At 48.8% G+C, this 287,345-nt stretch overlaps 1 pseudogene; it reads left to right on the plus strand.

Annotated features, from left to right (window-relative positions):
• Positions 1–107,471: 107,471 nt before the first annotated feature.
• Positions 107,472–240,761, plus strand: LOC138091205 (kinesin-like protein KIF11; annotated as a pseudogene).
• The last annotated feature ends 46,584 nt before the right edge of the window (positions 240,762–287,345 follow it).

Raw genomic sequence — 287,345 nt, forward strand, 5'->3', positions numbered from 1 at the left:
CCAAATTACTGTGTAGCCAGTGCATCTTTGAACCCCTTTTGTGCACATTCATTTATCAAATTAGTTAAGCTCTAAGAACAGTGTCTTCACTGGTGAAATAAAATTAAATGCAGAAGCTCTGATGCCGAGGAATGCAGGAAACTCCCATACCTGGAATGGGAAACCCAGGTAAAGAGTCAAAGGCTGGGCCGCTAGGAACTTGGAGAGGGCAGAGAGGATGCGGCTGTTAAGTTGCTATCAGGGGAGAGTGATGGGGACATCCTGAAGCCACAGTCACAGCCCCTCCCCCCACGTTGGCAGAGGGAATTGCAGAGGGGTGTCTAGACTCTTCCAGATGCTCTGTTCCAGCAGAAGGGTGCCCTACCGGGACACGTGCCCGCCCCAGCTGCCATCAGAACACCTCCAAGTCTTTTGCGGCTGACAAAGTCTCGGTTCTGATCACCATCCATCACACGCTGGTGATGGTTCCAATACCTGGGGCCTGTGTGCCCGGAGCTAACAGAGCCCATCTGTATGGACTGCTTGGCGCCAGGACACAGGCCTGAGCAGCAGGCTGATGGGCTGGCAGCCTCACATGTTTTCCCTCCTGTCTCGCATTTCTCCATCCAGGAGGGGCAGACAGCGTGGAATGTACCCCTCCAGAGAACTGGGAAAGCTGGCAACCTCTGAGGCCTGACCCCTCGCTGGACACCTGGAAACAAGCCCTGAGGAGAAGCCTAGAGAAGAAGGTGGGCGTTTATCAGGCTCCTGTTCACCTCTTCGTAAGGACACTAGACGACTTCTTTAGCCACTGCCGAGAGACCTGCCTGCTCCATTGGGAGAAACTCGCAGAGGCTTTGCCTTAGCTAGCTGTCCACGGCTGAGGATCAGTGCCCGCTTGCTCACACTCCCTCCTCCTTCCACCTTTCAAAGGCGTCAGCAAACCCATGGCTGCACTGCTATCACAGACCCTGCACTGTCCACTTCTCTCCACCTCCATCAAGTCCACTGTGATCCAAGCCATCACCGTCTTTAACCTGGACCATCCAGCATCCCTCAAGCTTATCTCTTCTTTTTGCACCATCCATTCCATCCTCCACAGAATGGCCAGAAAGATCATTTAAAATAATATATCCAACTGAGTCCCTCACCTGTTAATATTTTCCAGGGGGTTGTTGTTGCCTCCTTCCCTGGCTTCAAGTCTCTGATCCTGGCCCCTCCTTAACACACTTGCAACACTCTAGTTGGACTGGAATGCTTTCTGTTCTTGAACACCAAGCTCACTCCCGCCTCAGGACCTTTGCACATGTAATTCTCTCTGTCTGGATTGATCTTTTACCAGATGGTTAGAGGCACCACCTCATTGTCATTTTCCTAAGTTCCCTCTCTACAATTCATTTCTTAATTGGATGCTAGAACCTCATAAACTTCTGTCCCAACATCAAAGTTCCCCTCCAGCTGCCACCTTATCCTGTTCTTGCCCCAGGGCTCTTCCAGCTCTGGGTCTGATGCCTCCTAATGGTCTAGCCTGGTGGAGATAACCCAGGACTAGAGTTTAGAAAATATGAGCTTGATCACAACTCTGCTACTTAGCTGGCTTGTGCTCATGACTTATTTTCCTAATCTATAAATCTATGGAACAGTGATATTTCCTTCTCAGGGTTCCTAGGAAGATGTCGGAGCTAGTAGAGGTGAAATATTTTATAAACTGGGATGTCCTCTCAGATATTCATTAACATTCAATTTACACTTATTGACTACCTCCTGCAAAAGTCAGGCCTAGATTAAGAGTATAAGGAGCAGTGTCTGCCCTGGAGAGTAGGGGGAAGGGAACAGTGGTTCAGCCCACAGGACAGAGACAGCCTGGGTCTGAATCCTGTATCTGTTGCTCAATGGCGTTATGACTTTGGCTTCACTTCTCCTATGTTAGTTTCATGCTCTAGAAAATCTGTTTAATTGCACCTTCCAGAGTGGCTGCGAGGATTAAGCAAGTCAATCTAAATAAAGCTCTTTAAAAACACCTGACATGATAGGGATTAAACAGTCATTTGTTACCAGAAGGGAAGGCTAATCGATAAACCCCATTCTCCACTTATTATTACCTGTCTACTCATCCACAGTCTAACTTCTACCGGTTACTCCAAGCTCAGATCATCCCCCGCTCGTTAGTCTGACACCTCCTGCTGACAAGCCACCTCTTCCTCAGCCTTGGTGTTGGAAGCAGGACTGTCAGCTTTCACATCCATCCTCCTTATGAATATCTGTGTTGTCTCTCCCAGCCTCACCATGTCTCCTGGGGTCATAGGAGAGTCTCAAGAAACGTATCAGAAAAAAAAAAAAAAACTTTATAGTGAAGCGGTAGCTTCCTTCACAGAGGCTCCATGTAGGCTGAGAACAATTGCTCCACGGCTGGGTTAATGAGTAATATTTGCTGAGTGTTTTCAAAATGTTGTCTCCTATTTTGAAGCAAAGCTGAAGGAGGGATAGAAATCCCACAGGCAGGTATGATGGCTCCAGCTCTGAGATTCACCAACTACTGAAAGGTACATAAAGCTCCTGCAGTTCACCAGATTTTGAAATGTACACAAAGAAGGGGAAAAGCAGGGTACTGTGATGGGGAGAAGATGGCAGAGGGGATGCAGGAAGCGCAGGAAGGGGAGAGGTGGAAGTACAGGGAGCGAGGGGAGAGGGCGAGGGACAGGCTGGCTGATGCCTTACACGTCTCAGACATTATTTTTATTTTTTCATGAGTTGACCTTATTTTTTTATATATATATTTTAAACCATGAATTTCCAGTTTATTTAGTAAAACCAAAACATATAGCATATTATCTTAAACTGCATAGTTCCTTACAATATAATTTGGTTTGATCTTTTTTTAATTGAAGAATTTTTTTTAATTTAGGCTATGAAAAAAATAAAATAAAATTTAGGCTATAGTTGATTTTTTTTAATTATAGGATTTTATTTTTATTTTTTTAAATGAAACAAAGATGAATATTTTTAATGATAAAAGGTACAGTTCACAAAGAAGATAGACATTGTCAACCATTAGACACCTTTACAACATAGAAACAAAGATACATAAAGCAAAAGTCAGAAGAATATCAGGGAAAAGAAAAAATATATGATCAGTGAGAAAAGTTAACATTTCTCTGAGAAAGTTTTATCAAGCGCAGAAAATAGGAGCATCTTGAATGATATTAATAATTTAAATATAATAGATTAATATTTAGTTTATATTAATCATATCCTACACAAATATATTTAAAATATATTATTAGATGTCTGTAGGACATTTAGAAAAATTGGCAAAAAGATAAACTTTATTAAATTTCAAAAAGTAGAATTCTTTTTTGTTTGTGATTCAATTATATATATACACACATGTTATTTTTGAAATTAGTTTCCATTATAGGTTATTATAAGATATTGACTATAATACCCTGTGCTATACAGTAAACCACTGTTGCTTGTTGGATATCTATTTTTTAAAATTAGAAATCTAGCATTCTATTTGTACTAAGTTGAACAAGTGGAATCAAAATGTCAAATTTATTAGTGAGGCAAATATCCATAAGTTTTCTAAAATATATATATTATACATGCTATTTATATATATATGTATACAAAAGCATTTCTACTATGCTTGATAAAGGCTTGAGAAAACATCAAAAAAAAAAAAAAGAAAAGGAGAAATTGGAAAACAAACTAAGTGAAATGGGAGCACTGAATATGACTTAGAAAAAGTGAAACAAACTAGAAGAAAGTAAAAGATCCTCATATAGTCCAGTTGTTTTTAAACATGCCTGCTCATTAGAAACATATCTGGAACTCTGCCCCCCACCCCCAAAAAAAGCAATACCTGAGCATTTTTATTTGTCAAATAATTCCAAGATAATTCTGACATGCATTTGGATTTTAAAAAGTGATTATTAGGCTTTTCTATTAAATGGTAGTTTTGGTGATACAGAATTCCATAATTTTTCTGCAAACCAATCATGATACAATGGTATTAAGTAATAGTTACATAATCACAATAGTAAAAGATGTTTATCAGTTTTCACAATCAATAGCCAGACAAAAATAAGGTCATTATAAATGCAAGCCATAATGGGAACATGATTAACCTAACAATAAAAAGTAATGACATCCAATTTGGGGGGTCAAGCAGAGTGGTGTGGTAAGTGGAAGTGTACATGTGCACACCTTTTCATCTGCTCAGTCAGTCTATGTGTTTTGGTTGGTGCAAAATGCAATGTGGGAGACCTGGGTTCCATCCCTGGGTTGGGAAGACCCCTGGAGAATGGAAAGGCTACCCACTTCGGTATTCTTGGGCTTCCCTGGTGGCTCATCTGGTAAAGAATCTGCCTGCAATTGAGGAGACCTGGGTTCGATCCCTGTATTGGGAACATCCCGTGGAGAAGGGAAAGGCTACCCACTCCAGTATTCTGGCCTGGGGAATTTCATGAGTCCATGGGGTCATGACCTTCACTTTCACTTTTCAAGGTAATAGTGATCCTATTACCGTTTTCTTAATTGTTTGGGCTTTATTTTCTGTAGGTAGGGCTTTTCCTCCTTTTGCTTTCTGCCTAGAGAATTCCCTTTAGCATTTGTTGTAAAGCTGCTTTGGTGGTGCTGAGTCTTAACTTTTGCTTGTCTGGAAAGCTTTTGATTTCTCCATCAAATCTGAAGGAGAGTCTTGGTGGGTAGAGTATTTTTGGTTGTAGTTTCTACCCTTTCATCACTTAAATATGTCGTGCCATTCCCTTCTGACTTGTAGAGTTTCTGTTGAGAAATCAGCTAATAGCCTGATGGGAATTCCCTTGTATGTTACTTGTCGCTTCTTCCCTTGTTGCGTTTAATATTTTATCTCCGTCTTAAATTTTTGTCTGTTTGATTACTATGTGTCTCAGTGTGTTCCTCCTTGGGTTCATCCTATCTGGGACTCTGTGCTTCCTGGACTTGGTTGACTATTTCCTTTCCCATGTTAGGGAAGTTTTTAGCTATTATCTCTTCAAATATGTTCTCAGATCCTTTTGCTCTGTCTTCTCTTTCTGGGACCCCTATAACATTCATGTGTTTAATGTTGAACACATGAGGTGAGATATTATTTTATTTCATTCTCACAGTAAGCCCTCAGAAACACGAATTCTGTTATACGTAGATTAAGACTGGGAGTTCCATGGAGAAAAGAGCTTATGTTTTATGTTTTTCAGTTTGTTGGCTTTGTCTTGGTCACTGTTGACCTATAGTGCATAGGATAATACCTGGAATGTAGTAGATGCTTAAGAAATATGTACTGAATGGATGACCAAAGATTGAATGAAATGAACAAAGAAGGCTCTGAAGCCTGAAAAGACACATCTCCAAAGGAGATGTGCAAATGGTCAGTAAGCACAGGAAAACATGTTCCTCATCACTATCATTAGGGAAGTGCAAATAAAATCACAGTGAAATACCACTTCACACCCATTAGGATGGAGGCTATAAAATAAAATTTTTTAAAAAAGGAAAACAGTGTTGGCGAGGATGTAGAGACATTTGAAGACTTGTGCATTGCTGGTGAGAAAATAAAATGGCCCAGCTGCTGTGGAAAACAATATGGCATGTTCTCAAATTAAAGGTAGAATTACCATATGATACAACAATTCCACATGTGGGTATATGTTCCAAATTATTTGAAAGCAGAGACGTGAATACTTGTACACTCATGCTCATAGAAGGGTGTACAAGTCCTGATTGTGACTCCTGATCAGAGCAGGATTCACAATCACCAAAAGATGGAAGCACCAAAGTTGACCGAATAAACAAAATGTGGTTTGTACACACCATGGAATATGATTGAGCCTTAAAAAGACAAGAAATTCTGACACATACTCCAACATGATGGTCCTTGAAGATACTATGCTAAGTGCAATAAGCCAGACACAAAAAGTCGAATGCTGTATGATTCCTCTTACATGAGGTACATAGAGCGATCAGACTCATAGAGACAGAAAATAGTAAGGTGGTGGCCAGCGACTCTGAGGAGGGAGAATGCAGTTATCGCTACAGGGAGCGGAGTTTCCATTTTGTAAGATGGAAATATGGTGATCATGATGATTACACATACAGCATGAATGTACTTAATGCTGCTGAAGTGTACACAATGTTTAAAATAGTAAATTTCATTATATGTATTTCACCACAATTAAACAATTAAAGTTTTAAGTGTGTTAGCTTTAGAAAGAAAGAGTGAAGACTTTAAGAAAGGCAATGCCCTGCTGCACATCACAATACTAGTCTTTGGCAGCCGTGGAATTGACTCAGCCAATAGACAAAGGGAAGGAGAGAGAGGGAACCAAAGCCAGAGAAAGCTGACCAGGGGCCGAGGCTGGGCCACCACGGGGGTGATGGACTGTTAAAATGGCAGACCCAGCGAGGTGGAAGCCAGGACCAGGAGGGGATGCCCACAGTGATGGGAACTTGCCTTTCCTCAAGCCCTTGTCCTCTGTGGGCTTGTCTATGAATCTGGAAGCAGAGCCATATGCAGACATCTTTCAGTTTCAGGTGACAGGGACCTAACGGGTGCAAGCCGGAAAGGAGTCCACTGGCTCACGGGAGGAAAGCGCCAAGGGGTGAAGTGGGCTTTGTGCGTGCGTGTGTGCTCAGCCACTTCAGTCACGTCCGACTCTTTGTGACCCTATGGGCTGTAGCCCGTCAGGCTCCTCTGTCCGTGAAATTCTCCAGGTAAGAATACTGGAGTGGGCTTGCCATGCCCTCCTCCAGGGGATCTTCCCATCCCAGGGATCGAACCCACGTCTCTTAAGTCTCCTGCATTGACAGGCGGGTTCTTTACCACTAGCGCCGCCTGGGCAGCCCAGGGTGGGCTTCAGGCACAGCTGAAGCCAGGAGTCTGTCTTCCACATTTTATCTCTGCTTTCCTTCCAGCTCTTTGCTTCCTCAGTAGGCTGGCTTTTCCCTCACGATGGCAGAAATGACCACCAGAAGTTCCAGACTACATCTTACATGTCAGCCTCCACAGGCTGATCCCTCTGCGACCTCGGGCACTCCGCGATAAGTCCTCCAAAGAAATTAAACAGGCAGTCTGGAGGGAGGGGCTTTTAGGGTGAGTGTCCAGAGGAGGTGACATTAGAGCTGAAACCTATGTGTTGGGAAGGAGCTGCATGGAAATGTTACTGAGCCCAGTCGTTCTTCTTGCCACACAACGGGCCAATAAATCAGGAGACGAGTTTCTTGGAACAAGGAATAGCAACTTCAATCAGGAAGGTAGCAGACCAAGAAGATGGCAGACTAGCGTCTGAAAAAACCATCTTCCCTCAGTCTGAATTTGCCCTCCTTTTATATGTAAGAGGCGGAGGGGAGGGGACCACTGTGGCACTGACCAGGGGCTAAGGGGGGCTGCTAGAACCCCTGCCCGCCTCACTGCCGCTGCACTCTGGAGAAGGAAGTTGCAACTCCAGCAATCGGCGGCGTCTGAAGAAGCACCTGGCCACTCTAGCAGTGTCATCCTCTGTGGAGCGAGGCATGCAGGCAGTGGGGACTGTGGTGGCCACATAAAGACAGTTGACGAGCCCATCAATGGGGATCACTGCCTGAGGCTGTCGGTGCTGTGGGATCAGCCAGCCCATGACCATCAAGTTGGCCTTGGAGTGGGTGCTCCTGGAGCAGAGCTCCTGCCTGCCCCTGGGCGCCAGGAGCAGGCCAGCCTGGTGGAATAGGCGTGGCTGTGCTCAGAGGTGCAGGAAAGCAGTCTCTGCCTCAGTGGAGCTTAGTTCGAGGCCCGGCACAGGGAGGGAAGGGACCAGCCCTCACATCTCGGGTTTGGGCTGGGGAGGCCACCACTAATGAAAGGTCAAAAAGAAAGTCTTTCAAGGTGAAGGAACAGCAGGGGCAAGATCCCAGAGGCATGGGCGAGCCTGGCTGACTTGGTAAGGAAAAGCTCCCGATCATCAGGGTTGACATGGGGTGTTTACTGTGTGAGGCTCCCCTCTAGGTGCGTGTGTGTATGTATGTGTCACCCCAGAGACAAGGATGGCGAGAGCAGAACCTGTCTTAAAGCCTCTGGCTGAGGCTATGCTTAGTTGCTCAGTTGTGTCTGACTCTGCAACCCTTTGGACTGTAGCCCATAGCCCACCAGGCTCCTCTGTGAGGTTTTTCAGGCAAGAGAACTAGAGAGGGTTGCTATTTTCCTCCTCCAGGGGATCTTCCCCACCCAGGGATCAAACCCTCATCCCCTGTGTCTCCTGCATTGCAGGATGATTCCTTACCTGCTGAGCCACTGGGGAAATCCGTAGTGTGCTGAAGAAACTTTCCTAGGGTCTCTACTGCTGGCAGACAGTGGAGCCAGACTTTGAACTCTTTTCTCTTTGCCTCCCCTTCTCCGTCCATTTTACTGCCAAACGTTCAATCTTGCTGTTGGTTGGAAGTGTGGTCATGAGGACAGGATGTGCTGCCTCTGGCTTGGTCCCTTTCCTAATCCCTAGCCTGCCTTCCCTTTATAATAAAACATCCTCGGGGGATGTAGCGGGTGCTGCTTACTCTCCAAGAACACCTTTGCTTCAGCAAGGGTGGGGGGGGAGGGGTGGACAACCACCCAAAATGACTCTTCCCTGTTTTATTTCTCTTGTGGAAGCAACCTTCTTGAAGCTCCAGACTAGCAGACATGGTCAGTCCATGAAGCAGTGCCCAAGGTGGGTCAGCCTTTATGTCAAGACCTGAGATTAAATGGTGAGCAGACCACATATCTCAGCCCCTTAAAGACCTTGGTACCCATCTGGACCAAGCCTCTGTGGCAATTATTTCCTTGAAAAGCAATATCTGAGCAGAGAGTAGAGGAAGTCTGGCTCAGGAGAACATTCTTGTTGTAAAGAGTTAAAAGAAAACTGATGTACCAGGAGTACAACCCTTCAAGTTCCCCCCAACTCCACATCCCTTTCAGCCCCACTTCCTTCTCAGAAATCGGCCACGCTCATCATTGCTTCCTTTCAGACAGTATTGCTTTTGCCTGAGGAGGGTTGTAACGCTCTCAAACTTCGGTTATCTCTTTGGTTCTGTTTGTGTTGTAAAAACACCTGTTGTGAAACCATTCTCCTTTTCAAGTCCTGTTCATTCTACCTCTTAAATCTTTTTCAGGTCCAGCCCCCATTTTGCATCTTGGCTGCCACTGCCCGTGTTCAGGTCCCTGTCATTTCTTGCCATCGTCTCTGTTACTGAACCTGGTTCATTTTGCCCAAGGTGCAGCAAGCCGAAATGCTGAGGTCTGCAGCAAAGAGACCCAACTGAGATGGGAAAACTAGTCTCAAATTCACCTCCCTGAAGGCAAGGGGCTGGGGTATTTATGGGATAACAAACAAAAGCAGCAGGATGGTCTGAGGTGTGGGGAGCGTGGTTGCCTGGGGGAGCGTGGTTGAGAAAAGGTGTGGTCATTGTCTTTCTGAGCAGGTGTAATCAAGCTATCAGCCTCTTCGTGTTCAGAAGGTCCCCAAGTGGACGCTGACACATACCCAGCGTCAGTGGTCCCTTCCAGTCTTCACAGCTCAGCTCAAACTAGGCACAGCTGACTCCAGGTTCCTGGAAAACATCTTATCGAGGCTATTTGGAGGACCCACAAGTCTTTTGCAGATGACCTTGATTAGTGGGCTTCCATGATGGCTCAGAAGATAAACAGTCTGCTTGCAATGCAGGAAACCCGGGTTCGATCCCTGTGTTGGGAAGATCCCCTGGTGAAGGAATTGGCAGCCCACTCCAGTACTCTTGCCTGGAGAATCCCATGGACAGAGGAGCCTGGCAGGTTATAGTCCATGGGGTCGCAAAGAGTCGGACACGACTAAGTGACAAACACACTTTGATTACTGAGGGTGGGTGAAATAGATTTGACTAATTCCCTTCAGGATCATCTTCTTCTGGTCTCCCTGTCTTGTCCTAAAATCCTAACTCTAGGCTCCTGCTGGAGAAATCCGACTACAATGGACACTGGACCAAGGAAGAGGTTGGGGAGAAGGTTTGAGGCTAACACCCTCTGAATGCTCACCCTGTGTTGGGGAGTCTCCCATAGTGCAGTTCCCAGGTCCCCAGATGGCAGTCATGGCATTCTCCAGCCTCCCCTGCTGCTAGGAAGGTGACATTGGTTTCTCCAAACAGATCCTCTCAGTTGAGACTATGGTTTTGAAGGGACAATGCAGGACAAACAGAATTGAAGTTTGTTAAGCAAGGCCATGGAGGCCTCTGGTCCTTCTGGGGGAGTGGGGTGCACTTTCTGGTGTCCAGTGTCCTGCGGTGGAGTGCAGTTCCTGGCTGTATGTCTTCTGATCTTGGCTTTCTGGCTCTTTGGAAGATTCTCCAGCTACCTGACCTCCTTTAATGAATTTGAGTTTTGCTTAAACCAGTCAGAGTGGAGTTTGCTGTTTGCAGTTAAGAAACATGATGGATACAAGCCACGTCACTCCCTTGCCTAAACAGTTTTCACTGGTTTCCCTGCCCACCCAGCCTTGCTCGCCCCTCCAGCCTCATACACGACACCCCCATCTCACATTTTCTGGTCTAAGTACCAAGTTTGGAAGTCCTTGCTTCTCTCTCCTTTGTGCTATTCTTTGCAGGGAAACTTTTTCCTACTATTAACTGGGACACGCCCACATTGCAGAAGAGAAAACTAAGTCTCAGCAACGTAGTCCCATATTTACCCCAGAGCCAGAACTCAGATTTCCACGTTAGGTCTGAGATCCTGCCTCCTTGTAGGTGGAATTCAAGGCCTTCTTTTATCCCTCTTCCCACTATGACGCTTCACCTGCTGCCCACCCACAGACCACTCAGTGCACTGTGGCTTATTCTCTACCCAGGCCCAGGCACCACCCAAGACCCCGCTTTAGCCCAGGCAGCTTCCTCGCCCTGGACCCTCTTCTGTCCTCTGGCCCGGTGGTGTGGTCACAGGCCCTGAAGTCGGACATCTGGCTTGAGTCTTGGCTCTCCCAGACTGGTGAGATTAGGCAAGTCGTTCAGACTTTCCGTGCCTCAGTTGTCCCATCTGTAAAACTGGGTAACAAGCGTGTAAAATCAGGTAATAAATCCTAACCGTGTCGTGTGGAGTAACTGAGTAAACTCAGGTTGAGTCGCTTAGTGAGCGCACAGTCACTGTTAGCTACAATCATTGTCTTTGGTCATCTGGCCATCTCCCTGTCTGCCCACCTCTCTTGATTCCTCTTTCCTTTGGGTGGCCCCCTCTCCAGTGGGGAGGAGTCTTTGCTTCCCTGTTCAGTTCATAGACAGCAGAGCAGGTGGTTAAGAAGCTGGACTCTGGCACCAGAAGGCTCAGGTTCATACCTTAACACTGCACACGTGATTTAACCTCTCTGTGCGTCTCAGTTTCCTGGGAGAAATGGTGCTTGTAAAGGGACCTACTTTATGGAGTAGGGGTGGAAAGCACACGTGTTACTACTAAAAACAGTGTCTGACTCACGGGGAGCACTTCGTAATGTCGGTGCTTATGGCTTGTTTGTCTGTCTTTGTGTTCTTGGCGCCTCGTATGGTGCCTGGACCTGGTCAGTGCTACATTAGTGCCCCATGCTTGCAGTCTGGTCTCATATCAGTGATTTTATTCATTCTCTTTGCCCAAAGGGCACTGTTCCAGCCTGGAAAAAAAAAAAAGCCTTCAACCAAGCTTGATGCCCTTGGGGGGCTGCTGGCCCAGGAAGCCCAAGAAGACCCAGGGCATGGAGAGCCTGTGAGCTGTGGGGACTGGCACTCCATAGCAGGGCCCTTGGGGACCACCTGCCCTCATCAGGGGGGCTTTTAGGGTCTCATCTGGAGGCATCGTGGGGGAGGTGTCCCACAGAGGGCCGCAGCATATGCTGTCTCTCAGGCGATGCCAGATGGCGGGGATTTGGCTGGGCTCCCTCCAGATCTGCGAGCCCGCTGACCCATTCAGAGGCTCCAAAATGCCAAGGAAAAATGATAATGGTGCTTTGAAATGACTGGAGCTGGAAGTCACGTGGAGCCTGGCAGTGAAGGAGCACACGCTTGGTGCTGGGACTTGACCGCATTCACGCACCAGTGAAGCAGGTTGGATTCCAGCTGGCTTAATGACCACCCTGGTTAGCTGTCTGGTTCATTCCATCTGACCACCTTGGAAAGGATCTGGCATAGAGAGCTGATTAAGAGATCAGGCCCTGGAGCCCCACTGCCTGGGCTCAGATTGCAGCTTCTTCTTTTATCAGTTGTGTGAACCTTAGATAAAGAACTTAACTTTCTGTGCCTCAATATTCTTATCTATAAAGTGGGAATACTTTTGCTGTAAAAGCAGAAAAACATTCTGGATGAACAATGCTGTTTGCCTGTGTATCACCATGACAACAGCTAACACTCACGCAGCCCTCCGCTTGCACCAGGAACTGTTCTTCACTTGTATTCTCTCACTTAATCCTTACAACCACCCCATGAGGGAGGTGCTATTATTATCTCTATTTTTTTTTTTAATTAGCAAAGTAAGCAGCGTTCAAACAACTCATTCAAGTTTGTAAAGCTGGAAGGTGGCTGAGCCAGGATTCAGACTTAGCCAGTCTGGCCCACAGTCCATGTTCTCACCATTGAGCCGTGCCACCTGACGGTAGGACGGAGACTTCTTTAAAGACGGTCTTGCCTTGCAGCAAGCATTTATGACCTGCTCAGGAAGACTAGAAAGCCATGTATGCAACAACTCAAAGCAGCCACACTCTCTCAGCTTAACTAACTGATGAAAACTGATCTTTTCCCCCTCAAAATACAAGGCATTAGTTTGGATGATTCAGACTGTAAGTAACAGTTAACCCTGTGCTGTGTGTGCTAAGTCACTTACAGTCGTGTCCGACTCTTTGTGACCCTTTGGACTGTAGCCCGCCAGGCTCCTCTGTCCACGGGATTCTCCAGGCAAGAATACTGGAGTGGGTTGCTATGCCCTCCTCCCGGGGATCTTCCCAACCTAGGGACTGAACCCATGTCTCTTACGTCTCCTGCATTGGCAGGCAGGTTCTTTACCACCAGTGCCTCCTGGGGAGCCCAACAGTTAACCCTACTCCAAATGTTTTCAACAATGATAATGTCAGTAGCTAGTATTATTCACATCGGAGTTTAGGTTGTTGCTGCAGTTTGGTTAATCCAGTGACTCAGGGATGTCATTAAGGAACCTGAGTCTTTCCCATTTTCTCTTGTGTGATCTTTGGGATGTCAGCCTTTTCCACAGACTAGCTCCCCTCTTGACAGCAAGGTGGCTGCCAACACTTCCAGGTAGTTCTGCATGTGAAAAATGTCTGAAAGAGAGGAGAGTGATTATTCGTTCTTGGGTATTTTCTTAGGAGTCTGAAAACATTCTCTAGAATCTTACAGAAGACTTCTCATTAGATCTGATTGGCCAGTAGTGGGTCACATGCTCCTTCCTGGACCAATCCCTGCAAGGGGGTGTAGCTTCCCTGCCTGGTCCTCTGGAGTTGAGTAGATGGTGGCAAACAGCAGCCCTCATTCTTGCACAGACCTTCTCTACTTCCCTTGACTTGATTCTGCCATCCCTCCTGCAGGAATGCCTGTCCCATTCCTCAGAGTCATCCCGATAAACCATTTGCATCATTTACGAATCAAGTCAGTTGCAAGTAACAGGCAACCCAACTAAGAATGACTTGAATGAAGATGGGTTTGTTTTTCTCACATCGCAGGAAGAAGCTCAGAGACAGGCAGTGGGGAACCAGGGCTGTATCCATTTTTGATGTTCCAGGGACCAGGCTCTCTCTGGCTCCCCACTTAGCATCCTCAGCAGACTGGTCTTCATCTGCAGGCTCATCTACCACCTTCTGGTTCTAAAGTGGCAGCTTCATCTCCAGGCGGGAAGAAGAAACAAGGAAGGAGGGGTGATTCCTGTGTCACAAAAGTAACAGTGCATTCTCAGAAATGCTGTCCAGACATCCATGTATGTTCCATTTGCTGCAGTGAGGTCCTGTGGCCACATTAGCAAGAGAGTCTGGGAAAGTGGGCATCTTAGCTGGACACAAAGGCACCTTGATCAAAACCACGGTCCTGATGCTGAAGAGCAAGAAGTAGATACTTAGGGAGCAACTAACTGTGTCTGCCACATCCTTCTTTACAGCTCAGCTCATATCGCACTCTCATATAAGTCCTTTCCTACTGGCTTCAAGTGAATGGGCTCCGCTTCCCTTCTGAGAAACATGAGAGAGGGGAAATCTAACGAAATACCTTATGTGTGTCGGCTGGGTCCTTCCTCCAAACACTTTCAGGCGGTGTTGAAGGCAGATCTCTGATGGTCGGGGAAACGGAGGCTCAGAAAGTAGTAATGGTTTGCCCAAGGTCATAGCTAGCACGGGGCTTAGCAGGAACGTGGAGCCTCGTTAAGCGCACAGTCTCTCCCACCCACCAGTTCTCACGAACTCCAGTTAGCCTGGGTGGGTGGCCCCTGTCTGCTCACAGCGGTTCTCCCGTCACCTCACTTCTCCCGGTTATACTGCACACTCCTTAAGGTCCTTGGGGCTCCCGTGTCCTCCCACAAGGGGAGGAGGCCCAAGACTGGCCACCTGGGTGAGGATAGGGGGCCATCATGTGCTGGAACCTGCGCCGGAGCATGATTGCCAGCCTCTGACTCTAGAAACACATTGCTTCTAACCGTGGGGAGAACATTAAGCTTTCCAGTGGGCCCAGTGCTTGGACAGATGCGAACGCAAACTTGAAACATTTGTCTCCTTCCTCTCCCTCCCCTGAGTTCTGCTGGGGGCCAGTTCACGGGAAGTCGGTTAATTGGAACTGTCCCTGCCGCCCCAGTGAGAAATGGGACGTTGTACACCACGTCCCCTGGAGAAAGACTCCCATCTGCTCACTCCAGGAGGATAATTACGTGTATAAATTACCGACCTTCTCATCCCTCCCAAGCCCGGCTGTGGGAGGGGCTGTGCTCAAGATGAAGATTCCCGAGTGACCTTTGAGATGCAGGAATATGACTAAGTCAGCTTCTGGATCCGTAATCTGCCCTGAGCTCGACTGCAGTATTGATTTTCCATTTCAGGGGTGGAAAACGGATATTTATTTTGAAACCTATTTGGTAATAAATCTGCAATTGGAGGAGGGTGCTTCAACAATGATTATTCTTGAACTTGGCGTGACTTCCAGCAGCAGAGAAGGTCCCCGCCTGTCGCTGGGCTTACTCTCACCTCTTATGAGAAGCAAGACCCCAGGATGAGCAGCTTAGGAAATGAACCAAGTGATTCCCATGGCCGTAATGTAGTAAATCTCTTTCTGAATACCCCAGCTATAAAGTAGATTATGTAGAACTGTCTCTGTCTGGGAGAGCCCTGGTCTGGAGGCGAGGGTTTGTAGGTGGGGAAGAGTCACTACTTGGGTCCCTTGGGTGGCTTACTTCCTCTTCAGGGCCCTCCGTGCTCCTTGCTGGGTGGCGGGAGACTAGATTTCAGTCACCCTGGTGGTGAGCAGGAGCAGAATCACCATGCCCTAAGATGTCTGTGTCCTAGTTCTTGGAAACTAAATATGCTGGTTACATGGCAAGGGGGAATTAGGTTGCAGATGGAATTAAGTTGCTTAATTTGCTGACCTGAAACTAGGAACATGATCCTGGGTTATCTGGGGTGGGGGGCGGGGAACAGTTATCTCCAGGGTCCTTGTAAGTGGACAAAGGAGGCAGAAGAGGGAGAAGCAGAGAGATGGCAATATGAGGACTCACCCTGACATGGCTGCCTTTGAAGATGGAAGGAAGAGGCTGTGAGGCAAGGAATGTGGGTGGCACAGAAGGTGGGAGTGGCCAGAAACAGATTCTCCCTTAGACAAGCCTCGCCGAGATGTTAGTTCCAGGCTTTTGAGACCCGTGACGGTGAAAGTCCGTCCTTGCAGAGTGCACACCACGTGCCAGGCGCAGTCTGAGGAGCTCCACGTGTCACCTCGTTGCATCTTTAGAGAAACCATGAAAGGTGGGGATGATTACTGCCCCTGCCGCTTGAAAAATGAGGAAACCGAAGCCCAGAGAAAGCACCTCGCTTTCCCGGGGTTGCGGGGCTGGAGAGGACGGAGCCTGGGTTCCCACCCTTGCGGATCATCGGCCTGCCCCCGTTCTCCGTGCAGACAACGCGCGTTTCCTCAATTTCAGGGGAAGTGCTGTGCAAACATGGCACCAGGGAGGGAGACCGCAAGTCCCGGTTCACCTGGGACCGGCGCCATGTCCTGGAACAGCTGTTAACGGGGCCTCCAGTCGTGATCAGCCGGTATCCGGTTTGGGGGATGAGTCATGTCGTCACTCCACGGACCCTTCCTCCCAGTGGGGACTGAAGTCTCAGGAGGTGGGTGAGCAGAGCTGGACCAGCTGGGTTCAAGGAACACGTAAGGAAGCCCCGGAATTGGGTAACTTGCATTTGAGTCTTGGTGTTAGGACCATTGTATTCTGTGACCCTGGGAGGTAAGAGCCTACAAGGTCAGCTCTCAGCCCGGAACTGACTTTTCTTGTCCTCATCTTTCGCTACGCTTTTCCCTCACCTCCCTGGGGATGCCCAAATATGGTCAGGCACACATCTTGCCCATAGCCTTTGCTCTTATCCACATTAATTACCCCCTTTCCTCTAATTCTTTGCTCAAATGTCAACATAGAGATGCCTTCATGACCACTCTACTTAAAATTGCAAATGACTTCCCTGCAAAATACATATCTCCTTCCCTTCCTATATTGATCTCCAAAAATCCAGACATTCTGACTTATTACATATGTTACTTATTTATCCTGTTTATACTCTCTCTGCCCCAATAGAATTAGAGTCCCAGAGGGTCAGGATGTTTGCCTTTTTCTTTTTAAACTACTGTATCCCTGGTACCACCAACAGCATCTGTCATATAGTGAGCACTCAGTGAATGAATGAATGGATTCAGGGAAGAAATGACATCTTGGCATAACGTTTCAAAATTGAGGAATGAATTTAAGGGATACGAAAGTAAGTTTCTCATTTGCTTTTCAGATTCAGCAGACTTTTCCTTTGTGTTGTCTGCATTTATTGTCATATTTACACATTCCCTGATGCTATCTAAACATTCATTTATTTCCTACCAGGACTCTGTCATTTTCTATTTTAATTACCAGTGCATCTAGAATTTATTTCAATGGATGTAATGAGATATGGATTGGATTTAATTTTTTTATCTAGATCGTTAGGTCATTTCCAAATGGTCTGAATGTCATTTATTGAACAATCTATCTTCTGCCAAATAATGGAAATGCAAGGTTTATCATATTGTGAAATCTTATATCTTTTCCTGAACTTTCTATTGAGTTCTGTTCTCAATCAGTGCACACTTCAGTTCTTATGATTCTGTGTGAGAATACCTGATATAAAGTAACTCCATAATTTCTTTTTCTTAAAAAAAAATTTTTTTTTATGACTTTCTTTTCCAAATTCACTATGGACTATTTTCCTTATGGTAACTGCATGGAACTTCACATCTTAGAGCTTGCAAAGAAGGGAAATAGATATCTAGTCAATATTAACTCTTATGTAGGAATACAAAGGGGCTTCCCAGGTGGTTCTAGTGGTAAAGAACCCACCTGCCAATGCAGGAGATGTAAGAGATGTGGGTTGAATCCCTAGGTTGGGAAGATGGCAACCTACTCTTCCCTGGAGGAGGGCATGGCAACAGACTCCAGTGTTCTTGCCTGGAGAATCCATGGACAGAGGAGCCTACAGTCCATAGGGTCACAAAGAGTCAGACATGACTGAAGCAACTTAGCACCACCAGGAACACACTATATAGCATATTATTTGAGTCTTTCTTTTCAGAGTTATATTCACATGGCTCCCACAGACTTGTTATAATAACAATATCTAAGTCTTGTATGTCATTGTTGTTGAAAATTGGATTTGTTTCTCTTTGGGGTTTAACTTGCTTATTCTTGATACATAGGACACATTAATTTGCATCTGTTTTGCTTTTTCCCTTTATTCCTGTATCAACACCAAATTTGGTAAAGCAAGTTCCTCTTAAACTTCCTTCCTTTTCGCAGACTTTTAGGTTTTCTTTACTTGTTTCTCTCCTTATGGAAATGTCATAATTGACTTGCTTAGCTCCCTAAATATCAGCTGATTTTGTAGCTCTTGGCATTTCTGGTGCAATTATAAACTCTGAAAGTTCTGGTTGATTCTCTTGGGTTGAACACTTGGGTCATCCAAGTGGATGACCCTCTGATACTTTGTTCAAATTCCTCTACCTCGCACAGACTGTCCAAGTGTCTGGCCGTTAATCACTTGCTGCCCCCTCTGTCCACCCCTCCTCTCCTCCTTGGAGTGGTCTGGGTGATACATTAACACACAGATCAGACCTTGATGACTCCTCTGCTCAAAGCCCTCCATGGCTGTCGGGATGTCTCATCTCATTCAGAATGAAAAGCAGGGCAGAAAACAATGGACCAAGAGTTAGGAGAACTGGCTCTGGAGCCAGCTTTATCCCTGTCTCTAGAAAAATAGGCAACTTTCTTCTATTTTAAATGTGAGATGTAGGTGTTTCAAGAGGCAAAGGGCTTAGCCATCCTGTGGCTGTGACTGTGAAAGTCACTCAGTCATGTCTGACTCTTTGCAACCCCAAGGAGTATACAGTCCATGGAATTCTTAGGCCAGAACAGTGGAGTGGGCAGCCTTTCCCTTCTCCAGGGGATCTTCCCAACCCAGGAATTGAACCCGGGCCTCCTGCATGGCAGGCGAGAGTTCTACCACTGAACCACCCATGCACCGGTCCAGGGGTCCCCAAACTCTCCTGAATTCCCTCCCTGACTCTTCACCTCAGCCCCGCTCCTGATCCCCTTTCCTGAGGCCCTGGCCCAGGGGTCTGCTGCCCTTGACACTCATCCTTCCTCTTCCTGGCTCAGCAGGACCCATCGTTCCTTGTTGACCGCTCCGCTGATGTACAGATTCCCAAAAACTGTGGCCACAGCGGCATTTGAACTTTGAAAAATGAAAAGCAATTTTTTTCTTCAAAAAGGAAACAGCTGTACCAGGGGAGTGGAAGGAAATTCTCCAGTGGGAATTGGTTGGTGATTATGCTGATGGGGGATCCAAGTTCATTTTCCAGCCAGGCTTCAAAAATGCAGACCCTGAGCCAAGCGGTGAGCTCACAAGATCTTACAGTCATATCCGACTATGGGAAAGAGTTCAAGTATATATTTATGCAATATCCACTCCCTTCTCCCCCCAAACAGACATGAAGCAGATTTCAACATCACTTGCTGAATTCCTCACCTGTGGCATCATTTTTCAACCTCCAGCCAATCAGTGGCTTCCAACTCCTCCTTCTCAAATTCTAGTTTCTGTGCCAAGACCCAGACCTTGGTATTTGCTCTCAACTTTATGTCCAGAAGATTCAACAAAATCATCTTCCTCACCCATCCCAATACACTTCTCCTCCAGACATCCATGCTTCTATGCAGACCCCTCATCAGTCAGTCACTCAGGTTCAAAGACATTCCAATCTTCTTTGGCTGCTCCTGGACATTGGTTCGGATGCTTTAGGCCACAAGTCACAGCAACTCCAAAACCAGCAGTTCATGAAAAAACAAGTGTTTTTAGCAAAAGATGGGAGAGGGCAGCTGAAGGCATCACATATTCTCCTTTTGCCAAAAACAAGGGGAAAGGGACAATTCGAGGAAGCACTGTCCCTACCCGTGTCCCTCTTTTCGAGGTGGGGCTGTGCTACTTGGCTTGCAGGATCTTGCTTCCCCAGCCGGGGACTGAACCCGGGCCCTGGCAGTGAAAGCACTGAGCGCCAAGTCCTAATCACTTAACCGCCAGGGAGTTCCTTTTCATAAGGGATAAAAACCTTTCCCGGCAGCCCCATCACACAGCCTCCTCAGCCCCGTTGTCCAGAGTGAGGTCACAGGGCAGCCCTCACTGCAGGTGGAGGGGGGAGGCAGGGCGAACCTCTGGTATGGTGCCCGGGAGAATCAAGGTTGGTGGTTTTGACCAATTGTGATTCTTTGCCATTTGCTCAGGAAAAGCCAAGAAGGTTTTTGGCAAGAAGGACAGGGATGGCTGCCGGATCCGCAAACGGCAGTGCCTGCCATACTGTCTTCTTCCCACGCCCCATCCAGGATGCAGCCTTGCTATTTCCTCCTCGCCCCCATGGCTCCATCCCCTTTGTTTCATTCCCATTGCCAACACGTTTATTCAAACAGAACGGCCTCTCGCTTTGATCCTGATACTTGCTGCTTAGCTAGACATACCACCTCCCGTCTTTTCCCTCCCAAGAGACTGACACCCAGTTCCTCAAGTACAAACGCTGACTCACTCAACTCGGGATCCTAGCTACCTGCGGTTGCTCCCTCATATATATCAAATGAAAAGCAAACCTCCTCACACGGAAAGCTAAGTCCTTCCACAATATGACCCCTGATAGAGTAAAATCAGTCCTGTTTGCAGCCAGACCAGTAGGGCAACGGAGTCAAACAACTCACCTGGCAGTGGGTGGGTAGGTCGTGATGTTTCCAATGAACAGGAACAAAGCTTGTGGAATATAAACACGCTCAGAAGAGATTGTATAATGACCTTCTTTGAAACTAGGCAGAGATAAGACCATACTACAGCTACAGAGAGGATCAAATGTGCCCCCTTTCTGCTAACGAGAGTGGCGGCTGTCTCTTTACCAATGACAACCCTAGCCCTGTGTTCATCTCTCTACCTGCAAGATAAAAATCTTTAAGACGCTCCATCACGTCATAATGTCATATGTCAATTGTATCTCAAGAAAAAGCTACGTGATCACCAAACTGCCCCCTCTTCTTGACCCTGCGTCTTCAGTCCCTTGGAATCAGTCAAGAGTAGCCCAGATCCTAGAGGGAGCTCTTCCCCACATATTTATTTTATTTATTTGTTTGCACTGGGTCTTCGTTGTTGCATCATGCGGGGTCTTTCCTTTCATAGTCTCTCTAGTGGCCGGGGGGGCTTAGTAGTTTTGGCACACGGAGGCTCGGTTGCTCCAGGGCATGCGGGATCTCAGTTTCCCTACCAGAGACTGAACCTGAGTCGCCTGCATTGCAAGGCGAATTCTTAACCCCTGGACCACCAGGAAAGTCTCTTCTGCGTACCTCTTACCAAGTGTCCTGAGTCACCATGGGCGTGATCTCCTTTGTTGTCGTAAATGTAACTGTGCTGTAGCTAAATGTAACTAAATGTAACTGTGGCTGCAGGGAGTTCCTGGTGGTCTCTGCTTGGTAAGCTTTCATATCATGATCCAACCTTCTAACTTACTTCATCCCTTTCAGTTCCCCCAACAGCTCCTTTCTAATTGAGAACCTTTTCAGTATCATAATTCTGATCATACTTCAGATTCATAATTCTGCCCAAGCCTCTGGATCCAGCTGCCATTTTCCATGAAACACGGAGGACTGAGAGAAGGAGGTGTTGCTGCTGCTGCTGCTAAGTCACTTCAGTCGGGTCCGACTCTGTGCGACCCTAGAGACGGCAGCCCACCAGGCTCCCCTGTCCCTGGGATTCTCCAGGCAAGAACACTGGAGTGGGTTGCCATTTCCTTCTCCAATGCATGAAAGTGAAAAGTGAAAGTGAAGTCGCTCAGTCGTGTTCGACTCTTCGCGACCCCATGGACAGCAGCCTACCAGCCTCCTCCGTCCATGGGATTTTCCAGGCAAGAGTACTGGAGTGGGGTGCCATCGCCTTCTCCTAGGAGGTGTTGACTGCACCACATATATAGAATTACCAAAGTCTGTGAGAAACTCAATAGGTCACACCCCTAGGCACTGCAACAGAGAAATTCTAAGGAAAAGAAGTGTGATCAGGAAACCTGTAGACTGAAAAGACATAACAAGATTTACCAAATGGATAGCGTCCAGTAGAGGGTCTAGGGAGGCACACTGGGGTGATGATGCCACAGAGATTGTAGGGAGGCATTCACAGTAAGTCAGGAGGCTGCTTACTTTTGGAGTGAGGGATGGGCCGTGATTGGGATACAGCCACGGGGCCAGGGAAGGTCTTGCTGCAAAGTGCTATCTCTTGACCTGCTCCTCATTATAAGGATGTCCATTGATATATTTCACTAAGCTATATATTTTTGTTGAGTTTCAGGTACCTGTGTTTAATTTTTAACTGGAAAGGTTAAAAAGTGTAACCTTGAACTGGTCAGTTTCTACAGACAAGGAAACAAGAAGCTCATTTAGGGAGCTATTACAGCACATGAGGAGATAGAGGGCTGGAATGAAGACCGGGAGCTGTGTCTGGATGCTGGATATTTTCCAAGGAAGGACCAATAGGACTCATTGCCACGCTGGACTGAGCGTGAGGGAATGAGAAGAAGCAAAGTGACGCTGGTGCCTCTCCTTCTTCCGTGCTTGCATATCCTGGGGAATGCGGTAGCCAAAGGCATCTGTATGCATGGAATGGAGATTTCACAAAAGTATTAAAGAAGCAGTTACTTCCCTCGTGGCTCAGATGGTAAAGAGTCTGCCTGCAATGTGGGAGACCTGGATTTGATCCCTGAGTTGAGAAGATCCCTGGAGGAGGGCACGGCAAACCACTCCAGTATTCTAGCCTGGAGAATCCCCCTGGACAGAGGAGCCTGGCGGGCTACAGTCCATGGGGTTGCAAAGAGTTGGACACAACTGAGTGACTAAGCACACACATACACACACCCCACCTGAGGGAGCGTGACACCAATCAAGGAGGGAAGAAATGATGGTGGTGGGATGGCCTTTACTCTGGAAGGCTCTCATGCCTGTCACTGAGGTTCCTGGTGGGAAGTGATCACCAGATGTGGACAGTTGCTGGAAGCAGCATAGCCCAGGGGCATTTCATGACCTTGGGGAATTTGAAACGAGCAGAGACTGTCATCCTAACATGTCAGATCTGCATTGTCCTGGCAACTACGACGCAAAGGGCCACCCTCCCGTTCCCACCCACAACACAAACCTCTCTCTCTCATTTCTGAAGTTCAAGTTAAACAAGATGTCCCTTTTATGGGAGCTCATTATCCATTTGTTGACTTGAATAATCTATCTTGTCTCCTTAAAAATGTCAGGGTCATAAAACAAGGGAGCCAGACACTTAAATAATTTAAGAGAAAAAGATTGTCAACAGGCAACTCTTTTACATTGATTTTAGTACACTTCACACCTAGATTTGAGAAATAGTAACGTGCAGGTATGTGTCTTATGAAAATCTGCTTTTTGGCAATTTAAATGCTATTTTTCCTCTGACTTCTGACCTGTGGAACTTACCTTCTGCTCCTCACTAGCTATAGGGTTTCTCAGGCCTGCCCCCTGAAATGTAAACCATCTGTAAGCCAATATTTCCATTGACCGGGGGAGCTATTAGAATCTAGGCCCTAGGAAGGCATCCGAGGTCCAGCTTATAACCAGGCATCCATTTTGAACTGATTTCTTGGCAAGAAGGCTGCCTGCAGCTTTAAATGGGTTCCCCCACCTCGGGTTCTGTTCTGGGAAGTCTGCAGGCAGCCGCCCTAAGAGTGAGTTATGTCGGCATTCCAGAATTCCTAATGAATTCTCCTGAACAAAAAAACGCTGTTGCGCCCCTTCCCTCAAGTCACATTTCTAGTTGATTCATGAGCAGAGGCACGGAAGAAAAAATCTATGGCTTTGAGGGAATCAGGAAGAGTGAAATCATTCCTGCTCTAAGAAATCACTGCGCCCCAATTATTTTATTTGTTAGGAAAAAGGAACCTCGTTTCCCATTTATTCCTTTCTCTAAATCTAGATTCAGAGTCCCCACCTCTACCCCCAAACCCTTGGGACCTGTTTGAAATTCCATCTAGTTTACATAAAATCCATCTGCAAACTTCCCGATCAAAGTCATCGCCTCTTGCCTGCAAAGAGGCCACCCCAAGGGAAACTGTGCTTGGCTGAGCCCAGCTTGACCCCTCAGTGGCCCTTCCCAGCGTGGGCACGAGGGCCTCCCCCGGCTGGGGCATTCTGCCCATCCCTGGGGGAGAGGCCCTGGGCACAATTACCCTGCTCCAATATTGATGCCTTTCACAGGGTTGCTCAGGCTAATTAAAAGTCACGCTGTGCATGATTTTAATTAGGATTCGTATCAGGCTGGGGAAGACTTTCAAAGGGAGAGGAAACCACAAGCTGAGCATTGAGGGTAGAGGGCAGCAGGGAGGCGGGGAGGACGGTTTATTTATAACCTTTCCTGCCACGTGCACGTTGTGGAGGCCAACAGACATATTCCTGCCCCGAGGGGCAGAGGAGCTGGAACTCGAGAGTCCACTGTGGCTTGATGCGTTCCAGTCTTCCTAAGCTGGAGTTTCTGGAATGCTCTGGAATTTCCCCTCATGGCAGCTGAGGCTTGCACACTCCATTTCAGTAAAGGTGAGAGAGTCAGGGATTCGGGCTCCAGCCCACCATTAACCCTCAGAGTCATCACACCCTGGAAGTTCAGCCTCTAGACTCACATTAGGGTTGGTTATGAACAGGAAGTGGAACCACTGCTGCTGCTGCTGCTGCTGCTAAGTCACTTCAGTCGTGTCTGACTCTGTGCAACCCCAGAGATGGCAGCCCACCAGGCTCCCCCGTCCCTGGGATTCTCCAGGCAAGAACACACTGGAGTGGGTTGCCATTTCCTTCTCCAGTGCTTGAAAGTGAAGTGAAAGTGAAGTCGCTCAGTCGTGTCCGACTCCTAGCGACCCCATGGACTTCAGCCTTCCAGGCTCCTCTGTCCACGGGATTTTCCAGGCAAGAGGACTGGAGTGGGGTGCCATTGCCTTCTCCAACCACTACTGTCCAACAAAGCTGGCGCTGTTTCAACCAGCTTTGATCCCCCAGGGTCGAATGTGTCATATGTCCAGAGCTCAGGGCAGTTCCTGACATATATGGGGGGAGTGGTGGTGGTGGTGGTTTAGTTGCTAAAAGTCATGTCTGACTCTTGTGACCCCTTGGGCTGTAGCTTGCCAGGCTTCTCTGTCTGTGGGATTTCCCAGGCAGCAGTACTGGCGTGGCTTGTCATTTCCTTCTCCAGGGAATCTCCCAGATCCAGGGATCAAACCTGCAACTCCTGCATTTCAGGCAGATTCTTTACCGATGCGCCGCTAGGGAAGCCCTACACATTTGAGTAATCAGCTATTAAAAATATGACCGTTTTGCATGTTTCCTCTCTTATGTTTTCAGGTTTTGTGAAATCAGAGACAGGGTTCATTTCATCAGTATATTCTGAGACCCTAGAAAATTCCTGGCCTGTCACTGTGGCTGGCTACAATGTTTGTTGATTTCCTCCCAGGAAATGAGACACTCAATCAGAGCCCACTCTAAAGGGAAGATACTTAAGCAGTGGGAACGCACTTGGCTGCAATACAGACTCCTCCTCCTGCCGGAGCCCATGCTCAGTTGCCCGGTCGTGTCTGACTCTTTGCAACCCTCTGGACTTAGCCTGCAGAGCTCCTGACTATCTTAGTCTTTAAAGACATCTTCTTATCTCGTATCGAATGAGCAGTCTGGAACCCTGAGAGCTCAGGGCAGGTGTGGCAGCAGGGCGATGTCACCATGGATGCGGCATCTTTCCACATGTCTGCTCTGCCCTTCTCAGAGTGCTGGCTCTTCATCCTCATTGTCACAGGACGGCTGCCCACATTCTGCTCTCCCATCCCTGGAAGAGAGAAAGGGCAAAAGCAAAAGGTTTTGTCATGAGGCTTTGTCTCTTTGTTTTCAGTGTGGGCTGCCTGCAACACACTTCTCCTTATATCGTATTAACCAGAACAGATTCACAGGCCAACTCCTGAACCAATCACTGACACAGGGGAAAAGGATGTACCATAGTGGTTATAGACCACTTCTGGGATTGAATATGGGCTAGCTTCCCTGAGATCTTGAGGTCACTAACTCCTATCGCAACACAAAATCAGGAATCGGTAGGAAGGAGGGGGGGCTGTGAATGGCTCTTGGGAAGACAATGAGAGTGTCTGTCTGCCATTCTATTACTGCTATCATTGTTACCAGACAATTTTGCTAACCCTACGGAAACTTGGGGTTTCCCTGATGGCTCAGTTGGTAAGGAATCCACTTGCAATGCAGGAAATCCCAGTTCAATTCCTGGATTGGGAAGATCCCTGGAGAAGGGATAGGCTACCCACTCCAGTATTCGTGGGCTTCCCTTGTGGCTCAGCTGGTAAAGAATCTGCCTATAATGCAGGAGACCTGGGTTTGACCCCTGAGTTGGACCCTTGACCCTTGTCATCAGCTCTGCTGTAACGATCAGCCCACTAGGAGTTACAGAAGACCTGGGTCTTCTGGTGAGTAGGTTCCACATTGCCAGCAAGGGCACGGGTGCCTTCTCTCTTTCCATTCAACATCATGAGCTGTATATGCCTCACGAGCATAACATGACTGCTGATGTGCATGAAACTGAATCTGTGTCCTTCATTTCAGTTCACTTCAGTTGCTCAATCTTGCCTGATTCTTTATGACCCCACAAACTGCAGCACGCCAGGCCTCCCTGTCCATCACCAACTCCCACAGTTCACCCAAACTCATGTCCATCGAGTCGGTGATGCCATCCAGCCATCTCATCCTCTGTCGTCCCCTTCTCCTCCTGCCCCCAATACCTCCCAGCATCAGAGTCTTTTCCAATGAGTCAGCTCTTCGCATGAGGTGGCCAAAGTACTGGAGTTTCAGCTTTAGCATCACTCCTTTCAAAGAACACCCAGGACTGATCTCCTTTAGAATGGACTGGTTGGATTAGTAACATTTAATTTTATCTCCTTGGTTACCTGCTTAGCCATCCAAGACTTTTTCCAACATGCCATTTAGATTTAAATACCAACATATTTAGCTAAAAGAGTTGAAAGCAGTCTCCCAGAAGTATAAGAAAACTGGGCAAAGAGAGTGAGTAAATGCCTTTTCTGTAACACAGCTTACAGAATTATTAGGTCATTTAATCTGTATGCATGTACCTTTGATTAAATAAACAGAAAAATAAGATAGGGGTCATCTATGAAATGGGCTTGTGTCCCAAACTTGACTTTAGCTGCTGGGGGTGGGTGGGCAGGAACTAGGACCCAGATCCCTGCCCCACCTAACACCCTCCTCCCCGCTCCTCCAATCTGGTTGCAGCTTCTCAGCTGGAGCATAAAGCAAGAGAAGCGATTTCACCTAATCACCTGGGTCATTTTCTCAAAAATTGGTTTCTTTTTAACAGTTTTTTCACAAGGAACAAAAATGAGCATGAGAGGCAGCCAAATTGCTGGCCCTGCTGGCTCTCGCTCGCAGGAGGGGGCTGGCCTGAAAGGGCAAGTGCCTTTGGATCAGACTTCAATTTTCAACCCATCTGGAGAGGCAGCCGCTTCGATGCTGTTTCATGAAATGAAATGGCAACTTAGGGAGAGGCAAATAAATCGGCCTGAAATGCTTTTGACACATGCCCGAGAGCGCTGCTAACGGGGTTGAGAGGCCCAGAATCAGCTCCTATTAACTCCCGTGGTTCAAATTCTTTGAAAGTGTCTTCAAGCTCCCCTCTTGAAACCAAAAGTCGACTCAGAGGACTGGAGCTTGACCCCAACTTGGGTTCTAACTTGCTGTACAGCCAAGGAAAAGTCAGCCACTCTGGGTTCATGTCCATCTGTCAAAGGAGGCAGAATGGTTCTCACTGTGAATGCTCAAAGGGGAAATAGGAAAAGCAAGCAAGGTCAGAACAATGATTCCAAATTCGAAATTATGTCATGGAGTATTTAAGACATTTTCTTGGGCTTTCCATCACAAACGCCTTGTAACAGCCCTTTTAATGAGACCAATCTACTGTTATCATTCCCGTGTTAGGGAGAGAGTGTCCACATAGGTAAGGACACACAATTGCATGACCATCACACAGTTTAGGACAGCGGCCACCTCTGCAGGGAAGGAGGGACACACATGCAGGGTGGGGGCTTCTGCTCTCTCCAGGCGTCTGCCAGGAAGAGATGTGGACACCGTTTGTATATCTCATCCTCAGCGCTGGTGCCATTTGGGACTGGATAACTTTGTGTTGGAGGGATGTGTCCTCTGCACTAGAAGATGTTTAGCAGCATCCCTGGCCTCTACCCACTAGATGCGCGTGGCACCCTCCTCTCCAAGTAGTGACAGATTTAAGAATGTCTCCAGACATTGCCCAATGGCCCCCACGGGCAAAATTGACCCCAGTCAAGACACTAGGTAAAAAAAAAGAGGCTCTGTGTCTCAGAAACATTAGATGACTTCTCCAAAGTCACACAGTCAGAAAGAGATCTGGCGTCTGGGTCGTCTCAATCCCATCCGGTGCTCTTTAAAATCCATCGGCGTTCCCTGCTGGGGGCCAGTGTGAGGAGCTCCGCCCATGGCAAAGGTCATGAGGAAGGAGGCTTGGCATATGCAAAGGCATGATCAAGCCTCAGGAAACCCCCTGTTCCCGAGCATCTACCCCAAAACCAGAGTCTGTTTTATGCTCTCACCTACACCTCTGACTTTATGGGGGGCTCTCCCCCATAACCGTTTCTCTCAGAGAAGGAGGAAACGTGCAGCTCCAAGGCAATAAAAGTTCCTGGGCGTGACAAGAGTGTTTCAGCTTCCGGACTCCTCTGAAGGTTATCTAGCCCACCTGTATAGGTTCGTCCGGCCACATGTGATTGTTTACAGGCTCCCAATCTGAGAGGCACGAGATGTTTTAGACTTATTAAAGGCAAATTCTTTGGGGGAGTTAGAAATTATTAGTATAGTGGGTTGGTTAGGAATTATATTGGTGAAGGGTTTTTCATTTGTTGTGTCAATAATTGCTGCTAATTCCCTGCTCTGGGTGGGACAAGGATGTCTCAGGTCAAACCTCTCTGCTGACAAACTAGCTTGTGTGACAGGATTATCCATACTCCTGCCACTACGCACATGATTGTTTACTACCTCTTAACCATAAACAGCACAGAGAGTTTTGGAGTGTTTTGAGAGTCTTAATTAGCATAGGGCTTTTTCTTCTTGTTGAGTCAATGATTGCCTCCAGGCCTCCATATCCTTAGGCACCTGGGAATATATTAATCAATATATTTGGAATATAGAAAAGGAAATATAGTAGTTTTTGATGTTAGCAATACTAGACTTTTTGAGTTAATGGATTTTCTCTTTTGTAATAGATCACTGTACTTTGCTATAAATCACTGTGTCCTTGCTATGTAAAAATGTAACTTTATCACTATCTTAAGACTAAATAGATCTTAAGGGGAACATTGGTGAAAGGATTTTTATTTGTTGGGCTGATGTTTGCTGCTAAATCTCCATATTTCCTGCCCTTATAATGAATATAACTAGCATATAGAAGAAATAAGTATTAACCTTTAAGCATATAGGGGAAATAAGTATTAACCTTTAAGATGAATCATGTTAACCTTGGGTTAAATAAATTCCTTTCTTGATTGTAACTCACTACACCCTCATCCTATAGGAATGTAACTTTATTTGGAGGGTGGTGCCTGGTTTAAGAAAAAACACCCTTGGAAGAAATAAGTTTTTTGGTTATCAGAAAGAAAGGATCATAAAATGTCATCAGGTCTCACTCATGGCCAGAAGATGATGTAATATCCCTAAGACCTTTTTTTAAAATACATTTATGTGAAGCACCTGATTTTGATAAAGGTCAGGACTGCTGACCCCCGCGTGACTCTGTATTCATCCCTATGTGTAACAAAAGGTATATAAGCAAACCCAAAAATAAAGAAATCAGATCAGTTTCCGGAAAGACTGATTCCCCCATGTCGTTCTTTCTTGCTCCTCGTTTTTCTGGCTGAATTCCCATCTGGAGCATGGATGCTATTCCATGTAATCCAAGTTATTCAGCCTCTTTTTCTCCACTAATCTTCCTACTACACTATCCGTTTCTAATCTCTCTATATATCTGTGATTAAATATGTATTTTTCCAAGGACGTCGACTCCGTCCCCACCTTCGAATCACCCTGGATCCACCGGGGCTGGACCCCGGCAGTTCCCGGGTGTCTAAAATCCATAGAACAAATAGTTCTATTGTTAGGATCACAGCGGAGTTACAGCCAACATAAATTTTGGGTAGGCCAAAAACTTTGTTCGGATTCGCCCAACACACCGGAACGAACATTTTGGCCAACTTAATGCAACTGGGTAAGCTTGATAGAAAAACATGGGAAGATTATCTTTAGTTTTACAACACTCGTAATAGTAAATATCATGCTAATACACCTCGATTATTTAAAATGCAAGTATTCAATAATGAATCCTAACTTGTTAGGTTGTATTTTGACAACTAGTCCTAACTTCAAGTAATTGTGCCCATTTGGAGAAACTTCACGGAATTCAGTGTTGTTTTTAGCATAAATGTGGTCAGGAAACCACAGTGTTTTTTGCCCAAACAGAAAAATAGTTCAAGAATTTGCTCCACGTAAAGTTTCTTGGGGCTGAGGAGATTTTTAGGAAGAAGAACCTGTGTAATGCGGCGGCAGGGTGGGCTCCTCACCTGCATTAGACCAGCACAGTCTCCAGCCAGGACCTCCTCCACTCCTGTCAGTTCTGTTCACTGATGTGTTTATTTCTAGCTCCAAGCACAGTGCCCAGCACGTGCTGGTTGTTGAATGAATCTCTGCCTCATCCCTCCCTGCCTCTGGCATCTCGAGGCTTGTTTCACGGAACATGCTGGAGACCCCAATGCCAAGCTGTCCAGATGGAACATGAACCAGCTGGTGGCTGTGACTCGGGGCCCCCACCCTAGTCCCATCACCCCAGGAAAAAGACGGATGGACCCAGGGCTTTGGTGATCAGTGCCTGGATTGGAGGCCTGATTACCTGTCCATGGAACATTGATTTATAGGTCATTCTCCCTCTCCTGCAAGACTCTGGATTGCAGCTAATTTACCACCAGTCTTAAATCACCACCCACCTCCCCACCCTCCACCACGCAGGAAAGCAACACAAGGCACCATCTATCATGTGCCTCCTATAGCCACTGGCTTGATTAAAATGAGGGCAGGAAAGAGATATACCCACCTCCGTGCCAGGACGGGGGCTCAGGCGGGAGCTGGCTGGGTAATTCATCCAGAAACGGTGGCGACCCACACATGGCCTGCTTAATTTCATGTTTGGCTGCTGATGGGTTTTCATTTATAGATAATATAAACAGGTTGACAGGGCCCTAATTAACTGATTTGTGGTCCTTTGGGAACAAATGGCTATTAATATTCATAAACATTTGTAACACTCAGGCAGATGCCTGGCCCCGACATGATCATAATATGTCCTCCACTGTGTACACATGTGATTTCTGGTTTGTCTCTTGCCCACGGACCCCAGAGGGTGTTGTTCAGGTGCTGATGGCCTTTTCCCAGGAGACGGGTCCATCCCTTGATCATGACATTAGTGCAAGATTTGCCTATTACCACTCGCTGGAATTTTCACAATCTTTTCTTTTTCCTGAATGTCGTTGGCCCAACTCTCCTCTAATCCTACCCCCTCAAATCTCAAGAAGAGCTGAGAACCCCCTCCTCTGGGGAGTCTTCCTGGACTGATCTTGCCCCAGAGCAACTTTGTCTCTCTACAACATAATTCTTTGAGGTAGTATAATTGTTTGCATGAGGATTTGTTCTTTGATGGTTTTAGGTTATTTTATCTGAGAAGGTACTGCTTTCATGGGAGTTGTAGAGAACTGGGTCTTATATGTGGGATACCCATGTTTTCTCCCTGGTTTAAATGCCAGCTCTGCCACTTACAGGCCGTGTGATGTTGGGCAAGTTGCTTAAGGGTTTTGTGCTTCAGTTTACTCATCTGTTCAGTTCAGTCACTCAGTCATGTCTGACTGTTTGCAACCCCATGAACTGCAGCACGCCAGGCCTCCCTGTCCATCACCAACTCCCAGAGTTTACTCAAACACATGTTCATTGATGCCATCCAGCCATCTCTTCCTCTGTCGTCCCCTTCTCCTCTTGCCTTCAATCTTTCCCAGCATCAGGGTCTCTTCAAATGAGTCAGCTGTTTGCATCAGGTGGCCAAAGTATTGGAGTTTCAGCCACAACATCAGTCCTTCCAATGAACATTCAGGACCGATTTCCTTTAGGATGGACTGATTGGATCTCCTTGCAGTCCAAAATGAGTCCAAGTCCTCATCTGTAACATGAGGATAATAACTTTGACCACTCGGGCCCATGGGAGGGTTAAAGGTGTTAATATATGTGAAGTGCAATGTATCAGCTCTGTGGTCATTGCTTGCTTGAGGGGCAGCAGGTAAGCAAGCCACAGAATCACAAGCCAGCTGTGCAAACTTCAGGAGGCTGCTTAGCCTCTGTATTCTTCCACTTTCTCCAGAGGCTCCACATTTCCATTGCGCACCAGGCCCTGCATACTAGGCAACTGGTCCTGGCTGCACACGTGTACAGTGCTGGTGGAGGAACTAGGCTGAACCAGGAAGACTTCTTCATCCCTTCCAAATACATGAGCACAGTTTACCTTACAAAAGACCCCTCTCTCCCTGACGGACGTCCTGTGGGGTATAATTACAGTTTTTTCAACTGTGAAGTCTTCCAGAGTCAACTCAGGGTGTCTAGCATTAATGTACCAGGCAGTGGGCTAAGTTAGGGATGGAGAGAAATTTTACCAGCTGTAGGATCTGCCATCCATCCCTGTATCAGTTTCCTGTATCTGCAGCTGCAAATGACCACATTTGTTTGTGGTGTAAAACAACAGAGAAGTTTTCTCTTAAAGTTCTGGAGGCCACAAGTCTGAAACCCAGGTGCTGGCAGGGCCAGGCTCCCTCCAAAGACTCCAGGGGAGAAGGCTTTCCTGGCCTCTCCCAGCTTCCCTTGCCTAGTGTCTGCATCACCCCAATCTCTACCTCTGTCTTCATACATCTCCTCCTCCACGTTTCTTTCCTTCTTCTTATGAGGAGACTTATCACTGCGTCTAGACCCCAAGGCTATGGTTTTTCCAGTGGTCATATATAGATGTGAGAGTTGGACCATAAACAAAGCTGAGCACAGAAGAATTGATGCTTTTGAACTGTGGTGTTGGAGAAGATTCTTGAGAGTCCTTTGGACTGCAAGGAGGTCCAACCAGTCCATCCTAAAAGAGATCAGTCCTGTGTGTTCATTGGAAGGACTGATGTTGAAGTTGAAACTCCAATACTTTGGCCACCTGATGCGAAGAGCTGACTCATTTGGAAAGACCCTGATGCTGGGAAAGATTGAGGGCAGGAGGAGAAGGGGACGACAGATATAAGATGGTTGGATAGCATCACCGACTCAATGGACATGGAGTCGGTTGGACTCCGGGAGTTGGTGATGGACAGGGAGGCCTGGCGTGCTGCTGTTCATGGGGTTGCAAAGAGTTGGACACGACTGAGTGACTGAACTGAACTGAGACCCCAACTGGTTAATCCAGATGACATCGTCTTGAGATCTTTCACTTAATTTTATCTGCAAAGACCTTTCTTTCAACCTAGGGTCACATTTGCAGGAACCAAAGATTCAGACTTGGACATGTCTTCTTGGAGGCCGCTGTATCAGCCGAGAGGGTGAGCACGGCCTGAAGGCTGCATGAACGCAGAAGTGATGCCGCAACAGCTCATCTGCTCCATGCTCCCTGTGTGCAAGTGTGATTCTAAGTGACCTGCATGTCTGTGAATGCTTTTACTCTGCTCGGTAGCTAGTGTTGTTATGAGACTTATTTTTCAGATGAGGAAACTGAGGCACGCGTGAAAACAAGTCACGCAGCCAGTGCCTGTCAAACCCTGCAGTGGAGGTTGGCCGCCTGTCTGTCTGGAGTCTGAGCCCTGATCTGCCTGCTGCACTGGGAGCCAGGCTCTCTGACCCAGAGGGTGCCGGCCACAGGGGTGGTACAGTGAAGAGTTCACCAGAGTGCAGTGAGCTGGAGCGGGGTCAATCCTGGGCCCCAGCCAAGGGCAGAGCTCTCAGCATTCCCAAATTTTCTTTTCCTTTTGGCTTCCCTAGGTCTGTGTTGTAGCACACAGGCTTTCTCTAGTTGCAGCGTGAGGATTAGTTGCCCTGCAGCACGTGGGTTCTTAGTTCTCCGACCAGGGATCACACCTGCATCCCCTGCATTGGAAGGCAGATTCCTAACCACTGAACCCCCTAAGAAAGTCTCTCCCTAATTTTCAAGAAGACCGCAAGACTGTGATCTTGATGTGGAAGTTCTGAATTATTAGACTTGGTGACTTATTTATTTTCAAAAAACCCAAATTAAACCCATCAGAAGCCTATAAATCAGCAGTCTGCCTGCCACCCCCAAAGATACAGGAAAGGGCCATTAAATCTGACTTTGGGAAACAGAAACGCAGAGACCGACACCAGCCCTAACCCATGGGACACCCCCCACTCTCTCCTGGAAGAGCCCATGGGTCTTGTTTCTCTCCATGACACTCAGATGCCTCACTCCTCTGCAGCCCTAAAGGAGCCATCAGCAGGATGTGACAGCGACCGTAATTCTGCTTTTATTATAACGGAGTGCTGGTCATTTCTGGCTGAGTGGTGCTGAGTGACGGGTGGTGATTTAGGCCTTTTACAGAGGGATTAGAGAGGTGAGGCTAAATGCATTTTCTTCCAAGGAAACAGGTTTCTGTGGAGGATGCTGATAAAAAGTAAATTATTGTATTCTGTTCACAATCAATTCCAACTCTGGACTGCAGAGTCCCCCAAGAAATAAGGTATTAACACTTATCTCGTGGAGCTGAATTCTTCGAGGAAATAGTAATCCTTAAACAGACGCAGAAGTCATTTTTAAAGCATTAAAATCCAGCAACGTGCGCCTGCTCATCCTTCTTAACGAGCCACGCACTGTCTTGATGTATTTGGTGAGAGAAGGGAATTTAAATCGCATTTACCTTGGTCAGGAAAGGGTTGTCTCCAGGGGCACTTGTGCCAGGAGTAGGAATTTTTGCAGTCAGGTTCTCGGTCTATGTCACGGACGCTGGGTTTTTCTGACTGTCAGGGTCTGTCCCTTCATCTTCTGGTGACAGCACCTGGCTTCTCTTCTTTGGGGTCACCCCTCAGCTCATGTGCTTTGGGTGGGGCTGTCTCCACCGAGGGAGAAGGGAATGACAGCCCAGTCCAGTATTCTTGCCTGGAGAATCCGAAGGACAGAGGACTTAGTCCATTGGGTCGCAAAGAGCTGGACACAACTGAAACAGCTTAGCACGCACGTCTCCACCGCTGGATCCAGGGATGGGCATGTGGCACAGGCCTGGCTCATCCATTGTCTGGCCTTAGTTACTGGCAGGGTGCAGTCACATGATCTGAGTTGGTCCAATCAGAGCCTACCCTGGGATCTTTGCTGGCTAAACTGGGGAAGAGACCTCTCTTGCTATAACAGTTGCTGCGAGGGCAGGATAAAGTCCTGAGGTTGCTGCTCATTCTCTTCCATCGCTGTGAGCCAAGAATCAAACCAACCCGGAGGAAAGCAAGACTGAGTGACCAGGGGAAACAGATCTGTGTTTCCAGAAACCATACCTCTAAGCCCCAGATCCAGCCATACGTGAGGCCACAGACACCTCAAGCTTTCATTTACTTACCTCTTTCATTTCTATTTTATTTCTGTCACTTGCAGCCAAAAGAATCCTGACAAAAGAACTCCTTGTAAGATACCACTTCTGGCAGAGCTTCCGTCAAAGGTGACACACAGATAATTCCTCTCCCTCTGCTGGGTCAGACACTTCAAGCTGGGCTCCTCAAGCTGTTAACTTTTTTTCCTCTTAGTCTCTGTTCCAAACATGCAACGCATGAGTCCTTCCCGAATTAATCTCTCCTGACTATGTGCAGATAAACTGTCTTCCTTGAATGACTAATGTATATTCTGGCCAAGCAGTGTAAACAGCCTTCCACCATCCATAGTGATTCCAGCAGCACCAAGAGCATGTCCCCTTCTTCCTCCAGAACCTTCCCTGCATTATCATTGCCTCCTGAAATGCCACTATGTTGGACTTGCAGATGGAGAAAATTACCCCTGAGAAAAGGACACGTTAAACCTTAAATTTAAGGCTCTTAGAGGAGGGAGTGAGAATATATTTTCCCATGAGCAATTGTTGATAAGAGAAAACTAGGATTTGTGGCATCCCAGTGCTAGCAGTTACAATATTTTGGGAGCATGACAGTCCTGGGGATGTGACCCAGTCCACTTCAAAGATAACTGGAGGTCCGATTTCTAAACTCACTGGCCATTCATTCACCCAGCAAATATTTCAAGTGCCAAGCCCCATGCTGAGCACTGATTGTCAGTTGCATGATTTTGGACCAAGCACCTTTCAGTGTGGGATGGGATCGGTCAGCAGCAGTGGGTACGAGGACTTTGGGGTTACTTCCCTTCTTGCTTCATGGCAGACACAGCTAATCGATCCCAGCATCTCATCCTGGTGCGGATGGGGTGGGTTCCAAATCCGTAATATCATCCTTAGGCAACATCATCCTCCATTAGGGGCCCCTGCCCCAAGAGGAGCGTTTCCAGAGACAGGTAAGCATGCTCTCTTCAAAGCAGCACATGCCATCCCCACTCACTCTGGTGGCCAAAGCAAGTCCCCCACGGCCAAGGCCGGGTTCCACGGGGTGGGGGTCACAACCTTTCCGCAGAGTGGGATATACCAGAACCAACAGCCGTCCAGTCTTCTCCTGAGCTAAGAATAAGGTGGCAAGTGAACTGAAGGCCTCTTCCCTCCCCCCACTTCCACTCCCACCCCTCTCTTCCCCTCCCCTCCCCTCCCCTCGGCCTTCATTCATTTGCCTCCTTCTCAATGAGGCCTGCCCAGGCCACCAGGCTTGTCCACTCTCCCATGCCCCAACTCCAATTTCTGTGCCCCAAAGTGCTTGCCACCAGCTGGTGCAGTCACTCCCTTCTGATGTATTCTGTTGTCAGTTACCTGTGGACTGACCCTTTGTTCACGGCTCAGCTCCCAGATCTCTGGCCCAGAGATGATGCTCCGTGGAAGTTTGTCGAGTGAATCAACGAGTGAGTGCCACTTATTTTGCTAATTTGGGCCTGAATGATCTCCAAGGGCATGCTCTGCCTTTTCCTAATCCCCTGCCATCGCAGCAAGAATTTCTGTCCTTATATACCTACCTCACCACCTTGCTTCTGCCAGAGTAACAGACCCTGCCACAGGTGCCAGGGTGACAACCTTCCCCCCAGTCCTATGAGCTGGGAGTTTTGTTCCCAGGAAGCCGCCTGCAGAAAGAGGGTGCCTGGTGACCAGTAGCTCTCAGCCGGTAATGCAGACCCTGCTGAAGCCTGGGTCTCTGCTGGTTACTATGGAAACACGACCCAGAGAAAGCCAGCTCTTCCCTCATCAGAGCCGCAGATGCATCTCAGTCATCTCATTAGAGATTCTAACAAGGAGCCGCTGGAAGTTTCCTGCTCCCTGGAAGTTTCCCCCTCTGGCCCACCGGCTCTTTCATTGAGCTCTGTAGATGAGAGTGAGGGTGACTTGGGTCCTCCGGCCTGTGGAGTTTTAGAGTCTTCACAATATAATCAACAAACATGTATGGACCAACTGCTCAGTGCCTGGACCTGAGAGAAGCAAGGCAATGCTTTCTTCCCCAAAGAGAAGGCAATGAAGAGGTGGAGCAGGTGGCCAAGAGCATGTTCTGGAGCTTGACTGTCTGGGTTCGAATCCAACAACCACTATCTTACTTTGTGTGGTGGCTTCAAAGTATGTGTACCAATCCTTTCCTGGAAGCAGCATTACTTCCACTGGAAGCAGAATTTATTTTCCCTTCATCCTCCATGATATAAGCTTGTGGAGGTGGCATTTCAGATTTTCTTAGGCTTGGTCCAGAAAGGGGTACAGATTCTGCCTGAAACATCTCTCTGTCTGTCTGTCTCTTTGGATTTGTGCTTTGGGAGCCCCGAGGCGCTATGTCAGAGTTCTGCTACCCTGAGGTTTTCCAGGAGGCAGCATGATGAGAAGGGGGTAGAGAAGCGGGTGAGGGAGTTCACCAGGGAGTCCTCGCTCCTGGCCTCAGCATCCCGGAGTGTGGGAGCTTTCAGATGATACCCAAGCCACATAGCGATGCCAGCTGGAGCAGGGGCAAGGTGACCCCACCAAGGCCTGCCCAAAGCACAGATGCAGGAGAGGGATCAGTGTTCTTGTTGTTTTTCTGCCACTAAATATGGAGGTGTACATCACTCAAATACTGCACAAAACTGGAAAATTTATGAACCGTGCTGCACGACTTTGCTCCTCTGTGTTACGGGAACAGCCCCAGGACTTCCTGCGCAGAGTCGCCGCGAGGATTCAGCGTGTTCACAGTCAGCTCCGGACACACACAGTGAGGACGACAGCCACCAGTGTAACCCAGGGAACGAGGGCGGAGGCTGCTCTCGGCTGTCCCCTGGGGCCAGAAGGCAGACGCCGTCCTGGGGTCTTCTGAGGGCTCTAGAGCTGATGCTCTGGAGTCCTCTGCTGAAACACATGTTCATTGGTGAGGTGCACCAGGGTAAAACAACGACACTCACGGGCGTGCTGAGAGCAGCGTCGCCCTCCTGCTCCTGTGTCCCAGGCTTCCTGGCTTCCATCCCCAGGGACGAGTGCAGAAGTGCCGAGGGGCAGGGGCTCAGGGGAACTTCTGAAGATTGTCACCTTAGATACAGCATCTATGAAAGAGAGCTTCCCCGGTGGCTCAGATGGTAAAGAATCTGCCTGCAAGGCAGGAGACCCAGGTTCGATCCCTGGATCGGGAAGATCTCCTGGAGAAGGAAATGACATCCCACTCCAGTGTGCTTGGCTGGAGAATTCTATAAACAGAGGAACCTGGTGGGCTACAGTCCATGGGGTCTCGAAAGAGTCAGACACAACTAACACTTTCACAAAAGAGAGAGAGAGAAGGAGAGAGAAACAGAAAGGGAGGGAGGAGGGGAAGGAAAGGAACAAATCCGTCACAGCTCCACGAGGACTGGGACCTCTCTCTTTCCCGGCAGAGTCTTCAGTGTCCTGATCAGCTCCCGGCCCCTGGTTTCACGACCAATACCTACGCGAGGAGTGAACACAGCCCACATTCATTCAAGTGCGCAGACCTGGGGCTTGCATTTTCACTTCCGTTTGGAGTTTCTTTGTGTATATAGAGCTGCCACATTCTTTCGACCTTGAACAATAGTTCGCTGTGTGACCATATCACTTGGTATTGCTCCAGTTCTCACTGATGAGACGTAAAGGGTTTGGGTCCAAGATTTTGCTGCTGGGTTGAGAGCTACAGCCCATGGTCATGAGCAGAATCTCAAAAATAATCCAGATGACAGGACAGAAACAGACTTGCAGATATAGGAAAACAAACTTAGGGTTATCCGGGGGGAGAGAGAAGCAAGAGGGGACAAATTAGGTGTATGGGATTAAGATACAATCTATTAAATATAAAATAGATAAGCAGCAAGGACGTACACAGGGGATCGGGGCCATTATCTTGTAATAACTGACAGCGGAATATAATCTGCAAACATACTGAATCACTCCACTGTCTACATGAAACTAATATGGCAAATCAGCTATACTTCAAAATAGGAAAAGAGAGAGAGAAGCAGATGCTGAAAGCGTCCGAGGGCCACAGGGAGGCCTTGGCTTCAGGGCTGGAAAACCCCGGATCACAAGACTGATCCCACCAGAAGCTGCTGCTTCTTCCTCCTGGAACAGGCCTGAACTGGCACAGAGCTGTTTGTGATGGTCCTCCACCCCCGGACTCCCAGGGGCCCCAGGAACTGCACTGGCCGGCACCAGAGCCCCTCAGGGACACTCTGCACCTAGCCTTGTCTTCCAAGATGCCCTTCTCCGGGGGAGGACAGAGGCGGCCCTCCTTCTCGTCCTCCCGTGGGGCAGGGGACCCAGCCTGGGCCTCTGCCTGGGGCGTGGGAGGTGCTCACGCAGGCTCCAGGCCCCGGCACTGCAGACTCAGAGCGATGCCTGGGAAGTGAGAAGGAACAGCTGTGCTTCTGTGGTCTCCATGGAGATCTGCCAACCTGGCAACCTCGCTGGGCAGCTGGGCCTGCGCCTCAAAGCTTTTGTCTTTGCAAAGCCTTTCCTTGAGTGCAAACACTGAGCGCAAATCGGCCAGGCCTCCTCGGGGACTGCGGATTCCCTCCCAGGCTCTGGGGGGCTGGCTGACCAAGACACCCCAAAGCCGTGACAGATGTGCAGGGGCCTTTGATGAGCTCTCTGAGGCCAGAGGCGCAGGTTCTGCTTAAATGATGTTCAGCTACACCTCCCGTCCCTCCACTTTCTGTTATTAAAACATGCTGATGCCAGCTCTAGTTATACCACAAAGGCCCTCGAGGTCTGCCCTGGAAGAGAGAGGAAAAAAAGAACAACGCTGGCATATCTTGAACATGTAATAAAATGCACATTTAAGAGGCAGCGGCAGACAATCAGGATACTGCCTGGCTGTTTGTTGAATCATTTAGCAAATATCAGGGCCCCTACGGGGTGCCAGCAGTGAACACCCCAGATACAGCCCCCACTCGTGGAGATGACACATAGTTGGGGAAATGGACCCTTGACGCATTGACAAATAAATGATTCCAGCCAAGAGGACAAGACGAAACCACGGGTGAGAGAGTGATGAGGGTGGGCGGGCGAGTGTCACAGAGAGGCTGGGAAAGCTCTTCCAGGAAGGTGGACCCGGATGGGAAGGAGCAGCTGGATGGGGGGCACAGGGAAGGCGTCCAGGAGGCAGAGTAGCCCAGGCAGAGCCTCAGAGTCTGCTTTGTTTGGAGTCTTAAGTGTTCACTGGCTTCCCAGGAGGTGCTAGTGGTAAAGAACCCGCCTGCTAATGCAGGAGACATAGTGATGCAGGCTCGATCCCTGGGTCGGGAGGATCCCCTGGAGAAGGAAACGGCACCCCACTCCAGTATTCTTGCCTGGAGAATCCCATGGACAGAGGGGCCTGGCAGGCGCAGAGTGGGACATGACTGAAGCGACTTAGCACACACAGCACAAAGGGCTCTCTAATCAGAATTGTTCTCATCCATTCAGGATGCTTCCTGACTTCGTGATAATGTAGGCGGCAGCCTCTCGTCCCAGTAAGACCTTAGTAGATTTGCTTCCTGTTAAGGAGAGCAGGGTGGGGAGGGGCAGAGGGAGCTCCATGGGGGCCCCTTCTCAAGTCACCCAGGTCCTGCCATACCCCGAAACCACACAACCAGAGGCCTCCTTTGCTCTCTCCTAGGTCTGTGTTTCCTAAACATCAGCATTCACACCCACCAGCACCTGTGCCACGTACCTGCACCTCCTCCGCCCACCAACATCTCCCCAAACCAGCTTTACGTTGGCTTGAAGGAGAGAACCTCATCCTTGAGTCATCATTATGACATTCTTTCATTTCTGATCATTATTTAAATGAAAAGTGTGCATCTGGGTACCACCTGAAATTCACTCACACGGGGAAACATCTCTCTAGTCCAGCCCCTGAATTCCTGCAACTCTGACACCAGAGGTTTGTTGAAAACCGCGTGGTCAGTGAGCCCGCGCGTTCCCTTCTGTCCTCTAGGCTGGTTCATTTCCAACTGGTGTTTCCAAAGTAGGTCAAAGCCACTTAGTTCTCAGAGACCCAAGTCTTGGGGCTTTTTTATCCTTTCCCTCTGCTTCTCTCCCTCCCTCCACTTCTCCAACCCTCCTTTCTTTGCTTCCTCCATCTCCCATGCACCCCCTGCTCTGTAACACCCAGGTTTTCGAAACTTGGCTCTGCCTAACTTCAAGCCACTCTCTTCAGCTAAAAAAACCACTGATTCCATCCGCTTCTCCGTGAAGGGTCAGAAGGATCCTTATTCTTTGTGAACATTTTGAAACAACTGATCACACGCAATAGGAGCCAAGTCACCTCCGTGAGAATCCCTCAGGGAGGATGAGTTCATTCTTTCAATAGTAATTATTAACAGGTCCCTGTATGTCAGATCCTGCTTAAGCCAAAGCAATGAGCAAAACAAAATTCCTGGAGCTCCTATTCTACAGAGGACACAGATAATTTGTACACAAACAAAGGTTTAACAAAGCCAAAATGAATGAATGAATCATTGGTCTTCCCCCCATTCCCCACTTTCCAGGCAAATTCCTTCTCATCCATCAAGACTGGGCATAACCCTGCACTCCCTGGCAACCTTCCCTGCCCTACCCTGCACACAGCTGGATGCCCCTCCTTGGCCCCCAAGGGCCTCCGACAGGCTGCCTTGCAAAGAAGCACCCAGAGCTTAGGATACGTTCAGTGAATGAAAACAGATGAGCAAGCATGTGGTATGTTTATTCGGTATAACTGGGGATGTGCGTGTGTTAGAATGCATTGGGTGGGTGATAAGTGGGTGCATTCGTGCACTTGCTGATGGATGAAGCCACGCATGTGGGTGGATGTTTATGTGCAGGGAGTCGTAGCTTGTGCGTTGGAACAATGCTGTCTTCAGTAAAGGCAGAGAGATTCCCCTGAAACCCACTCTGGGAGCTTGTATCCTGCCTTCTGGGTCCCGTCTAAGCTGAGGACATGCGTGAGGCCCCCCAGGAACATGTGTCATGTTCCCTCTCAACCCCCTTCTCTGGGAAGGGCCTGTTCACACCATGGGCTGTTTGCCTTTGAAAAGGCCACGCCAGGTTGCGCTGATCCATACGAGGCACCTTGGCTCCATCACTTGGGGCTCTGAGTCGTTGGATAAGCTGCTTTCTCAGGGACCTCCTTTGCATTGCGGGCGTGATGCACCACCTAGCTTGGAGGATTTGGGAGAAAATGAAGGCTCTGGTTTCCATCGAGCACTGAACCAGAGCCCTGAGCACTCTTGATTCCCCATGGTGCTGGCTGCTCCCTCCACCTGCATCCACACTCTGACCAGGCCTGCTTGGCCAGCCTCATGCCTGCCTCCCTCCAGGCTGCTGCTGGGCCATCTCTGGTTTCATCCTTTTCTCTTCCCAGTCCTCCTGGTACTTTTCTTGGTCCTGCTGGGGCCTGACTTGAGCCACCATCCCCGGGTCTAGAGAGCCCCTGGGGCCATCTTCTCTGCTGTCCACACTGGGCAGACCCCACCTGCCTTTGGCCCTAGGACTCTTCCTCCTTGACACGTCCACTCCATCCACTGAGAGCCAAAGCCCAGAGGGTTGTTGTCTACAAGCCCTGTCACCGCCTCTGGAGTGGTCTGGCCAGTTCTCAAGTGTCCCTGTGTTCCTGCCCCTTCACTCCCCCAGAGAGAATCTCCAGTCCCATTTGGAGAGAAAATAGGAGGGCGGGGGGAAGCTGGGCTTAGACGGTGAGTTTCACCCTGTTGTTCAATCACGTCCGACTCTGCGACTCCATGAACTGCAGCATGCCAGGCTTCCCTGTCCTTTACTATCTCCCGGAGCTTGCTCAGACTCAGGTCACTCTGGGGACCTCTCAGTCCCTGCAGAGGGTCATTCCACACCCACCCCCAGCCCACTCCGCGGCAGTCTGTCCTTCCATCTACTCGTAAGCCCAGGGCTCCAAATCTCTGACATTTCTAAATCATTAAAGTTCCTCCAGCGGAAGTCTCTGCTCTATGCCCTGCCCCCTGACAGGCTGAGTGGATATGTTCTTGATTAAATAATATATGCTAATATATGCACCCCGGGGGGGAGGGCTCCAGGGGCGGGTGCCTGGGCCGTAGCTAGAGCAGCCCTTGCCTGGGTGGAGTTGTCAGAGGGGCGTAGGGCAGAGCAGAGGCCCCGTGTTTTGGTGGACTCAGCCCCTCTCTCCTGGTCCACCCAGGTTGCAACGAAAGTCAAATCGTCTCTCTGACTCCTGAGCTCTCAGAGACATGGGAATGGGGGCTCCTAAGTGGTTCCAGGTGCCTCCAGCCCCATGCGGAGAGGCTGCTGTAAAGCAGATGCCTCCAGGAAGACAGGGGCCGGCTGCCCCCAGCGGCACCCCCCAGTCCCAGCAGGCTTCAGTTGAGGGATTCGACATAGGCCAAGCATGAGTGTGCCACAAACTCCCACCCCACTTCCACTCCTTGCTGACAAAATCTTCCACTGCCCAGCTGCCTGGGCAGAAGCCCCCACCCCCCCCACCCCCATGTGGGTGCCAGTCGGCTCCAGCTTTGTGTTCTCATAAAAATCCAGCCCTCCAACTTCCCTCTCAAAGACAAAGTGTGATAGCACCTGGCTGGCATCCCTGTAGTGATTGTAAAAACGCACAGCAGCCTCTTTTGGGCCATGTGTGTGGTCCCTCCAGGGCTGGGCACCCCCTGCCTAGGGCTGCCACCTGGCCTTGGTAGAAACTGGATGTGCAGTGTTGATTCCTCAGTTAAGGGGAGAAGTGAAAACCACAGTGTCCGGCCTGGTACTGAAGCGCCTCGTGATGGGTTCCATGCCTGCCCCAAGGCAGGTAGCTCTCCCTAACCACGCCCTTGTCCCCAGCCTGTGCCTGGAATGCTTTCTGGACACTTCCGTCTCTCTTAAAGCCCAACAGTGAGGTCCTTTGAGCACAGGCTTTTTTGTTCCTCTGGGAAATGAAGGAAAAAAGACTCGCCCTTCCCAGGCCCAAGCCAGCCCCTCCAGGGGTGCCCACTGTGCACCCCCTTTCCTGAGTCCTGCCTTCATCCTCAAAAGTCCACCAGAGCCACCCCGGATCCCCTGCTCCCAGCCGGGTGCTGAGCCCTGGGACAGGAGCCCGTGGAGTCCCATCAACCTGTGGCAGGCAGGGTCCTAAATCAGCAGAAGGAAAGCACAGCTGATGGTCTGCAGAGGCTGCCATTAGCTATGGCAGTGACCAATTCTGCCAGGGGTGGGCAGGCAGTAAACCAGGTTCCGTGGCTTTATAACAGTGGTGACTGGTTAGGAAGCAAAGCTCTGCTCGGCTGCCATGAAGCTGCTGGAGCGTGCCGGGGATGACAGCCCTGTCCCACTGTGTGGGTGGGACCACCTGGGGGGACTGACTCGAAGCCCTGGAACCCTCCAAAGGCACTTCTGAAAACGGTGCAGAAACTGATGCTCAGCGGGCGAGTGTCTCTGCCACCCAGCAGAGCTTTGGAGCATGACCTTGGCAGGGGCCACGAGAGCAGGAGTGGTCCTCATGATAACCATTGTTATCGCTATCATCCCAGCTAACGTGGACTGAGTACTCATTATCTGCCACCCAACGTCTGCAGTGCTTCCTATGTACTAAGAGATTTCATCATCATGACGACTCCATGCATTTGGTTGCTGTTATTGTTCAGCTACCAGGTCATGTCCGACTCTTTGCAACCTCATGGACCGCAGCACGCCAGGCTTCCCTGTCTCTAACCAGCTTCATGTCCATTGAATCAGTGATGTCATCCAACCATCTCATTCTCTGTTGCCCTCTCCTTCTTCTGCCCTCTATCTTTCCCAGCATCAGAGCCTTTTCCAATGAGTCAGCTGTTCATATCAGGTGGCCTAAGTATTGGAGCTTCTTAGGGACTATTGTTATTTCCTTTTATAGATGAAGAAACTGAGGCACACAATAAAATTTTTTAAAAAAGAAACTGAGGTACAGAGTGAAGGAATAACCTCCCCAAAGTCACACAGCTGCCAAGTGGCAGAACTGAGAATTAGGTGATGGGCTCAGAAACACAGATCAGCCCTTCCTGCCTTAACACCAGCGGCCCTTTCAAGGTTTCCTTGGTTCAGGTCAGCCCTGGAGTCTGGTCTAAACCACGGTGGGCAAGAGGCCCCCAGAATGAGGAGAGTCAGTTTCCCGCCAGAGCAGATAAGCACAGGGTTGGATTTGCTTTGATGTTTTGTTATTTTATTATTATTTTAAAATTTTTTAATTGGAGTATAGTTGCTTTACAATGTGTTAGTTTCTATTGCACAGCAAAGTGAACCATGTGTATGTACACATATACCTCCTCTGATTTTTTGGATTTCCTGTAGGTGATTTGGGTCGCCACAGTGGAGTTCCTTGACCTGTATGGTAAGTTCACATTAGTTATCTATTTCATATACCGTATCAGTAATGTATGTGCTTCCCTAGCGGCTCAGACTGTAAAGAATCTGCCTGCAAAGTGGGAGACCTGGGTTCGCTCCCTGGGTTGGGAAGATCCCCTGGAGGAAGGCATGGCAAGCCACTCTAGTATTCTTGACTGGAGAATCCCCAAGGACAGAGGAGCCTGGTGGGCTATGGGGTCGCAGAGTGATCAATAGCGTGTATGTGTCAATCCCAATCTCTTACTTCATCCCACCCTGCCTTTCCCCCCTTGATGCCCATACATTTGTTCTCTGTGTCTTTGTCTCTATTTCTGCTTTGCAATCCAAAATGGTACAGATGCTCTTCTTTGCTTTGATGACTTTAAATGGAGCAGTGCCACATCTTGGGGGAGTAAGTCCCCTTTTGGAGTTTCTGTCCCTGACACAGTGGCTCTTCCACGGCACATCATGTACCTGGTCCTGTCCACGGCTGCCTCGAGAGCCCAATTGTGTGCCTGGTCTGTAACCAGCAGCCGGTGATGGCACTTAGCCTGACTCTCCAGCCATGAAACGTGAGTCCCGTGTGTCCAGTGGGTGGGGCCTTTTAGGAGGGGCTGGCTCTCTGCAGGGACAGGTCCCCTGTGAAGGGTACAGTTTCCTGGGCAGCCAAGGCCTCTGTAGATACACTCCCAGAGCATCTCTCCCAGGACTGGGCCTTCCCCTGCTCACTCTGCCCTGCCGTGGGGATGGGAAGATGCTCTCTCCAGAGGAGTGAAAGGAAGCTGTGATTATAGACCCTCAGGATTCAAACCCCAGCTCTGCCAGGGAGTAGCAACGTGGCCTTGGGCAAGTGGCTTAACCTCTCTAGGCCTCAGTGGTCTCCTTTATAAAGTGGGCACAATAGTCAACGTACCTCTCACAGAGGGAAGCGTGGGGTTTAAGTGAGTCAAGGTGGAAAGGATTCCCAGGTGGCTCGGTGGTAAAGAATCCGTCTGCCAGTGAAGGAGATGCAAGAGATGTGGGTTTGATTCCTGGGTCAGGAAGATACCCTGGAGTAGGAAATGGGAACCTGCTTCAGTATTCTTGCCTGGAAAATTCCATGCACAGGGGACCCCTGGTGGGCTACAGTCCAGCGGATCACAGAGTCAGATGCAACTGAGCGCGCACGCACGCAATGGAGTGGTGCTCAGCACATAGTGGACGTTGAGCAAAGCCAGCTGTTGTTTTTATTTATTTGCTTTAGGCTTCTAATTCTATCCCAGCAAGAGCCTCAGGAGAAGCAGGTGAAAGTGAACCAAAAAGAACAGGGCTGCCAACCAGAGACAGAAATTCTCCCTGCAAAATAGCCCCGGCCGCACTGCAGTTCCCTCCGCGGGGCCGTGGTGCCAAGTTCTCCACCAGGACAGCCACCAGGTCACACACAAGCCATCAGGACCTAAACCTGCTCTCAACTTCAGACCAGAGAGAAGTGTAAATAAGTAAGCAAACAAATGAAACCAAGCCCCAAAGTGCTGCAAGTCCAAACAAACAGCGCCTTCCTCCTGGCTCCTCATCGGTTGCTGAAAACGATTTTGTTTTCTCATCTTGAGGGTGGATAGAGAACGTCTTGAGAGCAGTTTTGGCTGGGAACAGCAGGAATGCAGCATCCCCTAGGGTTCCAAACAAGTTTTCATTGCCTTGGTTTTTGTTTGTTTACAAAGCAGAAAGCATCATGTTTCAAAACTGAGGCTGGAAAGCTGGCTCTGGGGGATGGGGACCCCTGAGAAAACAAGACCAGGCTCCTTTTGTGCCCCAACCCACGCCAGCCGTTCTGCCAGGCTTGCTTGGCACAGCCCGGAATGCTCTTCTCTTTGCCAGCCACGGCGCTTGAGAATACAAGGTGGGGCAGACCTACAGTTGTCAACAAAGTGGCACAAAGCCACTTGATTTTATCTGTCGCTGGAGCATGAGGTTACACGGAAACAACTTCGTATAACCTCATAAGATCGAGGAGAAAGAGTAAGTGTCCACCCCTGAGTTGGTGGAACCATTACTTTTTAGAAATCTAGAAAATTACGTAACACTTATTATGTGTGTGTGCGTGCTCAACTGCTTCAGTCATGTCTGACTCGCTGTAACCCCATGGACCACAGCCTGCCAGGCTCCCCTGTCCATGGGACTCTCCAGGCAAGAACACTGAAATGAGTTGCCGTTCCCTCCTCCAGGGGATCTTTCCAAACCCGCATCATCTGCGTTTGCTGCAATGCAGGCAGATTCTTTACCGCTGAGCCACCCGGGAAGCTCAAACACTTATTATTATGAACAGATTTTTATCAAGTGAGTACTCAGGTGCCCCTCCTCCCGCTACATCAAGACAGAGCTGACACAGAAGCTTTCTGTGTCTCCTGGCTCAATCACAGCCTCCTCAGTTCCTAAAAGTCATCGTTGTTCTGACTCCGGGTAATAGCTTCCTTCTTTTTCTCCATTTTCACGCTGCCATTCCCTGCTTGGCTAGACAAACACTAGAGTTTAGTGTTCCCTGCTTGTGGATGTCATCAGTTCAGTTCAGTTCAGTCGCTCAGTCGTGTCCGACTCTTTGCGACCCCATGAATCGCAGCACGCCAGGCCTCCCTGTCCATCACCATCTCCCGGAGTTCACTCAGAGTTGTGTCCATCGAGTTAGTGATGGACTGTAGCCAGAGTACTGGAGCTTCAGCTTCAGCATCATTCCTTCCAAAGAAATCCCAGGGCTGATCTCCTTCAGAATGGACTGGTTGGACCTCCTTGCAGTCCAAGGGACTCTCAAGAGTCTTCTCCAATACCACAGTTCAAAAGCATCAATTCTTCTGCACTCAGCCTTCTTCACAGTCCAACTCTCACATCCATACATGACCACAGGAAAAACCATAGCCTTGACTAGACGGACCTTAGTCAGCAAAGTAATGTCTCTGCTTTTGAATATGCTATCTAGGTTGGTCATAACTTTTCTTCCAAGGAGTAAGCATCTTTTAATTTCATGGCTGCAGTCACCATCTGCAGTGATTTTGGAGCCAAAAAAAAAAAAAAGTCTGACACTATTTCCACTGTTTTCCCATCTATTTCCCATGAAGTGATGGGACTGGATGCCATGATCTTCGTTTTCTGAATGCTGAACTTTAGGCCAACTTTTTCACTCTCCACTTTCACTTTCATCAGGAGGCTTTTGAGTTCCTCTTCACTTTCTGCCATAAGGGTGGTGTCATCTGCATATCTGAGGTGATTGATATTTCTCCCGGCAATCTTGATTCCAGCTTGTGCTTCTTCCAGCCCAGCATTTTTCATGATGTACTCTGCATAGAAGTTAAATAAGCAGGGTGACAATATACAGCCTTTACATACTCCTTTTCCTATTTGGAACCAGTCTGTTGTTCCATGTCCAGTTCTAACTGCTGCTTCCTGACCTGCATACAGATTTCTCAAGAAGCAGGTCAGGTGGTGGTATTCCCATCTCTTTTAGAATTTTCCACAGTTTATTGTGATTCACACAGTCAAAGGCTTTGGCATAGTCATAAAGCAGAAATAGATGTTTTTCTGGAACTCTCTTGCTTTCTCCATGATCCAGCGGATGTTGGCAATTTGATCTCTGGTTCCTCTGCCTTTTCTAAAACCAGCTTGAACATCAGGGAGTTCACGGTTCACTATTGCTGAAGCCTGGCTTGGAGAATTTTGAGCATTACTTTACTAGCATGTGAGATGAGTGCAATTATGCAGTAGTTTGAGCATTCTTTGGCATTGCCTTTCTTTGGGATTGGAATGAAAACTGACCTTTTCCACTTCTGTGGCCACTGCTGAGTTTTGCTAAAGGAAGTCAAGAAACACCTGGAGTAACAGGCAAATTTGGCCTTGGAATGCGGAATGAAGCAGGGCAAAGACTAATAGAGTTTTGCCAAGAAAATGCACTGGTCATAGCAAACACCCTCTTCCAACAACACAAGAGAAGACTCTACACATGGACATCACCAGATGGTCAACACCAAAATCAGATTGATTCTATTCTTTGCAGCCAAAGATGGAGAAGCTCTATACAGTCAACAAAAACAAGACCAGGAGCTGACTGTGGCTCAGATCATGAACTCCTTATTACCAAATTCAGACTTAAATTGAAGAAAGTAGGAAAAACCACTAGACCATTCAGGTATGACCTAAATCAAATTCTTTATGATTATACAGTAGAAGTGAGAAATAGATTTAAGGGCCTAGATCTGATAGCTAGAGTGCCTGATGAACTATGGAATGAGGTTCATGACATTGTATAGGAAACAATGGAAGACCATCCCCATGGAAAAGAAATGCAAAAAAGTGAAATGGCTGTCTGGGGAGCTGTGAAAAGAAGAGAGGTGAAAAGCAAAGGAGAAAAGGAAAAATATAAGCATCTGAATGCAGAGTTCCAGAGAATAGGAAGAAGCGATAAGAAAGCCTTCTTCAGCAATCAATGCAAAGAAATAGAGGGAAACAACAGAATGGGAAAGACTAGAGATCTCTTCAAGAAAATTAGAGACACCAAGGGAACATTTCATGCATAGATGGGCTCGATAAAGGACAGAAGTAGTATGGACCTAACAGAAGCAGAAGATATTAAGAAGAGGTGGCAAGAATACACAGAAGAACTGTACAAAAAAGATCTTCATGACCCAGATAATCATGATGATGTGATCACTCATCTAGAGCCAGACATCCTGGAATGTGAAGTCAAGTGGGCCTTGGAAAGCATCGCTACAAACAAAGCTAGTGGAGGTGATGGAATTCCAGTGAAGCTATTTCAAATCCTAAAAGATGACGCTGTGAAAGTGTTGCACTCAATATGCCAGCAAATTTGGAAAACTCAGCAGTGGCCACAGGACTGGAAAAGGTCAGTTTTCAATCCAGTCCCAAAGAAAGGCAATGCCAAAGAATGCTCAAACTACCGCACAATTGTGGATGTCATATGAGGGGGATTATTCATGAGAGAGCGTTTGGTCCCTGGCTTCTTTCGCTCAGTGTTGGGATGCATGTAGTTGCATCTCTGCTTTCACTCTTGATGGTATGTATGCTGTTGGGTGAGAGCGTCACGATGAATTTATTCACTCTACTGAGGACGGACACCTGGGTCGTTCTGACACCGGGGCTATTCCCAGTGCTGCAGGGGTGGATGTCCTTGGACACAGCCTCCTGCTGCGCATACGAAATCCATTTCAGCTGGGGATCTACCAAGGACACAATGGCCGACATTCAGGTCTTGCCTCTTTATCGCTGTTCACCAGTGCCAAACTGCCTCGAGAAAGGCTAGCGCCAGTGCACGCATTTCTCCATCGAGCACCCAAATCGTTCCCTATTTCCCGTCCCCTGCCACTTCTGCTCCTCTTTCCAGGTTCCTAAGACTTCAGCACTGCACCTGGGAGCCTACAGGCTCTCTCAGTAGGAGCAGAGTCTCAGGGAGGGGGTGTTGGGGAAGGGCCCATATATAGACCAAGTATAGGGCAAAGAGGACTCTTGAGAGTCTCTTGGACTGCAAGGAAGTCAAACCAGTCAATCCTAAAGGAAATCAACCCTGAATATTCATTGGAAGGACTGATACTGAAGCTGAAGCTCCAATACTTTGTCCATCTGATGCAGAGAGCCGAATTATTGGTAAAGACACTGATGCTGGGAAAGATTGAAGGCAGGAGAAGAAGGGGAAGACAGAGGATGAGATGGTTGGATGGCATCACCAACTCAATGGACCTGAGTCTGCACAAGCTCTGAAAGATGGCGAAGGACAGGGAAGCCTGGCATGCTGCAGTTCATGGGGTCGCAGAGAATTGGACATGACTGAGCAACTGAACAAAAGGGCAGAACATGTGCCTGCTCAGTCAAGTCCAACTCTTTGTGACCCCATGGACTGTAGCCCACCAGACTCCTCTGTCCACGGCATTTTCCAGGCAAGAGTACTGGAGTGGGCTTCCATTTCCTCCTCCAGGGGATGGTCCTGACCCAGGGATGGAACCCACGTCTCCTGCGTCTCCTGCATTGGCAGCCAGGTTCGTTACCATTGCGCCACCTGAGAAGCTGAACACTTCTCAATCGCCCATCAGCTACCGCAGGCTCGGGCCTGTTGTGTTCATTTGCTCCAGGCATGTCTGACTCTCTGTGACCCCATGGGCTGCAGCCCGCCAGGCTCCTGTGTCCATGGGATTCTCCAGGCCAGAATACTGGAGTGGGTTGCCCTGCCCGCCTCCAGGGGACCTTCCCAACCCAGGGATCGAACCCGCTTCTCCTGCTGCTTCTTCATTGCAGGCAGATCTTTACCACTGAGCTACTGGGAAGCTGCACACACAACTGTTTGCATTCAGGGGCCAGTGAAGGATATCTTTGTATTTTTAAAGTCTAGAATCATATATAAAGAAGTGAGCAGGAGGTTCATGATCTAAAACACAGAAGAACAGCTGCACATGTTTCCATGTCCTTTTCTTTCAGGGGATATGGTACTGACTTTAACAACAAAAATGTAACACTGTGTACTTTCTACGTGACAGGAGGTTTGCCCAGAATTTTAAGCATATCAAGCATTTTTATTATTCCACCAACTCTGTGAGGTGGGTTCTGTTATTATCCCCATTTCTCAGTGGAAAAAAATAAGGCAAACTAAAAAGTTCTTGGGATTTGAACTCAGATTGTCTGTTCAGCCTACCAGCTGTTTCATCTGTCAAACAAAAGGAGGGGCTGGCGGGGAACCTGGGACCCCTCCTCTTCTCAGAATCTGTGAATGGCACCAGGATAATTTCCCGGACACCCAGAGCTCAGCAAAGCTACGCCATCCTCTGCACAACCCAGTACCTCTAGGTGCATCGCACAATCTCTCACATCCTAGCTGTAACTGAACAGAGGCCTGTGGCGGGATCTCTGGGGAGGGCCACCCATGGGCCTCATCCCAGACTTCTAAACAGGGAGAGTGTGTGTGTGTGTATGTGTGTGTGCTGACAACCCCAGAGGCAGCAGAGAGGAGGTCATACTGGGAGAAGTGTCACCAGCCCCATCCCTGTCACTCTCCCCTCTCAGGCCATATGCCACTGAAACGAGACATATAAATATTTTGTACCCAGAAGCCATCTGCAGAGTCTAATAATGAGGACTTTGATACAATTTGTGACATAAGGTGTTTACTGAATGTGTGTTAATTACATTTGCACTAAAACAAACCTTGCTCTTCAAAAAAGAGGTGTGGGACGTGGGTGGGAATATAGTGCTTGGGAGATCGTTTCTGGAGAAACAGCAGCCAGGGGCTGGACCAGGGGGCAGAATGGATGCTGCAGGGAATGCGTGCTCCCGGGAAACAGGGGCTGGAGGTGAGAGAAGAAGGGAGGGAGGGGCCAAGGCGGTCCCTGGGAGACTGAGGACTCGGGGAAACGACAGACTGAGTGATGAAAGGGGGCCTTCTGCATGGGAGGCTCAGCCCGCTCTTCACCCTGTTTTCCTCCAGGAGGTGTTTGCTGAGCTGGGTGTTGGGCGCTGGGCATAGCAGATATCTAGGGCCCTGGCTCTAGTGGGACATCTTCTTGGATAGGGTGATGGGCATAAACAGGAAAATAATAAGGAAACAAGAAATTCATGCTGTCAAGCAGAGAGTGCTGGAGAAGCGGAGGGGTCGCTTTGCTGGGAAGGCCTCTCTCCGTAGGCGAGTAACAGAAGGAGGTGGCGGAGGAGGAATACCACCACTGCTAATAATGCGTTACACGTGGCGGCCACCGTTGCCCTGGAAGCTTTGCTTCCCTCGCCTCATTTACTCTCGCGGCAGAGACCAGCATGTCCCCCTTAAAGCAGATTCTTCTCCCAGACAAGAACTGTATTTCCCAGGCTCCTTGTGGTTAGGTGTGACCATGCGACTTAGATTTGACCAATCACATGTGACTGGACCAGAGAGCCCTGCCACAGCATCCAGTGTGTCTTGGTGGAGCTGAAAGTTAGGACGTGGGCCCCTGAATCATCACGGGGAGGGCAGCTACCCAACCCCATGTGATCTGGGAAAAAACTCCTATTATGTTAGTGAACGAGATTCAATAAGACAACCATCTGTTCCAGCTTGCCTGGAATCATGCTGGGTTTTAACACTGAAAGTCCTGTATCCAGGGAACCCCTCAAACTTCCAGGCAGCCCTAGACTCAGGGCGTTATATGATAGAGCAGTTAGTTACCCTGATCCTCTGCTCTGGTTATCACAGCAGCCTTGTAAGGTAGGGGTGTGTGTTACGTGTGTTAGTCGCTCAGTTGTGTCCAACTCTTTGCGACCCCACGGACTGTAGCCCGCCAGCCTCCTCTGTCCATGGGATTCTCCAGGCAAGAACACTGGAGTGGGTTGCCATTCCCTTCTCCAGGGGATCTTCCCAACCCAGGGATCAAACCCAGGTCTGCTGCACTGAGTACTATTGTTATTCCCATTGTGTAGATGGAGACGAGGCTGGGAAGAGGTTGGCATTTCCCTGGAATCATTTTCCAGAGGTCACACAGCTGGTTGAGAGGCCGGGAATTAAACAGAGGCCATCTCCCAAGTCCATGCCTCTAACCATAAAGTCCCAATGTTCTTACAGAAAGAGGTGGAAAGGGGACGATCGGGTGGACCCGCATCCCATAGCTCACATCCGTCTCTTCGTGTCTGGGCACGGTTCCCTGACTGTATGGGGGCGGAGGGAAGCACATCCCTCTCTGGAGACTCTTCAAGCATCTCGTCCCTGTGATACCCTCAAGCTGCATCAGAACTATCCATTTTCCTCGCTGGATGGTGGAGACACTGCAATTTTCATATTTGTATTCCCTTGAGACTGGCACTGCCCGTCCCTACCCCTGGCCCCCAGCCAATGGAAGGTGCTTCAGAAATATTTATTGTGCAGCCCAAAGATGCGCTGAGAGCTGGAGAGAGACACACGGAGAGTAACAGCGAAGTGCCCACGCCCGGGTAACAGACTGTATATTTGTTGTAACAACACTGCCAAGAGCCAGGGGAAAAAAAAATCCTCTTCTAAAGAGTGACCTTGAAGGGCTCCTGGGGGAATTGGATCAGACTAGAAGGATTCAGAAATGCAAACTGAGAGGCCTGCCCTGGGGGTCCAGCTTCTAGGAAGGCCCATTGTCTCAAGGCCTCCTGCTTTCTCTGTGCGGGTCACTGCCTGCCCTTCCCCGCTCTGGTCAGTATCATAAAGAGCCTGTCCCCTGATTCCCACAGGCTCCCTTGTCCTCAGGCTTTGGGCAGGGTTTGGCCAATCAAAAGCACTGTCTGGGGACTGGAGGCTGGAGGAAGGGAGAGGCCAGGGTATTTCTCACCCTGTCTTCCATGAAGGGCTGATGCTGTGACCTCTCTGTGGCTCTTAAACCAACCCCAGGCTGGCCCACTTCTCACCAGGTCCCAGCCTGGCACCCCCAACACTTCTGGCTAAAACGATGGATTATTTTCTTCCCTCAGAAACTGAGTCTTAAGATTAATTGTCCATCCCTGGCTGCCAGCCTCAGTGTGGTCAGGAGAGAACAGTTAACCCATTTAGGAGCAAGTATTTTGAAGCAGATTTACCAAAGATAGAGCCAAGCAGGTTTCCATCCCAGGAAAGCCAACATGAACACCCTCCCCCACTATCCCCCACACATACACACACCTGCCTTTGAGCTGCTCAATGGAAAAAGGTCTGAGTTATTGGGAGAAGTCCCAGTCAGAGGAATTTCCAGAACAGAGTATCCAGTATTTGGGTTCATAGGCATGTCATGGATTAGTTACAATGAGCTGTGTACTGGTCAGGGTACCAGTAAGTGAAGTATGGTCATCTCTTATCCCCAACCAAGATCAATTCCAGGCTGTTTAGGAAATCTGTGTCCTCATGTGTCCTACTCAGCATCCTTAGATTCCAGAAAGACAGTGCAAGGGAGGTGAGGTTAGATGCACAATGCTTACTCTGGAGGAATCTTACGGTCATGAAACCCAATGCCTTTTATTGCCCCAATAAACTAGATGCACGTTTACTGCCTCCTCTTTATTCCAGGGGCAGAGCCCAGGAGGAAAACAAACAAACAAAAACAAGAAGGGAGAGAGGAGAGGTGAAGAGGTAAGAAGATGTCAAAGTCAGCCTAAACCCCGAGATGTGGAGCCAGAGGGTGGTTTCGGAAGGAATCTGTCACCCATTTCCAGGTACGCCAGATGCTTAACAGGGAGAAGCCGAGCAAGACTACAGCTCGCACGGGCTCCTTCTCCCCTCTCCAGCCACGTCTACCCCTGGTTTCCAGCCAGGGAAACAGACAGGTGAGCGGGGGTGCGGCTCCCACCTGTCCATTCCCTGCCCATTTGCCAGGAGGGAGGTGAAGCAGCTGACCAAGGTGTTGGCCAAGGTGAGCTCTGGCATGACCCGAGTGCCAAGAAGGGAGTGGACAGACCTGGCCTTCCTTGACCCTGGCCGTGTCTGCTGCCTGCGCGGTCCTTCTGCACCTGAGCCTTTCCACGGGAGCTGGATTGAGGATTGAATTGTGTGATCTTCTGAGACTGGGGATTTCCAAGTTCTAGCCTGAAGTGCCCTCAGGAAGGGACGGTACAATATTGCAACGCGATTGTAATGCTAACCACCCAGAGTTCATGAGAACCCACCCATGCAGGGCGCTGCCCCCAACAAGCTGCCTTCACTTCACACACCAGCTGTAAGTTTGGGGGTTCCCAGGGAGCCCACACTCTAGCCAACTGGCTACTAATCCAGGGGTTCCCATAACCCAGTCAGGTTCAATAATTCACTATAGTGACTCACGGTACTCGTCATGTTTCTGATTACAGTCTTATATAAAAACTACAAACCAGGATCGGCCAAATGAAGAGACACGTGGGGTGAGGTCTGTGAGGGTCTCAAACCCAGAGTCTCTGTGTCCTCTTCTCGTGGAATCAGAGCACATTACCTCTTGGCACAGACATGTGTTCACCCACCAGGAAGTTCCCTCCCAGGAACTCAGGGCAAACAGCAGACAAATTCTTTATTATGGAGACCCAGGTGATGCGTGGAATCCTATTTCCAGCCACACATCAACCATCCTCTCATCTGCTACCACCCGTGTAGCGTCCTCCCAGGCTATAGACCAAAAAGTATAGGCATGAAAAAACCAGGTGAAGAATTTAGGTGGACAGAAGTTGTTTTACATGTGCTTTATACCTTTCTTCTCCTTTTAAGGGCAACATTTGCATTTTTCTAGGGAATACACTCCTCTTCCACTCTCAGTCCACTGGGATCTCCTGGCTGGCTGCAGGTGTGAGCAGGTGACCCTTGCCTGACCAATCAGAGCATCAGATTTATTCGCTGCCTGGATTAATTCCAAGTTGTTAGTCCCCTGAAATGCAATTCCTGAACTGTTATTGTGATTGTTAAATACAGAGACATTCTTTGTAAGCTGGATTTTATCTTGTAATACTGTAAGCTGAGAAATTCTTTGAAACGCCATATGGAGAAAATTTGCTGGCGCTTGGATCCACATGATGGAAATAAAGATGAGAGAAAACCAGTCAGAAAGGTCAGTCCTGATGAAATAATTTAAGCCAACGGATACAACCAGACCTGAATTTCATGCTTCCCTGGACATTTCAATCATGTATCCAAAAGATCATTTTTTTTTTTTTTCCCCATTTTCTCCACAGTCCAGTGACTTTACTTAAACTTGGCCTCGGTCATTTCAGGTCACAATTCTCAGGATGCAGTATGCTCTTTCAAGAGTTTCAAATCCTTTTTATTTTAGTTTTAGGAAAACTTTCTTGAATTATGGTTTTTGATATTTGTTTTGTTCCCTTACTAGAGTTTTTCCTTCAGGGATTCCTTTTATCCATATGTTGGGTCTTTTCTCCCTATCAACAATTTGTTTTTCTCACCAAATTTTTACCTCCTGTGATCCTTTCCCTCTCTCATCCTCTTCTCTGCCTCCTAAAATCTTTGAATCAATGATTTGATCAACAATCTCCCTCCCTCCCTGGTATCTTCAGACAATTCTCCACCAGCTCTACCACTGACCAGACTTACCTGAAATCTGACTTTCTCCAAGGACAGGGCATCTCTCTCAAGGTAGAGGATTCTCTTCTATGTTTTTCTCATGCTTCAGGTAAAGAGGTGGGGTCAGTGTCCTCTTTGTTTCTATGGCCCTTAAGGTGCCACTTGCTTTTTTCTGGTTTCGAAAGTATGTCTTGCTTGAATCTTTTGCCCTGTGTCCACACCACCCATCATCCCCTGCTCACTGCTTTCCAGCCTCACACCCCCTTCATTCAGCAAAGACTTGGACCCCTAGTTCCCTCCTTTCTCCCCCCACCCTCAACCAGGGCTTTTAGTATCTGCTGTTTGTTGATTAGTCTCCAAGTTGTGTCCGACTCTTTGCGACCCCTTGGACTTTAGCCCACCAGTCTCCTCCGTCCACGGGATTTCCCAGACAAGAATACTGGAGTGGATTACCATTTCCTTCTCCAGGGGCTCTTCTTGACCCAGGGATCAAACCTGTGTCCGCAGCATTTAGGCAGGTTCTTTACCCCTGAGCCCCCTGGGGAGACTACTAGTGTTGAAATCCTGGCTCCATCATTTATTTGATGCCTTAGCTTGAGCCAGGCGCTAAATTTGCTTGTGCCTCAGTCTCCTTATTGCAAAATAGGATTCATTAAATGTTGGCCTCTATGAGAATTATTATCATGGTTGTTCTCACCTGGCTTGCTGGAGAAACCTACTAGGCTCTTAGCTGAAATGCTAACATTATTTAATGAATGGTCAGATTTCATTTTGGTGTCCCAGACATGTAATATTCCAGGTATGGATTTATGGGCCATTCAAAAGAAATCATGATAAAATGTAACCTCTTGTAGGAGGACATATTTATTGGGTTTAGAAGTAGACTTTACTGGTTCCCAATATTGATTAAATGAGCTCTCCATCAACCCATGAGCAAAAGTAATCATTCATAAAGTAGGGGGCTTTCCAGCATTGAGCTCAGTGATGGTCACGTGTGGGACCACGTTGCTCCCACGGATGCCCCAGTGCCTCTCTGAGGGCTTCTGTCTATGACCACCTCCTTCCCCCAACAGCCCCACATCACCCCAACCCCCACTGCCATTTCATACTCACACCACCCTCTGCTCCTTCCCCATCAGCATGTTCTATCTCTGAATTCACATATCACACAAACCATTTTCTGAAAACCCTCCCCCTCCTCCTAGGGTGACTTGTCATCAGCAAGTAGAGTGATGGGAGGGTTGTCTTCGTTAACCAAGAGATGATTCATAGGGCTCCATGCTAGACTCTGTATAAAGCAACCTTTATTTCCCCCAAATAACATATGACTTCCATTAATCAGCCCACCCAAGTCCTGTCCTGAGTGACTCTTGTTGGTTTTTACCTTCTGCGTATTAATGTAGATCACTAGATTTGGGGTGCATACTTGGGGTAGAGATCAGAAGGGTTGCCCGGAAAACCTACCTTTCAATAATACACTGTGATTTCAATCCCCTCCTATTTCTTACTTTCTCATAACTGGGCAGGGGTCTTCCAGACTCCAGAGTCCACTCTTTGTGAGAACAACACAGCAGAACTTAATATTGCTCCTCTCTGTGCATCCCCACCCCCGCCCTCAAGTCTTGAACTTACTGGCCGGGATGAATAATTAGGCCAACATATGGAGGATGACATCCTTGTTTAAGAAAACAACCTCCATAATGTGCTGGCCCATCAGAAAACAGACTCAGATTATATGCTGAAGCACGGTGGAAATTTCCCCCTGCATGTTTTATGTAAACAAGTTCATTTGTTCATTCAGCGAATCCACAGTTCTTCAAAGGCCCTGTTTATATTAAAAGAAAGAAGCAGAAAAATTTGGATTGGCTGGCAGCCAGCTCTACACCTACAGAGTTGTCAAGCTGTTAGAGCAACATTCAGGAGCTCAGATGTTTATGTTGAGATGGGCTCTTAAGCCAAAAGGAAAATATTGGTTTTGGAGGAAACAGCCAGATGTGTGAGCAATGGAATCACATCTTCAGAGACAAACTGACCAGTGTTCTGCAAATGGGCAGCGCTGAGCAGGGAATGGGCCTCAGACCTTGGGGCACCCCTGAGCACTCACACATCATATGTCTTATGGACCAACACAGAGGCTTTTACATTGGACAATTTAAAAATAATAAAGAAGAGAAAGTGCCTGGTGTCAAGACACTAGCATAAGGCAGTCACTGGTCTATTTGCTTGGATTCTAGGAAGACAAGAACAAGTCTGCCCTCCAAAGACCTAAGAGATGGGTCCTGTCCTAGTCTGATGTTTTGTACTTAGGCTCCCGAGATCATGGAGAAAATCAGATAGTTTCAAGAGAAGGCCCATGAGAAAGAGAGACTTCTGTCAGGTCAGGAAACTTGGGTTGCAAATGCCAGAAACTCCAACTCAAGTTGGAGTCAGGAAACCAAGTATTTTATTGGGTCACAGATTTGAAGCAAGGTGGGGATTTTGGCTATAGGTGTGATTGGATCCAGGAATTCAGACGATGTCACCGTGCGGTTCTTTCTTCATCTTTCGTTCACCTCTGGATCTGGGCAGAGGTCGTCCAGCTGCAGTATGGTGGCCACCGGCTACTTCAGGTCCACACTGTAAAGTCTTGGAAACAGCAGAATAAAGAGAGCACTGTTGCAGTTACTGTAGCTGAGAGCTAAGTGGCTTTTACTAACGCTAATTGGGTCACATGACCACACCTTGCTCGATCGCTAAGATGCAATATGGAATGTGTATATTGCAATATATATTTCTGATTGGCCAGGCCCAGGTGGCATGCACAGCCCTGGCCTTGGCCAAACTACAGGGACAGAGGGTAGGGGAGGGGTGGCGAGTGAAGGAAAAGAGGATTAATTACAAGAAGAAACACAGTTGGATTTGCAGCAGGAGAAAACCTCGTCTGAAAACTACATCATAGCAAAAAATGAAAAAAGAAAAAGAGCATAATTAAGATGAACCCTGGAGACTTACAGTTGAAAGCACCGTCCCAGAGCTAGACCAATAGTTTCCAAATATACATTTTTTAAAAGCAATAGATCTCTTTCATCAAATAATCTGAAGTCTAAGAAAATGTCCATGATGAAAAAAGGTCAACACTGAGCTATTGGGTGACAAGCGCCCAAGGTAAAATGTGTCTTCCCTGTGTGGGAAACAGAGGAGAAATTTCAAAACTTTAGCCTCTGACATGGACCATTTCAGCCAAGGGGACAATGAGGTCCCAGGCTGGGAAACACCAGTTCCCAGAAGAGAGTGAGTCCTGCTCCAAGATAGTATCAAGTTTCTGCTTGCACTCGCAGAGGGATGCAGCAATTGTAATGATATCTCTTCATCTGAGGCTTTACTTTATTTCATGAATTATGTGCCAAAACCACGCTACTGTTCAGGGCGTGAACCTGGCCTGTGAAGAGTTCATTCCCATCTATCCCACCTGGCATCTCCCTCGCCAACATCAGGGATCCTGGGAGAAAATGTTTCTAGACCTGGTTGCTGCCTACTCACTCACCCTTCCTACCTCCAGCCCTTCTCTCCCCAGCCCCACCCTCCCACTCTCACCAAAGAGGAAAAAGTTCTTTCCCAATGTCGTCAGTGTTGGAGATAGTCAAGGAAAGGGACCCTCAAGATGTTCCTGAAAAAGCACGGGTATTGTGGAAGGGGAGGAGGAAGATGAGAGAACTCGGCTAAAGCTATGGCTGGGATGCTCTGCGCTGGGGGGCTGTGAAAGAGGTTGTGTGAGGACAGTTAGAAAGCCCATCATCTCCTCATAAACAGGAGACTAAACCTAATGAACTCACGGTCCTCAAGGGACTTGCAGGAGTTGGACATTTTATTAGGTCCAAAAACGATCCTTGATGAATGGCCACATAGAAGTTCATGGTGAATTAGCCAAAGGAAGGCTGTTTCTGGATGTCGCTGAGTATTCACACTAACTTCCCTTAAGGATCTTGTTGTTCTGTTACTAAGTTGCGTCCGACTCTGCAACCCCATGGACTGCAGTACACCAGGCTTCCCTGTCCTTCACTATCTCCCAGAGTTTGCTCAAATTCATGTCCACTGAGTCAGTGATGCCATCTAAGCATCTCATCCTCTGCCACCCCCTTCTCCTTTTGCCTTCAATCTTTCCCAGCATCAGGGTCTTTTCCAGGAGGGCAGCTCTTTGCATCAGGTGGCCAAAAATCCTGGAAGGGACACAATCTGGGCTCTAACAGTAGCTGCTTTTTGCACACTACATGTTGAGTCTCTTCTTTTTCCTTGGAAAGAGCTCCAGGTTTAGCTGGGCACATGGCTCCCTAGAAAGAGGATGATTTTGCCCAAATTGCTGGCATTAGCTGATGTCATGTGATGAAGGCCAGTGTCATAGCAGAAGTCTCATATGAGACTTCAGAGCAGGGAACAGTCTCTGTGCCCTTTCACTGGCTTTTTCCTCGGCCTACAGTGTTCTTCCCAAGGTCTCCGGCTAATGTCACCTCCTTCACGGACCAGCACAAGTGAACTAGCCATTCCCTTCTCTACCACCCAATTCAGTCCCTATAGTATAATATTTCTTTCTCAGCAAATGCCATCATTTGAAATCATTACCTATCTTCCCTTGTAGAGTGTCAGCTTCATGGAGTCAGGCCTGCTTTTGACCTTTATCCACTGTATCCTCCCAAGCCCAGAATACCCTGAATAGCAAATATGTATTTATTGAGTGAATGTGTGAATGAAAAAATCAAGCAAAGTTTCTATCTCTCTCGGGCTGTGTGTGCTTTCAGGCAAGACAGGTCACCTTACGAGGCCTCACTTTCTCCATTGGCAGAGTGGTGCAAATCATCTCAAGCTCTCTCTGCAGGAGAGGTGGGATTGTTTTTCCCTAAAGCTTGTATAAAGAGAAACTCTTGCTGAACCACGTATTTTCATGCAGGGGTTCCCAAAGCCAATTAACTTGCACTTTCACACGAGCCCTGCCAGGAAACCCTGCAGCGGGTGCTCATAGGTGAGCAAGTGGCGTCTTGCCCAAGGTCACAGAGTAGAGCCCCTGCAGGAGGGGCAGGCCCCCAGGTTCATCCTGTGTTGTGTTGAAGCCTGGGTTGCTGCCTGGGACGCGGTTGACTCAGAGGTGTTGATGGAGCACGTGTGATGTGCCAGACACTGATGGAGATGCTGAGGTTTCAGCTGTGGGCACACTAGACCTCCCCTCTGACCACAGGGAGAAATGGGTGCTGAACAAGAGCAAAGAACATCACATGAGCGCTTGATCTGTGAGCCATGGGCAAGTCGATCCAGGTAGGTGTTTCTAGATGACTTTTAGGAGGAGGTGATATTTGGCTGCGTCCTGAAGAATGGACAGGACTCAGCCAGGGACACAGTAGGGAAAAGCTCAACCGACATGGAACAGCATGTGCTAAGACCTAGAATCAGGAGAGAAGGGTCGGCATGAGGAAGTGAGAGAGGCAGGGGGTTTGAACAGGGGAGAGGCAAGCTCACAGTTCTAACTTCAAGAAAACCACCCTGTCTGCTGAGGGGAGAATGGCCTGAAGGAGGCAGAGAGGCAGCAGAAAGGCCCTGAGGAGGCCCCTGCAATGGCCCAGGGGCAAAATGATGGTGCTTGGACCAGACGTTAGTAGAATGTTTTTGAATAACAGCTTTATTGAGATTTAATTTGCATACCGTAAAGCTCACCCTTATATGGCACCCAGTTCAGTGTTTTCAGTAGACTTTCAGTGTTGTGTGCCCATCACCATTATCTAATTCCAGAACATTTTCATCACCACCAAAGAAACCCCATACACGGCAGCAGTCATTCCCTACCCCACCCTCGATCCTTAGGCAATCAACAATCTATAATATTTTTGGCTCTAAGGATTTGCCTATTCTAAACATTTCAGATGAATGGAATCCCACAGCTGTGGCCTTTTAGAGAATGTTCATTCATTTGTTTTCAGCCGTGTCAAGTCTTAGTTGCGACAGGTGGGCTCCAGAGTGCATCAGGGCTCAGTAGTGACTGTGCGGTTTAGTTGCTTCACCGCACGTGGAGCTTAGTTCCTGGGCCAGGGATCGAACCCACGTTCCCTGCATTGGAAGGCAGATTCTTAACCACTGAACCACCAGAGGTGTGGTCTTTTGTGACTGGCTTCTTTTACTGAGCAGGATGTTTTCAGTTACATGTTGTCACATGTATCCGTACTTCATTCCTTTTTATGGTGGAATAACAGTCCGCCATGGGCTTCCCAGGTGGCTCAGCGGGTAAAGAATCTGCCTACAGTACAGGAGACTCAGGAGATGCGGGTTTGATTCTTGGGTCAGGAAGATCCCCTGGAGTAGGAAACAGCAACCCACTCCAGTATTCTTGCCTGGAAAATTCCATGGACAGAGGAGCCTGGTGGGCTACAGTCCATGGGGTCGTAAAGAGTAGGGCACAGCTGAGTGAGTACACGCACGGTATTCCATGGTGTGTGTGTGTTGCGTATCATCGTCAATCCGTTCCTCAGCTGATGCACACTTATGTTACTTCCACTTTCGGCTATAATGAGTAATGCTGTTGTGAACATTCACGTGTAAGTTTGTGTGTGGATATATGGTTTTAATTCTCTTGAGGATACACCTAGGAACAGAATTGCTAGGTTGTATGGTAACTGTGTTGAAATTTTTGAGGGACCGCAGGACTGTTTTGCAAAGGGGCTGCATCCTTTAACATTCCCAGTAGCAAGGCATGAGGCGTCCCGAGTCTCCCCATCCTCATCAACACTTGTTGATGTCTGTCTCTTTGCTTCGAGTCTCCTAGTGGATGTGAAGTAGTATCTCCTCGTGTTTTTGATTTGCGTTTCCCTAGCAACAGATGATGTTGAGTATCCTTTCCTGAGTTTGTGGGCGGTTTGTGTGGCTCCCTCCAGTGGCTGCTGGGCCGCTAGGTCTCACAGCTACTGACCTTGTGAGGCTGTGGGTTTTCAAGGCTGTCACAGAGCTGGGAAGAGAGAGGGAGGGCTGGGGCAAGTTAAAATTGCACAAAGCTTCCTGTTCTTTCTGAGATTCAGACATTTTTCTCGAATAAACACTCCTCTAGTTGTAAGCATTTAGTTACTATCCATAGTTCTGAAAAAGTTGATCTGGGGAGTTTTGAGATTAGCACGTTCTCATTGCTTTTGATGTGGAAGAGCAATTTTTGGAGGTACCTGCCTTGCCATCCAGGAACTCTTTCTAACTGACGGATCAATAGGCTGTGAAGGGCTTCCTATGTAAGTGCGCGTGCTGGTTACTCGGTCCTGTCCCGCTCTTTGCTACCTCATGGACTGTAGCTCGCCAGGCTCTTCTGTCCATTGGATTCTCCACGCACGATTACTGGAGTGGGTTGGCATGCCCTCCTCCAGGGGATCTTCCCCACCCAGGGATCAAAACTCAGTCTCCCTCATTGCATGAGGATTTCTTTTTTTTCAACCATCTGAACCACCAGGGAAGCCCTCCTATGTATGTGCCAGGTACGTATTTAGTACTTGATATGTGTAATGTCCCCATTACATTGTTATTAGGTATCATTACATCCATTTTAGGGATGATGACACTAAGTGATAAGGCATTAAGTGATGAAGGGTTAATCTGATAGGGACAGGATTAAGGGATAAAATAGGTGGTTAAATGGTTAACTCCAGAGGATTATAAGCAGAAAAATATGGGAAACTCCTGTAAGTTAATGATTACTCAAGAAAGCAGGTTTGCTTAACTAGAAAACTAAGCAGGATTGCTTAGCTACAAAACTATGTCACAGAAGCACAGGACATGCCCCAAAACAATGAAAGAATGGTGTCATGAGACCCACATCCCGCCCAGTGAGCTCAAAAGTTAATGACCCCCCAAACGGGCTCTGCACATACAAAAAACAATCACCTACGGGAAGGTGACATTTCAAAATGAAAGACCCTCCTTGTACTGAGACCTGAAAATATTTTTCCAAAGTGCTATGACAGCCCTGCCCTGACCATGTAGGGAGGGACAAGTCAACTTCCCTGCCCTCTCTGGGGGAGGAACTGATGATGGAGACGTGAACGTCCTCTGGAGAAAGAGCAAGGAGGACTTGTCCCCCTCCCCACTTTCCCTTTGATTATAAAGCTGTAGCCCAGTAAGTTCCCAGGGTGCGGCATTTCTGGCCTGCCCACTTGTAAGGCTCACAGGCATCCTATTCTAAAAAATCACTTATCTACCACTTTGCTCTCACTGAATTCTTTGTGCTGACACAAAAGACTATGGTACCAGAGGTCTTCAGAGACCCCTGAAATGACACCAACTGGTTTCAAATCGACTCGATAAATAGTAAGCGGTGGGTGGGGGGAGCAGCAGGAGACACCAGTCCCCCAGCTGGTGAGCCTGCCCTCTCCCTTCTCCTTGCAGAGTCAGGGGTCCCAGAAACTGAGGGCAGCTCCCCCCCAGCGGGACATTTAACGCTGGGAGGAAGGAGAAGATGCTCACGTTGGAGCACCCTGCCTGTGCTGCTCTGACCTCCCGTGGCAGAAACAGTGGTCACATGGATGGCAAGGGAGGCAGGGGTGCACGGGGCTGACAGATGGGCCTGGGAGTGGGCGACCCTGTCTGCTCGGGACACTGGCTCCTCTCCCAAGCCACCTCCACCCTCAGTCAGCTGCCAGCCCACCCACCTGCTCCTGCTGGAGCCCCAGGAGCACACCGGGGGCTGGGTCTGTTGAGAGATTCTGCAATAGTCTAGGTTTGATGCTTAGGAGTTTAGACTGACTCAAACCTTACTTGGTGAAGAGTTTTTGCTGGGGCCATTGATCTACTTGTGGGCCCGTCTCCAGCTTCATCTCTCATCACTGACTCCCTGATGCTGCCTGGCTGCCTTGCTGTTCCCAGGACCAGAGACCAGCAGGCAAATGGACAGATGGACGGGCGGATGGATGAATCAGTGGATGGACGGACAGGAGGAGGTAGGTGTGTACATGTGGACGGATGAAGGGGCGGATGGATGGAAGGACAGGTGGCTCCACGATACGCTTTAGTTGGTTATGTGAATGAGTTTACCAGACTGTTTTTAGAGTCAGTTTTGTGAGCAGAGCTGGAAGGTACTACGCGGACATTCAGCAGCAGAGCCAGGCAGGAGAATCAGGTGAGCGCAGCCTGGTCGCCAGTGGGGCTTCCCTGGGGCGGGCAGGAGCAGGTGAGCCCAGGGAAAATCCTGCCCTAGTAACTTGTCCCTTGGAGTTACACCATTTACAAAGAATGAAAGAGCCCAGGGATTGGTCACTGCTCAGCATCGACCAAGTCACTGACCTTCAGGCCTCAGTTTCCCCATATATTAAATGGGGTTAGCAACAGCTGCCCAGGCTTCCCTGGTGTCTCGGCGGTAAAGAATCCACCTGAAATGCAGGAGCCGCAAGAGATGCAGGTTCAATTCCTGGGTCAGGAAGTTCCCCTGGACAGAGGGCATGGCAACCCCAACCCACGCCAGTATTCTTGCTTGGAGAATCCCATAGACAGAGGAGGCTGGCAGGCTGCAGTCCACAGGGTCGCAAAGAGTCGAACACGACTGCAGCGACTTAGCATCATGCAGGCATTACAGCTGCCCACCCTGCACTTGGGCTAGACGTGAGAGTACAGCCAAGTCTGAGGATGGGCGCTGCATTCTCTGGGGCCGGCTGCCCAGGTTCAAACCCCTGCTCAGCCTCTTGGGCAGGCACTGCACCACTCTGAGCCTCCTTGGGAAGCTCAGTGCTTACTACCCAGGGCTGTGAGGAGGATTCCGAGAGCAAAAGATGGAAAGCTCTTAGCCCAGGACTTGGCACGCAGGCAGCTCCCAGGGAATATTAACTCTCATTACTAGTGCTTCAAACGGGATTGGCATGTTTCGGGAATGCACTAGTTGTGTGAATGCCTAGGAGTTACGTAGCATCTTTACTGCCATTTTCCAGGTGGAAAAGTGAGGCCCAGAGACACAAAGGAGGTTGTCTTTCCAGCGGGGTGCAGGGTCCCAGCATCCCACAGTCTGCCTGGCTCGCTCAGGGTGACAAGCTCCTGCTCCACATCCCAGGCAAAGTGGGTCTGAAGCAAGGATCTCCAAATCCAAGGCCCTGTGGTGTCACACATCAGATTCGCTCAAATTCCTCTGAAAATAGGCTTTTTCCAGAGCCCTCGGGGCCTCTCTGGAGGTGGAAGATTGACTCTAGGCAGGTGGCCCCAGGCTGGAAGGAGTCTCCAGATAGCTACCCACCCTGCCTGCCCCGGGCCCCTCCAGCCCCTCACCATCTGGTGCCAGCCCGGAACCAGCATCCTCCCCAGCTGTGCCTCTTCCCTCCAACATAGAGGGATTTGTGGCTCCCAGGCCCCGCTGTCCAGCCTCGTGGACATGGGTTCGCTGCCACCAGCCAGCCCCCCCGCCCCACCCCGTGCTCATCCCTCTCTCCTTCTGCCTCCTGGCTCCCAGAAGGCCACTCAGCCCAAGTCCTCTGAGTTCTCATAAAACTGCCTGGAATTCAGCCCAAGGACAGTGCTGGCAGAAGAGGCAAAGGTCACAGGGACTTGGGAGTCCCGCCCACATCTGCCGCCCCACGTCCTCAAGACCCGGGTTCCCAAGCCACCTCTGTCTAAACCCCTGATCCCAACCGCGACCACAGCCCCTGACTGCACCCTGGGGTCACAACCCTGCCAATTCCCACGTGGGGCCTTTGTCCCAGCTGGTTCCTCTGCCCGTGGCTGACTCTTCCTGCTCCTTCAGGTACTGAGTCGCTCAGTTGTGTCCAACTCTGTGCAACCCCATGGACTGTAGCCCACCAGGCTCCTCTGTCTGTGGGATGCTCCAGGTAAGAATACTAGAGTGGGTAGCTGTTCCCTTCTCCAGGGGATCTGCCCGACCCAAGGATTGAACCCAGGTCTCCCACAGTGCAGGCAGATTTCTTTACCATCTGAGCCACTAGGGAAGCTCTTTCAGGGTTCAGCTGAAATAGTACTTGTTTTACTCCATTTGGGCAACTGTAACCACATATCATAGACTGGGTGGCTGGAGGCTGAGGGGCCCAAGATCAAGGTGCCAGCCTACTTTCTGGTTTATAGATGGCCCTCTTTTCCTTGTGTCTTTAGGCAGCAGAAGGGGTGAGGGAGCTCTCCGGAGTCTCCCAAAGGTCTCAACTCCTAATTATCAGCACATTAGGGGGAATCAGTTTCAACATATGTATTTTGAGGGACTTTTATATTTTCAGCCCTTAGCAACATCTTCCTGGGAGGCCTTCCCCAAGCAGCCTATTGAGCACAGCCCTGTGGTCACATGATCACAGCATCAGATGCCATCAGCTTCAGAACACTCCCCACTGCTTAACATTTCTCATCTGCTTGGTTCCTTGTGGGGTCTGAAAGTCAGGTCTGGGAGACAAGGACCCTTCAGTCTAACTCACTGCTGTCTCCCTTGCATTTCCAAGCAGGCCTGGCACATAGCACAGGCTCAGTGACCATTTGTGGGGGAGGGGACGGACTCATTCCCTAAGAATCAATTTACTAAGAATAGGCTCACCCCAGACAATAATATTTTAACAAGGGAGCAGTAATTGTAATCACCAACACCCAGAGTACATCCAGTCTATGCCAGGTACTGCTCCAACGGTTTCACACATTTTATCTCACTGAACCCTTCACTGATATGATTCTGTTTTGTGATTTTTATATCAGTTTCCCACATGATTCCAGCATTTGTGCTCTGAATGATGGTGGAAGAAGTCGGTGGAGAAGGAAATGGCAACCCACTCCAGTGTTCTTGCCTGGAGAATCCTAGGGACGGGGGAGCCTGGTGGGCTGCCATCTATGGGGTCGCACAGAGTCGAACACGACTGAAGTGACTCCGCAGCAGCAGCAGCAGGAGGAAGCCGGCCAGCTCTTTCACACTTGGTGTTAAGTCTCCTCGGAAGTTTACTGCCATAAGCCCTGCCTGGTGCCGGAGGCGCCCCAGGCAGGGTTTCTCCTGCAGGGCCTGCAAGCACCACTACGCTTACCACTGCCTCCCAAGACGCCTTCCGCTTGTAACAAGACTGAGGCTTGCCTGGCATTGTGCCAAGTGCTTTAACTAAGTGAATTCGTTTCATCACAAAAACCCAGAGTTTACACTATTTGTCCAGATGGGGAAACTGAGGCCCAGAGCGGGTGAATGTCTTTTCCAAGCTTGCCTAGCCAGACTGTCTGGCTTCTGATCACCCCTGTAGGCTGTCCCTACAATGCAGCTGACTCGCTCAACGAGAAGGGAGGTAGAGACAGAGGCAGGGCGTGCAGGTTACAGCATGTCGGTTAAGACTTGTTTGGTTGCCTGTGGCAAGAAGCCATCCCCAACTGGCTTCAGCTAAAAGGAAAAGTCGGATGTTGTCATACTTCGGGTACGGCTGCGTCTAGAACCCTAAACAATGGTATTAGGACTAATTCTCTTTCCTTGTTCATTTCTGCTTGCTTCTGTGTTGGCTGCAGTGTCAGGCACCATGGGGTGGCACATTGGGTGCCACTAGCTTCAGACTCATCATTCATTCCAGTTTTAAACTCAGCAAGAAGGAGAGAGTATTTTTTCTAATCCCTACAGGGAAAGGCTTGGATAGCCTTGACTTATATATGCCCACCTATGAACCAATCCCAATGGCTGAGGGAATGACAGTTCTCAATTGGTTAATCCTAGATATTATGTCAAGGACCAGGGGAGAAGCGGGGACCCTCTAAGACAAAGGGAGCGCTGTCTCTGGGACAGCGCTCAGGCCCTGATCATAAGGGTGGGATAGATGTGGGAGGGGCGCCAGGGGTCCACTGCAGGTGCCGTGGCCAATGAGACAATCGCAGTGATGGAACAGGAAGTCTTCTCTACTGTTTGCGTAGGCATGGCAAGCACTTTATTGCAGAATCTTATGAGTTTTGTAGAGTTATGAGGACATAGACATTTCGCCCCTCTATTCTCCCTGGCTGTCTCTGGAATGAACTCCAAAGTAGGGCGTCTGTGGTCCCTTCTGGTGGGTGTGTGATGAATAGAGGAATTTCAGACACTGTGACAGGGGATAGGGAGGAGAAATTCTGCAATACTGGCATTGCGATTATGTGAGATTGGGAAAGAGATGGATCTGGGTCCTTAGAAGACAGAAAAATAACAGCAGCTGACATCGACGGAGTGCTTAAGCTGTTGACGTGACAGATGCTGTTCTAAGCTCTCTACGTGCTTCCTCTCGTTTAAACTTTTCATCAGTTCTTTGAGACATTAACCTCAATTTTATGGACAAACACAGGCACAGAAATTTACGTACAGGAGCATCGCTCAGGTGTGTGCTTGTTGCTAACGTGAGCGGTCGCCTCCCCACAGCCCTTCCTCTGCTGGAAACAAGTTTTTCTGGACCTCACCCCAGAGAGAGTCCCAAGCCTACCATGGGATCCTGCTTCTTTGCCTGTAATTGTTGCCCCGCTTCAGAACAATGAGGCATAAAGGTCATGCTCGCGGGATACTGGGGCAATCTTTCTGCCTGAAAAGAAGGGGCTCATAAGGAAGGTTTCTTTTCTCCCCAGGCCTGTGCCCACCTGCTTTTGACACAGGACCCTTGGCTACTTCTGTTCACATCTGCTGCTACCACCCTGACCTAAACCGTTATCTTTTGCCTAGAATATTCCAGTCTCCTCACTAGTCTCCCTGTTCACCTTCAGCCCCACTTCACCCAGAGGAATCCTATTAAATCCAAGTCAGGCCATGGCCCTCCTCACTCAGACCCTCCAGGGACTTCCCATCTCACTCTGAGTGAAAGCTCAAGGCCCACATCCCCTACAAGCCCCACTTAATCCCCGTCACCCCATCCCTGACCTCCTGTCCTGTGTCTCTCCCCCTCTTCACTGTGTTCCAGCCACTCTGGACTCAGCGTTCCTCCAGTCCCCCCGGCGGCTGACTCAGCGGCTTTGCACGAGCTGTTCCCTGCACTAGGAATGTTCTCCCCACGGGAACCCCCTGCCCCTTTGAGTCTCCATTCAGAGTCAGGCAGAGCTGAATGGGGAGCCTGGGTGGGGAACCCTGGTGACCTAGTGGAGCCCCTGCCAGCTGCGGTCCTCCTGCCAGGGGTGGGCATCTTCCCCAGTTTCATCTGTCATTGCAACTGGAATCCTCTCATCAGGATGGTGGCAGTGGTTTGAGTGCAGGGTCGCAGCTGGGGTGTGGTCCCGGGGCAGTAATGGGCTGTAATGGGGAGGGGAGGTCGGAGGCTCCTCTCCCTGAGTCCCTGTCACAGCCTTCGGGCCTTCTCCCTTCCCCCTTCCCACCCAGAAGTTCCAAGGGGCTCTGGCGAAGGGTCCGGGCCCACAAGCCCATCCCCTCCTGGGCAGGCTTCAGCCAGCCTCTGCCCAGCACGCAGGAGGGCACTGCCCCATCCTCCCTGCTGTTTCCTTCCAGCACTTTGCAGGCCCAGGTTCCCAGTGCAGAGCCACCCTGGCGTCCCTCCTGGGGTCCAGCCCTGCTGCCTTGGCTTCAGCCTCCAGATCTTTCCAGATCCTTTAGCTGTGTCCTCTCTCTCCGTCAAAGCCTCCCCGTCCTCTGCCCCCTCGCTCTGGCCCTGCTGAGGGCCTCTGGGTAATGGGGAGCTGCTGCTGCTAAGTCGCTTCAGTCGTGTCCGACTCTGTGCGACCCCATAGACAGCAGCCCACCAGGCTCCCCTGTCCCTGGGATCCTCCAGGCAAGAATACTGGAGTGGGTTGCCATTTCCTTCTCCAGTGCATGGAAGTGAAAAGTGAAAGTGAAGTCGCTCAGTTGTGTCTGACTCCTAGCAACCCCATGGACTGCAGCCCACCAGGCTCCTCTGTCGATGGGATTTTCCAGGCAAGAGTACTGGAGTGGGCTGCCATTGCCTTCTCCGAGCTGCCTCCAGTCAACTCTGTGCTTCCCAGAGTCCCCCAGGACTGTGGGGGTGACATATGATGGGGAGGGGGTCGGCTGTCCTGGGGACAGGACCCCACAGACCTGCCATGGGGAGGATGGCCAGCCCTGAGGGGGCCGCACAGGCTGGCCACTCTCCTTCCTGGCTTTTGGCCCAAGCAGCCCTGAGGAAGAGAGCACGGGACGACCCTGGCGGGTGGGACTTGTTTCCACTCTAGAGGACGATGGAGCTGCAGGCTGCAGGGGACCAGCCCTTCCGGAGGTGGGGGTGGGGGGCTCGGATGCGGGTGGCAGGGCTGCCCCTCCATCTTTCCCACACCCGCTGGGAGGGAGCTGGTGGGGGTCCTGGTGCTGTCACCTGGGGGGCCCGTGGGAGGGGCTGCCAAGTCTGTGTCCTATCCGTGGCCAAGCCAGACCAGGGTCCTGTGTGCAGAGCCTCAGCTGTGCAAAGGGGCGGGACCACCCTGCCTCCTTCCCCCATGAACCCCTCCTCTGTTCCACAGGTCTGACTCAATGGCACCATCCAGAGTGTCTGACCCTGCCTGGTGGGCACGAAGGAAATCTAACCTCTCTCTTCCCAGTTAACAGAGGAGTGGGATCCCTCTGCCTGTCTGAGATGGAACAGTCGATGTGATGTTCCGAGCTAACTGAACACCTAACAGGTGCTGGGCTCGGTTCCCACGTGCATGTCACCTCCTTGACTCCTCCCAGCAGATCCGTGAGGGGCGCTGTGATCGCCGTCCTCCTGCCGTGGAGATGAAGGGGGGTGCTGGAGGGTTCCCTCAGGGTTGTGGGGCTCAGGCACACCAGGGGTGGGGTTTGGGCACACGGCATCCTCACCCCCAGGCCTGCCTGCAGCTTGCAGAATGAGAGACGCTGCTCCTGAGCGTGGGATCTGTCAGAGAGGGGAGCCTCAGGGTGATTCCCTCCTGGGGGGCTCCTGCTAGATAAAAAATGAAGAAATGGCAAAACAGGGTTTTGAAAACCATGGGCTGGCTGAAATGTTGACATGAACAAATGAACAGCCCTCATGTACTATTCACAAATTGAGAGCTGCATTGATTAAAAACAACCACACTGATTCCAGGCACGCTGAGACATGAGGACCAGGACAGACGGACAAGTGAAGACATAGGTGATTCAGCGCTTGAACTTAGTGTTCAAACTCCAGGCAAGTGATGGTTTCTGTGCCTCAGTCTCCCCGTCTGTAGCGTGGGCTCACGGCCACGTGCTCCTCTCGGGGCTGGTGTGGGTCTTGGCTCACGAGCACAGGTAAAGCCTGTGACCAGCACCGGGTCACAGAACTGCCCAGGAAGCCGCGATGGCTATTTGGAAGCGTAGCCCACAGTTTCTTTGACTCAAGACACAGCCTTATTTGAGGCAACTCCAAGAGTCTAAGGTTCAGGCCTTTTGTGGAGGTGAAGGCCGGGCCTGGATAGGCTGAGGCCCTGGGGACTGGGGACTGGGGACGAAATATGTTCATTTATTTTACAAAGAGGTGAGTTTATCTGCATTTTCCACCTGAATGCTCCAGGGAAACATTTGTGAGGATGCTGCTCCCAAAATAACCCGTGATTTCATTTGAGGAGCTAATTAGGCGGAATCAATGAGGTTTATTCAAAGGAGGGGTCCATTCCAGACCAAGAGGTATGGAGATTAGAGGAGGAAGACTGCTTGGCTGAATGCAAAGTGGGTGAAGGGTTGTGTGGCCACACAGCCTCTACCCATGGGCATCATCTCCCTCCAGCCTCCAGGAACTGAGGATGCAAGCCTGTGCTGCTCCGACACTAGCACTTACGGTGGACCCCCTCCTCCAGTGGCAGAGAGTGTAGAACACTCGGCCTCTGGGTATCTGCACCCCACAGCCTGCCCCAGCCCTCAGGTCCCCTCCGGAGACCCAGGGTGACGTCAGCAGGAACCGGAAATGAGTCAGAGGGGCCTTGGTTCAGATTCCACCTCTGCCACTTACTGGCTCTGTGGTCCTGGGTATATGCATGACCACTCTGAGCCTCAGTTTTCTTATCTGTAAAATGGGAATAAATAAAAGCATTTCCCTCCCAGGGCTAGTATGAGGCCTGAAGAAGTTCTGTTCAAGTGCGTTTGTAACGAGTCCCTGCCACATCATCCCTGCTCAGGGGATGCAGCTGTTACTGCTATTTCCTCCTTTCTAAAGTGGAGAAGAATAATTACCACACGGATATTTGTCATACACATTATATACATCTTACGACTGAGCACAGTGCCTGGGCCACGGAGGAGCTCAGCAAATGGGGACGGTTCTCCCCTTGGGTTCTGGATCTGTCTGAACACTTGATACACAGCCAGGTGGGCTGGGTTATGCTGCCTAACAAGCAGTCTCCTCAGCTAACAGGCCTGAACCATCAAGGCTGATTTCTTGCTCAGGCTGCAGGTCCTCAGAGGGCAGCTGGGAGCTGGGCTCAGTCTCCTCCTCGTGACCTGGGGTGAAGGGGTCTGCCCTCTCTGATGTCACCACAGACCTGGCAGAAAGAAGAGGAGCTTGGGGAGGGGTCTTGCCCTGGCTGTTAATTTCCCCAGCCTGTGGCTGACCTGATCACTGTGCTCACCGCTCATTGGCCAGGAGGAGTCATGTGGCCACCGCCACAGGGGACCAGAAGTGCAGCCCTGTGTGTGTCTGGGGGACGGCGCCATTGACGTCCAGAGATTCCTTGGGAACCAGAACTTGGTAACCGCCTCCAAGAGCATGACCTGCAGTAGACCGTCCTGCTCCATCGGGGTGCCTGGTGAAGAGAGGGGGGCCACTTCCTTCTCCCCATTCATGACTCAGGTTTAACAATAGGCACCTCGGTGGAGAATAGCGTGGCCTGTAGCTAATTCTCCTTCAGATCTTCCCTCCTGGATAATCCCTTTGATACTGCAGAACTAACTAGTGAGGAGGTAGAAACAGGATTTGTTTGGTTCTGCAGGAATCGTGCTTGTCTCCATGTCAGTTTCCAAGGAGATGTGTTTGCTCCAGAAAGAGCTTCCGTCTTAACTATTGTTGTTCAATCGCTCAGTCTTGTCCGACTCTTTGCCACCCTATGGACTGTAACCTGCCAGGGTCCTCCTGTCCATGGAATTCTCCAGGCAAGAATACTGGAGGGGGTTGCCATTTCCTTCTCAGGGGATCTTCCCAACCCAGGGATCAAACCCTCATCTCCTGCATTGGCAGGCAGTATCTTTACCACTGCACTACCTGGGAAGCTCCATGTAGCCCAGAGGCTACAGTTAATAAGTATTCACTGAGTGAATGAATGAATGAAGGCTCACCATTCACGCAGTCCTTTATATCTGATATAGCATCCCTGCTGTCTTTCCAATCCCTGCTGCCTTACTTAGAACAATTGCCCCTAGTTCAGGGAATGTGGGGGTTGGCTGCCACCCCCAACTCGATTACACATAATTCTGCAAAGACAGAAGTCTATCGTCCTCCTCATTTTGGTAATTGCACTGAGGACATAAATTCAGCAACATGTGCTTGGTCAGCTGCCCCATTTTCCTCCTAAGTAGCAAATTTATGGGGTACACATGCGCACCGGTGATTATTTCCTGACAGTTTATAGTATCAAAGCTCCTTTATTTCCCTGCAATAAATCTAATTTATATGGATTGGCAGATCAAACAGTGCATTTCCAGGCTTCGGGAGGTTGTGAATCATTCTTGGTGACTTAGGAAACTTGGGGAGACTAAGGTTTTGCGTATTGCAAATCGGGGTGGAGACATATTTGGTCTGGCTCGCAATGGATGCAATTAGAGCGATGAACACCGGGAGAAATTCATTTTCCAGGGACAGAGAGAAATCTGCTTGGTATGCAAAAGAGCACAGTTATTTGCAACACAGGAGCCCGGAACGTGGTTAGCAAAGCACCCACTGACTGTTTGATTCGCAGCTTTAAAGAATTCAAGGATGAATAAAACATTGAATTAATTGCCAAAGAACTGTCGCCAGCCTGCATGACATCTGAGCACCTTTGAAGCACAAAACAACCTGAAACCGGGCTTGTGGTACCCGCTAGTCCCGGCCCCAGAAACTGCATTTTGACTCTTAGTACTGGGTTCTATCCGGACTTCTCTCCCATGAAGACTCTGCCTCTCTTAGAGGCCCTAGCTCAAGTCCCCTCCTCCAGGAAGCCCTCTTTGCTTACCCCACCTGCAGGGAATGCTCCTTTGTTTGACCACCAATGTCCTCATTCATGAAGTAAACAAATATTTATTGAGCACCTAGTATGCGCCAGGCACTTGCTCCAGCTGCTGGGGAGCAAGAGGCAATGAGCAAAGTAGAGAAATTAACACATCCAAAGACAGTAAGTGCCATGGAGAAAACAAAGCAGAAAGATTGAGCAGAGGGGAGGAACTGTCGAGAGGAGGGGCCAATGGCTGATTCAGGCAGGTGGGCAGTACTGGTGACATTTATGTACAGAGATAAGAAGGTGGTGAGGTTAGGAGCCATGAGAAATATCTGGGGAAGAACTTTCCAGGCAGATGGATGAGCAAGAGTCAAGGCCAGAGGCAGGAGTGTTCCTGGGCATTTGAGGAGCTGCGAAGTCTGGTGTGGCCAGAGTGACTTAGAGGAAAAGTGCTGGGCAGTGAGTCCAGACAGGAGGCAGGGTCAAGGTCATCGGAAGACCACTTACTCATTCATTTATTCACCTCCCAATTCAGTTATTCACTCAACAAATATTCCTGAAGCCTTACTATGCGCCAGACACGTGCTGTCCTGAACTTTCAAAATCCATCAGTAGACATAACAAGCAAGCTCCTTGCTCTCAGGGGCTCCCGTTCTGGTGGCAAAATAGAGAATAAGTAAATAAAAAAGGTAATTTCAGAGAGTGATCAGGAGACATAAGATAGAGGAGATGGTTGGGGTGGGCATAAGGGCTTCCTCACAGGGTGAGAAGACAGTGACTAATGACGGGGAGTGGGGGTACCTTCCCCGAGGCAGGCAGGAAGCCCCTTCCCCACTGACCTCCAGGTGTACAAGCCTAGCAGAATTCTCTCCTTGTTCTTGAGTGACCCTCGTCTTCTTCCTAAGCCCACTTAGCAGATGAATAGACTAAGGCTCCTTCAGGGCAGGGATCCCATGTTCCGCTTTTTCACCTCTCTACACAGAGCCTGGGCATTTGGGGGAGTAGAATTAACTCTCTTCTTCTCGTACAGCTGGCGCGAAGCTTTGGGGCCACCTCTTAATTCCATAGACGGAGGAGCCTGGCAGGCTACAGTCCATGGGGTCTGTAGAGTCAGTCACAACTGAGGGGCTTCCACCCCACTCCACTCACCCGGGACGGCTGTGACCAGACCTGGCCCTGTGCTGGCCGCAACTGAAGAGCCGCTGGACTCGACATGAGGAGAACCTCCCCAGAAAGGGAGAGTCCCCCAGAAAGGGACCCCCTTGCACGGCAGATGCTCTGGGGGTGAGTGACTTCAGGGCCCTCCAGGAACACTGGCCAGGCCTCCTCTTCAGGCTCAGGAAGCTGGCGCAGGCTCCGGGAGCAGGTTCAGGATGGTGGGCAGGGCCCTGGCTGCAGTGGAGGGCAGAGCAGGCTGGTCTCCTCTGTCGTCCTGGCTCTGACGGACGAAGCGGGATGGGGGCTTCTGGCGGCTGCTCTCTCCTCCTCAGGGGCCTCCCGGGCTCCTGCTCCCGCCCTCTCTGTCCAAGCTCTGCTCTCTCTCCGTGTAGCCTTGGGATCCCTTTGGAATCCCTTTGGAATCTGGTCCTGTCTCCGCTGCTCAGAACCTCCCACGGCTCCCACAGCACCCAGGGAGCGCCCTGGCACAAGAGGACACACTAGTGAGCCAGACCCTGCCGGGAGCTCTCCCAGCACCCTCGAGTTAACCCCTCAACTGCCTCTCGGGGGGACAGTCTTCACCTCGCCTTCATCGCACTTGTTGAATGAGTGGGTGAACGATGGAATGTACTAATGAGCAAATGAACGGCAGGGTGACCCCCCTCTGCGCTGCCCCGGGGTCTAGTGTGGGTGCAGAGGGGCTTGTCATGGGCTCGGGTGCGAGTCCCTCCCTCGGGGCAGTTTCTGGCCCAGCAAACGTGCCCACTCTGCTCTTCACTATGTCGCAGGGACTGGGTGTCCCTTCAAAATGGGGTCCCTACGCACACTCACCAGGCCCTGGACAGTCCAGCCCACTGGGGAGGGAGTCCCATCCTGTGGCCTCAGAGGAGGGGCTGGTGTGGAGGAGGGGGAAACAGGTGTCATTTTTCTGGACTGAGGATGGACAGGGTTGGGGGAATGAGGCTCCGAGCAGGAGAAGCGCCCAGCAGAGGCTGTTTGTCCAGGGGCTGCTCCAGGCACCTGGTGAGGACATGGCCTCGGGTCCCCACTGCCCAGCCAGGCCGGCTTGGTGGACATCTGTCTGGCCGTCTCCCCCCATTTTCATGTGAAAGGCAGGCGGGACGTGACCGGGGAATGGGGACCGCCATCTGCTCGGGGAGCTCATTGTGCCGAGACCCGGGTCCCACTGCAGGGGTGGAGGGTGAAGGATGGCGGGGAAGCCGACAGAAGGCGACTTCAGGGCGAGGGCGGCTCTGCGGGGCAGGGCTGCTCCGACACCATCTGTGCCCAGCCCTCCGGGACGGCCTGGGCTCGGCCCCCTCAGGGGCCCCCTCCCTGCCCCCAGGCCAGGCTGAGCCGATGCAGGGGCACCCAGCAACCCCCAGGGGCAGCCGTGGAGCCAGGGTCTGCCCACCAGGCCATCCTGCCTCAGTCACGGGGCGGCCAGTGCTGGGGACGGTCCCCGGTAATCACCTATGGGTGACCAGGAGGCTGTCCTCCCGGGGGACTCCCTCCAGCACTGACCTGGCCTGGACACCTGGATGCTCCAGCCGGGGCAGCCTGGGTCTCCCCAGGAGGGGGCAGGAGGGGGCAGGAGGGGGCAGGAGGGGGCAGGAGGGGGCAGGAGGGGGCAGGAGGGGGCAGGAGGGGGCAGGAGGGGACGGCCAGCCTCTGCCGGCGCACGGCCGCCCGCGTGCCCAGGATGGGAGTTCTGCGGCCCCTCCTTGCAGGGACTCTGGGGCACCCGGGTGGGCTCCGCGCTGGCTTCAGACACCTCTGGGTCAGGATGCCCCCCGAGCCTGAGCGGGTTTGACAGCATGGACACAGAGCGATGCTTTTCCCTGTTTCAGCTGGAACTTCTGGAGCCTCTGGCTCTGGGAGGAGGCGGCTGCAAGGGAGCGCTGCCCGCGTGGGGCAGAGCTGCAGGGAGACCCGAGGGGTCTGCCTGGTGATGGTTAGTAGGGGGGCAGCGGGGGCACCTGGACCCGCGCATGACCTGTAGACGAGACTGAGAAAAGGTCCTCTCCCTGGGCCCCGCAGGGCGGCCCGCAGGGGTCCTGATGTGTGGGGACGTGGACGGGAGATGCCCGCCCGGCCTTTCCTGCAGAGCTGTGTTCATTCCCCTCCCCTCCACGCCGGCCCACGCCCACTCAGAGGGAATGCACACATATTCTGTTGGTAATTAAAAAGAATTTAATTATCTGCTGAAAATGAGGTTCCAGAATTAATATGGAAATGAATTCTAGCTGTGTTCTCAACGTCTTTCCTCCTTGCTTGTTAGGTAATTGGTGGGGGGTGGGGTTGGATGGTCGGGGGGAGGAAGCATGAGGGGTCCTCCGCTCCTTCCTTGGCAGCTGCCACAGAGCTGGGGATGGGGAGACACAGCCCGGGGCGCCCCCAGACCCAGAGCGCCCCTAGGGTCTGGGGGAGACAGGGGAGGAGCTGAGTCTGTGGGGCAGGCTGCTCTGCCCCTCGGTGCTGTGTGGCTGTGGGCTAGTAACTGAGCCCCTTTGAGTCTCACTGCTGCTGCTGCTGCTAAGTCGCTTCAGTCGTGTCCGACTCTGTGCGACCCCATAGACGGCAGCCACCAGGCTCCCCCATCCCTGGGATTCTCTAGGCAAGAATACTGGAGTGGGTTGCCACTTCCTTCTCCAATGCATGAAAGTGAAAAGTGAAAGCGAAGTCGCTCAGTCGTGTCCGACTCTTAGCGACCCCATGGACTACAGCCCACCAGGCTCCTCCGTCCATGGATTTTCCAGGCAAGAGTACTGGAGTGGGGTGCCACTGCTCGTGCGTAAAATAAAGATGATGGTTTCTCTCTCAAGGGATCCAATAGCCTCCCTGAGGCCTTGATTCAGGTCATGTCTGTGTGAGATTGTCCCTGGCCACTGCATTTTAAAGTCCCAACTCTGACCCCTGATACTTCTCCCTGCCCCCCACCTCAATTCTCTCCATGGCCCTCAGCACTGTCGGACACGCTGTGCGTGGTACTTCTCTCTCTTGCTGATTGTCTGGATTCCACCATGAAAATGTGAAGTCCCTGAGAAAAGGGATTTTTTTTTTTTCCTGTTTTGCTCATTGCTTTGTCTCTAGGACCCATAACAATTGCTGGCATGTAGTAAGCTATGGTTTTTTCAGTGGTCATGTATGGATGTGAGAGTTGGACTATAAAGAAAGCTGAGCACTGAAGAATTGATGCTTTTGAACAGTGATATTGGAGAAGACTCTTGTGAGTCCCTTGGACTGCAAGGAGATCCAACCAGTCCATCCTAAAGGAAATCAGTCCTGAATGTTCATTGGAAGGACTGATGCTGGAGCTGAAACTCCAATGCTTTGGCCACCTGATGCGAAGAACTTACTCATTGGAAAAGACCCTGATGCTGGGAAAGATTGAAGGCAGGAGAAGGGGACGACAGAGGATGAGATGGTTGGATGGCATCACCAACTCAATGGACATGAGTTTGAGTAGACTTCAGGAGTTGGTGATGGCAGGGAAGCCTGGCATACCACAGTCCATGGGGTGGCAAAGAGTCAGATGTGATTGAGCAACTAAACTGAACTCAACTGAGTAGGTGCTCAGTAAAGACTGTTTGAGTGAACTAATCAATGAATGAATGGATAGTGATGAATAAATGAATGGATGAATAAGTAAATAAATGAATGAATAAGCTATAGAGCCCTCAGAGAAGTCCCTACACCTAATAGGCTCCATACAAGTGTTACAATGATGTTAAAGTAATTAATCAAGGAGGCCTTTAGCCTGAAGTGACTTTGATGTCACCCATGTAACCACACCAAAACCTAAGCCAGTCAGTGCACTTGAAATTGGAGAAAATGAAGCCTGAGACCAATTAACTTGCGAATAATCACAAGAGACAACAAGCCTTTCCAATGATGCAACTATTTAAGCCACAGCCAATCAAATGACTTCCCCCTGCTTTGCTTCTGGGTCTTTCCTATGAAAACACCTCCCAGCTCCTGTTTGCAGAATGCACACTCCTAACTTCGCTTGGGTTTGGAACTGCTTGGTTTAATAATCCATGTTTGCTCAGATAAACTTGAAATTTTTATGTGCCTAGGTTTATCTTTCAACAATGCCAGTGCTGCCCACCAGCAGCCTGCTCCCTCCCCATTCATTTTATTCCCTTCATTTATTTCACAGTTGTCTGCTGACCTCCTACTAAGTGCCAGCTGCTGATTCTAGGCACTGTGTAAATATAGCAGTGAGAAAAAAAGCCTTAAATTCCTTGCCCTCTTGGAGTTAATACAATGACAGGAGACAGACATTGAACAAATAGACAATTAAATATAAAATGTCAGGGACTTCTCTGGTGGTTCAAGGGCTAAGACTCCACACTCCCAATGCAGGGGGCTTAGGTTCAATCCCTGGTCAGGGAACTAGATCCCACATGCTGCAACTAAGACGTGGCACAGCCAAATAAACAGATAAATATTTTTAAAAGAAATAAAATAAAATGTCAGATTGCAATAAGTCTTAGGAAAAATATGTCAGCTGCAAGGAATGGTGGGTCGGGCGGGTGCTGTGTCAGCAATGGAGGCTGGAGAGGGCCTGGGGAAGGTGACCTGGGAGCAGCAATCTGGGCGAGTTGGGCGGGGTGGGGACTGCAGGCAGAGATCAGAGTGTGGGTGAAGGCCCAGGTGGTACTACACCTGGAGAACCAAGGAGCTGCAGGGCCCGTTGGCGGGTCGGGCGGGCCGAGGTGAATGGGAGAGGCAAAGTTGTCCCCTGGGACATCTTGAGGGGCTTCGTTTCCACTCTGGTCAAGATAGGAGCCAGGATATCCCAGCACGAGAGGGACCTGAGTCGGGGTTCAAGTCTCTCCTGGGTTCCGCATGGAGAGGTGGGGGCGTGGTGTGCCCAGGATGGGGTCACCACAGGGGTCAGGGGGTGATGGGGCTGGGCCAGGGCAGAGGCCTGGGAGGAGGGACATGGGCAACAGGAGCAAAGGGGGTGGGGCAAAAAAAAGAAAAAAAGTGCCCTTGGAATCTGGTTGTATTTTGTTTGGTTTCCCTTTTCTCCTTATAAGACAAACGTGTCCCAGAACCCAAGGACGCCCTTTACATCCACTGGTCAGGTGTGGCCACTGACCAATCACAGGCAAGGGGTGGATCCTGTGACTGGTTGAGCCCCTGGTGATCCCCCCGCAGGTGGCTCCAGACAGAACCTGGATGTTGGCTGGGTGGTGAGGCGGGGTTGCCTGCAGAGAAAGGTGACCCCACTTGGGCTGCAGCCTCAGCAGCATGAGACCAAGGACCTGTGAGGTACTGTCCCTGGACCCCAGGCATCTGTAACTCACAGAGAGTAAATTGCTGCTCCTATTAATTACTTATAATAAAGCTCAAAAAGTAAGAATGCCGACTTTCAGGGCCGAGATGGTGGCAGAGCAGAACCTCAGGTCTTGAGTCCCCTGGGTCCTCTTCTTCCTGTGCCCACCTGCCTCCTGCCACAGCCTCCGGGATGCTCCTCTGGCCCTGGGAGGACAGGGTCCTGGAGCAGAGGGTCACGAGGTCCTGCAGGAAGCCGGGCAGTTCAAGGCTCCCATCGACCAGTGCTCTGTCAGCTGAAGCTTCCCGGCAGGGGACCGCTTCCCAGAACTGGGCACTTAGGGCCAGGGCTGTGACAGGAGGGACACTGGGGACCTGGCTTCCTGGACGCCTGGCAGGCGGGTGGACACAGGTCTCTGAAAGTGGCTCTGACAGGGGCCTCGCCAGTCCCACCTGGAGGGTGCCAGGATCTGCAGAAAAACGAGGGCAGGACCACAGGGCATGAGGCAGAGCAGGGCCTTACATGCTGGGCCCCCACTGGGCAGCGCGGCTCCTTCAGGCCTGCTGTCCCTCCTGACTTCCCCGTGTCTGAGTGCGGAACACCCTCCAGCCCTGCTCACCCACAGGCTGCATCTGCCCTGGGGTGCCCGGCTGTGACCTGTGTCGGGCTCGCAGTGAGGACTGGAGCTGCTGGTGAGGCCTGTCGAGTGCACCGTGAGCCCCAGCAGCTGCTGAAAGGGGGCTTTTCTGGGGCCTCCGAGGATTTTCTGTCTGCTTGTCTTCTCTTTCTCACCCCGCCTCTGCCCCACCTCCCTCTCTGATCAGGCACAGCTGACACTTGAGCCCCCAGAGGTCAGGGACTGAGGAGTCCGGGCAGATACACGCCCAGGGCTGAGGAACTGCCTGGAAGCTGCTGGGCCCCAGGCTGTGGAGGGGGTGGGGGGAGAGGTGGCCCGCAGACCCCTCCCTGGGACGTGCCACGCGGAGGCAGTGTGTGTGCACCTCTGGTCTAGGGTTGTGCTGGGGACACAGGGAAGAAGGGAACCCTGTCCCCACCCTGGTGACATTCCTGCCCCACAGGTATGAGCAGAAGTCACACTCTGGGTTGAACACAGGTCCATCGAGTTGGTGTTGTTGAGTCCCTAAGTCATGTCAGACTCTTTGCGACCCCATGGACTGCAGCACGCCAGGCTTCCCTGTCCTTCACCATCTCCTGGAGTCTGTTCAGACTCCTGTCCATCGAGTCGGTGATGCCATCCAACCATCTCATCCTCTGTCGTGCCCTTCTCCTCCTGCCTTCAATCTTTCCCAGCATCAGGGTCTTTCCCAGGGAGTCAGCTCTTTGCATCAGGTGGGCTAAGTATTGGAGTTTCAGCTTCAGGATCAGTCCTTCAAATGAACATTTAGTGTTGCTTTCCTTTAGACTCTCAAGAGTCCCCTCGAGCACCACAGTTCGAAAGCATCAGTTCTTCAGTGCTCAGCCTTAGTTGAGAAAATAGGAAATCCATCCTGGCCTAGCCCCTGCCCCAAACTTAACTCACCCTGGGGCTCTTACTCTGGGCTTATACAGCTCTGGGTGTTGTCGAGCAACAAAGGTGAAGTGAGCAGGTGTATTTCTGGCTTCTCACAGCCCACCAGCAACCCCTCCTCCCCTTCCCTGCCCCCCTGCCCCCCCACCCTGCCCACCACCATCTGCTTAGGCATCCAGGCCATTTCTCTACACAACTGAGCTGTCGCTGCAGTTCAAGCTGCGCCTGAGCCCTCCCCTGGTCCTTGGCTGTGGAAAGCCTGCAGTGTGGCTTTCCTGCTTTGGGTCCAGGACAGGCCCACCTCCCCTGCCCAGAGCCACCATTCCCTTCTCCCTGGACCCTGCAGGTGACTTCCCACTGGCTTCTGCCTCCACCACGGGGCCTCTACAGTCCACCGCCCCCATAGCAGTGAGATGACACTTCAAACCCGTGAATGGATCTTGTCACCTCTTTGCTCACCGTGCCCCCTGGCTCTCCACCTAACGCAGAATAAGTGCCAGAGCCCCGGCCTTGGCTGCAGGCCTGTGCTGCCCATGTTCCCTTTGTCCTCCACGTCCACCCTCCCCGCCTTCCACTGCCCTGGGGCCTGCATGGCTGACTGAGGTGGCCCACACTTGGGGCTCTTGCTCTGGGGAGCCCCGGCAGGAGTTCAGCAGGACGGGGAGGCTGGTGCTGAGGTGGTGATGCACCTGGCTCCCTCCTTGGGGCGGGGGAGGGGGGCGGTCACCCTGGCCTGGCTGTGCCTGGCCTTCCAGGAAGAGCATGCCAGCCCCAGGGCCTTTGCACTTACTCTCCCTCTGTCTGAGATGCTTCTTCCCTGGCCCTTCCCACAGTAGCTGCTCCCATCATTTAGTAGATATCGAGGCCACAGACCGAGCTGGGAAAGACTAGGTGGGGGTCGGGGGGGAGGAGGAAGGCAGGTTTGGGCAAGAGAAACAGGAGCTTCCCCTCAGTCACATTGACTTAGGGTCAGAACAGAACCCGGGGAGATGTTGGGTGAGCATCTGATCTCAGCACCTGGAGCTGAGCTGGAGGCAAACGTTTGGACAGATTTTCATCCTTCAGCGTCCCCACCAGCTTCCACAACCCTCCGGGGTGTGGGTGGGTGCCCTTGCTACCCTATTAATTTTTAAAACACTGCCTGGTTAATTTCCCTCATTGCCCGTATGGCATCATAAAATTAACTTTACTGGTTACTAGTCAATCCTACTTGGTCTTGTCTGTCCCTTGTCTGCCCTTTTAACCACTGAGTCCTAGGATCTAATGCAATCCGAGGTACACAGTAGGTATTTGGTAAATACTACCAAAAAAATAATCAAATGCTTGATGAATATATAGCCTGCACGAACACACACGCCTGCAGACCTGCACCAACATCTGTACACACGTGCATACCCTCTGGCCCCCTTGCCTGACAGCAGGAATCTTGTCCAATTACAGGGCACGTTTCCTGGGGAGGAGCTTCAACCAGAGCCGACCAGGAGCCGGTGTCTACCCTTGGTCCCCCGCTGACACCTACTCAGTTAGAACAAGGACTTCACTTAGACCCTCTGTCCTCTGGGCAAAGAGCTTCGTCGGTCCCTCCGTGGATTTACGCTCCGTCCTTTCAGTCTGTAATCCAAGGATGTCTGGGGAAGATTTATGAAGGAAATAACAGTGAAACCCGAGTTTCTTAGAGCTTGGGAATGTCAATAACAGCATCTTGGGAGGGAAGGAAACCTTTCCATGATGGCACCTGTCGCGGGGATAATGTCACGTGGTTCCCTTGGGAAGATCCACCCCCAGCTCCTCCACCTCCTGAGACGCGCTGGCCCCTCAGTCCAGCCCAGTCCTGCCTCTTCTCCAAGGCTTGTTCTGTGGCTCCTGGCTCACAGGAATGGGGGTCTTCTCTGAGCCCCGACGCATCCCTGCTGGCCCGCTCACTGAGGTTTATTTCCGCATAAATGTCCTCCTTCCTCCTCCTCAGGCCCTGCCCTGGGACACTGCCTCCCTCCAGAGTCATCAGAACACTACTCACATCCCTCAAAGGCCCAAGGTTCTTCTTGAGGGTTGTTTCCTAACTGAGGACAGCATCAATCAAGGCAGAGACTGGGCCACGCTATGTCACAATTTGTCTTAAAGGAAAACTACAGCTTTGAGCCTCTGTAAATACTGAAAAGGAATGAAATTATCCCTCAAGTCTTGTAAAACATTTATTGTATCAGGGCCCCTGGTATGATAAAAATATACACGCTTACATGAGAAAGATAACTCTCTAGGACCTTAAATACGGCACACAGTTAACATACAGACCAGGACAGATCCTAAACCTTCTATTCCCTTGAATAAATCCTTGTCTTTCTAGAGTGTAGGAGGCTGTTTTGGAATAAGTTATCTGGCCCAAGAGGGCAACAAAACTGACTCAAAGCCTGGGCTTTGGAGTATATCTGGGGTCAAGTCCAGGTTTGATCTTAAGGGCTGTGTGTGACCTTGGCAAAATCATCAGAGCCTCTTCTCTTCAGCTTCCACCCCTGTGAAATGGAAATAGCAGCAGTTTTATTTCCTTTCCTTTATTTGGCTGTGTCGGGTCTTAGTGGTGACACGTGAGAGCATCATTCCGGCACACTGGGCTCTCTAGCTGTGGTGCCCGGGCTCAGAAATTGTGGCGTGTGGAATTAGTGGCTCCATAGTAGGCATGTGGGATCTTAGTTCCCCGAACAGCAGTCGAACTCCTGTGCCCCACATTGCCAGGCAGATTCTTAACCGCCATACCACCAAGGCAGTCCCAGTTTTCTTTTTATTTTAATGATCATTTTAAGAAGTATCTGATATTGGAAAAGAAATAGTAGCCAGACCTTCCCCATGGGGTTGTTTGAAAGGTTTTCTGAAATCCCACACGTGGGTGGCTGACCCAGGATGCCCCTTCTTGTTAGCTTGGCTCTGAGGTCCTGCTCCAGGGAGTGCCCCCCGCCCAGCCCCCTGGCCCACCTGCACCCCCCAGGCGGAGAGGCTCTGGCAGATCTTCATAAGTAGCAGAAACAATAAAAATATGCTCCTAGACATATATTTATATAGAGTATATTGATTATATAATTGGCTCTAATGTGATAAAAATTACATAGAGTAGATTAAAACTACAACTCTCTCTGGCCCATAAATTTGACCTATAACTTGCACACGAAGTTAAAGAAGACATTAAACATCTCATTAACTCTCGGTTGTGGGGCTTCTGAGACTTTTGAACAAGGGCCCTGTTGACTCACCTGCCACTCCCCCGACTCTTGCTTTTCTGGAATTTGGAATTCACTGCCCTACTCCTCCCCGGCAACCCAACACGGCCCTAGCTTTCCATCTGTTCTGGACCGAAGGGAATCCATCCCTCCATCAGATGTTTATGGAGCACCAGCTCTGTGCCAAGTGAGGTTCTAGGCACTGGGTAAAACGTCGAACAATGCGACAAATGAAAATCACTGTGCTCTTGGAATTTAGAGTCTAATCGAGTGAGATAAAGAAAAGAAGGAGGAAGGATGGATGTTTGGGAGGGAGGGAGGGAAAATAAGCTCCTGTGTGCTGAAGGTTTGCTCTGTACCAGGATAAATTCATTGACAGAGACACTGTCTCACTCCAGAGTTCCCAACAACCCAATAGGTACAGGTGCTCCCCCATTTTACAGATGTGGAAACTAAGGCCGGGGGAAGTTAGAGACAGCCACCTAGGAAGCGGTGGAGGCAGGGACTGGACACAGGCCCATCTGGATTTAAGCCTCTCATAGGTCTGGAACGAATGGATGAATTCCGTCTTGAGGGAAAGAGGGGGTGCAGAAATAGACACACACGGCCACAACGTCCCTGTGAGCAGAGAGGCGCAAGGGCTTTTTGAAACCCATAGAGAGCCCAGACTTCTCTCTTGTGCCCCTTTTTGTTGCTCTTTAGTTGCCAAGTTGTGTCCGACTCTTTTGCAACCCCATGGACGGTAGCCCGCCAGGCTCTTCTGTCTGTGGGATTTCCCAGGCAAGAATAATGGAATGGGTTGTCATTTCCTTCTCTAGGGGATCTTTCCAGCCCAGGGGCTGAACCCATGTCAGATTCTTTACCACTGAGCCACCAGGAAAGCCCCTTCCCTACTTTCTAATTCCCAAGATTTATTCAGAATCAAGGGCAAGACACCTCATCTGCAACCCACCCCAAACCTTCTTCCTAAAACATTTTGCCTGGACTAGTGATCACCCTCCAAGCACTCTGCCTGATTCTGTCCTCACCTCCTCACCGCCTCACCCCCACTGATGGGGACAGAATGAAGGGACAAAATAGGTGACTAAATAGTTAACCCCAGACGATTACATGAAGAAAAATATGAGAAACTCCCGTAAGTTAAAAATTACTCAAGAAAGCAGGTTTGCTTAACCACAAAACCAAGCAGGCTTGCTTAGCAACGAAGCCACGCAACAGAAGCACGGGACATGCCCAAACAATGAAACAATGGTGTCATGAGACCCACATCCCGCCCAGTGAGCTCAATAAGTTAATGACCCCCCAAACAGGCTCTGTGCCCGCAAAAAAACAATCACCTACGGGAAGGTGACATTTCAAAATGAAAGACCCTCCTTGTACTGAGACCTGAAAATATTTTTCCAAAGTGTTATGATAGCCCTGGCCTGACCACATAGGGAGGGACAAGTCGAATTCCCTGCCCTCTCTTGGGGAGGAACTGATGATGGAGACGTGAACGTCTACTGGAGAAAGACCAAGGGGGTCTTCCCCCCTTTTCTTTGAATTATAAAACTAGCCCACCAAGTTTCCAGGGCGTGGCATTTCTGGCTTGTCTGCCTGTAAAGCTCAGTTCAGTTCAGACGCTCAGTCGTGTCAGACTCTCTGGGACGCCATGGACTGCAGCACGCCAGGCCTCCCTGTCCATCGCCATCACAAGTGTCCTATTCTAATAAATCCTTTCTTATCTACCACTATGCTTTCGCTGAATTCTTCTCTGCACTGAGACATAAAGGGCTGTGAAGGCAGAGGTCTTCGGAGCTCCCTTGAAATGACACCAATCAGTTTCAGGCCCCGCAGTATATTCTGTACTCACACCCACAGGAATCCACCAAAAATACAAGTCAGGCTGTGACTCCCCTGCTCAGAGACTTCCCCAGCTCCCACCTCACTCACAGCAAAAGCCAAGTTCCCACAGGGGGACAGCCCTCAGCCCCACACATCCTGCCTTTGCCTCTCTGATCCCAGCTCCTAGCATGCTCTCCTCGATCACTCTGTTCCAGCCACACTGCCTCCCGTGCCCTGGACAAGTTTGTCCTTGCTCTTCCCTCTGCCTGGAAAGTTCTTCCCCAGGGTCCTCTAAGCTCCCTCCATCAGCTGCCCCAGGTCTTTGCTTATATGTCTCCTCCTCTGGGAAACCCACCCTAATCTCCCACTTTCTGACCTCCCTAAATCCACGCCCACCCCCTGCAGTCAAAACAGTTTTAAAAACATCAATCAAATTGTGCCCCTACATTCTGACACCTTCAGCAGCTCCCTATTCTAGGAAGGAGGCTGTTGTAATTATTTGGAGTGCTTGGCCTCAGGAGGCACCTGGGCATCCTTTGGAGATAGACTTGGCATTCCAGCCTGCCCGTGTGGAGTCCACGTTGAGGTCTGGGTATAAAACCTCTGCTAACAGGGAGGTGTGGCTGTATCTGGAAATGCTCTTGTTCCCTGGATGTATTCCTGTGGGGACTTTGTGGGAAAGAGAAGGGGCTGGACCAGTGCCCGTCCAAAATGCTGTCACAGCACAACTCTAATGCCCCCCAAATCTTACGCACCCCCACGTGCTTCTGATGGGGTCGTCGTCCCCAGCTTCCCTTCTCAAAGGACAGCCTCCCCTGGAGTGTGCACACAGCCATAAAGCCCATGTGTGTTTTGCTAATTGATATAAATGACTTGTCATTCACAGCCCAGCATCGGTGCTGAGCACGTCTACATTAATTGGCTTGGAGGAGGAAAATTAAGTGCTTCAATTTGTCATTTTTCAAGATGAAAAATGGGAATGGAGAAAAACCACTCATTTGATAGAGAGGTGCTGTGAGTAACTGAAACCCCCTTTGGGGAGGGGACAAATGCTCTCTCAGGAAGGGGTCTGGGTTGGGAGTAGCCCTAGGGAAAGGGAGGTGAGCCCGCACCTCCAGCAGCCCTTCATATGCAGAAAGTGTTTCACAATGACAGAGTGCTTTTCAAAGGCAGTTCTCATCCAATGTTCACAATTGCCCTGTGGGTACCAGTACACTGACAGGATCCTAAAGTTGCAAGGACAGAAAACGCAACTCCAGGAGATGTAAGCAGAAAGAAAATGTATGGGTTCATAAACTAAAAAGTCCCGAGGATGGGGTGGATCTCAGGTGGGGCTGGGTCCAGGGACTGTAGCCAGTTTCTCCCAGCCTTACAGTACTGTTCCTTTCCTCTTCCCTCACTGGGGGGAGATGCTATCTTGCCAATGCAGTAACCTCAGAGAGAAGACCTTCCCTTCCTGGTGGCATCTGCAGATTTCTTAGGATTCACCCAGTTGGACCAACTTGGTCACATGCCCATATCTGACCCAAACTCTGGGGTCACGGGGATTTGTTCATGGCCAGGGTTACCCTCTGAGGTACCACGGTGTCAGTTTAGAAACGGTGCTCCTTTTTCTTGGGAGAAGCAGCCTTGCGCCAGGACTTGGGCTTGGGGTGGGGCAGGGATTTCAGCCCCTTTTGCGGGTACCACCTGCCCTGGTGTAGCCAGTGGTCTGGGATGTGCGGACTGCCAGGCCAGGGTCATGGATCCCAAATGCAGGGGGTATGGGGCTTGCCTCACTCATAGCTCATGAGCCAAGAATGCAGGACAGAGGTTCCCCAAAGGGCACTCAGGGTGCTGTGGCCAGAAGGGAGACTTCATTCCTTCAGTTAGCGTATTTCTATAAAGTACCCACTATGTGCCAGGGCTGCTCAGTGAAGACCGTGGACCTAGATCCCTGCCCTCATGGGACATCCAGCCTAGTTTGGGGGAAGAGACAAAACCGAAATCCATGGATTTCTTAGTCATGGGCACTCACGACCGCAGAGCTGTGGAGAAACGGAAGCAGGACAGGGACAGTGTATGGCATCAGATGGGCAGCTGTGGCCGGGCAGTGATGGCCTCAGGGACAGGCTGATGTCTGAGCAGAGAGAGGGGGTGAACCGCACGACTGCTCAGGAAGAGGTTCCCCGGGAGCCTCCCCTCCTCCCCAGGGGCTGCTGGCTCCCTGCTGGTGCTCCACCGGCAGCCTGGGGAACACAAAGCAGCAGCCTCTAATGAAGACTCGGCCATCAGGCTGCCTTCCTCCTCCGCAGCTGAGAGGACCCACAGGGACACAGCGGGAGGAGGAGAGAAGCCTCAGGGTGAGGAGCGTGGGCAGGAGGGAGGGGGGAGAGGGAAGGGAGGCTGTCAGCTTCCCTCAGAGCACCTCCAGGGCCCCGAGACGCCTTCACCAGCCTGAGTGCAAATCCACACTTTGCCTCCAATTATGCTTGGGTGCCTGAGGCAGGGCAGGCTAGGGGGGTGAGAGGCCCAGGGCATCCCCAGGGCCAGGCTTTATGCTGGCAAGATGGCCATTCCAGGAGGTCCAGGGGTGAAGCACCAAGGAGGCTCAAAACCAGACCCAGGAGCCTGAAGGAGAGCAAACACCTCTGCCCAGGGCTTCCCCAGGGAGGGGGGCCGTGCCGCTGAGACCCACTGCCAGCCCAGGGCTCGGGGCATTTTGGCAGAATACCTGTGCCCTGAATTCCTTCACCTTTTCTAAATCCAGCCTGAACATCTGGAAGTTCTCAGTTCACATACTGTTGAAGCCTGGCTTGGAGAATGTTGAGCATTACTTTGCTAGCATGTGAGATGAGTGCAATTGTGCAGTAGTTTGAGCGTTCATTGGCATTGTCTTTCCTTGGGATTGGGATGAAAATAGACCTTTTCCAGTCCTGTGGCCACTACTGAGTTTTCCAAATTTTCTGGCATACTGAGTGCAGCACTTTCACAGCATCATGTTTTAGCATATTTGGGTCATAGAAAAAGCAAGAGAATTCCAGAAGAACATCTGTTTCATTGACTACACTAAAGCCTTTGGTTGTGTGGATCACCACAAACTGGAAAATTCTTAGAGAGATGGGAATAGCAGACCACCTGACCTGCCTCCTGAGAAATCTGTATGCAGGTCAAGAAGCAACAGTTGGAGCAGGATATGTAACAACAGATTGGTTCCAAACTGGGAAAGGAGTACATCAAGGCTGCTTAGTTAATTTATATGCAGAGTACATCACGTGAAATGCCAGACTGGAGGAAGCACAGGCTGGAATCAAGATTGCTGGGAGAAATATCAATAACCTCAGAAATGCAGATGACTCTACCCTTATGGCAGAAAGTGAAGAGGAACTAAAGAGCCTCTTGATGAAAGTGAAAGAGGAGAATGAAAAAGCTGGCTTATAACTCAACATTCAAAAAACGAAGATCATGGCATCCAGTCCCATCAGTTCATGGCAAATAGATGGGGAAACAATGGAAACAGTAACAGACTTTATTTTCTTGGGTTGCAAAATCACTGCAGATGGTGACTGCAACCATGAAATTAAAAGACCCTTGATCCTTGGAAGAAAAGCTATGACAAACCTAGATAGTATCTTAAAAAGCAGAGACATTACTTTGCCAACAAATGTCCATCTAGTAAAAGCTATGGTTTTTCCAGTAGTCATGTATGGATGTGAGAGTTGAACCATAAAGAAGGCTGAGTGCTGAAGAAGTGATGTTTTTGAACTGTGGTGTTGGAGAAGACTCTTGAAAGTCCCTTGGACTGCAAGGAGATCAAACCAGTCAATCCTAAAGAAAATCAGTCCTGAATATTCATTGGAAGGACTGATGCTGAAGCTGAAACTCCAATATGTTGGCCACCTGATGTGAAGAACTCATTGGAAAAGACCCTGATGCTGGGAAAGATTGAAAGCAAGAGAAGAAGGGGATGACAGAGGATGAGATGGTTAGATGGCATCATCGACTCAACGGACATGAGTTTGAGCAAACTGTGGGAGCTGGTGATGGATAGGGAAGCCTGGGGTGCTGTAGTCCACAGGGTTGCAAAGAGTCGGACAGGACTGAGCAACTGAATGACATGTGTACTGGGTGTGCAAGTGTGTGCACAAGCAGGACTGCATGGACCCGGTGGGCTGGGCTGCATTGCCTTTTGTGTACTTGGAGGTGGAGGCTAGATCCTGCAGGATCACAGTGTATGCATGGGGATTATATGAGGCGTCTGAAGTTAAGACTTTTTATTTGCTCCCTACACACCATTCCATGTGGCATTTACTTTTCCAGACCTGCACAACCTCCAAGTCTGGTGAAATGCCACCAGTGAAATACCACCAAGCAAGGCCTAGTGTCTCCTGTGTTTCCTCCCTGCCTCCATCTCCTTCTCAACCACCTTCTTACCCAAGAATGGACAGTCTTAAGGGACGATGTTCATTAGCTCCAAAGAAGTCTGTCTGAATCAAACAGGACTGGAGTCCTCCTGTCTCATATTAATTTTTGTAATAAAGATGATAAAACACCTACCATTGATTGTCAATCACCCTACGCCAGGCACTATTCCAAATACTCGAGATCTCACTCAAGCCCCACCCCAAGAAGTCCAGTTCAGTAGTATTTTCCCCACCCATCATTTACAGATGAGGAAACTGAGGTTCAAGTTGGGCAGTGAGTGATCCAGGTTGTGAGTGGTAGAGGCAGGATTTGAATTTAGGACAACCCACTCCAGGGTAAAATCATCTTCCAATTCCAGGGCAGGAGTATGTGCCCAAGAACAGCCAAGAAAACCCAGGAAGGAAGGAGGAATAGAGATTGACAAGGTGGAAGGGAGCAGAGGCTGTAAGCAAGTCGATGTGGTTCAGACTGTGGAATAACCAAAGTAAATCTAGCAAAACATTACAGTGACCCCAGAATATAATCCCAGGAGAGATGAGACGTTAATATTCCTGCCAGGTACTGGCAATTTTTAAAAATCACCATTAATTTTTTTTTTTTTTTTTACTGTGGTTGTTGCTATTATCATGAATGATTGAGTGGGATCTATTCATTATCCCAGAGGAGATTGGAGCATTTACTTCTTACCCCAAACTATGAAGCATTTGGGGCAGAGAGGCATATCACACAGCATCTTAGGGATTTTCCCAACCTGCTTTGCAAACTGCAACCCATTTTTGCAGACAAAAGAATGGAAGTGAAGAGGCTCAGGAATGGATATCCTAGGGCCACCTACCAAGGCAGAGACAGGGATGGAGGGAGAGAGGAACAGCTCCAACTCAGGGCACCAGCAGCTGGTCGGTGGGGAGGTGGTGATGGGAAGGAAAATAAAGCGAAACCTCGGTGCATCACCTCCTGCGGGGGCCTCCAGCCCAGCAGATTTGTGACCCGTAAGGCTCCCAGGGAGCCTGAAACTACGCTTCCCTCCCTCTTTTTTTCCCGGGGAGCACTGAGTATTGTCTTGGGGCTGGGGGCCAGGTCTTCAGGCAGCTGAAGTCACCATCCCTCACCAGGATGGACTCACAGTCAGTAAGTCACGGGGTTAGGAACCCGTGAGTCCCCCCTCCCCATGGTTTTTACTACAAGCCAAGCCTGCTGCCTGCACAGAGACTGCCTCCTCGGGAAGATGAACCAAATGACAGGCTTTCAGCAAGCAGCTCCATGTCCCTCCACGACCATCGGCGTGTACTGCAAAGGCCAGCTCACACCTCTTCCCCAACCTTCTGGACAAAAAGCATTGTCTGGATCCACCCCCAGCTCTGTCCTGCTGCCAGCCGCTCACCCTGGCTCACCCCTCCCACCCATCTTCTGGGTTCTCTGGGCCCCCTGCTGTGACCGGCTATTTTGTCATATTTTTATAGGAAAAGTGGCTCGATAGACATAAAAGTACAAAGATCGAGAACAAGGGCACGTGGGCCAACATACCCAGAAAGGACAATTACTAACATTTTATCCCACTTGTGCCTCTAGTTCTTTTTAAATAAAGGCGATACAAATTCGATAAATAAATGCAAATAAAGATAAAAGATCCCTGTTATTTCCCAGAATGTCCGATTTCCTCACCTCGGAGACAATTGTGAATTTAGAGTGTACCCTTCTAAATCAGTAACTTTTAAACAATTAGTAAGCTTTTATTTTTTAGAGCATTTTAGGTTCACAGGAAAATTAAGCAGAAGGTAGAGAATTCCCGTCTACCTTCTGCCCCTTTGTGTGCACAGCCTCTCCCATTATCAACATCCCCCATCAGAGTGGGACACTCGTTACGATCCATGAACCTACATTGACACATCACTGCCACCCAGAGTCCGCAGTTTATGTTAGGTCTCACTCTTGGTGTGGTAGATTTAAGGGTCGGGATGATGCACAGCGACATGTATCGATATAGTCTTACACAGAGCAGTTTCAATGCCCTAAAAATCCTTTGTGCTGTACCTGTTCATCCCGCTCTCTGCCATAGACGGGTGGTTTTAATTATCATGGATCACGTTTTCCACTGGGCACCGTCATATCGCGCAACTTGGCCTTAGCATTTTGGCTCAGGCCCTCTCCCCCATCCGCTTGGGCCGTCCGCTGCAGCGGAGACGCCTGTGGGAGGAGAAGGGCCATGGTGGGGACTGTCAGGGCTTGGGCTGAGACGTGCTCCTTCCGAGATGCCCACAGACTGCCAAGCGGGGTGCAGCCGTTAGAGCAGATGGAGACTTCGCATCCAGAGAGAGAGAGAACTGGCAGCCCCACACAGTACAAGAACCAGTGCCTCCTTAACTCATTGTGTCCCAGGCAGTCAAGTCATGGGAGGGGCAGGGGCTTGTTACTGTTTAATCCTCCCTGTCTCTGGAAGATTCCCTGGAGCCCCACAGGAGCGCTTTCCTTCCCTCCCCTGCCCACTGCTGATATTTACTCTTCCACTATCCGCCCCGCTAAGTGCACAGCTTGTTTGTGAGATACAATAATAAAATCGCCACGTTATCACATTAGCAGTTTTCCTGCTGGGAATCTCCCCTCCTCCTCTGGGGTGGCAGGCACCCAAATGCAGTCCCCATCATCAGACTGTTAACACAACTAATTACCATCTTCCAACAGGGAGGTAAGAAGCTTCCGGAGCCTTCCACAGACTCAAGAGTTGCTGACACGGGTTCTAGAAGGGTCTCCCTGCCAGACTGGTCTGGATGCCCCAAGAGACTTCAAGGACCAGCCAAGTTCTCCAACACCCCGTTTGACAGAAGGGAAGCCTGAGGTCCAGAGAGGGGTTGACTACTCTCATTTTGCAAATGACAAAACTGAGGCTCAGAAAGTTAGAACATGCTGGGGATGAGAGGACAGGTCTCCTGTCTCCCACACCAATGCTCCCTCAGGGCCCGTCTTGCCTCTTCTCTGCCAGGAGAAAAGACCTTTCTCCCCAGTGCAGTGGGTCAAAAGGAGACAGGACTCGGTGTGTGACACTGGTCCTTAGAGAGAGGGCTGGGCTTGCCTCTGTCCAGCAAATCCTGCCCACTCTCTCCCATCCTTCCCAAGTCCTCCTTCAGGAGGCCTGCCTTCTCCCAGGCCTCTCCCTGGATGCCCACGGTCTGTACCTCCCAAGTTAACTATTACTTCACCACTGCCCTGAATGAAATACTCTGATTGGTCAGATCCCAATCATGTGATAACTGGGACCACGAATGACTTGGCTCTGCCTCTATCCCCATGATCTACTGTGAAAAGTAGGTTGCTTAGCAACCAGCTCCTGGTTAGCCACCCAGGGTCCTGAATATTGAATTATAGGGACCCTCAGCCTCGGATTTCAGGCAGCAGTGGCTGCTTGGAGGAGAGGACAGCAAGATGACCTTGGTTCAAATCCTGAGAGTGACACTTACTAAAAGATCCTGGGAAAATTACTCCATGTCTGTCCCCTCTTATATGTGTGCATGCTAAGTTGTTCAGTGTGTCCAACTCAGTGCGACCCTATAGACTGTAGCCTGCCAGGCTCTTCTGTCCATGGGGTTCTCCAGGCAAGAACACTGGAGGGGGTTTCCAGGCAAGAACACTGGAGGGAATTGCCAGGCCCTCGTCCAGGGGATCTTCCCCACCCAGGTCTGCATCTCTTGCATTGGCAGTGAGGTTCTTTACCACTAGCACCACCTGGGAAGCCTCCCTCTAATAGAAATTGGAGATAATAACACTACCTGCCTCAGAGGGCTATTTAAGGATCAAACAAGATGATTTGTGATGGGGACTTGGAAGAATACCTCACCTATAATTAGGGCTCAGTAAAGACTGCTAACGATTAACCGGCCTGAGGAGGAAGTGCCTCTTACTACATCTGGTCAGACCCCGCTCTCTCTTTCCTGTCCCCCCCCCCCCCGGCACCTCATCCTCCCCCATCCGGTCACTCCTTCCATTCCTGTCCACCTCCCCACCTGCCCTGTCACTCCCTCGTCTCCTAGGTAACAAGAGGGGGAGAATTTCTAATAAGGATGACAGGCCATGTCACCTCCTCACCAAAAGCACCTTAATGCCTCCTCATGGCCTTCAAGTGAAGTTCAGTTTCCTCACACTGGTCTATGAGGTCCTGCAGGATCCAGACCCCTCCCACGTCACCTCAGCCGCACGGGGATTTTCTCATTTCCAAACCTATCAAGTGTCAGGGCCCTTGTCCTTTGCTGTTCCCTTCGCCTGGAGCAGCCTTCCCCAGATATTATGTAAGTGAGTCCCTAAGTTCATACGGGTTGTTTCTCAAATGTCACCTCTTCCAGGAAGCCTTCCTTGAGCATCTGATCTGAGGTAAACCGCCTCCCCCCTTTCCCTTTCTGTCCCTACCAGCCTGCGACCCATTTCTCCATGCCACTTCTCGTGATCTGAAAGGGTCCTAGTTTCGAGTTTGGGTTTTTGTCGTCTGTAAGAAGTGTTTGGGGCTTGGAGGGCATCGTTCAGACAAGGTGAGTCAGAAAGGAAAAAAGGCAAGTCGTAGGGCCTAGACTGGGTCCCTCGGACTGATGATCAAAGGGAAAGCTTTGCTGACCCCTGATGAGCCAGCTGTGGGGTCCTTAGACACCCGAACCAATCACTGCTTGCTAAACGCTTTGCTAGGTCACCATGGAGGCGGAATCCCTTCTCCTGCACCTCAATGAGAGAAAAAGGACAAAGTTGGCCACCCACCCAACCTTTCAGACTTCTCCTGGGAAGCAGGAGGCCACCGCCTGGTGAGTAATTCACCTGCAGTCAGCAGCCCCAAATGCTGCCTTGGCAAAAGGCAAACAGCCTGCGAAACTGTTTCTTATTTTTAATCTGCTCAAAACCAGGGTCTTGAAGCTGTTGCTTTTCCATCCTACTCATTTTGGAGGCAATTAGCTGTTGGGTGTTCTTGCCGCCAGCTCCCTGAATGTCTGCTTGTTCAGAGCGCTCATTCCTTCCCAGATCCACGGGCTGCAGAGAGCTTTGTTAATCCGCTCTTAAACTACAATTTTTAACCAGCCTCTTAAATGATAGAGGCATTTGTGCATAAATAGCACGTGGTAAGCCTCCCCTTGGGATAGTAACCTGATTTATTGAAAATGCTGTAACTCCCAAGCCTTATATGTCAACATCTTTAACTCAAAAAATATGATCTAATCTTCTTCCACCACCCCGCCCTGCGGCAGACAGACAGCTCAGATGAGAGGCAGTGCACCTGGAAGACATCACCATGAGGGTGAAAGAAGCCAATTTTAAATATTTTTAATGAAACCAGGCCAGCCAACCAAAACTTGTTTTCCCCAGCATTGACTTTAAGACGTGTGGGAAAAAAAACAGAAACCAATTTCTTTCCATGACCAAACCTTCCTACCACACTGGGCTGGGAGTGAGGTCACTCTGACACCTTTCCTCAGCTCATTAGAGTTCACAAGAAAAAGCCCTTCCAGCCACAATGATGGGACTTAAATGCCAGTGCCCGAACCACCCTGCCCACCAGAAACTCAGCATTGCCCAAGTGTTCATATACAAGTTCATATACACTTTGTGATTGTTGTTCTGGGGCCATTTTAAGGCCCCAGTTGGACTGTTATTTAGTATTCTTCTTTAAATGGGCTCACTCTACAGTTTGAGCCTCTCACCAAGGAACATTGTTCATGGAAGCATGGATTTGATGTGCTAATTGTACACATTTTTCTTTCAAACTTTAAAGAAGAAAAGGCAGAATAAATGATGGTTGCTGGCATGCCAGGTTCTACCGGTGTGTTCTCTACAGTACAGTTGGAGAGTAAAAAATGCATGCCTTTCTCCAAAGTTCCGAGCAGACAGTGTTGACTGGAACTTTGAAGATTCAGAGATGAAGGCGGTCTGGGAGCCATTGCACACAGCGCCCCCTTCAGACCAAATGCCTGCAGCGCCTCTCCTAAGAAGACACAGGAGCGCGGCTTGCAATGGAGAGCTAAGGAGATGATTTCTTCCCGCCTGTTTTGTTTTTGTGGGCTCAGTCACTCAGTTGTGTCCGACTGTTTGTGACCCCATGGACTGTAGCCTGTCAGGTTCAGGGCTCTGTGCATGGGGTTTTCCAGGCAAGAATATTGGAGTGGGTTGCCATTTTCTCCTCCAGGGGATCTTGCCAACCCAGGGATCGAACCCACGTCTCCTGTGTCTCCTGCATTGCAGGCAAATTCTTTACCACCGAGCCACTAGGTAGATAATTAGATTTTGTGAAGGTAGGAGTTCTTTGGAAAAGTAGAGGAAAGGAGGTTGGAACTGTGAGAACAAAGCTGGAGTCTGTAAACCAGGGTCTGACTTAAATCTGTGTCTGGGCCGTGCCTCCTCTCATCTGGACCACTGCCCAAGTCTAACTGGGCTTTGGGCATCCATCCTACTCCCTCACCCTGCGCATCCCACTTGGCAGCCAGGGCTCTTTAGATACAGAGAGTCAGGTCATCATATTTCATCACTCAGAATCCTCTAGTGACCTAACCTCTCGAACAGAATAAAAGCCAAGGTCTTCACAGTGACCCGTAAGGCCCTATGTGATCGGGCCACCCCCGACCACATCCTCTCTGCAACCCCGGTTCCTACCTCTCTCCTGCCCCTTCACTCTGCTCCAACCACACAGGCCTCCTTGCTGCTGCTTAAAATCATCGAAGTGGTCTCAGGGCCTTTGCACTTGCTGGTCCCGCTACCTGGACGGCTCCTCCCCTTTATCTGCATGACTCGGTTCTCTCACCTCCATCTCTGTAGATGTCGCCTCCTTGCAGAGGCCCTCCCTGACCACCCCCCTAACTCAGGAGAGCCCCTGTCTCTAATGACAGTCTACTTTGCTTCTCTTCTCAACGCATCTATAGTACATGCACCTCTGCCTGTAAGTAAATGAGGGGACTGGTCTCAGAGAACACACATCAAAGTGGTCCTGGCCTCTGGGCTGAGGAGTGAAGAGTGGGAGGCAAGCGAAGGGTTTCGTGTCATTTAAATGCTTGAAGTATGATTGTGTTATTCTCCTAACTAAGAATATGGAGAGAGGGGTCAGTGAGGAAAAAAAAAAAAAAAAACTGCCTGGAATCAAGTAAACCTGGGTAAGAACTGAGATGATGGGGACTCTGTAGACCTGTCTCAGACCTGAGGGTCAGCATGCTCTGGACGGAGCCTCGGATGTGCCGGGAGGGGCCCACTCTCAGTGCGGGGACCACAGGTAACTGCAAACACTGAACAAGATAGGACAGCCGAGACTCCAAAAGTATTTTGTTAGGCTTTTATGATGCTTTCAAAGTGAATTAATTGCCCATATTTTAAAAGTTAGGAGATGTTGTGTAAAGGTCTGGCTCTCCACCTTCTCTTGCAGGAATGTGAGGTCGCAGTCCGGTGAGGAACAGTCCGGCTCTTTCTCGGGATGTGGACTCTTCCGTTCTCCATAGTCTCCGTCTCTCATTTCTGCCTCCTCAATTCTGAGGCTAGTGACCTTTATCATCATTATTCGAGTTGCTACATTTCTTCCAATAGAGGAGCTGACATATGTCTTTATCAAGCACACGCACATTTATAGATTAACTGTCAACATATTTTTTAACTGCGTGATTTTGCAGCAACTTCCAGCTCGGCCTGAAAAGCTGGAGGCCTATCTCTGCATCCCCCTCTCCCTAGGGGGACAGTTGGGGGAGGTGTAGCGGGACTGCTCGAGATTGGACACGTCCTCAGCAGCCCACCCAGGCCTGTTTCCAGTTCTCTAATTCACATTACCTCTACCCCCAAGCCTGTTAAAGACACTGAGTTTGCAACTCTGGCTCCAGCTGAAGAGATAATTAATCCTGTGTGTGTTCACAGGAGGCAGAGAGGCTGCAGGGCTGGTGCTGGGGCAGTTTCAGGTACAGACTAAGGCCAGACCTTGCCCTGGAAAGGCTCTGGGTGGGGGGCGGTCATGAGCTCGGGCCACAGGTGGGGAAGCACATGCGTCCTGTACCAGCCTCCAGCCGCTGGTGGCTACCTGCCAGGCTGGAATTTAAGCGACAGCCCTCGACTGGCCCTCAGCTGGCCCTTGAGTGTCCCTGGAATCCCCACAATGTCACTGGCTCAGATTGCAAGCTGCCAGCTCGTGGCAACACCTGCTGAACAGCCACATCAGGCTGGGCCCCAGAAGTGCTCTGTCCCCAGCAGCGGGGCGAGGGGAAGGCCTGGGAAACAGACAGCAGCAATCAGAGGCCACCTCCGGCCCAGGGACCCCATTGCCTCCCGAGCAGTTACATTTGATCCCCTCCTCCTGTTGGAGAGTTCTCACTGCTGTCAGTTGGCAACAACTGCTGTGCCTGCAACTCAATCCAGAAAAATCCCCTGGATTCCTGGGACCCGCTTCTCAGACGAGGTTTCCTCATGGTGGTGGCAGAGGAGGAACCATTCCTGACCCTGGGAGATTACAAATTAAAGTTTAAAATTACTGCTAGTTTTAGCTACAAAAAGCCAAGACTCAGAATTAACTTTGGGTTTTGGAACCAGTTACGCAGATGTTGAAGAGGCAGTACTGGGATTTCATTAATGAACGCTGGACTGAAAAACCAGAAAAATCACACAGAAATTTTTTCTTTTCCTCTGCCTTCTGCTGGCTCTGGCTGCAGAAGCTTCCAGAACATTCTGCTCCAGTCATTCTCAGTGGAGGAGAGGTGCCCTGGGGGAGGGCGAGTAGGTCACAGGTATCACAATGGTGCTCAGCGATCACCGGTCATTTTCATTTCCTCTCTGAGAGAGACTCTGCCCAGAACTTGTCCTTTTCAGACTCCCTCACTTGTGATTCAGTGAGGCTCTATCCTCAGCAGCAGGATTTCTGTTCAATCAAACATAGCCTATAAAAAGTGTTTCCAAGTCTGGGGGAAGTTGACCAGTCACCGGCCTGGTGGATCATGCCCACAAAGCCTCTTACTGCCCATCCTTATCCCTCCTCCCCCAGTCTCCCATCTCTGTAAATGGCACCACCATCTGCCCAAGAGCCAAAAACCTCAGTCATCCTTGACTCTCCTTCCCGCCCCTCTCACTTGTAATCCATCAGCAAGCCCTTCTGGTCCAACCTTCAAAACAGAACCTGCTCCATCCCCCCCTCTCCTCCTGTAGCGCCCCTATCACCTCCCACTGGGGCAGCTGGTCTACCTCATTCCAATCCTGTCCTGGGGTCCCTTTCCAACCTCAGCCAGAGTGAGCCTTTGAAAACACAAAGCAGATATTATTCACCTGCTGAGAAAGTGTCAGTGGCTTTTAAATGCTCTTGGGAAGGAATCTGAACCCTCTTGCATGGCCCAGCAGGCCTTGCCTGAAGCCTCCTTTGCTGATGGGCCTGCCCTGTCTCAGCCCTCACTCCCTTGCCTCCAGGGGTGTGAATGTGGGGAGGAGGGATTGGCCAGGCCTGAGTCACAGAGTTAGTACATGCTTTTTCCCCATATATTGGAGTGCTGTCATTTAAGGACATTCTCAAAAGCGAACAGTTTGGAGGGGGTGCGGGTTTTTAATCTATTTTTGGAGGGGGGCACTTGAAGTTGGCAATCTAAGAGGACCTCTAAAAGGAAACATCTCTACCTCGTATGAACACTTGGGAAAGTGAGTCATGATGAAACAATGCAGAATATACTAGGGCTTGGGGTCTGACTGTCTCCTTAACCTTGGACACCAGAGCCACCACTGTATGGTGCCCGTATAAGTGTGGCCTCAACGTTAATAGCCTGTGACTCACACTTGAGAAATTTCTATTTTGCCCCATCTCCATCCTGCTGATTAGGTCAAGGAGAAGGTGTCAGTGAGGAGCGCCTTCATCTCCAGTGATCCCTCTCTTTTTCTCACTCTCATAAATAAAGCCCTATCAGCTATCATGGGAGGCAGGAACTTGCTGAAGATTAATAACTGTTCTCATTGTACTTGGTTTTACAACAAACTTCTCCTTATTTCAGTGAATATTGGCTTCCTCTTCACAGTCTGGATATAAAATTCATTTTAAAACAAAATTCCTTGAGCATAAAAATACAAGTCCAGAAAAGTCTAAATAATAGAGGTGGCACCTGGTTATTCCAAAACCAGTGCAATTGTGAAGCTCCTATACTTTTGCTGCCTGATGTGAAGAACTGACTCATTGGAAGGCACCCTGATGCTGGGAAAGATCGAAGGCAGGAGGAGAAGGGGACGACAGAGGATGAGATGGTTGGATGGTATATCCGACTCGATGGATATAAGTTTGAGCAAGCTCCGGGGGTTGGTGATGGACAACAGGGAGGCCTGGTGTGCTGTAGTCCCTGTGGTCACAAAGAGTCAGACCCGACTGAGCAACTGAACTGGACTGAGTGTACTTGTGTGTGCCTGGCTGATGGTGGGGAACCTGGAGCCACACTTGTTGTTCCTCGAGGCAAGAGCTATGAATCATTCTGTGTCTTAGAGTCTGGCCCCCAAAGATTCGCCTGGATTGGATTACGCCAGTAATGCCTGTTCCACAGGTGTCCCTGGAAGAGTCCACCATTGACACAGCTTCCCTGCCAAAGGATGGAAGGTCTGGATCCTCCCCGAGTTTCTCTCTCATCAGGGTAAGACAATTTCATCCATTCCTCCCTCCCATCCATACCTCCCTCAGTTAGGACGCAGGAGGAGAACTTTTTCCTGCTGTGCCCCAACCAGCCCCAAGTTAGAAGGCTGGGGGATGGCTGTTCACCATCCCTGGGACTGGAAGGAAGCCTGGGGTGACCTTGGTCTAGAAGCCTTCAGCTCAGAGGGCCACCAGAACTGCAGCTTGGATGAGCAGAAAGCAGTAATGACATTTTCTCCAGACCTCCACCTCCACATGCCAGCCTTACCTGCCTGTGAGAAAACAAAATATTTTGGGGGTGATAATCATTGATCTGGTCCTGTTTAAAGATTCAGGAGGTCTATAGCCTGTGTTCCCCACTTCCTAGAAGGAACTTGGCCACCTTCAAAGTGCCGTTCAGCTGCTAGAGAAAAAGTCCCAGCTCTATCGGAACAGGAAAGGTTCCCAAGCACTGGCCTAAGAGGCGGGCTACCGGACACCACAGATGAGAGGGGCTCGAAGACACATCTCCTTGAACTCGTCTTCAGAAACTCTTACCTGAGGTCCAGAGATGCGTGTGCACATTCTCAGCAACATTACTCATAATAGTGAAAGGTAACCTTTCATACAGAAACAGCTCAGTATCAATGAAACCAGGAGACTGTTGAAACAGTACAGTGATTAGGAACATGGGCTCTGGGTTCAAATCTTGGCTCTGCCACTCCAGTAAATACTTATGTACGTTCATATACCTATACTGGGCTTCTCTGGTGGCTCAGACAGCAAAGAATCTGCCTGCAATGAAGGAGACCTGGGTTTGAACCCTGGGTCGAGAAGATCCCCTGGAGAAGGGAATGGCTATCCACTCCAATATTCTTGCCTGGCGAATTCCATGGACAGAGTTGCCTGGCAAGGTGCAGTCCATGTCTCAAAGAGTCAGACATGACTGAGCAACTAACACTTTTCACTTTCATGCTTATGTACAAATACACAGACATACACACACACAGATTTTTCCAGCCATCCACAATTTCTCTTATTCTGCTGTGTCCATATCATACCCATAGCTCTTGTTCTTAGACTAGCATATTCTTTTGGTTTCCATTAAGAGTCCCCGATGCAAAATGATAACCCAGGCCTACGATCTGGCCTGTTTTGACCACAGATTCTCCAACAAGCATTTATGGATCCCAAGAGAGAAATTCTTGTGTTCAACCGCCATCCTTGTGCTTCAGGTAAAAATTCTAGGAGATGCTCTCTTTCTCTGCACCTTGATCCCCCAAACCCACGGCCAGCCTGGCTCCTTCGCATCATCTGGGGTCTGCACACCATCGTCACCTCTCTGATTGAGAGCCTGTCTTCCTCCGTAGTTTCTCTGCTTCAGTCCTCACCGCTGACTGTTCTTCCTCCACATGAGGACAGAGGGGTCTTTCTGGAACCTAAGACAGGCATGTCCGTCCTCTGTTTAAGCCCCCCAACCCATGCCTCTTTCCTTAGAGTGAAACGCAAACCTCACTGCAGCGCACGGAGCCCCAAGTACCATGGCCCTGCTGCCCTTTCTCTCGTGTGCACTTCGAAAGTTCAGCCTGGAAACAAAGCTCCCACCACAGTTTATGGAAACAGCCCCCACCCATGACCCCATGTGGCCCATACTAAATGCCACCACATTGTTAAATGCCAAGTTGTTGATGTAAGCCCTGGAATTTGACTGCTTCCTAGCTGCAAATTCTTTTTGAGAGCTGCCTGGGAAACATCTATATGCATGATCATTAATACATTTTTGTTATACGAGGAGCACCTTGGTTTCATACAAATCACCTACTCTTGGGAGCTGGAAGGCTGAGTCATGGTTTCAATACTGAATCTTAAAAGGCCACAGATTTGCAATTGTATCATCACCACAATTTAAGAATTCATTGACAAGTCTTACCTAGAAAATCTTTATATTTTCTGCCAGCAACAGTATTCCAAACTCAGTTATCCTTTGAAAGTGGACAGAGGCCACAGCCTCACCCTCACCTGATCAGTGGCTGGAACTTCTTACCACACACGAGAGCCTGCAGGAGCTATCGTCTCCAATCTCATGTTCAACTCCCTTCCTAGATTCATTATGCTCTAGCCACACCTGCCTTCTTAGTTCTGCCTCAGGCCCTTTGCACATGCAAAGACAGTGCCTGCAAGAATCACTGAACTCCTAATCCAGTATCTTCAACTGTGGAGAGCAGACAAATAGGAGATGGAGGGGGTTGCGATCTCTTGCTTCTCAGGATATTGTGTTTTGTTGTTTGAATTGTTTCCCCTTGCCACCATAGTTACAGATAATAAAAAAAAAAATCAGGTGGATATTTACACAAAGGCAGCCCAATGCCAGCCCTCAGATAATGATTTATATTAACACCTTCTGGCATGAACAATGAGAATTTCTTTGAACAGTTGAAGCTGTAGTGGAGCAAAGATTTAACTCTGCTAAAATCAAAAGAAAAATATTTGCAATTTTCTTGGTCAATAGACTGGCAGAAAACTCTTTGGAGACCACTTCTGTAGACAGAATTTCTCCTTCCGGGCCCTGCTGGCAATATTGGTGGTAGCCCAAGACCCAAGTCAGATCATCAGGCTGTCTCCAAACCATCCAATCAATGCAACAGACAAATCATTCCCCAGAGAAAAAAGGAGGACGCCCGACCTGGAGGAGAAGACTTTTCTGGTCATCTCCTTTCACAGGTACCATGGAGGATGCGGAAGTGATCGGATGCAGCCCCAGCTTTCAGGTAGCAGGTAATTCAGGGCAGGAGGATTCTGGGAGAGCACAGCCAGGAAAGGCATCTGCTTTGGGCTGGATGACTCTCTCAGTCCTTGTTCTGCCGTTCACCAGTTCTGTCCCCCATTAACAAGCCAGTTTCTTCAAGTACGAAACAGGGAGACATGGCTATTATAAGAACTGAAGCCAATGGGGATGTGTATGAAGGCCTCCTGTCAACAGGTCCCATAACAAAAATTCGTGCTAGTTTTAAATTCCAGGGACAGCAACAGCCACCTAAGGGGTTTCCCTCTTTCTCCCCAACCTCTGCCCCAACCCTCCATCCTCTCCAGGGCAGCCAGCAGGCTCTTTCTAAAACTCAAATCCAAGCATATAACTGAGTAGGGCCTGGACGAGCTGAGACCAGAGAGGCATCCAGGGCACAGGTTTGAAGGGGCACCCACTCCAGGAGGACAGGTGTAAGGCACTCAGCTCACCTTAGTCCAGCCCTGTCACTTGCCTGCTCAGGTTAAAAATGGGTGTTATTAGACTATTATTCTTCATTTCATGAGTTTCTTAAATCATATGTGATGGCTGAAACAAAAATAATCACATCATGTGATGTACTGCTCATAAAAAACACTTCAGACACTTGTATTTTTTTTTCAATACAATCTTTTTATTGAAGTAGTATGTGAATACAGGTTTATTTGTATTTATTTCTTGGCCACACAGTGAGGATGTGGGATCTTAGTTCCCTGACCAGGGATTAAACCTGAGGCCCCTGCAGTGGAAGTGCATAGTCTTAACCTCTGGACCACCAGGGAAGTCCCAACAATTGTACTTTTAAAGTGTGAAAGATAAAGGGAAGGCTTCTTACTTACCTTGCAGTGTTAAAACGTTGATAGCAGCATGTTAAGTCGTGTACATGCATACTATAATACGTAAGCAATCACTGAGAAAAATATACAACAAAATACTGTATTATAAATAAATCAAAATGAAAATTTAAAAACATTTTAAAAAGGCTCAGGAAGCCAAGAAAAGAGAAAGAGAGGGAACAAATTGAAAATAAAAATTTTAATGGCAGACTTTAGTCCTAACCCATCAATAATTAAAGTGCCAATGGCCTAAATATATCAATCAAAAGAGGACCAGAGTGGATTTAAAAATATCACTCAAATTGCATGCAGTGTGCAAGAAACTCACTTTGAAACTAATATAGGTAGGCTACAAGTAAAAGAATGAATAAACTGTGATGTAAACATTACTTTAATAAGAGCAGGAGTTGTTATATTGGTAATCGATTAAGTAGACATCAGGCAAAGAAAATTACTAGAGATGACAAGGGGCATTGTATAACGATGAGATCAGCCACCTAGAAGACGTAGTAATCCTAAATGTGTGTGCGCCAAACAACAGAGCTTCAAATTACAGAAAGCCAAAACTGATGACACCGAGACGGATAAATCCATAAGCATAGCTGGAGACCTCAACGTCTAACACATCAGTATTTGACACCCTCTATCAGTAATTTCCATATCCAGCAGACAGAAAATCAGTGAAGATATAGTTAAACTGAACAGCACCATCAATCAGCTGGACCTAATTGACATTTATAGACTACTTCATCCAACAACAGAATATACATCTTCCCAAGCCCACATGGAACATTTACCAAGGGAGGCCATATCCTGATTCATAAAGCAAATCTTAACACATTTAAAAGAATTCAAATCACTAATAGTATATTTTCTCATCATAATGGAGTCAAACTAGAAATGGAAATCGATAACAAAGACAACAGGAAAATCTTCAAACATATGAATATTAGACAGTGCCCTTCTATATAGCCATGAGTCAAAGTGGAGGTCTCAAAAGAAAAATTTAAAAACACATAGAATTGAACGAGGATGAAAATACAACATATCAAAATTTGTGAGAGGTGGCTAAAATCATACTGAGAGGAATTTAGAGTACTAAATGCTTACATTAAGGAAAGAGCTCAAATTAGTAATCTAAGTTATTACTTCAAGAAACTAGATAAAGATGAGCAAAGTAAACCCAAAGTGAGCAGAAGGAAGAAAATAGTAAAGAGCAGGATTCAATGAAGTGGAAGATAAAGGCAATAGGGGGAAAATAGCAATGAAAAAAGAACAGCTTCTTTGAAAATATCAATAAAATCGATAAACTTCTAGGAAGACTGACAAAAAAGAGAGAAGAAATAGCTCATTAACTCCAGGAATAAAACAGTATCACTACAGATCATCTAGCCATCAATGGGATAATAAGGGGAAGTGATAAACAACTTAATGCTCATGAATTTTATACTTTACAGAAATGGACCAATTATTCAAAAACCACAAACGACCAGACTCAATCAAGATGGAATAGGTAACTTGAATAGTCCTAAAACTATTTATGAAATTGCTTTTGTAATTAAAAAGCTACTGAAAAAGAAATCTCCAGATTGTTTCACTAAAGAATTTTATCTAACATTAAAAAAAAAAAAAATTTAACACCAACTTTACACAATCTCTTCCAGAAAATGGAAGAAGAAACACTTATCAGCTCATTTTATTACCTTGATGCCCAAGTCAGACAGAAGCAATACAGAAATAGAAAACTACAGGCCAATATCTTTCATGAATTTAAACACAGACTTCTCAAATATATTAGCAAATTAAATACAACAGTGTGTAAAGAGAATTTTATAATATGAGCAAGTGGGATTTTTTTTTCCTCAGGTATGCAAGACTGGTTCAACGGTTGGGAAAAAAAAAATCAATATCATCCCCCAAAAATCATTTTAGTTGAAGAAAAAGCATCTGTTCATGATAAATGTACCCAGAAACCAGGAAAAGAGGGTAACTTTCTCACAAAGAACATCATTAAAAACTCCTTCACATGCGAGGGTCCAACATGCCTCCAGCCAAGCCTTTCTCCTTTCCATCCCACCTTGCGCTGCTAATGAGGATGCTAAATTACACACCTGGACAGACTGTTGTGATGAGCTCTATCCTCCACATGTGGGACAAGCAAAGCTGGGAGAACCTCTCTCACCAGATGAGTGGTCTTCATTCTCCTCCCCACCCCATTTCTATGTAGAATGAATGGTTTCAATTTAAGTAAAACCCTCCAGTGACTCTGTGGCTTCCCTGTTAGCTCAGCGTAAAGAATCCTCCAGAAATGCAGGAGATCCCATTTGGATTTCCTGGGTTGGTAAGATCCCCTGGAGAAGGGACAGGCTACCCACTCCAGTATTCTTGGGCTTCCCCGGTGGCTCAGATGGTAAAGAATCTGCCTGCAATGTGGGAGACCTGGGTTCGATTCCTGGGTTGGGAAGATCCCCTGAAGGAGGGTGTGGCAACTCACTCCAGTCTTCTTGCCTGGAGAATCCCCATGGACAGAGGAACCTGGCGGGCTACAGTCCATGGAGTTGCGAAGAGTCGGACACGACTGAGTGACTAAGCGCGCACACACACACAGGCTCTACTGTAATGGGGAGTGGAGATGCAGCAAGAAACCCCCATCGCTACTAACTACAAGAAGAGAGCAACTCTTCCTGCTCCCGGGAGAGGCGCGGGCCGTCCTCCAGGGGAAGCCCATCCTCCCTGCTTCGCTGGTGCCCAGAGAACCCGCTTGAGAGCATCCTTCCTTCTCTGCCCCAAAGGAAGCGAGAGCGACCCTGCGGGAAAGGGGCAGCAGATAGATGGAGAGGCGCGCGGGCAGGGGCCCGGACATGCACAGACGGGCAAATACCCAGATTCAAGCGGAAGCTAAATGTAATGACTTGGTTAATTAAATATTGACTTTTAACTCAAAAAGTGATTAAAACAAGTTGCAGGAAAGGCTGCCGAGAGAGAGGAGAGGGGGCAGGGAATATTCAGAACTCTCAGGAAGGTGGAGGAGGAGAAAAGGGATTGTCAAAATGGGCTTGTCCTACCGTGTGCTTCCCAGGTGGCGCTGGTGGTAAAGAATGCTTGCCAGTGCAGGAGACGTAAAAGACAAAGGTCCAGTCCCTGAGCTGGGAAGATCCCAGGAGGAGGACATGGCAAGCCACTCCAGTATTCTTGCCTGGAGAATCCCAGGGACAGAGAAGCCTGGTGGGCTGCAGTCCATGGGGTCGCAAAGAGTCGGACACGACTGAAGCAACTTAACACACACTTACTGTATGCAGGGGGTATGGTCTTCAGCCTCCTGGTAGATAGGAAATTGCAGACAGAGGTCATTGGGCAAAACTAGGATTTGTGGCTATCTGCTTACTTTTAGATAACATCTTTTTTCCCAGTTGCCCTCCAAGTATACCAGGAGCTTTGGGCCCCCAGGAATTAAATTGTTTCTCTGAATGTTCCTGGAACGTAACGCGGTACTTGGCAAGAGAGCGCGCTCTATAAACATTTGCAGAGTGAATGGATGAACTGCTGAACAAACAATGGCAGTGAGTGTGCAAGAGCAAGCGTGCACATGTGCAAGTGTAAGTGCACGTGTGTGTCCGCTGCAGGCAGATGCTGTGGATCAGGCCTCAGGTCAGGACCTAACTCACCAGCTCAGACACTCGCAGGATCAGAGGATCTGCAGAGTGTCCTCTGGTCATGTTCTTCCCCGTAGCTCACTTCCCAGTTCTCTCAGTCCAAGGCCTCGGCCTAAGTTTCCCAGGTTCCCTGAAGGCAGGTGGGGACTCCTGGCCCCATTCGGGAGCGCAGGTTCCTCCTGGGAAACACGAGGGGCCTCAGGGGCTCAGATGCCCCCCAGCCTGGGAAGTCACTCAGCCACAACTGGGAGGGGGCTCAGGATAATTCTCAGAACCTCCCACCTCCTGATTCTGTGGCCTCTCCCACGTCTAACCCCACCATCCGGGACAGGATTTCTCCTCTGTGTCCCTCCTCACCCTGACGTCATCTCTCTCAGTGATCCTCCTGGTCCTGGCTGGTTCAGTTCAGTCGCTCAGTCGTGTCTGACTCTTTGCGACCCCATGAATCGCAGCACGCCAGGCCTCCCTTTCCATCACCATCTCCCGGAGTTCACTCTGACTCACGTCCATCGAGTCCGTGATGCCATCCAGCCATCTCATCCTCGGTTGTCCCCTTCTCCTCCTGCCCCCAATCCCTCCCAGCATCAGAGTTTTTTTCCAATGAGTCAACTCTTCACATGAGGTGGCCAAAGTACTGAAGCTTCAGCTTCAGCATCAGTCCTTCCAAAGAAATCCCAGGGTTGATCTCCTTCAGAATGGACTGGTTGGATCTCCTTGCAGTCCAAGGGACTCTCGAGAGTCTTCTCCAACACCACAGTTCAAAAGCATCAATTCGAGGGGACCTTTCTCTCGGTACCCGCAAACCTGTTTTCCTCCTCAGACCAGTTCCCTTTGTGCAAAATGCCCATCTGTATCTATCTGGCTGACCCTTAATGCTCTATTTCCTGGACTCCTATGCAACAATTTAAAAAAAATCATTCTTATTATTTTTTTTTAATCTCTATCAAGAGCTGAAAGATCCCTGGGCCATTTTAGCTTGAGCACTTTTCGGCCGAGTTTAGGTTGCAGCAAAGGGATTTTATGAAGGTTGTAAAAGTCAGTCTTTCGTCAAGTCAAACAAATTGGCATATGCAACAGAAAGGTTAAAAGTAGGAAAAATGGTTGCAGCCTGGCAGAGTAGCTCAGGGGAGGGCAGGCATAGAGCTGGCACAAGGGGGCTGTAACAGGTGCTTTTCAAGAGGAAAAGATGCTACAGGAGTCACCTTCAGAGCTGGATTCAAACTCCTCTGCTCCTGGAGTGGGGACTGGGCACGTGTTTTAAAATAGAAATGCCAGTATCATCTACAACAAACTCATGTTAATTCTGCCCGAGTTTTCATTTAGACATAAACTGTCTCGTATGTAGGACTGTAATTACATTAGGGGAAAAAAATCTGTTTATATGTCTTGAGAAATTATGATAATGAAAAATAACAGCATAACCCCCCATTAAGTCAGAAGAAAGATAATTGTATTTCATGCTGCCTCCCTGAGCTGTGCGTTGACATAGAGATGGAATTATTTCGGCAAAATAGGGCTCCTCTTTGCAAAGAGGTACCCATTTTCCCCCTTAATTACACCTAACTGAATAGTCTGATTTATACTAATACCCAGTGCCTAACAGTGCTTCTTCATGAAGGGAGGATTAGATTGGGAGATGGAAGAATTATAAACTGGCTTCACTAGTCATCCATGTACTATTTTATGTATGACCTCAGAGAGTGATGGTGATTACTCTAAACTCTCACCATCATGAGTTAAGACACTGCTCTGAGATCATAGATAATAAAGCAAGCAAACAGCCACCTTTATCTACCAGTAATTCTCTTTTGGATAAGCAGATGAGGAAGATTAAACATGTGGACTTCACTGTGTGATGAAGCAGACACACAAGCATCAGTGCACAGGTAATTGTATGTTACCGGGCTTCTCTGGTGGCTCAGGGGTAAAGAAGCCACCTGCCAATGCAGGAGACCTGGGTCTGATCCCTGGGTTGGAAGATCCTCTGGAAAGGGAAATTGCAACCCATTCCAGTATTCTTGCCTGGAAAATTCAGTGGGCAGAGAAGTCTGGCAGGCTACCGTCCATGGGGTCTCAAAATAGCCAGACACAACTTAGTGACTAAACAGCAACAGTGGCAAAATATTGTGTATTATAACAAGTCATGTCGGGCTTCCTATAGCTCAGTTGGTAAAGAATCTGCCTGCGATGCAGGAGACCCGAGTTCGACCCAGGTCTGGAAGATCCCCTGGAGAAGGAAATGGCAACCCACCCCAGGATTCTTGCCTGGAGAATCCCCTAGATAGAGGAGCCTGGCGGGCTGCAGTCCATGGGGTTGCAAGAGTCGGACACAAGTTAGCGACTAAACCACCACCACCATAATGAGTAATACCCTGGGCTGCTCAGCTACAAATCTCTATGGGCAAAGTACAGCCTGGGGGCCTGGTGGGTAATAGGTTTCTGAAGGGTTTGAAAAGCAGGTTCCATTGGACAATAAGTGCAATTCGATTTGGGTCTCCCTCTGTGACAGCATGTCTTGTTTCACAATCACTTTCCAGAAAATTTACTGAATGAGCTGATTAACGTGATTGCTGATTTAATAAAAGCAGAGCAAAGCAGCCCCAGGGCTGAAATTCTAATTAACCTGACTCTGCAAACCACCATCCCATCTCCAGGCCTCAGTTTCCTTGAATCCTTCTGGAACTCTGAGTCCTCTGTCTTTCTCTTCTCCTTTCAAAGGCTCACGTGACTACATTGGTTCCACCTGAATAACCTGGGAAAAATCTCATTATATTCCCAGGTTCCAGGGGTTAGAGCATGAGCGTCCTTGGGGGGGCAATTATTTTGCTTATTTCCACATGTGGATGCATATGGAAGGGTTTCCCAGGTGGCTCAGTAGTAAAGAATCTGCCTGCCAATGCAGGAGACGTGGGTTCGATCCCTGAGTTGGGAAGATCTTCTGGAGAAAGGAATGGCAACCCACTCCAATATTCTTGCCTGGGAAATCCCATGGACAGAGAAGTCTGGCAGGCTGCAGTCCATGGGGTCGCAAAAGAGCTGGAGATGGCAACTAAACAACAAATGCCTGTAGAAAGTGCATTTCAGACAGGGAACGGTAGAGGCAAAGGCTGTGAAACACTAACGAACTTAATTTGTTCAGGAGTTTAAGGGACTATCATAGCCAGGCAGTTGAACTTGAAGAGGGCGGGTGGTGAGGTCAGAGACAGTGAGTTCCAGATCAAAGAGAGATTTGCAGACAGTAGGAACGTGTTTGGGGTGTGTTTCACGTGCCAGTGAAACTCACTGGAACACTTTGAGCAGGGGTGTAAACATATCTAACGATTTTTAAGATGACGGGCTTCTGTGTGGCACAAAACAAGGATGAAGTGAGAAGGCCACGGTCACGGACCATAGTGACTTGGAGCAGGATGGTGGCACTGGAGGTCATGAGAAGCTGTCAGAGTCTGGATAGCTTTAAATGATTAAAAAAAAAAAAAAGACAAGCAGAATTTTCTGATGATATTAAAGATTTTTGGATTCTCTTCTAGCTAACAGAAGCAGTGGTTTTGGAAAACTTTCTCTCTCCTCCAAGATGCCTCATAACCCTCCAACTAAAGGCAGCTGGAGTAAAAAAAAAAAAAAAAAAGTGAAGCAACCCACATGCCTTCGCAAACACCTCCTGACCAGTCCACCCCCGCCCTCGGTTCTCCACAGCCCTTGCCACACGGATGCAGACGTACACAATGATGGATAAAAACTCGATTTATCCATAATCGAAAGAGAGAAAGAGGGGAAAAAAAAGGACACCTAGCAGATGTAGAACCATTTTGCTGGAATTTGAAGTAATATTAATAGTAACACAGAAAGGATGTCTTCAGCATAGGATGTGTGAAAAATGCTGCTCTGAAATTGAGGGCTTGGGGGGTAATTTTGTGCTTTGCCAGCATCCTGGGCAGCACGCACAGCCCTAAAGTTCACTGACGAATCTCTGCCTCCTCCTTCCATGCACCCCGAGACCACACCAGGCAGCCTTGGGCTCTGGCTTTGTTTAGCTGCGCAGGGTCTGACTGCCTGGGACTCACGCAATAGAGATGAATGAAAAATGAGGCTGTAATTACTTTCAAAAGACACACAGCCTGGGTTTGCCTTGTGATTAAGTTGCTAGACCTTGGAAACAGCACTGGCGTCAAGGGCATGCAACCCGCATTTGGAAGGGTCCCTGTTAGGAATTTTAAAAGAGTTAAACCAAACAGTCATTGAACAAGGGTCCCCATGTCTTCATTTTGTGCTGGGAAACAGTCTTTCTCATTTTTATTACAGTTGCTCAAACCCTCTCTCAAAAAACTTTCAGAGGGGAAGGGTGACCTGGGGGACATTCCTGGGACTATGGTATGGAAGGGTTTTGGGTTCCCATGGCAGCTCCTGGATGGTTGAGGATGATGGCCCTGGGGTCATGAGTGAGGCCTCAGCAGAATGAGACTGTAGGGCAAGCCAACCTTGGAGGTCCATCCCCACAGGAGGGAGGCATTTTACTCAAGTATAGACAAAATTGGGGGCACTGAACAGAAACTGCTCCAGCTCCAAACTTATCAACAGAGCAGCCAGGGCTTAGTGAGACCCTGATCAAACCCATCCTGAAGCAGAAGAAATGGATAAGAGAGGAAGAAATGAATGAGGAGCATCTAGGCCAGACTCTAATGATGTTCCCTCTTTAGTCAGGCTCAGATCCTGAAATCATAACTTGGTTCCCAGGACATAACCTGAGCACTGGTAAGACTTGTGTGGTTTAGCCAAGACAATGGTGGCTTGTGAATTCCACTGAGTGGGACCCTCCACTGGCACACCCAGTGATCAAACACTTGGGAAGCTTGTGTTTCTTAAAACCTGAGATGGGGCAAACCTTGTTCCTTGGAAGGTGGCAGGTTCAGCTACGTTTGGGGCCCAATGCCAGATAAAAATGCAAAATCCTGTGTCTAAACATTCTAAGACTTTCAAGACAGTAATAGTAGAGTATTAAACTAAGTAAGGGCTGAAGAATTGATGCTTTTGAACTGTGGTGTTGGAGAAGACTCTTGAGCATCCCTTGGACTGCAAGGAGGTCCAACCAGTCCATCCTAAAGGAGATCAGTCCTGAGTGTTCTTTGGAAGGACTGATGCTAAAGCTGAAACTCCAATACTTTGGCCACCTCATGCAAAGAGTTGACTCATTGGAAAAGACCCTGATCCTGGGAGGGATTGGGGGCAGGAGAAGGGGATGACAGAGGATGAGATGGCTGGATGGCCCTACCAACTCGATGGACATGAGTTTGGGTGAACTCCAGGAGATGGTGATGGACAGGGAGGCCTGGCGTGCTGCAATTCATGGGGTCGCAAAGAGTTGGACACGACAGAGCAACTGAACTGAACTGAAGAGCCCCTCTGCATGTGGGACTCCGTGCAGCTGTGCAGGTAGTATGCCCATCCAGCTGGCCCTGGAGGATGAGCGTGGCATTTATAAATGTCTGGGTTCAGGTTCAAGGTTAGTGAAAAGGATATGCAAATGAGCTCCAGCTCAGGAGGTGCCCAGGTAGCACGTGACTGTGGCATAAAGGGACAGATTTCCCCGTGATTCTCACCCCCTCTGAGGATCCTGGAGAAAACCATGATCATCTTGGCAATGACTCCATTCTTGGAGTAAATATGATTCCTCCTGAGACTACTCTGTAGGCTCTAAGATTATCCTGTTGTTCAGTCACAAAGTTGTATCCCACCCTTTGCGACCCCATGAACTGCAGAATGCCAGGCTTCCCTGTCCTTCACTGTCTCCCAGAGTTTGCTCAGATTCATGTCCATTGAGTTGGTGGTGCATCCAACCATCTCAACCTCTGCTGCCCCCTTCTCCTCTTGCCCTCACAATCTTTCTGAGCATCAGGGGCTTTTCCAATGAGTCAACTCCTTGCATCAGGTGGCCAAAGTATTGAAGTTTCAGCTTCAGCATCAGTCCTTCCAATGAATATTCAAGGTTGATTACCTTTAGGATGGACTGGTTGGATCTCCTTGCAGTCCAAGGGATTCAAGAGTTTTCTCCAACACCACAATTTGAAAGCATCAATTTTTTGGCACTCAGCTTTCTTTATGGTCCAACTCTCACATCCATACATGACTACTGGAAAAACCATAGCCTTGACTAGATGGACCTTTGTTGGCAAAGTGGTATCTCTGCTTTTTAATATGCTGTCTAGCTTTGTCCTAGCTTTTCTTCCAAGGAGCAAGAGTCTTTTAATGTCATAACTTTACACACTGTCTACAATGATTTTGAAGCCCAAGAAAATAAAATCTGTCACCGTTTCCACATTTTCCCTGTGTATTTGCCATGAAGTGTTGGGACCAGATGCTACGATCTTCATTTTTAGAATGTTGAGTTTTAAGCCAGCTTTTTCACTCTCCTCTTTCATCCTCATCAAGAGGCTCATTAGTTCCTTTTCCCTTTCTGCCATTAGAGTAGTATCATCTGCATATCTGAAGTGATTGGTATTTCTTCCAGCAATCTTGATTCCAGGTTGTGAGTATACATATATGTACACACATTATATATATATACACTATATATACACACAATGGAATATTACTCAACCATAAGAGTATAAAATCTTGGCATTGCTACAATATCAGTGCCATTGCTATGACATAATTCCCTTGAGGAAATTATGCTACATGAATTAAGTCAGAAAGACAAATATCTTACGACTTCACTTATATGTGAAAGCTAAAAACCAAAACAAATGAACAAGCAAAACAAACAGCCTCATAGACACGGAGAGCAAACTGGTGGTTGCCCAAAGGGCGAGGAGTAGGGGAATGAGTGAACTGGATGAAGGGGATTAAGAGCTACAAACTTCCACTCATAGCATAAATAAGCCATGGGGACGCCATATACCGAATAAGGAATATAGTCAGCAAGTCTGCGTGGGGGCAGAGGGCTCCTAGACTTAACGACGGTGAGCAGTTTTAATGCACTTAAATGTTGAAGCTGAAACTCCCATACCTTGGCCACCTGATGCAAGGAATTGACTCATTTGGAAAGACCCCGATGCTGGGAAAGACTGAAGGTGGGAGAAGGGACGACAGAGGGTGAGATGGTTGGATGGCATCACTGACTCGATGGACATGAGTGTGAGTATTGGCTCTTCATTGCTTTGGGTGGGCTTTCCTCTAGTTGTGGGCAGCAGGGGCTGCTCTTTGTTGCAATGCGAGGGCTTCTCACTGTGGTGGGGGTCTCTTGTTGTGGAGCACGGGCTCCAGAGCAGGGGCTCAGTAGCTGGCAGCGCACTAGCTTGTCATTGTAGCTCACGGGCTCTAGAGCAGGGGCTCAGTAATTGTGGCGCACGGGCTTAGCTGTCCCATGGGATCTTCCTGGACCAGGGATCGAACCCATGTCCCCTGCATTGACAGGTGGATTCTCATCCACTGTGCCCCCAGGGAAGTCCTCCTCCATCTTTCTTAACACAGCTTATTAGGGCAGGACTTTGCCAATTTTATAATATTCATTGCTGTTTCTCCAATGACTGTCCCTTAGAAGAGTGCAACCATCATTGAATGGATCTGAAGAGGGTCCCTGTGTACAAACTCTGCTCTTGCCTTGTTGCCAGCTGTGTAACTTTGGATGAGTTACCACCTCCTCTGAGCCTCAGTTTCTTTTTCTGAATACAGAAACAAGGCCAACCCCAAGGTGAGTGAGTCAAATAACCCACAAGAGAGGAGAACACCTGTTCTCTTCAAGGGAGATGGCAGGCATCCTCTCCCTGTCTCCCTTTCTACCCACAGCCCCTGATTTAATTCAGGAGGATCATCAGCTCCTGCCTGGACAGGCTCAGGATTCTTTTCGACTCACTCCACCCCAGCCTGGCCCCAAAGATAAGGAGAAACGGGATGGGAAACAGGCTGGAATTATCGCCTGCCTTCCCAGCCAAGTGCTATGGGAATGTGTACATCCATTACCTCATTTCCCTTAAAAAGACCAGGTAACAACCAGATGGAGGGAGAGCTGAGCCTCTGCCTTTGTGTAAGTAACGAAGTGGGCACCAAGATCGAGGACAGGAAGGAAGGAAGGTTGGTTTACTCTGAATGAGCCTGGGAGATAAGACCCACTAGCGCAGCTATGCAAGCACATCCACAGCCATTGCCTTCTGGGGATGAAGTCACTTCAGTCATGTCCAATACTCTTTGTGACCCCATGGACTGTAGCCCGCTAGGTTCCTCTGTCCATGGAATTTTCCAGGCATGAATACTGGACTGGGTTGCCATGCCCTTCTCCAGGGGATCTTCCTGACCCAGGGATTGAACCCGTGTCTCTTGCGTCTCTCCTGCATTGGCAGGTGGGCTCTTAATCACTTCACCTGGGGATGAAGACACCTATAGATTATTCAGCAATGACCCTGGAGTTTCTAGGCAGCTTCTGGGATGGGGAGCGTGGAATCACCACCCCAACCCCTTTCCCCACTGCCCTCCAACCCCTCCTAGCAGGTGGATCCAGCGCACGTTTTAACTCCAATTTCAGCTTAATTGGCAGCTGCTGTTGCTGCCTGGGGACCCCTATCTTTTTACATGTTATTATAGATCAGTTGCCCACCGCTGCAATAAAGAACTCTCACTGGGTTGTCTAGAATTTCTAAATCAGTGCTGCAGAGAGGCTGGTGGATAAAACAGGCAGGCTCCCTGCCAAGGGTGATAAGTGCTTGACTCAAGCAGGTGACCCTGGGGTCCTTGCCTCCTGAGATCAGCCCCTCCCCAACAACATCTCAAGGAAGTAAGTGGCTTCCCTGCTATGAGACTGATGGAAGCACACACACCGTGGCTACCTGGCATCCCTTGGCATCCTTTAGTCTGGATGCTAACACACTCACCAGCTTTAACGACTTTCTGGTTCCCAACATGGTTCTTGCAATTATGGGGCCGAGAAGAGAGGGGCAGATGGTCGGATATTAGATCAGCGATCATCAAATTGGAGTACTCAGACCCCTGGGGGCACTCGGTGACTTTGTCAGGATTCACAGGCACAGACCATTTTAAGAGAATCAATATCCAGACCCCTCGCAACCGCCGTATGCTCTCTGTGGGTTCTTTTCCACATTCTCTTTTACAAACGCCCTTCTCCCCCTTTATAAAAGGAAGATTGATCGGTTGGGATTCCAGCAGAAAACAGATGGCACTCATATTGGCTAATTGGAGGAGAGCTTCACATAGGTACTATTTAAAACTTGTGAGCAGGGTGGAGGGGAATGACAAAGGCTATCGCGGGGCCCTGGCTATACCAGCAGGACCCTGGGTGGGGTGAAGTTGGGGAAGGTTTCTGGGACTTAAAGGCAGACAGGAGCTGTGACCTGGAGGGGATGCACCCAGCTGGGGCCACACCCTGTGGGGTCCAGTAGAATGAAGACCCGCCCTCGTACTTCCTCCTCTCCCCACCCATTCTCCCCACGCATCAGCAAACTCATTCAAAAGCCAGAAAGCAAGGCAGCCCATTTCTGTAGAAGGCACACAGAGCATCGAGTGACATAACAGAAGCTCTTCAATGCCCATCTATTTACGTGGATCAAGGTCCCCTATCCTTCCTGTGCCTTGCGCTCAGTCGTGTCCAACGCTTTGCAACCCCCATGGACTGTAGCCCACCAGACTCCTCTGTCCATAGGATCATCTCAGGCTAGAATACTAGATCGGGTTGCCATTTCCTTCTCTAGGGGAACTTCCCAAGCCAGGGATCGAGCCCCTGTCTCTTGTGTCTCCTGCACTGGCAGGCGCGTTCTTTGCCAACTGAGTCACTTGTGAAGCCCAAGATTCACCATGCATATATCAAATCAAACTAAAGTTATTTTTTAAAGGAGGGAATAGCTGAATCTTGTCTCTTTATATCAACAATATTCATTTGTGACTGTGAACAAACAGCCCTGCCCACAATATTTATATTGTTTTGATCATTCATGCACTACTCACAATTAGAATCATATATTAAACATTTGGAGTGTGTGGTCACAGACATTTGTAAGTTTTCTACGTTAACTCACCCATGTTTTTGTGGCATTGAAGATCGATGAAAGATTTCCAAGCATAAAAATAGAGCACATCCCCATCAAATTCTGCCAGAAAAGGACAAGTTTGAAAGAAAATGGAATAATGAAAAATTTCCATCAATTAGAGCAGAGTTTCTCATACATTTTCCAAATCATTGATGATGTATATCAAATTTCTGTGGTCCTGAGCTTCCACCAGACATACTTGAAAAGTGATCTAAAAGTTTTCTTTTAGAATATGAATGTTAAATATTTCTGGTGCAATGATTTACATGTTTTTAAATTACGTGTTAGAAGTGTGTAGGGGGTGGTTACATGGATTTTTAAATGCAGAAGGAAATAGAAGGGATGAATTTGGAGAATTCAGCAGGGGTCCAAGGGTGATGTGGGTGCTTCATGTGACTGGAGATCAGGGGATGAAAAATAAGAATCTAGAAGATGACCAGGACAGACCTCATCTAGACCCCGATAAGAAATAATATGACGTCAGAAGATCTCTGGGGTCAGAATAGGTTTCGTAGAGAGGACCCGAGGCTTACCAGGGCTCAAAACCAGGGTCGGGGTTTGAACACATCAGGGGAAATGCTGCCAGGACATTTTAGAAAGAGGAAATTGGCTTAAAGACCCTCAGAGTTCAGTTCAGTCGCTCAGTCATGTCCGACTCTTTGCGAGCCCATGAATTGCAGCACGCCAGGCCTCCCTGTCCATCACCAACTCCCGGAGTTCACTCAGACTCACGTCCATCGAGTCCGTGATGCCATCCAGCCATCTCATCCCCTGTCGTCCCCTTCTCCTCCTGCCCCTAATCCCTCCCACCATCAGAGTCTTTTCCAACGGAGTCAACTCTTCGCATGAAGTGGCCAAAGTATTGAAGCTTCAGCTTCAGCATCATTCCTTCCAAAGAAATCCCAGGGCTGATCTCCTTCAGAATGGACTGGTTGGATCTCCTTGCAGTCCAAGGGACTCTTCTCAAGAGTCTTCTGCAACACCACAGTTCAAAAGCATCAATTCTTCGGCGCTCAGCCTTCTTCCCAGTCCAACTCTCACATCCATACATGACCACAGGAAAAACCATAGCCTTGACTAGATGGACCTTAGTCGGCAAAGTAATGTCTCTGCTTTTGAATATGCTATCTAGGTTGGTCATAACCTAGGGGTCCTCTTTTTGCAATCAACAATTACAAAATGATAATGCCACAGTTTTATATCCAGCACACATATTTTCTAGGCATTGAGCTAAATATTTATTCCTCCATCTGTATGTATATACCCCACTCAACAATCCCTATAGGCGTGTATGCACAGTCATATCTGACTCTGTGACCCCAAGGACAGGAGCCTGCCATTCTCTGACCGTGGGATTTCCCAGGCAAGAATATTGGCAAAGGTTCCCATTTCCTACTCCAGAGGATCTTCCCTATTTAGGAATCGAAACAGAGTCTCTTCTGTCTGTGGCACTGGCGGGCAGATTCTTTCCCAGAGCGCCACCCAGGAAGGCCGGTCCCTATAAGGAGAGGCTTTATCATCACCATCACCCATTTACAGGAGAATGAGCTTGTTAATTACCTCGCCCAGATTACTCATCACCTGCTAAATGGTAAAGCTAGACTTTTAAGCATTTAAACCCCAGTCTTCAGGTTCTGGCATCCTTCCTTTAACCACCAAACCGCATTACCGCCTCTTTCATTTGGTTGGTGGATTACTATACAGATATCTCATCTTTATTTCATGAGGCAAATAATTGAGCCCTGGCTGGTGCTGGGCCCTGTGTATCTTAACTGTGGGTTAAGAGACCCTCTAGAAACCCACTCCAGTGAGGTTTAATCACCTCCTGCTGACGTGGTAAGGAAGGACAACTCGCCTTCTGAGCCTTGGAAGGTAAGCCATATTCTCTGCCATTCTCCCCTCATCCTGCAGCCTCGGGGCCCAGTTCCCCCACCCACTTCCCCTGACCAAGCCCCAAGCGTCTGCTGCACTCATTCCCATAGCTCTTACCCCCTGCTTCTCACCACCCAGCCTCCACCCCCAGGGAGTTTTGTGTTCTCTTTCTACCAGACATTTTACTGGAACTACACAATTTCTTCTCAATGACCTCCTCCTCTGCCCAGGTCCTAGCCCAGTGCTGAGCAACACGGACTGTGTGTTAGTGAGATTGCAGCCTGCTGTGAATTTCCAAGACTGATAGTGCCTTAAAGATAAGTGTATCTGTGTCCATTAAAGGTGGGTACTGCAGCGCTCGCACTGTGGCTCTCAAGACACTGAGAGCCCAGGCCCCCTCCACCTTGTTGCTCAGCCAGGCTCAGCATAAGGCTTCTCACTCTTGCCTTAAGGTGCCTGCCCTGGGTGGGTGGCCTGCGTCTGCGTTCCAGCCACAGGAAACTGGAAAGCAGCTTGTGGTCCTTGTGATACTTCTCAGAATTTGAACACAGAGCTTGCACTCACGTTCCCACTGATTGAACTGGCCATGAGCCCCTGCACAAGTTCCTAACAGGCTCTGAGTGATCAGATAAGGCTCTGGGATTCCACGACTCCAGAAGAGATCATGGATACTGGGGGACCGCCAGGAAGATCAGACCCAGCAGCCGACGTATTCTTTTCACTTGATCCTGACTCTTCTCCCCCTCAACCTCCAACCCTCTGTGTCTCACTCCTCATGGGGTTCAGGGGCCAGGGCGGCTTCTCTCCCACTTTGTGACCAGCCCTCTTCCCTACCCCACCTCTCAGGAGAACCCATCTTCATTGTTATGAATATCAATGTTGAGAAGAACTCTCCAGGGACCTGTTGTCCCCCAACTCAGAACACTTGGCATTTATGGGAATGTGTTCACAGATGGCCCACCATTGATTTACCATCCAATTTTCATATTGTGAAGCAAAAAAAAAAAAGTGTTTTCTGCTCTGTTAGTCTGTCAGCTGCTGCAGGCAGGCAACAAGGAAAGGTTCCCCCACTCCCCAGTCAGACAGTTCGGTGGCTCTGAGGATCACCAGTTGCTCAGACTTAGAAAGGATGGGCAGGCAGAGCAGAAGGTCCTGACCACGCCTCTGTCAGGGGACTCGGTCGCCTGGGTCCACTTGGCTCAAGTAGGAAAGGAATTTAATAAGCGGCAACAGGAAGCTCCCCAGCTCTCTGGGAGGGACAGCAAATCAGGCTTCTGGGAGTCTCTGCAGCCGGGAATCCTGTCTCAGTTACACTGTGGAGCTCTGCAGTGTTAACCTGAGCACTGGATTCCAGCGGTTTGGTCCCAGCTGTCTCTGGAGACAAGTCACAATGCCCCCATCACCAGCGCAGAGTCGTCACTAACCCTGCTTCTCTGCATCACCAGCTTTCAGGGAAGCCTCCACGTGCCGACTGGCCAAGCCCTGGTCAGGTGAGAGCTCTACCTGCAGGAGAGGTCGTGGAAGCCGGGGATGGGATGGCAGCTAAGACAGGAAGTCCCCCGCAGGCACTGGCAGTGTTTAGATATGAGTGTCAAGCGCCATCTGCCCCTACAAGGATTAAGTCACAAGCCACTGCAGTCACTGACCTTCAACACATCCTGAAAGGAGTTCAGGCCGGAGATCAGGAGGGAGGTGCTCGGGGCTCTGGGCAAAACTGGCAGAACACGTCACATGTTAGATATTTTCAGGAGAAGATCTTATGAGCCCAGATTCTTGCATCTCTCCGTATCTAGCAAAGTGCTAAAATCACTAACATAAACACCTGCTCCTTGTGACTGGCAACAAGCCTCTGCCAAAATACGAGCTCGACTGCAAGCACCCCCCTCATTCAGATCACTGACCTCCCTCAGGGCAGTCCATCAGAGCTTTCTGAGACACTGTCTTCTGGGGTCTAGTCCTCATTTTGCCCCCAGAAAACAACTCACAACTCTCAAGTTGTGCTTTTTTTTTTCCCAATTGACATGCAGGGCAGTCAAAACCCTGCCAAGTGTCTCCTCCAAACAGGGCAGGTCTTACCCTTCTCTTCCAATTGTATTTGAAGTTCTGAGGACAATCTTGTTGGGAAGAATTCTTGATTATTTTTCACTGTTTCTGTATCCATTGGGCTCTTTGGTCACAAGCAGGAGAGACTGGCTCTAGTTAACTTAAGCCAAAAAAACAAAAAAAAAGAAGAAGCTATGTTGGGAAGCTATGGGAAGGTCACCAGTGAAACAAATTTGTGAATCGAGTTTTTGAAAAGAGTAGAACATGGAAGCTTCGGAACTCTAGAGAAGAGCTAATGAAGATGATGAGCTGAGCTCCAGGATTCCCAATTCTCATCTGACCTGATGAGAATTCTGAGACTTGCAGGACCAGGACGTGTAGATCCAAAAGGGAAGCAACTTGGAAAGATTTGGAAGCTGAACGAAGTAACCAACCCTCTTGTTTCCTCTTACGTTTAGACTTCAATCCAACCATCCATCCCCCAGGAGACATTCATCAGCTTTTCTGGAAGAAGCTGCCTTCTGCTTACTGTCGGATATCCTCAAAGTGCCAGGAGAAGATTAGTTGATGGGAGGCTCGGATCTAAGCACAGCTGTTCCCTAGTGTTTCGGCACGAGGGATCGGTTTCATGGAAGACAATTTTTCCACAGACCCGGTTGGGGGGATGGTTTCAGGGTGATTCAAGTGCATTACATTTACTGTGCACTTTATTATTATTATATCAGCTTCACCTTAGATTATTAGGCGTCAGATCCCAGAGGTTCGGGACCCCAGTTTTAGAGAATATTGGGCTGTACCTGTCACTCCATGGAGATCCTCATTTCTCAATACAGAGGAGCTATGACCTGGAGCAGAAAAACTGAGAACCTGCAAATGTAAAACACACTGGGAGCGTAGGCAGAGGCATCGGAATTGGATCAAATTTTCCCCCCTGGAGTCCAATTTGGAGGTATTAATAGGCAGCCCAGTTTAATGATCTCAAATATTTGGTTAAAAAAATGCTATAAATGTCTGTATTAAATCCAGCTGTTGTCATATTAAAAAATGTCAGCTGGTTGTTTATTCCTATGGTTTGCTCAGAAAGCAACAAAAGCTGGTGACCTATTTTGTAAGAAACTGCACAGCAAGGAACAATATTAAATTAGGTGCCTGTCTATTCCTCCAAGCTACCTCATATTCTTTGCTTCACACTGAAATTCCTTCCCCGTTTATCCATATTGTTTCCTTCCAAGTAAAACTTATTACAAAAATTCCCCAGGGTATTTTTTTTCCCCCTTTTCGTTTCTTGACTCTGGTTAAATAAACTATTGATTTTGTTTTCAAGGTAATTTAAGGAGGGAATATAGTTCCGATTTGATAAGTATAACCTTAACGCATTCAGAGTAAACACATTTTAGGGGTTCAATTAAGGCTTAAAAAAATCAAATTGACCAGATGATTGACTGTCATGGGGATGTGGAAGAGCATGGAGCTGCATGGTATTAATAACACAGAGACAAATTAGCTAAAGGGAAGTGAATATTAGTGCCTGGTTGGCTATTCCAGAGACATGTGCTTTATGAGGATGAATTAATACTCAGTTTCCCAGAAGGAAACAAAATAAACTGTAATTTTTGAGAAGCCAACAGTGCTTGTTCTAAATGGGCCAAGAAAGACTCCGGGTTTCCAACGGTGTCATCGTTCAAGCATCTGAGCGCCCTGATTCACGTCGCCTCTGACATCAGACTGCCAAAGGCCAATGGGCACACGGGCTAGAACTGCCTGTTGAAAGCAGCCCGTCTTCTCTTGCTCACATGAGGAAATATCCAGCATCCACCCACTGGTTGCTCTATAAATTATCTTGTAGCCTCAGACCGAAAGCATTAAAATTGGGTCTCAACGTTTGCATGGAAACAGAAATAGGTATGTTTTATATGCGTTAAGTTCATCTATGTGTGCACACACCAAAGTGATGGGACACAATGGAAGATTATTCTGTGGGTTGAAAATGCAGCTGCTTATAAATCACAGACTAGCACAAGACACACTTAGACTACACAGTGCTGTACAGACGTAAAGCATCGTCTTCATCAGCATCATGGCTAGACTTTGAACACCACTGTAAGCACTTTACACTTATTTTACTTATCAATGCCCTGAAATTAGTATTGAATCTGTTCTCATTTTACAAATGAGGACACTGAGACGCAGGGAAATTAAGCAACTTTCCCAAGGTCAGGGATGGGGTCAAGTGCATGATAGGATTGACCCTTGTCACCTGTGAACTGGGAGTGGCCATGTGCCTGACAAGGGCCAGTGGAATGTGACGGGAAGTGTGTGCCACTCTGGAGAGGATGTCACGGTGATCCGTGATGTATCTTGCTTTCTTGCTGTGGTGACACTTTCTAGATGGTGAGGAACTGCCATTTCGGGTCTGTAAGTCAGGGTCTTGTGGAGTCAGATGCCCACTGCCCAGCCATGGACATAAATCTGAGTAGATAATAAATGCTGTCACTTCAAGCTACTGAGATCGTTTCTTTTTCCTCACATGTTATGGGAGGATTATATCAGATATCACAGAGAACTTTAGCCTCATCTAAATGTTTTCATTACCTATTAAAGGAACATATTCACATATCACTTGGGTAATTAGTTAATAAAAAGAAACCTAGGATGCTCTAATGGCAGAATTAATCTTTAGTTTGTAACCCAAGTAAAATAAGGCATCCTGGACATCTGTGTTCCCAATGGCTAATGCTTAATAATTAAAGCTTCATTTTATATTTAAAGAATTTTGTTATGCTGGTGTGTACTGCTCTCTTCTTTTACCTCTGATATAATTTAAGATATTCAGTTGTCTCCTTAAAGAGTAACTCGACCTAGTTTAGGTCAAAGAAATCTTTTGTTTTCAAATGCTTTTATAGCACATTTTTCTATGTGGTTAAATGCTTTGCAAATAGGGAGCATTGGTAAAAATCTGCCTACTAATGCAGGAGACAAAAAGAGTTGTGGATTTGGTCCCTGGGTTGGGAAGATGCCCTGGAGGAGGAAATGGCAACCCACTCCAGTATTCTTGCCTGAAAAATCCCACGGATGGAGGAGCCTGGCTGGCTACGGTCTACGGGGTCGCAAAGAGTCAGGCACAACTGAGCACAAATTTGGCAATAACTCTTCAAGTATTATTAATCCTCCCAGAGTTCGTGGGTAAGGAAGCCAGGATTTGGTCTACAGGTGTGTGTGTGGGCGGGGGAAGGGGGTGGGTGGGTGTACGGGTGTGTGTGGGGGTGGGGGGGCAGGGGGTGTTCAGAGTTCCAACCTTTAATTATTACTCCATCATTTTCCTAAGGATCTAGAACAACCCATCAATAATTACTCAAGTGAATGAATTCCACTTTACCAATACCTTTCATTTGAATGTCACAGCAGTCCATTGGCCAAATGTGTCATTAGTATCCCCAAGTTATAAGAACCGAGTCTTGGCAACATGATGGGAAAAGGAGGTGGCAGAATTGGGCTAGAGCAAAGAACATACTCAATAAGCCTAAGGTTAACCAGAAACTCACCAAGAAAGCTCTGATTAAGGTTGATCTTGCAGGCAGTGAGAGAACATCAGCCATTCTGGAGCAGTTGACAAGAGAGCTCGGGAAGCTGGAAATATTGATCAGTCCCTGTTGACCCTGGGAAGGGCTATCACTGTTCTTGTAGAAAGAACACCTCATGTTCCTTATCGAGGATGTGAACTGACTAGAATCCTCCAGGACTCTCTTGGGGGAAGTACAAGAGCATCTATCATTGCAACAGTTTCTCCTGCATCTCTCAACCTGGAAGAAACTGAGTACATTGGGATAAGCTCATAGAGCAAAGAACATACTCAATAAGCCTGAGGTTAACCAGACAGTCACCAAGAGAGCCCTGATTAAGGAATATACAGAAGAGACAGAGCACCTGAAACGGGATCCTGCTGCAACTCATGAAAAAAAATGGAGTGAACATTTCTGAAGAAAATTTTAGAGCTATGAGCTAACTGTTCAAGAGGAAGAAATTGTAGGATTGGTTGAAAAAATTGCTGCTGTTGAGGAAGAGCTAGATAGGGTTACAGAATTGTTTAAGGACAGTAAAAATGAACTTAACCAGTGCACATCTGACCTGCAAAGTAAGACACAGGAACTTGAAACACTCAAAGACAGGAAACGAAATGACAGCTTGTTGAAGAATGTATCACCTCGGCTTGGGAAAGTACGGAGGAGAGACTTCATGAGGCTGCCAGCAGGATGCTTAACACAGTTGAAGGAAAGGCAGTTCATCAGCATAACGCAGAAGTTCAGGATGTTTCTGGCAAAAACTTGAACAGTCTGTTTAATAATATGGAAGAATTAAGGATGGCAGCACAAAACAAAGGCCATGCTGGAAGTTCACGAGGCCTCGCGTGGTGCCCTGCTGACGTCCAGTGTGTCTGCATCAAACATCGTTACTGCAATACTTGGGTCTCTCACATCGATTCCAGAAAATGTGTCTACACTTGTTTCTCAGACGTCTAATATGATATTGAAAGAACAGTCGCTAGCAGCAGAAAGTAAAACTGTACTTCAGGAATTGATTACTGACCTCCTCAGTTCATTGGGAGCATCTTTATCCCCCCACTGTGGCATCTATCCTGGAAATCAGTAGTCAACTGAACAATATTTTCAAGACTTCATCTATTGTGGCTAATAAGATAGAAGATCAGAAGGAGGAAATGGATGGCTTTCTTAGTACACTGCGTAACAATCTACATGAACTAAAAGAAAATACAGTTTCTTCCTTGGCTGAATCACCGAAGCTGTGTGAAAACTTAACTGAAAACGTGAAGAAAGCAAAGAAAATATATTCACAGGAACTTTACCAGTTAATCAGTCTTTGGGAGGAGAGATTCTGTGATTTGGAGGAAAAGTATAAAAACATCCAGAAAGCAGTTGAAAATACAGAGCAGTAAGCTGTTTTTACAAATTAATCTACAGATTAATTGTTCCCATTTCACCACCATCACCAGGCCGACCATTGGCAACAAGAAGAACTAAGAGACATGGGGCATCAAATGCCAACTGTCACTGGAGAGGCCCAGTCGTCTATGAAGCCTCTGTTGCAAGATGGTGTCTCCTCTTTTCTTTGAACAGCGAAAGTAAGCAGGAAGCCCAATTGTGGAGAGCTCAGCTATTTTTATTCTTGGTTTTCCATTGCCTTCCTTCTCAATTCAGTTCATTTCAGTCGCTCAGTTGTGTCTGACTCTTTGCAACCCCATGAACTGCAGCATGCCAGGCCTCCCTGTCCATCACCAACTCCCGGAGTTCACTCAGACTCACGTCCATCGAGTCAGTGATGCCATCCAGCCATCTCATCCTCTGTCATCCCCTTTTCCTCCTGCCCCCAAATCCCTCCCAGCATCAGTCTTTTCCAATGAGTCAACTCTTTGCATGAGGTGGCCAAAGTACCGGAGCTTCAGCTTTAGCATCATTCCTTCCAAACACCACCCAGGGCTGATCTCCTTGCAGTCCAAGGGACTCTCAAGAGTCTTCTCCAACACCACAGTTCAAAAGCATCAATTCTTCGGTGCTCAGCTTTCTTCACAGTCCAGCTCTCACATCCATACATGACCACTGGAAAAACCATAGCCTTGGCTAGATGGACCTTTGTTGGCAAAGTAATGTCTCTGCTTTTGAATATGCTATCTAGGTTGGTCATAACTTTCCTTCCAAGGAGTAAGCATCTTTTAATTTCATGGCTGCAGTCACCATCTGCAGTGATTTTGGAGCCCCCCAAAAATAAAGTCTGACACTGTTTCTTTCCACTGTTTCCCCATCTATTTCCCATGAAGTGATGGGACCAGATGCCATGATCTTCGTTTTAAGCGAACTTTTTCACTCTCCACTTTCACTTTCAGTCAGGAGGCTTTTTAGTTCCTCTTCACTTTCTGCCATAAGGGTGGTGTCATCTGCATATCTGATGTTATTGATATTCCTCCTGGCAATCTTGATTCCAGCTTGTGCTTCTTCCAGTCCAGCGTTTCTCGTGATATACTTGCCTATAGGTTAAATAAGCAGGGTGACAATATACAGCCTTGACATATTCCTTTTCCTACTTGGAACCTTCCTTCTACAAGTATACTAGAGAATCACTGGAGACAGAAAACTATGAAGTGTTGCTTTTTAGAAATGACTATGAAAGCATCTATCATTGCTATACCCTTAAGAGCCTAAGGTCTATGCTTTTTGAAATTTTAGGGAGACTGAGCCTATAATTTCAAGATACCTTCAGTTCAGTCGCTCAGTCATGTCCGACTCTTTGCGACCCCATGGACTGCAGCACGCCAGGCCTCCCTGTCCATCACCAACTCCCGGAGTTCACTCAAACTCATGTCCATCTTGAGTAGCAAAATTTGAACGTCTTCCAAGTGCCATTCTTCATAAATCTATTTAGAATCAAGCTTAAAAATCACCACCAGCAAATCATTTTCATAGCCTATATGGCAACTGAACATTCTTCTATTTAATTTTTCAGCACTGCTTTATTATAAGACATAGGTTGCAAAAAATGAGTTATATGTATTGTAAGCTGAAAAAGAGAATCATGGAGTAGATTTGCAGCAATCTCTTCTGAGGAAGTTTGGTTTGGGGGTGCAGAATACAAGTCTTGTGGAATTTAGAGCACTCTTAGTAGACTAGAAATCAAGTCCCATATCACCGAGTGCCTTAAACGTCTCAGGTATTGGGAATAAGTATGAATGCAACAGCAACAAAATAAGATTATGATTTAAACTGTTGCCAAAGCATTTATAGGTTTGCTAATTGGACATCCTTCGCACGTTTAAACCTTTCCTGTTCCAGGTTTAGCTTCATTTCCCTTTATTTGCTTCCTTTGTGGCTCAGCTGGTAAAGAATCCACCTGCAATGCGGGAGACCTGGGTTCAGTCCCTGGGTTGGGAGGATCCCCTGGAGAAGGGAAAGGCTACCCACACTCCAGTATTCTGGCCTGGAGAATTCCATGGACTGTAGTCCATGGGGTCGCAAAGAGTCGGACACGACTGAGCGACTTTCACTTCACTTCTGAGGATAGCAAGAAAAAGAGACATTTCAACTGTGCCTTTAGATTCTCAATCAGGTTGATGGAAACAAATAAGCCCCAGGTCATTCACCTTAAAACCTAAATAAAGAAACAATAGGCCAACCAGAGGTATAGAATTGGTATAGAATTTAAAGACTCAAGAGACAGTTTTCTATAACAGGTTAACCTGGGGTATCCTCTAACGCACATTAATGAAGTCTCCTTTACATACAGTTGGGAAGGTCCCCTGGAGGAGGAAATAGCAACCCACTCCAGTACTTTTGCCTAGAGAATCCCATGGACAGAGGAGCCTGGAGGGCTACAGTCAGTCCATGGGGCCGCAAAAAGTCAGACACAACTGAGCAACTAATACTACTACTATAAGCGTCTGAGGACTTCCCTGTTAGCTCAGTTGGTAAAGAATACGTCTGCAGTGCAGGAGACCCTGGTTCGATTCCTAGGCCAGGAAGATCCGCCGGAGAAGGGATAGGCTACCCACTCCAGTATTCTTGGGCTTCCCTTGTAACTCAGCTGGTAAAGAGTCTGCCTGCAATGTGGGAGACCTGGATTCCATCCCTGGGTTGGAAAGATCCCCTGGAGAAGGGAAAGGCTACCCACTCCAGTATTCTGGCCTGGAGAATTCCATGGACTTGTAAACAGTCAGACACGACTGAGCGACTTTCACTTTCACAACATTTGAACTCCTAGTTCACAGTTCTTTCCTCCTGCACGCAGTTCAGAAAATTGATAGCCTCAGGTGAATCCAGGCCACAGGCTGTTTAAATTTAATTAGTTGGGAAACTCCAAATAAAACAACCAGGTTTCCAAGCTGTCTCTAAAGAAAGAGGGTTTGGCCACACAGGGTTTCACTCCTGTAGACAGCCACCCAACTCCTGGAGCTGGGCCCCTGTGGCCTGCCAGGCCCCAGTGACCCTCACGGCAACCTTGGGGGAGGAGTTAGCAGTCTCTCTTTACTGATGAGGAAGTTGAGGCTTGTGGAGAGGTTTAGTGGTCACAGGTGGAGGCAATGGTGTCACTCTGGTGGGATGGCTGTGGGGCTACCTGTTAGATAGCATTTGTGCTGATACTAGGCCTTCCCAGGGCCCCGGAGTGTGGACAGGAGGTAAGTAACAGGCCCTGGAGTGGGGAATGTTTCCTTTTGACCAAGATCCCCAAGAATGAAGAGAAACGATTCCCTTAAGAGACCCTCACCCTCACTAACTCCCCAGCTGGTCAAATAGAAAAAGCAGCCACTGTTCCACATCCCAAAACGGATATGAAACAAAGGTTTTCTTTTCTTCTAAGGGACAGATGATTCTGCCTCCTTCACCTAAGATGGCACCAACTTGGAGGTCTGCACTTTTAACATACGTCCCCTCTCTGTTCAGTGCTTTCATCAGCTATGTGGTAAAATCAGAGGGGGGTCTTGAACTACCCCCTCCGGGGACCCTGCCTGTTTCAGTAAGGAACCATGTTCAGGGAGGAGCACGGTCTTGTTCTTTGTGCACGAGGAGAAGTCGGCTCTGGCATCTCCTCATCTATCTTATAAGGACACGAGCCCTTACGGATTAGGGCCCTCCCTTAATGACCTCCTTCCAGGCCCCATCTTCAGATACAGTCACACTGGGGGTCAGGCCTTCCTGCCTCCCCCTCCCTCCCCCACCCGCTGAATATGCGCTAACCACTATGTGCCAGACATGAGTTAAAATACAACATGAACAGAGCCAGCTCAGCCCTCGTCCATGGAGCTCACACTCCATAGTGGAGACAACATAAAAAAGTGAAGCCACAGCCTCCTCGGGGACACCCCAGACTTCCTCTGTGGTCCCAGAGTGACCCAGGGCATCACTCCCATCCTGCCACCCCTTTTAGAAGGAAGTTCAAGAAATTGTTTTCTTTTGAACAACAACAAAAAAAGTTGGTTCTAACGAGTGGCTCTGGAATTCTACTATAGCAGACCTCTGCGTGAAAAGGGCTTGAGAGAAGCTTTCATTGCCCGTGAGCATCATCCCCTTCTACTGCTGATGCACCAGGCTCTGGTTGATGCAAAGCAAACCCAGGCCCTGAGACGCTGATATTTGCAGCAGGAGACAGCATATTTGCAGGACAGTCAAGCACAGAAGTGACAAGACCAGCCTCAGCTCAAACCCCCGCAGGAGGGTGAGCGGCTGGTGTATTTATGGGTTAGGGGATAAAGCAGCAGGGCAGGCTGTGTAGGGAGCGTGGGGAAAGGTGGTCAGAAACAGGTGCAGCCTGTCCTTCTGTGCAGGCGTGACTAAGCCTCGGGCCTCTTCATGGAACATGGGCTCACAGGTGAAGGCGCTCAGCCAATCAGAGGGTGGAGTTTTCAGCCCTCTGACATCTGAAGGTCGTTAAGGGGAGCTGGCGCATGCCCAGTTGGTGGTCCTAGCCAGTCTTAACTTATCCAATCCTAACCAGCTCAAACTAGGCACAGCTGACTCCAAGTTTCTGGAGGAAAAAAAACTTGACAAACATCTTATTAAGCTACTTGCCGCTTGGAGGACATGCGTGTCCTTGATTAATGAAGGCAGATGAAGTGGATTTGACTAATGATTTTCCATGGTCTCACCTCCAGAAATAGAGGTACAATGCTTCGTAGTGCCCTTTAAGCTAAATGGGGCCAGGAGGCACGCCCTCGATGGTTGGTGTGAATGGAAGAGGCATCGTGGGTCACTTCACTGAAGCATTTCATGGCAGGTGAGTGAACTCCAGGGCTCTCTGCCCTGAACCATGATGGAGGAGCTGGTGCTGCGAGATCCACACCACGCTTGGTGGGACACCAAGACAGAGTCCCGCCCTCAGCCTCTGCAATGGTTGAGTCTACTCAGGGACACTACCCTCGAGGGCCACCTGGACCTTCAATGAGCCTCACATGAGAAGAAAAATAAGCATCTAAGTTCATATACAACAAACACATTTTTGAATCAGTTACCACTGAGATTTGGGAGCATTTGTTGCTACGGTGTAATTTCAGCCCTCTATGTTTAATTAGGGGTTATCATGATGGGTGGAGGGCACTTGTCATGAAGAGCCTCAGCAAAACATTCTGCTTCTATTTGGAGTGTATGTCTAAGATCAATAAGATTAAAATGAAACAGTTTTGATTTTAAACATCTTTTTTTAGTGGAACTGAAGTGGAGATTGCAGAGGCTGGTGAATGCCCTTTTTCCAATTCTTTGCTGGCACTACCACCAGTAAAGGATATTAAGACAATAACTCAGGTGTTTGGGGATTTCTTAAGGGCCAACTCTTATTGCGACTTAATTAAGAAGCTCAGCTGAGAAGCATCAGGCTGTTAAACAGAGGTTGACGAAGCCTTGGTTGACTCAGAATGCAGAGAGACAGTCTTCTTTGCTTCTATGAAAGCAAAGTAGGTTTGTGTTCCACTTGGGGACTAATCCATTCGTCACTGTGAAATCTCTGAGGACAGGCAGGTCCATTTCAAACCTAATTTGCAGTTGGCTTTTCATTTTAGTGGTTTTGGAATAGGATTCATCTGCCTATCCCCTAGCGTGTTTGGTTACCTCATGCAAATATTTAATACCCACTGCGAAATTTCAATAGAACACTAACAATTAGTTTTCCCTGCTTTCAGCCTCATTTGTCAAAGCTATTGACCCAGGTCCATAAAGAAATGTCACTCTCACCCCCTTTGCAATGGTTTTATGCAAATAGCTTTTGAGACTTAATTCTGGGGAAATGTTTAGGGAGCAAGAAGGTGGGGGGGAGAGAAGATAGACCAAAATGGCAGCTGCATAGAAAGATGGAGGGGAAAGAAGAGGGAAGTGGAGGAGAGACGGGGTCATGGAGAGAAGGGAAGCAGGAAAGAAGGAACAGGTCAGTGCCAGGGGCACTAGACTTTCTATGCAACACAGAGTTCCTTCCCTGGGCACCTCCCAGACCTGCCATGAGGACAGACATGAGACAGTGATCCTAAAAGGGTCAAATACGACTCAGAACTTCTGACGCTTACAGTTCAAACAGACAGAGAAGCCAGAAAAATAATCATGGGAGTAAGAGCAAAGATTGCCTGACAGAGGAAGGCGTACCTGGGGCTCCACCTTGCTCTCCAAGGGGTGTATATATGTGTGGGCATGGCAGTTCAGAAGCTTCTGACTATTTTTGCTGCCTGAACTGATCTGCCCAAGAACACTCTTGCTACGTTCTCAGCAAGCCTGTTGCCTTCTCCCATCCCCCTGCTTCATAATATTCCTTCTCGAATTTTGCAAAAGAAAGGCATGGTTTCAGCCATCCAAGCTCTTTCCCTGGGCCTTTACCTCCAGGTGTACACACCTCCTGGGCATTAAACCAAGGGGCAACTCAGCACGTTGGCTTCTGGGCCAGGGCCCCTCTCACCAACACTCCACCACACTCTCTATCCATTTTTTGAAGAGATGCATTTCCAATATAAATATTCTCCTAACGTTTAAAAGTCATCACATTTTGCTTTTTATACTATTTTCATGAATTGAGTTCTGATAATTCAATCCAAAATAATATTTTTAGGGACTTTTCTGGTGGTCCAGCGGTTAAGCCTTTGCCTTTTAAAGCAGGGGGTGCAGGTTCAACCCTTGGTCGGGGAGCTAAGACTCAACATGCCTCTTGGCTAAAAGAAACACAAAATACACAAAACAGAAGCAGTGAAAGTCTCTCAGTCATGTCTGACTCTTTGCGACCCCATGGACTGACTACACAGTCCATGGAATTCTCCAGGCCAGAATACTGGAGTGGGTAGCCATTCCCTTCTCCAGGGGATCTTCCCAACCCAGGGATCGAACCCAAGTCTCCCGCATTGCAGGCGGCTTCTTTACCAGCTGAACCACCAGGGAAGCCCTCAGGGAAAACAGAAGCAATATTGTAACAAATTCAATAAGGAGTTTAAAAAATGGTCTACATCAAAAATATCTTATACATACACACACATACACACACACCCTTAGGGACTTCTGTTCACAGTAAATTTTAAAATTCACGTATACATTTGAATCCCACAGGGGCAGAGACCTGTTTTACCTGAGCGACCGCAAAGCACCCAGGCCACCTGCTTGTAGAGCCTCGTTTTTCAATATGCAGGTAGATCCCGACTTCCAGAAGCCACTGGAAACGTCCATATTTACAAACAGCTCTGTGGTCTCGATCAGGTTCCCTTAAAATGCAGCTATGTCACAGGAAACCTTCTCACTGAAAAACAGTTTCATGGATTGCTTTCTGTTTCCATTCAGCCTGTAGTGCAGTCTCATCCATTTCATTAATCTCAGTTGTATTTGCATCTCACGGTTTCATTTTTTCCAAAAGAGCCATTTCCTGGCTAAGGCCATTCATCTTTCAGGCTTCTCCAACTTCAAAGGCTGTGCTGAGTTGACTTAAACTACTCCATAATACTGAAAATCCCCCGAAAGACTACTTTATTATACGCAAATACCACAGAAGCCGCTGCGAGCCTTTGGGCTCAAGTTCATGTTTCTGGGATCATTTATTCCATTTAGTATCAGACTATGCTGTTAATCTGACCTCTTAAGTGTATATAGTATTTTACAAGGTCACCAGCACCTCTATAATACTGTCCCTCTTCCAAACAATAGCCAGGACCCAGGTCTTATCTTGGGAAAATAAAAGCTAAAATGTCCTAACAATAGGCATCTAAATATGGAACACTGGTGAAGACAGTTATAGACTGTAAAGGTTAAAAGGAAATTAAAAAATCAACTACTCCATAATATTGCTGCCTCAGCGTCCATTTCGTGAGGCCAGGAAGCCTACAGAGGCCTTGAATGGACACCAGCCCCTCCCCCACCGCATGCCTGCCTCAGGGGCTCCCATGCCCAGGACCAGGGGTGGTGGGAGGCCTCTTAGGACCCGGGTTGCAGAGCAGGAGGGGAGTGGGAGGCCTGTGAGCAAAGCTTCCACGGCTGCTCCCCTCACCAGCATTACTGCCTGAGGCATACCCAGCCCTCACCGCAACCCCCTTCCGCTCCCCCTGCCAAGCCTCAAGCCCCACCCCCACCCTCCCGCTCCTCTCCACCATCCTGGTCTCCCAGGAGACCGGTCCCTGGTGCCAGAAAGGTTGGCGACCGCTGCCCTACTTAAGAGCCCGCTGTGTCACAAGTAAACATTAAGTTCCTAACCTGGCTCCCGCAATGACCTTTATGGTGAACTCTTCCCCACAGCCCAGGGCCTTCTTCTTGTGTGCCACCCAAACACCTCTATCACCTCACAGCTCCAGAGCTTACCCAAACCCTTCTCTCTCTGCTTAAATTGAGTAATCCAGCCTTAGTTCCGGGTGGACCCTAATAAAGGCACTCGGCCCAGGCCCTGCGGCAGCCTCTCTGCCTGCACCCTGCCCTAGCTTCCCCAGGGGCCCCTCCGGATGTGCCACGTACTGCCTCCAGGACCTGTGAGTAATAAGCCTTCATATCTCACTGCCCCTGGCAGTCTTTTGTCGAATCTGTTTCATCCAATACGCTGGACTCTATTTAACAAATGTTCATTTAACAAAGTCGCAACAGAACGGAGGTTGGGTTTCTGTTCAGAGATGATTATTCACCAGGAATCTGAATTTTAGTCAATTACGTGGATGGGAGGAAAGTTTAGCCCTTCCTGGGTTCCAGACGTCGAGTGGTGGGCCAGCCTGAGTTACCAGCTAAAGTGGGTTGCCCTGCCCATCCGCTTTGCTGTGGGACAGTCCAATCCACGCCCCAGCAAAGCTACACATAGCTGTATGTGATGAAGTGTGGTGGTCGTCAGGGCTATTTGCTAAATACACAAGGCCCTCCTTCCTTCTAGACAGCATTGTACTTCCCCACCATATTTGAAATTTGGTGCAGCCATGTGACTGGCTTTGCCTGTGACGTATGAGTAGAAGTGGAGTGTGTTATTCTTGAACCATTCCCTTAAGCCCCATTATCATCCACTGGCCATAGTGGCATAATAGAAACACCTGTTGAGCCAAAGGCTGGGCCCTTAGTGAAAACAATCTACAGAAATCCCTGCTGTAACAGAGCTGGAAACACAGCATTCATGAGAATTAACTATTTCTTATTTCAAACAACTGAGATTTGTTATCGCAGCATACTAGGCCATTCTGACTGACACACAGAGTCATTTACTAGTTAAAGCTTCGTTTACAACTTGTTAAACCTGTAATGCATCTTATTTCGGTTTCACTGTTTAATCGCTAAGTTGGGTCAGATTCTTTTCAACCTCATGGACTGTAGCCCGTCAGGCTCCTCTGACAATGGGATTTCCCAGGCATGAACACTGGAGTGGGTTGCCATTTCCTACTCCAGGGGATCTTCCCGACCTACAGATCGAAGCTGCATCTTCTGCGTGGCAGGTGGGTTCTTTACCACTGAGCCATCTGGGAAGCCCTTTATTTTGGTTACTGTGCTTTTTTTTTTCACCTAGAGAACCTCAATCCTTTGCATGATTTGCATTTTTAAAATACATTTTAGAAAATTTATTTTTAAGTGGAGGATCATTGCTTTACAATGTTGTGTTGGTTTCTTCTGTACAACAATGTGAATGAGCTATAAGTATGCATATATCCCCTCCCTCTTGAACCTCCCCCTCTTACCTCCCCCCTACCCTAATCCCACCCCTCTAGGTTGTTATAGAACACCAGGTTGAGCTCCCTGAGTTATACAGCAACTTCACATTAGCTATCTATTTTACATATGTTAATGTATGTATATTTCAATGCTACTGTCTCAATTCATGATCTGCATTTTAAATCTGCTTTTTGGAACCAGTTCTGCAAACTGCCAAGCTTGTATTTTGTCCTTGGTATATATATGACTTCAGAAAGGACCCAAGAGTTTACCACCATGATTTATTCTGCTGCCGGCCAAAACCCTTTGACCGTGGAGTCTGTGCTCAGGGAACTAATCCTGGAGGCCATGACCTCTGTAACATTTCTCAGCAATTCCACTTTCTGCTTTGACCCAGGGTCAGAGACACTGGTCAATAAGCCAGCCCGGTGTCCATCAAAATTTGATTTAAATAAGAAAGTAAACAGGAAGGTTTTTGCAAGAGAAATGTCATGTGCAGCTAATGGAGACCAGAGAACAAGATTCATCAGCCCTGGAAACTCGAGAAAACTGGTGAACCAGACCAAAGGGCATGGCCTGCAATCCAACTCAGCAATGACAGACCCAGATGCCATCCTGCATGGGTCCATTCACCTGGTGATTAGTGAACCCGAAAAGCTGGTGGGAACCTTCACTCCTTTAAGACAGCAACATAAATACCCAAACTCCAATTTAGATAATCATCCATTTGCAGAACAATGAAAAAAACATCTCATCATGATTGAAACAATACTTTTCTCTCCATGCATGGAATTGTCTCGTTTGTCTAAGGCCTTAGCAGATCAGAGACAGCATTCTTAAACTCTGAGTGATACCAGGGCACCTAATCCAACATCAAAGTCTTGAATGAGGTCAGCTTCTCCTGGAAAATTCTTGAGGGTATGTATCATCACATTTCATCAGTTCTGGCTTTAATTTTTCCTCTCAGTTTCTTAACTGTAGACCTAATTGAAACCACGCAAGGCTACATGATCCCTCTATCTTAAAGGACAGAAGGACACCTTCTGGAGGATGAAGGGAGAGAAGTAACAACTGGAAGACTCTTCTTGCAGAACCAGCTGAACCTAGAGACCGTGTGTGTGTGTGTGTGTGTGTGTGTGTGTGTGTGTGTGTGTGTGTTGCTCAATTGTGTCTGATTCTGTGTGACCCCATGGCCTGTAGCCCGCCAGGCTCCTCTGTCCATGGAGTACTCCCCAGGCAGGAATACTGGAGTGGGTTGCCATGCCCTTCTCCAGGGCATCTTCCTGAATCAGGGATCAAACCCATGTCTCTTACGTCTCTTGCATTGGCAGGCAGGATTTTTACTGCTGAGCCACCTGAGAAGCCCCTTGAGACCTAATAGCAATCAGCTATCCAATATGACATCAGAGACCCTCTACAACCCATTGTTGTGTGGTTGCAATCCTATTATAACTACAATAATTCCTCTACATATGAATCTCCAAGTTGCTAACTTTCAAAGATATGAACACGTATCTGGCTGGAACCAGAACCTCTACCATCAACATCAGCCATGAGTGGAATTGTAGCTTGCCTTCCATCTCCTCTTGCTGACGATCCTTCAGCTCTACCCTCTCCCAGCTCATTCCAGCTCATTCCTAGGTCTCGTGAAGATGTCTCTGATAGGACACTCAGTGTGCTGTTACTAAGGTCTGATCAACAGTGAAAGGGCTCTGGACTAACCTGTCTTGCTCTCCTTCCAGTCGGTAGCTCTTCTTGCCCGTTCGCTCAATGCCAGCGTCTGTGTGCCCAGCTGTTGTACTGCACTACTGTACTTTTCAAGATATTGTACTGTAAGATTTAAAATGTTTATTTTTGTGTTTGTTATGTATCATTTGATCATTTGTGTGAAAAGTATTGCAAACCTATTCTAGTACAGTACTATATAGCTGATTGTGTTAGTTGGGTACCTAGTCTAACTTTGTTGGACTTAACGAACAAATTGGACTTACAAATGTGCTCTCAGAACTCGTTCATATACAAGGAACTTACTGTGCTTCTTGGCTGAGACAGTGGACACTCCTTTTTTTCTTTTTTTTTGGACACTCCTTTTTAAGTGTAAACATCATAAACCTGAAGAGATTGCATCAGTCAGGACACTTGGTTTCATACAACAGAAAACCTGAGTTAAATAACTTTAAATTAAAGGAATTTATAACATCAGATACCTAAGAAGCACAAAGAGTAGTTTGTCAGTTTCAGGCACAGCTGAGTCCAGTTACTCAAATGACGCCATCCGGTCCTGACGAACGTCCTGGTCTCTCACTTCCTGCTTTCCCTGTTAGGTCCATTCTTAGAGATTCTCCTACCAAAGCTGCAGGACAGACTAAGTCCAGTGGGAAAGGGTCACCGCCAAGTTCCAGTAGCTATGACGACAGTCTTGTTGCATCTCATTGGTCCTGAGTTTATCACATGTCCACCCCTGAGCCAATCAGCATTGTCAGGAAAAGAAAGCCCTGAGGCCTTAGTCCCGGGGGGAGATCTGACGCTCATAGGTGGACCTGCCCCCTCTCCATCTCTAGGCCTGGACTAGGGGAATCCTAAATCCTCCCTGCGGCTGACGGGGGCAGGTGGTGATAGCCATCTCTTCCTCTCCTGCTCCTACCCTGCTGTGAGCCTGGAATTCCATCATCAGAGATTTCCTCCTTTTTGACTTTCTACCAGTCCCTTCTCCTTGGTCGGGTGGCTGGCGGAAGCATAACTGTCTACGTTGTAGCAGGGGCTTCTGGAAGGCAATGTGGGTCTATCTCCGCAGATGGAACAGAGGGCAGAGTTGGGGGAGTCAGGAGGAAGGAGAAAGCCTTGTACATTCGAGACACCACATGAGATTTCCCTTCTCCTGGCTCTCCTGGGGGCTTACCCAAGTCTATGCTGGGAGGGGTAGCGGGAGTTAATGTCACCTCCTGTGACTATTCTTGGGGAGGGGCTGCCCCTGTTGACTGACCAATGGCTCTTTTGGAGACTTTCAGGATTCTCAGAGGGTCCTTGGAGGGCATAAGGTGGGGATAGGGGTGTGAAATGCACCCCTGCCGTTCAGCCAGGGCAGCTCTGTGTTCAGTCTGTTTCTGAATGGAATTTTTATGTAGGGTTTCATTCGAAGAAACTCTTCACACCTAACAACTTTGAGAATAGCTGCTTCAGTCTAAGTTGGGATCACTTTATTTTAAAAACAGCCATTTTCAGCAGGACATTTCAAATATTGTTCTAGTCAGGGTCACTGCCCACTGAAGCTGGCACCTGTGTATTAGTTGTCTATTGCTATAGAACCAGTTGCCCCAAATTTTAGCCACTTAAAGTCAGACATATTATCAACTATAGCTCTGTGAGTGGCGTAGCTGGACCCTCTGTCTCTGGACTTCTCATATGCTACAGTCAGGGTGTCTGCTGGGCCTGGGGCTGGGAGACCTGCTTCCAAGCTGACTCAAGTGGTTGTTTTGTTCCTCACAGGCTGTTGTTGATCTGAGGGCCTCTGGTCTTTGCTGGCTGTTGGCTGAAGGCCTCCCTTGCTTCTTAACCCCATGGGCCTTCCCCAGAGGGAGCTCACAATATGGCTGTGGGCTTCCTCAGAGTGAGCAGCTGAAAGGGCTAAAGCATGTGAGAAAGGCTGAACCCACGGGGTTGAGTTTGTTCAACCCAAATTTCAGAAGCGACATCTATTCTACTCTGTTCTACTTGTTGGAAACAAGTCATCAGGCCCAGCCCACTCTCAGGGAGGAAATCACGTGCGGACATTATACCAGGATGGGACCCATTCTAGAAGCTGCCCGACACACCGTGTCTGACAAAACGTGTAAGAGTTGTTAGACTCAATTGTGAATAATTAACAGATTGCATTTTCTTCCATTTCCCAATTTTAGGAGAGATTTCTCTCCTGGAAATAGCCCTTGTTCACACAATGGTTGTGAACAGAAATTCTTTAGCTTTGCTGGCCTCAAACCCATCGAAAAATGTGACAGTTCAGGGAAAGCGTTCCTCACTTGGTAGCTGAATTGTGTCTTTTTTTTCCCCTAACTCATGCTTTTATGGACTGTTGAAGAGGATGGGAAAATTGGATTGGGTTTTGGGGTTTTTTTTTTTCCCCTGCTTTAAAGGGAAAAGTCTTGGCTAGAGTTGAGTGCCTTCTAACCCCCACTATGAGAAATCCGACATTCTCCTTTTGCTTTACACCCTCTCTAATCTTCCCACAGCCCAAGGTGGGGTGCGTCCATCCAGCACGCTGCAATAATCCCACCCAGTAATAACAAAGGCATGCCTGAGGGCTCCAGTGGAGACTGAAATGTCCCAAGCCCATCTCTTTTCTAAGGCGATGAAAAGTTGATCTGGGCATGGCCTCAAGCGTGACTTCTCAGATTCCAAGTGGCATTGTCCCTGGCCCCTCACCCTGTGGGGTCGGGAGCTCTTGTTTGAGGGTGGGCTCCACCAGGTAAGCAGGGGAGGTGACCAGGCATCAGGCTTGGGGGTGGGTGGGGGGAGGTGGTTCAGGATCCCTGAAGTAGTTCCTGGCTGGGGCTGTTCTCTGCTTCTGGCAAAGACCAGGGCTCCATGGAGACAAGGAAATAGGCAGAGAAAATGACTCATCCTGGCTCAAAGCCCAGAAAACACAGGCTAATGCCTTCATGCAGACAAAAATAAGATTATAAGAGACTGAGTGCAGAGAAAGGCAACCTCAAATGGCACTTCTGTTTAATCCATCCGCTCAGAAACCCAATCTTTTGAGATCCAACGTGTCAAAGAGAAAACCATCACATTAGTGAAGTTGTCTTTAAGTCAGTCCTTTCCTTTCCACAACTAGTGCTCTGCTAGGGTAGACAGCACAAGCCCTCATTCGCCTTCTGGGTTCCCCTCCTCTTCCAACCCCACAGGAGGTTCACACTTCCTTAACTTGTAAAGTCATATGGAGACAGATGATCTCACATGGGCAATGGAATCTGAGAGGAAGTGACTTACTGTTCGCAGGTAGAATCATTAAAGAACTGGTGTATGATTCTCTCTGGTCTCACGGGGGCCACGGGGATGGTGGGAACATAATAAGGTGGTGGAGCCTCTGTTGCCCTAGATCCGTGAGAGGTAATAATAATAATAATAAACAGAGCCCCTCTACCAACCCTTTTATATAAAGAGAATTGGTTTTGTTGCCTGAAGCCAGGATGATGTCAGTGTTGATAATGCAACATCACCTTACCCATCCTGACTAGTAACTGCAACCTGAACCCCAATCAACTGCTTATAGAGGCGTTAAAAGCTTACAATTCCCCCTAAACATAGACACAAAGTACGTCTGGTTTTCAGGCCCCTCCAGACAAAAACAGAGTGTGGCTAGAGACAAGACAGCAGCTGGCATCGGCCAACAAGAAACACTGCCCCCAAACTTGAACATAATGAAAAGGAAAGGACCCTTTAAACTCTCTGTCACCAGGAACAGACACTTTAATGGTTCTGTCAATGGAGATCCGAAGTTGAAAATAGCCAAGTGTACACCTTTCAAGGTCTATATTTCAAACGAAACAACAGGAGGAATGAACCTGTGGGACTAAGGTGCTTGGTGCCATTTGGGAATTATTTGAGCTAAATAATTACAGTCACGCACATTGTGGGGTATATTTTTTCTTTAGATCTTTTAAGAAACAGGAAGGAGAAGGTAAGAGAAAAATATATTCTGCACAAGAGACTGGACAATTGATCATTAACCACAGCCTCAGAAATCAAAGGAGTATAGATTGCTTTTGTTCCCATCACAAGTAAGCTCTGAATAAATGTGGGAAATTTCCAAAATTATGAAGCATTAAACTATGAACATGAACTCAGGGTAGTAGGCAAATGTTGTTTTTGCTCCCCAGCATTCATTCACATGCCTTTCAATAAAATCATGTACCCATTTATTTTCCTGGGAATCTATCCCAAGCCCACGCTGGAAAACATTGATTCTACCCTCAGCTCCAGGAATGAGTTGTTATGGGCTTAGTTCAGAAACCTATTTGATTCTGCCCAGACTCGTTGATCAGTTCAGAGAGGGACAGAAACCCGACAGAGCTCCATAACGAATAGTCTTAGAATCCTGCTGGGTTATTAGAAGCTAATCTGTATTTTTCTCACTCGTGAATCTGCAGGTTAACTGAATGCATTTTGCTTCAGACTTCAGGTCAGGCTCAACTCCACGACTTCATCCTGGGCTCCTAGGTTGCTCAGAGCCTGCCCTTCTCGCGCCCCTACCCTAAGTGCATTCCACACAAGCTTATTTAAAGGGTCTTCTCTTGTCATATCCTGGCAACTCACTCCAGTATTCTTGCCTGGAGAATCCCCACGGACAGAGGAGCCTGGAGGGCTGCACTCCATGGGGTTCCAAAGATTCGGACACAACTGAACAACTAAGCACAGCACAGCAGCATGTCATATCCACTCATGTTCTGTTAGTCAAGCCACATGCTGCTGCTGCTGCTAAGTCACTTCAGTTGTGTCCGACTCTGTGCGACCCCAGAGACGGCAGCCCACCAGGCTCCCTCATCCCTGGGATTCTCCAGGCAAGAACACTGGAGTGGGTTGCCATTTCCTTCTCCAATGCATGAAAGTGAAAAGTGAAAGTGAAGTCACTCAGTCATATCCAACTCTTCGAGACCATGGACTGCAGTCTACCAGGCGCCTCCATCCATGGGATTTTCCAGGCAAGAGTACTGGTGTGGGGTGCCATTGCCTTCTCCAAGTTAAGTCACATAGCCAAGGTCAAATTACCTCAAATGAGGCTGTAGCTCTGCCCACTCTCCAGGGAAATACCAAGAGACCCCATGATGGAGGGAAGGGACTGAGAAATGCTAACCCAACCTATAGCATCCACACAGCTCTGAACCACAGTGACAAAAGCATCGCCTCTCTTTTCTGTTGAGTTGGGTCTTCATGTTACCTGTGAAGCAGAGAGTGCCGACCCAGACTCCCAGCTGGTCTCCGAGTTCCTGGCCATACTGACACGTATGTTCATTTCTCTTTCAGAAGCACCTGGGAGACTCTCTAAGAGAAACCTCAGTTGGTGAAAGATGAGTGACAGGTGACAGCAGTGGAGAGGATGAAATTCTAGTACACAAGCCCTTCTCGGTTCTCAAAGTGGTATTCGGGCACTGGCTTTGAGCTGTGAGCATGAACATCAGAGAATTCAGCCTGAGGCTAAGGCCACCCTGAATTAAAGGACTTCCTGAATCAAAGTGCTTACAAAATGAAATGAGCTTCTATTCCTTCCAGACATCCAGTCTCTAAAACACACAGTCCTCTTGTTCCCTTGTTGACACTATTACTTGATGTATGGACATGAGTCAGAGAGCTAAGCCATGCCTACGATTGGGAAGGACTTGAGAACTGTTATTAATTCTCTGGTCAATCCCTCAGAACATCTTAAATGTAAACAAAGCTGGTCCAGTTGACAGCTATCAGCCAAGATCGTTCAGGGCCAGGCCTTCCACACACAAGAGTTAGGGAAGCACCCACTAGGACTAGCCTGCCAGAGTTTAGCCCCATCTTCTCCTCCTCCAGGCTGTGAGATCTTGGGCAGGTGATTTCATTTTTCTGAGCCTCAGCCTCCTCATCTGTAAAATGGGTCCATTGCTCTCATGTCATGTGCATGGCTAAGAGCACAGACTCTGGAGCCTGAGTCCCAGGGTTGGGACTGAAGTTCCTCTACATCCCAGCCACATGACCTGGCTAAGTGACTTCAACTTCCCATCCCCTGGTTTCCTCATTTGTAAAATCCAGATGATAACAGCACCCACCTCACTGCATTATTTTGAGGATTAACTGGGTTAATAAGTAGAAGTGCTCAGAAGAGTTTGTATCACATATTTATCACTCAATAGGTGTTGCTATTACTATTAATATTAGTGGTTGTAATAGTGGAGTTTTCCTTCCTCTTAAGAAACCTTAGAATTAATCACAATATGATCATAAGTATGATGACAATTTCACGTGGTTCAAACTAACAGCAACCTTTGCTGAATGAACGTGTAGGTGCCTGACACTCTGCTAAGCCACTTATATGCCTTACCACACTCATTCTCAAATCTTTATGATGTGGAGGATAATGACAATGATGACAACTATGATGACTTATTCTCCATCAGAGATGGGAACTGTGAGACTCAGAGACACCAGGGAAAGGGACTAGGGTCACACAACAAATTGTGACAGAGCCAGGATTTCAACACAGGCCCCCTGGTTCCAGACCTCAAGTCGCCCTAATTCTGCTTTTTAGAATAGGAAAGATAAGAATGAATGTTCATTCTTTCGGTAGTATTTATTGAGTCCCTCCCACAAGCCTAGTATACAACAAGTCAGAGAAGGCACACTCACCTGTCTCTCCATGCATCCGTCCATTCAGTTTTCTGTCCGTTCTTCATCATGCATCATTCCATCATCCATCCATCTGGACATAACACCTGATAGTTCTAGGATGTAATGCCTCTACCACTCACAGAGTAATGGGATGAACCATGGATCTGCCTAAGAGGCTTCACCATATCCTTTTCACTAGAAACTGCTGTGTCCAATCTCTAATCCTAATCCTTAGTCCATATGCCAGTTGGCTGCCCCCGTCTTAAGATTCAGAGCCATCTCCAGGATACAAACACCTCTGGATTCCCAGTTGGTCACTGGTTGGGAGTTTTGATGCATCTTGTTGCTGCCCAGGGGCTGACCGTGGCACAGCTGATCCATTAACAGGTTTCCCTGGCTCTGCTCCCAGACCAGTCAAGGTGTCTGCACATCTCAAGATGTGGACGGATGTAGGCTGGGTAGCTGAGCGTCATGATACTTACTTATCAGCCTCCAACACTTTGTCAACTGTGTCTTCATTTTTTTAAATACCACGAGTTAATAGTTTCTTAAATTTTAAGATGTATTTGGTTTGAATTGGGCTACTGGGCTCGGAAATACACCTGTGCCAAATTTATCTTTCAAGAATATTTGAGTGGAACTTATCCTGTTAAAGTTGAATTTTGAAACAAAATATACCTATTCAATTCTCTAAGGAGCTGTATGCTGAGGTTTGAAGAGGCGGGTTGAAAGAAAGAAAGTTTGACATCTAGCTTTGAATCTGTGATTGCCAATCTAGTTCATTAGCACTGTTCATTTAGATGTTTGGTTTAGTACAGGTGACTAAAAATACTTATTCATATTAATAGGCTTAAATGAGTATGCTAAGTAGTCACATTTCAAAAATTTTGGAAAATAAATTTTTGGGTGGAAAAAATAAAGGTTTTGATTTATAATACAAGGTCTTCCACGGCATAGCTCTGGTGCTTTGTGCTTCTGTATTTATGAAGGTCCCTCTGTGTTTCTTAGGGATGAGATCACAAGTCTCTATAAGGCAGATCCCATTTATACATTTGAAGGAGGGTAGGAAAAATAAGAGAAGTGAGACAGGGACATATTCAGCTGTTCGTTTTCTTTTAATGGAAGATAGCTGCTGCTGCTGCTGCTGCTAAGTCGCTCCAGTCGTGTCCGACTCTGTGCGACCCCATAGATGGCAGCCCACCAGGCTCTGCCGTCCCCGGGATTCTCCAGGCAAGAACACTGGAGTGGGTTGCCATTTCCTTCTCCAATGCATTGAAAGTGAAAAATGAAAGTGAAGTCGCTCAGTCGTGCCTGACTCTTAGCGACCCCACCAGGCTCCTCCATCCATGGGATTTTCCAGGCAAGAGTACTGGAGTGGGTTGCCATTGCCTTCTCCGATGGAAGATAGCACGTTACCAAAAAAAAAAAAGAGGAAGAGAAAAGGAAAAAATCAAAAGTTCTTATTAGAGAAAATGGAGCACAGACATGACTGATTAGGTTTGTGTCAGAGCTTTTTGGCCTGTCCAATATTCCTTCTTTCTTTTTAACTGAAGACTTATTTTTATTTCAAGAAGCAGTATTCCCAGCTAAAAATATTTACCAGGTTACCTTTCATCCTGGGTATACAGATCTAGCCAATGGTTACTAAACATGTTACAAGGTGGTACCTCTAGGAAAATCCTTGAAAGGGAGCTAACTCAGCAGATATTGCTATTGTTTGTCTTCCAAAATTTGGTCTTATTGGCTGGAACTCTGGCAGCCACCTTGAGGCCATGGGGACAGGACTCACCCTAAAGATAGAGCAGTAGAAAGCCATAAGGAGCCTCGTTCCTGATGTTATCATGGAGCCATCATGACATACCAGGACTGCATACCTCTAGAGTTGTTTGACATGAGGAAAAATAAACCCCCAAGTTATCAGACTTGGGAGAGAGCGTCTCTGTAACCTGTATTCAAAGCAGACTTCGAGAAACTCTATCTCTATTTTTCAGCCACCCTTAACAAACCACTCCCTACAGTGACAGTGTGTATTTCTCCTCTTTCCAAGTGAACTCTTTTTTGAACTGAAATGACAGGTATTCATGCCACTTTTTTCAGCTGCGTGGAAAATGTCAAATTATAATGTATAATTTTCATTTCACCATCCTAACAAATCCTTTGTTGAAGGCAGTAACTAAAGAGCTCATTGAAGAAGTAATTTCCTGATCATCAAATTTTTGAATAGATATATATTTTAATTTGCTACCCCTGCTGGGATGCCTGTTGGCATCTGTGCTAAATCTTGGTGATGTTCACTGTTAATTTTCAAAGACTGATACAAGTCAGCCCTCAGATAACCTTCATATGCATTTGTTAAGAGGCATCATAGAATCAGGAAATCAAGAGCCAGAAGGAACTTTAATTAAAGTTGGGATTTGCTTATATAGCAAGGATAAAATTTATAGAAGTCATCAGGTGTCAAGGCACATTAGAGCCTTGTTTGGTCCTAGGAAAGACTTTACATATTCCAGAATTTTCCCCGGGGTGGGAGGTGAGTTTCCTGCCCATCTACTCAAATCTGATCCAAGCATCTCTGAGATTCCATTCCTCCCACTTAGTTCAGTTTGGATCAGCCATGGGTATAACCAGTGATCTAATCAGAATTAATCCCAGGTCTTTGGTGGAAGCTGCTGGAGATCTGGCCCCCATTCCTTTTGTCTGAGAATCTCTATGGATGCTAGGATGCAGGCACTGTGGACCAGCAGGTCCCTGAACCAAGATGTCCTAATGCCTTAGTGTGAGTGCTAAGCCTGGCTATATAACTGACGCCTGCCTAAAATAACCATGTAACTTACTGTCCAAACCAAGACACTTCTGTAAATAAAGGGGAACGTTCTTTATAACTATTACAATTACTAACTAGCAGGCGTAAACCAGGGCTGTCCTGGGTAAACTCTTGACTGACCTCTCAATCTATGAGACAAGAAATCATGTTCTTGTTAAAGCCACTCTATACCCTCACAACAGTGTCTTAAGTCAGCCAGAGAGTTGTTCTGTGCCTCACCGATAGGTTGACAAAAGAATTTGTTATTCAAGCTGGGTCACTTTGGAGAGTGAACGAGGCTGCTATTAATAAACCAAGGAGGCAAACAGGCGTGCATAGGGATGTCCTCACTCAAATCAGGCCATAAGCTCACACTTGGGACCCAGCATCCTGAGCGCTAGACCCGCCCTGGACACGGAGGATTCCAGGATGAATAAGACGTGAAGCACAGGGCCATGCGCTCTGCCTTGGAGACAGAAGCACCTGATACCACAATGGCAGCGGCCGATGCTGCGGGAGGGACCTCAGGCGAAACCTGTCAGCCCAGCTGCCCCTTTGAACTGTGAGCACGTTTTCCCTGTTTGCTTTTGTTCAGTAAAACCCGGCGATGACGGATTGCTGAGCACAACTGACTTGACCTCTTCCCTTCCTCCAGCATTTCCTGAAAAACTCCAGCACTTCAAGGAAAAGCAGCAGGCCATCTGCGGTTTGATGTTTTGAGCTACTTTCTGTCCCTCGATGATGAGAATTTCAGTCCGGGGGGCTTAGAATTGGAAAGCCTTCATCTTCAGGTCAAGAAAATGGCAAGGATGGAATAAAGAGAAGGCTCAGCCTCCCCTTCCACCTCTCCCATCACCTCCACCCTGGATCAGATCTACCCTGGATGGGGGTGGGAATAGGGGTGGGTCCAGATTCCCCCTACGCCTGCCCCCACACCGGGCTCAGTGACTTTCCTTCTGAAACTGAAACATTAATGTGACTTTCCTCTGCAGAGTCTTCAATGAAGTTGGGTGGGATTTATTATCTGGTACAGTGTCTAACGTGAAGTCATTGCCACATGATCCCAGGGCTGTTGGACCAAGCTGCAGGGAAGGATGAGGGGTCAATTGTGGGCATCTCCGGGAGGATCAGGATGATCACATCATCTTTTGCTTCTTGATTGACAGACACACTGGGGCTTCATCCATCCTGCCCTCCATGACCCTGGCTATATTTTGGGTCCTAACACCACCCTGGACTCCCAAAATAGAAAGGACCCTTTTATAAGCCATCCACGTACGTTGTTTCCAGGCAATATATTCAGATGGCGTAAACATCAAAATAACATAAAAAGATACTCATTTAATGGGCTCATTCCACTCTGAGTACCCCATTCTGCTCAAAGACAATTACTGTCCCGGCTTCCAATGTAGCTTTCAGTGCTTCTTCATGCGAACATGAGCAATATAAACATAGATAGTCCCACATGCTTTCCTGTTATACACAAGCACCATTTTTTGTATATTGCTATGCATCTTGCTTCTTACCATTTACAGGACTGTATATCCAAAATGTTATACCATGATCCTATATCTTTATTTTAACCCTTCCATGTTTCAGTACATGGACAGTTCATAGTTTTTGTTTGTTTAGCTTTTTGTTTTGAACCAGTTTCCTGTAATGACAAGTTTCTCTTGGTGCCTATGTTCAGTTCTCAAAAACAATATTGTGATTTGTAACCTTGATCATAAGTTGTTGCTCAGTCACTCAGTTGTGTGTGACTCTCTGTGACCCCATGGACTGCTGCACACCAGGCTTCCCTGGAGTTTGCTCAGACTCATGTCCACTGAGTCAATGATGCCATCCAACCATCTTATCCCTCTGCCATACCCTTCTCCTCCTGCCCTCAATCTTTCCCATCATCAGGGTCTTTTCAAATGAGTCAGCTCTTTGCATCAGGTGGCCAAATTATAGGAGCTTCAGTTTTAGCATCAGTCCTTTCAATGAGTATTCAGGGTTGATTTCTATTAGGATTGACTGGTTTGATCTCCTTGCTGCCCAAGGAACTCTCAAGAGTCTTCTCCAGCACCACAGTTCAAAAGCATCAATTCTTTGGTGCTCAGCCTTCTTTATGGTCCAACTCTCACATCTGTACATGACTACTGGAAAAAAACATAGCTTTGAGTAGATGGACCTTTGTCAGCAAAGTGATGTGTTTGCTTTTTAATACACTGTCATAGCTTTTCTTCCAAGAAACAAGTGTCTTTTAAGCAATCTTTTAATTTCATGTACACAAATACTTACAACTTAAACCCCTAGAGGTCAAATTGACTGGATCAAAGAGCAAGCGCATTTGTCAATTTTGTAGATATTATCAAAATGTCTTCAACAGAGTGTTACCATCTCATCCCCACCCACCACATTTGTGAGTGCCTATTTACCGACAGCTTCATCAACATGGAACATTACCAAACTTTTGGATTTTTGCCATAAGGGAAGAGAGAAATGATATCCCATTCTACTTTGTCATGATCAAAACTATCTGTATTAAAAAGTCATCTGTGTGTGCTGTGTAAGTCACTTCAGTCTTGTCCAAGTCTTTTTAATGCTATGGACCGTAGCTCACCAGGCTCCTCTGTCCATGAGATTCTCCAGGCAAGAATACTGGAGTGGGTAACTGTACCCTCCTCCAGGGGATCTTTCCAATTCAGGGACCGAACCCGCGTCTCTTACGTCTTTAGCACCGCGTGGGAAGCCCAAAAAGTCATCTAGGAGGCTCTACATCACTTGGCATCCCTGGTCACACTCAGAGAGGAGGACGACAGTGCTGACCCCTCTGAATCTGCCACTGGACGCTCCCTAGGACAGCAAGGACCGTGACTGATGTGAATCAGTGGAGCCATCTCAGGGCTGTGGGGGGGCCCTGGAGCTCTGCTTGGTTTTACTGTAGTGGTGGTTTGGTTTGTTTGGGGAAGATACAAACACGTGCCAAAGGCCACACTGATGCTGGCATCTTTTCTAAAGCTCGCCTCTTGACAGAAAGCAGAGGTCCAGCCTCCGCCCTTCCTAAGCGGGCCACGCTATGTGTCAAGTTACCAAGGGGACTTGATGAACTGGGACATGGCTCGTCATCCAACAGTGAGTGGCTGTGTTTCCTCTCCCCAGGAGAATATTGGATTTCATACCGATAACCTAAACAAGAGAAAGGCACGTACCTAACAGCTAATAGCTACAGAACACGTGTTTCTGTTCAATTTTTGCCCTTTTATCGCTCTGACGTGGTGATCCTTTCTGCTCTGTAACAGCCAGATCCCACTCATCTGTCTTCCACCTAAGTCCAGTTGAAATCTCTTAGGCAAACCTATTCCTGGCCTACTTGTGTCCCTGTCTACAAATCACTGCAGCTGATTCACTTGCACTGCAGGATTTTTTTTTTTTTCTTTTTTGGTGGGGGGGTGGGGAACCAATAGCTGAAAAAATTCTGATGATGTGAAAAGAGATCTCATATTATTTTTCATGTTGTTTTAAATAAAAGATGACAATTTGGGGTCCCCTTGGGACAACATGCCCGGGTATCCTGCATTGCAGGCAGATTCTTTACCATCTGAGCCACCAGGGAAACCCTCTGGCATAAATAATATGCTGCAGTTTTTCTTTTAAAACCAGACCACAAAGCAAGAGAAAGTATCTACCTTTATTCTCAGAAACACAAAACGAATTCTTCAGAAATATGTCTGTCTCTGGATAAACTCATAGCACCTCACTCAGATAAAACTCAAATCTTCACAACGGCCCACACGTGAGGTCTGGTCTCCCCGCCTCTCTGGTCTTTTCTGTACACCTGTCTCTTTCCTTCACTCTGCTTCAAACATGCCAGGTACGCTCCTGCCTCAGGGCCTTTGCGTTTGCCATTCTCCCCACTTGGAATACACTCTCTCCCCACATATTACACTGAGTCTCTTCCTCACGGCCTTCAGGTCTCTGCTCCATGTCAATGCCCTCTGAGGACCCCTCTTGGACTCCAACCCCACCGTCCCCTGCCTCGCTTTCCTTCTTAGCACCTGCCACCTCCTGGTTCATTCCAGAAACACTTTATCTTGTTTTCAATCACCCCTGACCAGAAGTGAGCCCCACAGTGTCAGGAGCCTCACTGAGCCCCCACTTCACACCTGGAGCCCGTACAGTGCCTAACACATAACAGACACCTGATAACTTCTTTCACTGAGAAACCAGGCGAAACAGAACAGCTACACAGGCACCAAATGCCAAGTGAAACAGGCTGCATGAACGTTAAAGAGTCCATTTTAAAAAACGCCCAAACCACAGAGTTCTATGACACCTTTTTTCTTTGTAAGTACCTCCCAATCTTTCTATTTTTTGGAAGAAACCAAATAAGTACATTTTCATCAGCCTTTCCTTGTTTTTAATAAGCATTTCTTTGCCTGCCCAGCAGCCACTGGAGTGCCTGGGTCCCACAGAGGCCCATCTGGCTGTGGGGTCGTTTACAGTTTGGAGAAAATGAGGCCGATGTGAGAAGTCGCTGCCTTTGTCAGTCAAGGCCAAGATCCACAGCGCCAAATGTCAGCCAAAGACGGCCTCTGTAATAAGGGCTGCTCTGCTGAAACATTTTGCCTAACTGGAAAGCGAGGTTAAGAGCAATAAGGAAAACTAATTGTGGACGTCCAGTGGTTTATGAAGCAGATGCTGGAAAATAGAGCTGAGGGCTTCCAGCGAGCTCAGGCTGATGCTGTTATTTGCTTATTTTTCTAGAGCAATGGAGCAACATGGGCAGGAGTGGGAAGGACAGAGTAGGTTTGGGGAAAGCCGTGGCTGTGGAGTCAGGCTGAAGTTCAACTGCCCTCTCTCCAGGGCCCTTGGTGACCACTCCTCAGGTTGTAAAAGTGGAACAACATTAATGAGAAGCTTTCTGCCTGTTTAGTCAAACCCAGTATGTTAGGGGAGCAGGCAGTATGGCAGAGGAGGGTAGCACAGAATTGGGTGCTATTTGTTACTGCAGCAGCATCTTGTCTATCCTGACAGATGCAAGTTCTTCTGTGGTCAATTGAAAAATGACGCCCCACCCTCCCCAACCCCTGGCCAAAAGCTGTTCGGATCCTAAGCCCCAGAACTTGTGAATATGTTACCTTCCATGGAAAAGGGGTCTTTGCAGGTGTGATTAAGTTAAGGGCCTTGAGATAAGAAAATTGACCTGGACTATTCAGATGGGTCCAGTGAAATCTCAAGGGTCCTTGTAAATGGGAGGAAGGAGGGTCAGAAAACGGGATGTGACCCCAGGGGTGAGAGATTTAGAAGATGCTACCCTGCCAGGTGTGAAGATGGGGGGCCATGAGCCAAAGAAGGCAGGTGGCTTCTGGAAGCCAGAAAAGGCAAGGATACAGGTCATCCCATCAGGCCAACCCACTTTAGACTTCTGATCTTCACAATTATAAGAGAGTAAACTTGTATGTTAAGACACTAAGTTTGGGGTAACTTATTACAGCAGTAATAGGAAACGGATATGTCCCCTGATGCTTTTTGTAAAACAAACAAGGCTTCAACAAGCCTTCTCCACATCTCTGATATGTGTGGGTGTTCCTCAAATTTAAATTTTTAAACACAGGATGCCTCCTACAAGATCATTTTCTTCTTTAAGAGTGAAAATGAACTGCTAAATAAAATGTCATTGAAAAGTTCTGAAATGTCTAAGATTAAATACACAAAACCACTCACTACTCTCTCCCTCCCAGTTTAATACAAAAGCTTGAGATAACTGCCATTCACTCTCCCCATGACACTTTTTGTTGAATCTGGCACAGATGTCAGCCCAGGATGGGGAGTCCCCAGACTTGGCCTGAAGGAGCTCACCGAGACATGCCCCCTCTGAAGGAGAGATAAGCCTGAGCTTTCCCCACCTGCACCTGGTACTTGCCCTGACGCACACCCTCCCTTGTATTTAGACCTGAAGCTGTAGGAAATGGTAGGACACTCACCTTGCAGGTGTCAGAGCCCCAATGTCACTTTGCATTTTGCTCCCCTGCATTTAACCCAGGAGGGGGTTAGGGAAAGTCACAAACCACCAGCACAATGAACCCAACCTCGCTAACCTTTGTCCAGCCTGTCTGCACATCCCTGTGTTTGTGGCTAAACCACTTCCCTTTAAATTTTTCTCCCCAGGAACCCAAGATGGAGCAGGACTGTGGACAAGGCTGGATTCTTAATGGCTGTTTTGATTGCTGAGGTCTGAGCCGTTCTCTCAATTTGGTCACAAAGGTTAACTGCGCTCCATCAGCAGATCAATTAATCACTAACGTATGCAGATGTGTTTTCATCCCCTTTCAGGCCACAGAATGGGTAACAGACAGACTGCCAGGTCATTTTAAAGCCATGAACATTCTAATTGCTTCTGAGCTGAGTCTATTCTAACACATAGCAATTTTGAGCCTTTCTGCAGCTGATTCTGCATAAGCTGGTAATGGGTACATGGGGAGAGTCAAGGCAAGATTGGATGGCTTTCCTTTAGGATGGCAGGAATGGAAATTTGAATAGAAGTTAAAGAATCATCGTGAAGCTTCATAATAACACCTCCAGAAATGGGGCAGCAAACTCTGTTAAGACATCTGTGTTGTTTACTGGGCACTAAACTCGGTCAATGCAACCTTGGTCAAGGTTAGAGCTCTCCAAATTCCCACTTAAAAGGTAATCATTTTCAAGGGGCAATAATAGGCATGGCTGGGGATTGTTGGGGAGGCATGTGGAGTCCAGAGAGAAGAAACTAGCTACCTGCCACCATTCACTTTCCAGAGGGATGAGAGAACGGCAAGAAAGCGAGTATTTGTCCAGCATTTAGCCTCACACAGAAATAGACATTACGATCAATAATGATTATTATATGTTCGTGTGCCCACTCCAGTATTCTTGCCTGGAAAATCCCATGGATGGAGGAGCCTGGTGGGCTGCAGTCCATGGGGTCGCTAGGAGTCGGACACGACTGAACGACTTCACTTTCACTTTTCACTTTCATGCACTGGAGAAGGAAATGGCAACCCACTCCAGTGTTCTTGCCTGGAGAATCCCAGGGACGGGGGAGCCTGGTGGGCTGCCGTCTATGGGGTCGCACAGAGTCGGACACGACTGAAGCGACTTAGCAGCAGCAGCAGTCTTTAGTGTAAACCTGTTTGGAGTTTTGACACGCCTTGCCCCAATCTTGTGGTAACTGAACCCGATAAAGAAACATAATAATGCCCCGCCCCATTGGTGCAGTTCGGGATGAGCTCCACCTCTAAGGGTGGAGCATGTGACCTGGCCTGACCAATCAGATGACAGATCCCCCCACACCTGGAAGTGGTTCAAGATGAGCCCATAAGAGAGATGGTCCAAGCAAGGGTGAATCTTCTGCCTGGACGGGGAGTGACCGGGAGAGATGTTCTCTGGGGCAGGCACTGCTGGAAGTCCACCCATTAGCTCCCCCACCACTGATTCCTGCCAGCAGAGCCCAGCCCCCAGTCTGGAGACAGAGAATGCATTACTTGCGTTTTCATCCTCCTTTGCAGTGACTTGTGGTCATGTGACCCAGTCCTAGCCGTGATCTCAGGGAGCATCTATTGCAGGGAAGGGGAGCAGTCCTGGGAAAGATTTGCGTGATCTGGAAAAGGAGAGCTGTGCTTGACAAGAGGTTTCCTTTCCTACTTTTCTTGGATGCTGCTGTTTCAGTCCACAATACTTGGAAATATGACAGCTGTTCTTTCACAATAAAGGGGAAGAAAAGCTACTCCTAGCCCTGACATTGTGAGTAACTGAATCACTCTCACAGCTAACTGCATTCAGGCTTCTTGTGTGGAAAAAAAAAAAAAAAAGAACTTTATAATTAAGCCCCTTTAAGACAAGATTTTGTTAGTTGCCTTCCATCTTGTAAAAATTGCTGCTGGGAGCCTTGTTCCCCTATTGAGATCTAGAATGACACTATTATGAAGAAGAACAAAGCTAGAACATGTCATAACGACTTTGAACCCCTAGATCCATCTGCACCTGAAGCTTTATCTCTGAGTTGCTCAACTATAAGAGCCAACTCATTTTCTTTTTTGCTACTTTTATTATGGTTAGGTTTCTCTCACAATTTAATACATCAAAATGTATAGCTTCTGTATAACAAAGGATTGCCTCAACAAAGACAAGGAGGAGGTATCTGGCTTATACACAACAAAGGATTAATTTGATATGCTTCCATAAAATAATAAGAAAAATATAAATAGTTTGCTAGAAAAATGGACTCAGGGATATGAATGAATAGTGTACAGAAGATATGCAAATGATCAATAAACATATGAAAAGATGAGAACTTGATCTTTAATTAGACAAAGGAAAATGACAATTAAATATCCTTTTTTCCACACTTGTCAGATGGGCAAAGCAAAGCTTTCCAGGCTGTAAACTGATACACTTACTCCTATTGGTCTGATCAAATAAGAATAGGCACTTTGGCAGGTACTTGGCAATAGTTATCAAATTAAAATAAGAATGCTCATACTTTTTGTGTAAATCAGGGTCCAGGCAGGAAAACAGACACCATTCTAATGTGAAAAACAAATAGCAAGAATCAGTTAGCTAGGTAAATAAAAATTGTAAAATTCCAAAAATGACATAAAGGGAAAGTCATTCACATCCTATTATTTGGGGGCGGGAGTTGGGGGGAGAGTTATACGAATTTAGCATGGCCAGACACTGCCACCACCGCCTCCTGGGGTCAGACCTGGGACCCCAGGCCATGGCATTGAGCGGGAACTCGAGCCCCGCCAACCCCATCAGGCTTGCCAGGAGATCCTCACAGCCACGGGCATGTCCCCTGGGCAGCCTGAGGCAGGACAGGCTGGCACTGCCCACGCTGCACAGCCTGGGCCTCGGTGACCCCTTTCAGGTTCCCTTTTGTGACTCCCGAGACACAGCCAGCACGTAGGGGCTGTCACAGGAAGAGCCCCCACACCACAGGGCTGGCGGGTCCCCTCCTGCCTTGGAGTAAAGTCCCCATTTCACCTTTGCTTGTCAAGAGCCGGGACCCTCACAGTGAACAGGCCAGCTGCTGTTGGCTTGAAACCACAGCCCCTTCCCCATCTGTGATCCACGTCCAGCAGGGCCTTGGCCTGGTGCACAGACAGCCCTGGGGAGCCGGTGTCCTGGACCAGACGGAACCGCAGGTCCCCACACGGCCAGCCGAGGTTTACGTTTCTTTGGTTGAGCTGCACCCGTAAATAAATACCCGAGTACATGCATGGACCCTTGCTTGCTTTGGATCCTACCCGCAACTAGTCTGTCCAAAGTAACTGAGACTGGAATCATTAAGATGGGGGCAGACCTCAGACTGTGGGCCACTTGCATGAAGGCAAAGGTCCTCCCTGAGACAATCACGGTATAGCTTCATTGCATTTATCCTGTGCCTGTCTCATTCCCCTGCCCAGCTCCAGGCTCTGTAAGAACTAAACTGTGTATGTGTGTTGTGTTAGTCGCTCAGTCCTGCCCGACTCTTTGCGACCCCATGGACTGCAATCCACCAGGTTCCTCTGTCCATGAGATTTTCCAGGCAAGGATACTGGAGTGGGTTGCCATTTCCTTCTCCAGGGGATCTTCCCAACCCAGGGATTGAACCCGGGTCTCCTGCACTGCAGGCAGATGCTTTACCGACTGAGCTACAAATTTATCCTCATTCTTATCCCTTCCCATTCCACACAAAGGTTATTGTCCCTCAAAGACAAGCGGGTCCGAGTCTTATTAAAAATGTAGCTTCTCAAATCACACCCCTAAATATTACAGTCAACCTGGGGAATCAGACATTCCCATGAGCTCTTCGAGCGATTCACAAGTATGTCTATTTGAAATACTTTGCAGTAGGTAAGAAACAGATCCATTTTTTACCACCCATGAAAACTAAGACTGGTCCTTCTCGTTGGGAATTTAATCTGTTTCCTTTGACACAATTTTTCGTATGTATGCTAAGTCACTTCAGCCATGTCCGACTCTTTGTGATCCTGTGAACTACAGCCCGCCCGGTTTCTCTGACGGTGGGATTTTCCAGGCAAGAATACTGGAGCGGGTTGCAGTTGCCTCCTCCAGGGGATCTTCCTGACCCAGGATTTGAATCTGTGTGTCTTCCTGTATTGTCCCCTGTATTGGCAGGTGGGTACTTTAGTGCTAGTGCCTCTTATGATCCAACCTTATCTTATTAGAGGATTTCCCTGCTTCCTGAAAATAGAGCCTTATGGAATGGCACAGAGTGAAGAAGCGGTTATCTTAGAGACCATCTTGCTAACAGGTGCACAAAATAATTAGAGATAAAGCAGAGATTCTCACAGACAGTTCAAGGCTACCGGGCTTGATACTGAGATTGTGAAAATGCTTCCTGGGCTTCTCTCTCCCTGCCCTGGGTGTGCCCTGACTCAATCAAGGTTTGCTGCGGGACATAGTGTTTTGGCTATTTTCATTTTACACTATTTTTGTAAAAGTGAAGATCCTCTTTGGATTTCTTTCAGTAAGCAAAAAACAGGTAGGTCTTTTGTTAAAAAAAAAAAGTGTCATAAATTAAACTTTCTAAAAGTGGGGGATACTTGTATTGATTTTCTAATTCTTTCTCTTTTTTTCCCCTCTTCTTTCCTGCCGTATTTTATTTATTTATTTTGGCCATGTTGCTTGGCTTGTGGGAGCTTAGTTCCCTAACCACTGAACCACCAAGGAGTTTCCTCTTGCCTTATTTTATATTAATCAGTAACAATTATTACTATTATATGCAATTGTCAATTTTACTTCCATCATTCTTTAGTGGATAACCTGTAGATGACAACATATTTTCTCAACTTACTGGGGTCGACATTAAATTACATCCTTTTACCACTTGGACAGTGGAAAACTTTGAGAACACTTTAAAACCATTTAATCTCCTCTGGCTGTTGTGTCACCCATGGCAAGTACTTTAATGTGACGTATACTGCAGACCTCCACAGGGTATTATTATTATTGCTATTTTAGGTACTCCTGGTTAAAATAAAGTTTCCAACATATTTACCCTTCCTACTGCTCTTTATTTTTCTGTAGTCTTCATTTAAAAGTATTTTCCTTCTTCCTAAAGAAACTCCATTTAATATTTATTTTAAAGCAGATCCACAGGGGCCCAGGGTATACATCTATCTGCTAGTAATTAAAAATTAATTATAAAATTTCAAAAGTGGCAAAAACAGAAAGATCTGCTGACAGTGAAGTAGCTGCTTTTGCTTCTATGAGAACATTTATTTATATTCACCTTCAAAGGATAACGTTAATGAGATAAAGTTCTAGACTGGTAGTTGTTTTCTTTCAGATATGTGTTTCTTTCTGCCTAGCATGCCAGGGGTTCTGTGACTTTAATCTCTCATCAACTTTGAGGAATCCTCCAGCTATATATCTTCGCACAGCGCTTCTGATTTTCTGTTCCCTATCTTGTTAGGATTTAAGTTGTACGTATGTTGGAACCATTCCCATGCTCCTTGTGGCTTCATGCTCTTTTGTGTACAAGCACACCTCAGAGATATTGTGGTTCTGGCTTCCAGACCACCACAATGAATCAAATATCACAATAAAGCTAGTCACACAAATTTTTGGCTTCTTGGTGCATATCAAAGGGAATGTTGGGCTGGTTTGATCTTCTATTCAGTTCAGTTCAGTTGCTCAGTCTTGTCCGACTCTTTGCGACCCCATGAATCGCAGCACACCAGGCTTCCCTGTCCATCACCATCTCCCGGAGTTCACCCAGACTCATGTCCATCGAATCCGTGATGCCATCCAGCCATCCCATCCTCCGTCATCCCCTTCTCCTCCTGCCCCCAATCCCTCCCAGCATCAGAGTCTTTTCCAATGAGTCAACTCTTCGCATGAGGTGGCCAAAGTACTGGAGTTTAAGCTTTAGCATCATTCCCTCCAAAGAAATCCCAGGGTTGATCTCCTTCAGAATGGGCTGGCTGGATCTCCTTGCAGTCCAAGGGACTCTCAAGAGTCTTCTCCAACACCACAGTTCAAGAGCATAAATTCTTTGGCGCTCAGCCTTCTTCACAGTCCAACTCTCACATCCATACATGACCACAGGAAAAACCACAGCCTTGACTAGACGGACCGATCTTCTATTCAGACCACTAAAATTCCCTCCATATCCGCCCATCAGCTTCTTTCATTTTCTTATCGTTCGTGTGTTCACTGAAGTCGCACTTTAAACCTTCCTTTGAGCACTTCTCCTTTGCATTCACAACTTAGATAACTGGCTCAAGAGGCCAAGATTCCAGCCTGTGTAGGCTTTTGACGTGCCTTCCTCACTAAGCTTAATCATTTCTAGCCTCCCACTTAAAGGGAGAGACATGCGGCTCTGCTTTGCACGTAGAGGCCCTCCCAGGATTATCAATCAGCCTAATTTCAGTGTTGTTCCAGAGGAGAGGGGGGAAGTCGGGGGAAAGATCTGGCAGTAGACCAGCCAGAACACACGCGTGTACCAAGTTCCTCGTCTTTCGCGGGCACAGATCACAGGCCCCTGAGACAGCTACAGTAAAGCCCCCGCGATCACTGATCACAGACCACAACAGCAAATGTAATGGTGAAAAGCTTTGAACTATTGTGAGAATTACCAAAATGTGGCACAGAGACGTGAACTGAGCAAGTATTGTTGGAAAAAATGGTGCCAACAGACTTGCTTGAAGCGGGGTTGTCACAAACCTCCAATTTGTGAAAAATGCAATGTCTGCAAGGCGCAGTGAAACTACTTATGCCTGTATATGCAATCCTTTTTTGTCTCCATACTTCAAAAAGGACATTTTCAAAAAACCTATCATCAAAATCTTTGCCTGATACACCAATCTATTATATTTTTTCATTATTATGTTTTCTAGTTAGCAAATATTCATGTGAGTCCTTTTTAGATATTTCATTTCTCTAATAAATTTCTCCATCGTTTGAGCTTTTTATTGAATATGTAAATAATAAATGTTTTACAGTTTATCTCTGATAGACTCTGATAATCCATCAACTGTGACTTTTTTCCTTATTGTTTATCATTTTTTCTTCTTGGTTTTTGGTTATTGGGTCTTCTTTCTGATCTATCTGGTAATATTTTTCTGAAGGTTGGCAAGGCATTTTGTTTGAAATGTTGTACTATGTATGGATAATGTTCTATTTCCCCAGAGGACTCTAATTTGTCTTTTTGTTTTTTTTCTCTGTTAGCCACTATAGTGAGGACAGATTATTATGACTGTAATGATTCAAGACTGATTTTCTGCTTTATGGTTCTGGTTTATTTTGATTTGTCCTTACTTCCTAGAACAAGTTCTTTGGGAGACTGAACATATACCACTGTTTATTGTCCAAGACTCCACCTATTTGGCGATCACTGATCTCCAAGTTCTGCTGTATAGCATCATGATATTGGTGAAAGCTTTGCTGAGTTTCTTAGCCTTTCAGCTGCTTACTTTCTGCTTGTATTCTGAGCCCCTTGGTACAGCTTGCTGCTAAGCTGCTGTTGCTAAATCGCTTCAGTCGTGTCCGACTCTGTGTGACCCCATAAATGGCAGCCCACCAGGCTCCCCCGTCCCTGGGATTCTCCAGGCAAGAACACTGGAGTGGGTTGCCATTTCCTTCTCCAGTGCATGAAAGTGAAAAGTGAAAGTGAAGTCACTCAGTCATGTCCAACTCTTCGTGACCCCATGGACTGCAGCCCACCAGGCTCCCCCATCCCTGGGATTCTCCAGGCAAGAACACTGGAGTGGGTTGCCATTTCCTTCTCCAATGCATTAAAGTGAAAAGTGAAAGTGAAGTTGCTTAGTCATGTCCAACTCCTAGCGACCCCATGGACTGCAGCCTACCAGGCTCCTCCATCCATGGGATTTGCCAGGCAAGAGTACTGTAGGAATCTGCAAATGCTTCAAAAGGGAGAGAACGGCAGTAAAAGGGAGACTCACTGCTAGGGGCTTCTCTGAAATCTTGGGCCTTCAAACCCTGGTTTCCTTGGTAACCCCAAATATCAAAATTTATGTCCCCAGAACCATGAGCTTGTTGGAAAACGCTCAGTTTCCTGTGAATCTTGGCTCCTCTCTGCTCACAAATTGGCAGATTCCTCCAAGAGCAAAGAGGTGGACAGTGTAAAGCTCAACTCAGTGCATTTCCCTCTGTCTGCGCGGTCGGCCGCTAAAATCATGGCAGCCTCAGTCACTCTCTAATGTATTCAGATAGGTTTGTCCCCTCGTATATAGCTACTTTTTCTCTTGGATTTCTTGAAAGATGGGATTCTCTTTTTTAATACTACAGTCTTTCCTAAGAGAAAACTTATAAGGCATCTTGTGTGTGTGTGTGTGTGTGTGTGTGTGTGTTGGGGGTGTGTGCTCAGTTGCTCAGCCATGTCCATCTCTTTGCAACTCCATGGACTGCCCACCAGGCTCCTCTATCCATGGAATTTTCCAGGCAAGAATACTGGAGTGGGTCACCATTTCCTACTTCAAGGGATCCTCCCTTCCTGACTCAGGGATCGAACCCAAGTCTCCTCCATCTCCTACATTGGCAGGTGGATTCTTGGCCACTACACCACCTAGAAAGCCCTATAAATCATCTTAGTAACTAGTATCTCGTGGAAGCAATAAGTATTAATAATATTCCAAAAATGGACGCTCTCGGAGAACATCTAGCCAGAGCTTCCAATTTTTAAATATGTATGTTCTATGTTTATAGAAAAAAATACAAATTATTTCAATCTAACTACCTACTTTTGAAACACTGTGCTCAGAAAAAAATATTCAAGGATTAAAAACTTTGAGAAATTGTAGCATAGATGTTAAAGCATGGATTTGGATGTCAAACCACTTGGGTTCAGAGCCTGCCTTTGCCCCTGCCAAGTAGGTGACCCAGGGTAAGTCATTCAACCCCGTGTGGTCAGAATTTCCCAGTTTATAAAGTGGATTGCTAAGACAATTCATCTCATAGGGTGGAAGAGAACATTAGAAACATTAATATACAGGAAACACATAGAACTCAAGATCGTATGTCTAGGAAAGTGTTCATTAATCAAATAAACAAAGCAGTGTGCTGGACAGATTGACTCTCTAAGCTGATTGCAGCCCACAGGCACTATTTTGAAGCATCTGCCCTGGTCCAGTCTTTCTCTGCAGATGGGGGCATTTTGGGCACAGAAAGGGGAGAGGCCCGGCAAACATAGAGCTGGTTACTCCTAAGACTGGGTCCAGGGCTGGAATTTCCTCTTGAGCATGTTATCGATTAAATCTGTGCCCTGGAATCCAAGCAGCTAATTTCCGTAGAAGGCAGAGGTGTCAAAGCCCTCTCAAACTGTGGATAAATCTCTAATTGCCACGTCTGCCCCAACTTGGTTGTGATCATTAGCAGAGCCCCTTGTGCTCTGGCTGAGAGAGGAGAGGGAGGCCAGACGCATCACCGCTCATCTAAATTTTTAATAATGCTCCAATCTTCAGATCATCGGGTAATCAAACCCAAATTAGCCTGATACTCAGAGCCAAGAATAACAAGGGGAGGGAAAGAGAAAAATGTTTCTTTAATGAAATTTTCATCAATGCAGATTCCTCATTGCATATCAAGGTCTTGGCTTGAAGCCAGCATCAGAGCCGACTGCTGTGACATTGACCTTTGTCCCTCAGGGGAGACACAGGGCGGAGTCTGGCTGCACCAGCTCCCCGATGACACAGGTGGCCGTCCTTGCAGCTCAAACGGAGGAGGCTCTGGAGCCGGGGCCGCTCGGCCCAGGCCCTTCAGTCCTTTCCAGAAGGTTTCTCTGCACCTCAGCCCCTCCTGGACCCCACCCGCCCCCCAAGACCCCCGCACCTGACTCAGCAGCACCTCTGTTCGCCCAGCTGCTGGGGACAGATCCTTGGAGGTGACCTCGGTTCCTTTGTTTTCCTCTCACCTGCCCTGTCCCTCCAGCAGCACATCCGCCAGCCCGACCTTCACAGGTAAACCCCCAGGCCGGGCCATGGTCACCCTGCCCCGGCGTGGCCTCCTCATGGTCAGGCTGCCCTGCCCTCGGCCCGAGGGTCCATGTAAACCACACTCAGAGCACGGCCCTCCTCCACTCAGACCCGCCAGTGCTCGGGTCACACACACAGTGAAGCCAGCATCCCTTTAGGGGTCTGCAAGGCAAACACAGACCCAGCTCGTCTCCTCCCTGACCTCAGGCCCACCACCCCCCGGGTCACCTCCCCGCAGCCACCCTGGCCCCGCTGCCCCTCACATCCGCAGGTCCTGCCCCGGCCGTGCCCCCACCCTAGAGGCCCCCTCGCCAGGATCTACGAGCCCGGGTCGTGTCTCCAGGACCCCTGTCCCGTGTGATCATCTCGGCAGGTCTCCCCTGCAGCCTTTCTGGCTCCTGTCCCTCCCACCCCCCCGCGGCTCATCCTGCTGCGCTCTCCTCTCCGCGGCGGTCACCCCCAGGCTGCACATCCCAGCCGTTCTCAGGCTCGGTGTCTCCCGGCTGATGGGGGAGCTCCGGGAACAGGGACCAGGCTTGCTGTCCTTCCCGCTGCCCAGGGGAGAGCTGAGCGCAGGGAGGCATCCTGCACGACTGGCTGGGCGAACGCACACACAAAGGGCAGGGTCTGTCATGCTTTCTAGATCAAGTTCACAGTGTTAACGGAGCACCCACCAAGCACGGGGCTGGGTCAGGCCCTGGGATGCCCCCAGAGAACAAGAGAGAAAGGGCCCTGCCCTGCCCTCCAGCATCTGGATGGACACGGAACAAGCCAGCACGTGGGGACCAGGCAGGGCAACAGAGCCCCTGGGCACGTGCTCCTTTGAAGGGCCATCTGAGCTGAGCTCCAGAGAAGGAGAAAAACCCTTCACATGAAGACTGGGGGAGAGGCAAAGGTTTACAATTTTCCAGAAAGAGGGAGGAGGCCTTGCCCCCCAGCACAGTGACGAGAGGGGGTGGGGGGAGGCCATAGGAGGCTTCACAAGAAAGATACGGCTGATGCCCACGGATGTGCCCCACGAGTCACTCTGCACACGGTGTAGCTCTGAATCCCCACAACCACCTGACAAGCCGGTGCTCATGCCATGAGCCCCCTTTGACAGATACGGGAATGGAGAACGCAATTCAGCGCCCAGTGTCATGTGTCTGTATTTCTCAGCCATTGCCCCAATAATGAACCAAAACTAAACACCCGAACTCAGTGACTCTCCACACCCCACACATCTGAGCCACCCCCCTGCAGCCTTGCAGTCAGGGCCACAGAGGACGGACCTGCTCCTGGTGGTGCCTCCTTCGTCACAGACACAGGCAGTTGGTCCCCAAGCTGCATCCTGACAGCACCCAGGAACGAACACCAGCCTGTGTCCGAGAACCTCGGGCCTCCTTGCTGCAGAGTCACTGTATGTGCTGTCGTTGTCCAGTTGCTGAGTCACAGCCAACTCTTTGCAATGCCATGGTCTGCAGCACCCGGGCTCCTCTGTCCTTCACCATTTCCTGGAGTCTGCTCAGGTTTATGTCCTTTGAGTTGGTGATGCTATCTAACCATTTCATCCTCTGCTGCTCCCTTCTCCTTTTGCCTTCAGTCTTTCCCAGGGTCTTTTCCAGTGAGTCAGCTCTTCACATCAGGTGGCCAAAGTATTTGTGGTTTAGTCGTTCAGTCGTGTCTGACTCTTTGCAACCCCATGGACTACAGCACCCCAGGCTTCCCTATCCATCACCATCTCCTGGAGCTTACTCAAACTCAGGTCCATTGAGTTGGGTGATGCCATCCAACCATCTCATCCTTTGTCATTCCCTTCTCCTCCTGCCTTTAATCTTTCCCAGCATCAGGGTCTTTTCCAATGAGTCAACTCTTCACATCAGGTGGCAAAAATCTTGGGAGTTTCAGCACCAGTCCTTCCAATGAATATTCAGGGTTGATCTCCATTAGGATTGACTGGTTTGACCTCCTTGCTGTCAAAGGGACTCTCGAGTCTTCTCCAGCACCACAGTTTGAAAGCATGAATTCTTTCGTGCTCAGCCTTCTATGAGTCCAACTCACATCCATATATGACTACTGGAAAAACCATAATTTTGACTCTAGGGACCTTTGTTGGCAAAGTGATGTCTCTGCTTTTTAATACACTGTCTGGGTTTGTCATAGCTTTTCTTCCAAGGAGCAAACGTCTTCTAATTTCATGGCTGCAAGCACCATCTGCAGTGATTGTGAAGCCCAAGAAAATAAAGTCTGTCACTGTTTCCATTGTTTCCCCATCTATTTGCCATGAAGTGATGGGACCAGACGCCATGATCTTAGTGTTTTGAATATTGAGTTTTAAACCAGCTTTTTCACTCTCCTCTTTCACTTTCATCAAGAGGTGCTTTAGTTCCTCTTCACTTTCTGCCATAAGGGTGGTGTCATCTGCATATCTGAGGTTATTTATATTTTTCCCAGCAATCTTTATTCCAGCTTGTGATTCATTCAACCCAGCATTTCGCATGATGTAGTCTGCATATAAGTTAAGTAAGCAGGGGGACAATATACAGCCTTGTCATATTCCTTTCCTAATTTTGAATCAGTTCATTGTTCCATATCCGGTATTAACTGTTGCTTCTTGACCTGCGTACTGGTTTCTCAGGAGGTAGGTCAGGTGGTCTGGTGTTCCCACCTCTTTAAGAATTTTCCACAGTTTGTTGTGATCCACACAGTCAAAGGCTTTAGCATAGTCAATGAAGCAGAAGTTTTCCTGGAACTCTCTTTCCTTTTCTATGATCCAACAGATGTTGGCAATTTGATCTCTGGTTCCTCGGCCTTTTCTAAATCCAGCTTGTACATCTGGAAGTTCTCAGTTCACATACTGTTGAAGCCTAGCTTGGAGGATTTTGAGCATTACCTTGCTAGCATGTGAAGTGAATGCAATTGTGTGGTAGTTTGAACATTCTTTGGCATTGCCTTTCTTTGGGATTGGAACGAAAACTGACCTTTTCCTGTGGAAATGGAAAAGCTCCCTGGCAAAAAAAAAAAAAAAAAAAGAATTACAACCAAAAAAATGAACATGGACAATGCTGTAGGGCTTCCTTGATACACACTTACACAAAGCAGTGAACCATCACTGTTCACTTTGAGCAGAGCCCCAGCTTCAGTGAAGTCAATTTTCTACATTCTTCTGAGGCTCTATCTTACAACATCTTTGTCTTGCAGGAAAATTGCAGGTTTTGCTCTCACAACTCTGCTCCCTAACAGTCCTGGATGGAAAGACGGGAGTGCTTGAAGGCATTCCTTCCCTCTGATATGCACACACAATATATATTTTCAAGGCCCATTTCATTCCGTCTAGAAAAAAATGGATTTCATAATACAATAGTAGAATTGATAGAGGTTATTGCAGAAGGTGATAGGGATTATTTTTTAAACACTTTTTTGCTTCATGGCTGCAAACTACGAAGCAAATAAGAAAGGACATGAACATAACTCTAAAACAGAAGGGAAGTCACTGTTTTCCAAGACAATATGTAAACAGTAAGAGAATACAGAACAGTATGTGTTGGATTCTGGATCTTGCCAAAGTGAAAATGCTTTTTAAGAAACCATTTCAAGCATTGCTCTGTATCTTGATACATCATGTTCAGAGGTCTTGAGTAGACATGGGACCATAAGGGAATTCAAAGCAATATTTAGGAAGGAACTAAAAAGCTGAAATGGCATCACTTTTTAAAATTTCCATAATGAATATGAAGAGAACATTTGGACTGTAAAAAGGAAGCCCAGACAAAACAATACTCATTTTGAAATTTCAAAGAAATTAAGATTTTAATTTTATGTATCTTTTTCTGCCAAACATTAATAATTATGCATGTTGTGTTTCTTCCTCTTATAGGAAAAGATAAATGATAAAGAGCAACGTATTTCAGACTTGGGTCAGCCTATGAAGTCTCCATTTTCACAGGAAGCCTCTGCCAGATTTCCACAGCATGCAGAGCTCAGCCACCACACCAGGACCCAAACAAGTGTTACTTAAATAAGGGTTTACCCTGAATATTCATTGGAAGGACTGATGCTGAAGCTCCAGTACTTTGGTCACCTGATGCAAAGAACTGACTCATTAGAAAAGACCCTGATGCTGGGAAAGATTGAAGGCAGGAGGAGAAGGGGATGACAGAAGATGAGATGGTTGGATGGCATTACTGACTCAATGGACGTGAGTCTGAGCAAACTCCAGGAGATGGTGAAGGATAGGGAAGCCATGGGGTCTCAAAGAGCTGGGCATGAACTAGCGACTCAAAAACAATACAATACATAACATTAGAAAACTGAAAGAGGGGAACCAAAAGCCAGCCTGTTACTTCACGTGGCTTTGGGCAGTTGTTGGTAGTTAGGTTGCAAGCTTTACAGCTAAATGACTGATATTGGTTTAAAATGTGTTGGGATGTAACATAGCAGAACCAGCCCTCAGATGCAAGTTTAGGGGCCATAGACCGCACCCCTCATGGGAGGAGCATCCAAAAAACGTGCTTCCCTCGTGGCTCAGATGGTAAAGCGTCTGCCTGCAATGCGGGAGATCCCGGTTCCATCCCTGGGTCAGGCAGATCCCCTGGAGAAGGAAATGGCAGCCCATTCCAGTATTCTTGCCTGGAAAATCCCACGGATAGAAGAGCCTGTTGGGCTACAGTCCGTGGAGTCCCAGAGAGTCAGACATGACTGAGGGACTTCACTTTCACTTTTCACTTTTCATGCTTTAAGACCATCGTACAGGACAGCTTTGCATCCTAAGACTGACTTTTCCTCTTTTCCCACTTCACTCTTTCCAGTCCACTGACCCCTGTCCTAAATAAGCTACCTGCCTACAAGCTTGCATCTCCAGCTCTGCTTAATGGGGAAACCCAAGCAAACACCCAGGCCGTAGCCTCATTCCTCAAGCCTGGAGGGTCTCTCCAGGCTGACCCTCCAGGCTTATCAGATGAAGTTTAGTGCAGATATACATGAGTTTTGGGCTTCCCTGGTGGCTTAGAGGTTAAAGCATCTGCCTGCAATGCAGGAGGCCTGGGTTTGATCCCTGGGTCGAGAAGATCCCCTGGAGAAGGAAATGGCAACCCACTCCAGTATTGCCTGGAGAATCCCATGGACAGCGGAGCCTCACGGACAGCGGAGCCTGGTGGGCTACAGTCCACGGGGTCGCAAAGAGTCGGACACGACTGAGCGACCTCACTTTCACTTTCACTTTCACACATGAGTTTTAAGTTGAATTTTCTTCAGTTAGAGTGTAAGGTTGTCTTTGGGAGAAAAGCAAGCTCCCCCAGGAGTCAATTTCCACCTTAACACATCCACCGCTTTCTTCCATAAGACAACTTTATCTTGCACTTTTAAAATCTCTCCTGTTCCAGACTGTCTGCATTCCCTGAAATTCGCATCATTTAGAAAAGCTTTTTAATGACCTTTTAATTCTTTCTCAACTTTCTGATGCATCAGCGTGTGTAAAGGGAATGTGAAAAATTGCTCCCTCTTCCTGATTCAGCTTCATAGTCCCTTCGTCACCATGCAGCAGAGTCTGGTTTGACTCAAACGTCTCCATAGCTCAGTGGCCCCACTGCAAAGAAATCCCCCGGGAGCAGGAATTTGCTTTCTCTGCTGTTGATTCACATCACCCCGGTCTACATGGAACAGGCACAGTTCAGAACTGGAGGTCAAACACGGAGCTGGTTTATTTCAAAGTATTCACCGTTTACTCGGGGCTTGGTCTTCTCAGCCTCTGCTCTCCCCTCTCTTCCCTAAAAGAAGCAACCTGAGAATTTTCAGCTCTAAAGAACAGTTTAAGCATGCATAAGATCCTCAGTGATTTAGAAGTCATTTCAAAGAAAGCCTCTAATTGATTTATTTGATCTTAGTGGAAGCAAGTTTTAAAATGGGTACGTCAGGGAATTCCCTAGTGGTTCAGTGGTTAGGACTCAGCGCTTTCACTGCCAGGGCCTGGGTTCAATCCCTGGTCAGGGAACTAAGATCCCACAAGATATGTGGTATGGCCAAAAATAAATGTGTATGTCATAAGTTAGTGGTAGTGCGAGGACACCCCAGGACATGAAGGCCCCCGAAACTCAGCAGTTGGATAAGTGAGGTACAGGACAGCGTCCCCATGCTGACTGGACTCCTATAGAGCCAGGTGCCATGGGTTGAGAGAATTCTGCCTGATCTCAACACTAGGAAATCTGAATCAACAGCATCATTTGGGGGAGGTCTAAATCAGGAATTTGGAATTAACATATACACACTATATATATAAAATAGGTAACCAACAAGGCCCTACTGTATAGCACAGAGAACTACACTCAATATCTTGCAATAATCTATGCGGGAAAAGAATCTGAAAAAAAATTTATATAGATGTGCATACACATATATAGTGGTATAGTGAGAGTTCAGTTGGTAAAGAAACTGCCAGCAATGTGAGAGACCTGGCTTCGATTCTCTGGTCAGGAAGATCTCCTGGAGAAGGAAATGGCAACCCACTCCAGTATTCTTGCCTGGAAAATCCCATGGACAGAGGAGCCTGGCAGGCCACAGTCCATGGTGTTGCAAGAGTCGAACACGCCTTACTGACTAAACCACCACCAGTGGTAAAGAATCCACCTGGTAATGCAGGACATGCAAGAGACACGTTTGGTCTCTTGACTCAGGTTTGGTCCCTGAGTCAAGAATATTCCCTGGAGAAGGGAATGGCTACCCACTCCAGTGTTTTTGCCTGGAGAATTCCGTGGGCAGAGGAGCCTGGTGGGTTGCAGTCCATGGGGTCTCAAGAGTCGGACACAACTTAGCAACTAAACCACCTCAACCATGTTCCAAATACTGAGTGGTTCTGAATTTTATCTCACAACCTTAGACTCCGTCAGCCAGAAAGAAGGGGTGCAGCTGTTAGAGAGACATGTGACTGAATCTCCAGTGCCGAGAACAGGGCCTGGCACTTAACTGCCAGAGAGGACCTAGGATGAAGCGATGGAGTGGCTGGAGGGACTCATTTCATCACCACGGAGACCTGTAAATAGTACAATGGAGCAAGACCAAGAGGACAGGAAGAACTGCTTGAATCATGTGACTACTTCTAGAAACCAAGCAGTGACCACTATCCTAGTATGAGGCACCGGTCACCTAAATCCATGCTCCAGAGTGGTCTTTCCCACCACAAGTGGACAAGAGCTCTGGGTGGTAGGCATCTTACCAGGAGGGTTTGCTCTTGACATCAATGGGACAAACCAGAGGTCCTCTCAACTTTTCTCAATCCTTCTACCCCAAAGCAAGTCAGCTGGGTTCACAAACTATCTCTCTTGGGGCAGGCAGCGTCTAGAACCTTCTCCCACACTGGATGACCCAAGAAAAAGATGGAGGAGAGGCTATTCCTCGGGTCACTCTATCCCCATCTTCTTTGTCCTTGCTCCCAAAATAAATAACTCAGGACCATTTTCACCCTGATCATCTGAGACAAGATGGAGATGGGTATAGAAACGAATGTATTGATTAGGCGCTGTTCACAGACCGGCTTCCTTTTTTTGTGAGCAGCTGTAATTAGACCGCTGTGATTTTCAAGTCAGGAAAATGCTAAATGGAAGCACGTCAGCTGGTTATAAAAGAGCTACCCAAAATAACATCACAGGGAATGGATCTTTTGATAAAATATTCCTAAAGGCTTTTAAGCTATAAAATATTTTCTCCCCCAAATTGGCAGTTTTTGCCTCCCATTTCCAGATTTCCAGATTTTACATTCCAGATTGTTTTTTTTTCTTTATGTTGCAAAATCTGCTTACTTGCCCCTCTGCAGAAGTGTCTCTTTTGTGTTTTTTTAGTTAATTTTAAACCTGAGACTGATAACTTTTTTAGTGCTAAGTCACTGGTATAGGAATGGCCCAGTTGTCAGCTCTCCAGGCAGAGATAGGGGCCTGGGACCAGTTTAAAAAAAAAAAGCAACTCTCAGCCTATCCCCTAAGAGACTAACAAACCCTGCTGGTCAAGGCTCTCTGAGGAAGATTCTTCTTGTGTAGCTTTTCCTGGTGGCAGAGGAAGAGTGTCTTCTTGGCCACCTGTCTGAATTTCATTGAGTCAAGAAATATTTCCTAAGTGTCCAGGGAACATTTTAGGGATTATGAAAGAAACATAGGAGAAATCTCTCTCTTCAAGGAACCCATAAGATTTAGATGAAGTTGAGATTTTAAAACCTACAAGAAGGATGTGTGCATGTATTGTATTTGTGCCAGAGGAACATAAAAATTCAGCTTCCCATCGCTTGACCTCCAGAAACGTGCTTCCATTATGAATTGTGCTTTAATGAAGTGTCCTTACTTCCCCAACTGGACCACAGATGCTGAGACTTCAGGATCTAAGGTGTGGTGGTCTTAACAGCATCTGCTACCTCTGGGGGCTTGCCCTGTGGTTCAAATCCACCTGCAATGCAGGAAACATGTGTTCAATCCCTGGGTCGGGAAGATGCCCTGGAGAAGGAAATTGCAATGCACTCCAGTAGTCTTGCCTGGAAAATCTCACGGACGGAGGAGCCTGGTGGGTTACAGTCCATGGGGTCACAAAGAGTCAGACACGAATGAGCAACTAAGCAACAACCTCTTGAATCCAAGAATAAGACGTCCTCAGTCAGTTCTGGCTGGCAACTTAATGAGCAATTCTAGAAAGCCCAAGAAGATAAAACATCGTGTGGACTGAGAGAGTTTTAAAGGAGGAGGTCTTCATTTCAGGAGGAATCATAATGTTCCCTTGCATGGGGTTATATTTCCTCAGAAGCTGACAGGACTTTCAGGCATGAGACCCAGGAGTGAAATATGATGTATGTTTCCTGTTGAAGCCAAGAGTGACCCAAGTGTAAACCCAAGCTGGGCCATCAGTTTGCGCCTGGTCAGATGCAATTGCTCGAAAACGCCCCGATCCTACCAGTCGGAAATGATTTGTAGTCTCACATAGAGGAAAAAGTGGAGTGATCTTTCAATATTAACATTTGGAGACCCTACACACACATGCACACGCACACACACATGCACGCACATGCGTGCTCTTAGACACATCTCCACCCTGAACTGATCTGAGTAGGAATTTCAGGCTGCAAAGCAAAGCCCCATGAGCATAGGTGAACCAGACAGTTGCCAACTCTCTCCTTTATACTGTACAGGAGCCCTGGCAACAAGACAATGGAAAGTGACCAAGAAAATTAATAAAGAAAAAGGTGGTGGTGGTTTAGTTGCTAAGTCGCATTTGACTCTTGTGACCTCGAATGGACTGTAGCCTGCCAGGCTCCTCTGTCCATGGGATTCTCCAGGCGAGAATACTGGAGTGGGTTGCCATTTCCTTCTCCAAAAGAAAAAAGCGGAAACCTGAAAATAACGCGTGTTTCATTGGTGCTGAGTGTGGCACCAAGTCAACATGGGATTCGGGTCGGGGTGTTTTTGAGCAGTTGCCTACATCACTGCCCTTATCTTCTCACCTCCCTGTTCACAAACCTCCAGACCACCTGAAATCTCCCTCTTAAAAGCACCACCTGCTTTCCCAGGCTCCCCAAACCCTGACTCCATCCGCCCAGGGGCGCCCTCTCCTGTGTGGGTCCCAAGCCCGGGGAAGAGCCTGGAAGGGATGAAGTTGTCTGCACTCCTGGCTGCGGGTTGGGGCACCGGCTGCGGGTTGGGGCACCGGCTGTGGGAGGAGCCACAGGTTCTATGAGCCAGTTGGTCTGCATTTTCCCTGCCCTCCACTGCTTTTCCTGGGTCCTGACCCCTGAGGACCGCCTCTCCCGGGCTCCCGGGCTCCCGGGCTCCTGGGCTCCCGGGCTCCCTGCCCCCTGGGGTCTGGTCGTGGTCAGTCTGCTGGAGACGCTCTGGAGGGGAGGGAGGACTCGTGCCCTTTCTCCACGTGCTCCCTGCTGTGCCCAGGGTGCAGCTCCCGTGGGCAGCCCGTGCCCTGCACGGCTCTCTGGGACTCCCCAGACACCCTGCTCCCCTCCCTTGCTCCATCAGCCCCAGGGACACCAGCAGCTCCCCTCTAGCTGTTCTCTGGTGCTTCCATCCCAGATGGAGTTCCTTTCATTCTCCTCGAAGCCCCCTGCCCCCCACCAGAGTGAGCCTGTCTTTCCTGCTGGGGCTGGGGCCCATAGAAACCTCTGGACAAGGGCCCTGAAGACCATCAGTAGCAGAGATGATTGTCTGATCCTGGGGGCTCAGCGCAGAGCAGAAGAAGCCTGAGTCTGTAGCAGAACCCAGCGGCGCCCCAGCTCCTCCTGCTGCCCAAACACACAGGACTCCAGGGACCACTGCTGGGTCACTTTCTCTGTTGCTACAGCAAAGGACAGTGAGCACCTGGTCTTTGGCCCAGGAACCTGCTTGTCATGGAGCAAACGTTTGTTGAGTGAATTGAGTTTATTTCATCTGTCTCATCTCCCCAGCTGGGTCGTGAACTTGGGGAAGAGGTCTGGGGGTCATATTCTCTGTGTTGCCCACGCCCCTCAGCTCGTGACCAGGGCACATTTGATTAAGTGACCAATCAGTTCAGCCCCCTGCCGTGTCTGCATTGACTTTTCCTGTCTAATCTTGGTGAAAATAAAAACGCAAAGGCAGAAAATCCAGACAGAAGAGGAATGCAGGAGGGACATTCAGGGGACAGATGGCTGAGCGGGTTTGATCACAGCCCAACGTCATCATTGAACTCTGTCAAAATTAAAGGGATTGAAAAGTTGGGGGCATTTGGGCAAATGCCTCCACCTGTGGGCATTTCCTCAGGTCAGTGCTCCAGAAAGAGGGTGATGCTGCCAAATGGCAACCCACTCCAGTGTTCTTGCCTAGAGAATCCCGTGGACAGGGGAGCCTGGTAGGCTGCTGTCTATGGGGTCGCACAGAGTCGGACACAACTGAAGCGACAGCAGCAGCAGCAGCAGCCCTTCTGAATGAGTTGTAGAAAGGCAGCCCAGTCAGAGAGATAACTGCCTCTCTCTCCATCTTCTCTGGTGTTGATTGGATTACGAAGAGATGATTGTTGGGTGGAGAGGAGCAGGGAGGGGCCCAGAAGTCAGCCAAGCCGAGGCCTGTTCAAAAACACATTAGTCACTCAAGTCCTGGAGGTGATGGGTATTGATTTCTCCTCCGGCTGATGTGCTGGGAATCAAAGCCCTGACTCCAGAGGGCTTAACCCGAGCCGCCCCGAGTGCCCTGGCGAGGCTCTTACTGCTCCACAGACCTGCTGAAATCTGGGCCTGGGGTCTTCCTCGGCCTGCCAGGGGCCCTCCCCGCAGATGGGGATGAGGACTGGCTCAGTGGGCAGGTGGGCACGGAGGCAGAGGGTGAGGGCCGATTGTCATCATCTGAGCTTATGCCTGCAGCTCAGCCTCCACTTGGGGTTGACTCAAGCCTCATCCTGTCCCTGGAGCTCGGTCTCCCCATTAGCCAATCTGGGGTCCTGGGGTTCCACACTCAGCACCTGCATCACCACTCCTCTGTGGCCCCAGCTGCATCCTGGAGTCAGAGCCAGGTGATATCACCTCTACTCGCACTTCAAAACAGGCTAAGTGGAGAAACTAAGTGGACAAACGGGGGCCTCTTACCCATCATCTGACTCTCAGTCCAGTGGTGTTTCTGATAAACTGAATATGGGCTAGAATTTCTTCAATCATTCCATTTCAACATGGACAGAAGGTCCTGGTTTTGCAGATATTGCAGCTTTTGTCATTGTTGTTGTTACTAACGGAAGGCTTGTGGCTACTGTGCAGAGTGCAAGTCTGTCGGCCCTATTTTCACAAGACCATTGCTGCTGCTCGTCTCTGTCACATTCTGGTAACCCCCACAATATTTCAAACCCTCTGCCAGTTGAAAGATTACGACTAGCTGAAGGCTCAAATGATGGTCAGCATTTTTAGCAATAAAGTGCTTATAATTAAGGTATGTAGTTATTTTTCAACATAATGCTATTGTACACTTAATAGACTATAGTATAGTGTAAGCCTAACTTTTATATGCACTGGGAAACCAAAGAATTTGTGTGACTGGCTTTACTGAGATATTCACTTTATTGCAGGTGGTCTGGAACCAAACCCACAATATCTTCAAAATCTGCTTGTAACAATAATAGCAGTGATAACTGTCTTAGCCCAAGTTCCCCAGAAAAGAGATGAGTAAAAAGTTGATGGGCTAAAACTTAGGGGAGGGCAATCCCAAGAGGCAGGAGAATGAGGCAGGGAAGGAAGATAAGAAAATACCAACAGGGACTTCCCTGGCAGTCCAGTGGTTAAGACTTCGCCTTCCAATGCAGAGGGTGCAGCTTTGATCCCTGGTCAGGGAGCTAAGATCCTACATGCCTCATGGCCAAAAAATCAAAATATAAAACAGAAGCAGTATTGTAACAAATTCAATAAAGACTTTAAAAATGGTCCACATCAAAAAAAAAAAAAAAAAAAAAGGAGGAGGGGGCAGAAATTACAAATGTTTCCACCCAGCTGGATGCAGATCCGGGCCAGCCTCTCTTCTGGGTCTTTTTGGCCATGCTTGGAGCTCTTGTGTGAGCTGCTATAAGGGATCCTTGGGGTGGGACAAGGAAGGGTAACAAGTAGGGGTAACCACCTCTTTGGGAAACCTCATGGGCACTGCTCCCACAGAGTACAATGTCAGTGATCCCACCAGAGCCATCCAACACGGTGACCCCATGATAGTGCCCTTGGGGACCACATGACAACATGAAGAAATGAATGCGGGGAGGGGAGGGGAGGGGACGGGACTGAGACAACCTGGGGGTGCCCAGGCCCCCTTTAAAGGGGCACTTACCCCTCAGCTGGAGAAGGCAATGGCACCCCACTCCAGTACTCTTGCCTGGAAAATCCCATGGATGGAGGAGCCTGGTAGGCTGCAGTCCATGGGGTCTCGAAGAGTCAGACACGACTGAAGTGACTTAGCGGCAGCAGCAGTGCCCCTCAGCTGCTGCCCACGGTCGCACAGAAAGAGCCTGGGCCCACATTCTACAATATTACCATTTTTCTTTGAGTGTCTGAAATTGGGACTTTCCCCCCTCTTTTAACTTAATACATCTGTCTTGACTGTGTGCCATTAGATTACTTTTTCTTGTGCAATTTTAATTGAGATAAAATTCATATACCATAAAATTCAACATTTTAAAGTGTAATGTTCAGTGACTTTTAATATTTTCCCAAAGTTGCACAGTAATCCCCCCTATTTGATTCCAGAACATATAAAATCACCCCCCAAATAAACCCCATACCCATTGGCAGTCATTTCTTATTCCCATCTCCCCCCACCCAGCCAGCCTGGCAACCACTGATCTATTGTCTGTCTCTATGAACAAGCCTATTCTGGATAGGAAGTCATGCTACACGTGGCCTTTATTGACTTGCTTCTTTCACTTAGTATAAAGTTTCCAGGGTTCATTTATGTCATAGATTAGTACTTCATTCCTTTTCATGGCTGAATATTGTATAGAATGGATTTGCTTATTCATTCATCAATCAATGGACAGTACCAAGTTCCTTAAAGAGAGTTTGTGAAACAAACTCAGCTGTCCCTTCCACACGAGGGTGAGGCTGGCTTTACACTACGGCTGTCACCTAGTACGGAGGGGTACGGCCACAAGCATTCATCAGCATTGGCTGCTCTCGGGAGCGCAGAGGTGGAGACGGCTACAGAGTTTATCAGTGATGCGAACGTGACTTTGGTGCATTTCAAAGACCTGTGTGTTGGTCATTACTTTTGCAGAGCGATTTACAGGAACCATTTCATTGGCCCCCTCGGTCCCTGTCCAGGGACAGCGTAGGTGAGTTGCAGCCCCCACAAGAGAGGCGACTCCCAGGCACAAAGTAGCGCTACCAACTGAGGGATGGAGTCCTGAGCGTGAACTCTGGAAGTCAGCGTGGGGGCTGTGATGTTAAGCCCACCCATTACTGAAGACAGAGGGGAGGGGGTGCCTGCACTCTCACAGCCCTAAATCTTCTCCTCTGAAAGAGGCAATGAATCCCCCTAGTCTTTCCAGCTGATGTAATCCGACTCAGAGGCACAGGGTGGGTTGAACAGGGGTTGAGTGGGCTGCGGGAGGTCAGGGTAGCACCTATGTCTTTGGCGACTGGTGAATGAGTGGGCACGCGCCCAGCCACTTTTTCCACCTCTAGCACGATGCTGGAGATGTTTATTCACGCCACCCTCTCAAAAGCCCTTTCGTCACTGCCTTACCTGCACTCACAACAGCATATCACCTTCAGAACACTGTCAGAGGGTAAAACTTTGTGGAGAATGGCCTCAGGGAAAGAAGTGATCCCGTCTTCTCCTGCTTCTCAGCTCTATTTCCCTCAGTTCAGCTCAAAGCAGCATGTGCTAAGATACCCAGAAATCTCACCAGGGATAAATACAAGCAGATATCTTAGAAGCAGGACCGTTTGGAAATCGGGAGGACAAATATCTTACTCTCTGAGGGCTGAAGACAGTTTTCCACCTTGTCCCACAACACTCGGGGAGCTAACAGATAGAGCTGCCAACTGGCAGAAAATAGGCGGTCCCTCCGGACCAGGAACTCAGCACTCGCCGAGCTCAGCACCATTCATCACAGCAAGCCTGTCTCTTGGGTGTCACAGCCAAGTTGGGCACTCAACTTTCCGCTCCTCGGTTGTCTCCCTGAAACAAATTCTCTAAAACTGACTCTGTTGAGTCCTGTTCCAGAACTTGCCATCATTTCTCAAGCATACAAATCTCAAGAATTTTTAAAATTGGCCACCACTGTCACAGTTTCACAGTTGCCCCCATGACAAATTTCACAGGTCTCCAGACCTGCATTGATTGAAACTGAAAAGATCTGAGCTTAAAATCGAAAGAACCAAATTATCATGCTCTCTGAAGCTCAGAGAAGCATTTAATTGGGATAATGGTTGTAGAGAAAGAAATGCACCTTTGAGGTCTTTTTATTTTATGCACTTGTAGGGGAAAATTGAAAAGGGATTAATTGATCAGTTATACAGTCATTCTGGAAGCATTTGTTAAACAACTACACTGTGCAAAACGCTGCTAGGTGTGATGAGGTGTGCCAAGAAGTATACTGCGATTCCATTAAATGAGGCAAATAATGACGAGTTCCTGCCATGTGCTGAGAATCCTGCTAGACTCTGAGACGCACACGGATCTGATCAATGTAGGGACGATGGAGCAAAGCAGTGATAAAGGCTTCATGTAAAGGAGGAGACGAGGTCACGCTGGATGCAGGTGAAGGTGGGAAGTGCCTTCATTTCTGCAAGTTGGCTCAAGGGGACTGCGGTCAGGGTGTGAGCGTCGTGGGTGAGCATGGGCCCTGGTTCAGAGCCCTCGGGACAAAGCCAGCTCTGCCCACGTGAACAGGACATAGAAACGCTCTGTCCCTCGGGTGCCCAGTCTCCGAGAACTGGGCCCTCGGACCTCATTCATCGTAAATGAGACAATGCGAGTCCAGAGATGCTGAGAGCTGTGTCTGGAGCACAGAGAGGAGGTCTAGGCTGTCACTCCTGCAGGGTCACAGCAGGTGTCCACCAAGCAGGACCCCCTTCTGGTGAGAGGGTCCCCTGGGAGGCCCAGTGTCTGTGGCTGAGGTCCCCTCTGTGACCAGGATGTGGAAATTGAGGGCAGGGCTGGGAAGCGGGTCCTGGGCCCTGACAAGCCTGGGCTACCCAGAGAGCCACCTGGCCCCTCCTGCATCTGAACCCCTGACCCGGGACCACTGCCCCTGGTCAGCACCGCTCCCGTGACTGGGTCTTCATTTCCTGCCCCAGAGCCCCTGATATCCCCGGCTCATCACTACTTGTCCCTCAGGTCTCAGCTCGGATGCCGCCTCCTCAGGGACCCCTTCCTGGGTTCCTCAAGGTGGGAGATGCCTTCCTGGATGACCATCACCCTGGGTCATGCTCTGTCGTGGACAAGCCCAGAGGACAGGGAAAGGAACGTTTCCCCACTGTGTCCACCATGCCCAGTACATGGCAGGGCTCGAGGAGCCAGGGCTGAAGGGCCCAGGATTGGGGGACGCAGTGCTGGGCCGGGGGGGTGATGACAGGGGCGCGTCCTGCCCCTCAGCCCCTGGAGAGGCTCAAACTCTGTTGATTTTCAATTTGTTGAGTTTCTGTTACTAAGAAGTTGTAATCAGGCCCTTGGACCCTCTGTCCACTTCCCTCCCTCACAGATGACAAGCCCTCCCACCCTGAGAATCGCTTCCCACCGGAGAAACCCCAAAAGAAGGTCCCAGGAAAGCAGGTACGCAGACCCCGCCTGACCGTTTTTCTGGGATCGGTTTCCATCCTTCTCCCGGGCAACCCCCGGTCCCTCCCACAGTCCAACCCTTACTGCCTCGGTCTGCAAACTGGAAGCAGGGATCCAGTACGACTTGGGCTTCTCAGGCTCTAGCAAGACTCTGGACCCACTGGGGGGCTTGTTAAAACTCAGATGCTGGCCCAGCTCAGAGGTTCTGACTGAGCGGGTCTGGGGTGATGATGAGAACTGGCAATTCTAACAGGGTCCCGAGAGTTTGATGCTGCTGACCTTGGAATGACACCCTGAGAACCACGCTCTCCACCCGAGATGGTGACCATTGGGTCAAGACTCATCTCCTCTCTGCCACACTCGGGACCCCTCCTGTTTGCAGGGCCCTGAAGGGTGGGGTAACTTGGTGCCCAGGCTCCGCCGCCCTCAGCACCCCCCTTTACTCCTCCAGCTGCTCAGCCTCCTTGCTGCTCCTCCCCGAGGATCAGGGTCTCTCCTGCCTCAGGCCCTTTGCACCTGCTCTTCCTTCTGCTTGGTGTACTTTTCCCAGGGCTCGCTCACCTCCTCCAAGAGGCCATCCCTGCCCACTTATTTGAGCTTGTCCATCAGCTCTGTTTCCTGTCTAGTGGCTATCACCTCCCTACATGCCTTACAACAGTTGATTCAATGACTATTGCTTGTCCTTCAGAGTAGACAGTGATCTCCATGAGAGTGGGGACTTTGCTCGTTTCCCTGCCCCGTCCCAGCACCCAGAGCAGCACCAGCAGGGACGGTGCTCAGTGCACACCCGTTACTCAGTGACTCAGAGGAGGAGTCCTTCTCTTGTTGGTTTTGAATGGGGTTTCCTGTATTACCACTTTCCTTGTTGATTCTTAGATTGTAGAGCCTCAGAGAACTGCTGGGCAAAAAAACACACGTTTTCATAAGGAGACTAGGAGGTGGCTTCCTTGCATGGGGACAGGCATGAAAGGCCCCTCCCCCTCCTGAGAAGGGGCGTCAACCCATGGGGTTCAGGCTCCATGCAGGGCCCTGCAGTGTCTGCTCTCATTTATTTTTCCCTTTTCCGGTTCTCAGCAAGGCGGTAGCTCTCTCCTGGCTCTCACTCCATCCATTTAAGTTAGAGGAAAATTAAAAAGAAATGAAATGCACTTAAGAGAATGCCTTGAAAGGTTAGCAGACCACCCAAGGGAAGAGAATGGGCTCCTTCTGGGGTCTTTGTGACGATCAATTATTTACTGAGCCCCGATTATGTTCCTGGTATCACCAAAACAGAAGATAGGATCCATGGCGGAGGCGGGGTGGGAGTATGGGATTTCCAGGGGAAAAGGACAGTTTCCGGGGCTTAAAAATTTATCATAGAAACAGATTCTTTTTGCCCAATGCATAGCAAGCCAAACTGCTAAGATGCTGAGGTTTGCATCAAAGATGGTTTAGTCAAAGGCAGTCAAATGCCGGGAGGTGAGAACAAATCTCAAATCCATCTTCCTGAAAGCCAGGAGCTTGTGGGTATTTATGGGATAATGAGAAAAGCAGGAGGGCAGTCAGTGTGGGGAGCACAGGAAAGGATGATTGGGAAAAGGTGTAGTAATTGTCATTCTTTGCAGGTGTAACTAAGCTACCGGCCTCTGCAGCACCCGAGGGTGGAGTTTTTGGCCCTCTGACATCGAAAGGTCATGAAGCAGGGACACTCATGCATGCCCAGTTGGAAAATCAGTGGTCCCATCCAGTCTTAACCAGCTCAGCTTAAACTATGCACAGCCAGCTCCAAGCTCCTGGAAAACAACTCGGGCACACATCTTACTGCTTAGGCTATGTGTCGCTTGGAGGACATGCCGGGCTTAAAATGACCTTGATTAGTGAAGGCAGGGGAAATGGATTTGACTAATCTTGCAGCACGATTTCGAAATGTTCCAGCTGAAAAGACAGTGACATATTATGGCTCAAGGCTGCTCTATGCCTTTATTATATTTTTTATTTTTAACGATGTCCTTTTTTTTCTGACATTAAAGGCAATCGAAAGTTCATAAAACAGTTCTATAAAATAGAAAAAAACTCAACTGCAGTATTTACTGCACCTATAGAAAGTCTACTTGGTTTATAAAATTAGAATTTAAATATGCAGGCTTCAGATCCTGCCTTGATTTCTCCCTCACAGTATATTGTATGTTTCTCTGTACCATAAAGTCCTCTTCAGGGACCTCAGTGTTTATAGCTATGAAATATTCCATCGTGTTTATGAACAATGATTCTTCTATTGCTGGACTGTAAGACTGGTTTTCTCATTTCTTTTATCTTTTTTCTGTGGGGTTAGTGTAAATAACACAGCCATGAACATTCTTAGTTAGGAATCTTGAGTTACTCTTGAGATAATTTAAGGTCCTAATGGCGAAGAGGGAAAACCCAGGTTGGATGTAATCCAGGTGCTCTCAGGGCTCCATTTATGGAGAGGGATGAAGGCATGTGTGGATGCCCGGGAGCCTCACCTGGGCCCTCCCCGAGGATGTCACCCGGGGCTGCTTCTCAAGCGCAAACCAGCAGGGTGCAGGTTCCTGCTGGAGTTGACCTTCCAGTCCAGGAACCACTGGGCCATGGGAAATTCTAAATAATCTGGTGCAAATTTATCTCTTAAAACGGTGCATCTCACAGGACTGTCCAGGAGATCCAGTGGTTAAGACTCCACACTTCCACTGCAGGGGAGCAATTTCAATCTCTGGTTGCACTTCCCAGGTGGCACTTCCCGTAAAGAACCCACCTGCCAGTGCAGGAGACATAAGAGATGCAGGTTCAGCCCCTAGGATGGGGAGACCTCTGGAGGAGGGCATGGCAAGCCCCGGCAGTAGTCTTGCCAGGGTCAGAGGAGCCTGGCAGGCTACAGTCCATAGGGCCACACAGAAGAGGACCCACGTGAAGCAACTTAGCATGCTGAGGAATGAAGATTCCATATGCCACGTGGTGTGGCCAAAAAGTAAAGGAAATAAATAATTTTTAGATAAAATGAAGCATCCAGGGGTGTTCTTATCTTCTTGCTCAATACGACAGAGTATCTTTGGGGGAGCACGTCCACGAGGCTGAGCTCCACCCGAGCACAGAAGGTCCACTGAAGCGGAAACGAGCCTCCATTCTTGTATTTCCACCGAGAGAGGATGGAGGGGGCACGGGACCCGTCAGCATCACTGGTCAGGAGTCTGCCTCACCAGGGGCGTTTCTCTCGCCCACTTCTTCATAGCAGACAGGAGAGTGGCAGGATATTGGACGTCTCCAGGTTATAACTGACGTGTTAGGAAGTCTCTTTGTTCTACGAAGCCAGCTTATATATTTTGAAGCTCATTTTGATTTACTATAAAAGCTCAAACTTTCAGCCTGAGGGCTTAAAATTGTCTCTTCTATAGAATTATCCATGAATGCCTTTTCACAAGTGGTCTTTTCCCCTTCCAAAAGCTGCTCTGGGCCTGGCTCTACACCATTTCACCACAATTTCTACCTCTATGAGCAAAAAAAAAAAAAGGTTCTCCAAGACTTTATAGTCCTCAGGTCCTTTGTCACGGATCCTGGGTAAATGAGCCAGGTTGACTGGACACAACATCGTTTTCTTTGATCCATGATTCCAGAAAGTTCAGATGACTATGAGTCAGGAATGAGTATGAGTTAGAAATCTTTGCAAATAATAGGAACACAACCCAGCTTTAAGAAAAAGCTTTTAAAGAAACACGTGGGTTTCATGAGCCAGGCAGGGCAGTCGGCCCCACGGCACCTATGGAAGAAGCACTTGGTGGTGAGTATTTTCTGCTGCATCTCTCTTAATCCTAGCAGGCAGGAATTTTGCTCACAGCCCCACTTCCGCCCCCGAAGATGAGCAACTGCTGTTGCTGCTGGTGGTTCCTTAATAATAAGCTCCACGATGAGAAGAGTCATCCGGCAGGGACACAGAGTCCCTCCAGCGAAGACCTCAGGGTGAAGGAGAAAGCAGAGTGATGTATGAGGCCAGTGGGCAGCCCACCCTGCTGTGGGCTGGTCATGGGGAAGAGGCTGCCCCTGGGGACTGACAAATGCTTAGTGGAAACTGACGGGAAGAGTAAACCAATGAACTGACATCATGATGTTTGAAAGGTTTTCTCAGAGTTCCTGGGACTTGATGAGCCTTTGAATGCCAGAGGAAAAAAGGAACAAACATGGGGCCCATTGTGGCAAAGCTCCATGAACATGGACCAGAAGGTCCTGGTGCCCATCCCCTGGAAAGTGTGCCAGCCAGAGGCAGCAGTCAGTGCTGTGCATCTAATGTGAAGATGCCGAGGGACAGAGGGACATGTGGTGTAGGGTGAGTGGGGGAAGACGGGATGTTTCCCTGAGGACAGGTGGTGCGGATGCTCCGAGGGCTGCAGTGTGTTCGCTCACTGGGGTGTGTATCTGTTAGCTATTGTCCCAGTCAAGCTGTGTAACAATCCAGCCCACAACTCAGTTTCAAAAAGCAATAAGCATTTCTTTCTCCATCTCATATCTGCATGTCTGCTGGGGTTCACATCTGGGCTGGGCCTGACTCTGCTGGGCTTCAGGCTAAGGCGTGAGCCCAGGTCTGCTCTAGACTCCCTCATCTTTCCAGGACTGATGGCCACCAGCGGCAGGTCCTTCTCATAGAGAAGGCAGGAGCACAAGAGGTCAGGGCCAGCTGCGTAGGCACCTTCAGGCCTCCGCCCACATCCCACCGGCCAAAGAAAATCGCCTAACCGGATCCAACCTCGGGGAGACAAGAGGCTCCACACCTAGAGGAGAAAACTACCAAGTCACGTGACTAAGGGCAAGGATGCAGGGGAGGAGGCTGAAGAATCAGGACAGTGATGCCCAACAGTGGGGCCTCCCACAGGTGTCAAAATCCCCACCCTGGGCGTACTTCCCAGGAAACAGACTCCTGACCCAGGGCGTGGGAGCAGGTGATTTCTTCGCTCCCTGATGAAGTCTCCCCATCCGTAAAACAGGAGCAGTGATGTCATATCAAGTCATATCACGTACGTTTGTTTAAAGTTTAAACAGTGAATCCCAGAAACATGCTTAAAACAGAGCCGGGCACAGCGGGGCAGATGTTAGTATTAGCTATTAGCATTTCTGTTGATGCTCAAAGTGGTAGAAATTCCTTGAACATCTCATTAGAGAATCGCCCCCTTGGCAATTTACATTTCCTCTTCTTGAATGTGAGGAAACGCTAACTGTCACAGGCGGGATGCTCCCTCTGAGGAGTGTGTAGAAGGGGGCGGGGCCCTGTGGACCACACAGTCCTGGGTTGCAGTCCCATCCCTGCCCCGAGCAGCGAGGATCTTAAGCAGATCACCAGCCCCTCGGAGCCTCACTTCCTCATCTGTAGAATGGGTATAATCTTGGGCTCCTGTGTCGGGGTGAAGTGCGCTGAGGTTGACATGCTGAGGGCGGGCCTGGCCTGTGACGAGTGATGCCTGTGGCAGAGAGAGTGCTGAGGGAGGGGTTGGAGCTGGGACCTCACGACCTGGCGCTGCCAACCATCACCCAGGGTGGGGGGCGCAGAGAAGGCCCTCTGCCCCCTGAGCCTCTCCTGCCCCACATCCAAGGAGGTGCCCCAGATGGGCACCCCTGAATCTCTCCTGTGGCCTCTTACCGTGCCATCTGGGCACTGCTCACTGTGTTCAATGCAGGACAGACCCTGGACCGGGGCCACGCTCCACCTGAGCCCAGGGCAGCGGCATTTAGCTCTGGTTGGGGTCACATTTCTGCAACAAAGGCTGAGATTCACAGACAAGATTTCCAGGGGTTTTCTTTCTTCACTGAGGCCTCCCTCTCTGCTGGGGGCAGGTGTTCAGACCTCTGCCTGCAGGGGCCTCTCGGAGAACAAAACAGGGGCATCAACGCTCAGCTGTGGTGAGGCCTCTATCCTGCAGCCTGGGGCTGCCCTCCCCGAGGGACGTCCCCCCAGGGACCCCGCACCCCACCGGCAGGGAGAGAGGAGCCAGCCGGGCGGTTCTTCCCAGCCCAGGGACCCAGCCCTAGACTGACAGAGGAAATGCTGTTTGGGTCTGGCTGAGAGGCTGTTCTCAGGAGGAGAAAACAAGCACCCCTGTGCCCCTGCTACCCTGTGTCCTGATATTTTTCCACCACCCCAGCTCGTCTGCTCTGGATCAGCCCTCCTGCCGGCCTGTGATATTGAAATCCCAGTCATTAGAGCAGATGACTGGCCCCTCCGGCTGGAGTTCTCCCGCAGACTCGCGCCCCTGGCTTGAAGAGAGGTGGCTGCCCGGCTGCTCTCCCCCCATCGGCTTGTCAGGGGGACCGGCCTGCTCTGAACCCAGTGATGGTCAGCACCGCTCTAAGGCGCTCCCGCCTCCTTAGGAGGGAATTTCTAGGTCTACTTGAGACCTACAGCTGTGACTTTGGTTTCAACTCAGTGAGAGACACATGTTGGCCTGTTAACCATCTCAGTGGCATCTCTAGTCACCGTTTCCCATGGACCTCGTCTCTGGTATTCACGCTGAAACAGTACAGCAATGTGTCCCCAAGTGATGGTAAATGGCCCATTTTAATAATAGCTTCGTAAGCCCCAGATTATGTTTATTACAATTTGCTAGTGAGTCTATTAAGAAGAGGTAGTCAGTTCTGGGGCATCAGTGATTTTGGTTTTTCATAACTTTATAATAACTCAGAGGAGGCAGAGATCAGTTCTCAGAAGTGTGAGTCAGAGGAGAGCTGGCCTGAAACAGGCTCTAACCAGCTGGTTTGCACGCGTCCCCGGGGCGTCCCCCACCAAGGCGGTAAATGACAGGCATCTGCTCATGACACCTGCTACGGCTTCTGGAGGATGCGATGGACCAATTCAGGCTCCACCTGATGCATCGTCAGTAGGCAGTGATGCTCCCCAGAATTGTGGGCACAAGTGGGGTCCAGACACTTGGAGCAAAGATTCCAGCCTGGGGTGAATTTGCCTCCAGGGCATGTTTGGTCATTTCTGGAAACACGCTTGGTTGTCACAACCAAAGGAGGGAGGGAGGCTACTGGTCCCTGTGGGGAGAGGTCAGGGGTGCAGCTAAACCTCCCGTAATGCTCAGGACAGTCCCCACAACAAAGACCAGGCCTGCCCAGAATGTCAAGCTTGCCGAGGGTGAGACACTTTGATTTACAGCCTCCGTGGACATTTCATTCCATCGTCTGGATGTCGCCAGAAATGATACATGGCTGGAGGCCTGGCTTTTCATCTGGGTATCGCCGGCTTCGCGCAGAACCAAAACCATGCATAAATCAATTCTCCTATTTGCTCTCTGGCTTCTTCCTATTGTAATTTTCTCCTTCCAACTTTAATTATTCTCTTACTGGAGAAAAGCTGAAAAAAAGTCAAGTAGGCTAGAGAGTGGCTAAAATTTTCTCTTCTTCAGTTAAAAAGAAACTAATTGGAAGTAACTCACGGAAAGCAAAGAACCAATGAGAAAGAAGACATGGGGTTCATCAAACAGTTAATCATCCTGGAAGAGGAGCAGAGAAAAGTCTCCTGATGTGAGCCACCCAGTTACAGGAGAGTCACCCCACTGAGAGGAGCTGGCGGCGGGTGAGGGTAGGCTGGAAGGTGGGGAGCCTGGAGGAGCAGGTCTGAGCCGGGTTTGTGCCAAGCTTTCCAAAGGGCACGTCAAGCCACCTTAGCGGGACCGACATCTATTCTGTGAATCTCAACTAGCATTTAAAAAAGTGAAACAACAGAATTGAATGGAAACTATCAAAGGGCATTGCTTGTAATGAAAGTCGATATTGTTTTGTAAAATGTTAGCTCCACATATTGTGTATGTATGGGCATGCGTGTATGTACCTGTGTGTGTGCCAGGACTTGTTGTAAAATATATTCCTTATGATGAGTTATGGCCAAAACAACTTAGAAAACACTGGACTGGATGAAATGATGGAGGATTTGGAGACAACAAAGTATCTGTAAGCAATTTTGCAAGTAGAAGCAAGGAAATGATTAACTCTGGGAAAACAAAAGATGCATAAGAAAGAAAATGTAACCACATCAGAAAAATGGGCTCTGCCGTGAATATTATGCCCCTGGTCACATGATGTCCATGATGATTATGACGTAATCATCGTGATTTGCCCTCGGAGGGCGGTGGGAGGTATGGTGGAGGAGAGGAGCTGACCCCTCATCAGGGGTGCAGACATTTGAAAGAGACCAACACAGCTTGAAAGCTCCATGACTAACTCATTCTTACAAAAATCTGGAAGAAACTTGCATACACAGCTGAAGGAATAGAACAGAGGTCTCTGGAAAGAGATAGGCAGGGAACAGATTCAATGGTCTTTGATTTGGTGTGGTGATCATGTATCTTTAAAAAGGGGGCTCACACACAGGGGAACAGTACAGTGAGGATGTGGTGGGGCCTCTGAAGAGAGTCTGGGGACCCAGGTGGTTTTGGCTCCATCATTTACAGCTGTGTCTCCTCAAACATGTCCCCTCCCAGCTTTTTGACCCCTCGTGACCCGTCTCTAAAACATAGTCGGATGAGGGAAGCTCACTGTATATTTAAAAGTTACCAGTAGGGTAGATCTTAAAAGTCCTCATGAGAAGAAAAAAATAAATAAGATGTATCTATGTGCGGTGATGGATATTAACTAAACTTATTTTGGTGATCATTTCATAATATATACATACAGATTGTACATCTAACTAAAACTAATACAATGTTTCATGTCAATTACATCTCAAAATTTTTTTAAAAAGCAAAGAAAAAATAAAACACAGGCGGGGCCAAATCATACTGACCTCTCGTTCAGCCCTGTGTCTGCAGCTTGCTGTGAAGAGTCCAGGATGCCGAGCACGCCTCACCTGCTCTCTGGGTCAAGTAACGTGGGCACCATGAGCACGAGGTGCAGGGCAGGGGTCAGGAAACGTGTTGGGTTTCTGCCGGTGCTGGAGGAAACTCAGGCAGCCTCCACTCCCCGGGCTGAGGGAGGTCCCGGGGTTGCTCACCCCCACCCCCAGAGCAGCGTCAGGAGGCTCTCCTCAAAGGCTCGTTCTCACCACCTGCAGGGTGCACGCCCTGGTGGAGAGGAGATGATCTCAGGGGCCCACGGAAGGGGCAGAGGCTGCTGGCTGTCCCCCGTGTCCACCACCTCCTTCCTGGAATGCTAGAAAGTCCCGTGTTCAGCTGAGCACGCGGCCTCCCGGGCTGTAGCTGAACCTCCCATCCCACGTTGCAGTGCATCTTCCCCGGGCCCCCGCAGACGCTGGGTGCGCCCCGCCCTTCTCCCCTCCCCTCCCGCCCGATGGGACCTGCGCCCCCGTAGGTCAGGTGGGCGACAGGAGCGTCCAAAGGTGAGGAAGCAGGGGGACAGAAGAAGGTCAAGGTCAACCCCGTGCAGCTGCTCGCCCAGCTCTGGGCCTCCACACTGAGGCCATGGCGCCCGTGAGAGGCAGACTCCTGCCTCGTTGAAGCCGCCGGGAGGCTCAGCACCAAACGGGGAGCTGACACACCCGTAGGTGAGGAAGTAGACTTTTACTCTAACAGTTACTTAATCACTTTAACGGGATTCACGGGGAAATTCCAGTTTGTTCCTCAAACCAGGGATTCCATTAAGATGGGGGATGTAGTTAAAGTAAGTGGCACCAAAATGAATGGATTCATTTAGGAAAGCTTGGAATCCATCTGACTGAAAGGTAAATGTTGAATAAGATAATAGCAAGGGCATTACAAGGCCAGTGACCATGCATGTGGCCCCCGAGGGACCCAAGCTCGGGAAACGCTACGCCCGTCAGCTCCTGACTTCTGCTCGGTGGCTCCATGGATGGCCTCTCCCTGGAATCCACGTCCGCCTGGGAAAGGTGACGTGAGGGGCCTGGGAGCCGCAGGTCACCGGGTGAGGGGTCAGGGCACAGGTGCCCTCTCAGGACCGCACGAGTGAACCTACAGCCCAGGAAACACTGAGGGCCTCACGGGCACCATCTCAGCTCCTGACACCTTCAGGGGCGCTGGGGCTGCAGCACGAATGCCCCTGATGCCAGGCTGGCCCGACTCCTGGACCAGCACCGCTGGCCACCCACCGAACTAGGGAGGTGCTGTTGCAGCGCCCGCTTTGCTGCGCTGGGGCCCAGCCTCCCAGGGCCCCTCTCCAAACTGCTCTCAGGCCTTGGCTGCAGGCCCTGCAGGGAAGCCTTGTCATACACTTCCCACCCCGCTGGTCCTCCATTCACTGCATCCGCACAAAAGCTTCATTGTCCGCTAGCGCCTGACTCAGAGGCACACTGGCCTTTGGTTTCACAAATGCCCACCTCTGACCTGGGGTCAGAGGTCATCCTAAGCATCCACTGCGTCTGGGGTGGCGGGTGTGCTCCAACGATCCCAAACTGTGTGACCAGCAGCCCCAGGAAGCCCGGGCCCCATGGAACCGGAGAGAGCCCAGAAGTGGACCAGAGGCTCCGCAGGTGGGGGACGGTGGGGCATTTCAGAACAGCGGTGGCAGGGGGGAGGTGGGGGGGTGAGCCGGTCCTTTTTACTCCATCTCAGTCCCTCCCCAAGCCTCAGGGGACGCAGGGCCTTTACTGACTGTGTCTGACACTTTCCAGGGGCAAAGGGAGGCTCCCCAGGAACAGAGATCTCCACCCTCGCTCTGGCTGGAGATCTGAAACCCCTTCAGGAACATCCTCGAATCCACAGGCGCTGAGGTGTGTGTCACATTGGGCTCCGTGTGACCTGGGCGGTCCCACGCTCGTGTCCATCCCCTGTGAAGCAGGGGCAGCTGGAAGCCGGGAACCACTGCTCTGGGGGCCGGGCTGGATCTCCCTAAAGAGGCTGGTGTTCCAGCAGCAGTGTGGGGTGAGCTGATGGTGAGGAAGGGAAGCGAGTTCTCAGGGGCCCTGGGGAAGCACCCCTGGTGCCCAGAGGGCTCTCCTGGGGGCAGGGGCACAGCCCGCCCACCTTCCCGCCCCTGGTGAACGCCCCCGTCACAGTCCCCGTCCAGTGAGTCCAGCAGGTGGAGAGCGGATGTCCAGGAGCCCTGGCCTTGCTTCTGAAGCCCCGGGCATGGCTCCCTCCTCCAGTCTGCCTGCCCCTCGTCTCAGGGACAGGACTGTGGGCCGGTTTCCATGGTTCCTTGGTGTCACAGGAGCCCGAGCTCGGGGGAAACACGTTCACCGGGAGCCACCCAGCTCAGGGTGAAGGGAGACGCCCCGAGTTCCCGCCTGCGAGGACAGCACAGCGTGACTTCAGTGGATGAAATTAGCAGCCTCAGCGATGTGAACGCACTTCTCCCAGGGGCTGTGACGTTGTTTGGTAAAAGGGATCATTAGATGTGTGCAAACATCCCACGTGCTGTGGAAAGGCTTCAGGCTCTGACACATGATAAATGAGAAAATTAGAGGCTTCGGGAAAATGCAAATATCATCCTTTGTAAATCTGTCCCTCAGCAGGAAAAAAAGCTGCTTCCCCAAAGCGCTGCAGCCCCCTTCTATTCTTTTCCCACCAGGGCAGTGCCGGGGCTGTTTCACATATTTGGGCGTGTCTGGGTTTGTCTTTCGCGTTCCTATCAGGGTCTTGGCAAAATATGGGAGGAAAAGGCTGCAGTGTCCACTGATTTTCCTCTAATTCAGTGTTTCTCAAACTATGTTTCATGATCACCGCCTGAGGAGCCATTTCAGATTTTTTTTTTCTTAATTGCCACTCATGAAAGTTTAATGCCACAGAAATACCAGACAATTGTTTATGTTCTGTAGGTACATCTGCGTTTTTATATAAAGAGGGTAACATCTTTTCAAGCCCATGAACCAAGTTTGCCCCCCTGAGGGCAGTATGGCCTCACTGAGAATACAGGATCTCATTCATTCACTCACCCAAACACACAGCAAGTGCGTGCCCAGCATCTACTCCGGGCACTGGGGACGCAGCCCTGAGCAGAGCGGGTGTCCCCGGTCCCTGAGGAGCTGACACTGTGGTCGGAACAGGGACAATGACAGGACCATGAGGCAGGTTGATGCCGTGGAGACGGTGAAGCAGAACAACAGGCGAGGGGCACACAGGTGGATTCCCGGCTGACCAGGTGCTCGGGGAAGGCCGGGCTCCTCAGGTGACATTTGAGCTGAAACAGGAAGGAGGGCAGGGAGCCGCATGGCGTTTGGCGGGAGAGGGTGTTGCCAGCAGAGGGAACTGCTGGTTCCAGGTCCTTCTCTGCTACAGCTCCAGGCACACATCTGAGGACCCTCTGTCCCTGAGGGTATTGATAAGAGAATGTCAGTCTTATTTCCAAACCTTACTTCCATTGCTGTTCTCTGTTTATTTCGGTAATCGCCTCTCTTGTCATTTCTCCAGGACACGTGGCCTCATCTCTCTTGGTGACCGTGAGAGGCTGACTCCAGATTTGGATCCTGTCTGGTGGGGTCAGTGTGCAGCACCTGGAGGCAAAGAAGCCAGGAACCAGGAAGAGACTGCAGCTTTGCTGAGGTTCGTGTCTCACGCGGGTGAGAGCTCTCCCTCTCAAGGTCTCACACCAGGTTGAAAATGCTCAAGATAATAGCAGCCCTTTCAAGTCTGCGTGGCTCCCACAGTACAGACTCTGTGTTGAATTTTTATGGTAAGACGACTGCAATTTAGGCCATTGTAAATGCCTTTTGGTTTCTCCTGAGCTGTTGACAGTGAAACTTACATGATAGATGTTCAGCATTGACCCTCCTTCCAAAGCCACTTGGACATTTCCTTACCTCTGAATCCAATCAGAACAGCTTAAGTTCTGATTTCATAGTCGAGTCTTTGGGGGAGGGAAAATCATCTTGGGGGAGGAGAAATCATCTTATAATCAATTTTTAATTAATTAATAAGACAATGATGCCAAATTGACTTTAAGGGAAAATTTAGAAAAATCATCCATATAGTTACAGGATGGCACCGTTAAGATTGGGAGATTTGGAATCAGGGAGATGGGTATTCAAATCCTGGCTCCATCACACACCTGCCTTGTGACCCTGGGGAGGACACTTGGACAAGGATGTCACTTAGCTGACCATTGATTCACCTGAGAGGTCACTTACCTTCTCTGAGCTGGTTTCCCTCAGCTCAAAGATTGTCATGAAGGTTCATCAAAATCCAAGTGTGGCCTGTAGACCAACAGCATCTTCATTGCCTGGAAGCTAAAAATGCAGACTTTCAGGTCCCATCCATGTCCTACTGAGTCGGAATTTCTAACAAGATTTCCAGGTGGCTCGTGTGCATGTGAGCGTGAGAAGCAGTGTCTTTGGATGGTGAGCTGGTGGCCAGGCTCTCCCTGAGGAACCCGGTGTGGTCTGGACATGGATAGAGGTTCGTCCCGTTTTATACTCATTTCTCAGGTAACAACACTGTTGCTCATGCTTGTGTTTTACAGTTTTCATGATAGTTCACTTCACCGTGGTGACGTGTTTGCAGAAGGCAGAGTCTTCACAGATGTAATCAAGGATTTTGAGGTGAGTTGACTTGCTAGATTAACCAGGTGAGCCCTAAACGCCATCACAAATGCTCCCGTAAGACAGAGGCAAAGAGTGCTAACACCTGGAAGAGGTGGCCAGGAGGAGGGAGGCAGAGACGGGGGTGATGTGGCCCCAACCCCAGGAATTCCCCCAGGCAGCCGCCAGAGGCTGCAGAAAAACAGAAATAGATTCTCCATAGGGAACATGGCCCTGTGGATTTCAGCTTTCCAGCCTCCAAAACAGTGAGAATAAATACCTGGTGTTTTAAGGTACCAACTTTGTGGTAATTTGTGGCCGTCCTAGGAAACAGCTTCCATCAGAAGATAAAGCTGCCTTAACTTGGTCTGATAAACAGGTGAGGCAGGAAGTGAGTGCACAGGCCTCCATGCCCTGCTGAAGGAGAAAGGGCTTTGCTACTTAGCCCCTGGTGAGGTCCTTCATCCTGAGAGCATCTCGGAGGCAGGTGGTGAGGAAGGCCACTGAGATAGAAAATAAGGCTTCTTGCAGGGCCGTTTGGGATTTACCACAGGGGAAATACAAACAGCCAAGGACCCAGAGGCCCCTCGGGGGTTCAGGACATGAGGTTTCATCTAAGACTGGCCTCTGTTTCATTTGTTCATTATTTTCTGGGCAAATATCTGCATAGTCACTCAGTCATGTCTGACACTTTGCAGCCCTTTGGACTGTAGCCCACCAGACTCCTCTGTCCATGGATTTCCCAGGCAAGAATACTGGGGTAGGTTGCCATTTCCTCCTCCAGGGGAACTTCCCAACCCAGGGATCAAACCCTGGTCTCCTGTGTCTCCTGCATTGCGGGTGGATTCTTTACCCTCTGAGCCACCTGGGGAACCTGAGCAAACATCATGCCAGGGGAATATCTAGGTCCTGGAAGACAGCCTGACCTGATACTTGGCCTTAGAGGAAGAAAGTGGAAGCCGCTCAGTCGTGTCCGACTCTTTGCGACCTCGTGGACTATCCAGTCCCTGGAATTCTCCAGGCCAGAATACTGGAGTGGATAGCCTTTCCCTTCTCCAGGGGATCTTCCCAACCCAGGGATGGAACCCAGGTCTCCCGCACTGCAGGCGGGTTCTTTACCAGCTGAGCCCCCAGGGAAGCCCTTAGAGGGAGAACCTTCTAATAAACGAAACACAATAAACATGTTAATAAAAAACCAAAATGGATAAGCAGGGCGAAATTGCTGTACAGGAAATAAACTGAGGGTTACAGTGAGGAATAGAGGCCAAGCTAGACAGAGAGTCCTAATCCATGTCTCACCTGGGAAAGGCAGGCAGTTGATTCATGTGAGTCCACCCAGAACAGAGCTGATAGCAAATGAGGTGGTGATATTTGGAAGCAAACACCTACTTTGTTAGTTCCACAGTAATCCAGGAAATGTTCTTAAAATGCTCACACACATTCACCTTCTAAAGCAATTGCTGGAAGCTGGCTCCACTGGTCCCATACCCCAGGCTGAATTTATCTGAAACCTGACCTCCCCTGCAAGCTTGCCCAGTGACAGCCACTTGTCCTTCCAGGGGGAGGGAATTCAGATGTGACAAATTCAGCAGATAAATCCAAAAAGTAGGGCACCCAGGCGGCCACTGATCCTGGAACTAGCCAGGCTGGAGCATGAAAAATCAACTGAAGGGAGCGGTCCTGTAAACTGAGAGACTTTACAGACTGAACCACACGCCGGGCAGCCCTTGTTTGAATCCTGATTTTGGGAAAGCAATGAGAAAACAGCGCCTATGAGACTTGGACTTTAGAGGTGATAAGGATATTGTAGCTATGTTAGAAAACACAAGAGGTCTGGGATTTGCTTTAAATACGTTGGCGGAAAGAAGGGCATGAACTGGACGGGGTGGAGCAGGGCCTGGTAATTGTTCAATCTGGTCATGGGTAGACGGCAGTTCATCATATTTTGGTTGAAATACTCGTAATTGTCTAATTGTATTTAGTTTATTATGTGATCGCTGTTTACTGGAGGAAGAATTGCATGATATTGCAAAATGACCAGAAATTTCCATTGTCATTTTGGCTCATCCCCACGCTAACCGCCAGGAACAGGGCATTTCCTGAGGGCCTGAGCATTGACTGTACACATTCCCACTGCTTCTGCAGACAGAACTCTGTAAACCTTCAGCCAAGCCCCACACACTGGGAAGGGATTTTATTTACCATCTGAAGCTAGCAGCTTACTCATTAGAGAAGTCCACCGGCTGCTGGCGATTTTATGCAGAGCTGAGCATAACAGACGGGGCCTGTCACCCCAGCTCTCAAGTGAAGATCCGGGGGTGTTTTCAAGCAGAAATAATGGACCATTGCAGCTTTTTAGAGAGATATGATTTATCTCCAGGACAGCATCCAGGCCGGAGCCACAGGAGAACCACCCCAGGCTCCATGGCCAGCGGCCTGTCTGCTGAGGGGGGCCAGTGAGGCTCTGCCCGCCGGGGCGACCTAGAGTTGGGGTGACCTGTACCAGGCACAGAAACACACCCTCACGGAGAGTGCAGATGTGGGAAATTTCTGTTGAATTTGAACCACATTCTGGCAAACTGGGCAACTCAGTCCAGGTGGAACGTTCACAGGATCACGTGGTTTGGGCGCCTTCATTTCTCTAGAGCAGGAATCCGTGTTTGCGAAGATGTGAACCATGTACCTTTGATTGAAAACACCTGCACACAAATGCAAGCCTTTTTCGCCCGTTAATTGGACTGGGACGGGCACTGCTAGGTGTCCACCTAGGGCCCTTCTTTCTTCCTAACAGGACCCTGATGGTCGCATGTTCCCCCAGCCTTGTTCAGCCCCCCAGCTGCTGTGCTCATGACCCCCTTCTAGCCCCAAGGCCAAGGCAGGCGGCTGCAGGGAGAAATCTCTTGTCGATGGAGCTCTGAGGGGCAGGGATCTCAGGCGACTCTTTGCTAAACTGAAGCTGCTGCCTCCTTGCAGGGACAAAACGAGCTGAGAGCCCAGAGACAATCCTTTCACCGAGGTGGCAACAGGAGAGACAGGATTGCCTCCACGACTTGCCTCAGACAAACTGCAAGTATCGGGTCCCAGCGAGGCTGGGCAGGGTGGTTCCTCACAGCCTTTCCGTCCACAGAACAACCTCCATGGACGGTGCCCAGACACTTCTGCAGCTGCTGCTTCGCTGCTTTCTGGGGGCTCCCGTCCACACCAGGCCTTGGGATGAGGTCCACATTCTAATTCTCCAACACAGGGCTTCACGGGCACCAGGCCTCTCCCAGCCTGGCAGCAGGTGGTCCCTCGGGATTCACACGCCTCCCCTTTTTGCGGCCTCAACTTATTCCAGGCCCTGTAACTCACGGTCACCCAAAGACGGTGTGTTTCCATGAACTAAGGCCTGGCCCTCCCCTGCACACGCCAGGACTGTTGGATTTCCTGCTCGGTGTGCTTGCGGCTTTTGTTATCCTCTGAGATTGTCTTGGGCATTGATTTATTTACCTCCTTCACTGCCTTCCGCTTCCCAGACAAGAACACACGCTCCCTGAGGTCGGGCTGCATCTGCCTCCTTCTCTCTCTCACTTTCCTGGAGCCCGCGGTGCCCAGGAGGAGCTGAGGGAGGGAGGGATGACTCAGACCAGGGGCTGAAGAGTGAACACACGCGTGAGGATGCACAGACCTTTGTCAAAGCTAGAGTGTTTATTTCTCACTTCCTTCTTGCCTGGCAACTCCTTCCAACCTGATGTCTGGTGGGACTCAAAATCTAGTCTGTCTGGCCAGCATTGTCCAAGAGCTCTGGGAGGATGAAGAGGTTGCATATCCATGCTGTCCAATATGGAAACCGTTCCTCACATATGACTAGTTCAGTTCAGTCGCTCAGCCATGTCCAACTCTTTGCAACCCCATGAACCGCAGCACGCCAGGCCTCCCTGTCCATCACCAACTCCTGGAGTCTACCCAAACTCCTGTCCATTGAGTCGGTAATGCCATCCAACCATCTCATCCTCTGTTGTCCCCTTTTCTTCCTGCCCTCAATCTTTCCCCGCATCAGGGTCTTCTCAAATGAGTCAGCTCTTCCCAACAGGTGGCCAAAGTATTGGAGTTTCAGCTTCAACATCAGTCCTTCCAATGAACACCCAGGACTGATCTCCTTTAGGATGGACTGGTTGGATCTCCTAGACATATGACTAACGGCACTTGAAATGAGACCAGTGTGACTTGGGAGCTGAATTTTTAAGTTTATTTAGTTTTATTCACATGAACGTAAATAGCTACTGTGAAGGACAGCACAGGACTCCACCCTCAGGGTCATTCCTGGCTGTGTTCTCCGGGTCTCATCTCCTGTCTGCCTGCGTGGCCCGCCTAGACTCCCACTTCTCACCCTCTGTCTTCAGCCTGAGGGTCACCAACCTTCTCCCAGGTGGGCAGCTCATTCGCCTTTGATTCAGGGGCCGCAGAGACTGGCACCAGGTCCTAAGCTGATGAGACTCTCTGAGGCCATCTCAGTCTGGACGCAGGTCAAAGGTTTCCCAAGAGTACAGGATACATAGGAACTTCCTTCTGCCAGCCTGGCCTTCCCTGAAAAAGACCCCCAAAGCTCTAGAAATCTCTGAGACTAAAAGGGGGGCTGAGGGGTGTCTACCAAGACTCTTGATCACAAGGGACAGAACGCTGTGCAAACCAGCATGAGGTGAAATTAAAACACTGCAGGAGTGTTTTAATGGCCTGTCACTACTGAGCTGCAGGCATGGCTGAATCCCGGGGCAAAACGGTGTGATCAAGAAGACGGCTCTTCCGTCCTTCAGGTCCCTTCCTGCTGGGTCGGCTCCACTCTCAGCCACGAGGTGTTTCTCACGAGATGGCAAAGAAGCCCCGCGTTCCAGACTCCCATCCCACTGGCCCAGCAAGGACGACGGAAAGAGAAGCCTCTTTCTGAATATTCCAGCTAAAGTCTGGGACTGACTCAGATCAGACAAGCTGGCCTAAGAGACCCCCTCCTGATGGTAAACATCCCTCCCCCGCCTGTTCGTCATTTCCTGCTCCCCCGCCCTCATCCCCTAGGACTGGTGCCACCATCCCGACCACAGAGGACTAAAGGGGAGTGAAGCCAGGAGGGTGTTTCCAGCCACAGGCCCTTCTGCTAACAGTCCATGGGTGCTTCTTGCCACGTGCCGGGAGAAAGACGGTCAGATCCTAACAGCTCTGGGGAGGCAATGTGTTTACGTCCAAGCCAAACAGGGGACCCCCGGTCCGCTTCTCAGCCTGAGTGAGAGTGAGAAGCAGGACCACTCACATTCCTGGGGCCTCTGAAGGCCAAATCCTGTGCTCTGGGCTTGACAGACAGTAAATGGACTTCAAAGGTCAGAGTGGTCAAACACAGGCAACTTCACCCGGCACCCTTGACGTGACCGCCCTCACTTCTCTAAACCCCTCCTGCGGCCTCCCCCTCCTGCCACATTTACTGAGCTGCTGCCGGGGCTGGGCTGGCCCTGGAGGTGGCAGAGTGACCGACAGACACGGCCCGACCTCCCCTCCCAGGGCTCGGAAGGAAGGAGGTGAGCGGGGGCTCGGAAGGAAGGAGGTGAGCGGCGACTCCATGCCCAGGTGATCCAGGCTGCCTTCACAGAGCCCACGGTCAAGGCAGAGAGACACACTCTGCTGTGCGCATCTCATAAACCTCGATGACTTAAAAGTAACACGTAGAGACTTCCCAGGAGGTCCAGGGGTTAAGACTTTGCCTTCCAATGCAGGACGTGCAGGTTCAATCCCTCGTCAGGAAGATAAGATCTCACGTGCCTCACGGCCAAAAAACCGTAAGACACAAGCAATGCCATAACAAATTCAACAAAGACTTTAAAAACGGTCCACATAAACATTTTTTTAAATAAATAAATGTCACATGTAACTAACAGTGGTGGGGTGGGGTGAGCAGAAAGGATTGTGAAGAAAGACCAAGAACAGCTTGGAGACACCAATTTCCCCACCAAGAGCTGTGGGCAAGATGGTCCTCAGGTCTAAGCTTAGTGGACAGGGAAAGAGGGCCTTCCATTTCCCATGGTTGTAAAGCTGGCCAACAGAAGAATTTAGAATAAAAATGCACTTAATACATCATAGGATGGTGAAAGCAGGGTGAGCGGCCACAGAGGAATCAAAATTTTCATTTTTCATAGCAGAAGAGCCAATATACATTACCAGAGATGGCAAACCTAGAAATCGGCACATGTATCATCTAGAATTGCGGCAATAACTGCCAGACAGCCCCCAAACAGCAGAGGTTACAAGGGAATAAAAAGCCCACAAGAAAGGAAGAATTTCACTTTTCCTTTACTACCACGCTCTGCTGGGCAGTATTTCATAGTCATTTATTTGCATGTTAGTTTTATAAGTGAACAGAATTAAAAGTGGTGCGTGTTCTGTGTAAATGCTGAGACTGGTCTACAAGTGCGTGAGGTGGGTAATTTCCATCTCCGGAGCGACCCCTTCCCCCACCAACCCCACCCCATATCAGTCCACCAAGAGCCACGTGATGTCTAGAGGGATAGATCAGGCAATAGAGAAACACTGTTGTGTCCTCCACGCGCATTTAAGGAGTGACTGCTTTGTGCCCTGAACTGAGTCCAGTCCCCCCACTCCATGTCACCCCTTTCCACCTTGGTACTGAAAGCTAGCAGCTCCCAGGCTCTGCCCATCTTGCTATTCCACCTTCCTGGGCTGGTGCTTTTATGCCAGCCCCCCCTCAAACGGCCTAGCCCTGGGTCTGCCTTCCAGCCAGTGGGGAGGGGAAAAGAAGGAAGGGGAAGATTCAGGGTGAGGGGCACAGACTAGAAATCAGACCCGGTGCCCCTCTCTTAGCCCAGAACTCAGACGCTCGCCATCCCAACCTGAGGGGCTCTAGCGGGCCGACCTGAGCCCAGATAAGATCTGAAGTTCTGTTCCTGTAAGAGAAAGGAAGGACTGATGCTGAAGCTCCGATCCTTTGGCCGCCTGATGAAGAGAGTCAACTCATTGAAAAAAACCCTGATGCTAGGAAAGATTGAGGGCAGGAGGAGAAGGGGACAACAGAGGATGAGATGGTTGGATGGCATCACTGACTCAACCAGTAGACATGAGTTTGAGCAAGCTCCAGGAGAGACTGAAGGACAGGGATGCCTGGTGTGCTGCAGATCATGGGGTCGCAAGGACTCAGACAGGACTTGGCAACTGAACAACAAAAACAACCCTATAGAAGGAGGGAGCAAGGACGTTGAGGGGCAGAAGGCATCCTGCTCAGAAGCCTTTGGCAAGATAGATGATCTCCCCACAGGACCACCCAGGCCTGGCCAAGTTCAAGGGAAATTAAAACAAACATCCCATGAAGGGTCAAGCCCCTTCCCAGTCCATTTTCAGCTGGAGCCACGCATGCAGACAGTCTCTCCATCCAGGCTGGAACACAGCTCCACCACTGGCTGCTATGTGACCACAGGAAGGTAACCGAGCCTCTCTGTGCCTCAGTTTCCTTATCTGTAGAACGTAGATGATAACAACCACAGGGGGTTATGGTTATGAGTGAGTTCATTCATGTGAAACATTAGAACAGGCTAAACATGGTTCAGTTCTGAGTGCTCGATCCTAGCGACACAGGCTTCCCTGGGCCAGTGGCAGAGACACTGACGAGGGGGCTCCCTCCCCTTCAATCCCCTCTCAGTTCGGCCCATGTGAAATGAGGCTGTTGGAGCCTCCTATCCTGTTTGGCTTGTTTAGTTTCCAAACAAGACACAAAGGCAGAACATATGCATGATGCATAATTATGACCCTTGGGTTTGTTTACCTTTATCCCTGCAATTTCTCAAATATTCATGCAGTTAAAAAGCACCTTTGCATAATAAGATTCTCTCCCAGGACAGTGACAGAATGACTGCCCACAGCAACAGAAGAGGCTTTACCGAGTTATTCATTCGGTCCTGGGTGCGTATGCATGTCTTATCGGTGGGCACACTCGTAACAGCACCGCCAGGCTCACTGGTCCCCTTGTATGTTTAGACAACATGTCCTTTGCATCACAAAGAGGCCCAGTGATGTCAGAGGCGCCAGGATCACAGTGCAGGCACTGGGCCTGGTATCCAAGAGCCAGCAGCCTTGGCTGCTGCTAAGTCATCATCCCTGCTGTGAGAACTGGTGGCCGTATTGGAGCCTCCAGCTGAAGGGAACTAAATTACATCTAGAATGACCCACATTGTGCTGCAGCCAATGACCCAGTTAACCTCGGGTTCATTTGCTGCTTCTCGGTGTCCTGGGAACGGGTGGTGTTTACTCGGGTCGGGACAAACCTTCATTACCCGGTGTTACCCGGCCAGCACGCTGGCTGTCCGGGGCCCAGGGCTTTAATAGAACCGGCGATGGGCCAGGGCCCTGCGGAAGCTGCGGAATAAGAATGAGTCCTTTTCTTTACCCTCTCTCCTCTGCCCTGATTTGCATGACTAAGCTTTCAGGCGGTTTCTTTTTTTTTTTTTTTTTTTATGTATTTGTTTGTTGATTATTGATCTGTCTCCTAAGGAGGAACAAATTATTTGCCCACCGGGCAGTGGCCTAACTTTGGCAGAAGCCTCAACTGTGTCTGCAGCAAACTGGATGGAGCCCAACAGCCCCGCTAGTCCCAGGGGGAAAATTCCCAGGGATGTAACCATCAGAATTACATTGGTCTCCAGCTGACTCCTGAAGGAGGATCTTGGCAAAGGAAGGCTTGATGGATAAGGTGGAAAGAAAAGATCCTCTTTTGTGGTTAAAAAACCGTCTAGCTCAATTTAACAGAAAGCTCAAAAGTGTCTGTAAAGGAAGCTGCAACTTTCCTGGGGAAAGAGAAGACTTGCTAATTTGTTAAAACGTGGGTCTCAATTCTACCAGAGCCAAGGTCACCTTTTTTAAACAAATATTTTATAATTTCCACTTCGGTATCTTGAAATGAAATTCATAGATAGTGTAACCTTACCTACATGTTTTTAAAAAATTCAATGCCCTACCTGTAATATAAAGAGAAATATTTTTTTTAAAAAAGCAATTTATACACAGTGATTTGCAATAAAACAATGCATATTTCAACATGCAAACGCTCTGGCAGGACCACACTAGAACTGAAGACTGGTATCGGGCATGTTGAGTGAGCCTCTCAAAGGCCGTGAGACACGTCGCAGCGAGTGATGTGATGGTTCAAAGGGATGAACCACCACGGGCAAATATTGTGAACAAATATTGTGAACAAAACAAATACAAGCTTCCTTTGATTTACACCCTGGTGGGTGTCCCTGGAAACTCAGGGGATGTGAAAACAATGCCCCAAAAAGCATTATTATTGCTTCCGCGTAAAATGGATTTTCCTTTGAGGGCTCAGGGCATAGTAAATAGGGTTTATTCACATGAGTGTCCAGTGGCACCTTCAAAGCTGGTGCAAGAAGCAAGACAGCTCTGCGGGGTGTGGGCCTGGGCTGTGTACTGTGGTCTCCAGACGTGGTCACTCCCACGTGCTGAATGCCCATTGCACACGGCCCATCACGGTGCCACTCACGTCAACTCATGGGGAGCGACACTCCTGTTTGGTAACCATGGCCTCACAGGTCAGCACACACATATCAGAGGCTGAAACCTACTGTTGTCCCATCTGAAGTGCTCCTTGCGTGTGGCCTTTCCCTGGCTGGCTGTCCACCCCGCCCAGAAGGAGTCAGGCAACCCAAGGCACCTCAGCTACCTCAGGGCTCCAGCCCCGACCCCAGCAAAGAGAAGCAAGGTCCTCAAACCCTGTCCCTGCAAGAGGGAGCTGCCTGTTGATGTTTGAGGGTTCAAGAACAAGCCTCCCTCAGTATCTGCAGGGCATTCGTTCCAGGCCCCTTGGCAGAGACGAGAATCCCAGGATGCTCAAGTTCTCTGCAGGCTGTCCTCCATATCCACGGGTTCCATCCAAGGTGGGCTGAACTCACCAATTCCAAGAGAGGGGCCTGAAAAACCTCCCTCCCATAAACGCTGACTTGGGAAACCCCTCAACACCAATTATGCCTGCCACGCGGGTCCTAAGGATCTCTACCAAGGGGCCGCTTTCTAATTATTTATCAGTTTATATGCATGTTTATCTTTATTACCAAAACTTTATCACAATAACTGCACATGTCAAGATAAGCATCAACCCGGCCACACCCTCACTGACACGGTGCATTCCCATGGACGGGGTCAGTTTTCAGAAGCACACTCTGATTGTCCACGATTTTTTCCCAATATTCACCCTTCTTTCCCAGAATGTGCGCGTGTTCACCCACCACTCCCGTCCCCTCCCTGCCCCACTCCCAGAGTGAGCAGCCTACCTGCCCTCTTCCCCAGCCTCCTACGCATGCCCACATTCACATCCAAATGCATTCACACTGGTAGGGGTTCCCTGACCTCTTTTTGTAAGGATCTGGGGTAGTTCTCCAAATACAATTTCACTACATAAATTACTCTACTTTGTGCTTTCTCAGTCCTAATATATTGTGGCCCTTTTCTGGATCAGCAACTCAAATTCCAACTCAACACGTTGAACCAGCTGTCCAACAGCCCATAGTGTGAATGTGCTACACTTGAATTAGGTGGTTTCCAGTCTGCGGGGCTTCCCCAAAGGCTCAGCAGGTAGAGAATCCCCCTGCAGTACAGGAGACACAGGAGACGTGGGTTCGATCCCCCAGAGGAGGGCACGGCAACCCACTCCGGTACTCTTGCTTGGAAGATTCCACGGACAGAGGAGCCTGGCAGAGTACAGTCCAAAGGGTCACAAAGAGCTGGACATGACTGAGACTAAGCAAGCATGCTCACAGAGTCTGTGATCAACTGTAGTCAATGATCAGGATTGTAATAAATATCTTAGAATACACAGCCTTGTACCGGGGAGCATTTGTTTCTATGGGCCACATTCCTAATCCGCTGGGTAAAAGAAAATGCACGTGCTTACGTCAGACGTGATGGAATGATGTGTTCTGCCGGGCGGCAGGACAGGGTAGGGTTGGTGTTGGAAGAGGCATCTGAGGCAGCTTGTGAAGGACAAAGAGGGCGTGTGGCCTGGGGAGAGTGACCCCTAAGGCAGCTGACAGAAGCCCAGTGTGCAATAAGTGAGATTCACAAACAGCCTTCCGAGTCAGTTCAGGGTGGAGATAGCACTTTTTCTGGAAATTGAAAGAGCCGGATTCCGCCTCATCGTCTGCAATTAACTGTCTGGCGATCTTGGGCGCATCCTCTCCCCTCTGGGTTCCCGCTTCCTCATCAAATGAAGCAGCTGGACCAGATGACCCTTTAGACATCTTCCTCGTGAACTTCCTATGATGAGATGAGAACCGTGTGTGATAGTTTTCTGGACCCTAAAGTATAGTGGTTATTATGGATTCTTCCTTGATGATGACCTCCATCCATTGGGTTAAATCTGACGCTGCTCTTCCTTAGGCTCCCCTGACCTTCCCTGCCTTCCTCCTCCCTCCCATCTTCTCTTCATTTCTTCCTTCTTTTCTTCTACAAACATTTGTGGGATGACTCCTATGAGTGAGGAAATGTCCAGGAAGCTGGTGTGAAAAAAACAGATGTACTTCTGCCATCGTGAACATCGAGACCACCCATCTGAGAGCTTTCTCTTGGTCTGTGGTGCATGGAAATAGGGAAATAATGATCAGGACTCCGCCCTAGCTGCCCCAGTGGGAAAGCCCCGGCTCCTCCCCTCTCCTAGTGTGCTTTCGGGGACCACCCCTCACATGGACAACTTACACTAAAACCTCTGTCTGGGGGTTGGTCTGCTTCTGGGAACCCCAACTGAAGCCACAAAGAAATCAAATAGGAATCTAGGACAAGATGATAGAGAGTAAGCCAGGTGAGTGGGGAGCTGTCAGGGAGGACTGTCCCCAGGGCACATGGAAGCTGCAGGGTGAAGATCTGGACGAAAGGTGTTCCAAGCTGAGGGTCTGCGAGGGCGAAGACCCTGAGGCTGGGACGAGATTAGCATGTTGGCCAACTCTCCTGCAAAATGCATCTGGACAGGATAGATACTAACGATAACAGCAGCCGGTGCACACAAGGCACCTCAGGCCTGTCACTGTTCTAAGCTCTTCTGGTGTGTCCTCCTGGCAGCCTCATGGAGGAAGCATCGTTATTGTCCCATTATCTGGAGGAGAAAACTGAGGCACAGAGAGGTTGTGGGCTGGGAAGAACTGAGCCCAGATTCCAGTCTAAGAAAATCTGACTCCAGAGACCCTGCTTATAACGGCTATACATACATACGCAAATGTGTGCACAAACACGTTGGCACATATGCACACGAGTGTGTGTGAGGCATGCACACACACACGTGTACACACAGAGGATGAGGGAATTAAATCCCAAGGGCTCAAGGGTTCTTCAGCTGGTTACGTAGCTCTTTAAACAGAACCAGAACTTAGTCCTAGTGAGGTAATTGGGGAGGGACCCCATTTGGAGCAGAATAAAGCAACTAATCAAGCATTGAAATGATAAATATCGGGCTTCTGTGATCCCCTCCTCCATACTCATATGTGAATATAAACCAAAGAACTGAAATCCAGTCAGGCACCATCATCACAAAGCAAGCTCACAGATCTTACTGGTGATGCTCTGAACAGGTTGGAGATCAACGCTCTTCTCAGTGGTATTTGCTTGCTCAGTGTCCTCATCTGTGAAATGGGGCCAAGAGCACCCTCCCTACCCAGGGCTGCTGTGAGAATTTAATGAGCTGACACCTGTGAGTGCCTAGAGCCAGGCCTGGCACACAGCATGTGCTCGACACCTGCTGGCTGATATAATTATTGCCCCAAGCCTAAGCGGGCCCCAGCTGCCCTTCCTGAAAGAGAATCACACTGGTCACTGTTTCATAGCCTCTTGGCTCCAAGCTCCCGATGAACCATCACAACCAGAGACTCGCCAGGCTTTATCTCACTGGTCTGGACTGATGTGACCCAGCACCCTTATTCTTTCCTTTGCCTGTTCCTTCCCTGTGAGGATCAACAGTAAGATAACAGCTGCACCTGGATCTTGTGTTTTCCCGATTTTAATAACACACAGGATATTGGGTGGCTTAGGGACGCGGCATCAGAGGGCGAGCTGTCACCGTGTGGACAGACCAGGTGGAAGACAGAAGGTCAAGGGCAGGAAGGAGAAGGACCCTCCGAGATGGGAACAGGATAACTTGATAGGCTCCAAGGGCCCAAATTAAATTAAATTCTGCGAGTGCTTTCTCCTTGTCAGCAGTTCCCAGTAAGAGGAGGCACGGGGACCTCCCAGCAGTGGTTTGGAAACAAAGGATTCGGCCTCTTTTTTTCCCTTTGGGGACAGAGCGTCTCCCCATGGGGGTTGCAAGCCTGACCTGGCCCCACCACCTTCCATCCTGACTCTGCGTCTATTCCCTGAGATGCACCCGGGGGACGTCCCCTCCCCAGACTCTGTCCTTGCTACCCGCCCGGCCCCATCTCCACGTGCCAGCCTTTGCCTCCACTCTGGGCCTCAGCTCTAACCTTGGGTCAGAGGGACAGTGTCTTAGGAGTCCCACTTTGCGGATCCACTGCCCTGCTCAACAGACATCTCAGATGTGACGTGATGTGACCTGTAAGGGACTTGAAGAGCTGATAATCGTTATCTAGAAAGTCTGGTCACTTTGGGGGCATCCCAAACAGAGCATTTTCCCCCATGATCTTTGGTCTTGTATTTTTCCATCATGCATATTTTAAGCCAGTCAAAAAATACAAAGAAGAATTTAATGAACGGCGAGGATTCCATCAGCCAGCTCCGTGAAATCTTATCAGACTGTTTGCGTCAGATGTTTTTCTTCTAAAATAAAACACACAGCTTGATTAAAGCCCCCGGGCCCCTTCCATACCCCAGCCCCTTCTCCCTCTGCCCACAAGACTCCACTTGGCGCTTGTCATGCCCCTGCAGAGCTTTATGACTTACCACATCTATGCGTCTGCAAATATTGTACCGCATGGTTTGTGTGCTTCAAACAGTGTGTGAGTGCCATGTGGCTTTCTGCAGTTGCTTTGTTGTTTAGACCTAAATACCATAAAGCATTCCCCTGGATCTACGTGTAATAAGCACATAAAAATAGACATGCTACACAGCAACAGGACATGAGAAGTAGAAAGGAGAGCAATCAAGTGGGCTGCAGGGATTGAGGGGGAGTTGGGGTGTGTGGTTTTAGAGGGCGATTGGGGAAAGCTCAATTTGAAAAGCAGACATTTAGGGCAGATATCTAAATGAATTGAGGGTGTAAATCCAGCTGACAGTGACCGCCTCATCCCAGTTTTCCAGAAACGTTTTCAGCATTGAAAGTCCCAAGCAAACCAGGCCTCCCTAAGGGCAGAGCACTCCAGGGGAGGGAATGGTGAACAGAAAAAATCAGAAGTGAGCAAGCTTGGTGTGTTGGAGAAAGAAAAGGGCCCAGGCTGGCTGAGTGGGATAAGGATTTCAGAGAGGGAAGCTGATGAAGTCCAAGGGTGTCCCCAGGGAGCACACAGAGGTCTGCACACATACTTCACATACGGGGACTGACTCCTGGAGACTTTTTTTCAGATTTTTTTTTTTTTTTAACGTGAACCATTTTTAAAGTCTTTATTGAAGTTGTTACAGTACTGCTTCTGTTTCATGATTTGGTTTTTTGGCCACAAGTCATGTGGGATCTTAACTCCCCGACCAGGAATCAAACCCACACCCCATGTGTTGGAGGCAAAGTCTTAACCTCTGGACCACCAGCAAAGTCCCCTGGAGACTTACAAAAAAAATTTTTTTAATATCATCCAGGAAAATTGATAATTTTTTCTATGTGTACATTTCTAATAACTTTGAGATACATACAACCACCACTTCCATCAGGATCCAAAACAATTCCATTATCTCCCCAAATTTCCTCATGCTGGGCCTTTAATAAACCCTTGATAAGTCTTTGTCTGTTTCCCACCACTGTCATTTTGTCTTTCTGGGAACGTCAACTAAATGGGACCATCAAAGTTCATAAATTTGGGGGACTGGCTCCTCTGTCCCCAACACAATGCTGATGAGACTCATGTAAATTGCAGCCTGCAGCGATATTTCCTCCCTTTTCACAACTGCATAGTGTTCCGCGGTTGGTTTATTAATCCCTGTATCCACTCAAGAATATTCAGGCTGTTTTCAGCTTTTGGATTTTGTATCTGTGGGTTATTTCTGAGAATTTCACAGCAGGTGTACTCTGGATATTAGAATGCCTGTGTAAAGTGCAGTAGACAGGAACTCTAATCTGTATTAGAAAAATGTCCTGCATTGATTAAGATCTTAGGGTTATAGGGAGGATATCTTCTCTCCTCTACCTTCTGGTGGCAACCCCCTAATCTGGTAGGAGGTTCACTTTAAATAGCAGAGAATAAAATATTTCCAACCCTATTTCTAGCTCTACTGCATACCTTAGGTAATAGTTTCTGCCCCTCCCCTTTAAAAGGACCAGGACTATTCAAAATGTAATACATTTTATTATGTAAGGAACCTTAAAATAACAAAATCCGAAGATCAAAGAAGGGTCCCTTGTGCTCCAAGCAGCCCAGTCAAAATACCTAGAAAATAAGAAATTCTCCCCATCCCCTGCTGTCCAGATGGAAGGATTTGGGGTTACAAAGGAACCCTCAGAATCTCACCACTAAGTCTTTTCTGTTTATGAGCTTACTCCGTCAAGCCCTGGTGGGTTTGGTTTTGTTTGAGGTTTAACAGGATTTCAGACTTTGGGGGTGGTCTCTTTGGATTTTCTCCTTCTTTTTCCTTTTGATGCTTAAAAATACCCCCATGACACCAAAGAAACAACCGTGGCTGAGAAGATTAGAATTATACAGAATGTAATTCCCTTTTACATAAATGTCGAAGCGTGTCGCCCCTTGGGGTGCGTGTGTGACTTTCCTGGCTCCAGAGGCAAAAAAAAAAAAAAAAAAAGAGTGAGGTTTGTTTAAATAAAGATGCAGACTTGGCTACATCTGAGTAGAGTAAGTGTGAGTACGTATCTGTCTATCTCCCTGCCCTAGAATAAAAGCTGCATGAGGGCAGGACTACGCCTGACTTGCTCATTATGAGTGCTGATGCCTTGAATGGTGTTGGCATGTACAGAAACCCCCTGGGCAGAATCGAGTCTGGATCCTGTTGCCATACAAACCCAGCCATAAGTGTAACTGCCATGTAGAAAAATTTCCATGTGCCATCTAACTCATTTCACCAAGCACCAGTGGCAAGCAGATCACAATTTTGCGGAGCATCACCCCAGCCCCAGATTCCCTACTTCCGTTCACTTTGGTGGACCCACCCATGCCAGCAGAGCCTTATTTCCATCTCAGGCCCCACCCCACCTTTCCCATCTAGCTGTTTCCAGGTGCAGGACCACTCACTGCCTGAGGCTAAGCCCACCTGGGACCATATCCAGTTCCCGGGGCTCCTGCCCCTTTCAGTGTGACCCGTCCCTCCTGCTTTCTCAGGCCAGGGCTCTCATCCTGACAAACTCCCTCAGAGCTGGAGATGCTGACATAATTAGCATTCTGCTTTTCACCTAGATTTGCATAAGCATGCATATTTAGTGACCTCATCTGCACTGTAATTACAGACTTTGATCTGACATTCCAAACTTCAAGTTCACGCACACATGTCTCTTCTCCCTCCTACATTTACTGCAGTGGGATTTTTACAGTGGTTTTCACAGACTCCTGGCTTTTCTAGACATGATTCTGGCTACAAAAATGCAAAAGGATCAAGACCTCTTTATGCAAGCATTTCCATCTCTAAAATCAGTGGTGAGTGGGGTGAAGTTTGATGCCATCATGCTTAATACCTGTAGGCGGAGAGGCGGAATCCTGTCATGTTTTCCATGAAAGCATATGCTCCCTGAAAACACATGAGCCCCTCCTTGCCCCCTGCAGAGACAGAAGAGTGTCCTGGTCCCAGTGAATATGATAGGACTCCATGGCCAAGATTTCCATAACAGCTGAGTCAGAGGAGTTTGCAAGCGGTGGTCCTACTGACTTTGAAAAAGATGGGTGGGCAAATTCTCTACAGCAGACTCTTTCACACTTTCCTAACTCTTATGGACCCAACCTAGACAGCATATTAAAAAGCAGAGACATTACTTTGCCAACAAAGGTCCATCTAGTCAAAGCCATAATTTTTCCAGTAGTCATGTATGGATGTGAGAGTTGGACCATAAAGAAAGCTCAGCACCAAAGAATTGATGCTTTTGAACTGTGGTGTTGGAGAGGACTCTTGAGAGTCCCTTGGACTGCAAGGAGATCAGATCAGCCAGTTCTAAAGGATATCAGTCCTGAATATTCATTGAAAGGACTGATGCTGAAGCTGAAACTCTAATACTTGGGCCACCTCATGCGAAGAACTGACTCATTGGAAAAGACCCTGATGCTGGGAAAGATTGAAGGCAGGAGGAGAAGGGGACCACAGAGGATGAGATGTTTGGATGGCATCACTAACTTGATGGACATGAGTTTGAGTGAGCTCTGGGTGTTTGTGAAGGACAGGGAAGCCTGGCGTGCTGCAGTCCATGGAGTCGCAAAGAGTCGGACACGACTGAGCGACTGAACTGAACTGATGGACTCAATATTTATGTCCTCTGCAAATTCCCAGGTTGAAGTCTTAACTTCCAGTGTGGTTGGATTTGGAAACAGGGGTCCTTAAGAAAGTAATTACAATACAATGAGGTTGTAAGGGTGGAGTCCTGATCTGACAAGATGGTGGTCTGATAAAAAGATACACTAGAAAGCTCGTGAAGAAGGCAATGGCACCCCACTCCAGTACTCTTGCCTGGAAAATCCCATGGATGGAGAAGCCTGGTAGGCTGCAGTCCATGGGGTCACTAAGAGTCAGGCACGACTGAACGACTTCACTTTCACTTTTCACTTTCATGCATTGGAGGAGGAAATGGCAACCCACTCCAGTGTTCTTGCCTGGAGAATCCCAGGGACGGGGAAGCCTGGTGGGCTGCGGTCTATGGGGTTGCAGAGTCGGACACAATGAAAGCGACTTAGCAGCAGCAGCAGCAGAAAGCTTGTTCCTTTTCTCTCCACGTGCACACACAGAGGAAAGGCCGCATGAGCACACTCAGCAAGAAGGTGGCTATCCGCAACTCAGAAGAGCTCTGACCAGACATCAACCCTGCCAGCACCTTGATTTTTCACTTCCAGGCCCCAGACCTGTGAGAAAATAAATGTCTCTTGTCCAAGACCCTCCAGCCTGTGGTCGTTTGTTTTGGTAGGTGAGCTGACCAAGGCAGTGACCCACAGTTAAAGATGCGTATTTCCTCACACATGATGCAAGCACACTTATGCATTCACACACACACATGCACACACACACACACACACACACACACACTGCATGAAGCAGGAGCACCTTACCCATACACAGGCACGAGGTATTTTCTGCTGCATCCCATCCCATCCCATTCTACTATATTCCATTCCAACGCATGTTTCTAAAAGGCTGATTGTTGTTTGGTCGCTAAGTCCTGTCCAACCCCGAGACTCCATGGACTGGAGTTTGCCAGGCTCTTTTGTCCGTGGGATTTCACAGGCAAGAATATTGGAGTAGGTTGCCATTTCCTTCTCCAGGGGATCGTCCCCACCCAGGGACCAAACCCAGGTCTCCTGCATTGGCAGGCAGATTCTTTACCACTGAGCTACAAGGGAAGCCCAAAATGCTGATTATGACCAACTAAATTGATTTCACGATCCATTAAGTGGCTGCAATTGCAGTCTGAGAACTTTGCTCTGTGATGGCACTGTACTTCTTTTGGTTTCTGAAAGACAAGCCCCTCCAGGGGCTTCCCTGGAAGAGACCCCAGGAGGCAAGCAGAGCACTTTTCCTCCAGACACCTGGCATCAGAGCATCGTGCAATAATAGGATTTTTCAATGAAAAGCACCTACGTCCCCAGAGATGCAACTAGCAAACTCCACGGTGTAAGAAATGATTCAATTTTCTTTAAAAAATAAATATCAAGGGGGGAAAAAAAGGATGTGATACACTGGTGCTGTCCAATACAGCGGCCATCAGCCATCTGTGACCACTGAGCCCCTGAAATGTGACCGGCCTGAACTGAGACATGTTCTAAGTATAAGATACACACCTAATTTTAAAGACTTACTATGAAAAAATTTTATAAGATATCTCAATAATTTTTACATTCATTATATGTTAAAAATAACATTTGGATACATTGGGTTAAACAAAATACATCAGCATTCATTTCACCTGTTTCTTTTCTTTTTAAAAAATTTACCATCTACGAAATTCAAAATTACACATGTGGCTTGTCTGGTATTTTCATTGAATGGTACTTTTATAAACTAAAACAAAGTCAAGCCACATCAACCAAGGGAAATTTGGATCCCAATTCAAAGAAACTGAAAAAAAAATGAGACAATTGAAAAAATTTGTAAACTGATTGCGTATTTGATGATATTAAAGATATTAATTAAATTTTAGCAGTGACAAATGTGTTACAGAAGAGAGCTTTTTTAAAGAAATATGTGCAAATGAAGTAATATCATATTGGGGCTTTACTTCCAAGTAAATGAGAGGAAAAAACAAGGAGAGAAAGTAGATGAAATAAGTTTGGCCACAGGTGTTGAGGAGTTCATTACATCATTCTCTTTCACATATGTTTTAAATTTTCCAAACTATGAAAGCCTTTGAAGGCTGGAAAAATCTACTACCTAAGAAATTGTAAGCAAAATCAAAGCAAACCCCAGACAGACAGCATATGTATTCCGTGTGGTAAACAGTGGCTAAAAGGGCAGATTCCAGAGAAGGACTGCCAGGGTTCAGATCAGCACTTTCCCCCACCAGTAAGCTGTGTGATCTCAGGCAAGTGACTCAGCCTCTCTGTGCTTCAGGTTCCTCCTTTCTGAACAGATAAGAGTATCTTCATGATGTGGATGTTCATTTCCAATGGCTGCTGTTACCGATGATCACAACTTCGGCGGCATAAAAAGACGCACTTGTATTTTATGGCTCCAAAGGTCAGACGTCTAGCCCACAGTGCTGCGCTCCTTCCACAGGCTACAGCGACAACTTGCCTCCTTACCACTTCCACCTTCCGCAGACCCAAGACGCCGTCTCCCATCTTCAAAGCAAGCATTGTGGCTCCCCCTCTTTTCCTTGACCTCCTGCCTTCCCTTTATGAGGATGCTTGTGATTACCTTGGGCCCACCTGGGTATTCCAGGCTCATCACCCCATCTCAGAAGCCTTAATCACACCTGCAATGTTCCTTTCACCAGGGGAAATAACATATTCACAAGTTCTAGGGATTAGAACATGGATATCTCCAGGGAGATACTATTCAGAGACCACAATGGGGCTGCTATGAGAATTTCTTTCTCCCCTGGAGAAGGAAATGGCAACCCACTGCAATAGTCTTGCCTGGGAAATCTCATGGACAGAGGAGCCTGGTGGGCTACAGTCCATGGGGTCATAAAGAGTCAGACATGACTGAGCACGTGTGCATGAGAATTAAATACACTGAGCTTACAAGTGGACCAGGCCCATGGTAACCACAACTTAAGCATTAACTATTAATATATAGTGATTATTATTACATGCACATGTGTGTGCTTAGTCACTCAGAAAAAAAGTTGCAGCCACAAGTTTAGTTTGTAACTAAAGAGGGGAAAATGGAAGCTTCCTTAGAAGAATCCTAGAGTGTGCCCTTTGTCCCCATTTGATTCCGTCTCTTCCTCTTTCGTGCTGGCTGGGCAGTGGGTATAATGGCTGGAGCTGGAGCCACTATTTTGGACCACGAGGTAACCCACAGAATGGAGGCCTCTCTTGGCAGGAAAACAAAATGAAGAAATGCGCCTCCTTGAAAGCTTGGCAGAGCACAGCTCCTACCCGTAGTCTGTTACATGAGACAAAAATAAATTTGTATTGTGCTTAAGGTTATTTTATCTGGGGCCCGGGTCACTCATAGCACAATGTAATCCTACTGCTGCTTTAATTTTAATCTGTTTCCCATAAATCATAAAAAGTGCCAAAGAAGTGCCTCTGCATGCACAGGGGCCATAAAATGAAATAAGAAAACAGCTTGCGTCTGGAGACCCAGAGGGCTTTGTTGTTCTCTTTCCAATATACAGAAGTGAGAGGGGAGCCGATGCAATCTTCCTGCTTTGTCCCAACTGGGGTTTCATTCATTTCTTCCTTTTTGATCATCTTTTTAAACATCATGATCCTTGATACAGCAAAAACAATGTGAAAAGGCTGAACACAGGCTATAAAGTCATGGGTAGAAAGAAATGGATGATTCAGGTGGAAAGTACCAGTGAGTGATGATTCTGTAGCATGAAGCCCAGTAAATCAGGGTGCTGCCTTGGTGCCCCAATCAGCCCAGATCCCCAGCAGGTGGAGTGGAGTGAGAACAGAGGCTAAAAAAACAGGGACAGGAGCAAGATAGCCTCATCTGAAAAGTGTTGACCCCTGTGGACAGACAGGAAGAGAAACAAAGATTCATCTTGCGAAGACAAACTTAATTCCATCCCGCCCATGGATGCCCATGAGAACTAGCGTGATTTTCATTCCCTGCACATCTTTGGAGGAACTCTGCTTTGGAGGAGGGAAGACCCATTCAGCACTGCGTTAACTTCATTTGGAATTCCAGCCAGTTCAGCCCAGCACACACATTCAACATGCGTAGGCTGATACTCAAGGCGATTGAGATGCCTCCGTGACTGTGCAGGGGTGGGTATCGCTGACAGCTGATCTGGCATCACCCATCCCTGTCCTCACTACTAAACGGTCCTTGGCTTGGTCAGGAATATCCTGCTACCCTCTGCATCCTAGAACCCTCAGAGCGGTGGCCCCCACCTCTGCTGCAGAGCTGCTCCAACAGTAATCCCACCTTCTTGCCTAGGATTGGATGAAATGTGGGCGTGTGACCCAACCAAGGCCAAGGGCATTCTAGGAGGCTTTTTCTGGGGCTTTATGAGCAATGCCTCTCTACTCTTCTGGGAGAAAGTCCGAAAGTGGCTGCTTTCCCTGCAGAATAGGAGCAAAGAGATGATAGGGAAGAGATGAAACTTGGACCTTGAGCAGAGACGGAAAGAAGCTGGGTCCCTGAGGACACCTTCGGGTTGCTGAATCAACTGCTCCTGCAGCTCACTGCCTCCACCCTTCCAGTGATACAAGCCAACACATGGTGTGACAGATGAGCCTTTATGAAATCTGGGCAAATTCATCTCACTTCATGTTGAGCTCTCTGTGTGTGACGGAGAACTGTGAGCTGGCTTTTTTGTTGTCATTGTGTGGTCATTATGATCACCATCATCATCTGTTTTGCTTGTCTACTTTGAGCAAAAACACCCAGAACCACGTTTGAAAGTTACCTGATACCCACAACTATGGAGATTATGAAGGTAGACCGCCAAATGATCAAGAATGAGTGGAACTTTGAAAATACAATGGTGTTTTTAAAAAAATGAATAAAAATGATCACGAGGTCTTTCTAAGATGATAAACCAATAAAGATGATTTTCACCTAAGATCCAAGCTTCCTCTGGCTCCATGGGCAGCTACAGTTGACCCTTTAAACAACACGGGGTTCACACGATGGAAAATCCACATGTAACTTACAGTTATCCCTCCCTATTATGCCAGTCTTCTGTATCCGCAGTTTCACCTCCATGGAGACAACCAGTCTTAGACTGCGTGAAGTGAAGTGAAAGTTGCTCAGTCGTGTCCAGATCTTGTGGTCCTGGGGATCACAGCTTGTGGGTCACAACATGGATCGTGTGGTCCAAGAGTGCCACGTCTTGGATCGACCCGCATTATTTCCAGTTGAAAAAAAAATTGCATATAAGGGGACCAGTGTTGTTCAAGAGTTAACTGTAACTTAAAATACTCTCTTTGGGGAGGACTGACACGACCATGTGTAAAATAGCTAGCTGGTGGGAAGCTGCTATAAAGCACAGGGACCTCCGCGTGGTGCCCTGTGATGACCTGGATGGATGGATGGGAGTTGGGGTGGGAAGGAAAGCCACGAGGGAGGGGCTGTATGTATGCATGCGGCTGATTCCCTCCACTGTACAGCAGAAACTAACACAACATTGTAAGGCAATTATATTTCAATTAAAAAACAATACAAAAAAGTAAGCTCTTTTCCTTGGGACCATTTCAAGTTGGCCCAGCTGACCATGGCTGAGAATGAAAAGCTGTGATTACACTTTCTATGTGATTGTTGTCTGCATGTGCGCAACATGAGTGTGCTAATGATACACGGAAAGACAGATTGAGAAAGGGCAACTCTTCTCCAAACTCATCGTGTCCCAATTATTTTTTAATCTGTTGAACTTCCTGTTAAGCTCCACTCCCAGATGTGGTGACAAGAGAGACCCAGACCAGGAGGATTCCTCGGGAAGATTTTAATGTTTAACATTTAAACAATTTTATATTGGAGTATAGTTGATTTACAGTGTTGTGTTAGTTTCAAGTATACAGCATAGTGATTCAGTTATACACAGCCATCTATCCATTCTTCTTCAGATTCTTTTCCTATATAGGGTATTACAGAACATTGATACTATGCTATACAGTAGTTTATTATTTTATATATAGTAATATGTATCTGTTAATCCAAAACTCCTAATATATCCCTCCCTTGCTTAATGTTGAACATTGTAACTATAATCCTATTTCCTATAGGTTTGCCAGTATAATTCTCAATCTGATCCGCATGCTTTTTTCTTCTGTTAAAAGAAAATAGGAGCTCGGTGAGAATGTTAGTCCGGTAGGTAGGTGCTCCCTGCCACCCTCCACCCGCCTGCACTCAGCACTAGACTTGCTCTGTAGGAAGGAGAGAGGCTGCGTTCAATATAAATGCAAAGCGCTCCAGACACTCAGGATTATCTGTGCTTTGCATGAATCACGACAGCAGCTTGCAAGTGGGCAGGACTTGGCAGAGCGGCCCTGTCACAAATCCACCAACACGCTCCTCGGAAGTGCCTGTGAAATCTGCCTTCAGTCGCTAATTTCACACTCCAGGGACAGAGCTACGAGCAGCTCCAGGCACAGAATTCCCGTTTTTCAGAACAGTTTCCTTACCCTCACACCCCTTTTTATGGGTTTTTTTTTCCTGCCACCTTTTAAAAATCAAAGTTCTTGGTTCCTTTAAGTATGGGCTTGCTTTTCTTAATCATCTCTTTAATTTCATGACTTTACAAATCTCAGAGATATTGTTTTGTCTTTAGATATTTTGCAAAGCTCTCGCTGGCTAGGTTGCATTTTTGAAAAATCAAAATGAATCGCTTGCATATTCTGCATTCATTATGCCCTCTTCTGCAGCTCTCTAAATAATGTAGGGACTGTAGATACTTCTGTGATGAGCAGGAATGCATTTGAAATGTGCTGTTGAGATATGCCTTTCATCTCCCTTCAGATCATAAAATGAGTTTTTTTCTCTGGGTTTCTGCAGACCTGAGAAGCACTCTTCTCATCTAGAATGAGCTGCAAGACATGGGGAGGGTCCTTTGAAACAACCGGGGCGGGGTTGGGGAGGTGGGGTGAGGCGGAGTCAGAGCTGATGAGATTGATGGACAAGAAGTCATCACCAAAGAGGGGAATTTTTAAGACTCCTGCGACCATATTTATAAACCCCAGGCAGGCTTGTATTGGGAATTAGTTCAGTTCAGTCACTCAGTTGTGTCTGACTCTTTGCGACCCCATGGACTGCAGCATGCCAGGCCTCCCTGTCCATCACCAACTCCCAAAGCCTACTCAAACTCATGTCCGTCACATTGGTGATGCCATTCAACCATCTCATCCTCTGTCATCCCTTCTCCTCCTGTCTTCAACCTTTCCCAGCATCAGGGTTTTTTCCAATGAATCGGTTCTTCACATCAGGTGGCTGAAGTATTGGAGTTTCAGCTTCAACATCAGCTTCCAATGAATATTCAGGAGTGATTTCCTTTAGGATGGACTGGTTGGATCTCCTTGCAGTCCAAGGGACTCTCAAGAGTCTTCTCCAACACCACAGTTCAGAAGCATCAATTCTTCGGCTCTCAGCTTTCTTTTTAGTCCAACTCTCACAACCACACACGACTACTGGAAAAACCATAGCCTTGATTAGATGGACCTTTGTTGGTAAAGTAATGTCTCTGCTTTTCAATATGCTATAGGTTGATCATAGCTTTTCTTCCAAGGAGCAAGTGTCTTTTAATTTCAAGGCTAAAGCCACCATCTGCAGTGATTTTGGAGCCCCCCAAAATAAAGTCTGACACTGTTTCCATTGTTTCTCCATCTATTTGTCATGAAGTGACAGGACCAGATGCTGTGATCTTAGTTTTCTGAATGTTGAGTTTTAAGCCAACTTTTTCACTCTCTTCTTTCACTTTCATCAAGAGGCTCTTTAGTTCTTCTTCACCTTCTGCCATAAGGGTGGTGTCATCTGCATATCTGAGGTTATTGATATTTCTTGCAGCAATCTTGATTGCAGCTTGTGCTTCATCCAGCCTGGCATTTCTCATGATATACTCTGTATATAAATTAAATAGGCAGGGTGACAATATACAGCCTTGATGTACTTCTTTTCCTATTTGGAACCAATCTGTTGTTCCATGTCCAGTTCTAACTGTTGCTTCTTGACCTGCACAGAGATTTCTCAGGAGGCAGGTCAGGTGGTCTGGTATTCCCATCTCTTTCAGAATTTTCCACAGTTTATTGTGATCCACACAGTCAAAGGCTTTAGCATAATGAATAAAGAAAAAGTAGGTGTTTTTCTGGAACTCTCTTGCTTTTTCGATGATCCAGTGGATGTTGGCAATTTGATCTCTGGTTCCTCTGCCTTTTCTAAAACCAGCTTGAATATCTGGAAATTCACGGTTCACGTATTGCTAAAGCCTGGCTTGGAGAATTTTGAGCATTACTTTGCTAGCATGTGAGATAAGTGCAATTGTGCGGTAGTTTGAACATTCTTTGGCATTGCCTTTCTTTGGGATTGGAATGAAAACTGACCTTTTCCAGTCCTGTGGCCACTGCTGAGTTTTTCAGATTTTCTGGCATATTGAGTGCAGCACTTTCACAGCATCATCTTTCAGGATTTGAAATAGCTCCACTGGAATTCCATCACCTCCACTAGCTTTGTTCGTAGTGATGCTTCCTAAGGCCCACTTGACTTCACATTCCAGGATGTCTGGCTCTAGGCGAGTGATCACACCATTGTGATCATCTGGGTCATGAAGATCTTCTTTGTACAGTTCTTCTGTGTATTCTTGCCACCTCTTCTTAATATCTTCTGCTTCTGTTAGGTCCATACCATTTCTGTCCTTTATCAAGCCAATCTTTGCATGAAATGTTCCCTTGGTATATCTACTTTTCCTGACGAGATCTCTAGTCTTTCCCATTCTGTTGTTTTCCTCTATTTCTTTGCATTGATTGCTGAGGAAGGCTTTCTTATCTCTCTTTGCTATTCTTTGGAACTCTGCATTCAGATGCTTATATCTTTCCTTTTCTTCTTTGCCTTTAGCTTCTCTTCTTTTCTCAACTATTTGTAAGGACTCATCAGACAACTGTTTTGCCTTTTTGCATTTCTTTTTCTTGGAGATGGTCTTGATCACTGCCTCCTGTACAATGTCACGAACCTCTGTCCATAGTTCTTCAGGCACTCTGTCTATCAGACCTAGGCCCTTGAATCTATTTGTTACTTCCACTGTGTAATCATAAGGGATTTGATTTAGGTCATACCTGGATGGTCTAGTGGTTTTCCCTACTTTCTTCAATTTAAGTCTGAATTTGGCAATAAGAAGTTCATGATCTGAGCCACAGTCAGCTCCTGGTCTTGTTTTTGCTGACTGTATAGAGCTTCTCCATCTTTGGCTGCAAAGAATATAATCAATCTGATTTCAGTATTGACCCTCTGATGATGTCCATGTGTAGAGTCTTCTCTTGTGTTGTTGGAATAGGGTGTTTGCTATGACCAGTGTGTACTCTTGGCAAAACTCTATTAGCCTTTGCCCTGCTTCATTCCGTATTCCAAGGCCAAATTTGCCTGTTACTCCAGGTATTTCTTGACTTCCTAGTTTTGCATTCCAGTCCCTATAATGAAAAGGACATCTTTTTTGGGTGTTAGTTCTAGAAGGTCTTATAGGTCTTCATAGAACCATTCAACTTCCGCTTCTTCAGAATTACTGGTCAGGGCATAGACTTGGATTACTGTGATACTGAATGGTTCAGGAAACGAACAGAGATCATTCTGTCATTTTTGAGATTGCATCCAAGTGTTGCACTTTGGACTCTTTTGTTGACCATGATGGCTACTCTATTTCTTCTAAGGGATTCTTGCCCACAGTAGTAGATATAATGGTCATCTGAGTTAAATTCACCCATTCCAGTCCATTTTAGTTCACTGATTCCTGAAATGTCAATGGTCATTTTTGCCATCTCCTATTTGACCATGTCCAGTTTGCCTTGCCGAGCGTTCCAGGTTCCCGTGCAATATTGCTCTTTACGTCCTCAGACTTTACTCCCATCACCAGTCACATCCGCAGCTGGGCACTGTGTTTGCTTTGGGATCAGGCTTTGATTATTTCTTTTGTCTGCTGTCTTGGTTGCTTTTTTCCATCAGTGACTCGGTCCAGACAGGACAACCGTTATTCAGACCATGCTCAGGGTTTTCCCCTCCTGTCACACTTCCCACTCCCCGCTACTCCTAGGAATCCTTCAAGATCAGCTCACATCCCACCTCCTCTGGGAAGGCTTCCCTACGCACGAGCACTCCTTTGGGTCTTTTCTTCTCCTGACTGCCTATGGTGCCTGCAACTTGAATGTCTCATTTGTCCTTTATCCATAACCCATCTGATGTCCCTAAAATGCAGGAGTTCCCTCTCCTCATAGAGAATTCAAAGACTTAGTCTTGATACCTACTGCCCACTCAAAGGTGCAGTTCCCCTTTGGGCAGAAGCAGCTGCAGGCGTGGCTGGATCAAGTAGCTCAAGTCATGTCAGGGCTCCGTTTCTTTTCTAGTTTTTTTTGGCTGCGCTGGGTCTTTGCTGCTGCCCGTGAGCTTCCTCTAGTTGCGGCAAGCAGGGGCTACTCTCCAGTTGTGGTGGGGCGGCTTCTGCTGCCACGGGGCATGTGTTCCAGGGCGCGCCAGCTCCAGTAGCTCTGGCGCGTGGGCTTAGTTGCTCTGCGGCATGTGGAATCTCCCCAGACCAGGGACTGAACCTGTGTCCTCTGCATCGACCGGCAGATTCTCAACCACTGAATCACCGAGGAAGTCCACAGCTCCATTTCTTGCTGTTTTCCTCTGTGTTGCCCGGACACACAGGCAAGCCCTTCTTAGCCTGGGGCCCAGTTTTATATCCTGACAGTAATGGGTGCTGGTTTCTTTTTCCAGGTAGCTCTTATTAGCCTGGCTTGGGTCACATAACCATGAGTGACTGACTTCGGCCAAGGAGAGGAGGGAGTAAAAAACACTGATTGGCCAGGCCCAGATCCTGACTAGGCCCAGATCTATGACGAGTTCTAGTCTTAGAACTAGAAGCTAGTGCATTGAATTCTTTCATGTGGAGTAAACAGAGGACGGAGGAGAAACTGGTCACCAAAAAGAAAATCAGGCTGGACTTCCAGGAGAGGAAGGAATAGACGCTGGGCAGACAAAAACAACCATGGTCCCTTTGTGAGTGGAACAGGCAGGAAGGAAACTCACACAGAGCATTGAGCACACTGTGAGAAATAAGAGGACGCAATTGGAGACAGGGAAAGAATGCATTTATGAGAAAATCAGCAGGACTACAGGCATTTTTGCTATTGTTGTTGGATTGAAAAAAGAACTGTAATGATGTGTAACACATCAGTACTCATTAATGGAGGAAAATGTACAAAGTAATGTGTGTTAAAGTATGACATATTATACATACAAAAGGCAGTGTGGAAATTACTGCTGAAGACTAAAGCCAGTAAATCCTTACTTCCCTCAGGATCCCCAGTTTCTATGGAGAGATTAAGTTTTATTTACCTGTTTTTAAATATTAAACTGGCAGTTTGGGGCCCTCATTTCTTAGCCAAGAGAAAGACTGTATATTTTTGTTTAATGAGGATCACTGGCTCCACTTCATCTAATGTTCTGTCTAAATCTTCAACCTGATCTGGAGCTTGGCTGATAAACTTTGATGTGTCTGCTCTTAGCGTCTGTTAAACAAAGGATAATACCACAAGCAGCTACTGGCTAAAGAGGCTGGGCTTCAGTAGTGGTGGAAAGACAAGAGAGAAAATTAGGGTGACCTTGAGGGAAAACATTCCCCAAGTGTGCATCTCAGCCCTAGTGAAATGATGAGCCCCCTGAGGGGGTCAGCCTCCTGTATGACGCCAGAACTCCTCAGTCTGAGCACTACTGCCATCTTGAGCCAGGTAATCTCTGTTGTGGGGCCGTCTTGTGCATTGTGGGAGGTTCACCGGCCTCCCTGGACTCTACGCATAGAGGCAGTAGCCCTCTACACCAGCCATTACAACCAGAACGGTCTGCAGGCACCGGGGAAGGGTGAGCAAAAATGCCCCCAGTAGGAAACCCCTACGTCACACCAATGCCAAGGTCAGTGCCAACTGAGTGCCCTCAATACCCTTGTTAGCCACAGCAGTAAAATTCAGTTTGACCTCCTTTGAGGGTTTTAGACCATTGCTTTTTTAAAATCCCCGCTCAAATCCCTTCAGTATCTCCCTATCATATCTAGAACAAGCTCCTTACTCTGGCTATTAATGTCCACCTGAGTCATCCACTCCAGCCACCCAGCGACTTCTGTGCAGAAAAAGTGACCAAGCCATGCTGGTTTGCCTGGGACTTTCTGGCTTTTAGAACCGAAAGTCTTAAAACCTGAGAACTCGCTCAATCCAAGGCACACCAGGACTGGTGGTCTTCAGGCTAGCTGATGAACTGATTAGAGAGAAAGCAAGGAACCAGGGGATTGACCAGGCTGTCACTCGTGGGTGAGTGAGGGCTGACTGTGCTGAAGACACCTGGGAGGACCCAGCCCACCTGCCTTCAAAGCCCAGCTCGAAGCAGGAAGTAGAGTCAAGGCGTTTCACTCCCCTTTTCCTGGGACACTGCTCCCAGACCCGGCTTGTACAGGGAGGGAAGATGGCTCCTTATGGTTGGGAAGCCTTTAGAAAGCATCTCAGGCTGTACCTGCAGATTTACTCGAGAGAGGCGTGGTTCCTTCTCCCCACCGCAATTAGAGCCTCCAGCACTGGGGCCTGGGAGCCTCGATCTGTCAGGACTCCAGGACCCGCTGCTTCTAACTCAGCTGGCAGGCTTGTGGAGGCCAGGTGGGTCTCGGAAACATGCCCCCTCGTTGTCCCAGGGCCAGCTTTTCCAGATGTAGTAAACCGTAAAGATTTTGACATTTAGAAAGAAAGAAAATAGGGGTGGGGAGTAGGGGAGATGAAATAAATTCTCCTATGACTTTCTCAATTTCCAAACTTTTCAAGTCTCACTCAGAGCATCTCAACCGTGGGTGCCATTGGCATTTTGTGCGGGGCAGTTTTCATTGTGTGGAACTGTCAGAGATACTACAGGACGTTTAGCGTCCCTGGCTTATGCCCAATAGATGTCAAGAGATCACCCCTCTCCCCCACCATTGTGACAATCCAAACGCCCTCACTCATTTCCATTCACTTGGGTTTACAGGCAAAGCTGACACTCAAAATGCCTTCGGAACTCAGTGTGGGGGGTGGAGGTGAGGATGGGCTGGGGGACACAGTGGTGGCGGCATTACTGCCTGAGGGAGGCTCGGTACACAGTGCCAAGCCATTCAGTTCTTAGCACTGAAGCCTGTCAGAGAATCCCATTAAATCCTCACCGTTTCTGCAAAGGGAAGGGGATGCTATTTACTGAGCAGTCAGCATCCCCAAATTTGACACTTGTTAACAAAATGGGAGCCAAGAAGAGAAGCGTTCACGGTTTTGAGCCAGCAAGCAGCTGCCAGTCACAGTGCCCAGTGTGGGCAAGGCAAAGAATCAAGGTCCCTGCCCAGAGTCAGGGAGCTTATGGTCTGGTCAGCAGAGAAATCACCTAAGGCAGCAACAGCTATGAGACAGCGCCCCACAACAAGGTGGTGTTTTGAAATGGGCAGGTAGCAAGCTACTGTGGGTCCTTACCTCTATCGAGTGCATCTTGGACAGTAATTTGAAGTTGGGAAAAAATGGAATGGAATAAAATGGGATAGAATATTATCAGATAGTAAATCTGTTCCTATTTTGGCTCACATATGTAAACTTGAGCATATATTGGCTTGTGATACAAAATAAGGGACTTCCCTGGTAGTCCAGCGGCTAAGACTCTGCACTCCCAATGCAGGGGGTCTGGGTTTGATCCCTGGTCAGGGAACTAGATCCTGCATGCCACAACTAAAGATCCCACGTGCCACAACTAAAGATCCCACGTGCCACTACTATGACCCAGAGAATAAGTAAATAAATAAGTGTTTTAAATACATTTTATACTGTGAATCATGGATGAAAAAGCCTTAGGAACACAGAGTAAGAAATTACAATATAAGGGGCTACTTTTGCAATAACTGATCTTAACACATATATATGGAATTTAGAAACATGGCAATGACGACCCTGTATGCAAGACAGCAAAAAAGACACAAATGTATATAACGGACTTTTGGACTCAGAGGGAGAGGCAGAGGGTGGGATGATTTTGGGAGAATGGCATTGAAACATGTATACTATCCTGTAAGAAGCGAATCGCCAGTCTATGTCCGATGCAGGATACAGCATGCTTGGGGCTGGTGCACGGTGATGACCCAGAGAGATGTTATGGGGAGGGAGGTGGGAGGGGGGTTCATGTTTGGGAACGCATGTACACCTGTGGTGGATTCATGTCAATGTATGGCAAAACCAATACAGTATTGTAAAGTAAAATAAAGTAAAATAAAAATAAAGGTACTAAAACATGTTGTGAAATGGAGACTCAGATCAGAGTTTGGAATGATTTGCGGGCGTAGAGCCCCCGTACGTAGAGCCGTGGTCCATCAGTTTGGAGGATGCCCCAACAAGCCTGAGAGAACGCAGGAGAGGATGGCTCTTCGATGCCCCACCAAGCCTGAGAGAACGCAGGACAGGATGGCTCTACTGGTCCCAGAGATGGGAAAAGGAGCCTAAGCAAGGCTGAGACACTCCCCAGAGGTCACCCAGGTGAGAGCCAAAGCCCCAGGCCTGCAGCCCCAGACTCTGACCTGGGAAGGCCCCACCCCACTAGCTGCCACCCAGGATGAAGCTTCGCCCGCATCCGCCAGGGTCCCCACTGCCTGCTACACATGCACCCCCCCAGGCGCCTCTTCAATTAAAGCCATGTAGAGAGGACTGAGGTAGAGAGGACTGAACTAGGTTTTAAGAAAGAGACTCCCCGCCAAGACTTTATGGGCACAAACTCCCCACAGCCCCCTCCTAGGTGAAAACCTTCCTACTGTGACTGTGACGTTTTTCTTCACCACCACCGACTGCTGGCTCCTAAGGACGCCACCTGGTATGAGCCCAGAATGTGACGAGCTTGCAAAATCTTCCAGGTTTTTATTCCAGCACAGCCCATGGCCCATTATCACTCCTCAGACTTAAAGAGCCAACAAAAAAATAAAGAAATGTCAGGATTTTTTCCAGAAGAGAAAAGCCACATGAAATGGGGTGGGTTGAACACCGTCCCGGCTGGGGGTGGTGAGCCATGCCCATCCCTGTTTCTGCTCCGTCCCCCTGGTGCGTGTGGAGGGATCCTGTCCACAGGCCACCTGTCCTCTTAGCGTCCTTCCAAAGGATGCAGGGCTGAGGTTGCAGTTTGGGGTGTCCACGTGCAGTGGGTTCTCAGGGCTGAGCTGAATCTCGGGTGCAGACAGCTTCCCCCTTGCAGGATGGGCCAAGGCTCCATGACACCCCCTGTCCTGTGACCCGTGTCCCACCCAGGACATGTGCCCGTGTGGCAGTGCAGCCAGCCTCGGTCTAGTGAGCAGGTTGGATGGGTGACCCTGCACAAGGCAATCACCCCACAGGCACTGTGGAGCTCAGGCTCAGTGCCGGGCACAGTTCCAGGCCCTGCGGAGGTAGCTGCGACCTTGCCCTCGAGACTGGAGACAGACAGTGAGCAAGAAATCAAAGCAACACTGCAGACAATTCAGAAAATAAGACGCATACTGGGAAGGACTTTAACCAGCCCAAAGTGATGGCGCGGTGGGCGGGGGTGGACCTGAATAGGGACTCAGGGAATGAGGAGGGGACACCAGACCTGAGTCCTAGAGGAGGAGAAGGAGGGGATTGTGGGAGCGGTCAGGGACAGGGCCCGGGCAGAGACAGTCACGGCCCACCCGCCACCCCAGCGGGACCAGCAGGACCCGTGGGGACCCAGCCCCGACCTGCCCCCGCACAAAATCCCTGCACTTGCAGCCTGGGGCTCTTTGGGGCAGGGGGGTGGGGGGCACACAGAATGGTAGTTCAAAGCCTAGACCCCAGCACCAGGCAGTCTGGGTTCAGACCTCAGCCCCATCACTTACTGATGAACTTGATCACCACTCTGCACCTGTTTCCCAGTTTAGAAACAGAACAGGACCAGCATGAGGAGCAAATGAGTAAGTCCTCACGCAGCACAGAGCCCAGGGTGGCACACGGTTGGGTTCGAGTTGCTGGATGGCCAACGAGCAGACGTCCTCAGAGGTCTGAGGAGGACCTCTTAAACCAGACCACATTCAGATCAGACCTCTGGGGAATCTTTAATGAGAAAATTGCACCTTTTCAGAATGACCAGGAAAATTAGTGCCCAGACTCCCAAACGTCTGTATTCTGCCTTGAAACCAAATGATCCTCTAGAAAACCTGGGTTTGCCCTCATACTGGGGACAGCAAGGGCCGGGCTTGTCTCCACTGGGAACATGGGTGGGGGAATAACATAATTGTCTTCAAGGGGGATCTGGGAAGGGGCCAGTGAACCAGAGACCCTGAAGGCAGGAAGGACCTCAGGGCTGTGGTAGTAGTTACAAGTCAGGGCTCTGGGGCCAGACCTGGGTTCAAACCCCAACCCACCATTTCCAGTTGTGTGACCCTGAGCAAGCTTCTTTCCCTGTCTAAGCCTGTTTCCTCACCTGTAGAATGAAGATAATCGCAGAGTGGTTGTAAGGCACAAATTTCCTAAATGCACACGTCCATCTATATATGCGAGCTTCCCCCTTGACTCAGGGGGTAAAGAATCCACCTGCAATACAGGAGACACAGATTCGATCCCTGGGTTGGGAAGATCCCTTGGAGAAGGAAATGGCAATCCACTCCAGTATTCTTGCCCGGAGAATCCCATGGACAGAGGAACCCGGCGGAGTACAGTCCATGGGGTCCCAAAGAGTCGGACACGACTGATCGACTAAGCACGCACGTAGGTAGCATCATAGGGATGTGAGTTGCTGTTGTTCATCCTGTTGCCGTCACCCAAGGTGAGGGCAGCCTGAAATCCTCAATGCTGGTGAGGTTTGCAGACAGGCCCTCGGAGGTGGAGGGACCAGACTAAGTATATTAATTCCAGGGGCCCAGAGAGAAGCCACTATGCCGCAGAGCCCCGTCCAACGCCCGCAACTGGGATGGACGCATACTTCCGTGTTCTGGTTGCACAGCACTGGCTTGGGGCTCAGCCCTCTGCTGCTGTGATCAGAGCCTCCCAACCCCATAGACTCCGGAAATTGCCAACAGCCAAGCTTCTTGCTTTGTTAATGTCTCCTTCACTGTGATGGGCGGGCGGGGGCTGGGGGGGGGGAATAATAATAATGTGCTTTTGTCCTGCTGGAGTCCTCATTTCCAATCCCAGGGCAAGGTCCTCCGCAAACCCGGAAAATCAACCTCTCGCGCTAGGACCTTCACATCCCTGCTGCACAGAAACCCAGCCGAGCAGGGAGGCAGCCAGCTGAGTGCTGTCTTGGGTCCCATCCACAAACTCCGGGAGATGTAGAAAAGCCCCACAAATGGCACAAGGATTCCACAGCAGCAGTGAAATAGCCTGTGATTAAACCGAGATGCCAAAATCAATATGCAAAGAGTGTGATTAAAAGACAAGCATGGTTGGCACCAGAGCCTCACTTTTAATTGAGCCTGTGCCTACATTTTTACATGCGACAAGGAAATTAATGACAGCGTAATAAACCTTCAAGAAAAATTAATTACCCCTGCTCCGTGCCCCTCCTCTGTGCTCTGGGTTTAACCTGCACATTCCCTCCCCACCCCCTCCCCCCACCCCTCGAAGGGCCCTGGGGTTGCTGATTGTATTACTATACCTGAGGCTGCAGCATTCAAACAGCCCCAGCTCCTCCGGAGGCTCTGTGTGAGTGTTTTCTGGCCCCCTCTGCACATATGCAGCCCCAGGAAGACAGAGCCAACAGGTGTTTACTGCAGAAGGAGCAGAAGGAGACAGGATGGGGGTCTGCACAGAGCGGGAACAGGGCTGGGGCACTGTGTGGTCTGCCGTGTGGCTTCCCCTGGGGCTAGACTGTTTTCCCAGAGGATAGGGAGAGGGGAAGGGAGAAGGGGTGAAGGTGGGGTGTCAGCAGAGACAGAGCTAAGCGGGGCGTGCTGGCCTTTGAAGCGACATGTGGATAGGGGGTGGGACGTCACCAGGGGCTTCCAGAGTCCCTGGGTGCAGGGCAGAGGCTCCAAGAAAAGAGATGATGGGAACAGAGGGGAGACAGGGGATAAAAATCCATCAGCACCCCACCCCCAGCCCCAGGCAGTGCGAGGTGGACTTTCTGTGGGAGAAGGACACCAGCCCTGCGAGCAAGTCTAGGCCGTCACTGCTGAACAGACACTGAGAACCGAGAGTCGGGGATACAGGCGTGGGGAGAGGACGTGAGCACGCAGGGGCTGTGAGCATTCTCCGCAGCGACCAAAGGGAGACCAAGTAAGTGACAGAGACCCACGGGTTCCTGCGTGCTGGCTCTGAAGGAGGGAACAGACAGAACAGGCTCTGTCTTGAAAGCAGGGCTCCATCTTGGGCCAGACTGTGGCCTTTGAGCTATATGCCTAGTATCTACGGAAACGACATACAGCTGGAAAACCAGACCCCCCACCACCCACCGATGGAAGAGTCCCAGGGCTCGTACCTAGAGTCTCCGTCACCTAAAGAATACCCTAATTGTCTGTGTAACTGAAGAGAATCATAAATTCCATTATGCTTATTGGGGTATGACCACAGGCCTATTGATAATTGTCCACTGTTAATTACCTAGGCTTAGGGCATATGAATCACGGGTTAACTTTGACTGTGTCTTTCTTTTCCTTTTTTCAGACTAGTTTCAGGGAATTTGGGGAGGTGGGTTTGGGCATGTACACATAGGGTATATAAGGCTTTCACAAAAACTGGTCGGGGTCCTTGGCTAAGAGGAGACTCTGCCTTGGGCCCGCCGGTGTAATAAACTGCACTCCACCATCTGCATTGTCCTGAGTGAGTTCATTTCCCGGAACGCGGGGCTACAACAGCTCCCCTCCCAGGAGGTCACTGTGGACCGCACGTCTGGGGAAGCAGAAGGCGGGGGGTCTGTTTCTGGGTGGCCACCTCGGGCTTGCTTGTCTCTGACATCTGCAGGGCCGTGGGCCGCCCTGGGACCCCATGTCTCAACCCCTATCACAGGGAATCTGCCTTCCCCCCCTCTCCATCTTCGGGGACTTGTCTGAGCACTGACATCTCCCTCCAGCCTTTGAGCCCTTGATGCCCACAACCTGGCCCTGTTGTCTGACTGCCCCCTGTCGTGTCCCGCACGCTTGAGCTCCCTTTGCACCCATGCGCGGCCTCAGACGGGTGCTCCTCACCCCTCCGGATGGGGAGGGTCTGAACACCGCCTGTGGAAACGGTGCTTGAATCGCTCCATCACACCTGACACCCGAGCTCCGGGAGACACAGGAGAAGAAGACGCTGAGGCCTCCTCCCACCCAGAACCATCTTCCGTGAGGAGACGAGAAGCAGAAGAGGAGGCGCCGGCAGATCCCAGCAGCGGCCACAGTTTCCAGAGCATCACCCCCTGCAGACGAGCACTCTGCCCTCGGATGCGCCTGGGCGCCTGCAAGCAGCAGATAATAGACGCCCCTGAACTTGCAGAGTCCTGCCCAGATTTCGGTCTGAAGGAGCAAGTTGCAAGAAATAATTTGCTGGATTGAGCAGCCGCCAGGAATCTGGGCTGATTGGCATTCTCTCTTGGCTGCTGTTCTGGACTCCGGAGTCAGGGCTGGGGTTGAGGGCTCCCCTTTGGCCTCAGGGTAGGGGGTGGTGCCTCGCGGGCTGCAGGGAGCAACAGAGTGCACGGGCCGACTTAATGGACGTGTATGCAGCCCTGTAGGAGGCCACAGCTTAGCCTGTCCCCTCCTGATTAAAGCACAGGGGTCAGTTGTCCCCATCAGAGCTGATAAAAGAGGATCGCTTTGGTCCCAGGGAGCTTAGGGAGCTCCTCAGATGCCAAAACCTGGCGCCTGCCCCCAGCGTTCTTAAGGTGACTCTTTCAGGAGGGGGAGGTGGTTCTGTGGGGCCTGCATCCAGCCTCTGGGGAGGGGGCAGAAGGGCAATGTCCTGAACCTGACCCTGCCCTGGCCTGAGGGGAAGGGTGGTGGTCTGCCTGGAGGCGGAGCTACAGAAGCAAATACCCACAGGCCTAAGGGTCCTGGGACTCCCAGAGAGGCTGGGGGAGGGGCAGGGCCCACAGGATGATGTCTCCCCAGCACGGAGGCTGCGTGGAAACAGGCCCAGCGTCACCTGGCCTTCCAGCCGCCAGGGCAACCCCAGGAAAGCGGAGGTCGTGTCCATCCCAGGACTGCGGGCTGCCTTAGGACAGGGCCTGTAACCCTGGGCCCCACCCCTCCCCTGCAGAGAGCCCCGCTTGGCCCCCCCCAGGGGGATGGAGCAGACGCCCCTCCGAGCAGCATCAGCTTGCTGGGCAGTGCCCCCTGAACACCACTCAGTCTTGGGGGAAAAGCCCTCATGTCACACCACCCAGCCCAGCACCAACACACCCTGATGCTCACGACTTTCCAGAATGATTTTCCGTGAGTCAGAGTTTACACCATGGACCAAAACCAGCCAGGAAGGTGTCTAGTTCATCCCTCCTGTGTTTTTGGGAAAAAGTGAATCTACTGTCAACATGCGAAAACCTTGAGATTTCCCCTGGGAATCTGATTCTCTTAAGGTCTCAGGAGAGGGGCCACCCGGGCCCAGACCCTCCCCTGGCAACACGTAGCGGCCCCACGTCCAGGCCCCAGACGGGCTTGTGCTCCACAGCTTGCCCCAGTCCCCACCCCTCCCTCTCGCCCCCACATGGAGACCCGGGACCTGCCCCCCAGACCCCTGAGCTGCTCTGTCCACAGGCCCCTTGCTGGCTGTGTGTCCTGCAGTCTCCTCCCTCCCTGGGTATCCCCCTCCACAGGGAAGCTGTAACAGCACCCACCCTGCAGGGCGGGGGGATTGGCTGAGTCAATATCTGCAACCTGTTTGGAACGTGTCTGGCAAGTGGGATCCCTTCAGAAGTGCTGGCTGCTGGCCGATTGGGTCAAGCCCTCATCATTCCTGTGTCACCTGCAGGACATCGGGTTGAGACCTGCTGTAGACAGAGGACCCACACGTGGCCATTTCTCTCCAGCTTTCTCCATTGCCACCACTTTCTCCCCAGCCCCACCTCCCACCCTGTCCCACACCCAGAGGGCGAGGACACAGACCTCGAGTCCCGCCACGAGGGTCCCAGGTTCTCCACCACCCTGATCCCCACCTGCACTGCCGACCTCTTTGGACTTGGTGGGATTTTCTCCCACATCTCAATCCGCCCCCCCCCCCCCAGTGATTTCAGGACCACAGGGGAGATCTGATCAGATTTGCAATGGTGTTCTTTCTTCTGACAGCCCACATTCTATCAGTGAGACATTCCAGAAGTCACCAGATGTAATATTAATACACCACGGTAAGTACTTTGAAAGCAATCAACCACTGTAATCCAATTACTACCGGCTGTATTTGTAATGCTATTTTGCCCTCAAACCCTCATCCTAACTGTGCACCAGATTCACGTCCCCTCACACACATACACACACACACACCCCTACACACACACACCTATACACGCACACACAGATGCCAATTCTGCGCCCTGCTGCCTCACTTAACAGTGGGAGCTCTGACTAGTGAACAGCTGATCTGCATGAATTAACGCGAGAGCGCCTGTAAGCCTGGAGCTTTTAAACTTGCAAACAGGTAGCTGGGTTGCCATGGAGAGCTGTGGCCGATGCCAGGGCTCACCCTCTGGACCCACGGTCTCCTCTGATCGGCGGGGTCACAGGGGCTCTGCGAGGAGGCGGAGGCAGGGCCTCGCATCTTAATGACCTGACTTGCTGTGTCTGAGTGGCCAGTGTGTGGGGGTGAGAGAAGGCATGTATGTACAAGTGTGCGCGCATGTGTGTAAGTCTGCACGCACATGTGCCCAGGCCCCACACAAATGGAATGAAAACTGAATGGCCCCGAGGATCTGCTGGCCGCCTGTCCTGTTCTAACAGAGACCGAGAGCCCAGAGGGGTCCCTGCATGGACGGCTCGTGTTTCTGAGCCAGGGCAGCTGCTGACCCACTGCTGAGGAAGCTGCCCCTCCCCTGTCATCCTCCCTGTCTCCCCCCTCCCCTCCGTCCACCCTCCTCATTTTGTCCTGCAGGCCCCCTCCCCCCACCCCATTATGGATGATGAGATGAGAACCGCATCCTTGCCACCTGCCTTATAAATCCCTTGACACTGGTTTGTACCCACTTTTTTTGTCTTGTAAATCCACCTCAATTCAGGGAAAATATTCACATTCATACATATACATATGCCATACCCTTAGAATGCAAACAGACCAGAAGCAAGGCCTCCACCCTATGGTTCAGTTTTGGTTTCGCCAGCAGCCGACCCTGAGACAAGGCTTCAAGCCCAAGAGGTTTATCTGGGGGGCGATCACAAACAATACCGGTCAGGGGTGCGGGGCAGAGAGACTGGGAAGGATGGAGGCAATGTGCATTCTGCCCGTTTCTCTGGGAACCAGCAGAGGGCTTGTCTGCAGCCTGTGAAGCCTGTCCCTCAGAGCCACAAAGACCTAGTGCAGCTAAAAACAAATAAAAATTAAAACAAAAAAAGAAAGTGGGGACACTAGGTGGTGGGGGGCTGGGCAGGACTCACCGCTGCACCAGCCCCGGTGCCGTCTCCGCGGCCCGTTCTTCACCACCTGCATCTCCCAGGCTTTACAGTCTCCTCCCAGATTCAACAGAGCCCAGACCCCCTGGGCCCCAGGGATGACTTACCCGCCATGTGACCCTAAGGCCGTGAGCATTGGTCAAGCACATTTTAATAACAACCGCAGTGAGAAACATTCCCACAGTGCCCCCCACACACACACACACCCCTGTCCATGTGACAACAGATAAGTTTCCCCTCAGCCTTCCCTCACTGCAGACCACGACCCCTGCTATCTCCGCATCTTGTCTGCTCCGCTCCACTGTGGACTTCAAGCGTGGGGCTCCACCCTCTGAACTGATTTCAAGACCCACTAACGCATCACAACCTGCAGTTCAATCAGTTCAGCACCAGACACATCCGGTTGTGGGTGTGTTGGACCAGAAGCCGTTTGTCCTCCAGTGTGTGGGAGGGTGGGGGATGTTCACCCTCTTTCTCCTTCTGCAGTCGGGGGCTGGGGCAGGAGGGCTGTGCCCACTGGACCCTGAGCGGTCACTGCTCCAGGGTTTGCCCAGCAGCTGACAAGGCAGGCCTGAGGTTGGGGGCACAGACCAGAAGGCAGAACCTCGGCCTGCGGTTGCTCAGCCCTAAAGCCTCCTGAGCCCACCAGGAGCAGCCCCCAGACAGCAATGGGGGACGGGCTCCTGAGGGAGGCCTGAGCTGGGCCCGGCCATCTCTTCCCAAGAACCTGGGACCCATCTCCTGACCTACACTCAGGACCAGGCTCACGGGAGCCTGGAGGAGCAGGTGGTTATCCACTGTGACATCCTCAGCAAGAGCCACTCTGACCCCGCCACACGGGTGCCATCAGCTGACTTTGCCACGGCAGGTGCCCCGGGCCCCACGTGCGTGCCCTTGCTTCCTGCCCGCAACAGCCCTCAGAGGCAGAGGCAGTGGCTTCTCTCCCGGCACACGTGGGCAGCAGGTGTGACGATCACAGGCTGCTCCTGACATTCCCGAGCCCCTGCCCGCTCACCAGCCTGGTGGGCGGCAGGTGTGACGATCACAGGCTGCTCCTGACATTCCCGAGCCCCTGACCACTCACCAGCCTGGTGGGCGGCAGGTGTGACGATCGCAGGCTGCTCCTGACATTCCCGAGCCCCTGCCCACTCACCAGCTTGGTGCTAGGGGTGCGCTACATCCTCACTAGTCTGGGTCCAGGCACAGGTAGCATCTGTGTGACCCCAGGTAAATGACTTAACCTCTCTGTGCCTCTGTCTTCACGGCTGTAAATGAGGGTAATGAAGTCCTTGTCCCTAAAAGATGCATACCTAGGGCCTCCCACCATCAGGCAGTTGATATAAGTTAATATTAGCCCCACTTGACAGCTGGAGAAACTGAGGCTCGTGGTCACTGGCCTGGCAGGAAGTGGGACTCGCATCCCAGTCTGTCCAATGCTGAGCTCTTTGGCTTCCCTCCCTTATGGCCACCTTCAGAGGGACAGGGCAGGGGGCCATCACCCCCTCAAAGGGGCTGAGCCTCTGAGGACCCCACCATCTGGCTAAGACTCCCCTGCAGTTCCCAGGGAGCCACCAGTCACCCCCATGAGCCAGACATTCCAGCCTCAAACCACACACTACCCTCCGGGGGCCTCTCCCCATCCTGGGCATCCCCATCTCTGTGGGACGACATGTCTGCTGGGGGGCAGGCCTGTCCCCCTTCCATCCCCTACGACGGTCCCTCCTCTCATCCCTCTGGACGGACATTGTCTCTCTCCATCATTCCCACTTGGCTGACAGCAACAGTCTCCCTAACTGTGCTTATGACAAGGCCTTTTGGTTTCTGATAGGCTAATTTACAGCCAGATTTCCCCTGATTCCAGCTACAAGGGCAGGTTTTCCTTCCAGTCTCAACTGGATGGTTACGGAAGACAGCAGCCTCTGTCTTGCCAGAAGACTTCCCCTTTGGCTAAATTTGAGCAGGAAAGTTACTGTGTTGGGAAGAACTCCACTGGCAAGGAATTGAGGGGGGTCCCCAGCAAAACGACCCCAAAAGAACCAAATCCTGTCAACCATCACGTAAATGAGCCTGATCATGGGTCAGTCCCCAGTCAAGCATTCAGATGAGACCCCAATTCTGCAGACACCTTGATTGTAGCTATAAGACCCCCCAGCAAAGCAGTGCCCAGATGACCAGCCCACAGAAACTATGGAATAATGAATGAGTGCTGTTTAAGCCATTAAATTTGCCAAGGTTTATTACTCAGCAATGGGTAACTAACACAGAGAGTGTGTGCTCAGCGGCTGAGTCCTGTCTCTTTGGGACCCCATGGACTGTAGCCCGCCAGGCTCCTCTGTCCGTGGGAATTTCCAGGCAAAGAAGACTAGAGTGGGTTGCCATTCCCTTCTCCAGGGGATCTTCCTGACCCAGGGATTGAACCTGCGTCTGGGCTTGCAATAACTCAATGCTGAATGGCTGAAATAATTGAGCAGGAAATGCTGTGTGAGTTTAGGGAGGCATGAAGAGAGCACTTGGATAAATTTCCTTTCTTGCCACGGAGCAGAACCCATCACCTAGCAGCAGCCCCACACCTGCTCACCTGCTGTGGCTAAACATTTGCACCGGCCCGATGTGCCGGAGCCCAGCCCTTACCCTGCCCTCCCGGGGCGTCCGGGCCAGCTGGCGGAAGCCTCCAGAACCGCCTCTCCACACACACAGCTTCCCTGGGGGAGCGGGCGGAGGAGCGGGGTGGTCTGACCCCCCTCGCCTGGGAGCCGCCTCTGCAAAGCGCGTGTGGCTCACGCGGCCTGCCGGTTCCAGCCTCGAGACACCCCGCGGCCGCCTCGGCTGCCCGGTGCTCAGAGCAGGTACCTGTGAGGAGACACGCCTCCCGTTTTCACTTAATTGAAAACTCCCCATCATCACAGAGGCGGAGACGCGCAGCGGCCCTTTGTTCCCTCGCCAGTAACAATTAACCTTTAAAAGATGCTTCATGAGCCGTTGGCGGAGCCAGATTAGGGAGCGTATGGACGTGAGAAATGCCGCGAACGTGAGGCCGGGCAGAGGGGCCCCGGGCCAGCAGCCCCCGGGCCTGGAGCGGGCGGCCCGCAGCCCGGCCTGGGACCCGGGACCGCGGAGGCCCGTCGTGTCCAAGACGCGCGTGCTGCTGAGGCTCCGGAGGAGAAACGCAGAGCCAGGCGCTGCCACCCTCTGCTCTAAACCCTCGGCGGCTCCACCGACAGAGGAGAAGCCGCGTCCTTCCCTTGACGCGGGCCCTTCCTGACCCGGCCCCTCCTCGCGGCTCTGGTTCCCCTGACCCGGAGCCCGTCCTCTCTCCTCTCTGGTGACACTGAAACCCAGCTCCACGCCCACCCCGGGGTCTTCGCATGAAGCTCCTCCCCAGAGAGTCTCGGGGCTGCTCCCTCTCTGTCGCTTTCTCAGAGGGCCTCCCTCACCCCACTTTAAAATAACACCCCTCCCTCAGTGTCCACCTCCCCGCTGTATTTCTCACCAAAGCACCAAACAGCCCCTGACACACCAGCCCTTTTACCGATTGACGTCAGCCTTCCTCTCTGTATTAGGATGGATGCTCCTCCAGGAGAGACTTTTCTGTTTTGTTCACGAGCTTTGTTCCCAGTGCTTAGAGCTGGTCAGACACACGGCAGACCCTCCACAGACACCTGTGGAATAAATGAGCGAGCCAGCGAGTGAAAGCGCGAATGGGCAGAAGCGTACCTGAACGACAAAGCCCTGGGACTCGGAGGAACTTGCTGATTAAAGGGGTGAACTTCTAGGGTCCACATCCCTCCGTTTGCTGAAGGGAGAGACTGAGAAATACAATTACTGAGTCAGCCTGGTGCCCAGGGCCTGAGTGGGCAGCAGACTGGCTGTCCTAGCGACGCCCTCCACTCACAGGGACAGAGACTCCGGGGGAGGAAGCAGGGACCTCTGAGTGGCGGCTGCTCCCCCAGAACCACGTGCTGCTGGTGTCATACTCCAGCCCCTGCTCTGCCTGAGTCCTCCCAGTGCCCCCCAAGGCAGCTCTCCCCACCCCCACCCCCCCCCAAGCTCAGCTCACATCCACCTCCTCAGAGAGGCCCCTCCCCACCCCTGCCCCATCTAGCCCGCCAGCCCCTGCCAATCACGCCCAGTGCTTTCTTTTCCTCCTGGATCATCAGCCTCTGGGGTTCTCTGGTTTCCCCGTGTGTGCTGGCTTATTCTCGATCAACCCCTGTTAGAACATCCGCTTCATTTGGAAGGGGACCTTGCCTGCCCTGTTCACTGCTGAACCCCACCCCCCACCCCATGCAGGGCCCAGCACACAGTAGGTGCTCAATAAACATTTGTAAAATGAACGGTTAGAGGAAACCAAGTGTGCATACACTTTGGGAACTTCTAAAGTCATACTGGAAATGTTCATTCCTTAAAGCACTTACCAGTACCGTTTGCTGTCCTCTGGGTGAGTCAGATGTGGCCCGACGTGAAACAGTTATGAAGACAGAAAAGGGGCCCAATTAGCTTCCCCACACCCCCTCAGGCTTTTCTAGACTTCAATAAAAATGTTACATTTCCTCCTGAATCTCTGTTCTTTGAAGCACCCAGTAAAGATGGAGGAGAGCAATTACTGGCTCTTTCTTTTTCCCCCTTTAGCACACAACATGATTTTTTTACATTGATTCAGTATCTGAACCCCCTCCTCCATCCTGGGAGGACCACAGTGTCATATTCAGGGGATCGTCCATCCTAGTGGACAAACCAGGACTCTAGTGCCCCTTCTGTGCCTGCTCCCTGCCCAAGTCACGTCGCACCCCAGCCTCAGCACTGCTGCCGCCTGTGGGATGAAAAATAGGATGAAATGACCCCCAAGGTTCCACCAGCTTGAATCTGCTTTACTCAACCGGTCCCTGACAGGGCTGGGGAGAAATCAGGCTAGGGACCCGGCTCCTGGAGCAGACACTGGAGCTCTGGCCCTGCTCTCTCCTATGGATAAGGGCCTGTCAATCCTCCTTGGAGGATTTAATTAACTCTGTCTGCCCAGACCCCAAGGAGGCCCCGCCCGTCCGAAGCCCGGTGCTCTGCTCCCGGTTCCTTCAGGTCAGTCCCTCTTATCCTGACCTCAGAATCCGACCCGCAACCTCAGAACCCAAATGGCACAACTAGCACCTTTTACCAGGACAGGTTCTGAGTCTTCAGGCTCCTGAGAGGCCTTCCTGGCCCATCGCAGCTGTGAGAGCATCTCCAAGGAACGCAGGACCTTAAATCCCTAGGAAGCATCAAGAGCTTCAGGGGGAACCACCGAGGAGACCCTCAGGACCAAGGGACAGACCAGGCGGGGCACCGCTCAGGGCTCAGCACGCTGATCCAGGCCCTAGCTTCCGTTCCCCTCCCTCGAATCTCCCACCAGCAGACAAGCCCACCCCTCGTGTCACCTGTTTGACCTGAGGGTGGCCAGGCATCCTCACCATCCCCCACGAGGAGCAGGACGATGTGGGAAGTGGGGGGCAATGATCTGCATGTAAACACGGGTATGAGAAAGGTCAGGAGCTTGAAGACGTCTGGGGCTAATACTGCTCTGGAAATAAGGGTCCCTCTGGGCTTCCCCGATAGCTCAGCTGGTAAAGAATCTGCCTGCAGTGCAGGAGACCCCGGTTCAATTCCTGGGTCAGAAAGATAGGCTACCCACTCCAGTATTCTTGGGCTTCCCTGGTGGCTCAGATGGCAAAGAATCCACCTGCAATATGGGAGACCTGGGTTCAATCCCTGGGTTGGGAACAGCCCCTGGAGACAGGCATGGCAACCCACATCAGTATTCTTGCCTGGAGAATCCCCATGGACAGAGGAGCCTGGCAGGCTACAGTCCACTGGGTCACAAAGAGTCGGACACGACTGATCAACTAAGCAAACACACTGAACATTTAACTGGACGTTGATCAGATGTGTTTCCACGGGGCCCCAGCTTCAGGGGGGACTGGGGCCCATCACTCACTGTGGGTGTCACCTCACACATGAAATGATCAGATACACTCTGCTCCCCTCCCCTTCCAGCCCCCGACCCCTGACCAGAGGTCCCCTTGGGCCCAGCCGTGCGACTTCTGTTGGGGCCAAACACAGAACTTTATGGGGTCTGGGTAGTTTCATCAGAATACAAATTAAAAATGACCCGGAAACCAGGCCACACTGATGCCGTGGTGACCAAGTCCCTTGGGAATTAAGTCATTTAACAGGTGAAATGGAAGCATCCTCCTCGTTTTCCTCTTGAATGAGCCGTGAAATAGGCTCTGGGACCGGCCTCCAGAATGAAGCGGTTGGCAGGGCCTGGTGCCCAGGGGTGTCGAGAGATGAGGCACCAGCAGGACACGGTGCTCGGGAGACTCTGGCACCACGTGCAGTCGATGAATCGGCGTCCAGGGCACCCCTGCCTCGAGAGGATGGAGGGCGAGTCTCGGGTTCCCACGGGTGAATACTGACCACGTGCTAACCAGCGGCCCCTGGCTGGGTGACCGAGCCCCAGAGCTGAACTCCTCGGCCTCCCACCAGGGAGCAGGTTTGGATTCAGGTCAGAGAGCTCCCGTCTGCACCCTGGGTCACTGACGCAGTCTCCTCCCAGTGCAGGGCTGCTGGGCACAGATGACTCTCGGTCGGGCGGGGACTTGGTTTCTTTGTTGGCTCGAAGGTGGGTTCCTATCCGACCCTGAGAAGGTGGGACCCGGGACTAGCCGGTCCCTGCAGTGAACGCTCTACAGATTGGGAGAGCAACGAAGCACATCAAATCAGATTTGCAATCAGATTTGCACACCTCGCAATACGCACCAGTCAACTGAGGACAGTTGCTGGACACAGGATGCCCACCAGCAGGGGTGACCGCCTCTAAGCACAGGATCTGAGCGCCAGAGCCAAGGTGCTGTGCTCTCAGGTGACACCCACGCCCCTGCTGACCAGCTTCCCTGCGGGGTCACGTCTCCCATATCCAGCAGCAGCTGTTCTGCAGGCTCGGCCAGGGCGGGACCCATCCACCGCTGCAAGTTTCAGTTGTGATGCCAGCCCTAAGTTTCCTTGAGCCACTGAGAGTCAATTCCTATCCCTCATTCATCAAAAACGGTTCCTAATTAATTGTGAAATAGTGATTAAAAGTAATGAAGTCCTTCAGAATGTTCTTTTGAAATGAATGTCTTAATAAAAAATGTGGACACTCCTTGGCTATCCAGTGACCCGTGAGCCATCCAAGAGACAGACGGCACCCTTGGGGTCTGTTTCGTTCCTCTAAAGAATGATGTGGAATTAAAATTACATGGGTTTTTAAATGGAAAAGGAATTTGATAAAGAATAGATACATGTATATGTATAACCAAATCGCTTTACTGTACACCTGAAACTAAAATTGTTAATCAACTCTGTCCCAGTTCAGTTCAGTTCACTCGGTCAGTTGTGTCCGACTCTTTGCGACCCCATGAATCGCAGCACGCCAGGCCTCCCTGTCCATCACCAACTCCCAGAGTTCACTCAGATTCACATCCTTAGAGTCTGTGATGCCATGCAGCCATCTCATCCTCTGTCGTCCCCTTCTCCTCCTGCCCCCAATCCCTCCCAGCATCAGAGTCTTTTCCAATGAGTCAACTCTTCACATGAGGTGGCCAAAGTATTGGAGTTTCACCTTTAGCATCAGTCCTTCCATAGAAATCCCAGGGCTGATCTCCTTCAGAACGGACTGGTTGGATCTCCTTGCAGTCCAAGGGACTCTCAAGAGTCTTCTGCAACACCACAGTTCAAAAGCATCAATTCTTTGGTGCTCAGCTTTCTTCACAGTCCAACTCTCACATCCATACATGACCACTGGAAAAACCATAGCCTTGACTAGACGGACCTTTGTTGGCAAAGTAATGTCTCTGCTTTTCAATTTGCTATCTAGGTTGGTCATAACTTTCCATCCAAGGAGTAAGCGTCTTTTAATTTCATGGCTGCAATCACCATCTGCAGTGATTTTGGAGCCCCAAAAAATAGTCTGACACTGTTTCCACTGTTTCCCCATCTATTTGCCATGAAGTGATGGGACCAGATGCCATGATCTTCGTTTTCTGAATGTTGAGCTTCAAGCCAACTTTTGCACTCTCCTCTTTCACTTTCATCAAGAGGCTTTTTAGTCCCTCTTCACTTTCTGCCATAAGGGTGGTGTCATCTGCATATCTGAGGTTATTGATATTTCTCCTGGCAATCTTGATTCCAGCTTGTGCTTCTTCCAGCCCAGCATTTCTCATGATGTACACTGCATATAAGTTAATAAGCAGGGTGACAATATACAGCCCACTATAAGAAAAAAAAATTTTAATTTGTTAAAAGCCTTTATCTTCCACAGAATTTTTCTCACAATTTTTATTTACCCAGCTTGTTATTCTTGGCTGTGCTGGGTCTTCATTGCTGCACGGGCTCTCCTCTAGCTGCAGAGAGCTGGGCTCCCCTCTAGCTGCAGTGAAGACTTCTTGTCACCCTGGCTTCTCTTGTTGCAGGGCACAGACTCAATAGTTGTGGCACACTGGCCTGGTTGCTCCACGGCACATGGGGTCTTCCTGGGCCAGGGATCGAACCCATGTCTCCTGCACTGGCAGGCAGATTCTTTACCACTGAGCCACCAGGGAAGCCCCTATCTTCCAAGGAATTTGACAACATTCTTAGCACCAGCATATACGTGGTGCTAAGAGTTAAAAAGTTTTTTAAAAGTAAAAAAAAAAAAACTGTATGGGTTTTGAAACCAGACTGCCTTGGATTCACATCCCAACTGATTCTTACTGTGTGACTTTGGGCAAATTCTTCAACTCATCTGGACTTTGTTTCCCTCCTCCATAAAACCGGTATGATGCCTGCCTCACAGGTCGACAAAATGGAAAAAGAAATGGCACAGGTAGAATGCTCACCCCACACCTGGCACATCAGTTCCCTTCTTTTATGCTCCATTGTGAGTGAAAGTTGCTCAGTCTTGTCCGACTCTCTGCGACCCTGTGGACTGTACAGTCCATGGAATTCTCCAGGCCAGAATACTGGAGTGGGCTGCCATTTCTTTCTCCAGGGGATCTTCCCAACCCAGGTCTCCCGCATTGCAGGCAGATTCTTTACTGTCTGAGCCACCAGGGAAGCCCAAGAATACTGGAGTGGGTAGCCTATCCCTTCTCCAGCAGATCTTCCCCACCCAGGAATCGAACCAGGATCTCCTGCATTGCAGGCAGATTCTTTACCAGCTGAGCTACCAGGGAAGCCCTATGCCCTGCTGGGAAGCCACCAAACACACTTTCACTGTGCATCCGGTAACCATTAAATCAGGTGGTGCTGTCAGGAGCCTCCGAGGAGGACGTTAAATGCAAGTCATCTTTGATAATCTACTTTTTCTCCTTTATTCCTGACGTTGGTGATTTAGAGCCAGGCACCAAGGGAGGTGTCTGTGAGAGGTGCAGGTGCTTCGTGTCGCACGTTCCCAATCTTGGAAATGTAAACCGTAGCTCTCTCAGGGGAAGTGTGCCATCAGCTGGTGTGGCGGCAGGTAACACTCACTGAGCACTGACTGTGTGCTCTGGGGGCACACATTAGCTCATTTAATCCTCGCAACCACACTTAAAGGTCCATACATATTATCTGACCTATTTTAAGTGTGAAGAAACAGAAGCAGAACCTAAGTGATGTAGCCAAGACCACAGAATTTAACTGGCAGAGCTGAGATGCAAACCCGTGAAGTCTGACTCCAGAAGCCTCTATTTCTCCTCTGGGCTCCACGAAAGCTGGCTCGATAACCACACTTCTGCAAGGTGGCCTGGCCCCTGAGTTGATCTTCATTCCAGCCACACTGTGCCACCCTCATATGAGTCTCAAAGACCCACAGCGTGTTCCCAGAAAGGGTCAGGAAGAGTGTGCCAGGGCCATGGAGGGTGAAGAGCTGCCCTGCGGTGGGGCACTCAGAGAAGGGACACCTCAGGGAGTCTGGCAGGGGGCACCCTTGCCCCTTCAACCTCCATTCTCTGAAAGCATTCTTTCTCAGGGGAGGCAGGCTTGGAGCCAGGAGTAGGAGAGGATGAGGACTGAGCCCTCCACACCAGAGCGTCGCCACACATACAACCACTATGAGCAACGAGAGAGACGGGCTTGGATGAGTTTAGGACTTCATAGGCTTGCTCCCCAGCATCTGCCACTCCTTCTTCTGGTTCCTGAGTCTCCTTTGGAAAAGCTACCTCTCCCAGCTTGTAGTCTCTGGCGTCTGAGTAGACACACTCCAGGCCTGGTCCATCAGTATCTACTTCTCACTTGTTGTTCAGTCGCTAAGTCATATCCGACTCTTTGTGACCCCACGGACTATAGCATGTTAGGCTCCTCTGTCCTCCACTATCTCCCAGAGTTCGCTCAAATTCATGTCCTTTGAATCAGTGATGCTATCTAACCATCTCATCCTCTGTTGCCCTCTTCTCCTTTTGCCTTCAACCTTCCCCAGCATCGGTCTTTTCCAACGAGTCAGCTCTTTGCATCTGGTGGCCAAAGTATTGGAGCTTCAGTTTGGCAACAGTCCTTCCAATGAATATTCAGAGTTGATTTCCTTTAGGATTGACTCGTTTGATCTCTTTGCAGTCCAAGGAACTCTCAAGAGTCTTCTCTAGCACCACAGTTCGAAAGCTAGCCACTGCAACTGGTTCAAGGAGGAGTGCATGAGAATAATTGTTCAAATGAAACTCAATCAAAAGGTTGCTCTGGTATGAAAAAAAAAGGGGGTGAGGGAAGCTCCCTTTCCACCAGTATGACTCAGCCGGGAGAAGGTAAGCCCAGACTTCTGCCTGACTTCATCTGAAGAACATTAGACTTAAGAGATGCAGAGAAACTGGGTTCAGATGACATTTTGTGAGCACCTGGATACAGCCATACCTGAAGTCAGTCTGTCTTTGAACTTTTCAGTTACATGAGCCCTTAATTCTTTTTCATTTGTTTGTTTGTTTAAGTTGATTTGAATTGAGCTTCTTCATTTAACAGCAAGAATCCTGACTCAAACAAAGACCAGGGAAATCATGGGTCAGTCTGGTTTGGAGTAGCCGGGCTCACTCATACCATTGCTATACAAGTGTAAGGTTTTAATTATGGAAATCATCCCAGAACTCAATTTCTCAAGCTCTACAATTCCTTGGGGTGGAGCGGAGGTGGTAGAAGGAAGAAAATTATTTTTTAATTCTTATCCTTATTAAAAGTTGGCTGGGCACACTGCTTATAAAAACTCTTGTTCAAATTGCATATAATTTGATTGGATTGTGAAAGAAATCCTTCTGGAGGTTGGTCTGGATGCTGCTCTTTCCACAAAAGTAAAATTAATGACCTCTGATGAATATTATGAATTTCAATTATCACCAAAGGAGAAAGACCCTCACAGTAAAAGTACCAGCTCCTCTGTCCCTTCAAGCATGCCCCAAAGAACCCACTTATTAAAAAGGCATTGAGATTTCCCAACCCACTCAGGATTACAGTTTCAAAGGTGGGGTCCTGGTAAGAGCTGGCACCAGAGGGTTATATTTTCTCTGGGCAGCAGGGGGGTGGGTGGCAAGGGTGTTCTCACCTGAATGGCCAGATGGACCACCAGGGTAATTAGGGTTCTTGGTTGCAAACTGTAGAGACCCACATGGGTGATGAGGGGACAGCTGGCTCTCCCTGCAGGATCTTGAGCCCCACAGACTAGAAGAGACAGAGAGGACCAGGCAGGGACCACAGGACTCCGTGGAGCCAATAAAGAGCATCTCACACCGACACTGCCTGGGAGAAGGGACCTCCCTTTAATTCCTCTTCTTTCTTTCAGTTTGTCAAAACAAAGTCCCAGGAAAGAGTGTTGAGGGGTCAGGCTAAGTGCCCACCTTTCAGGAAAGACAGGTGGAGAGGGCGGGCCTCGCCCCTCAGCTTTCAGGAGGGACATTGTCACCAATGTCACCGGGGCTTAGCCAGCACCCCTCCTACGTGGGGGAGGGGCGATTCCCTAAAGGACCTTGGGCAGCTTCAGAGAGGGGAGTGGATCACAGGCAGCCGGAAATGATCCCTGTCCCCAGGTGTCACTTGGGGCCAGACCACAGTGAGCCTGGTGAGCCTCAGCTCCCCTCTAGGAGCACTGGGGGGGTGGGGGTACACAGGGGACACACAGTAGATCCTTATGGAAAACGCAGCTCTCGGGACTGTTGACTCCAACAGAAATGCTACAAGGCTGTACTCATGGGGTTAATTCTTTTTACAATGAATATTTATCACTTTCACAATAAAAATGATTTTTCATTTAGAAAATAAAAAAGCTAGTTTCTGCAAGCCACAAACCAGAAGCTGAGGCTCATAGGCACAAATGCTTGCAATCAAGTCATCAGCACACTTGCAGTCCCCACCGTGGCTCCAGCCCTGCAGTCAGTCCCCGGGCGGGGTTGGGAGTGTCAGAACAGTGTGTCTCCTGGAGACACCTGCCTCCAGGAGCCCAGCTGGGCAGAGCCTCCCTTAAACTGCCCTAATGAGATTAGCTCAGGAACAAATTACTTGCTGCTTTTGCCTTGTGGAGACACGGCCAACACACACACATACACACACATACACACACACGACCCTCCTGACCTTCTCTGGGGGACAGTGTCCTTGTCAAATTTCCATTTGCTCTGCAGGGTCCTCTCTCCCTGAGGCCCCTCGGGCTGTGCGCCAAGCAGCACGTGCTCAGGGCCTCTCCCCCCACTCCCTGAAGAGCAGCATTGAGGCCGTGTGACAGGGGGCTTGTTCCCTGCACACCTCCAGGGGGCCCCGTTCCCACCGTGGTGGGCGTGAGTGGTACCCTGGAGTGTGCAGTGCCAGCCTCTACCTCTGCCCTCTCCTCAAGTCCTCACCATCCTAGAATGTCAGATCTGGAAGGTCCTTCAGAGACATCTCGTCCGGGGCTTTCATCTCCATTCATCCAGGAGAATTCTGCTCAAAGTGGCCAGGCCTGGCCTTGGGTTTGTTGAGACATCACCCTGCAGAGAAATCTCACCATCCCAGGTCCACCATCCTCAACGAAAGAACAAGGAGCTTGAGGCTTGGAGAGGAGGCATGTCTGCCAAGGAAGCTCCTGAGGCAGAGCTGAGAGGCATTTTACAATTTGCAAAGGCCTCTCCTCCCCACATTGTCACATTTGACCTTCATGAGAGCTGGTCAGTGTCAGATGATGCTGCATTTCACACATCGAAGACAACATTGACCAGATGACGCGCCACTGTTTTACATGTCACTCAGAAGTAAAACGTTGACAAGTAGATCACGATGCAACAATGAGACTCCACCAGGTACGTGACACCACCAGATTCAACAGGTACGGACGAGGTGCACCTTAGAGTCAGTGCGATTCACTTCTTTCCATTTTACAGACTTTATTCTATGGAACCTGAAACTGACTCCAAGGTCTGGTCTGTTCACACACACACAGCTGGCCGGAGGGAAAGCCTGGGATGCAACCTCAGCCCCTGGTGCCCGTCTCCAGTCTGGTCCAGGGCAAGGAGACACGCTGCCCCAATCTCCCTTCAAGGATGGATCTGCCGCCCAGTGTGGGAAGCAGGGTCAGCAGAGAGTCCCCCACTTCTTTAGCATGATGCCCCAAGCTCACTGCAGAACAGACAGATATATCGTATTCTGTTGGCTGCTCAGTCGTGTCTGACTCTTTGCTACCCCACGGACTGCAGCACGCCAGGCTTTTCTATCCTTCACTATCTTTCAGAGTTTGCTCAAATTCATGTCTACTGAGTTGATGATGCTGTCCAACCATCTCATCCTCTGTCGTCCCCTTCTCCTCCTGCCCTCAATCTTTCCCAGCATTAGGATCTTTTCCAATGAGTCAGCTTTTCATACCAGGTGGCCAAAGTTGTAGCTTTAGCATCCATCCTTCCAGTGAATATTCAGGGTTGATTCCCTTTAGGATTGACTGGTTTGATCACCTTGCTGTCCAAGGGACTCTCAAGAGTCTTCTTCAGTACCACAGTTCAAAAGCATCAATACTTTGAGGGAAGAACTGAGATGCACCAAAGTGAGGTGTTTGAGTAAGTCCACAGGCTGGCAGGGAAGTGAAACCACAGGCGTTGGCAGGGCTGGGACCTGAACACTTGTCCTTGGCTTAAGGAACTCCAATGATGCTTCAATATTTCCACTAAATGTTGGCATGACCCCTGAGGTTCTTCCAGAAGAAAGGAGGGATAAACTCTACAAGGTGTGCCTGGATGACTATGATGCTTCCAATAAAAGTCTTTTTAACCTGAATTTTCTGGGACATCTACCCATCTTTCCCTTTCTCAGTCTATGCTGCTTTCATGAATCCTTGGACATGAATTCACACTTGCAGCTAAGCCTTCTGTTGTTTTCTTCTTCCTGTTGGAAGGAAAGCAAAGTAGAGGACATTTAATAACCTGGTTCCACTCTCTAGTTCTAGTGTTAGTCACTCAGTCGTGTCCGACTCTTTGTGACCCCATGGACAGTAGCTTGCCAGTCCCCTCAGTCCTTGGAATTCCCTAGGCAAGGATACTGGTGTGAGTTGCCATTCCCTTCTCCAGGGCATCTTCCCAACCCAGGGACTGAACCTGGGTCTCCTGCCTTGCAGGCAGATTCTTACCATCTGAGCTGCCAGGGAAGCCCTTCCACTCTCTGGCTCCATGATATTAATTTGACTACACAGGATTCTTTAATGATTCACCATCACAAAGACTCAATTTCATACATGAATGAGTCAGTGTCAAACGGGAGGAGGAGGGGGAGGGGTGTGCCATGTTTTCCTATCTCCTCCTAAATGGTTTCTTACTTCATATTGATACAGATCAGAAACTGTGGATTATGCTGACAAGCTCATAAATTATCTGCTACTCACCAACAATAGCAAGGTCCTGTTTTCTTGATGGGGTACTTAATGTTGCTTGCAAAGGATGTCCGTGAACTCAAAATTGTTTTGATTGCTATTTACCGACCAGGAACCTTGAACTTGAGACCCTCCTACTCCACAGAGGTACAGATGACATGCATGGAGGGAGCATTATCAAGGGACATAAATTAGAGCAATTAGAGTGAGATGGAGAAAGGGAAGAATGCATTACTAATTGGGGCATCATTACAGAGCATCTGAGAAGCTGAGCGAGATACAGTGTCAACATCGAAGCCCCAGAAGTGATGGGCAGAAGGGACCATGTTTAGAGCCAGAGGTCATTAACACGGGCAATTGACAGGCTTAATGACTCTGAGGGGGAGGCAAAACCACTCCGACAAGTGACAATATGTTAAAGTGGGCATTTTACTATTTTTCAGAAGCTGTAATTTTCAGATGATGACTTCGGGGATCCTTTAAGGAGGATAATTGTTTACCTGACAAAGAACTTGTAGCATTTCCTCTCACAATAGAAGAGAGACAAGCAGACAGCCCGGCTCTGTCAAGCCGAATAGGAGCATTTTTCAGAGAAAACACTGCAAAGTTTATAACAATGGAGAGCCAGAAGAAACACAAATACATCTCGCCTTCTTGACAAATAAGATTTAATTAAGAGACTCTTCATGCTCAAAAACGAAGTCGTGCCTGCGCCGTGATGGGGAAGGCCACAGGCGGAGGGGGCGGGCCTCACCGGCGAGCAGCCCTGCGTCGGCCCCTTAATTATCCCTAAACGTCCCCGTGATGGAATTCCGCTGCTTCTCCTCTTTTTAGCTAATTCTCTTTTTTTTTTTCACTGCAAATACTACTTGTGTTAATTAATGAAATAGGTAATTCAGCCCACAATAAGCACAGATGAAACAGACAGGCAGGGGTTTATCCCCTCAAGGAACTGTAATAACTTCACACTTTTGTTGCTGTTCAGTTGCTAAGCCGTGTCTGACTCTTTGCGACCCCATGGACTGCAGGGATGTGAACTGTGGGCGCCGAAGGTATTTGCACTAAGGTCACCTGTGTCTCCCGGGTCCCCGTGTAAACCTGCAGCCCTGGCGGGATCTGACCTTCCCAGCCGGTGCTCACCAGCCGACACTCCCAAAGCCAGGGGCTTCCATCCGGACCCTTCACTGGTCCCTCCATGGCCCCTGTGACTGCAGATGGTCCTGAGGCTTCTCCTCAAACCCAGCATCAGGCTGGTGGGTCCAGACAAGTCCTACTGCAGACTGACTCTCAGACCCCTGCTGGCCACGCCAGGGGTTCCTGCTGCATATTTCCTGGCCTTCTCTCCAACTTTCTCCTGAGATGTGACCAAGGCCCTAAAACTGAGCTCTGCCATGCCACCCAGGTTCTGAGCTGTGAACTAGGCTGTGATGGGGAATCGGGTGAAAAAGGATAGCCCTATACAAGAACTTCCTGTTATAACTGGAAACATCCGAAGGGCAAATCTGACCCCAGTCATCATACCCCTGCTTCAAACCTTCCAGAGGCTTCCACAGCCCTTAGGTTGGAGCCCTGACTCCCCAGGTCCCTGCCCCGTGCCAGTCTCACCTCCCCTCTCTGTGTGCTCTTGGTCCTGGCCTTGGACATACCAGGCTCCCAGCACCTCAGGGCCTTTGCACATGCTGCCCACTCCCAACTCCTGGAATGTTCCCCTCCCCCACCCAAGTACTCACCTAGTCACCTGCAGCTCCCCTGTCCTGTCTCGGATGAAATATCATCACCTCCTTGGGGGATTCTTCTGTGTCTCTCATCATCCCCCAATCCTGACCCAGGGTCTAGATCAGGCCCCCAAAGCCGCTGTCATAACACCATGGTGACTTTCCTTCCCAGTAAAGATCACACATGTGACATGAGGTCTTTATTATCTGAGGATGATGCAAACAGGTAAAAGGCCATCTGAGGCAAATCCAATTGAAGTGAGTACCAAAGCTTCACAGCACATACTTTGTGATTTAACAAACATGTTCCTGGGAGTTACTTTTGACCAAGTGCTGTTCTCAGTACCCTACACGTATTAAATTTCTCAGTCCTCCATGGATACTGGTACTACTTATCCCCATTTTACAGATGAGAACATGGAGGCACAGGAAGGCCGCCCAGCCAGTAACTGGCACCGTCAGAGTTCCCACTCTTAACCACCTCTGAACTAAAAGCTTTTTCTAGAAAAAGCGAAACTAAATTCTGCTCCGTCTCTGCTCCTCAATACCTGTCCGCTAGCCAACCCTTCCTTGGCCTTGTTCTGGGGAACGTGTTTGGTCTTTACAGGGATGTGCTGAGTGCTAGGAGCTGGCCCAAGACTGATACGATGCATGCAGTTTCCACGTTCTTCTGCATTATTAATACAATGCAGTGCCTGGCACGTGGGAATCAGCATGTTTCATCTGGGTTGAACAGGTGGGGATAATGGAGGTGGAAATGCCAACCCACTGCAGTGTCCTCGCCTGGAAAACACCGTGGACAGAGGAGCCTGGCGGATTTGCCTCGGGAGCCATCAGACGCTGAGCTGTTGACCAATCTCAGACCTCCAGTTGAATTCAACTCTTACACGAGGAAAGGGGATGTTAGTTTGTAATAAACAGGCCTATTCTTTGAAGGCCAAGCACACACAAAAAGACAACGAGAGTGAAGAGTAAGAACTTCAGTTCGAGCGACAGATCCCAGCCTATGCCGAATCATCTCTGTAGCTGAAAAGCAGACGGGATGGGGCGCCTCTGGTCACTTGCCCCCCAAGCTGTCCGTGACAACGTGCCCTCAGTGCCAGTCTACGGGAGCAACGTGGAACCACACCTCGGTCAGCAGGGCCACTTACCAAACCCTCTCCCTCCATCTACTCCTCACTCACCTGTCTCCAGCCCTCTAGCACCCCACCCCAGAGGCCAGACCTCTTCTGATCCCCACTGGGGCCAGTGGTCAGTTAGTCCCCCAGGCCAGGACTGCCGTGGGGGTGGGGAAGGGAGGATGAGAGCCCCTCAGGATGACACAACCTCAGAAAGGAACACAGAAAATACAGTCAGATCCACCACCTCGTGGGGTCTGACCACCAGCAAACCGGCTCTGCCTGCCCTGTCGGCTTTCAAACAGTGTCTGTCTCCTCCCCAGACTGTTGTCACCTGGATCCCAAAAGATGCCAGACCCCAGGAGGTGTGCACAGAGGGGTCAGATCCGCCTCATCTGTTTGACTATCTGATTGAGACCCTCCTTGTTCTGCTTCCCACTGATTTCTTCGTGCCCCACTGGACATGTCACAGGTGCTGAATGAATGTTTTCCTGAAGGAATGACAGAAACTTTGGTTTGGGAAGGTGCTGCTGGTTTTTGACCTTGGAGTGAGAATCACCTTCAATAATCAAAAGATCTTTGATTTTAATTTGCTCATCAAAGATATATTTTTCCTTCCTGAGATGTTGATCTGGACCCTCTCTCAGCTGCTTTGTCCATGTGGGAAGCAGAGAACTGCCTGAACGTGGAGTCCTTGGTAGAGTGGCCGTAATTGGCCAGCTTGCTTCTGCCTCTCCTGGGGCGGAAGCAGAGAGCGTCCTCCTGGGATGCTGGTTACACTGGCGGGTGTGCCCTTTCCTTCTGCGCTGCAGGTGGCCTGGGGCGGGGCGGGGGGAGGGTGAAATACAGCCCCATCCCTGCGCATGCGCAGTTGCAGTGTCTGACTCTGTGACACGCGCCCCCCCGCCCCGCACCCCTCCGTGGACTGCATGTAGCCCGTGAGGCTCCTCTGTCAATGGAGTTTTCCAGGCAAGAATACTGGAGAGGGTTCTCATTCCCACTCCAGTATCTCCACTCGTTCACCCCAAATAAAACATCCTAATTCTCACACGCCAGCCACTACATCGTATTACAGCAGAAAGCAAAAACCTGCGTGCCTCGTAACAGTCTTAGGAGCTTTTCAAATGGAGGAAGCAGCCCTTTAGTTTCTGCTCATGGAGCTTTGAATCCCATGCAGCACTAGACAGGGGTCTGGAGGCCATCTAAACCAGACCCACTCTCCACCCATGGGCTCAGCCCAGCAGGCTGTGTCCCCACGGCCCTCTTTTCCTGCTGTAAAGTGAAGGGGAGGAGCTACCTGCTGAAGAAGGTGCACCAGGGCAGCACCCAAACAGTTTATCCTGCAGAGAGGACGTTACTGCTTTCCCAGCCCTGCCCTCGGAGTCCAGGATCAGCCTCAGTGAGAGGTCCAGGTGTCGCCAGAGATGTTTCAGCCCAAAGGACCCAACCCTTCCTGCTGCAAAGATAGCAAAACAGATAAACTCCAGTCAGACTTTAAAAATCTCTATGCAGGAAGCTTTTGATCCTCTCTCTTTATGATCAACTGGATTAATTAGATTTCTCTACTGGCACCTTTATCTGAGATGATGGGGTTTTAACCAGGAACAAGTTTGTGACTTCTCTATGTCTTGATTTTCTTGTCTTTTAAGGGTTGGAGCTATATAAATAATGTAAGAGGAAATAACCAACAGTGCCTGGTTAAGACATGCAATTAACAAATTCATGCCTTTAGTTAAAGCTTCACTCACTCCATCCCACCCTACCTCTTTTCCTCGTTAGCTCTTTTTCAAAAAACATTATTTCATTTACTTACTTTATCTTTCGGCTGCCCTAGTCTTTGTTGATGCACTCAGGCTTTGCCTAGTTGCGGTGAGCGGGCGCCACCCTAGTTGCCGTGCTCGGGCTTCTCATTGCAGTGGCTTCCCTTGCTGTGGAGCACGGGCTTTAGGGCACACGGGCTTCAGTAGTCGTGACACATGGGCCCAATAGAGCACAGGCTCAAGCGTTGTGGCGCACGGGCTTAGTTGCCTCATGGCGCGTGGAATCTTCCCAGACAAGTGGCCGATGCAGGAAACACTGGTTTGATCCCAGTGAATACTTTACCACTGAGCCACCAGCGAAGCACCCTCATTAGCTCTCTCTGTTCGATAAGAGACAGAATTGTTCTTCAAATCTGTCTAGATGTAATATTTGGAGGTTAAAAAAAACTGGCTAGTTCCTCATGTCATAGCATCAGCTCCAGCCTAGGACATGGGGGCTACCCACAATCCTGACCACAATCCCTTCTGAATTTTTTTTTTTTGGCTTTATTTCCCCCCTAATTTATTTTTTTTAACATCAAACCTATTTAAAAAAAAGTTTGCAGTCATACAGTTAGCAGCCACATACCCTTCATCAAGATTCACCAACTGGCGCTACCGGGCGACACATGGGTCTTCCCTTTCTGTGGGCATTATTTATAGAGTGTGTATGCTTGTGTGTACGTGTGCATGTGTGTGTAGTTTGCCTTTTCTGTCTAAACCATTTGAGACACTGGTGCAGAGACCACAATATTTCATTCCTAAACACTGCAGTATCTAAGGAGAAAGACATTTTCCTACATAATATCAATCCCATTTTCACACTCAAGACAGTTAATGTTGACACAGTACTATACTCTAGACAGTCCAAATTCAGTGCTTTTTTTTTTTCATTTCAGGATCACGCACTGTATTTGGTTGTCACGATTCTTTCATTCTCTTTAATATGCAACAATGTGCATTTGTTCTCACCTAATGTTGACATTTTTGAAGATTCCAGACAGTTGCTTTGTACCATAGATCCCAGAAGTGCTCAGAGATGATGCGAAGGGGTCAAAGGAAACAGAAACTATGACAAAGGGCTTCTCCTCGACAGCACTGAATCATTTGAGCATAAAAAAGCATGGAAACGGATAGGAACACAGTGAATATTTTTTCTGTAAATCTATGAGTTCATAGTGATATTTAAAAGATGACTGGGACTTCCTTGGTGGCCCGGAGGTTAAGAATCCACCCGCCAATGCAAGGAACTTGGGTTCGATTCCTGGTCTGGGAAGATCCCACGGGCCTCGAGGTAATTAAACCAGTGCTACAACTGCTGAAGCCTGTGTGCCTGGAGCCCATGCTGTGCAACAAGAGAAGCCATTACAATGAGAAGTCCACGCTTTACAGTGAAGAGTAGCCCCCCACACCACAATTAGAGAAGGCCCAAGCAGCGACAAAGACTCAGCACAACCAAAATTAATTAGTTAATTATTTTTTAAAAAGATGACTGAGAGCCAGGGGCCATTTTTTCTGAATAATGCCAGCTTATGTGTCTAAGGAATGATAGAATTGGAAAATGTAATAATTGATTCAGGTGCAGACCATCCGTGAACTCTAAAACCTTTGAGGGAAACCACTCTGGGGAACACAAGATCCCAAAGTATCACCCTACATGTTACTTAGCAATAATAAAGGGGGAGAAAAGATCCTCTACAACAGAGAAGTATGGTAAACACCACTTTAACTAAGAATTAACATCCCAATGACAGAAGAACAGCCTGTGATGGGCTGAGCAGAGCCTCCGTTTGCAGAAATCCTGGCCTTAATCCCTTGGGAAACAGTCACACTCACCCATCATGTGGGACGTCCTACAGGCTCCTGTCTGACCTCACCTGGGCTACCAACACACACTCCCTGCTCTGAGCTCCGCCTCATGCCAGGCCCTGTGCTGGTGCTGGGGATGGAGAGATGGACCCTGGCCTTCAAGGATGGAGACAATACTCAGGAGTCTGGGTCCTCAGGGTCTCCGGCATCCGGGTGACCATCAGATGACTTCTAGACGATTGCAATTTCTCCACCAAGAGGAAAAAAGAAAAGTACACAGATGTGCTGTTTTCTTCTCTGGATCAAACTAGGTGGGCTGGTTTCAGAATAATCTGTCACTAGAGAGGCATGCTCAGGAGCAATTTGTGGGCTCTTGGTCATTCCATCAGGCGAGACAGCCAGGGTAATTGGACTATTACCATCAGGGCTGCCATCAGCATTTGTGGTTATGACAACATCAAAGGGCATCCTCCAAGCACCTGCTGGAACAGGAGCTTTTATCCATGAGTCAGAGTTGCTCTGCAGCGGCGCTGCTGTTGAGAAAGCAGACCCAGCCACAAATGGCAGCAGCTTCAGAACCAGCCAAAAAAGCGACGGGAGGAAGGTCTGCAAGATGGTGAAGTCAGATCATTCGGTCTAGAATTGGGGACTTCTAAGGATCCTCAATCTCCTGCTCTACAACCTAAGAGACAGACCTCAGAACTTTGACTCATTCATTCAGCACGTATGTCAGGAGGACCAACTATGTGCCAGACACAGCTGTGGTTCCTGAGATGCAGCAGAAAACAGAAACAGGCCCCAGCTTCAGGAGCATAAAAATGTTACAAGAAAATCTGAGATTCTGCAATTACAACTTGGAGAGGCTGGCAAGACTTGACAAAGCGAGACAGATAACCCTGAAAGCACAGAAAGGTGGGGGGGGAGACATATTGAAAATACTAAAATTTGGAACTTTTGTACATAAAATGATTACACAAAGTCTCTATATATGTCTGTAAAAGTATTTGCAAGTCAATAATAGATGAAGAATTCACTTAATATAGTTCAATATATGAAAGAACTCTTATGAATTGACAAGAAAAAGAGGCAACAGCTATAAAGAGACAATCCATGGGAAAATATACCTCTTCTGAGCTTACAACTTGTTGGCAATACATCCCATAGAAGTAAAACTAAACTACATCTTGTACCAATAGACATAAGGATGTCACAACAGTACAGTTTTAAGTGCCCTGGATCCAGAAAAAAAAACATTAATTCTCTTTAATAATGGAGTGGCTTAGTGCTTTGCAAGTATATCCACCTGGTGGAATGTTGCACAGCTGTTGTAAAGAACTGCTTTAATTTAGAGCTATTAAAGGTGATTTTAAGTATTTCTACCAGGAATTGAGTGATAAAACCAAGATGCATAAAAATGTTAGTTATGGGTTTATCAATTCTGCAATCTTCTTTTTAAATTTTTATTGGCGTATAGTTGCTTTAAAACGTTGTGTTATTTTCTACTGTACAGCAAAGTGAACCTGCTATACATATACAGACATCCCCTCTTTTTTGGATTTCCTTCCCATTTAGGCCACCACAGAGCACCGAGTAGGGCTTCCTGTGCTATGTCGGAGGTTCTCGGTAGTGACCTGTTTTATACACAGTATTGTATCCACGTCAATCCCAATCTCCCAGTTCATCCCACGTCCCACTTTCCCCCCTTGGCGTCCATATGTTTGTTCTCTAAGTCTGTGTATCTATTTCAGCTTTGCAAATAGGTTCATCTGTACCATTTTTCCAGATTTCACATATATGCATTAATATACAATGCTTTTTTCTTTTTCTGACTTACTCACTCTGTAGGGCGGTCTCAAGGTCCATCCATGTCTCTGCAAATGGCACAAGCTCATTTCTTTTTAAAGGCTGGGGGCTGAGCAATATTCCATTGGGTGTATGTACCACATCTTTCTTGACCTTTCAGCTTTGTTAATTTCATCTATTAACTTCGGTTTTCTATTTTATTGGCTTTAGTTTCTTACTTTTATTTTACTTATCTAGTGCTTGCTTTCACCTTGTTTTCTTACGATGGAATCTTAAGTCATGGATTTTTTTCAATCTTCTTTTATAACATCTGCATTTTAAACTATAAATTTTCCTCTCTGCATTCCTTTACTTGCATCCCTCCAATTTTGATGTTGTATCTTCATTATCATTCACCAAAATTTCTTTTTAAAATAAATTTATTTTGAAAAAATATTGAGTCAACTTAGAATAAAATATAAAGCAAATAATTCAGTTGATACACAAATGTGTCCAAAATTATGAAGGAAAAACAGAAGTTACTGAGGTTTGGGACATAATATTGAAGCACTAAGTTGAAAACAAAAAAAACCCTTTTGCTTGAAAATTTGTCAAAGAGATTAAAAAACCAAATAATCTCCATTGATCAGAAATAAAACTGAAAGCTATTTGAGAATGTCAGTTGAGATAGTAGGATCTTGTTTGTTTTACACTGAGTTGGTCACCTTATCTGCTTACAGTAACTATCCCTGTTATCTGTACATCCCTTCTTCCTTTAGTAACAGACACACTTGGCAGCACAGACTTAGGACTACAACTTCAAGCCTGTCTTGCAGCGATTTGCTTTTTGGCTTTTTGTTGTTTTTGTTGTTTGTTTTTCTTTTTCCTTTTTTGACCACACCACGCAGCATGGGGGCTGTTCATTCCCTGATCAGGGATGGAATCTATGCCCCTTGCAGTGGAAGCACGGAGTCTTAACCATTGAGCCACCAGCAAAGTCTGCCTCCCTTGCAATGATTTGTGGCCAGGTAAATACAGCTTATTTAACTTATATGCAGAGTACATCATGCAAAATGCTGGACTGAACGAATCACAAGCTGGAATCAAGATTGCCAGGAGAAATATCAACAATCTCAGGTATGCAGATGATACCCCTCTAATGGAAGAAAGGGAAGAGGAATTAAAGAGACTCTTGATGAGGGTAGAAGAGGGAAGTGAAAAAACGACTTGAAAGTCAACATTCAAAAAACTAAGATCACGGCATCTGGTCCTATCACTTCATGGCAAATAGAAGGGGAAAAAGTGGAAACAGTGACAGATTTATTTTCTTGGACTCCAAAATCACTGTAGACAGTGACTGCAGTCATGAAATTAAAAGAAGCTTGCTCCTTGGAAGGAAAGCTGTGACAAACCTAGACAGCATATTAAAAAGCAAAGACATCATTTTGTCAACAAACGTCTCTACAGTCAAAGCTATGGTTTTTCCAGTAGTCATGTACGGATGTGAGAGTTGGACCATAAAGAAGGCTAAGTGCTGAAGAATTGATGCTTTTGAATTGTGGTGCTGGAAAAGACTCCTGAAAGTTCCCTGGACTGCAAGGAGATCCAACCAGTCAATCCTGAAGGAAATCAACCCTGAACATTCATTGGAAGGACTGTTGCTAAAGCTGAAGCTCCAATACTCTGTCCATCTGATTCGAAAAGCCAACTCATTGGAAAAGGCCCTGACGATAGGAAAGACTGAGGGCAGAAGGAGAAGGGGGTGACAGAGGATTAGATGGGTGGATGGCATCACTGGCTCAATGGACATGAGTTTGAGCAAGCTCTGGGAGACAGTGGAGGGCAGCGGAGCCTGACACGCTGCAGTCCATGGGGTCGTAAAGAGTGGGACATGACTGAGCAGCTGAACAAGTGCCAGTGGAACATGAATACAGGTGAGGGGTACCCCTGCCAGCCTGTGCCCATGAAGGGAAGTGTGTACCCTATCCTTTTCCTTTCCTCTCTTCTCAGTGTTGAAATGCAGACAAGTGTGGGGCATCTGGACCAAATGGGTCAAACCAGTGGCCTTGGTATAACAGAGCAAAAAGATAGAAGGAGCCCAGGCCCCTGACAGCTTCATGGGCCAAAACTGCTATGAACAGCTCAGCTGTTCATGAATGAGAAATAAACTTCTATCTTGTACAGACTTCCTAGGTGGTAAAGAACCTGCCTGCCAGTGCAGGAGACACAAGAAACAAGGGTTCAATCCCTAGGTGGGGAAGACCCTCTAGAGTAGGAAATGGCAACCTGCTCCAGTATTCTTGCTTGGAAAGTTCCATGAATAGAGGAACTGGCAGCCTATAGTACCTGGGGTCACAAAGAGTTGGACACTACTGAGCCAATGAGCAGGCACACTTGTATAAGCCGAAGTCTCTATCAGAGTAGCCAAAGCTAACTCCTAGTTAATTCAGAGCCCACAGACACTGGATAAAGATCTTACAGACATTCTGATTAGGGCTGTTGAGATATTTCCTACACAAACCAAACCTACAGAATAAAGGAGTCAGATGGACCAAGACTCTCTGCTCCTATTGCAAGGGGCCGGGGTTCAGTCTCTGGCCAGGGTACTAGATCCCACATGCCTTAACTAAGATCGAAGATCTCACATGTCACAATGATTAAATAAGAGCCAGTACAATCAACGACTAAGCGACTTCACTTTCACGCACTGGAGAAGGCAATGGCAACCCACTCCAGTGTTCTTGCCTGGAGAATCCCAGGGACGGGGGAGCCTGGTGGGCTGCCGTCTATGGGGTCGCACAGAGTCGGACACGACTGAAGTGACTTAGCAGCAGCAGTACAATCAAATAAATAAAATATTAAACATAACCCATGGTAGCTGATTTTGTGGGTGGAAAAATTGAGTCCAAGGCAGATGAAATGAATCATTCACCAAAGTTAGATGCAAATTTTGCTACTAAAGCGGGCAGGTGATCAGTCTACCCCAGCCAGCAAGTAACCAACCTGAGGCTACATCCTGCCAGGAGACCTGTTTGAGCAGTCCTCAATTCACTGATCTGTGCAATTGGTTCTTAACATTAAAAACGAGACGATGCCACAATATATGTATATCAGATAATCACACTGTACACTTCAAATATCTGACAATTTCAGTTGTCAATTGTACCTCAATAAAGCTGGGGAAAAATAGGCACGATTCCACATTAAAATCTAGATTTCATTTCCTCTGAAAACTCAAAGGCAAAGCAGGCTAGATGCACCTTCTATCAGGCAACTTAAGACCTGAGCAGGTCAGGGCTGCCCTCAATGGGCTGAGTAGGCAGCTGAACTTGACACAGTGCTCAGCACTCTCTGTTGGCCCTGAGAGTCATTATTAGTTATTATCTCTGACAGCTGGGCTTTTTTGCAAACAAACCTCTACCCATCTCTTTGCTAAAAACAACAGAACAAAAGACGAATCGAGAAAGCCAAGTGTTTCAAGAAAAAATGAGAGCTCTGATTTACTATGCAAACAAAATACAATTGTGTTAGAAAAACATACTGAACCAGCTACCCTCAAGGACACCTCCTCTCTGGGAGAGGCCTTCTATAGACATGTGAGTTTAGATCCCATATGCACAATCTCTGGATACAAGCCCCCTTCTAACAGCTCTTCTAACCAGAGCAGGACTCCAGGGCCCCTGGATTCAGGGAACCCGCTCGCTTTTTCCAGATGACGTCATGGTGTCTGGAGCCAAGTCCCTATTTGGAGGTGTTTTCTTTGACTTTTTGCTTTTTCCTTCTTGGACCCAGGAAGCAGCTCAAGCCAGGCTTGCTTCCCCAACACGTTAACACAAACAGCCTGCTTCAGAAACTAAAGAGGCACATGCTACCTTAATTACACGGTTGCTATTGAAACACTTGCGTGTTAGACAAAACCCTTCATTTGGGAGGAAAATTAGTTGTACACGAACAAGAACACATTTCATCTTCAATTAAAATCTGCGACACTCCCTTGGCAGAGAACTCTAGCTATTTCTTTTCTTTTCTGCGTTCCACCTCCTCCCTCCCATGAGGGATTTTCTTGGCAATAGGGCCAGTCTTTGTGGCCTCAAGAGGGTCCCTCCTGTAATCTTCTTCATCAGCCATTCCCTGGCCTCTGTTGAAGCTTCAGTTGACCCAGCTCACCCTCTCTCCCAGCCCTGTTTCCTCTTGTGCCCGGCCCCTCCCCACAGCCCCTGAAGAGTAAAAACTGTCAAGTCAGGGACAGCTGCCCTGCCCAGTGCCTGGCTCCTGGAGGGAGACCAATGATTAAACATGATGGATAACAGTGAGTGGAAGGGGAAGTGCCCAAACTCCCAGATTGATTGCTGAGTGCCACAAATAATGAAATTGTCCATCTTCCATCCACTAAAGAGGAATCTGCTGCAGCTCGTTGGAAAAGGGGAGTGAGAAAAGTCCTGCCTCCTTCTTGGAGTGATTCTCGCTCTGCGATGTTCCTGCTCCCACAGCCCAGCCAATGCCCAGACCCCTGGGGACTGTGCAGGTGCACCGCCCCCTGGAGGTCTTCCCCGAGGAGGAGAGGGGTCTCCAGCACCCTCACCCACTACCCACAGGGGCAGGTGGTCCTTGCCCCACAACCTGCTAACTCACTTATGACTTACCCTCAGTCCCCACAAGGAAAGGAAGCCAGTCAGCCCCTGCTTCCTCAGTCATGGCCACACTCGTGTTACTGACATGAAGCCACTCAATTTTCATCTTTTCACTGGGAACATCTCAATAACACTTTCCCAGGGACGTGGGATGGAAGTGCATTTCAAGGCTGCCAGAATCCAGGACATGCTTTCAGAACTTTCTATCATCCCAATGACCAAACTTTAGGACGAGCATCAGAGTCCCAGCCTTAGCAGCCAAAGACGGCCCCCACCTCACCTCCACTGTCCACCATGAAATACACCTTGCTGTTTTCTTCCTCTTCACTAGTTATTACCTGAAGTACTCAAGAATTTCATCAAATCTAAGGTGCCTGGGGAAGAAAACATGGGGATGTCAGACAGCAAAGAAGCACAGACCAAACCAGGAGACCCCAGAGGGAACGCTCCCAGCAGAGACAAGAGGGGGTTGGGGGATGGGGTGGAGATGAGGTTTTGGGTTCGGGGTGGTATAAGCAAGGACATCTGAAACTATCAACACAATTAAGATCGCCACACTCAGGGAAAACACACGAGGCATTTATCGAGGGCGCAAAGAGCAGGAGGTCATTAAACTAAGGGCTTCCACAAGACAGTCATTTCATAAACGGCCCTGACATTGCAGAGAAATCTAAATTAATTATTTGTTTGGCTGTTCATGGAAGAAGATGAAGAGGTAGTTGCCGGAAATAAAAGATAACCAAATTATGTGATTTTTTTTAAAAAAAGAGGCAAAATATATGTGTGTAAATATACAAATATAGGAGAAAGTAAGCAAGAGCAAGATGAAGTATAAAAACGAGAAGGAAAAGGAGCCATGATGAAGGGAAATCAAGGTTACTCATTTCTTGCTGTTGTAGGGGGAATTCCTCTGGCAGAACAAAACTTAGAAGCCACCTTCGCCCTGCGCTTGGATCAGATGCTGATAGCTGTATACCCGAGGGGGCCGGCTCTGGCTGGGACCACGGCGGCCCCACAGAGCTCCGAAGGAGCCAGCGCTGAGGCCACGTCCACCGTCCTGTGAGTCCCGCAGCCCCCAGCTGCCGGCATAGGGTCCCCCGACTCACTGCTTCCCACCCCTCCCAGCTCCCCTCTCCAGCTTTAGAGCTTCACAAACGGCAACGCAAGGGGTCATTTCACGAGACAAACACTGCCTCCCGTACGCACTCTTCCTCGCCTCTCCCAGTGGCTTCAAAGACAACATCTTGATTTGGTGCTAAGATGCCTTCAGCACGTCTCTAAGCCTCTTTTTTCATCCTTTGGAACAGCAACAACAACAAAAAAACACAACAGGCCCTGGGCTTAGTGCAGAATGCAGCCCCTCCATTTAGGTGTATTTTTATTTCTGTGGTTACCATCCTCCTGCAGCAAAGCATGCTGGTTTTCCATTTACACTGGGATATGGTTTCCCTTTCAAACCAGAGTCTTTTAGTGAAAACAAACATGGGCTTAAAGAAAAACATTCAGTGAATATTCAGCAAACTACCTGTTTGTGTAAATGAAACATTAGTGGAACACTGCCATGCTGGTTCATTCACATGTTGTCTCCAGCTAAGAAGAGTGAAGCAGCCACACTAGAAAGCAGGCGCCTCACCCAGCCTCAGAGTTACTCTCGGACCCTTCCTAGAACACATGCACCCACCCCTGGAGTAAGGGCTTTTCCCAGTGATGTGTGGGTGTGGCAAAGTGGAGATGGTATCTCGGTGATGATTTCAATTGGTTGACCAGTGAGCACCAGTTTAGGAGCTTGGGCTGCAGGATGAGATGGCACCAGGCAAACTCCAATTCCCTCACTTACCATCAAGTCCCTTCTCCTGAACCATCTTCAGCTTCCTCATCTGTCAAATGGGAAAACAGGCCCCACCTCATGGAGTTCTGGTGCAGAATAATGAGATCATAAGGAAAAGACACAAGCCCAAAGCCTGGCATAGAGCAGACACTCAGGAGGTGCCCATGGTAATGATCACAAGTGCTGATGGGGAGAAAATACATCTCCTACCAGTTGTGCAGCTGATGCAAGAGACGTGGGTTCAATCCCTGGGTCAGGAAGATACCCTGGAGTAGGAAATGGCAACCCACTCCAGTATTCTTGCCTGAGAAATTCCATGGGCAGGAGAGCCTGGCAAGCTAAAGTCCATGGGGCCACAAAAAGTCAGACACGACTGAGTGACCGAGCATGCAGCAGTGGGATGAGAGGTGCTCAGATTAGCGGAACTTCCACAGTTGTGGGAAAATTATACTGAGAAGCCAGTCGGGCTTGGAGAATGGAGCCACCAAACTGGGGGAAAGACCTCAATGAAATAACTACTCAGACATAAGTCTTGATATGGAGCTGAGATCAGGCGGGAGAAGGTAGGAGGAAATTTGATTGCTAAGCAACACATCCTGACGCTGGGGTTGGCAAAACGACAGGCCAGAAGGAGAACGGTGGGGAACCCTCCTGAGAAGCACCACCCACAAATGACTTTGCCCTCTTCCTGGGACTCCCGGGGATCCAGGCCTTCCCTCTGTGCAGCGGGCTCTGTCCCACATCACACACCAGAGACGGGTGCTGAGATGAGGGCGCCCCCCCCCCCCTCGGGGCCGTAACTCTCCCCATCGGGTTGGAAACTCCACCCTTTGAACGAGGTGCTATTTATAGCTCCATGTGTGCAGTCTGTCACTTGCTAAAAATAGACTGTCTTGTTTCTATCTCCACAGGTGCAGCTGAGTTTGGGGAAATAACACCATTTTTAGCTCTGACGCAAGTAGCTGACTGATCCTAGACTCTGGGAACCAGGTCAGTCTGCGGGGGGACTTCTTCCCAGGAGTGTGACCCACGGCAGCGGGCCAATCAAAAGAGGTTCTGCGACCCACCACGGGCTCAGCGGGGGGCGACGACATGGGCGGACAGGGCTCCCAATCAGCCTCGCACATGGAGGCAGCTGCAGAGCTGGAGCATCGGCGCTTGGCCACCAAAGCTGAGAGCCACCCGTCATCCAGGCAGGAGGGAGGTGGTCAGAGCAGGGCCCTGGGGGGTGTGGGACCCAAATCCAGGGAGAAAGCCAGGAAACAGGGGCGCTGGAGTGAGACAGGGAGGAGTGACTTGAAGACAATAGAGGTGCACGGGGCAGGGGGAGAGAAGATTGCGAAGTTTCATTCATTCATTCACTCACTCAACTGAAAATGTTTATGCCACAGGCTACCCAGGTGGCTCTGGTAGTAAAGAATCCGTCTACCAAGGCAGGAGACACAGGAGATGTGCGTTTGATCTCTGGGTTGGGAAGATCCCCTGGAGGGAGGGCATGGCAACCCACTCCAGTATTCTTGCCTAGAAAACCCCATGGACAGAGGAGCCTGGTGAGCTAAAGTCCATGGGGTCACGAAGAATCAGACATGACTGAAGCCACTGAGAACGCATGCACGCACTGTGTGCCAGGTTTTCTGCCAGGTGCTGGATTGAAAGGAACAGACAGGATCCCTCATTCACTTACTAAGTTAATATTCCAGCAGACACACGCTGAGCCAGACCCTGCCCTAGGGATGCAACGGCGAGCAGAGCCCCTTCCCTCCTGGGGGAATGGGATCATGGGGTGGGGGGGGTCCAATACCCTCCTCCCCCAGAAGCAAATGAACAAACATCATGACCCAGTGATTTGAGCAAAGGAAAAACCCACTTCCTGGGAGACCAGAGCCCACCAGGTGCCAAGAAAGGGGTGGGAATTGGAGAAACAGACATGGTCTCTACCATGAGGGATCTTCCTGATCCCCAGGGAAACCCGACGTTGGCTGCAGCCCAAGAGAAGGACCCAGGGCCCCGGGGCCCTGAGTTCCCCTCAGAGGAGCACCTCCCAGCACCCGAGGGTGGCCCCAGACCAAGAAAACTCCCGCACTGGCCCACCCCATGTGCCACAAACCCCAGAGCCAGAGGGGTCTCAGACAGGATGCGGGCTTAAGAGGGTCTGACTCAGCATGTGCGACTTTGTGAATGGAGGGGGGTTGGGGGGGCATAGTCATAAACTCCTCAGAATTCCAAGGAGGACACAGCTCTCCAGCCAGCTTAGACTCAGGGAGCAGCTGCTAGGCTCCGTGTGGTCAGAATGGTTTGCCAGGCTGTGTAGACACACCGTGTAGACACGGCACCAGCAGCCTGAGTGTGCAGACAGCAGGGTTCCACCCAGCTCAGACAGACTTCACCTGAATATCTAACAGCCTGGACCCTGGAGATTGTTTCTGTCTTTACTGCTCTGGGACTGAACCTCTGCCGAGCTCCTCCCCCCTCCAGCAGGCATTTCTGTGAGGGGGTCGGGGACCAGCCTCAGGAAGCTGCTTCAGCCCAGCGGGGGCAGGTGTCCCCCAGACACAGAGCTGGGCTCGGGTTCAGCTGCTCCCTGACCCTGGGGAGGGGCCATTATTGCCATCCTCTCTGGTCTCGCATGAGAGCCGAGAAACCTCTCAATCCAGCAATCACCGCCCAAAGCCCTTCGTTTTCCCCGCTGCAGGTGGATGCCAGCATGTAGCACGAACTGGAGCACAGACCATCCAGGTCGTAAAGACCATCTGGGTCGTAAAGCGACAGATCCTGCTCATTCTCACCTGGAGGTGGTGGCCCGAACCCCCTGACGATTCTGCAGCCCCGCCCCGCAGGCTCTGGGGGTCAGGGTTTGCCTGTTCTGAGCCAGGAGCAGAGACTGGGAGGTCACAGAAGGGGAGGATGGAGTCTGGAAAGGAGGAAACACCTGGGGGAAGTGTTTCCATTTTGCCTTTTTGGAGGTCAGGTGTTGGAATGCCAAGAAATGTGACCTAAGAAGGTCACAGAGTGAAACAGTTCCTGAGTCTTTTCTGTGCAAGAAGACAGCGCATCCCAACAGTCAGCGTGCTGAGAGCACAGCCTCTGCAGGCGGCTTCTCTGGGTCCAAATCCCAGCCCACCACTCACTAGCTGTGTGACCTCGGGCTTTATGTAACGTCTCTGTGCCTCAGTTTCCTCGTCTGAAAAGCAAGGATAATGACAGCCCCTGTGGCACAGAACCATGGGACGGATGAGGGCAGGAAGGTGCAGTGAAGTGCTCAGCAGGGTCCACCCATAGGACACAGGGCTTAAAATGTCAGACGACCTCATCATCACCATCACCATCACCAACACAAATGCATTTGAGGACACTCTGGTGACCTTCATTCCTCACCTTATCAGCTCCATGTGGTATTTTTTGCTGGGATCCCCTGGTTCCGACCTTTATCCTGCACAAATGCAGGCTGAGAAGGATGCGCTGAGGTCATCCCTCTCATTGCCATCACCATGAGCAGCCTCAGTCATCACTGAGCACATAGCCAGTGCTTGCCCATCGTCCCACAGATGGCAGCACTCAACCATTTGCAGAGCACGAGACTTCTCATCCCCCTCCCAGCATCAGCTGACCCTCAATCCCCTCCCTCAACCTAGCCTTCCTGCCTCCCCTTCCTGCTCAGGAGCCACCCCTCTTCCACTGGGGCACAGTGAAAAGAACCCTTTCAATGCCTGAATCAGATCATAGCACCTCTTTGCATAAAACCCTTCAGTGCCCCTCACACAGGGCATGGGGCTGACAGGCCAGGCCCTGCCTCCTCTCAGACCCTGTCTCTGTCCACACTCCCCACAGGCCAGCTGCCCGGCCCATCACTACTGCACCCCTACATCCCTCAGGCTTGTCCCAGGTCAGGTCCCAACTCCAGGAATGACCTTCCCTAAATGCCTGCTGTCAGCTGCCTCCTCCTTAAGACAAGGCAGTTCAACTGGCCCCTCCTCAAAAGGCCTCCCATATCCTCAGTCCAAGGCTGGCCACCCCTCCCACGTGCCATGTCAGCCCTCCTTCCTTTCATGGGACTCATCGCAGTCTGACTCCACCCCACACTTATTTCATGCACACATTCACTCTCTATCTCCCCCATTCAAATGCACGTTCCAGGAGGACAGAGACACTGGCCAGCACCATGTCCCCGGCATCTAGTAGGTGCTCAGTAACATTTATGAACAAATGATGACTCACAGCAGCCCAAGTTGGCGGGAGGGGGCAGTGTGCCGTTATTATAATGGATGGTCCTAATAACAACATCACCTCGTGTTTACAACCTGCTTTATAGCCTGCAGGTACTTAAGCATCTGCCAGCCCTGAAGGGGAAAGAGAACACAAATCTCGACATTTAGCCAGAATAGGGAGGAGGCAGAGATTTAAGAATGTGTGAGGGATGCATTTTCCGACATGGAGAGGGAGCATATGTTTCTTCCTGGTCTCAACATAAAAGAGGGTTGCTCAGAGGAGGAAAAACCCTGAAAAGTCAATGCCTTTGCCTGAAGATTAGCCCACAACAGAGTCTCAGGGAATCTGCAGTAATGGAAGCTTTAGGATACTTTATTTTTTTTAGAAGCAGGATGAGAAAGAGCAGTGGGCCCTGAGCCCAGAGCTTAGGAAGATCTGTCTGCGTCTGGCCGCCTGACAGCACCTCGGGGTGGGGCCATCCCAGGGAGCCAGGCCCCACAGCTCTTTCTGCTCTCAGCTTAAAGATAAGCAACCTTATATGGCTTGTCTCTCGAGAGCTATTGGAAGCAAAGCTGCCAATTACGGGCTAAATCTCCAAGCATCCCTACAGAAATCTCTCCTCCTAAACCCAAACACTTGTTTCCAGGGAGGCCTCTTGACCAGACTCACCTGTGACCCTGATTAGTGACCCGCTGACGACAATGGGCTGACCTCGCAGGGCACTTATCACCTGGCACCTGGGCTCCCGAGTGCTCCGGTGCATTAGCTCGTTTAATCCTCACCTGGACGCAGTCTCAAGGCCCCTTCAGGAGCCCAGGGGAAGAGTGAGGCTGGGGAGGGCCAGCTCCCCTGGGGCCCCAGCGCTGACCCCTGACCAAGCCGCACGCTGGCTATGTAGGTGCTCCCATCTCCTCTTCCCAGGATCCTCCAGGGGACTGGCGACTTCCCTGGAGGACTTGGAATTTTGGCTGAAGTCCCAAAGCTTGCAGTATTGGACCCCACATATTCTAAAGAGAGTGCGGGAAACACCATGAGAGCCAGTGACCACCACCCCCATGGGAGAGAAGGAGGACGTGTGGAAGGAGACTCCCAGGAGGGGATTCCCAACAGGAGACGCTCTTCAGCCCAGAGCAAGGGAGGGGGCTGCGAGAGACCCGGGGACTGTGAGAGACCCCGGGGGGCTGCGAGAGACCCAGGAGACTGCGAGAGACCCGGGGACTGTGAGAGACCCCAGGGGCTGTGAGACACCCCAGGGGGCTGCGAGAGACCCGGGGGGCTGTGAGACACCCCAGGGGGATGCAAGAGACCCAGGGGACTGCGAGAGACCCGGGGACTGTGAGAGACCCCAGGGGCTGTGAGACACCCCAGGGGGCTGCGAGAGACCCAGGGGACTGTGAGAGACCGGGGGGGGGGGGGTTGTGAGAGACCCAGGAGGACTGTAAGAGACTGGGGGGATTGTGAGAGACCAGGGGGTGCTGTGAGACACCCCAGGGGGCTGTGAGAGACCCCCGGGGGGGTGGCTGAGAGAGAGCCAAGGACTGAGAGACTCGGGGGACTGTGAAAGACCCGGGGTGGGGGCTGTGAGAGACTCGGTGGGGGGCCGCTGAGAGAGACCCGAGAACTGTGAGAGACTGGAGGGGCATGCTGAGAGACCTGGGGGGCTGTGAGAGACCCCGGGGCTGTAGTGCTGCGGGGTGACTACCGAGTCTCTCCCCTCTTCCATACATTCCCAGGGCTGCCACGAATGCTGAGCTGAGGGAAGCCCCCCTCAAGAGCCCAACTGGGGTTCCCTGCAGGTTGGGGGCGAAGCGAGATCACCCTGTACCCCTGGAGAATCATACAGCTGCTGAATCAACCCCCCTTAAGTCCCTCTGATGGCTGGTCTCTATCCTGGGAAATAATGAATTCCCTCTCCACGTGAGTCAGATTCATTAGGCGCTGCTCTGACTCACAGCCAAAAGCAAGCTAATGGACACAGTATCCCTTCCAAAAGCCTTCTCTGACCCTCCTCTCCACCAGCAATGCCTCCCATCTGTAAACCTCAGAACCTTGTCCCATACCAACCCTCTCACCCTGTGTGATCTTCACGTCCGTGTTCACCTCCTCCACCAGTCAGGGATGTCCTGAGAACAAAATCTGATTCATTTCTCTCCTATTTAACAAGGGCCCTGCACTTAGTAGGTGCTTTATAGATTTTATTGCACAAATTAGAAGACGGGTATTTCTGTTTTCATTTTAAAAGCTAGATAAATGAGTTTTCTTTTTAAAGAAACACATCAGTGTCACATAAACTGCTCTTTCAGAAGGTACTGCAGTATGTTGAAGCCAATAGTAATGGATATTAAGATGTGTTTATTGTGATAAACTGGGGCCTCCCCAGTGACTCAGTGGTAAAGAATCTGCCTACAATGCAGGAGATTCAGGTTCGATCCCTGGGTCACGAATGTCCCCTGGAGAAGGAAATGACAACCCACTCCAGTGTTCTTACCTGGAGAATCCCGTGAACAGAGGAGCCTGATGGGCTACAGTCCATGAGTCAGCTTGCCACTCTTTATACAGACTGACAACATTGTGATAAACTACATGTCCTCAGAAGCCCCTCCCCCTTTTATGCCGGGTGATGGCATATGAAGATGCAGGGATTTTCCTCTAGCAAATACCCCTGTAAAGCTCACACTCCCCTTCAGAGAGGTAGCACCTCCGACAAATGCACCTGGACAGCTGACTCCGGAGACAAAGCTCTGTAATGGGCCCGGGAGACTCGGGACCACTGATGGGAGTTTCAGCAATCCATCCCTTCATTAACTGTGAGGGCTGTTCATTCTCATCAGGAATAAGCCTCAACATCCAGGATTCAGCGCAAGCTAGGCTCCCCAGGAAACCCTGGAGCTGGGAAATCAGGAAGGGCTGTGATGAATGGGCTTTCTGGGACCCACCATGCAGATGGAAAAAGGCTGTGGGAACCAAGGGTGGGGACGGCCCCCGGTCTCAGGACCTCGAAATGCAGGTTTCAGTAATCTCCATCTCCCCAGAGCCTGCCCCTCCCATGGTCTTCCTCAGCACAGTAAACGACAACTCTGCCTTCCAGTGGTCCAGCCACATCTACCGCCAACACCAAACATCCTGCATCTCCTCACTGAACTATTACAGGTGCCTCTTCACTGGCCCTGGCTTCCACTCCTGCTCTCCGTACAGTTAATCCCCCACCACAGCCAGAGGGAGCTGTCATCAAGGCCTCTATCCAAACCCCTTCTGTCCTGTCCTACCTCATCAGAGTATAATCCAAATGTATGTATCATGTATCATCTAGGTTTGCCCAGGGCTTTCCCAGAGATTTGAAAGTTCAGCTTCCTCCCAGGCCAAGGAGCCTTCCTAATGCAAGTTTCTCAGAGCCTTGGCCTTAATCCCTTCCTTCATCACTCCTGGTGAGTCAGTGGGGCAGGGTTATTAGAGTCCAACTTGGCAAGTGAGGAAAACTGAGGCAAGGCCAAGGTAAGTGATTCACCTTTCTTCAAAGGGCTCATTACCAAGGGGGTGATTACAGGTGGTTACAGTGTGGGCCTGTGCCAGAAATCTGGGCTGGGTCCTGGCTCAGCCACTTTCAAGGTGAGAAATCACTAACCTCTGTGTGCCTTGGTGTTTCCATCTGTAAAATGGGTAATGTGCATAATTGGCCCCTGGCTTTTTATGAGCGTGAGGAAATGCAGGCATCACCATGGGGAGGAGCCTGACTCTGGGACTGGGACTAGACAGCGGATCAACCCACTAGACAACTGGTCAACCCACCAGCCCCTCTACTTGCTCCAAGACCTCAGACACATCACCAGCTGCCATCTGCTGATGGAGATGATGGCATCACACACACAGTCTCTCCCTCTCTCTCTCTCCTCTCTCTCAGGGACTGAGCACCTGACCCAGAGGGTCTGTGCCAACTCTGGATAGTTACTATCACAGTTGAATTGAATTGTTGGCCACCCAGTTGGAGAATTGGTGACTTGTGTTTTCTAAACACATCACACATAGGAAGTGAAATCAACAGGCATTCGATTACATGATAGAAACGAGGAAGAGGGTATTTCTGACTTAAACAAACAGACGGGTGAAGGTGCCATTCTCTGAGAAGACAGACATAAGAGGGGAGCATGAATGGGACAGGGGGCAGGAGATCATGGGTGGCAGCTCACGCTGAGCCTGAGATACATTTGGATCATCCTGGTGGAAATGTCAGAAAGCCGAACAAACTGTACCTAACTAGGTCTGGAACCCACAGAGGCATGAGCCATTGAGGCCACCTGCCTAGAGATGGTAAATGAAGTGAAAGGACCTTTAATTATGGACGGGGAAACTGAGGCACAGAACAGGAAAGAGGTCTGGCAAGGTTCACACTACGAGTAATAGGGTTGTTATTTAGTCACTCAGGTGGGTCTGACTCCTTTGTGACCCTATGCCCTCCAGGCTCCTCTATCCATGGGATTCTCCAGGCAAGAATACTGAAGTAGGTTGCCATTTCTTCCTCCAGGGAATCTTCCCAAATCAGGGATCAAACCTGAGTGTCCTATACTGGCAGGCAGATTCTTTACCACTAAACCACCTGGGAAGCCTTGAACGGGTAGGTTAGGGACACAGTATCTTTGTATTGGTAGGCTGAATGATGACCCTCCAAAGATGTTCACATCCTAATCCCTAGAATTTGTCAACATTTCCTTACAGGGTGAAAAAGGACTTTGCAGATGTGATCAAGCTGAGGATCTTAGCTGGGGAGATGAACCTGGATTATCTGGGTGGGCCCAGTGAAATCCCTGGCTCCTTATAAGAGGGAGAAGGCCAAGTGAGAAGGGGTGCAGAGGTTAGACTGATGCAGCCAAGGGATGCAGACAGCCTCTAGAAGCTGCAAGAGGCAAGAAACAGATTCTCCGTGGAGACTTCTGGAGGAACCCGCCCAGAGACACCTGGATTTTAGCCCCACAAGACTCATTTCCAGTTTCTGCCCTCCAGAACTATAGGAGAGTAAATGTGTGTTGCTTTAAGCCACTAAAGTTGCGGTAATTAACTACAGCTGCCTCGGAACACTAATACCATTGAACTTATCCCTTACCATTGAGAGCGTGAACTTGGCTCTCCTGGGGATTCTTCTGGCCAGAAGTAACACTGCTCTGAGGACATTTACTGTTCCCTTAACAAGAGTTTCTGGGGCTGATTCAGCAGCTCAGGCTATTTCCCTCTTTCTTATTCTTCAGGATAGTAAAGTCTCTGCCCAGAATGAAAATAGGGCTGTCGTGGGACTGCCCTTGTGGTCCAGTGGTAAAGAATCCACCTTCCAATGAAGGGAATGAGGTTCAATTCCTGGCTAGGGAACTAGTATCCCACACGCAGCAGAGCAACTAAGCCCACACACCCCAACTAGAGAGCCTGTGCACCCCAGCGAGAAGCCCTGGCGCTGCAATTAGAGAAAGTCCATGCACCATGACGAAGACCCAGCACAGCCAAAAAAATAAAAAATAAAAATAAGGAATGTAGTAGGCATCCTCATGAGGGAAATGGAAATCAAAAACCACAATGAGATGTCACTTCAAACCCACTAGGGTGGTGATAATAATACTTAAAAAAAAAAAGAAAAACAGAAAATAGGGACTTCTCTGGTGGTCCAATGGCTAAGATTACAAACTCCCAGTGCAGGGGACTCAGGTTCAATCTCTGGTCAGAGAACTAGATCCCACATGCCACAACTAAGAGTTCAAACTCCACAACTGAAAAACCCATGTAGCCAAATAAATAAATATTTTAAAAATATAATAAATGTTTTAAAAAATAGGACTGTCATAACCCCAAGTATCATGACCTCAAATGACAGCCCCTAAAGCAAAGAAGGGGACAGGAGGCTGGGGTCTCCACATTTTGATGACCTCTTGATTTAATAGAAAAATATTTCTGCAAAGCCCCAGAAGACTTTCTTTTCCACCTCCTTGGGCAGAACCACTCACATGCTCCTCCTGGGATGACACTGATTGGCTTACAGCAGTGATGATCTGTTTATTTAAACAGGAGCCACTGTTGTCCAGGAGAAGGAAATGATCCTCAGAGTAATGCTCTGAGCTTACTTCCAAGGTCCTGAGAGACTAACCTCCACCCTCTGGATTCCTTCTGTGAGTCCAAGGTTCTGAGAACAGGACATAGTGGATAGAGACTGGCCACCTCACAAGAAAGTTCCTTTCTACAGGGTTACAACACCTGTCTGGTCAGAGCCCACAAAGAGGCAGCTGACACTCCCCAGATCCAGTTTCCTTCCCTTATGAGCCCGATCATCCCTGTGTTTCGAGAGGATCTCCCTTTGAGGAGTTGCAACATCTATTCCATTGCAGTTGGAGTCTCAAAGAGTTTTTGAAAGTTCAACAAGAACCCCCCAAAGAGCAGATTTTTATTAGAAGGAAAAGGGGGAACTGGATATTGGGAAAGTGACCAGTAGTTGCTGCCAAAAACTCTTTGTAGTGCTCACTTATTACATTCATTTTACCACTGTGCGTGCTAAGTTGCTTCATTCGTTTTACCACTGTGCATGCTAAGTTGCTTCAGTTGTGTCCGACTCTTTGTGACCCTATGGACTGTAGCTCGGCAGGCTCCTCTGTCCATGGGAGTGTCCAAGCAAGAATAGTGGAGTGGGTTGCCATGCCCTCCTCCAGGAAATCTTCCTGATCCAGTGATCGAACCCGAGTCTTTTACATCTCCTGCACTGGCAGGTGGGTTCTTAACCACTAATGCCACTTGGGAAGCCTCCATTTTACCTACTAGACTTTAATCCAGTAGGGTTCAGCCAAGGACGACTCTATCCTCTAAAAAACATTGACAATCTCTGGGTCATATCTGGTTATCACAGCTAGAGAGATGTTGCTATCAAAGCATTTTCCTCCGCAGCTCCAACGCACAGGGCCCAGCCCCTCCCCACCAGGCTCAGTGATGAGGCTCCCTGCAAAGCAGCTCACATGTCTTCCCTCTAAAAATCTCCTCCAGGGAAGGAGGCCTGGCTTCCTGCTCTGAAATACACTGTGTGATTAGGACTCAGCCAGTGGGTAACCCCAGGAGCAATGGCTGTTTGAGGGTTGCCTACATCCAGGCTGAGGCAGACAGCCTATGGCCTTTGGTTCAAGACAAAGTTTGTGGACCCTGGGGGTGTGGTCCCTGTCCAGAGAAAACAAACAAGCCCTCAACCCACTTACTGTCTAACCAGACGATAGCCAGAGCCCCTGTGGCCTGGCTTGAGATTTCTTACGAGCCTGAGTGAACGCAGCTGTGCTCAGGCCATACCGATTCCTTATCCACAGGGGAAACTTTTAAAAGGCAGATAGTGAGAAATTAGATTCATGTGGACCAACAGCCCTGGATTTTCAGTCCAGTCTTGCAGACTCTCGGGTAGTCTCTCAGGGCCTATAACAATCCATTTCCGATTCTGATTCAATGAACACTCGTGGTGCACTGTCTGTGACCCAGACATTGTACGTGCTTTTTATCCTTGTTAATCTCACCTAGTTCACACACCAACCTGCAGTGTCCTCAGTATCATCCCCATTTTCAAGATAAGGAAAGTGAGGCCCAGGGAGGTCAGCTAAGGCATTGCCAGCCAGTGGGATCAGGGTTCAGGCGGGTTAGAACCTCAGTCCTGGAGCTGCTCTGCTTTCATTAAACACCACCAACATTAATCATCTCACAAGTGCATTTTCTGAAAGGTGATTGGAAAAAGAAGTGTGCTATCAAGAGAGACTAAATTGAATTGCCCTTATGGTCAAATGGACCCTGCTTTTCCCCTTCAGAAAACAATCGACCCACCAGCTCTGCCTTATCCACAGAGACCTGCAGCTGTGCTCATGTTAATACCGCAGTACTCATGTTAACACTCAGCTAGTGCTTTCCTGGGGGTCAGGTGGTTAAGCATCCGCCAACCAGGGCAGGAGACCCAGGTTTGATCCCCAGTCCAAGAGGATCCCACACGCCCTGGAGTAACTAAGCCCGTGCACCGCAACGATCGAGCCTGCGCTCTAGAGCTCGGAAGCCATAATTACTGACGTCCTCGTGACCTAGAGCCCGTGGCCCGCAACAAGAGAAGCCAGCGCAGCAAGAAGCCCATGCACCACAACTACAGAGCAGCCCCTACTCACCACGACGACAGACAGGCCCACTCTGCGACGGAAACCCAGCACAACCAAAGATAAGCAACTAAAATTATTTTACTAAATGCTATACGGGGACCAAAACTGTTTGGTGTCTCCTTCATCACATAGGAAAATTCATGTGTTCTACCACGCACATCCACTTCCAAAAGCGAACCCTTGGTGGACAGTTAAGCAGCTGGACAAATCGTCACGGGTATCTGTATTCTTAAACAGTGTCCTAACTGGAGGTTGCCCCTCTGTCTTTCACTGATAAGAAGTTTGATTAAATCTCATTGGTCTCCAGCCCTCAGGAGGCTGCAATTATTCCTGTTTATGATTTTCCACCTCCCAAACTAACCTGATGCATTTTTAGGCATCAGGCAGTAGTATAAATTACACTATACAATTATTTGTAATTAAGGGAGAAAATGTGTACCGTGCTGCAAAGATGAGCCCTGTTTGGCTGTAGTTAATCACGTCTGTGCCAGAGCACTGACCCAGGGAGGCAGCATGAAACACGATTAACTTTCATCTGACTTAATGGAAGTTTATGTTGCTGTTTTTCATAATCGTAATATCTCGAGACATATAAACAGTTTTTCTCCAATGTAATTGCATTTCTACCAAAAAGACAGCTTCGGTTTAACTGAGAGTTTGGGCATATTCTACGGATGATACTAGAATTTTGGTATAAAACCCAGGCAGGACTGCCCCTGTTCAGGAGCTGAAAAACTCATCACAACCCCCAGCGGGAGACCCTGCAGCCTCTTCTGTTCTCCTGGAAACATGTTCAGGCCCAATTCTGTGAACCATTAAAACCCCGTGCTCGAGTTCTATGCCCTTGTGCTCCAGAGCCCCCAAATGCATCCCAGGCCATATTTTTCCTACTTTCAACATTTCTCCTTCATACATCGATTTGTTTGAGACACATTAAAAGCTCGACCTTTACAACCCTCATAAAATCCCCTATGATCCAAGCTCAGACCCACACTTAGCCAGAAAGTGCTTGGACAAAAATGGCTCAGATTGTATTTCAGCCCCTTGATGGAAAGACACACACACAGCCCTGGGTGTAAGTCAGGTTTTTGCCACAAAAATGCCTCCAAGAAGGACACAGAGGGAGAAATGAAGCTTATACACATCGAAGGAAAGGTCCCCTCGAGGTTAAACCAACAAGGAGGTGGGGAGTAGTATGTGGAGCCTGAAAAGCCCAATTATCCAGCCAGGATCAGGACAATCACAGAGAGAAGCCATCAGGGTGAGCAGGGACACAGAGGAGAAAGGCCATTGTAGAGAACGGGGCTGAAGACAGCAGGGGCTATAGAATCAGGAGCTGGGAGGGTCTGAGAATTATCCTGAGCCCCCACCCAGGTCCCTGCCCAGTCATGACTGAGCGACTTCCCAGGCTGGGGGGCATCTGAGCCCCTGAGGCCCCTCGTGTTTCCCAGGAGGAACCTGCGCTCCCGAATGGAGCCAGGAGTCCCCACCTGCCTGCAGAGAACCTGGGAAACTTAGGCCGAGGCCTTGGACCGAGAGAACTGGGAAGTGAGCTACGGGGAAGAACACGACCAGAGGATACTCTGCAGATCCTCTGATCCTGCGAGTGTCTGAGCTGGTGAGTTAGGTCCTGACCTGAGGCCTGATCCGCAGCATCTGCCTGCAGCGGACACACACATGTGCTTACACGTGAGAATATACATACACACAAGTACATGCCTGCACACAGGCACTCACATGCAAACACATACATGTACACGAGCATACACACACAGGAACATGTGGCATCACTCAAAAAAGAAATCTTCCCCTCCTCCCTAATAAAAGAAAAGAAGCTAAACACAGACATCACCATGTCTGGTCTTTGAATGACAACAGTGGGAAAAGTCATCAGGTGACACCAGCTCAGCCCAGCCCGCGGCCCCCACTACTGCTGTGAGTCTATTCTGCCCTGCCTCCATTGTCAGGTTTCCTGGACAGAGAGAAAGAGACAGAGCAGAAAATTGTGGGCAGGGCTCAGCCCGGGGAAGGAGCCTGAGGCCCGAAGGCAGGGAGCATGCAGAAACAAAAAAGAAAAGTCTTTGAGAGCTATCTGACTCCTTTAGGAAGGATGACATTAGGGTAGTGTGTATCCCAGAAGAGGAAGAAGGTGAAAAAGAAGCAGAGGGCTTGTTTAAAAAAATAATAGCTAAGAACCTCCAAAACCTGGTAAAAGAACTGGATACATACGTCCTTGAAGCTAAGAGAACACCTAATTGCCTCAATGCAAAAAGATCTTAAACACACATGATATTAAAATGATAAAAAGCCAATGACAAAGAATTTTAAGACTGTCCTGGTGGCACAGTGGATAAGAATCTGCCTGCCAATGCAGGGGACATGGGTTCGGTCCCTGATCCTGGAAGATCCCATATGGCCACAGGGCACCCAAGCCCATGCACCACAACTACTGATCCCGCCTGCTGCAACTACTGAAGCCTGCACACCTAGAGTCTGGGCTCTACAACAAGAGACGCCACAGCAATAAGAAGCCCAAGCACCGCAACAAGAGAAGACCCCGCTTGCTGCAATTAGAGAAAGCCCCATGCAAAGCAACAAGGACCAAGCGCAGCCAAAATAATAATAATAATTTCAAAGGTAGCCAGGGAAAAAGGAATGGTAATCTACCAAAACTACAGCAACAAAAGCCTTTATATTTGTTGTTATTAGCAGATTTTCACCAGAAACTCTACAGGCCAGGAGGAAGTGGAATGACATTCTCAAAATACTGCAAGGCAAAAACTGTCACCCAAGAATCCTGTATCCAGCAAAGTTATCATTCAGATATGAAGGAGAAATACTTTCCCAGACAAATCATTAATCATCCTAAATGTAAAGGGATTGAATTCACCAATCAAAAGACAAAGAATGGCTGGATTAATAAGAAAACACAAGAATCAACTAAATGCTGCCTCCCAGAGACTCATATCAGTTCTAAAAACAAAGGTTCAAAGTGAAGGGATGGAAAATGCTACTTAAAGCAAATAGCATCCAGAAGAAAGTGTGTGTAGTCATACTCACCTCAGACACAATAGACTTCAAGCCAAAAAAGGTAACAAGAGACAAAAATAGTATACAAAGGGAACAATTCATCAAGAAGACATCAGTTCAGTTCAGTCGCTCAGTCGTGTCCAACTCTTTGCGACCCCATGAATCGCAGCACGCCAGGCCTCCCTGTCCATCACCAACTCCCGGAGTTCATTCAGACTCACGTCCATCGAGTCCGTGATGCCATCCAGCCATCTCATCCTCTGTCGTCCCCTTCTCCTCCTGCCCCCAATCCCTCCCAGCATCAGAGTCTTTTCCAATGAGTCAACTCTTCACATGAGGTGGCCAAAGTATTGGAGTTTCAGCTTTAGCATCAGTCCTTCCATAGAAATCCCAGGGCTGATCTCCTTCAGAACGGACTGGTTGGATCTCCTTGCAGTCCAACGGACTCTCAAGAGTCTTCTCCAACACCAGAGTTCAAAAGCATCAATTCTTCGGTGCTCAGCTTTCTTCACAGTCCAACTCTCACATCCATACATGACCACAGGAAAAACCATAGCCTTGACTAGACGGACCTTTATTGGCAAAGTCATGTCTCTGCTTTTGAATATGCTATCTAGGTTGGTCATAACTTTTCTTCCAAGGAGTAAGTGTCTTTTAATTTCATGGCTGCAATCACCATCTACAGTGATTTTGGAGCCCCCTAAAAATAAAGTCTGCCACTGTTTCCACTGTTTCCCCATCTATTTGCCATGAAGTGATGGGACCAGATGCCATGATCTTCGTTTTCTGAATGTTGAGCTTTAAGCCAGCTTTTTCACTCTCCTCTTTCACTTTCATCAAGAGGCTTTTTAGTTCCTCTTCACTTTCTGCCATAGGGTGGTGTCATCTGCATATCTGAGGTTATTGGCATTTCTCCCGGCAATTTGGTTATTAATATATATATACATAATAGAGGTGCATCAACTTATATAAAATAGTTATTATCAGATCTAAAGGGAGAAACTGACAGAAATACAAGAGGACCTTAAAACCTACCTCACTTACAACAGTGGATAGATCATTCAGACAGAAAGTTAACAAGGAAAAGAATGTCCTTAACCGAAATATTAGACCAGATGGGTTTGATACACTTGTATAGAACATTCCATCCAAATGCAGAAAAATACACATTCTTCCTAAGTGCACACAGAACTTTCTCAATGATAGATCATATGTTGGAACACAAAACAAATCTCAGTAGATTAAGAAGGTTGACATCATATCAAGAATCTTTTCTAAATGCAATGGTATGAAACTCGAAATCAACTCCAAGAGGAAAGCTGGAAAAATCACAGATCTGTGAAGACTAAACATCACGCTATTGAACAAGCTATTGGGTGAACTAAGAAATCAAAGGAGAAATTGAAGATTAGTCAAAGAAAAATGAAAATACAACATACAAAGTCTACAGGACACAGCAAAAGTGGTGCTAAGAGGGAAGTTTCTAGCAATACAGGAGAACCTAGAGAAACAAGAAAAGTCCTGAACAATCTAACTTTACAACTGAAGGAGCTAGAAAAAGAAAGCCCAAAGTCACTAGGAGGAAGGAAATAATGAAGATCAGAGAGGAAATAAATGGAACAGAGACTAAAAAGACAATAAGAAGGATCAATGAAAACAAGAGCTCATTCTCTGAGAAGATAAAACTTACAAACCCTTAGCTAAACTCGCTAGGAAACAAGAGAGAAGGCTCTGATAAATAAAATCATACATGAAAGATAAGGAACAAAAACAGATACCACAGAAACACAATGTATTTTAAGAGAATACCATGAACAGCTATATACTAACAAGTTGAACAACCTAGAATAAATGGACAAGTTCTTAGAATCATGCAACCTTCTATGACTGAATCATGAAATAATAGAAAATCTGACTAGACTGGATCACTAATATAGAGATTGAAACAGTAAAAGCAAACAAACAAATAAAAACTCCCCAAAAACAAAAGTACAGAACCAGATGCTTCACAGGTGAATTCTACCTAACATTCCAAAAAGATTTAATCTCTACCTTCTCATGTTGCTGCAAATAAATGAAGAGGAAGGAATGCTTTCTAATTCATTTTATGAGGCCAACATCACACTGCTTCTGAAACCAAACAAAAAGAACATGCAAAAAAGAAAGTTATAGGCCAATATCTCTGATTAGCATAGACGCAAAAACCCTTAACAAAATATTAGCAAACCAAATACAACAATACAGTAAAAGAATCATATACCACAATCAAATGGGATTTATTCCAGAGATTTAATGATGGTTTAACATCCACTAATCAATGTGATACAACACATTTTTTTAAATGAAAGATAAAAACCATATAGTCGTCTCAATAAATGCAGGAAAGCATTTGGCAAGATTCAACACCCATTTATGATAAAACCTCTCAATAAAGTAGGTACAAAAGGAATGTATTCTGATGTAATAAAGGACATATATGACAAACCCACAGCTAACATCGTACTTAACGGTGAAAAACTGAAAACTACCCCTTTCAAATCAGGAACAAGACGAAGTTGTTCATTTACATGGCACTAATCCAACATGATATCGTATTAGAAGTCCTAGTAAGAGCAACTGGGCACTAAAAAGAAATAAAGACATCCACATTAGAAAGGAAAAAGTGAAACTGTCACCCTTTACAGACGACATGATTCTGTATATAGAAAACACCAAAGACTCCACCAAAGGAAAAAAAAAACTATTGTAAATAATAAATAATAAATGAGGACAGTGAAGCTGCAGAATGAAGATTAAAACATGCAGAAATCTGTTGCTTTTCTATACACTAGTAATTAACTATCAGAAAGATAAATTAAGAAAACAATCCTATTTACAATCGCAACAAAAAGAATAAAATACCTAGGAATAGATTTAACCAAGGAGGTGAAGGATCTGTACATTGAAAACTGTAAGACATTTTTGAAAGAAACTAAAGAAGACACAAATCAGAGGAAAGATATCCCAAGCCCGTGGATTGGAAGAGAGAATATTGTGAAAATGTGCATATCACCTAAAGCAATCTACAGATTCCGTGCAATTCTTACCAAAATCCCAAGGTCATTTTTCATAGAAATAGAAAAAAAATTCTAAAATTTGTATGGCCCCATAAGACCCCGAATAGCCAAAGCAATCCTGAGAAAAAAAGAGCAAAGCTGGCGGTATCATACTCCTGCTTTCAAACGGTATTCAGTTGAGTTCAGTTCAGTCGCTCAGTCATGTCCACCTCTTCGCCACCCCATGGACTGCAGCACACCAGGTTTCCCTGTCCATCACCATTAGTCTAACTATACTAGTCACAGTAATCAAAGCAACATGGCAAGGGCTTCCCTGGTGAGTCAGTGGTTAAACCACCTTTTGATGCCAGAGACAACAGTTTGACCCCTGGTCAGGGAAGATCTGAAATGCCAGAGAGCAACTAAGCCCATGTGCCACAAGTACTGAGCCCACATGTTGCAGGTACTGATGCCCAAGCATCTGGAGCCCATACTGCCCACAAGAGAAGCCACCGCAATGAGTCCATGCACTGCAGTTAGAGAAATCCTGTGTACAGCAACACAGACCCACCACAGCCAATAAATAACTCAATTTAAAAAAACAGCATGGTATTAGTAGAAAAACAGCTACATACGCAATGGAATAGACTTAAGAGCCCAGAAATAGACTCACACACATATGGACAGTTAATTTATAAGAAGGGAGTGAAGAACAATGGAGAACAGACAGTCTCTCCAACATACGATGTTTCGAACACCAGGCAGCTACGTTCAAAAAGGCAAAATGACCACTACCACACACAAAATCAGTTCAAAATGGTTTAGACTTGAAGATAAGACGTGAAACCATTAAACTCCTAGAAGAAAACATAGGTAGTATGCTCTTGGACGTAAGTCTTAACAATATCTTTCCAGACATGTCTCCTCAGGCAAGGAAAACAAAAGCAAAAATAAACAAATGGGACGAAATCAAGCTACAAACTTCTGCACAGGAAAGGCAACCATCAGAAAAATGAAAGACGACTTACTGAATGGGAGAAGATGCTTATAAATAGTATATCCAATAAGGGGTTAATATCCAAGATATATAAAGAACTCATACAAGTCAACAGCAACAAAAAACAAACAACCCAATTTAAAAACAGGCAGAAAGGCTGAAGAGACACATTTCCAAAGAAGACATACAGATGGCCAACAGGCACACAGAAACATGCACAGCATCACTCATCACCAGGGAAATGCAGATCAAAACCACAATGAGACATCACCTCATGCCTGGTAGAAGAGCTGCTATCAAAAAGCCAGGAAATAACACATGTTGGTGAGGATGTGGAGAAAATGAAACTGTCATACACTTGCCGGTGGGAATGTAAATCGGTACAGCCACTATGGAAAACAACACGGAGGTTCCTCAAAAAATCAGGGATAGCACTACCATTTGCTGTTGTTGTTCAGTTGCTAAGCTGTATCTGACTCTTTGTGACCTCAAGGACTGCAGCACACCAGGCTTCCCTGTCCTTCACCATCTCCCGGAGTTTGCTCAGACTCATGTCCAGCTATCCCACTTCTGGGTGTTTATCCAAAGAATACAACAATAGTAATTTGAAAAGGTATAGCCACCTCTATGTTCATCACGGCATTATTTACCATAGCCAAGATATGGAAGCAACCTAAGTGCCCATAATAGATGAATGGATAAAGAATATTATGAAACATATACAATGGAGTACTACTCAGACATTAAAAAAAAGAAAATCTTGCCATTTGCTACAACATGGGTGGACTTTGAGGGCATCATGGTAGTTGAAGTAAGTCAGGGAAAGACAAATACTGTGTGATTTCACTCATATGTGGGATATTTAAAAAATAAAAAACAAAATAAATGAATAACCAAATAAAAACAAACACATGGACACAGAGAACAGTGATTA

The sequence above is a fragment of the Capricornis sumatraensis genome, chromosome 15 (genome assembly GCF_032405125.1).
Source record: "Capricornis sumatraensis isolate serow.1 chromosome 15, serow.2, whole genome shotgun sequence".
Lineage (NCBI taxonomy): Eukaryota > Metazoa > Chordata > Mammalia > Artiodactyla > Bovidae > Capricornis > Capricornis sumatraensis.